This window comes from Stegostoma tigrinum, chromosome 26, assembly GCF_030684315.1.
Source record: "Stegostoma tigrinum isolate sSteTig4 chromosome 26, sSteTig4.hap1, whole genome shotgun sequence".
Classification (NCBI taxonomy): domain Eukaryota; kingdom Metazoa; phylum Chordata; class Chondrichthyes; order Orectolobiformes; family Stegostomatidae; genus Stegostoma; species Stegostoma tigrinum.
The window spans coordinates 37437557-37656390 of record NC_081379.1 but is presented as its reverse complement, the minus strand read 5'-3'; the positions used below and the strand labels follow the sequence as shown (position 1 = coordinate 37656390).

The 218834-nt window shown below is 42.4% G+C and overlaps 1 protein-coding gene and 1 non-coding gene across 2 annotated transcripts; one reads left to right on the top strand and one right to left on the bottom strand.

Moving 5' to 3' along the window:
• The first annotated feature begins 43315 nt into the window (after positions 1 to 43315).
• kremen1 (kringle containing transmembrane protein 1) lies at positions 43316 to 218220 on the top strand. The gene is made up of 9 exons (XM_048556251.2): positions 43316 to 43580; positions 87106 to 87268; positions 133029 to 133120; positions 150654 to 150778; positions 157014 to 157167; positions 163879 to 164211; positions 170043 to 170207; positions 170289 to 170373; positions 207387 to 218220. Exons 1-9 carry the CDS (start codon positions 43499 to 43501, stop codon positions 207541 to 207543), a joined length of 1356 nt encoding a protein of 451 aa, XP_048412208.1. The 5' UTR covers positions 43316 to 43498; the 3' UTR covers positions 207544 to 218220.
• LOC125464378 (U6 spliceosomal RNA) lies at positions 203734 to 203840 on the bottom strand. The gene has a single exon (XR_007250011.1). It is a non-coding gene; the product is annotated as a U6 spliceosomal RNA (small nuclear RNA).
• Positions 218221 to 218834: the final 614 nt, after the last annotated feature.

Here is a 218834-nt window from a genome sequence, read left to right as displayed (position 1 = left end):
GAATGAAGTTTTTAAATGGAGAAATGAAACAATAATTATTCATTTTAACATTATATTTATTTATTAAACTATTGCTGTAAATGCCTTAATTGTATTGACTCAAAAGTGAGTGCACTTGGGATCTGTACATTACTAAATCTAACAGATGAAAAATCCAAACGAATGCGCACACAACCAATTGGAGTTAGTGGCTAAATTGAAGCAGCTTTGGGTTACGTTAGCTCCTTCATCCAATCATTTTCTGAACCCATTCCCAGCTCACTTTGCTCCATCAGCTAATTGATTCAAAATCTGGAGAGGTTGTGGAGACATCACATAATGATTGTTATGAGGTCAGCCAGGTGGACCTCATTGAATATGAGTTCCCAGATTGGGGCTGTTAAACTGGTCCAGTCAGGGGGCCCTGGCTGAAAATTATAAACTGAAGTGCCAGAGCTTCAACTCACTTTGAGAGCTGGCTCTGATGGAGCTGGACCTGTGTCAAATACTACGCGTGTGTAAATAAAGGGCGAGTTGGTGATGGGATGCTGGCCTTTGTGGAGTAATTTTCATAGAGTCATACAGCACAGAAACAACCCCTTTAGCCCAACTTGTCTATGCTGACCAGGTTTCTTAAACTGAACTAGTCCCACTTGCCTGTGTTTGACCCAAATCCCTCTAAACCTTTGCTGCTGATGAGTTATGACTTGTTTTGTACCAGTGCCTCAGATCAAATTCACCCCAGAAACACTCCCACATCATCCCCATCATGTACCTTCAATACAAACTAAACATGCCAACACTTGGGGGTCTTTTGGAAAGAGAGGTGGGCAGAAAAATGTCTCTGTTTGCAATGTATAACCCTCATATTTAATGAAAATTAATCATATCTGCTTTTGTTGTGCTTGGTAAACAGATAGTATTCCACCCCACAAAGGTTTTTGGTGTTTCTGGGTGAGAGTGTCAAACTGATTGGCACATTGCATTGTGGGCCATGTCCACTCAAACCCAGGTGGAGATTGTCGATGCTAATACAAACCCTTAACTACTACTGAAGAGAAGAAAGTTTCAGCCCATTAACCTGGGCTACATTTTCAGCTAGAGGAAAAAGCGTGTTGCATTCTTCCCTTTGTCCAAAGTGAACCATTTTTATGTAACTGTTTTTTGAAAGGGATCATGAAAATTAAACATCTGTGGTCGAATCTCTCAAGAATGATCAGATGTGCCGATGGTCTGAGAAGTGGCAGATGGGGTTTAATTTAGATAAATGTGAGATGTTGCATTTTGGCAAGGCAAATTAGGGCAGGATTTGTACAGTTAATGGTAGCGTCTTTGGAAGTGTTGCCAAACAAAGGGAGCTTGGGGTGCAGGTTTATAGTTCCTTGAAGAGCAGGGATGTCTTGGCCAATGCGTATCCCTCAACAAACTTGACGAAAACCTGATGGTCCACTGAACTCACTGCTGGCCATGATGGAAGCCTAGTGGCCTCCCTGGTGACACCTTCACCTTTGTCAGTGTACGGTGGTATCCCAGCATTCTTTATATGGGATTGTCAGATTGGGAGCACCAGTAATGGTGTCCAAGCAGTAAGTTACATTTAAGCTTTTTTGTGGACATCTCCTCCAAAAACACTGAAATGAAGTCACTTTTAAAAATATCTTCACCCACCAAATGAAAAATGGGGGCATGTATGTGGTCTTTGCTTTGGTTGCTGGTGGCTGGCACCTCAGGGGGTTTCTGCCACCTTGGCCCTGTATTTGGACAGGGTGAGGGTTGTTTAAGGTCATTCCCGAGGTAGGCTAATGATTTCGGCGTTCCCTTGCTAAACTCTGCATTCTGTACGCTCGGAGGTTATGAAGTTGTCAACGGTGTGCCACCAAGCTGCCTGTCCTTCACGCCACACACAGACCCCTCTATGCCCACGGAATCTGGCCCATTAACTGGCCTTCAGCTCATTCCGTTTTGCAGGAGATTGCTGTGTGTAAGTTGACTTTTGTTTTTCCACATTGCAACACTGACCGCGCTTAATTATCAGCTTTAAGTGCTGTGGTATGTCCGAAGGTGATGGAAGCCTCCAACAGGAATGTCAGCATTTCTTTCTTTGCCGTGGCTAGTGACCAGCAACAGGCAATGCACTTATGAAAGCATTACAGTGGGGGAATTGATCTAGTTGTTAAACAGCATGTATCCATACTCTGTTTACAACATTGAGAAACGCCAATGATACTGGCGTGCCTCAGTCTATCTATCCCAGACACGCTACTAGCAATTGTAGTGCCTTCCACAGATAGCCCAGGTAAGATCAGCTAATTTGGCATAGACCCACAGTTTCACATATGCCGATGATTTATTTAGCGGTGGAACCTTTTTCTCATTAAGATTTGGCACAAAGGTCCAAAGTTTGATTGCATCCTTGCCATAGAATCTCTGATTCACAAGCAGAACCCAACTGGAAGGATACAAAGAAGAGCCTGCTGTTGTTGGTATTTGCATGCACAATACAACATTTAAAGAAACATTACTGCCTCATTAGGAACTCCTGGAAAGACCCAAGAATGTCTGATTCCGGCAACCCTGCGGGCCTGCTGCGAAATGAGATATTATCATTGTCCTGGGAAATTTTCCAATGTGTTGTTTGTGTTTTTATTAAGGCCGACTGAAATGTTCTCCTCATGACACAGAGATAAAGACTTCACTGTCACTAAGCCAGCTGCATAATAGGAAAAGTCCGGGTCTGATTCTGACTCTGTGTTGATTTAGTTGAATGTAGCAATAAAATTGACAAAACAATTCTGTGTTGAACTGCCTGGAAGGGACAGATCCTCTTGTTGGATTTTCGGGGTGAAATGATGGCCTGCACTCAGTAAAGTGGGGAGTGGCTGGTTTGTTAGTGGCTACATAGGCATCACTTTACAAAGATTCACATGATCCGCATGTCACTGTTACCCATTACCTGGATTGAAGGGAGTCTGCTATGGCCATCAAACAATCTCTGAGCAGTCTGAGAACAGGTGCAGGAAAGAAGCAAAAACACATCATGAAATCTTCCACTGTTTCCCTACGTTAGAGCTAACATATTAGAGTGAATGGGCGACAGTAAAAGTGAGTGAGTGTAGGAGTGAGTGCATTGAATGTGTGTGTGTGTGTGTGTGTCTGTGAGTGTAGGAGTGAGTGTGCGTGTGTGTGTGCAAGTGAGCGTGTGAGTGTGTGTTACTGAATGTGTAAAAGTGGATGTGTGAGAGTGTGAAAGAGTGAATGAGAGTGAAAGTACGAGTGAGTGTGAGTGTGAGGTTTTGAGTGTTTGTAAGTGAATGTGTAAAAGTAGGTGAGTATATGAATGTGTGTGAGAGTGAGTGTGACAGAGGTTGTGTGTGAGCAGTGAGAGTGTGAGGGAGAGTGAGTGTGATTGAGTATAACAGTGTGACAGAGGTTGTGTGGAGGCAGTGTGAGTGTGAGGAAGAGTGAGTGTGATAGAGTGAGTGTAAGAGTGTGACAGAGGTTGTGAGTGAGTGTGAGGGAGAGTGAGTGTGATAGAGTAAATGTCAGAGTGAGCGAGAGTTAGTGTCACCTGCTACCCTTGCTGTTGCTCCACAAATTAGTCATATCATTTAGATCTTGTTCATAAAAATACTTATTTGTAGTTTTTGATTGTTGCAAAATAATTTTCTAATGCCCCATTTCCCCAGCATTAGCCTTACTTGCCCCAGGAAATGTGAAGGTTAGACTTCTTGAGTTAGACTTTAAGGAAAGAAGTTTGGTCTGCAGGTACAACAAATAATTAGGAAGGCAAATGGAATGTAGTCCTTCATTGCAAAAGGGTTTAAGTTTAAAAGCAGAGAGGTTATGTTGCAGCTGTACAAGGTGCTGGTGAGGCCACACCTGGAGTGCTGTGTGCCGTTTTGGTCTCCTTACTTGAGGAAGGATGTACTGGCACTAGAGGGGTACAGAGGAGGTTCACGAGGTTGATTCCGGAGTTGAGGGGGTTGTCTTATGAGGAGAGACTGAGTAGATTGGGATTATATTCATTGGAATTCAGAAAGATGAGGGGGGATCTTATAGAAACATATAAAATTATGAAGGGAGCAGATAAGATAGAAGTAGAGAGGATGTTCCCACTGGCAGGTGAAGCTAGGACAAGAGGGCATAGCCTCAAAATTAGAGGAAGCAGGTTTAGGACTGAACTGAGAAGGAACTTCTTCACTCAGAGGGTTGTTAATCTATGGAATTCCTTGCCCAGTGAAGTAGTTGATGCTACTTCAGTAAATGTTTTTGAAGCTAAGGTCGATTTTTTTTAACAATAAAGGAATTAAGGAATATGGTGAGAACGTGAGTCCATGAATAGATCAGCCATGATCTTATTGAATGGTGGAGCAGGCTTGAAGGGCCAAATGGCCTACTCCTGTTCCTAGTTCTTATGTTCTTAAATGCTCACCAGAGGTCAGGAATTTAAAGGGTCTTGTGGACTCACAAAAATACTTCAATGAAGGCAAAGAACTGAAAATATTGACAACTTATAGCGTTGAAGGAGGTCATTTGGCCCATTATATCTGTGTTGGCTATAAAAACTCTTGATCAAGGACTGCTCAGGCTAAAGTATTTCCACAATGTTGTGTTTTAATACAGTAAAGGTGTCTGTCTCTCTCACCCTTTTAGACAGTGAGTTCCAGATCCCAGCTACCTACTGAGTGAACAAAATTCTTCCCAATTCCTTTCATATCTTCCTGTTGATTGCTTTAGACTCATACCTCTTGGCTTTTTGACTTCTGCTGAACCATAAAGGTCTTTCCCATTCACTTGATCTAGGCCCTTCATAATTTTAGATGGAATCATCCAGTCAAACCTCTGCTGTTTTTTTTTCCTAAAGAAGAAGCTTTATCTTATGGTATGACATTTGTACAGATGACCATTCTGGTTCTTTGTGGTTTTCTCACTCTGTCAGAATGTGGCACTAGGTAAATTCACTGCTACCAATCCTCCTTTGTCTGTGCTTTGTCCTGGGTCCATCTAGTAATTAGCAATGGAAGATGTGCTACTAAAGAATATGTAGAGAAGAGGCACGGTACTTAGATAAGAAGGTTTATTACGTAGTAGCAATAAGTACAACTACATTTAGTCAGACATGATTACTAGCACTTTAAGGAGTTGGTATAGTTTCTTATTCATTGGCCATCACTGGCTAACTCTTAATTAATCCTTAAGGTATCATCTTGAACTGCTGCACCCCACAATGTTGTTAAGGAGGAAGTTGTTTTGATTTTGATCCAGCAATACTGAAGGAACAATGAGATAATTGTAACTTGAAGGGAGCAGATACACCTGGTCAGACAGTGCGTGGCATCATTAGAATGTCTGGGACAACGTATCATGAACATTAGCACCTCTGAGCCATTAGCCTGCGCATCTTCCCCAAGCTTTATTTCCTCATTATTAACCAATCATATGGTCATGTATATTACTATAGCACATTTACATCTACCCCATCTCCATCAAGTCTCTGACACACAAATGCAGGAGGTTCAGACATAGAATTCTGAGAGAAGTATACAATCTCTTCATAGGTGGAAGAATGGTAGGTCTCTTGCCTGAGGAATGTTTACTATTATGATCTCTTCTGCAATGGAGATTCCTTTATCTCTTGGATATCCACCACAAAGGATACATACTTTCTAGATGTTGTTATTGATCCATTATCTTAGGTGGAGGACCCTTAATTTCACAAATTTTCTTTTGGAGGACAACGACGCTGTTGAAATAAGTACTTTCTCATAGTAACCTTGAATTATGGATCAGCAATCACTTATTGGAAGAGGTAGTGTCACTTTTGCAGTATCCTGGACACTTAGGGTAGGCAGTGTCGTCTTCTTGACAATGTCCTGGTGCTGTGGATATTGGTCTGGCCCTCATGGAATCAATGGTCAGGTTGTGCATCTTCAGACAGCAATCATGTAGCTTATCTGGTGGAGTAGACTTTTTTAGATGGTTTGTCACATTGCTGAGAGGTTGCTGCTCACTCAGGACCACCCCGATCATTGCCATTGACAGTTCTAATTTAGAACACAGAGGATTGAACATTTCCATCAGTAATGTAGTGTATGTGGCTCTCCTCAAGGAGGACAATATTATTTGGACAGCTCTTTCGTGCCAATATAAGTGATCTCATTGGATGGTTCATCCATTTGGATTCTGTCATTGGTCTCTGAAGTCCAATGAAGTCTTCTACGAATTGTCTCTTAATTGATTGGTTATTAGGGATTTGTTTCTGGATCAATGTTTAGGAAACTGTTTGCTTCCAGACCAGCTGTTAACTTGTAGATTGTCCATTTCCTCTACTTCTTCTGGTAAAGTTGAAGTTGAGACATACACGTATTCTCAAAAGTGAAGTTGGTTGATCGTGAACAATATATACTTTTTTTTAACTCTCTTACTTCTGTTGTGCTGCATTGCATACTTGTTTTTCTGATATTTGCTCCATCGGTGCTGATGTAGTCTTATCTCTGTCTCCTACAATGTCTGCTCCTTCAGCCATGGTAACTGGTCTGATAGAACAGTAAGCTTGCTCCTGTAGCAAACACTAAACAAACAAGGTGTCCATTGAAATAGACAAATTCTCTCTCTACTGGGTTAGATAGACCACCCACCACCACCCCTTACCCCCAGCCACACCCCCCCCGAGGACTGCTTCAGAAATCTTCCTTAGAAGTATCTCAGCGCATGTTTTCCAAAGGCAGTGTGTAGATTTCTTATCATGTGTGACCAGTATTTCTACTGTTCCGAAACTGTGTCTTACTTCTGTGCATCTCCTGGAGGTAACATAGCTTTGAAAATGCAACTCCATTCGTTACTGATGACTGGAAAATATCTATGCTTGTGAGCCCTTGTTGTTCTGCAGTGCTGACACTGGGCTTTAGCATCAAGTGTTTGGCTTGTTCTCTGCATAAGAGCGTCATATTGCCTCTGGTGATTCTCCATTTCTAACAAAATAACACGCTCTGTTGTCTTCTTGCAGTGGTGTTGGTCATCTTCTCTCAGGAACTGTCTAACAGTCTTTCTGGTTTCTGCTTCCTGGTCGGCGCAACATCGAGGGCCGAAGGGCCTGTTCTGCGCTGAATTGTTCTATGTTCTATGATTTGAACCCCTTCCTTCAAAATGAAGTCTTCAAAGTTTCAACAAGAATTTCAACAGCAATTCTGTCTACTTTGAATTCTAATATCAAAGCTCCACGTAGTTTCAATGACGCCCTGAAGACAGTCAATGGATTCTCCTATAAAAGAAACTCTTCTGTAAAATGTTAACCGTTCAAGATTATTATTTTTTAGAACACAGAATAAAGAACAAAGAAAATTACAGCACAGGAACGGGCCCTTTGGCCCTCCAAGCCTTCGCTGATCAAGATCCTCTGTCTAAATCTGTCTCTATTTTTGGGGTCTGTGTCCATTTGCTCCCTGCCCATCCATGTACCTGTCCAAATATATCTTAAAAGACACTAATGTGTCTGCGTCTACCATCTCCGCTGGCAACACGTTCCAGGCACCCACCACCCTCTGTGTAAAGAACTTTCCATGCATATCTCCCTTAAACTTTCCTCCTTTCACTTTGAACTCATGACCCCTAGTAATTGAGTGCCCCACTCTGGGGAAAAAGCTTCTTGCTACCCAGCTTAACTATACCCCTCATTGTCACTATAGGAAGATGTTGTTGGAAAGGTTTTTGGACAACTTCAAAATGGTCAGTAGACTTTTAATGTTACACAATCAATCTCACTGAACTTAATAGTGTCTTAAGTTGCTCAGCCCCAATCTTCGCATTTAATTTTTGGAAAATGTATCTTTACAGCCTTTTGCCTGCAGGATGTCCAACTATGGATCTGTATGGTCCATCTTGACCTTAAATCTACCAGGAAGCACTATACCTTTTTTGACTCTTCTCAATCTTCTTACTATAAAGCTATTTTAAATCTGTATCATTGCAATATTGCCTCTAAACTGCTGTACTTTAAGCTTGTATTCCTGTATTCATGAATACAGGAATACAAGTTAATTACTGTAGAACATGCTGGACATGCTCGAGCATTCCCTATACTTAACTTTTTTAAAACTCTGTATTGTACTAAAGACCTCTACAAAGCTTTAAATGGTATTTTGGCCTGTTATCTAGTAACTTATTGTTTTCAAGCTTTTTAAAGTTTATTTCTTTGTAACACTGCATCTATGATCAATTTTCCTGTCTTTTCAGGGTTTCCTGGAATTTTATCAACCAAGTGGTAGCTATCCGTTCCTTCTAGGGTTTTTCCTGTTTCTTGTTGGAAAAATGGATACTTTCGTGCCTTCCATGATCTTAAACATCAAGCACCTCTCCACTAATTTTTAAATAGCATTCTCTGACTGTGGCTTTTATAAGTCTTCCTGCTCAAATTGTGGCTTAAGTAACACATCCTGGTTCTTTTAAATCTTGAACTTTTCCTAACTTCTCTTCTTTTGCAGCACCCTCTCAAAATTTCTTTGAAAGTGCTCATTTTCAGCTTAAATAAAATTTTGATTAGCAACTTCCCAATTCTGTAGCCTGAATCTGAATTTATTTTCTGGTTCTTTCACTATACATTCTAACAATGTCTCATGGAGCCTAATGTCAATGGTAAGAACCATTGTTGTGAGAGATGAGAACTTCCTTTTACACTACCTTGCCTTCCCTTTCCAATGTTTTCAGTATTTTTAGTAAAGATGTTCCCTTTTCCCCTAGGGAGCTCTAATGTTATCGCCATAAGCCTTCTGTTTCTCATTATACAGCCTTCCTTGCTAAGGCATTTTCTAAGTGGGGCTGGCTTGCTCTCTTTTAAGAAGCACTTTTGTCCCAACACTTCTTACCAGTTTCTGAATAACATTTTGCTAGTTGAGGGCTAAGCTTGCTTCTTTGCTAATTCCACAGCTGCCATTTTCCATCTCTTTTAATAACCATATTTTAAGCTCTTGATTGATATTTGTGTCTTTTTAAACTGATAATGCTGCTAACATGGTATTAAAAAAAAATCACTTGCTTAATAGTTTTTTTTCCATTCTGGGTTTTATGGAATTCTTCTCCTTGTGATGGGGGGGGGGGGGTCAGATGTGAAACACAGAACCATGTTTGCTTTTCCTGCAATGACAGCTCCAATTACCTTGTGTTATTTTGTCTCTATCAGTGTGTGTGGTACTGGCTAAAAGTTGTTTTCGGTCATCCTCTATCAGCAGTGACTCTTTGCTTTCTCTTGGGCCCATCTAATTATTAGCAGTTTGGCATACACCACTGTACAATATCCACAGAAGAGGCACTGTTCTGCATTAAGAATAATGTGTATTGCAAGACAGCGCAACCATATTTGGTCTGGAATAATTACTAGGACTAAGCAGCAGAGACAGAATCATAGAATCCCTACAGTGTGGATACAGGGCCGTTGACCCAACAAGTCCACACTGACCCTTGGAGCATCCCACCCAGACCCATTCCCCTATAACCCACTTCAACTACATATCCTTGAACACTATAGGCAGTTTAGCATGGGCAATCCACCTAACTGGCACATCTTTGTACCGTGGAAGGAAACCAGAGCACCTGGAGGAAACCCACACAGACACAGGGAGAATGTGCAAACTCCACACAGTCACCCAATGTGGAATTAAACCCAGGTTCCTAGTGGTGAGGCAACAGTGCTAACCACTGAGCCACTGTGCCACACAAAACAGAGATTCCAACTTCTCCAAAAGCTGGTGCAAAATTCCTTACATCCACCCGTAGACTGTATTAATAGAATTGGTGGAACCCCTTCTGAACTATTACCTTAGTACAACATATTCAATCTTCCCTCATGACAAAAATTCTCCATTCCTGGCAACATCCTTGTACATCTCCATTGTAACCTTTCCAATTTGGTCACATCCTTCCTAGAAAGTAATGATGCAGTACTCAAGCTGTAGTCCAAACAGGTTTTTATACAGTTATAATATAGCCCCCCCTTCTCAAATACTCCACGGGCTGCATTTTACACCCAATCACCAGGTATGCCTCTGTGGGGAGGGGCCTCTGTATAACGATGGTTGGCCAGCCTTCCAGCCCATTATCAAAAGTGTCCCTATTAGACAGTAGGTGAGCGATTGCTAAAATTGGCCATTCTAAAATAATTAACTGAGCTTGTTGATAAACCAATTGACCCTGAATAATTAAATGCACACACCATTAACCAGCTGGTTTAAGTTGACTGGTGAGATTTAGAAGGTAGTTTGTTAAATAACTTGGTGTGAAAAGTGGGTGAATTTTCATGACTTATTCAGGGGATCTGGATGGCACTGTCGGAGCCAGCATAACTTTTTACCAATCCCTAGCTGACCTTGAGAAAGTGGCAATGAGCTGCCTTCTTGAATTATTGCAATAATTTGGTGTAAGTACACCTGATTGTCCAAGTCATCTCCATCTGAAAATAGCTGGGTTTAACTGTGTCCATAGCCCTTTCCTCACCAAAAGATTCAGGTGCACATTCTTGATATAAATTTATTTGTACAAGCCATGTTCTTTGTAGTCGAAAGAAATGTGTCCAAATATAGAGATAATAAGGTGTAGAGCTGGATGAACACAGCAGGCCAAGCAGCATCAGAGGAGCAGGAAAGCTGATGTTTCGGGCCCAGACCCTTCTTCAGAAATGGGGGAGGGGGATTCTGAAATAAATAGGGAGGGGGGGAGGTGGATGGAAGATGGATAAAGGAGTAGAGAGGTGGAGAGGAGACAGACAGGTCAAAGAGGCGGGGATGGAGCCAGAAAAGGTGAGTGTAGGTGGGGAATTAGGGAGGAGATAGGTCAGTCCAGGGAGGGCGGAAAGGTCAAGGGGGTGGAATGAGGTTAGTAAGGTAGGAAGTGGGGGTGCAGCTTGAGATGGGAGCAGGGGATAGATGGGAGGAAGGACGGACAGGTTAGGGAGGTGGGGACAAGCTGGGCTGGTTTTGGGATGCAGTGGGGGAAGGGGAGATTTTGAAGCTTGTGAAGTCCACATTGATACCTTTGGGCTGCAGTGTTGTCCAGGTATTGCATTTTTTTTCACTGACATTGACCAATCTCAGTTCATGGAAACTCCTAATTGATGATTAATTTGTTCCAGAGAGTGTTGCTGGGCATGCCTGTAGCACAATGTTTTATTGAGTTGCACTGAACAAAATTTTTATCTAAAAGTTTCGCAGTGATTTTGTTGATTTCAGCTCAATTTCGTCCGATAAGATCAGCATAACCACGTTGTACCTTCAAGCCAACGTGCATCAATGTGAGTACTTTAACCCTGTTGTTATGACTGAAAGAGAAACCCACATTCAGTCTGCATCTCTGTTGCCTCAGGTGCTGGTGAGTGTTAAGCAGTCATGGATAGCTCATCCTCAGTTTTTTAGGTAACCAGTTCAGGGTAAGTACCAGCCCACTTATAAAGCTATCACCAATATGTATGCACAGGGCAGACTGAAAAAAAAACAATGGTATAATTTAAACATGTTGAATTTTGCGCAAGTGACAACACAACCAATCTAGTTACCACCAGCAATTGGAGTAACATACCACAAGTTATGATGTTAGAAGCAGGTTCCGATCATTCTCATGAACAGCAGACATTTGTGCAACAGTATTATTCTTTCTCTGTTCATCTTTGCTTCAGACACTGGACAGAAAGTTCTGTTGGAACTGTGACATGGTTGAGAACGCAATCAGATTTGCTTGTAATGTGCTCCCTAGTCAGACAGCCTTCCATGACCGAATGAGTCTCCGACAGTAATTCCTCTTTCTTTCACGTTTTGTTTTCGAGTGATTCCCACTGACTGTGGTCTCAGTGATTGCTTCCTGCCTTTACTGTGCTTTAGAATACATTTCTCCTGCCTTTTCCGTGTTTCTAATAATGTTTCCTAGCTTTCCTCATCTGTTGTGCATTGTCAGGGCTTTGAGTATGGGTGGGATGCTTTAAGGGGTGGTGTGCGCTTGTTGGGCTGAAGGGCCTGTTTCCACACTGTAGGAGATCTAATCTAATTTAATACCCCCTTATCATTTTAATTCTAGTTTGTGACATCTCTGAATTTCAGTACTTCATAACTTTTCAAGACAAGTGGGGCCTCAATTAATTATTCCCATTTCCTAATGGCTTTATCAAAGGGATCCCTGTAATAAGACCTGCTGTAATCTAATGTTAGTTTTTATGGCTGATTTCCACCGTCTGCGACTCTAATAATAGTCTGTTTGGTTTCTGCCATGGTTTTCCTGAAGGATTCCTGCTCCCTGTAGTTTCCATAAACTTTCCTTCTCCTTACTGGGCTTCAATAGTGCACCTCCCACTTTTCTACAGTTTTAATAAACTTTCCTGGGCTTTTTCTTGTTTGTTCACAAGAAGGCTGTGAATATTCTCCTTTATCACTTTAATTCTGGCTTAGTGATCGTCTAAGACTTATGACCTTGGATTTACTTGCTCGGTGAGCTGTACTTCAAGATCCTGCCTGTGATGGTGGAGACTCTCAATTTGAACTTCTTTACATCTGGCTTCCGCAGCCTGTATCCTGCACCCTTTATTAAAACACTATCCCTTGCCCTCTGGAGTTTTCGATTTTACTCACAGAGCCTCCACTGATCATTCACTGTCCATCTGAATCCTGATTGTATGTTCCATTCCTTATTCTGTTGATTGTCTGCAAGAAGAGGACTTTTAAAGATCTGTGTGAAGATGTCTGAAGAAGCCAGCATATTGCACACCATCGCGTTTTCTGAGGTTGCCTGCTCAATTGTTCGTCTGATGATAGCTCTTTTAGTATAGGTGTCTATCAGCGCATTTGCTCAATCTAGTGTGGTCGAGGGAAATCACTCCCTGGTTTAATGAGAAGAAGATCTTGTCTTAAACAGGACCTAGTTTACAACGTGTTAACAATCATGTACAAGTTACATTTATATGATAGACATTGTTACACCGACTTATGAGGTAGGTCTGTCTGGTCAGTCTTACTCCCTATAGATCCTAATTTGTTCTCCCATCATGTCTGTTTGACATTATTATAGTGCATGGGGCTTAAGTGACATCCTAATCCCCCCCTTAACCGTTCTCAGTATTTATATCCTGATATAACCATTTACAGTTGTTGTGAATTCCAAAGAGATCTTATAAAATAAAATTGGGCCGGCACGGTGGCTCAGTGGTTAGCACTGCTGCCTCACAGCGCCAGGGACCCAGGTTCGATTCCACCCTCAGGCCACTGTGTGTGTGGAGTTTGCACATTCTCCCCGTGTCTGCGTGGGTTTGCTCTGGGTGCTTCCACAGTCCAAAGATGTGCAGGCTAAGTGGATTGGCCATGCTAAATTGCCCATAGCGTCCAGGGATGCGTAGGTTAGGTGAGTTATGAGGGATGGGCTTGGATGGGATGCTCTGAGGAGTGGTATGGGCTTGTTGGGCTGAAGGGCCAGTTTCCACACTGTAGGGATTCTATGATCCAGAAGTGCAGCCATGTGGAACTGAAACAAAAAATATGCAATACCAGTACCATTGATGACATGGTGTTGCTATATACACCATCTCATGAAGCTCTGTTGGTCAATATATTCTTTGCACCTGTTCGTATGGTGCTTCATCTTCCTTAAGTTGAGGGTATCCAACAAAAACAAATTGCTTGCCAGTATCTCCACTTCTGTCAAAAGGTCTGGTGTGAGCCTCGTTAGTGATTGGGTTCAATGGCTTGATACATTGATCAGCAGTGACTGCCCTGTGTTCTTATTGCAGAGGTTTCTGAATTGTCAGACATTTGTTAATAATCCTTTCCTAGCCCAATGAACCCTAAAGTCAGTTGTAGTTCCTACTGGTTTTCTTTTAGCTATTGGATAGGTTGAGAAATCTCCGGCTTCTTGGGGTCATAGATTTTACACAGTGGTGAAATTACACTTTTATTAAAAGCTCTTCTTGAGATTTTCTTCTTGAGTTTGAGGGGCTATCTTTTGGTTTTCAAGGGGCCCTTTTGCATTCTCTGTAAGAGGAGGGTGCAGTAAAATAGTAACAATATCTTCTTTATTTGTGTTGAGAAATGGGCTATTTGGGTCTGTGTTGGAGCAGAATAAGAGAAGTTCATCAATATCCTCAACAATGATCAAATCTCTATTAAACCCCAAGCCACAATACACGAACAAATCATTCATTCCTAAGAAACCACACATCTAAATTTCCTGAAGGTAACAGATCTAAGTGAGCAATGAATTTTCTTTTCAAATTAATTTGAAAGGGCTCTTACAAATAAAAACTGCATCACCCTAAACACACCTTCCGTAGATTAGTCAGGTCAAAACCCAGTAGGATCCATATATACACATTTCACATACCAGACTGTTCTGGAGGAGGGTTATCAACCCTCTGGGTTGGCCTGGAGTGCCCGGCACTGAGGGTAAATCTGCTGGACCCTGTTCTTGAGGAAACTCTGGAGAAAATTACAGGGTCATTTAAAAAGAAAAGTGCAATTTCTTACCACTACATCTGCTTATTAGTTGTAACATCTTGGAAATTGGGAAAAAGCAATATCAACGTGGGGAAACACCATTGAAATATCTTAATGGGGCAATACCATTCAAATGTCAACATGGGGGAAACAACATTGCAGTATCACTATGGGAGACCACCATTGCAATATCACTATGGGGAAAATGCAATAGAAATACCAGTATGAGGAACACCATCATTACAATATCACCCTGGGGGAAATGTCACTGAAATATCAACATGGGACGGTCGATCGAAACAGGTAATGAAAAATGTTATTGCTGTTTGTTGATTGCCTAAGAATATGGGCCATCATGACTGTTGGCCAATTGATGTTAAGAAACTGGGGGCAGGAATTTGGATGCTGACGTTCACGTGAAAAAACCTTGGACAGTTCGGGAGGGGGAGAAGTACTCAATGGGTTGGTTCGAACTTACAGGAACTCCTATAAGACAACAATGTTTGGATGGCAAATCAGTAGGACATGGAAATTGAAGATTTTACAGCCTGTGAAACGTGACGGATTCATTAAAGACACGTGTTCCCCGTCTCATTTCTTTCTCTTCTCTTTAGGTACACCCCCCCAGCACACACTACGACTCATGCTACGCTGGAGACAGAGGGAGGGAGGGCTGCATTGCCAGTCTGAATCTATCAAATGCGGGGTCTGCTTTGATCTCTTGACCTATTTCCCTTGCAGTTGCCTAGGAGAGGTGCTTAATCCTGGTTCAGCGCATCCAAGGAGCAGTTCAGCAGCAGTTTGCACCTTAGTAACAGCTTGATAGCTAGCCCAGTGGCTGAGCCTCCCCAATGACTTGCTGGGTGATACTCAAAGCAAGCAGAGGTGTCATTGAATGCTTCACTTGTGCTGAACCAGAAGATCTCAGTTGGTTGAGGGGGGAATTGGTCAAAAGAGCCAGTGCTCCAACTGCTCTTGTCACTGCCTGGTGACTTGGGCTGGTAGTCAGTTGCTTACATTGGCAGCAATAATACCACTTTGAGTGGAGTATCTTGCAGTTACTCAAACAGGATCACTTGCTGAGCCTCACATTCGTTAAGTTGGAGGGACTTCTACTTGGCACCGGTTAGGAGACATCAGCTGCAACTGAGGAACAGGTTCAAACAACCAAGCAGGAGAAAAATATTTACATACGGTCACCATCAAAACATTTTATGCAATGTATCATATTGATTCTTTCCCAGTGTTTTCAAATATTCAATGATATCATTAAAAAAAAGCTGAAGTTAAAAAATTTTGTGATTTGTGAAAGTTTCCTATTTCTACTTTGGAGATGCTCAGGTCAAGGTGAGAACATATTACAGCCTCAGCATAACAAACTGTATAACCATGAGGTTACCACAAAGGACTCTCATTCTCAACCTTTCTGCTTGCCTGATGCATGGTGACCCTCAGGTTAAACCACCAGTCATCTCTCTCTAATGAGCGAGCAGTTCTATGGTCTGGTAGGACTGTGGTGGGTTTATCATTTTTATATACCAGAAGCACCATGGGGAAACATCATTGCAATATGACTGTGGAGGAAATGCCATTGAAATACTAACATGGGGAAAACGCCATTGCAGTATCACCATGGAGAATTCATTGCAATATCAACATGGGGGAAACACCATTGAAATATATCCACGGGGCAATACCATTGAAATGTCAACATGGGGGAAATAACATTGAAATATCTTAATGGGGCAACACCATTGAAATATTAACATGGGGAAAACACCATTGCAGTATCACCATGGAGAATCCATTGCAATATCAACATAGGGGAACACCATTGAAATATCTTAATGGGGCAATACCATTGAAATGTCAACATGGGGGAAACAACATTGCAGTATCACTATGGGAGACCACCATTGCAATATCACTATGGGGAAAATAGAAATACCAGTATGAGGAACACCATCATTACAATATCACCCTGGGGGAAATGTCACTGAAATATCAACATGGGGGGAACACCATTGCAATATCACCATAGTGACACACCATTGAAATATCAACATGTGGAAACACTATGAAAATATCAACATGGGGAAACAAATGCAATGTCATCATGGGGGGAAAGCCATTGAAATATTAAGATGGGGAAAGACCATTGCAATACCAGCATGGGGGAACACCATTGAAATACTAGCATGGGGGAACACCATTGAAATATTAGCGTGGGGAACCACCATTGAAATATCACCATGGGGGAACCACATTGAAATATTAGCATGGGGGAGGGCCATTGAAATATTAACATGGGGGAACACCATTGAAATGTCACCATGGGGGTACAGCATTGAAATGTCAACATGGGGAAATGAATGCAATATCATCATGGGGGAAAGTCATTGAAATATCAACACGGGGGAACACCATTGAAATGTCACCATGGGGGAAACCCTATTCCCCGTCATGGTTGATAACACAAATGGATAATACTTTGACACTTACGGCTTCTCACAGCTGCTGAGAAAGGAATCATAAAAAAAGGCAATATAAGGGGGTGAGAATTGTTCAATTAAGTTGGTTCGCTGCTAGCCGCAGTCCGTGTATTTGTGCAGTTTTCTACATTGAGTATTCCACCATGAAGTCTGATCTACTGTGTGCAGACACAAAGAATGGGGAGTTATCTTGAACCTCAGCCAAACCCTGCGATACATGAATAATCTAGAGATTATTTTTAAGTGTGAGAGTCTAGATATTGCCATTGTCGGTACATAGTAAGTACTGGGCCCTCTCCCTTTACAAATATTCAAATGAACTTTACTTGTGTTTTGTTTTCTATTTATAATTGTAGCATTTTCATCAGCTGTGTCTGCCTAATTCTCCTCACTGCTCTGTTTACTGGATGGGTTCTGGCGGTTTGTGTTTTCAGTATTACTGTTGAATCATGTTTTCCATGTGTTCAATCCACTCTTAACCTGCAGGCGGTGTGACATCCCCAATATTGTTTACTTGTTTGCTATCAAACAATGGGCTTGAAGTCTTGAGTCAGCTGCTTTCTGTTGTTTCACCAATCCCTGGGCACAGCATAGAAGGTGGTGGCTGGGGGTGGGGCCATAAATGGAGAGGGAAGATCGAGTGGACTTCCTGATGCCATAGAATTTTATTGGTTGCAGAGAAGGTGAGGATGTCCTTCAAATAAGAACCTAGCCATTCCCTGGGGCTGAGGCCAGGGGCCCTCTGTGGCCTATGGAGGACCCCCACACCCCTGCATCCCATCTCGAAGCTTGGGTTGCCTCAATGCCTCCAGCAATTCCTCATCAAACTTGCCCTGTGTGGAGTCTGGCATTCATTTCTGACAGGTGCAGTTCCTGTAGTGGCCACCACCTTTGGTGGTGCTGCTGAGTCTGAAGAGGGAGACAGCCATCCCAGGATGAGCTCACCTCCTTTGAATGGGCTAGGAGGCAACGAGTTTTTACTGCACTTTTTGCCTTATTCTATTTAGTTGATCACTTTGGGATGTGGACGGTATGAGTTTGAACTCTAAATGTCCTCTGGAAGATGAGTCTCATGGCATCAGGTTCCCAGTCAGACTTCATTATGACCTATTATACACAGGAAGGACAGATACCCATTGTAAAATTTAGCTTGATGTTAAATGAGAAGAAATTCTGTCTGCATGAGCCAGAGGTTGAAATAGCAGGACTGCCTAGATTGTCAGTCCTAGAGTTCAGACCCGTCGGGAGTTAGTCAACTTCAATCATACACCATGAGCTCTGGCTAATCTCCTCCACACTTATATTATAGAGATTAGAGATGGAGTTTTGCTGTCAGGAGCCTCTGCTAAAGAGATGGCTCATAACCCCTAAAAGAAATCCACAACCAGAGACTGAACTTTGTTATGAGATAATGGGAACTGCAGATGCTGGAGATTCCAAGATAATAAAATGTGAGGCTGGACGAACACAGCAGGCCAAGTAGCATCTCAGGAGCACAAAAGCTGACGTTTCGGGCCTAGACCCTTCATCAGAGAGGGGGATGGGGGGAGGGAACTGGAATAAATAGGGAGAGAGGGGGAGGCGGACCGAAGATGGAGAGTAAAGAAGATAGGTGGAGAGAGTGTAGGTGGGGAGGTAGGGAGGGGATAGGTCAGTCCAGGGAAGACGGACAGGTCAAGGAGGTGGGATGAGGTTAGTAGGTAGCGGGGGGTGCGGCTTGGGGTGGGAGGAAGGGATGGGTGAGAGGAAGAACCGGTTAGGGAGGCAGAGACAGGTTGGACTGGTTTTGGGATGCAGTGGGTGGGGGGGAAGAGCTGGGCTGGTTGTGTAGTGCAGTGGGGGGAGGGGACGAACTGGGCTGGTTGAGGGATGCAGTAGGGGAAGGGGAGATTTTGAAACTGGTGAAGTCCACATTGATACCATATGGCTGCAGGGTTCCCAGGCGGAATATGAGTTGCTGTTCCTGCAACCTTCGGGTGGCATCATTGTGGCAGTGCAGGAGTTTGTTATAACTTTGTTATAATCAGAGCTGTGCACTCAGAAGGCCACTACTGAACAGACAACTCAAAATGAGATTTTAAGGCCTGTACAAAGCTGGTGACTCTCTGTGATATGTACCAGCTCAGGTGTCTGGTTTTTGTGGTTCACTGCACTCTCTATAACCAAATCAATCAGAGGTTGGAGGATCTGGCAGACAGAAGTCCATGTCGTCAGGTAATAATTGCGAAGAAAATCTTTCAGATTATGAAGGAGATTCAGACCAACCTGTTTCTGTACTTTATGTCAACACAATCAAGGCCAGGCTCACTTATCTGATCACTGACTAACCCGGTGCAAAAGATAGCTGATTCAAACATCATGAGAAAGCTATGGGCTAGATATTATGACCTAACCGTGAGATCCCTCATAACAATGACATATGAACACAAGAATTATGAGCAGATATAGGCCATTCAGATCATCAACCTCCTTCATTCAATGTGATTATGTTTGGTCTGTTTGTGTTCTGAATTCCACATTCTCTTCAAGCTCCTTGTTTCTGGAGTTGCCTCCATCCAAGCAAGAGGGCAGTATTCCGTCACACTCCTGATTTGTGCCTTGTAGGTGGTGGACAGACTTTGGGGAGTCAGGAGGTGAGCTACTCACTGTAGTATTTGTTGTGTCTAACCTGCTCTTGTAGTCATTGTGTTAATGTGGTGAGTCCAGTTGAGTTTCTGGTCAATGTAAACCCCAGGATGTCGATAGTGGGCGATTCATTGATGGTGACACCATTGAATGTCAAAGGGCAGTGGTTAGATTGGCTCTTATTTGATGATGGTCATAGCCTGGCATATTACTTGCCACTTGTCAGCCCAAGCTGAGATATTGTCCAGATGTTGTTGCATTTTAACATGGACTGCTTCATAATCTGAGGAGTCACAAGTCCGTGCATATTGAGTTAAACATGGGAATCTAGAAATGGCTGTCAGTGATTCCCTGCTCATCTACAGGTTACGCTTTTGAAATCTTGCAGATGAAATTCAATTGGAAAACACTAAGCTGACATGAGTTTCACTTTCTACACTAACATTCTGACATTGTATCATGTAAATTGGGTTACTACTGCTTTCTAAGTCATAGTTACTTCTAAACAACCTCTCTGGCCCTGAAATGTCTAATGTTACACTTGTGGAATGCAAACTTTCTCAATTCCATACCAGAAATTCCAAAGGTTTTTAAAATGATAAATTGTTGTAAAGTTTGTGTATTATATTTCAACTTCTACCTTAATCTTTTTCACGTTTCCTAATCGTTATTTTGCCTTCTTTGTATATTCCTGAAAAGGCACTAATTTTTCTTGGTCGCCTTCCATGAGCTATATCAGCCAAGTTACAATGCTTCTGGGATTAGAAGAGAAGCCAATGGAGGGTTTTCACTATTGCTTAAGACTGGTGAAAATGCATGTACATGAATGTCAGGTGAATGTCTACACTGAAATGGCACATGCTTCCCTGTAGCTTACTCATATAATGGGCTTTGGATAATGTGCTGCTGAGAATCGACCATTGAGTCTGGAATCTTACCTCAACTATAGTCGTACACTTCAAGAGATAAAAGGCGAGGAAGGAAGAAAGCAGAGAAAATAAGCCAAGAATTAGGCCACCTTAAGAGTGGAAAGGCAGAAGAGTAGATAAGGAAGATGTATAAGGAAGTTTGATTGTACATCATGTATCACTGGATGTCTCATTAACGACATGCATATTAAAACCAATCTGCACAGTGTAAATGCATTGCAATGTATTTATTTTTGTGTGAAGCAGCGGTCTGTTATTGCTTCATGACTGTCATATAATTAAACATTAATAACTTTATGATTATTTTCTTATTTGCAAAATATAAAGCAAAGCATTTACATATTACTATAATGGGTTAGTCCTCTATTATTTATAATGATTCCATTGCCCTGAAAGGTTTTAGATTAAATGCCTGCTCTAAATAAAGTAAGACATCAGCAGTAACAAACACTTGAATGTTCCTGCTCCTTCTGATTGATGATTCATGATAACCCTGATGCTGTTGACAACACAGCATTGTACACAGGCTTTTAAAAGATGAGCAGGCCATCACATTTCTCTTCTTGTCCTTACTACTGTCTCGCAAGATATGCCTTGGTGGTTTAACGTAGATTTCTCATTGTCTGGAAATAAAAAGCTGCCTCAAATATGTTTATAACAATATTTAGGATAGGACAGAAATTTATTGACACGTGCTTTTACATGAAAAATTTTATAAGTCATCCCACCACGGTGCCTACATCAACGTCAGAAATCATACATAATTTTTTTAATAGTCATAGGGGTTTTATAGTAGAACAGGAGCTATTGTAATTGTAATTTCTTCACTGTGTTAGCAGTGTTGTGGTTCAAATATCTCTGCATGTAGCCTCATCTCGAGAGGAATATTTCCTTCTTTATGTCATGTATAATGTCAAGAACTTCCTCAAAAAATTCCGATATGGAACTCAGGGAAGATCTTCACTCGAGGAGAGAATGCAAGAATTATAAATAACGAACAAGTTTTGTATAGAGAAGAGTAAACAAGGAAATTGCGATGGTTCAGACATGTTTCAAGTATGTGTAAAAACAGTGCTATTTTATTTCTCTTTATTTTTAATTGTGGCCTGAATGGACTGGTTCAAAAGCCAAGGATTTAGACCATAGACCATAAGAAATAGGAACAGGGGTAGGCCAATCAGCCTATCAAGCCTGCTTTGCCATTCCATCACTGCACTTTCTCAAAACAAGTTACCTGACATTTACTGTTAGTGTTATTTTGATGGCTGTTGGTTTAAGTAATGAGGAAAGCTTAGTTATAGAAGAGCTGGCATCAGGGGTTGTGTATGAATGGAGATTGGGCCAGCAACAGGTAGCTGACTGGTCTTTGAAATGGTGACCAATTACCAATGACAAAGACCTTCTGCCTGCCATCACCAATGTGACTGGCTCTGAGGTAGCTGAGTAGCTTGGAAGTACCAACATTTTGGTTAGATGCCACTGGACCTCTGGGAAGAGAAGGAGCTGCTTTTGCTCTGAAATAAAAAAAAACACAAGCTTGAAGATAGCCAGCTAAGTGTCCCTCATCAGTTGCTATAAGCTATGACTCTTAACTGAAAAGTCCGAGACTTTTCTAAGTGTGAACCAGCCAACATGTGACTCCAGAAAACAAGTAAAAATACTTGAAGAAGAAAGATTGAGAAGCAGTGTTCTGATCAGCAACAGGATTATCTTAGCAAACACTGTGAATGGATACCATTGAATTTTCTTCCCAATCTTTACCTCCACCCAAAATACCCAGTTTTTTTATGTTTGTCAGTGTGTGTGTAGAGGGGAGTTTATAAGTGGGTTAGAATTTTAACTATTGGGGAGATATGTCGATGGTTCATAATTGTTTATCTGTGGTTTAATCTATTCATTTGTCATGAATAGCAACTGTTGTTAAATAGAAAGACCTGCTGCGTTTTTTTTGTCAAACTGTGTCTAAAAGACAGATGAGTTGGGGAATTTCTGTGTTCTTTTAATAATTTTTAACTTCTGTGATGACTGTGTGAATAGTAGGGCTTGATTTTCTGTGTACTATCACAGTGCGGTGTAACAATATGAACCAAATGGAATAATTTTCATGACCTTGTTTTGAACTAGCTGCCAAAGGAAATTGAGAAAAGACTGGAGGGACACTGTCAAGAGCGATCTGTCACAGAAAGGGATTCAGATGACTGAGGAGTCCAGGATACTTCACCAATAACAATGAGTTGAATTTATTCAGATCCATCATTGCTCCAGAACTGATGACCCAGAATTTAGGATTTCTTGTAGTTAAAGTAGAATTCATAGTAACTGGGGTAGAACAGGAGTGGTGGGGAGTCAAGAAATGTGTTTATATATCACCTTTCACAACCGTGGGATGCTTCAAAGTGTTTTATAGAAAAATAAGTAGTCTTGAAATGTAGTATTGTATTGTAGCAGACATCAGGGTGATTATGACCAGTTTCATAAGGTTGATTGAGGCATTAAACATCAACCAGGGTAGTCAGAAGAAATCCCTAGCTTTTCTTTTAGCAGTAGAAATGAGAGTTTTTACATTCTGTTGAGAGGCTGGACAGCATTTCAGTTTAGTATCTCATCCAAGTATAGAACAGCTGACTTTCTTGGCACTGCAGTGGAGTCCGACTCAATTTTATATTCAAACCTCTGCAACGGGGCTTGAACTCACAACCTTATAAGCCACAGGTAGGAGAACTGTCTCCAAAGCAAGAGGAAGAGAGGGGAACAAGCAAAAGAGGAAGGAGAAGGTGGTATAGACAAAGAAGGGGAGGGTTAATTATTCTGGAAAAAAACACTGGAAAGGAGATCAGAATGAGATTGGGAATGGTCACTGTGGGATGAAAAGTTGACTCCACCGGGGGCGGTATTGGAATTTTAAGGGAGTCAAACTTTGGTTGCAGCAAATTTTTTATTGGAAGTTAGAAGAGATCAAGATATCACAACGTCCAGGCATTAACTTACATTAACAAAATATGCCCCGTGGATCATATTCATAAATGTTACTTGGTAGGTAACTGGACTGAGTAGTCTGCCTTGTCTTGTTCTTTAGTTAATTAGGTCTTGGGCTTCAACCAGCACTAATCCCCACACAGACAAACTAAGACGTTTCCTCTTTGCCTTCTACTCTGTGCTTAGCTGTTAAAATCCCTTTTCTTTAATATCCCAATATACAGATGATCTGACTCAATGAAACTAACCATCAATGCTCACTCCAGCTCAGGCTCTGAGTTTCCAGGACACCAAACAAGTTTAAACATCTTGAGCTCAGATTTATTGTGTATTTGCCAATTCTTCTTGAACATTTGTAGAGACATCAGCTCAGCAAAACAATTATTTATGAATTAATCTACGAAACTTCCAATGAACTTTGAAAGGAAAACACAGCCCATACTACGCCAAGTGGCATCCATCATTACATTTGACATGTCGTCTCAGAGCCAGCGTGACAATTCACAAACCACAATTCATTCCCAAACATACAAGAACTCATTATGATGAAATAGAGAAGAGAGAAAGTTAATTCACTTCCTTGGAAGTGGGTTTGCGGATTCTGTGCTGGTGGCCATGGTATCAGTATGTCTTGATTTAGGGGCAGATTATTGTGTTAATCAATACTTGCATTTACACTGTTCTTAGTGGGCAAAGGATTTCAGAGTTAGGAAGCCTAACAATAGGCTGGCTTTAATAATACATTCTCAGAATTTTTTTTGTGGGACAAGGCGCTCAAGCCTCTTGAATGATGACCATTAGAACTCTTTGACTTCACTGATGTTATATCACTGAAGTGTAGGAGGTTGTGAGGGTGACCTTATAGAGGTTTATAAAATAATGGGGGGTACAGATAGGGTTAATGGTCAGTGTGTTTCTCCTAGGTTTGGGGATTTCAAGGCTAGATGGCATATTTTTAATGTGAGAGGAGAGAGATTTAAAAATTCTTTACATAGAGACTAGATGGCATGTGGAACAAGCTTTCTGAGGAAGTAGTGATGTGGACACAGTTACAATGTTGAAAAGACACTTAGATATGCACATGAATAGGAAAGGTTTGGAAGGATATGGGCCAGGAGCAGGCAGGTGGGTCTAGTTTAATTTGGGATTATGTTCGGCATGGACTGGTTGGACTGTATGACTCAATGATTCTATGACTTTATGACAATGATTAACTATTGTTTATAATACACGATTTGTCAAAATTATTGTTATTCATTATAACTTGTTGAATGTACGTCCCTTACATTTCACAGGATTTTGGAAGACTACCCAGTGGAATTTGGTTTGAAACATATCATGCTACATAACAGGGTTGCATATTGAATTCTCTAGCTTTTGAGCCGAATGCTATGTAACCAAGTCTGGAAGAGTGTGCCATCACTCTAGTCCAACTGTGCCATGGATCACATCATAAAATAAAACTACTATTTCTAATTATTAAGTTGACCCATAAAAATCCTTATAAGTATCAGTTTTTTAATAAAATGATCTCCTAACCAGGTTTCATAATAAACACACTTACTGGTTTATGATCAAAACAAAATGTATTCAATGAGGATTCAATAATTTTGTTAGCATACACAATCAGCGGTGTAGAAGTATATTTGCTTGTCTGCAAAAACACATACACACACACTCTTCAGAAAAAAAAACAAACAGACTTTCTCAATAGAGTTTGGTTATTCTTGAAGGCAAAAAGATAGAGTGCAGAATTTTCCAGAATTAGTTGCTCTGATGTTCTGGCAGGTTTATCACTAACCTACAGTCATCCCTGAAGTCTTCCAAACATAACTTGTTCAGCAGATACAGCCTAGTGCTATTTCTTCAATCATTCCTCAATAGAATAAACAGGTTTCATCCTGAATTTAATAAAAGGGTTTTCTTTGCAGAAATGAAAGTGCTCAGCTGGGCTGCTTGTTCTCTGTTTTAATCTTGCACAGGATGTGGGCGTGGCTGTCAAAGGCAGGCATTTGTTAGACATCCCTAATTGTCCTTGAACTAGGTGGCTTTCTTGCTTTTTTCAGAGGGCAATTAAGGGTCGAACACATGAGGTCACGTGTGGCCTAAAATCAGGCAAGGAGGCAGATTTCCTCCCCAAAAGGGGTTGACTGAACCAGATGGGTTTTTATGACAAGGTCACTATTGGCTAGCTTCTAAATCCAGATTTTATTGAACTTAAACTTCATCATCTGGCCTGGTATGATTCAAATCCACTCCTCCACAAAATAAAGTCGCTATCAGCATTACACAGTCAAGTAACATTGCCACTGCACCACCGGCTCCCAAAACGAAGTAAGGTTTACTCCAACCCAGCTTGCCCTTCAGAGACTTGCTTCGAATTAACCTCTAAGGTGGGGAAAAGAGCATGCAAGCTCAAAGAGACACTCTCCAGTGACAGAGAGCAGTAGCAAGTTCCAGAGAAGACACTGCAGTATGTTGGCCGTCATTCCATGTGAGTGACAGCGGTTAGGGTTAGGCCTTAGAAGGGCAGCTATGACAAGGGAGCAGCCACACAGTTCCAGTGAGGGGTGCCTACCCATGCAGTGTGGCAGAGGGAAAAGGCTGACTGATGACGGGGTGAGTGCAGTGAAGGAGCAGACGCCGAGGTGATCGATGCAGTCGACAGCATGAGAGAGGATCGGCTGTGCTCCATCAGCAGCACAAACTCAGCCTACTTCCTGACACAGTTAGCTAATGTCACAGCGTAATTTGCCATTAATAATAATCTGTGTAGCATCTTCATAACACTACCATAAAGGCCTAGTACAGCACCAACTACACATTTAACAGATACAACACTTTCATGTGAATTTTTTCTCAATGGAGTTTTGGGATCTGGGGTCAGATGAATTTTGAATGCATTTTGGAATAGTGACATTGAGTGATTTTAAAATATAACTCATCAATCTGGAATGGTTGAGGTTTCCAAATACATGACAAAATAATAATTGGACATTTTTGAGAAGGCTCTTCCAGATCTGTTCCACTCTCTGGGCTGAAAACTGATTCCTCTCTCAGTTCTGCTCCTTTGCTGATTTAACAACAATGCTAATTATTTCTCTGGACTACCCATTCATCTGCAGTTGAAGATCCAAATCTTCCTCCCTGTCTCATCCTCACTGCTTCAAAACTGAGATTCCTAGTGCCATGTCTTATTTTAACTCACATTATTCCAGGATCTCCAAATAGTTGTCCTCTGGCATACCACAGGCTCTTAAAAAGCTCCCCTAGCACATTAGATTAGATCAGATTCCTTACAGTGTGGAAGCAGGCCCTTCCGCCCAACATGTCCACACCGCCCCTTGAAGCATCCCAACCAGACCCACCCCATATAACCCACACATCCCTGAACACGACAGGCAATTTAGTATGTCTGATCCACCTAACCTGCACATCTTTGGACTGTGGGAGGAAACCGGAGCACACAAAGGAAACCCACGCAGACATGGGGAGAATGTACAAACTCCACACAGACAGTCACCTGAGGCTAGAATCGAACCCGGGTCCCTGGCGCTGTGAGGCTGCAATGCTAACCACTGAGCCACCGTGCCGCCCTATCATGGCTTCTTTTCTTAGCCTTTTCAGCCTGAGTGCTGGCCACAGGTCATCCCTGCCCCGTGAAATCTGGTGTCTCAATGAAGAAGTAGCCTGGCGTAGTAGCTCTGTCAGCAATTAAAGGTGCAGTGATCCTCACCGGAATGTACAGACCAGTGTACATGAACTGATCGAAATCATTGAGTCAGTTCACCTCAGCTGAGACAATGTACGGTCTACCACCACTAAGTCCCCTTAAAGTCTTTGGATCCAGGAATGAAAGTCAACCTTGTTAACAAGTTACCCATCTTCTCTTTCCCTTTGGAAATCTGTTTTGGGTAATAACCAAGCTGCTTATCCACTCACACAAACAAATATTGTCCATACGCACGGCATCACTGAGTCTGTATTTGCACATAATCAGAAAGTGTGGGTATGGTGCCAGCAAGGTTTCAGCTGTCAATTGTGATGGAACGAATGTGACAGGCGTTGGGCAATCGATTTTGTGATTGTGGTTGGAGGGTGATGTTTTCTGCTGTCAGTAAGTACTGGCCACATAAACCTTCCAGCTGCTCAGACTCATGAATGAGGATTAAAAAAAAAAATTCACAGGATGAGTGCAGTGATGGCTAGGTCAGCATTTATTACCCATCCCTAATTGCCCAGAGGGCAGTTAAGCGTCAACCACATTGCTGTGGGTCTGGAGCCACATGTGGGCCAGACCAGGTAAGGATGGTGGTTTCCTTCCCTAAAGGGCATCAGTGAACCAGATGTGTTTTTCCCAATGATTGGGGATGGATTTGCGGTCATCATTGGGCTCCTAATTCCAGATATTTTTTTCCCTCTTGAATTCAAATTCTACTATCTGCTGTGGCGAGATTTGAACCCAGGTCCTCAGAACATTAGCTGGGTCACTGGATTAGCCCAGTGATAATACCACTAGGTCATCACCTTCCTTTACTGGGAGCAGGACGGTGAAGATGACTAGAGTCTCCAGAACTGAACTTTACCATAACAAAGGAACTAGTCTCAGCTCCAAAAAACACTCAACAAGCTCGACAACATTCCCCGACAAAGCAAGCCACCTCATTAGCACCGCATCCAGCACCTTTGACGTTGACTCCCTTCACGACCACTGCACAATAGCAGCAGTGCACACCAGCATAAGATACACAAGACCAAGCGTCTTTCAATACCACTTTCCAAACCTGAAACCTATAAGATCTCCACCAAAGGCAGCAGATATTGGAAACAGCAAGTTTCTTTCTAAGCCACACACCAATTAAAAACAAAATGCTGGAAATCTGTAATCAAAACAGAAAGTGCTGTAGAAGCTCCTCAGGTCTGGTAGAATCAGTGGATAGAGAAACAGAGTTGAAATTTCTGTTATGTGTCAATGGGTTCGATACGACAGTCATTCAGAACCTCCACAGATGCTATCAAACCTGCTGAGTCTGTCTAACACTTTGTGTTTAGGTCACATACAATCCTGAGTTGGAACTGTACTGTTGTTCCTTCAAATTTCTGGACAGCCCTTCGTGATAGCACTGTGGATGTACACACACCTCATGACTGTAGCAATTCAAGAAGATAGCTACCAACATCCTGTCAAGACCAATAAGGACTGATCTTGCCAGTGATGTTCTAATCATACATGTGAACAAAAATAATATTCTGGACAGAGCAGGGAAAGAAACGAAAAATAACTTTCTGTTTCCTCAGATTAGTACACACAGTCACAATTGTAGAGATGTACAGCACGGAAACAGACCTTTCGGTCCAAAATGTCCATGCCGACCTAAATAAATCTAGTCCTATTTGCCAGCATTTGGCTCACATCCCTCTTAAACTCTTTCTGTTCATATATCCATCAAGATGTCTTTTAAATGTTGCAATTGTACCAGCCTCCAACTCTTCCTCTGACAGCTCATTCCATACAGGCACCATCCTCTGCATGAAAAAGTTGTCCATTAGGTTCCTTTTAAATCTTTCCCCTCTCACCTTAAAGCTATGCCCTCTAGTTTTGTACATCCCAATCCTGGGGAAAATCCCTTGACTAATCACCCTATCCATGCTCCTCATGATTTTATAAACCTCTACAAGGTCGCCCCCTCAGCCTCCAACACGCTAGAGAACATAGCCCCAGCCGATTTAACCTCTCCCTATAGCTCAAACTCTCCACCCTGGTATTTTCCTTGTAAATCTTTTCTGAACCCTTTCAAATTTAACAATATCTGTCCAATAGCAAGGAGACCAGAATTGCCTGCAGTATTCCAAACGTGACTTAACCAATGTCCTGTACGACCACACATGACCTCCCAGCTCCTAAACTCAATGCACTGACGAATGAAGGAAAGTGTACCAAATGCCTTCTTCACTATCCTGTTTACCTGGGACTCTGCTTTCAAGGAACTAAGAACCTGCAACCCAAGATCTCTTTGTTCAGCAACACTCCCCACTCCCCATGCAGAAGGAACACTAAGAAAGTAGCACCCATCTGGAGGAATGTTCCTTTGTAATAGTCTTTGGAAACAGGCTTTGCTACTGATTCAGAGTAACTGTCTATAGTACACCTGTATAAAATGTATAGACATTTGTCATGGTTACGTTCCATAGTAACAATCACAATAGCCATTTTTAGTATGACAGTTTAGTATTGTCAGTTTGGAGTAATATATCTCCCTATATAGCTCTGTACAGAATTATTATTTTTAGGTGCATTGCATCGGCCTATTGTGTATTCAGCATTGTACTAGATCATAGCATCCAGTGGATTGGTCTATTCTATAGTTTGAGTCCATATGGTACAGTATTTAATGCTGTTCTATAACACCAGCACATAATATACAAAGCGTTTCAGTAGTCCATTGCATGAATCATTCAGAGCCTTAACATGCTCTTGCTCCATAGTTTGGTTTACGCTACTCAAGACAAGCAAATGGAGAAAATATTTGCACTGATTGCTTGAAGTTTTAGTTTACAGGTATATAACTTGACCATTGATGTCTGTTCATGTTCTTATTCTTACCTAAGTTACAAATGGAATAACTTACAGAGCTTCTAAAACTTAAATATTTTTCATTCATCTCAGGTTGATGAAAACTGTTTTGGAAGTCTCCATGGAAAAACTGCCAACAAGTTATTAACTTCCACTCTTAAATTATTAATTTAATAAATTTAATAAATAAGACCAAATATATAAAGCTTTTAAAGTATGTTACGTTGAAGAGTAGTGCATTCGATGTTATTCATATATTCAATGATGTGCATTGGATATTGTGCGAATAGGAAGATGCACTGTGAGCTTGAAAAATATAATTTTGATCAGCAGGTCGTTGAATCATTGCACTGATGAACAGAGAATGATAACTTGTCTCTAAGGAAACAAAATATAAAATAAATCATGTAAAATATTGAAAATAAAAATTGGCTCTGAAATTGTGCAACAATGTTGTATCCATCTCAAAATAGAGAGAGTCTGTATTGAAATAGCAGGAAGCGGAACTTCGATAAAGGTTCTCCTGTTTGCCAAAGAAATCCCAGGAAAATCTCTGCAAATATTGCTTCTAACAATTTCCAAAGTTTTAACAGTTCTTCTGCCAAAGCTGTTGGAGAATAAATAGGAACGCCTCGATGGAAATTGAGGTCTGTTAAGCTTTTGTACCAAGATATTTCTGTACTGGAATTTCAAGACTCATCAAAGAAAAATCCAAGAGTCAGATGAGGAGATGCTACGCTGTGAGTTCACACTGCTGTGAAGGAGAAGTCTGCTCTATTCAATATTAATGATGCAAATGCATGAATGAATTTTAAGAACATAAACATGGTATTACAGGCTGCGCCTGAACTGGAGTCTGGCAGACATAGATAGTCAAGACTATACAGAATGACACATTCAAAGTCTAAATCGGGGATGACATATGCGGTTCTCACTTGCTGATGCTGTTTATTTTCCTCACATACAACCCTGATGGTGCTAATGTGACTGTAAAAGATTGTGGAGACACATTCTCTGGTCCTGAATTTTCTCCCTGTTTATTGTGCCATTCCCTGTCTTAGAGAATTCCGTGCAGTATACTGGGTGAATGAATTTGCACACAGAATAGCTTCGGTGCTGAGCAAAATGAGTTCTCAGATAACAGCTTAGGTCCCAAGACATTTCAATGCAGAAGCAGCACAGCCCCTGAAGCTTCCAATCTTTATGAGGGCTGCAGGTTCCATCCTTGACTCCTTTCTCCGTTATCCACTCAGGGTATCTCTCATCCTCAACTGCAGTAACTCTTCCCAGAACCAGCAGGGTCTGCGACACACAATGCCAGTGCAGCATTTTGCCAACAGACAGTGAATGTCTCACTGGAAGACCTCCTAACAGAAAGGGCTAGAGTGACAAACATCTGGACAACACCATGCCAGAGGGGAGATGGTCCTCCCACTCAGCGCTGATCTCTCAGAGTGTGGTGGAGGCAAGCCTAATCAAAACATTTACAAGTGAATTAGACTGCGATTTGTAAAAGCGGAATGTGCGGGATTATGGGGAGAGGGTGAGAGAATGGGACAAAGTGAAATTTTCATTCAGAGAGAGCTGGCGCAGAGACTAGGGGCCAACTGGCCTTCTCTGGGCTTAACAATTCTATCTTTGGCCAAAATATCCTTTCTGTCAAGTCAACATTCTTCTCTCTATCCATAAAGATCAGTTAGGTATGTCATGTACTCTTCCAAATCATTTGAGGCTGTACAAGGAGTATGGGGCAAGTGCTGAGGTGGGGTTTTCAAAATACGTAATGATGGAGTAAGGCTCTAGCATTGGGAATGAACAGAACTGAAAGAAAAACAGGGTGAAAAATCAAATGTATGTGAAGCTAGAATAGTTCTCTTAAGTTTGGAAACTCTCAAAAATGTCGACGTCTGCATGTCTACTTGACTCAGGAGATTAAATGAGCAACGGCATTCAGTTTATGCCAGTGTAAAATGGGTTCGAAAATAACAGCTTAGGTCCCAAGTTGAGGATGAGAGATACCCTGAGTGGATAACAGAGAAAGGGATCAAGGCTGGACCCGGCAGCCCTCATGCCAGCTTTGAAAGTGTAGTTTGAAAGCAGGAAATTCCAAGGCAAGGTGCTATGTGTTCAGTTTAGGACACAAGAATGTAAGAACTATCAGCATGAGTAGGCAATCCAGCCCCTCAAGCCTGCTACACCATTTAATACAATCATGGCTTATCTCATCTTGCCCTCACCTTCACTTTCCTGCCCAGTCTCCATAACCCTTCAACCACATTACTAATTTACAAATCTGTCTATCTCCTCCTTAAATTTACCCAATGTCCTAGCACTCTGGAGTACGGAATTCCACAGATTCACAATCCTTTGAAAGAAGTAATTTCTCCTCATCTCTGCTTTAAATCGGCCCTCTCTTATCCTAATACTATGATCTCTTGTTCTAGATTGCCCCACAAGAGGCAACACCCTCTCTACTTCTACCCTGTCAATCCCCGTGAGCATCTTATATGCCTCAACAGGTCTCCTCTTATTCTTCTAAACTCCAGACAGCATGGGCCTAAACTGCTCAGTCTGTCTTCATAGAACAAACTGTTCACTTCTGGAATCAATCTAGGGAGCCTCCTTTGAACTGCTTACAATATAACTACATCCCTCCTCAAATAAGGAGGCTAACATTGTACGCAATACTCTAGGCGTGGTCTCACTGATGACTTGGATAGTTGCAGCAACACTTCTCTATTTTTATATACCATTCTTTTTGCCATAAATTTCAAAATTCTATTTGTCTTCCTTATTACCTGCTATATCTGCAATTCTTGCACAAGGACACCCAGATATCTCTGCACCAAAGCAATCTGAAGTTTATCTCCATTTAGATAGTTACCCACCCTTAGCCATGTTAAATTTCATCTGCCAAACTTTGGGCCATTCAAATATCTTATCTATATGTAAATTTCTTAACTTTCCATTGCAGTTTACTTCACCGCCTATTTTAATGGCGCCTGCAAATTTGGACATTGTACTTTCTATCCCTGCATCCAAGTCATGAATACAGATTGCATAAAGTTGGGGCGCAAAGACAGAACACTGTGTCACCCCACTAGTTGTGTCTTGCCAATCAGAGAAAGACCCATTTATCCCTGACTCTCTGCTTTATGTTGGTTAGCCAATCAAATGATTAGCCAAGCTAACAAATTAGCCCTAACCCTATGTGATCTTACCTTTTGCTCTTACTGGATTCCGTTGGATTTGAGCAGATGGATTGTCAAAGCTGCCCGTTCATGTTTAGCCCACTACTAAAAGAATTAACCCTATCTATTTTTCAACTATTGTTAAGCCCAATGATACCATACACAGTGAAAGGATTGAGTAAATTCTGGGCTCTGTTGTCTTTGTAAAACATATGTATGCTTGGTTTAAAGCTTTGGTACATTCCTCCACACCATAAATACCAGCTCGGACTTGGGACTTAGGGTAACTTGCTCCAAGACTCCTCCAGTTTACTGTGGTTAAACCATTAGGAGGTGTTCAAGTTACATACCTGGTTCTGAGTTGCTATCTTCACCCAACAGCAGTGAGAGGGAGATCAGGAACCTGTGGTGAGTAAATCCAGCCTGTTTGACAACATGAGATTTACTTTGATGCTGAACTTACCAATGGCACTAATGCTCAGAAATTGTCACTTTATTAGCTGTAGAAAAGGCTAGGTATTATAGATCAGTGCTCCTGCTGCAGGTGCACACATATTGGGAGTGCATACTGAGGATTCACATGCAAACGTCAGTGCACAGCATGGAATATTTCTTTCATTGAAACTAAACTAGACCTTGTTTGTGGAGCATTAGAATGGCCCAAGTGCCATTGTAAACCTGTTACTTGCAAAATTATAACTAAAAGGGCATTAAGGCCCAGTCGTTTTAGTAAAACCACCCCGATCAGTGATCAGGACAGAGTTCAGGCCCATGGAGAGGTAATATCAAACTAAGTTGTGGCGAGCTTTCATCACTTTGAAACATATAAAAAACATATTGAGGGAAGGACCCTTGTGATTTTTTACGCTAAAACTCAGCAGCTGTGGTCTGTCCAGTTCAATGACATGTATTCCATTGCTTACAGATATCCCATTACTCTGTCCACCTTGATTTGGATCATCTAAAAGGACTGTACATTATGCCTGTATTTGTCTTGGGAGTGAGAATCCTGTGCATCTTGGAAATATAGGGAAGAGGGTTGGGTCAACGAACCCCTCAGGCCGGTTCTGCTGAAAGTGAAGCAATAAGATGTGTGCTGAGCAGATGTGAAACTTACTAGTTAGTGAGCTGGAAATCCACTCTCTTCATGATGCGATCTACTCTTATTTTGACCCTTTTATCAACAAACTGAATCCTGCTGCAACCCTGGCTGCACATGTCCTTCTTGAAGCCATGCTCAGAGAGCCAGTTTGAGAAGCTTGCTACAACACAAACTGAACCAAGCTCCTCCTACACATTGGACGTTGCCTTAAAACTACCAGAAAATCTGTAAATCTGTTCCGCATCTTATCTCCGCTCATTATCTAAACTGACTATGTGCATGCCCTCAATCTGATCTGAAAGCTTTCTGTCCTTACTTGCATTCCAATGCTGCATGACTATGATTCTTACCCAACTAGTACCCCATGCCTCTGTCAAAGCAAAACAGCCTAAAGTCATATCTGCTCTCTTCCTGACCCAATTATAGTTGAAACTTTGCATTGGAACTGACCCTTGGCTGCTCTCTTTCAGGGCATGTCCTCCTCAACTGTTTCAGAGAAAGGCAGCACACGAAATAGACAGGAAAAAATGGCAAATATGGACAGGGAGAGAAGTGTACAGGAGCAAAGGAAAGAGGAAATAACCAGTTATACAAACATAGAGGCAGAAACAGAAATTCAAAGAGATCAGAACCCACATAAAATTACTTGCTCTGACTCACTGCCAGTAATGCCCCCACATTAATGAATGGAAGGGAGGGCAAAGCCAACCGTTCATATAGTCTCAAAGTACAATAACATATTCATTCCCCTGGTTTGGAAAGTTTAAATAAACAAATTGAGCAATAGCAGTTCGCAAACCTCTAGATTTGAATTTGCAGAAACTAAGCTAAGAGATTGGAAGCATAACAGTCCATGAATACTTGTGATGCGTAGCATTGTAAAACAAAGCTTAGTCAATGTCAAAATAATAAAATGTGAGGCTGGATGAACACAGCAGGCCCAGCAGCATCTCAGGAGCACAAAAGCTGACGTTTCGGGCCTAGACCCTTCATCAGAGAGGGGGATGGGGAGAGGGAACTGGAATAAATAGGGAGAGAGGGGGAGGCAGACCGAAGATGGAGAGTAAAGAAGATAGGTGGAGAGGGTGTAGGTGGGGAGGTAGGGAGGGGATAGGTCAGTCCAGGGAAGACGGACAGGTCAAGGAGGTGGGATGAGGTTAGTAGGTAGCTGGGGGTGCGGCTTGGGGTGGGAGGAAGGGATGGGTGAGAGGAAGAACCGGTTAGGGAGGCAGAGACAGGTTGGACTGGTTTTGGGATGCAGTGGGTGGGGGGTAAGAGCTGGGCTGGTTGTGTGGTGCAGTGGGGGGAGGGGACGAACTGGGCTGGTTTAGGGATGCAGTAGGGGAAGGGGAGATTTTGAAACTGGTGAAGTCCACATTGATACCATATGGCTGCAGGGTTCCCAGGCGGAATATGAGTTGCTGTTCCTGCAACCTTCGGGTGGCATCATTGTGGCAGTGCAGGAGGCCCATGATGGACATGTCATCTAGAGAATGGGAGGGGGAGTGGAAATGGTTTGCGACTGGGAGGTGCAGTTGTTTGTTGCGAACTGAGCGGAGGTGTTCTGCAAAGCGGTCCCCAAGCCTCCGCTTGGTTTCCCCAATGTAGAGGAAGCCGCACCGGGTACAGTGGATGCAGTATACCACATTGGCAGAGGTGCAGGTGAACCTCTGCTTAATGTGGAATGTCATCTTGGGGCCTGGGATAGGGGTGAGGGAGGAGGTGTGGGGACAAGTGTAGCATTTCCTGCGGTTGCAGGGGAAGGTGCCGGGTGTGGTGGGGTTGGAGGGCAGTGTGGAGCGAACAAGGGAGTCACGGAGAGAGTGGTCTCTCCGGAAAGGAGACAGGGGAGGGGATGGAAAAATGTCTTGGGTGGTGCGGTCGGATTGTAAATGGCGGAAGTGTCGGAGGATGATGCGTTGTATCCGGAGGTTGGTAGGGTGGTGTGTGAGAACGAGGGGGATCCTCTTAGGGCGGTTGTGGCGGGGGCGGGGTGTGAGGGATGTGTTGCGGGAAGTACGGGAGACGCGGTCAAGGGCATTCTCGATCACTGTGGGGGGAAAGTTGCGGTCCTTAAAGAACTTGGACATCTGGGATGTGCGGGAGTGGAATGTCTTATCGTGGGAGCAGATGCGGCGGAGGCGGAGGAATTGGGAATAGGGGATGAAATTTTTGCAGGAGGGTGGGTGGGAGGAGGTGTATTCTAGGTAGCTGTGGGAGTCGGTGGCTCACTTCCCACTTCCTACAGACTAAGGGGGTGGCCATGGGCACCCGCATGGGCCCCAGCTATGCCTGCCTCTTTGTAGGTTACGTGGAACAGTCCCTCTTCCGCACCTACACAGGCCCCAAACCCCACCTCTTCCTCCGGTACATTGATGACTGTATCGGCGCCGCCTCTTGCTCCCCAGAGGAGCTTGAACAGTTCATCCACTTCACCAACACCTTCCACCCCAACCTTCAGTTCACCTGGGCCATCTCCAGCACATTCCTCACCTTCCTGGACCTCTCAGTCTCCATCTCAGGCAACCAGCTTGTAACTGATGTCCATTTCAAGCCCACCGACTCCCACAGCTACCTAGAATACACCTCCTCCCACCCACCCTCCTGCAAAAATTCCATCCCCTATTCCCAATTCCTCCGCCTCCGCCGCATCTGCTCCCACGATAAGACATTCCACTCCCGCACATCCCAGATGTCCAAGTTCTTTAAGGACCGCAACTTTCCCCCCACAGTGATCGAGAACGCCCTTGACCGCGTCTCCCGTATTTCCCGCAACACATCCCTCACACTCCGCCCCCACCACAGCCGCCCTAAGAGGATCCCCCTCGTTCTCACACATCACCCTACCAACCTCCGGATACAACGCATCATCCTCCGACACTTCCGCCATTTACAATCCGACCCCACCACCCAAGACATTTTTCCATCCCCTCCCCTGTCTGCTTTCCGGAGAGACCACTCTCTCCGTGACTCCCTTGTTCGCTCCACACTGCCCTCTAACCCCACCACACCCGGCACTTTCCCCTGCAACCGCAGGAAATGCTACACTTGTCCCCACACCTCCTCCCTCACCCCTATCCCAGGCCCCAAGATGACATTCCACATTAAGCAGAGGTTCACCTGCACCTCTGCCAATGTGGTATACTGCATCCACTGTACCCGGTGCGGCTTCCTCTACATTGGGGAAACCAAGCGGAGGCTTGGGGACCGCTTTGCAGAACACCTCCGCTCAGTTCGCAACAAACAACTGCACCTCCCAGTCGCAAACCATTTCCACTCCCCCTCCCATTCTCTAGATGACATGTCCATCATGGGCCTCCTGCACTGCCACAATGATGCCACCCGAAGGTTGCAGGAACAGCAACTCATATTCCGCCTGGGAACCCTGCAGCCATATGGTATCAATGTGGACTTCACCAGTTTCAAAATCTCCCCTTCCCCTACTGCATCCCTAAACCAGCCCAGTTCGTCCCCTCCCCCCACTGCACCACACAACCAGCCCAGCTCTTACCCCCCACCCACTGCATCCCAAAACCAGTCCAACCTGTCTCTGCCTCCCTAACCGGTTCTTCCTCTCACCCATCCCTTCCTCCCACCCCAAGCCGCACCCCCAGCTACCTACTAACCTCATCCCACCTCCTTGACCTGTCCGTCTTCCCTGGACTGACCTATCCCCTCCCTACCTCCCCACCTACACCCTCTCCACCTATCTTCTTTACTCTCCATCTTCGGTCCGCCTCCCCCTCTCTCCCTATTTATTCCAGTTCGCTCTCCCCATCCCCCTCTCTGATGAAGGGTCTAGGCCCGAAACATCAGCTTTTGTGCTCCTGAGATGCTGCTGGGCCTGCTGTGTTCATCCAGCCTCACATTTTATTATCTTGGAATTCTCCAGCATCTGCAGTTCCCATTATCTCTTAGTCAATGTCACATTTGTGTGAATAGAAGGGAGGTGGTGTTGGATTTGCTGAAAGGTAAAGTATTCATTGTTGAGAAATGACAAGACTCCTGTTAATGTGAATGCAACTGAACTTGTTGTAAGTGGATGAGAGACATAACATGATGCTGATGCAAAGGCTCGTGAATTAAATTTGTGGTTCTAAACATGTGCCTGAAGAATGAGGAAAGATAATGATAATTTAAGTAGGAATAATGGCGAAGTAATCAGCAGCGTTGATTTATCCTGCTCCTCCACCAGCTTTCCTATGCTGCTAGGCATATGTTAGTTAGGATCAGGAGTAGGTCATTTGGCCCTTTGAACTTGGACTACGATTCAGCACTATCATGGCTAATCAGACTACTCCACTTTTCCATCTACCCCTGAGAGCACTTCACTCCCTTCCCGAGTAACAATCTATCTAAATCTGCCTTAAAAATATTCAAAAACTTTATTTCAACTTCGTTTTGAGCAAGTGGGTTCCAAAGGCTTATGACCCTCTGTCAGCAAAATCTCCTTATCTCTGGCTGTAAATGGATAATCCATTACTTATAAACATAGATCCTGCCTCCACGATTCTGCAACAAGTGCAAACAAATATCCACCTGTCAAACCTCCTCAAGATCTAATACATTTCAATTGCGTCACCTCTTACTGTTTTAAATCCCAGCAGATAGAAGCCCAGCCTGTGTAACCGTTCCTTCTGAAATATTTTCACCATTAATATTGATATATAAAGCTGTGGTACTAAACATACCTTGAAAATTTAGGGCTTGTTCAGTCATATGCATTTATTGTGTATATATAATCATATAAATATATTCTTCATACCATGTTAAGGGTTAATTTCTGTTGTCAACCTCTCTGGCCCTGAAATATTTCTTCCAGAAAGTGTGGATCTCATTGATTTTAAATGAGATTTCTTGTTTGACATTTCAACTAAATTAGAATTCAAACTTCTACAATTTTTCTATCTCTTTTAGCAACATCACTCTCAATTTCATCTTTATGTTGTTTTGTACATAATTTATGATTGAATTAACTTTTCTAACATGTACAGCTTATATATAAAATAGATTTAGATTCTGTTCTAAAAGTTCGATTCCCTCAGTTTTTGGGTGCTAGGGCCAGAACTCCTGATTGGTTGTGCCTGTTTAGATTAAATTGAGCAGCACACTAGATTTGGTCTACCTGTCTTAAATGGCTGTATTATCTGACTGAGCAGGTCCCATACTGCTCACTTTTTCTCAATATTGCCAATTGCCTCTGTACTTACAAGAGCGTCAAGTACCATTGTTCACTATGATGTGGTATAGCTGGGCCCTGCCTTTCTTAAAGGTACACCGCACTGCAGAATATTGCTACAATTTAAGTAATGGAAATGTGAACACAGTGGTAAAGGGAAGGACTGAGGGAGATTAATGTACCACAAGAGGCATCGGAGATGGAGGTGAGCAGGAGAAGAGATGCCATGAGTCCAAATGGGACTTTCCTCGAAAGGGCATGGGAAAAGGTAGCCGTGGATGTCAATTCCTGGAGCCGAGACCTAAGGATCCAGGGCCACACCAAGTTTGATGATTTTGGGTGTGTGGCCAAAGTCAGTCAAATTCTTGCCAAATGATACCTGTGCTCCACCATACCACCAACCTCTCACACAGTGCAGTGCACACAATTCCCATCATTCAACCTTTACCAATTCTTGGCAATCAGGATCCACACCTCACTTTCAGATATCCCCTTAACTCGCCAGTTGGTTTCAAACGCACCTCCTAGTGCCTCGACATGTGTAGCTAGTCAGCTATAGGAGAAAAATCATCCAAACAAAGTGTGACACAATTGCTGATGTTCTGCCTTTCCCTCTGCAGACAGTTATAGAATCATGGAATCCTCTACAGTATGGAAACAGGCTATTCAACCTGTGAAGTCCACACAGGCCACCCGAACAGTATCCCACCTGGACCCACCCTCTTATCCTATCCCTGTAACCCTGCATTTTCCCATGGCTAAGCCACCTAGCCTGAATATCCCTGGACACTATGAGAAATTTAGCATGGCCAATCCACTTAACCTGCACATCTTTGGACAGTGGGAAGAAACTAGAGCACCCAGAGGGAACCCACACAAACATGGGGAGAATGCGCAACGCCACTCAGTTGCCCGAGGGTGGAGTTGAACCTGGGTACCTGGCACTTTGAGGCAGCAGTGCTAACCACTGAGCCACCATACTGCCCCAATAATTGGACCTATTATTGAGAGGAGCAGAGCAAAACTGGTTGGGATCATGGGTTACCTGCAACTCCTGACACTTGCAGAGAAGATGGTTTCCTGTATCAGTGGGGCTGGCTGAAATGGAGAGAGGGTATAGACTGATGCCATATTCCTGTATAATGCTACTTCTCAGCTCAGAGCTCACCCTTATCCTGACATCTGGCATGATGAGAAGCTGCAGGTGGAATCAGCATGGATTGTTTTCTTCCTGCTCCCCTTCCCTCACATCGATCTGCTTGGTGCTCATAAAATCTGGGCTTCAGTTAATCCTTGAGAAAGGGAGACAAAAGGAAATGGAACCATTAGAGGGGAATTATCTGGCTGAGTAAACATGGAACAATCACAATCAGACACCACTGAGGAGAATGGTGCAGAACTGACACTGAAGGAAGAAAAAGCTGGTTTTAGGCAGAAGGACATAAATTACAGCAACTGTGGCAGATTTTGGAGAGAGGTACAGGGTACAACATCTATTGTTACACCAATCTCTTATATTTTAAATCAGCATTCAATAGCATACAGCGAGAAGGGATATGTCATGTCTTCAGGATGCGAGGTGTTCCTGAGAAAGTGTCAGACTGATAGCAAACCAGTGTGACACTGCCTCATTAGAATGCACAGGAAGCCACCAGAATGGTTTAGATCAGCAGTTGTTGGGGTGAGACAAGGATACACACCACTGCCTAATTTATTTAACCTTGCACCGGGAAAACTTATGAATCTTACCCGAAATAGTGATGTTCGAGGAATCTCCCTAACTGGCAAGATTTTAAACAATCTCAGATTTGCTAATGGGATTATGCCTAGAATAACATTGTCAACAGATTCACACTGAAAAAGAAATAGAGGGGCTGAATGTGTATAGTAAATAGATTTCAGATTAAGGGGGCAAAAGACATAACTTTTGGAAGGCATTAGGTAAATGAACAGATGGAAAGGCTTGTGTTTCTGGGTGGGTTAGTGCCAGAGAACGGGAGTTGCAAAGAAGTTAGAAGGATTTGACTTGCTTCTGCTGTTTTTGGAAGATTAAGGAGGACATGGAAACCTACATATATATGGGGTAAACATAGGTAAGAGAAAGTGATAGTTATCTCCATATTATCATCTGGGCCTGGTGGCTGAAACTTGTGAAAAGTTGACAAGATTAAGGTATTAGAAGTAGGTGATACATTTGCTGAGCTAAATGCTGGGAAGTTCAGGATTCCAAGTTGAGAATTTTATAACAATAACATAGCTCATACAGAAGGTCCAAGAAAGATGAATGATTGTTTTGGCAGGTTTCCAAGAACAGAACGAGTTGAATCATCTTTCTAGAGTTACACGGAACAAAAAATGAGGGAGGCCACGGACATACAATGCCAACACTGGCTTGTCACACCATGGGGTATGGTTGGCCAGGAGAGTTCATCATGGAGTGAATTCATTCAGCTCATTGCGATTACTAAACTGATAGACTGGAATTTGGATCTAAGAGGCTGGCAACTGTGAAGGAAACTAAGCAACTTTTGACTGAAAGAATAGCAGATTTCCCCATGCGTTAGAATACCAAACCATCTGAACATTGTGAATCGTAGGATCCTCCTGACTTCTTTATGTGGACTTGTGCTGGATCAAGGGGAGGGGGAGTTAGAGGCGCTTGACTTCACAGTTTCAGATACAAGTCCTGACAAGCCTTGCCCCAGAGAGCTCAGGGATAATGGACAGTATGAACACCCTCCCCTGAGGTGAATTTGGATGTAGGGGGCATTGAATAGGGAATGAGGGTGAGGGTGGGGTTCCCTTTCTTGCCACTGCCCCAGTTAAGTCTGAGTAGGGATGTTTTGTGGACTGCTTGCCTACTCCAACGTTAATGGAGCATTTTAAATGGGTAATTAATGGCCATCAGTGGCATTGAGCCAGCTGTAGGTGGTGCATTTGCCACACCATATTCCTGACACAGCCACGGCCTGTTGTGTTAGCTTATGAGTGCCAGGGAGGTGGGGGGGGGGGGGGGGGGGGGCGAGGGGTCACTGGCTGTTAGGAACTTGGTGCTTGTCCAAGGGACCCCACCTCAGACAGGGGGAGGGGGCCAGTGGCAATTAAATCCCCTGCCTTTTCCCCTGACTGACACCCATCAGCGACCCTCACACAGCTGAGCCCTCACTCCTTGGCTAATCCTGGGCCTTAGGGGATGCATGCCTGGCGCTGATGTCAATGAGAGCCTCTGACTGCCCATTGGAGTGCTGCATTGCTGCGGGTACAAACCTTCAGAGAGGTCAAACCCGGGTTCTGTCTCTCCCTCTCAGGTGAAGACATTTTCTCCAGTACCTTGGGCAAAAAAAATCTTCCACGCAACGCTTGCCAGTGACAGGCGATTTACAATTTATTTATTACATTGTCTGTTCGGAGAGCCTTGCTGAGTGCAAGTTAGTGACTACAGTCCCTAACATGACACTTCAAAAATGTATTTCACACACACTGAGACATCCCAATGTGAAGCTACGTGCTCACAGTAACTTTTTCATCGGGGAAGGCTGGCTGTGACAGCAGTTGTTTGGAAGTTCGGTTACTTTCCTTGTTAATTGCTCTGCACGGGAGAAAATCCGATGAGAACGGGGAATAATCGTTCGGGAGAGCTCCTTGCGAGGGCAGCCTGCTGGCAGGTGCAGACAGCTTGTGGCTAAACAGTCCTTTTGGAGCAGGTTTAAAGCCAAGCTTCCTGTCACATGCTCGGAGTAATTTGATCTCTCTGTGTGTGTGTTTCTCCCTCCCACTCCTCAGGCTCTTTTTTAGGTGTTGCTGTAGTTAGAGATCAGAGACGCGGCACTAACCAAGCAAACTGACTTACCCACTTTGGAGTTGCCGATTTGCCGACTCCCTTCCTCCTCTCTGCCACCGGCTTCTTCCTCATCGTTCCCCCAGCCCCGGATAGCCTGTCCTTACGGCACTGCCTCTCTGTGTCCCCTCTCTCTGTCTCTGCAGCCGGCTCCGTGATGGGTTCTGGGCTGGAAGCGCTAGCCCTGTGCATGGCATTCGGCTTCTTGTTCACTCTCGGATGGGCAGAGTTGAACACCGGTGAGTCACTTTACTTCACTTTCCCGATGGGTACAGCATGTAAGCGGAGCAGGCTGGGGCCAGGGTTAACAGGTAACTGTGTGTGTGTGTGTGTGTGTGTGTGTGGTGGCGGTCAGTTGCTCATCTCTGACTCTCCCTCTGACAGCCCAGTTTCTTCTAGCACAGCTCCCATTCCCACCTCCTCCGTCTGGGAGAAACAGTGAGTAGGACAGACTGCATTGTTCATAGCGAGAGAGAGAGAGATCGTGGGTTGGAGAAAGAGGGAGATAGGTAGGTGGAGGAGACCGAGAGAAAGGCAAGGCTCCGGATCGATCACTGTCAACTTGGCTTCCAACTTTGTAAAGGTAGTGGGTGTCCTGCGATCTTTTGGTTTGTACTTACCCAGACGGCGTTAGGCTGGGAGTCACATTCAGGGGTAGATGGGGAGCGAGATGAATGGCTGCCTTTGTCCTTGAATATGTCAAAAAAAACATTATATCGATAGAAGCTCTTCAGCTGAATGTGAAGATGGATAAGTATCGATACGGATCAAAAAATACATGGACAAATATTTAGATAAATGGCTCAGTATATAGTAATGACTGATAAATCTATGAAGTAGACAGTTAAGTGTGTGGCCGACTTGAGAAGTCATCTTTAATGGGTCTCTGTATATTAATATATACAACAAACGGAGAGACTGTTGCAGAGGCACGTAGCCGGGCACACAGTAATGGGCAGTGCTGGGTTACTGGGTACATTGCTGTGTATTGTGAAGAGGGGGCTATCCAGACTGACAAACCTATCAGTGTCCAGCGTTAAGTTTCACAGCCATCCCTTTCGGACGCTGCAGCGATGTGTCCGATTTAAAGCTGGTCAGATACAGGATCCGAGGCACTTGACAGAGATTCCCCTGAACTCCATATCCCAGCCAGTCCCGGGTCAGCTGGGCCGGGGCGGGTGGGAGGAGGAACACTGTGGAGTCTAAATCTCATGCCGGTTTTCAAAGGGGGATCAGAGCTTCTGCACATGCGACTGAAGCTCAGCGAAGCCCTGGGTTTTATTGTGACCCCTCATTAACGGCGCAGTCTGCAGCCCCAGGCTTCCGACTCGTTCGTGGTAAGTTGCTTTCTGTCTGTCTCGGCTTATTGCGAGCCGGCGGTGAACGAACCGCTCTCAGTATGTCACACACCATCTGGGGTGGTGAGCTGAGCCGGGCTAAATTTGCAGCTCCCCGACGCGCTGCTTTCTGAGCACAGTCTGTTTGCATTGTTTGGAAAGATTTGCAGGACTCTGTAAATCTACACTCCATTCTGTATCACAACATTTACACTAATCCCCCCACCCCACTCCCAACAAATACCACCACTTCTTACAACAGAGTTCCATCTGTCCATCATCTATTTTCATGTACAGAGCAGATCTATTTGAAAAGAAATAGTCACTGGAGGACAGTGAGTAGAAGGAAGGGCGATAGACCGATTGGTCTCCCGTGTTGTACAGTTCATCGATGCGGAATCGTTTCGTAAATATAAACGGAAAGGTCCCTTCCTTTCTCCTTGTGTTCCACTGCCTGGATGAGGTTGCATAGGACTGGTCCGTGCTTAAACCTCCAAGTATCCAACCCCCCGGACTGCGTTACTCTGGCTTTTCCGCCAGATGTGAGCACCCGCACGGAGTGGGGACTTTTGGGAAAGCAGGCTGTAGTTCTCCAGCAGGGGTCTGGTGATCCCGGCCGGGGATGCGCGTGCGAGTTGCAAAGGATCCAGCGCAGCGGCGATGCCTCGTGCAGTCAAATAGCCGAGTGGCAGGCCATTCTCCCGACGCTCACAGGAACCACTCAGCTTTAGGATCCGGCCGCCGTTGACATCAGTGAGACGTCCCCGCAAGAACTCAGGCCTTGGGAATAGGAAGGGAAGGTTACTGCATCATTAGAGAGAAAACAGAATAACTGCTTCGAGACGGTGTTGTAATTCAGACTTGTTTCTCAAATGTAAGGAAGGATCAAAAACTCTACAGAATCACTGAGGACGCTTCAAGACCAGTCAAAACTGAAGGGTCACTGGACTCAATGTTAACTCTTGTTTTCTTTGCACAGATATTGTCAGAACTGCTGAGTTTCTCCAGCAATTTCAGTTTTTGATGAAAGTAACATTAGGGGCTATTAGTAATCCTGGAGGTGGCTTACTTCAAAATGACAGCTTCGAACTAACACCAGCAAAAAGCAAAATCGAGATTCTCAAATTACCACGGTGAATTTTAAATTGAAGTTTCTTGAATTACTAGTGTGGCTCTTGGATTACTGGCCAAGTTACTTAATCACTACATTACTATCACCAGATTAATTATCATGACACTGTCACTTCAAGAAATGATTAGCACTTAATTGAGGACAGGCCAGTGTGGCTATGGAAGTCATGCCATCTCCCCACTCAGCAAACAAGGCACATCTTTCCAGCTCCAGGCCTGGAATCAGGTAAGTTTATTACCTTCAAATGTCCATCCGATTTATTTCCAAAATTATTGACTGCCTTCATTTCCACCAGCCTCTGGGCAGTGGGAGCAAAGTCACACATCACCTCGTACTTCCCCCTGCATCTCTCCCTGGAAATGCATGCCTCTTACTCCTTGTTGTTACAGCTAATAGCTAAGTTTGTCTTTACTATGGCGTCCAAATCTGTCTACCTCAATCAAATCTCTGTCTCCTTTTGCTCCAAGGCTTTTCCGATCTCACCTTGTGACACACAAACCCCCAATCCTGAAACCATTCTGATAAACCTCCTCTGCGCACTCTTCAGGACCCACACATCTTTTAACGAGAACAATTAGTTTAAAGTATTATACATAAAGAACATAAATACCAATTCTACTTTGGAACCTTCTATTAGTAATACTTTAAATAATTATATTTTACTCCAAACCACACTGTGGCTTTATACTTAGGTGCTAATCATTTCTTGAAGTGACAGTGTCATGATAATTAATCTGGTGATAGTAATGTAGTGATTAAGTAACTTGGCCAGTAATCCAAGAGCCACACTAGTAATTCAAGAAACTTCAATTTAAAATTCACCGTGGTTATTTGAGAATCTCAATTTTGCTTTTTGCTGGTGTTAGTTAGAAGCTGTCATTTTGAAGTAAGCCACCACCCAGGATCACTAATAGCTCCTAATGTTACTTTCATCAAAAACTGAAATTGCTGGAGAAACTCAGCAGCTCTGACAATATCTGTGCAGAGAAAATGAGTTAACATTTCAAGTCCAGTGACCCTTCAGTTTTGACTGGCCTTGAAATTTTAACTCTGCTTCCTTGCCACAGACCCTGCTGAGTTTGTCCAGCAGTTTCTGGTTGTGTTTGAAATCTTCAGCATCTGTAGTTCCCTGCTTAATTTTAGGGACACTATCTAGTCTGATTTATCTGTGACTGTATTCCCATACGCATGACTGGCGCTAACTTACCATTAGTGAGCCACTCTTACATTAAATTAATACTGGTGAATTACAGAGATCCAGCAATTCATTCTCAAACAAACGAGTTGGACAGTAAAGCAGACTTTCTAGCAATGCCCCCTCCCTGAAATGCTCTTTGATATGAACACCAATTTTGCTTCTGTGCAGCTGCAGTTGGCTTCTGTTCTGACAAGCACTGCTGGCATCGCAATCAGAATCAATGTTGAGTAAAAGCACCTCATCAAACACTGAGAGGGAATGAAACAAACAGACACCTGGAGAGATTTCAAGGCAGTAATCTAATCTCACAACTTCAGATCATGATTATAAACTGCTCAAGCTTTGCTCGTGAAATCTGTCATGTCAGTATACCCTTCAATTAGACTAGTGCCGTGTAATCCTTTCCAGATAGCCATTATTTCTACAAACTGAATGCTTAAATAAAAAGGGATGAGTTATTGTTCATTCAACTCTCATTCCGTACCATTGATCCTATAGAAATAATGGTTCAGTGCCAGAATAATCTTGTCAAATGTCTTCAGTTCCCACCATGCAAGATTTGCTCTCTGTCAGGAGACTGGTAAGAATTGTGAACCATATGAAATATGAGGCCCAATTATGAAAAGAGTGATCTCTCTCTCCAGTAATATTTGAGTTTAGATGATGAGTGTCTTGCCATTACCAATGTCCAAATATAGCTGCTGTTACACAGGCAGATAGACCAACTATTCTTTGGATGTGTATTCCCCAAGAAATGGAGGCGTTTAATCCACGATATTGTTAAGGGAAAGATTTTTAGCCAGGGCAACAGGGGGAGCCTCTTGGGATCTTTAATGTTTATTTGATTAAGCAAACTGTGCACAGTCCAACATCTCATTTAAAGAATGTTACGAGGCAAAAACTCCAGTAGTTTTGCATTAAATATCACCCTTGCTTATGTCTTCAGTTTCCTATGAACTGAAACCGTGGATTTCAACCTCAAACCTTCAGCCATCTGAATGAAAACTGAGAGGTGGTCATAAAAATAAGTCCATCATTGTAAGGTTTAGAAGCATTTTTAAGCTTGTACTGTACCCTTCCCATTCAAATACCATTTCGAAAGCCTTATAAAACACTTGCAGCCATCTCTTATTCCCTATGTAATGCATATTTACTTACTGTGTAACATACTGACTTAAGGCATGATGTTTACCTATATCACCTTGTGTAACATTGTTTTGCCTATGAATCTGCAGCTCAGTAAAATTTGCTTTTTCCTGGCTGGTTCCTGGGTTTGAATCCACATCAGGCAAGGAGAATAAAAGTTTTCTTTACAGCAGTATGTGAAATTAGTGGGTTTATTGGTGAAGTGGGCATAGGCCCACTGAAAAATAGCTCCCCTCTGTTTGCCTCAATGATCATCCCTGTAACCTGATTTGTGATGGGGTTTTGAGATCATTTACTGAAAGCTTGAGATGACCTGAAAGAAAATCCTTATTAGTCTATCGCAAAATCCACCGGCCAAGGATTAGAGGAGACCCAATTTAATTTGAAAGATAGAATTAGCGATCTGATTCATGAAATGGATGCATAAAATGCTGTGATGCTTCTTGCTTAATGCAGAGGCAGGTTTGTGAAGTGAGTTACACTAAATTATTTCCAAGCACTTTGCAGTTTCGTTTTAAGTCAACTTCTAAACAACCATACTGAATGATGACAGTCAATTTTTGCACTGCAAGGACATGGGTGTGTGGACTCTGTTTGAAAAGCCCCCATATCCTCTACCTCCTGTTAATATACCCCATGTGGAAAAAGTTCTTGCCCCTTCTCCACCCATTATAAACCCCACATGGAACTGGTGCTCAGTCCTCAGTCAGCCATTATACTTTCCTTGTGAAACCTGCACTTGCTCCTCTAACCTGTTTTTGAGCAGTGATTTGGAGTATAATCCAGGTGACCAAAACAATGTAGAGAAGACTCTATTTCTAAATCTTTGTTTACAATGATTTAAAAGATCTCAGAGCTTAAAGAATTTCAAAACACTTTTTTTGTGCTGGATCCCAGATCCTTTCTGAAACCTTTCCCCTGTGGTGTTGATACTTGTCTCAATAGTTCCAGACAAGTTTAAGCAATCAAGCAAGTATACAAGGATCAATTGTCTCATCAACACAGATGAAACAAACTATTAAACACTTTGCATTATTTCAGTTCACCTAAGCTGCAGCTCAGACTTCAGCTTAACATTGTACTGTTAAGATAGCATCTAGAACAATTATCTTGGTCTAGTTTGAAATGTCAAAATGTGCACTCTAAATTTGACTTGAATGTATGATCTTTTGAAGTTTAAACTGCTGGTTGAACAAATCTGCAACTTGTGCATCACAATTGACTACAACTTCTCATTACTACAACCAAAAACAGAATCATAGAATGATTATAGCACATGAGAGGTTTATTTGGCCTAGTGTGTACATGTTGACTTTCTGCAAGAACAACTCAGCCAACCCTGTCTCTCAGCGTTTTCCCCACAGGCCTGCATTTATCTCCCATTAGAATTTTCCTCCACCATTCAGCATATGCATTTTAGATCCTGACCACAGATATGTCATAGAATCCCTACAGTGCAAATAGAAGCTATTCAGCCTATAGTGTCTATACCGACTCTCCAAACAGCATCTCACCCACGTCAACTCCACACTATGTCCCCATAATCACACATTTACTGTGGCTAATCCATTTAGCCTGCACATCTTTGCATTGTGAGAGGAAACCAGGGCACCCGGAGGAAACTCATGCAGACACAGGGAGAACGTGCAAACTCCACACAGACAGTGAGGCAGCAATACTAACTACTGTGCCACCTGCTACTGTAAAGAGGTTTTTGTTGTTATGCTGTTGATTCTTTTGCCAATCACCTTAAATCAGTTTTTCCTCTGATTCTGATCCTCAATCTTCTACCAACAAAACAGCTGATGTGTCTCTGTTTAGTCAGTCCATACACTTCATAAACAATCCTCTTAAACTTGTTGTTTTCCAAGGAGATCAACCCAACTTCTCTGTTCCAGCCACAAAGCTGAAGTTCCTCACTCAGAAACCTGTCTCATGATTTTCTTTCTCATTGTTTCTAATGACTTCATATCCTTTCTCAACTATGGTACTGGAAACTGGACACTATTTCCAGTTGAAGACAAACCAATACAGGTTAATTGTGACCACTTTTCTATTTTATTCTGTGGCCTTGTTTATAAAACCCAGGAATGTCCATGTATTATTAATCCCTTTCAATGCACCCCTGACATTACTAAGTTTTTATGTATTTATACCTCCAGGTCACTCTGCTCCTGTATCCTGTTTAGAGTTGTAACCTTTCAGACACATAGCTTCTCCCTACCTTGCTCTTGCTACCAAAATGATAGTTTGCACAACTCTGCATGAAGTGCCATCAGCCACATGTCTGCAGATTGCACTAACCTGTCTGTGTACTTTTGAAATTGAACACTATTGACTTCGCCATTTACAATGAGCACCTGTGTTCATAATGCTTCCAGTTTTTGTGACATCCACAAATTTTGAAATTTGCCCTATGCATGCTAGACTGGTCATTAATATACATCAAAAAAGTAGCGGTTGCTAACACTGAACTTTGCAGAGTTCTCAACATAAACCTTCGGTCAGTTGAAAAATCCACACCCTGTGTCCTTCCCTCGACCAATTTCATATACCCCCTCTCTTTAATTCCATAAGTTCTAACCTTCGTTTGCAAGCCAGGCCTATGGAACTTTAACAAATACCTTTTTGAAAGTTCATTAACCATGTTACCAACATAATTCACCCTGTTACCTTCACAAAAAGCTCAAACCAGTTTGTTAAACATGATTTGCCTGAAACAAATCCATTCCAGTTTTTCCTAACTAACCATATTTGACCAAGTAACTATTTGTTTTGCCCTGAATGATCATTTCTGAAAGCTTCCCCCACCTCTGAAGTTAGACCAAGTGGCCTGTCGTTGCTGCGTCTATTCTCATTGCCCTTGTTTAAAAATAAGATTGTAACCTTTGCCATTCTGAAGCCTTTTGGCACCACCATGCTATCTGATTAGGATTGGAAAATTTTAGCCAGTCCTTCCATAATTTCCACCCATATTTCCTTCTGTATCCTCAGATACATACCATTAATCCTGATGCCTAATCAACTTTAAGTACAGCCAGCCCTGCTTCCCTGTTCTCAATTTTAAGCCCATCAAATGTCTTAGCTACCTCCTCTTTCACTATGCCTTGAACATCAGCTTCCTCCTTGATAAAGACAAATACAAAGTACTTAATTATTAGCCTGGATCATCCTTTATCTGTAAACCACCTTCTTAGGTTCCTAATAATCTCCTATCATCCTTTAAGTCTTTTGGATTCTCTTTCATGTTACCTCCTAGTCTTTTCTTTTTTATATTCTCCCTTTGCTTCACCTATTTACCTCTATTATAACTTATAATACAGCAGTGATAGTAAGAACTGCCGATGCTGGAGTCAGAGATAACCGTGTGGAGCTGGAGGAACACAGCAGGCCAGGCAGCATCAGAGGAGCAGGAAAGTTGACGTTTAGGGTTGGGACCCTTCTTCAGAAAAATGTGAAATTTCTGAAGAAGGGTCCTGACCTGAAACGTCAACTTTCCTGCTCCTCTGTTGCTGCCTGGCCTGCTGTGTTCCTCCAGCTCCACACTTCATAATATTGCATTTCCCCACAGTTTTATTGCCTGTTCGACAGTAATGAAAAACAAATGAGAACAAATTTGGCTCATTGCTACAAAATTATTTTTATGGTCCTATTGATTTGGGCAAGGTATTTTAAGAAAATTTATCCCACAGGATTTGTGTGAATGTCGTGATGTGTTTTAGTCAAGGCAAGATCATCAGCTCACTTCCTGCAAATTAATTTATTTTTTGCCACCCCATGAATATCTTGGCATTACAAAAATTTAAAACCACAAATCCTGCCAGATATCAGAGACTTTTTTGAAATCTTTAATGTTTCCTTTTTGGTTACCAATTCTGGAAATTTGTTCCATATGTTAATTGTTCTTCTGCTAATTGTTTGTTTACTTTAGGTTTCTTTATCATGAATCTGTCACTAATTTTGGAAATCTAAGAAGCATTATACTTCCTTCCAGCATATTGAACTCCTTTTATAATTCTAAAATAACCAGTTGTGCCTTCTCTTTGACTCCTCAAATTACCTGAGTTTCAGCCTACAGACTGTGGAATTAACAATGGACAATTAAACTTAATCTCAATGTCTGGCACACTTTTATGCATCCAGTTGTTAATTGCGCAAAAGTAGACCACTGTAGTAAAGAAGATAGGGAATGACAAAGAAGAATTCTGCAGGTACTGGAACAGGGCATGCAGTCAGGATAGTATGTGCCAGGACAACTCAATATCAGACTAGTGCCATAACTGACTTTGGACGGTTTCTTGCTATCACTGAGTGAAATGCATTAGTTTCCCAGACTGTTATCTCCCAAGTGATGGTCACTGAAATTCGCTGATTTCAAAAAAATAGACGCCGTTATTCCAAGTGGCCCACCAAAGTTCAGTGTTTGGATGAAATTATATACTGAACAATCTTTGATCTTGTTAATGATGGCATTTAATAGATTACGGCCTTGGAATTGTTCCCAACTATCCATTGCATTCCATGAACTGAAATATTTTGTAAGTGTAAGCAAATATCGCATTAGAGAGGGTGCACTGAGCCAAATAGTTTAAAGGGGGAACCAAAAAGCATGTTGATTACAATTGACCATCATACTAATGACTGATATGTACTTTCCACAACTACAATAGATTTTTACGTTAACTCCAAGCAGTTGATGCTATAGATTGTTTTAATGGATAATCTGCCTTATTTTCCACAACTTTACTTGAGTTGCTCTTGGCCTAGCTATCAGCCGTGCTCAACCTGATAATATTTTTCCAATATTTGCCCATTTCACAATAAGGGATTTTGCAAATTATTGCTTCCATCCTTGTTCTGAATGAGCAGTGCAATATACAGACATTTCTTTTGCTAATCAGAGCTAATCCTAACTAGCTAATTCCTAATTGTCAGTATAGAATACTGGCTTGATAAGACAATTGTAAAAGTATGTCAAATATATCTACTCTTGCTTCCTGATTTTTCTTTGCATCAGTCTCTGTGGTGCAATCTGTCAGTGTGTTTAGCTGAAAGGCTTGTGGTTTGAGATTATGCAGGGTTGAAACCTTCAGTGCTTGAGGGCTTTTGTCGCTCAATGGTAATGCTCTTGCCTCTGAGCTCGGACGTCTAGGTACAACTCCCAGCTGTATCCTCAGCTGTGCTATAACATATCAGAGCAGGTTGACTACAGATATTTACATCCTGAAATTTTTTTTCCTCCAGTAGTGCATGAACAAGCTTAAGAGCGCTTTGTTCATTCGATACATGTTGAAGTTGGTTGGATTAAAGATGAATGTAATTGAGTGCATATGGGTTTCATTGAATAACTTCAGGAATGGAATTCATCTCCTGGGGTGGACATTGAGGAGCAATGCGTTGCAGAATTTGGAATCTAAATAGCTGTGAACATTGAGATAATTTGAGCATTTCAGACCAGATTCAGGACTTTTGTTTTCTAAGCATACAAAGAGATATGGATCAAAGATGGGAAATGCAGCAGAATGCAGATCAGTCATGATGCTTTTGAATGGGGGAGCAGGTTTCAGGAACTGAGCGGCCTGTTTCTGTTCTTTTTGAAGCAGTGCCTAGAACAGGAATATTTCTTGGCTATGACTTAGATTCCAGTCTAGAACAATTTGACGCGGTGATGTAATTATAAAGACTTGCTGCATTTAAAAAAATTAAGTAATGTTGTCACAGTTCAACACAGAAGGTGCTAAGGTAGCAGTCTCATTCATAAAAATAGCAGTTTGGAAAGGTTCACATTGTTGCAGTGAGATAGAGACAGGACACACCAATGTTGAGAATGTGTACAAAGTCCTTTTTTAAAAATATCAATAAAAATGTGAAATCAAGCATATCATGTTTGACCTAAGATATTAACCCAAAAGTTCATTCTTAGGGGATTAACATGATCACTCTGCAGGAAGCTAATGACATATCAATGCAGATTGAGTAGCTCACAGTTCTGAACTGGTGAAGCCTCTGAAAGGAGCTTTGTAGTTCATATGCCTTATATTGTGTTTCTGTATTGTATTTCCATATGGATGCTTGTCAACATTTTAAAGGAAAAATAATTATGTTGTTGACCTTTTTAAGAGCTACAAGGGTGAATCAAAGTGAATGTGACTTCATGTACAAATTTAGAAGGGTGAGGTAAATAAGCAAATAATAGTTTTAATGGCGCAGGTCTTAGATTTTTACAGTTCTAGTGTATCAGGGATTTTTAAACTTGTTGATATTTATTAGATTAGGTTCCCTACAGTGTGGGAACAGGCCCTTTAGCCCAAAAAGTCCACATCGCCCCTTGAAGCATCCCACCCAGACCCATTCCCCTATAACCCACACACCCCTGAACATTACGGGCAACTTAGCATGGCTGATCCACCTAACCTGCACATCTTCTGATTGTGGGAGAAAATCAAACCCCCTCGATGAAACCCACGCAGATGCGGGGAGAACGTGCAAACTCCACATAGACAGTTGCCCGAGGCTGGAATCGAACCTGGGTCCCTGGCGCTGTGAGGCTGCAGTGCCAACCACCGTGCCACCTTAAACTTTTGAGGACACTTTTCCATCCCTAAAATTTCAACGTCCCCTCATTTATTTTCTATATGAAAAATAATTATAATTAAACCTACATACTTATTTTCCTTCACTGATTGTGAAGTTTTTACTTGTGGCTGGTGGTGAGTAATAATTCTCTTTTATTTTAAAGAAAGGCAAATTTTACATATTTTTGGCTAAGACTGAGTGGCGTTGAGTTTCTTGGAGATTTGAGTGAGTTCTCTCGCTTTATCCTAACAAACTCACCACCTTGCTTGTCTACCACATCCCAGTTGTGCTTCCAATGTCTGATTTCCATCCCATCTCACCACAAGCTGGCCTGAGAACCTCTCCCTGCTCAGGAGATATCATGGAATTGACCAGCATCCTTTGCACCCGCAAAATCTTTAAAAGGCAGTTGTACACCAGGACATGCGCTGGCAGTCTGGAGCTGTCCTGCGCGCTTCTTGACATGACAGACTGGTGGAAAACCAGAATTGGGCAAACTCCTGGAGGTCCTGCTGGATGGAGTGGTGCTGACGCAAAAAACTACTTTCCCCAATTCTGGCAGTGGAGTCCACAATGCCAGAGCCTGGTCTGAGGTTACCTCTCGTGTTACTGCTGTCTCAGCTGCCTGGAAGATTGGCCAGCACTGTAGGAGGAAGGCCAATGACTTTCTCCGTGCTGCCTGCTAAGTGCCACAATCTGCTCTCAGATACCTTTTCTCACTCAGTGAGTGGTGGGAATCTGGAATGCACTGCCTGAGAAGATAGTGAAGGCTACAAACATTATTCCTTTAATGAATGGATGAGCACTTGAAATATCACAACATTCAACGACATGGGAACCAGTGCAGGGAATTAGCACTAGTGTGCTTTTATTGGGAGTTATTTTTGCAGACCTGATGGGCAGAAGGGCCTTTTCTGTACTATATGACTCTATGACCTCACACTCACTCTATCTCTGCTACTGTACTCACCTCACAGTAAGTCCAAAACTCTACACTGTTGCCTGCACCATCTTCCCCCACCTACTGTCATCCACTTCATTCCCTGACACCACTCACCCTGCCTGCCCTCTGTGCTGCTTACTCACTCACTTGGGAGATGGACACCATCCCTCCTGCGCCAACAGCAATAGCTGTGCCACCCATTCTCTCATCACCAATAATACTTGCTTCTTTCTCACTCTGAGGAAAGCGCACTCCCCCACCCTCAATAGGGCACTCAGAAAGACAGTCACTGGATGGTTGGCTACCCAATACTCAGCTGCACAGCCCTATTGAACAAAATACTCTTACTTTGACTGCCGTGATCAGGGTCTGGGCTGATATCGGAGGCTGCACTTGACTTAATGAGCCCAGAACCCCAGAGTGAAAATTATCTTGTGGACTTCCCTGCTGACCACTATGACAAGTCTCCCTGCTTTGTGCCTGTGCTAAACGGCATGGAAATACAGCAGTAATCTGAGCTGGTATTGCTGGCTAATGTGGCGTGCCCAATGAGGTGTCGGGGATGCTGTGAGCATTTGGGCAAGCTCAGAGCGGATAAGTGTCATGAGAGCAAGCAAGGAGCCTGGTCCAGCCCATGAGCTGAGTGTGTGCCCCTGAGCACGCAGCGATCTTGTGGCAATATTACAGTGACAGTTGGTGCAACATTGAAGTACAGGCATGTGCGATAAGTGGATTGGAGTTGCACCATGAGGGATTTTAGAGGCTGGAGCGCGTTGGATGCCAGTGTCCATGAACATGGGGTGCATGTGGTCAGTACCCACGGACCATGCCCTGCGATGTTGGTACCTGGTTTCCAGCATGGAGGTCATTTGAATGAGTGCAGAGCGGAATCTGTTGTGGCTTCCTGCTCGCAATTTCTCAAGGTCAAGCTTGTTTTGTGAGATTGTCAATGTTTGGACTCCCATTTTACCAATGTGAGTTGGTCTGTTAACAAGGTGTTTGACTTGCATTCATTCCTGTCGATTGGCAACACGCCTCTGCTTTCTGAGAATCCCAGCAGACGGTTTGTGAAAAGCATAAAAGATGGTTTGAAATGCTCTTGACTTTGAGGTGGGCCTCACTGCAATTGTGCCCCCCAATTCTGCCACACACTTCGTCCTCGCCAGTCACACCCCTATAAGATTCCACTCAAAGGTGTTCATTGACGAGAGTGCACACACATTATAGTCAATAGTCACGGCGACTTGGTTTTAGTTTTTGCTGATCCCATTGTTGAAAATCCAGTTTCTTCTTAACAATTAGCCATAATTGGTACCAACACTTGCAACACTGCTTGTGTTTGTGGGCACATTCACACCAAACTGTCTCCAGCAGCTTTTCCTTGTACTTGCTTCTTTTGGGACTCTCAGATTGACATTTAATCAGCTCTCTTCTATAATAGTTTGAAGGAGTGCTGCAGGCTATTCCAAAATGCCCAACCAACAAAGCCAGCCTTGCTCACACCTCAAGAATCAAAGGATAGACTTAAAATTATCCCAGCCCTTATTCGAGTAGTGAGTCAGGTGTGACCACAACATGAAACTGATAAATAAATGATCAGATACCCCAAATGAGTGGAGGAGGGACCCCTGCAGATGAAATATTGCTTGCTTGATCAGTGGATGTTAACAGGTTTGCTGTTTACCAGGGTGTGCATTGTTGTAGTAATACCTCTCTATAAAGGGAAAATTTGTTCAGTCTTGTGGTAAATATGACCATATTAACTGTCTTTTTGAGGGAGGTGACCAATCTCTTGTCTTATGGGTTACTGGTTACAGCTGCCTGATTGTAGCAGACCCAGCACATACCCACGTCTGCTCAGGGACTGGTGGCAGAAGTTGTGGCAAGCATGTGGTCTATGGTTTCGAAAGGGGCCAGGAAGTAGAACAGACCTGGTGGCACCTCATCTGGTTAACTGCTAACATCTCCCTGTCCTCAGAGGAGAACTGCAGTTTGTCTAGAAATCACAGCTTGGCTGTCCCAAGTTGAGTTTCTCAGACTAAACCTTTTCTGCTTCTGTTAACTCTGTTTTACCAAAACTTCCTTTCTGAATATAATTGACAGCTTCCAGTCAGTATCAGCTTTCCACTAAGCGGAATATATACTATTACTCATATGCTTGGTGAAGCTCTTCAAATTTGAGAATAAGCAGCAGTGTATTTTATTAAAGTGAACGAAAATACTTTGTTTACATGTTGATGGACTTTGGGGTTGAGAATCCCTGCTATAAGTTGTAGAAAGGAAGGAAAATTGCAGGAACTCCTGACAGTAGTTAAGCCACCTGTAAATCTTACCTGCAGGCAGAGTCTCAAACCTGGTATCCAATTACTAACATGTAAAATATATATTTTGCTGAAGTGCCTTTTGTTTTACAATGCACCTCAGGCTTGTGCTTTGGAAAACTGATGCCTCACCCTTTCTCTTTCTTGCTCCATCTGCAGAAAATCTATCTTTGCAGCCAGACCTTGAGTTGCCTCTGTCGTGGGCCCTCTCTTTTATTCTCTTTTCTCTCTTCTAAAGCATCCTCATTAAAAGTTGCAAACTTTTGAATTAATCAGTGTCTTGCAAGATACTGCAGGCCCAAAGGGTCATACAACGAAAGTGTGTGTTCTTAATGTTTCCCATTCAGCATTATGTTTCAAAGTCAGCAAGAATTAATAAGGCAAAATATTTACTTATCTACCTCAAATTTCACTATCTGCTCGTTCAAAGTCATGACATCTGACAAAAATAACCTGCATTTATCTAGCACATGTATTCTAATTTAAAAGGAGAGAACTGGGCACAATTTGAAACTGAAACACAAAAAGTGAATGGCTGGTGACCAAAAGCTTAAAAAGGTTTTAAGGGTTTACGTAAAAGAAGTGAATACAATGGAGAGGTTTACTGGGGGATTTCCAAAGGTTAGGGCCATGGTAGCTGACGACAGTGATTCAGTGTCAAAGTGATTAAAAATCCAAGAGAGCCACAAAATCCAAATTAGAGGAGAGCAGAGATCTCAGAACGCTGTACAGCTAGTAGTGGTTCCATTCATAGTGAGTGGTGATGTGTCAAACTGGTTTGTCAACAAGGAAGAGAATCTTAAAATACAGACGTTGCTAAATGACGGGGTCAGTGTGGGCTTGTGATCACAAGGGTGACTGGGAAAAGGGAACTGGCATAAGATAAGAATATTTTCAAAGTTACAGAGTCTGCAAGGTTGAATGCGAGCAGTCACGCCTCAAGGCAGAAGACAGAACAGTTGAGACCCTCAGAAGCAAGTGAACTGCGGGACAGATTTGACTGGGTCACTGTTCCACAGAGTGGGACTTACCCTTTTCCCCTTATTCCCAGTGAGTTCTTGTCACAAGCAGATGGGTCAGTGAGTGCCAGGAGATGGTGGACAATGGTGAGCATCGTCATTGAACCCATTCATCTCCTTTCCTATTGACCATTCGTGTATTTTGTCAGTAGGCATTGCTAGATTGCTGGAATCTTGGCTTATAGCCTCTCTCTTTGATCATCTCTTGCTGTGATTATAGCATCTGAACTGCTCCCTCAGCAAAGATTGGGCTTAGAATTTGGATCTTACGGAGTACTTAGACTTATAAACATGATAAAGTCAAACAGTGAGCCAAGTTCTTGGGCTGATTGAGTCCAGCATTAACATTAATCCAATTATGGCTATGATATTTGGATGGCACATATCTCAAGTAAATTGCTCCAAGAGAACAATTGATTTGTCCAGCACTTTGCATCCTAATTAATGTGGCAGCATGCAAAAGAAATACAAGTACTATCAGTTCCCTGACATTTTTAAAAATATTGAAGGTGATACTGCATTTGTCGGTAATAATCTGGGCCGTGGAAGAAGAATTGTAGCTAGCTGTTTTTCTTATTTACTCATTTGTAATGATCCTGATTTGATTCCATAATCATGGGACTTTAGGAGGCCAATCAGCCTGGTTCGCTGAAAATGTCATCTAGTTAAACATCACTCTCTATGATTAGATTATTTTTGCAAATATCATTCAACATTTCTTTTAAAATGGGAGTTTACAGGTGAAATTTTTAGCAGTTATGAACAAAGTTGACCAACTCCTAATGACATGGGGTTTGTAAAGGCAAAGGAACAGTCTTGCCTGAAAATGCTGCATCCAGCTTTTGGAAATAGGAAATTACATCTCCATGTCAATCATAGCCAAGACCTGCCTGCTACAATTTTCAGATTTTAGTTTCCTTGCTGGTTCAACAATCTCTTTTCTGTAATGTGGACTCTACAGCTACTTGTCCAAAAGGCAACGAGTTTCTGGGGGGAAACAAAAGCAAGTTTTCTCATGTTGGTGAATATGGGACACAATAGTTAGATCTGCTCATTGCCATGTTATATTTCCATTGGTTTGCTGTATATCTGATTTGTCCGATTTTATCTAGAACCAGTACAGAGCTGACCTGTTCTTGATCCAGTTTATTTACAGAACTTTAAACATCTTAGAATTTAACAGAAGAATCACAAATATCTGTCTTTGCTAGCTCTCAGCATTTCCAGAACACTGTGTCCAAGGGGTTGTTCGCTTGACTCTCTGGCTCCACTGGCAGGCTGATGCAATTGAGCACTGCGCAAGGATCTGTGATCAGACAATCAGAACTAAACATCAATGAAAACAAACCATTAAACACTACGAAAATACAACAAAACATCTGGTCACTATCTAAATAGTGTCTGTAAGTGCACAAAATTACATTGCAAAGTGTCTCTTATACCTTGATATTGAGATTTTGTTTGCTCCTAATGAGAAATAGCCATCTTTAAAGTGATTCAAACTGCTCTTATCCGTTACCCCTTGTGTAACCGTTCAGAGTTGTAAAATGGTTGAATCTTTGCTTAGGAGAATGTATAAAACAACTTACAATTTAATGACATCTTACACATTTTGTCCAAGCAACACTGAAGGAACAATTACATAGCTCCAAGTCAGGATGGTGGGTGGTTTGGAGGGAATCTTGCTAGTGATGGTCTTCCAATGTATCGACTGACCTTGTCCTTCTCGATAGCAGTGGTCATGTGTTTGGATAATGCTGTCCAAGGCATCTTGGTGAATTTCTGCAGTACATCTTGTAAATGGTGTACACTGCTGCTACTGAGTGTCCATAATGGGTGTTTATGGATGAAATGCCAACCAAGAGGCTGCTTGGTCCTGGATGGTATTAAGTTTCTGTGGGGAAGTGATGGTCTCGTGATATTATTGGTGAACTGTTTAATCTAGAAACCCAGATAACAACATTCTGGGGACCTGGGTTCGAATCCCTTCAAGGCAGATATTGAATTCAAATTCCGACAAGTATCTGGAATTAAGGGTCTAATGATGCCCTGAATCCATTGCCAAATGTCAGAAAAACCCAGCTGATTCACTAATGTCCTGTTAGGGAAGGAATGTGCCATCCTTACCTGGTCTGGCCTACATGTGACTCCAGACTCCCAGCAATGTGGTTGACCTCTAACTGCCCCCTGAGCAACTGGGGATGGGCAATAAATGCTGCCTGGCCAGTGATGCCCTCAGCCCATGAATTAATTAAAACAAAAAAATCCTTGTAGTGTAGGAGCCCATCCAGGCAAATTGGGAGTATTCCATCATAGTCCTGACTTGTGCCTTGAAGATGGTGGACAGGCTTTTGGGGGTCAGAAGGTGAGTTAGACAGTGTGATCCCTAGCCTCTGACCTGCTTTTGAAGTCATTGCACTTGAGTGGTTTATCCAGTTCAGTTTCTAATCAATGGTAACTCCCAGAATGTGGATTGTGGGGGATTCAGTGATGGTAATGCTAAAGGGATGGTGGTTAGGTGTTTATTATTGCTGGACATTTGTTACTTGCCACTTGTTGGCCTAAATCTGGATATTGTCCAGATCTTGGTACATTTGGACGTGGACTGCTTCAGCATGAATGGATTTCCTTTTCATCACTCCTGATCAGGGTGCGATTTCCTGCTCTGATGTATTAATATTATTACACTGAGTTCATTGACTTCTATCAAAGAAACTGCTGGGAAGGAGCTATCAAGGGGAATGGATCAAATCTGAGGCTGCAATTTCAGAATGTGTGAACAATACTGGGGTGGTATTTGTTTGTCCGGTACAATGTTTGTGATACAGTCACCTGCCAATGTAAATCAGAACCTCTAATGTTTTATGGGCACCAGAAGAGACTTTTATTTGCAGTGTGAGGAAAAGCCTAAGTTATGAATTATCTGAATGTGCAGCCCTCTGCTCCCTCCGCTCCAATCCCAACCTCATCATTAAACCCGCAGACGAGGGCGGTGCAGTTGTAGTATGGTGCACTGACCTCTACATCGCTGAGGCCAGGTGCCAACTCTCCGACACCACCTCCTACCGGTCCCCTGGATCATGACCCCACCCCTGAGCAACAAACCATTATCTCCCAAACCATCCACAACCTCATCACCTCAGGTGACATCCCACCCACAGTCTCCAACCTCATCGTTCCCCAACCCCGTGCTGCCCGCTTCTATCTCCTTCCCAAAATCCACAAACCCGCCTGCCCTGGTCGATCCATTGTCTCTGCCTGCTCCTGCCCCACCGACCTCATCTCCACCTATCTGGACTCTTCTCCCGCTTTGTCCAGGAACTACCTACGTCCGTGACTCCTCCCATACTGTCCACCTCCTCCAGAACTTCCAATTTCTCAGTCCCCAGCACCTCATTTTCACTCTGGACATCCAGTCCCTATACACCTGCATTCCCCATGCCAATGGCCTACAAGCTCTCTGCTTCTTCCTGTCCCACAGACCCGACCAGTCCCACTCCACTGACACCCTCATCTGCTTATCCGAACTCGTCCTCACCCTCAACAACCTCTCCTTTAATTCCTCCCACTTCCTACAGACAAAGCGGGTGGCCATGGGTACCCCGCATGGGCCCAAGCTATGCCTGCTTCTTTGTAGGGTATGTAGAACAATCCCTCTTCCAAAGCTACGCTGGCCCTATCCCCCATCTCTTCCTCCGTTACATTGATTACTGTTTCAGCATTGCCTCATGTTCCCACAAGGAGCTCGAACAGTTCATCCATTTCACTAACACCTTCCACCCCAACCTTAAGTTTATCTGGACCATCTCTGACACCTCTCTCCCCTTCCTGGACCTCTCTGTCTCCATCTCTGGCATCCACCTGGAAACTGATATCCATTTTAAACCTACCAACTCTCTCAACTACCTGGAATGTTCCTCCTCTCACCCACCTTCCTGTAAAAATGCCATTCCCAATTCCTTCACCTCCACTGCATCTGCTCCCGAGATGAGGCATTTCACTCCCGAACATCCCAGATGTCCTTTTTTTTTTTTCAAAACCCGCAACTTGCCCTCCACGGTGATCAAAAATGCCCTCGACCTTGTCTCCCGCATTTCCTGCAACTCACCCCTCACACCCCCTATTCGCAATAACAACCAAAACAGAATCCCCCTCGTCCTCATGTATCACCCGACCAACCTCCAAATCCAACGTGTCATCCTCCGACATTTCCGCCATCTGCAATCCGACCCCACCACCAAAGGCATTTTCACCCCCACCGACCCTTATCTGCTTTCCGTGACCACTCTCTCCGTGACTCCCTTGTCCGCTCCACATGCCCCTCCAGCCCCACCACCCCGGCACTTTTCCCTGCAACCGAAGCAAGTGCTACACCTGCCCCATACCTCCCCCCTCACCCTGATCCCAGGCCCTAGGAACACTTTCACATCAAACCGATGTTCATCTGCACATCTGTCAATGTTATATACTGTATCTGCTGTTCCCGTTGTGGCCTCCTCTACATCGGGGAAGCCAAACGGAGGCTTGGGGACTGCTTTGCGGAACACCTATGCTCTGTTCGCAACAAACAATTACACCTCCCAGTCACGAACCATTTCAATTATCCCCCCACCCCGCTCCTCAGACGACATGTCCATCCTGGGCCTCCTGCGTTGCCACAACGATGCCACCCGAAAGATGCAGGAACAGCATCTCATATTTCGCTTGGGAACTCTGCAGCCCAAGAGTATCAATATGGATTTCACAAGCTTCAAAATCTCCCCTCCCTTGACCACATGCCAAAACAAGCTAGTCCCTGCCTCCCTAACCATTCCTCCCACCTCAAGCCCCACCCCCATTCCCTACCCACTAACTCATCCCGCTCCACCCTCCCTGGACTGACCTATCGCCCCCTAACTCCCCAACTACATTCACCTTCACTCCAGCATTGTCTCTAACCCCACCTCTTTGACCTGTTTGGCTCCTCTCAGCCTATCTGCTCCTTTATCCATCTTCTATCCGCCTCCCCCTGTCTCCCTCTTTATTTCAGAATCCCCTTCCCCTCCCCCATTTCTGAAGAAGGGTCCTGACCCGAAACATCAAGCTTTCCTGCTCCTCTGATGCTCCTTGGCCTGCTGTGTTCATCCAGCTTCACAGTGTTATCTTATGAATTTTCAGCATTGGTCGACCTAATGCAACCAATTCTGGATTTAACAGTGAACCTATGACTTGACCTATTAGTTATCCAAATTATGAATCATAATTGGGTATATGCTTATGCCCCAAATCTCCAGGACTTTAAACTGAGGTCCATTACCCCTGGCCCCCAGCTATTGTTTATCAATTTGTGACATCTGCAGAGCTCATTGTCGTTGCAGCTTTGAAAAACCCTGCCATCTATCGGTTATTCCACATGTTGTAACCCAATAGTGATAAACTTGTAAAAAATAAAAATCAGAGTTAGCATTAATCAAGATTGTGATGGTTATGAGACAGTTCAAGGTTGTCATTGCATCACAGGCTTCCAGTGTCATTTATGAACTACTAAAGTGGCAGAAAGCCTTGATCAAAACCCAGTCAGTCACATCAACCATCCATTACCTTGGGTACCATTGACAAAATAAACCACAAGTGAGGGACTTAAATGCTGTAATTCAATCAAAGGCTCAGGATGATGACTATAAGCCCCTCTGGCTGTGACCTTAGAGTGACCTCTTTTAGACCCTTGACTGTGTTACATCCTTAGATTTCCCTTGAAGCTACAGCTATATCTGATATCTCGTATATTATAAATAAGACAGAGGGAGTATTTTAGGTTTGTCTTGACCTTTTGATGTGACTCTTTGATCCAATGAACTGGGTATTTTGCAGTGTCTTTGCCCAAATATTTCTTGCTGCAAAAGTGATGCTTTGATCTATAAAGAGGAAAATAGGTGAAGGCACTCAAAGCAGTATTTTGATACCAGGGATTTAAAACACCTACCATTTAAGGGAGCAAATTGTGCTTTCGTGGTTTTCGGCTTTGCTCAGTTGGTACAGACTCTTACCACCGAGTTTGAGGTTGTGGTTTTGAAACTCTCTCAGGATTCAAGCATAAGTTCCAGGTGGGCACTGCAGTATAGAACTGAATGAACACAACATTCCCAGAGAGGAAGCCCTTCAGTTGAGACATTAAACCAAACACCTTGTCTATCTTCCCAGCATTTGGAAGGTGTCTCCTCAGTGTCCTCATCAAAAATATTCCCCAAACAACACCACAAATGATAGATTAACCAATTATTCCTTTTATTGTTTGTGAGAAGTGGACAGATAGTTTATTTAAATGGCAAAGGAGTGTTTCAGTCCGGTTTTAGTATTGTGGCATCTTTCGATAGAATGATGCCATCATTCTATTTTCTCTTCCCTTGAGTAGCTCTAAGGGCCTTGGTGGTGAAGATTGTTAGAGGAACATCCACTGATTCTTAACAAGAATAAGCTCTTGTATTACAGATAAAGGGAACTGCAGATGCTGGAGAATCCAGGATAATGAAGTGTTGGGCTGGATGAACACAGCAGGCCAAGCAGCATCCTAGGAGCGCAAAAGCTGACGTTTCGGGCCTAGACCCTTCATCCGGATAGGGTCTAGGATAGGATCTGAAGGGTCTAGGCCCAAAACATCAGCTTTTGCGCTCCTAGGGTGCTCCTTGGCCTGCTGTGTTCATCCAGCCCCACATTTTTGTTATCTAAGCTCTTGTGTTAGCAAGATGTAGTTTGCTATCATTCAATAATCAGGTACAATTTGAGTTAGATAAATGTTGTTACTCAGTCTATCAGGAGATCTAAGCCTGCACTCATGAGATCCTGAGCTGTTCTACCTTGTCCCAATTTGTATGACATTGCCAAATAGGTGGAACTTAAAGTTGCTTCCAAACATTAAGCCTTTCAGAACCATTGCCTCATACATAATCTGTGAGAGGTTTTTTGGAATGCTTCAGAGAGGTGGAGCAAGTTGTTAAGTAGTTGTTGTAAAATCAATATAAACCTATGGTACTGTAGGGATTATTGACTACCTCAAATACATTATTTCAGTTTTATCAAATATTGACAGCACATGCTTCAAGATAGTTGATTGTTTTCCCATCAGTTTTTCTTCTTGAATCTTGTCGATCCTGAATGGTACTTAGCCAACATGGATAAGGGGTGAACACTTGACACCTTGAACAGCTGGGAAATCCTTTAGTGTAAAGCATTTAGAAGTGGATGTTATATTTGTGATGCCAGTGCATGCCATCAAAGGTTGCGGGTCGCTGTCGAACATTATCATCCTCATTGCTTATGGAAAAAGGGAGAAGATGCATTAAACTGAGAGTTCTATTCGTGCACAACATTTTGACGGCTTCTGATGAAAAGAAAATGAAGAAACATTTGCTCTTATCACATTTCTCAAATGTGCCAAAACACTTCATTCAAAATTAATTACTTTGAAGTGTTGTCACGTAGGCAAATGTTCTGTCGGAACGTGCCAATTGCAGATTTAAGGTGTCTCTGCAAAAAGCAAGTGGAAAAGAAATCGGATGGGTCATCAGTGGTTTAGGAGCAAACCCCTCCCAGCTGGGAAACATGTGGATTTGAACTGTGTCTGAAGGCTTTTTTTTAGAAAGATAAAACGTAGGTTCAATTTCTACTGGAGTGTGGCGTCCAATTGTGGCTCCTATATTTTGTGCCCGAGAGACATGCAGTGATGATCCTCACCAAGGTCCAAATGTAAGCAGGAGCTTTCTTACACTAATTTCAAAATGCCCCAGTCTGACACTTATTGCTTGCTTCCTCTACCTATACACTCAGACGTGACTCATAGCATAGTAATCATTCAACAGATGCTGTACAATCAAAAGCCAAACAATTTGAACACAACATTGGGTACCACATTTTGAAGGAGTTGTGTATTTTAGAGAGGGCGCAGAAAAAGATTTATGGGAACCCTTCACAGGATGAGTGGCTTCAATTATGTGATTTTAGATTTGAGGAAAGAAAGATATGCATTTAAATGGTGTGTTTTTCTTATCCATTTTGCTTCTGCCTCCACTTTCGATTAGATGGACATTGTAAATAACGACCAAAAGGACTGCAGATGCTATAAATCAGAAACAAAAACAGAAGTTGCTGGAAAAGCTCAGCAGATCTGGCAGCATCAATGGAGAGAAATCAGAGTGAACGTTTTGGTTCGAGTAACCCTTCCTCAGAACTGGAATCCATTCTAATGTAAAGTGGTTTTGCTCATGTCACCTTTTTTTTGTGAATCATGTAAATTCTGCATCCTCTGGTTCTTGAGTCCGACTTTCAAGTGCTTTATAATCAATGTAATTTTTTTTTGTACTGCAGCCATTGTTGTGGTGATAACTGACGCAGTCTGTGCATATTGCAAACTCTTGCAAACAGCAACATGACAAAGCCCAGATGATATGATTTTCCAATATTGATTGACGGGGAAATATTGGCCTGGGCGCCAGGGAACCAGCCCTGCAATATTTTTCTAATCAGTCCCATGGGATCCTTTGTATTCCTCTGAGGCAGAAGGTGCCTCAGTGTATGCATTAATCCATTACCATCTCTGACAGCACAGTGCTTCCTCTGTAATGTTGTGGAATGTCAGCCCTGCCTTTTGCACTGAAGCCCTAGATTGGGACTAATACCTTTAGCTGAGCGGTGAGTGTTGTCCACTGAGCCAATGCTGACACATGCTGAAGTTCTCCTGAGAGGAGATTTGCTGGAGGTATTCAAAATCCTGAGGGTTCTGGACAGAGAAGAACAGCTCCCCTTCTTGGAAGGGCTGAGAATCAGAGATTTTCAACATTTGGCAAAATAAAACAAAGGCAACACATGGAAAAGCAATTTCATAAGAGTTCGTTACCAGCTGGATTGGCCAATATGAAAGTGTGGTGAAGAAGATCCATCTAATCATAGCTTTCAAAAGGGAATTGGATAAGGGACTAAAGGGGGCTGGGGGATGGTGCCAGCAGGAAAGAATTGCAGGGTTGAGGGGAAAGACTGAAGTTGCTCTTGCAAACAACCCCAGAATTGTGTGCCAGTTTTGACATAACTTTTCTGAAGAAAACTCTTCCTACTGAATAGATGGACAAAACTCAAACACTCTCTCACTGGCACGCCAAGCAGGCAGAATGCAATAAAAGGAAGCCAACTCTAAAACAAGATGGTGGTGGTGTAGAAGTGCGATATGCAAGCTCCTCGGGCTTGTCTACTCCATTCCCTACACTTTAGTTTATTTCCATATGCTCTTTTTTTCTTTTTAATATTTTTGTTTTGTTGTGGTACCTCACCGTCCATTAATGACTTCGGCGGAAGGCATCTTCGCCCAGGCCCAGCGACGAGGTGACTTCCAACAGCCCGGAATAGGCCTGGTGCCTGGCAGGGCAGTCTCCCTGAGTGGCGGTCTTATCCAGAAGGGGCGTTCTTATCTCAGCATGGAGGTCTTCCTTGGCAGCTTCCGGGTATCCTAGCAGCCTGGCATGAATATCTAGTCCTGGCGCAGAGGTGTTGTCTTGGCATGGATGTCTCATCCTTGCTTTGGAGGAAGCTTACGGGTCTTCCAACAGCCAGTGTGGCGGTTTTGTCTGTGTGGTAGGGCGGTCACGGCCCAGCGCTGCACGGCAGTTTTTTGGCCTAGTTTCCCAAAGTACTCCGAATCCAAGAGCAGCCAACTGAACTGTGACGAACTTTAGCTATCTTTTCTTCTTTTAATTTGTGATTTCTATCATTAAGTGCTGTGGCAAGGTGACTTCTAAAACATTTCTTTTTTTTTGTAAAAATGCGTATTACAATAGAATAGCAATTTATTGTATACACGTGTGCACACAGATCATGTGCGCTCTCTCTCTCTCTCTCTCTCTCTTTCCCCCCCCCCCCCCCACCCCTGCACGCGTGTGGGTGCACGCACCTTTATATTAAGCCTCTACCAGAGAGCTCTAAAGCTGACAGCGGAGACATGGAGAGGTATTTAATAGCAGCTGCTCTGAGATAAATGGATGAGCCTTTGCTTTAATGTTCTGTGAGGTCTGGTGGTGCTTTGGAACACTGGAGGTGTTTTCAGGTTTTCAAAGAGGAGCCTAGGCCTGTTGAATCCCCGATGCTGGTGTCCTGATCACTATCTCTGTGATTACCTATTGGTAGACATAACAAGGGATGGCAGAAGAAGCTGGCTGAGTACCACAGGAGCACTATTCATGCTGAGAGTAAAACTTTGCAGAAAGTTGACCCTATCTCGCGTTTTGTTGTTTCAGGGCTATCACCCTTTTCAAAGTGAATGTTCCATCCAATCTAAATAGATTTTTATCCAGTGGATTAGTGATATTTGCTTGTTACGTGTCGATTCTAGTGGAGATCAAACATTACGCTATTCACCACACGTTACCAAAACAAAATCCAAACCCTGGGATCTGCGGGTGAAACTGTGTGAAAGGCTTATCAATCTATATCAGAAGCAAATCTACTGGCCTTGGTTTTATACCAGAGGGATCATATTTTCACTTTCAGAACAGGAATAATTTTATTTTCTCGCAATACTTTTGTATGTTGAGGATATTACAGGACATTCAGCATTGGCGAGAGGTCAGAGTGGATCTCTCTCTCTCTCCCTGTGTGTGTGTGTGTGTGTGTGTGTCTCTTTTTTGTATTATATGTGTGAGTTACTCTGTTTTAAAGTTGAGAAATAAGTTTGCCAACCCCGCTGGGCTGTCCTATACTCATCTGAAATTAAGCCTTAATCTACTGCCATGAGCAGCCAGGATGCTGCATCCGCTGTACCTGTCATGGCCCCCTCTACATTGGGGAAACCATGCAGAAGCTTGGGGACCGCTTTGCAGAACACCTATGCTCAGTTTGCAATAAACAACTGCACCTCCCAGTTGCGAACCATTTCAACTCCCCCTCCCATTCCTTAGATGACATGTCCATCATGGACCTCCTGCAGTGCCCCAACGATGCCACCCGAAGGTTGCAGGAACAGCAACTCATATTCCGCTTGGGAACCCTGCAGCCCAATGGTATCAATGTGGACTTCACAAGCTTCAAAATCTCTCCCCCCCCCCCCCCCCCCACTGCATCCCAAAACCAGTTCGTCCCCGCCTCCCTAACCTGCTCTTCCTCTCTCCTATCCCCTCCTCCCACCTCAAGCCGCACCTCCATTTCCTACCTACTAACCTCATCCCACCCCCTTGACCTGCCCGTCCTCCCTGGACTGACCTATCCCCTCCCTACCTCTCCACCTGTACTCTCCTCTCCACCTATCTTCTCCTCTAACCATCTTTGGTCTGCCTCTCCTTCTCTTCCTATTTATTTCCGAGCCCTCTCCCCATCGCCCTTTTCTGATGAAGGGTCTAGGCCCGAAACGTCAGCTTTTGTGCTCCTAACATGCTGCTTGGCCTGCTGTGTTCATCCAGCTCCACACTTTACTATCTCAGATTCTCCAGCATCTGCAGTTCCTATTATCTCAAAGCAACTGGGTTGTTTTCATTTTCTTTTAAAATGCTTATTAGTTGGCGAAAAATATTGGAGATGAGGAGGGAAGAAAGCTATTTGACAGATCAGCATGATTGGAGGCAAGAAATTGGATGGTGAAGCCTCCAGAAATATATCCCAACATAAATGGCAAGTCTATTGAGAAGCCTTTTGAGGTTTAAAAATATTAAGGAGAGAAAGAGGTAAATCATTAAGTTACAACAGATGATACAAATTCAAATTTCAAAAGCTTAGATTGTACAATGTAGGAAATGGCAGGGGTGTGATAACATTCCAGGGAGTTTGAAATCCTACGAAAAGTCAGACAGAGAAGGAGAATATAAGATTTAGCATAATTTTTTGCTAAGAAGGAGCAAGTGAGGGAAACTTGGAGGAGGATTTTTTTTCTGAAGAAATGGAGCAATGAATTCTACACACTGTATGCCTAATTCTAAGGATGGGTGATGTGGGAAGTGAACCTAGGTACCTTCCTTTTTGAGCATATTCCAGTGATTCCTGAATGTAGGGATACTGGGTGAGATTAGAATCAAGTTAAGTAGATCATTTAAGTCTCATTGTTGCGGTGACATTGTATGGAGAGGAAAGCTTTTGGGGGAAAGGTACGAGTACCTATGAGAGCCATAGTCATACATGTACCTTTGAGAACCATACATCAGAGTCTTCATGAGAAATGAGATGAGAATCAAGATGGAGGGAGGGAGGTAAAATCTCCCACTGTACCCCACAAATGGAGGAGGAAATATTTCACACTCTCTTTTGACTATCTGGTGACTTAATGTCTGAGGGGTCCCAGTTCCCATAGGGAAGCCTTGCAGGTAGCACATGGGTCAAGATATTAATGACGGTGTAGCATTGCAAACTCCTATCTTTGCAGTGTTTTACTATCTGAACCAGTGTTTTGATGGCAAAACAAAACATGCAATACTAAAGCAAAGTATCTTCTTTTAAACAAAAACAAATCGCGGGCTTCCTTTCAAACAGCCAAATTGTCAAATTACCAAATCTCAACTGAGCAGGACACCTAGTTGTTGAATTGACAGCCGGAGAGGGTGGGACTGTTCCTGTCAGAAAGAGGAAGGTTAATACATTTTTTACGCCTTGCTAAACTGAAGGAAAGTCAATTTATACTCATGGGGCACTATAGGGAAGGACTCTGAATTTAGATTGGACAGAAAAGAGCAAATTTAGAGAAATTTGGGAAAACATTCCAGCCGAAGAAGTAAAGTCAAGTGAAACTTTAGATTAAACAAACTGGGTAAATCTGTAATTATATTAGGATTCATAAAGAGCATAGCCTGTGAATTGTATTTTTGAAAAATGTAGAAAGTGCTTTTTATTTCATTACAAAAAGCTGAAAAATGCTCGCTATTTTTCCCAGGAAGAAGTAGGGGAAATTCTACTTTGGCTACTGAATATCAGAAAACTCTGACAAGGGTCCACCTTGGTTGCTTAAAAAAAAAAGTGAGAACCCCAGTAAATCAGCATAGAGATGCAGCTTTGCAAAGAAATGGGACTGAAACACTTGAAAGCAGTGAATTAATTCAGGGAATTCAGATCTACTATGACGAATTTAATGCAGCATTACTGCAATGTGGAGTATAAAAAGACTGTCAAGCAAATTAAGCACCGCAACATTGTTGTAGTACAGCATCAAGCAACATTTCAATAACTGAGTTTAAAACAGCGCTTACTAATGCAAGAATACAAGTTCAAAGAAAAGCAGACTGCAAGCAGCATCGAAAAGCCACTCATTTAAATTAGTTTTTGACTTCTAGGAATTAATCAGCATCATTGTGAAGAAATGGAAGGAGAAATAATGCTTCAACAAAGATTCAAAGGTAGAGATGGACTACCCAGAGCACGAGATTGGATATATTGAATGCAACAGTTCTTAACACAGTTATCTCAAAATTAAATACTAAATCTGAAGCTGAACAAGTGAACACGCTGTATTTACTCATTCCAAACATATATGATTAATTGCCAGATTATTAAACAGCTCATAGATTAATTTGACATCCTGTAAGATTTTGGTAATTATTGCAATTTTAGGAGAAACATAATTCTTTAAATAAGGAAGAGAACAGAATAATTCAGCTTCAAGGATAATCCATACATAATTTCATCAATGTCCTCTGCATGTTGGTGGAAAAATGTGATATGGAGCTTTAGAACCAGAATTTGTAAGAGACGGAATTAGTGTTGGAATTTTGGATGAAACTTTGTCAGATTTCTTACCGTTTAGGGAATATTTAACTTTGGGGGAAACTATTCCTGTTGCGCTGAAAGCAGAAATCCAAAAGGCTGATTTGATGCCTCTTCATCTCTTAGTTTGTAAATTTAATACCTTGATGATGTTTAGTCTGTCCGTAAGCATCTTGCTGTTGTGAGCAAAACAAAATGCGGCAACACCTCACGTGGTTTGTTTCGTTTAGGATTTAATTTTAATTCTGGGGGCAGAATGTAGTCAAGTGATATGATATATTTGATACATTATAATGAAGATCATTTGTTTTAATTGATCAGCATTGGCTGCTGTGCTGCTTACAGTGAGTTTTACCTGGTGAGAATGCTACTAGTTTTTCCTATGCCTAAGGTTAAGATGGCAGTTGGAGCCCTGAAAACTGCAAGCTGTATAAAAAAAAACAGCCACTAAACCTCCGATTTCTGATAGAAATATGCCGTGACTCCCATACGTTATCTCAGACCTTAACATTGAGACTCCGTTGTCTGCACAACACAAGATAGTCAATTGTATCAGCACATTCTCGAAAGGAGCTCATTCATCACCGACCAAGAGGTGAAGTCTGGAATTTCCTGGTCTGCAGATGATGTCATTATAGCATAGTCTGGAAATTCTTGTTCCAACTGAATGACTAGCCTTCCGTTTAGTATTTCGGAGACTAGGGGGTTCTTGAGGCTTGGTGATAGACATGTTTTTGTAAGCCAGAAGATCGGTGTTTAGAGGTATATCGTGACATGTGTGAACAAGTTGATGAAAAATGCTTTTTTTTTTCAGAGGTTGAGACAGATTTATTCATCATTAATCTGGTATGTGATGGGGATGGTTTCAACAACAGTGAACTACATCAGAATCTGATTGGGAGTTCAGCTACGTCAAATTTAATGAGAGTGCCTCACGTTGTTTTTGCCCCAGTGTGTTGCAACACACGTCTGTCCATATTAGTGTTGAACACATATGAAATGACATGAAGGATGTTTCGACTGTTGAAGTGGGAGTTTAATAAAATGTATGGAAATTCATCTGATTTAAGTGCCTGCAGTACCTGAGTGCGAGTACTGATTGGGGTTAACAGAATCATTCAATATTAGGACCTCTTAGTATCCGTGACTCTCTCAGTTCTGCATCAAATAATGTAGCTTCTGCCACAGCTTTTACGTTTAAAAATACCGCAGGCCAAGAATTCTGACTGTAACCTCCTGGATGGAACCTTGCCCAGTGGGAGTCTCCTAGGAAATCTTGAGTGGAGCCAATTGTTTTCCAAGAAACGTTAGAGTTGGAAGATCAAGAGCTTTGGGTGTGGTGGCTGAGGTTCTACAGCAGGAGTTAACACCTGAGGGAGTGTTGCACTGTTACAGAAGCTGTCTCTCGGCTAAAACATTAAACTTCTAAGGTGGATGCAAAATATCCGAGGACACTAATCGAACAATACTTATTGGCCAACACCTCTGAAAGAGAAGATTATCAGTCATTTATCTCGTTAGACTTTGTTTTTGTGACCTTGCTTTTTGCAAATTAGTTGATGTGTCTTCCAGTATTATGCTTGGGGTTATCCTGAGGACATGAAAGGCACTATGCACTTTTTAGTCTTGTCTTAGAAGAGAAATCAAATCTTGAGTTTGACAAAATACAAGAGAAAGAAGGTTATGTGTACATACCTGTGCACCAGAAAGGCAGAGGAAATGGGTGGATTATAGGAGATGTTTGATACTTATTTCAGGTTCAGGTATCATTTCCTGATGGAAGTGGGGGTGGGGGGGGGGGAGAACCTATTGGATGTAGCTAAGTAATTGGAACATGAAATTGATGGTTCTCAAGAATGGAGAAAGGAAGGCATGAGCATTTTACACAGGTCATCAATTCGGTAGACTGTGCTACATGTTGTTGGCCACTTGATCAAAGACAGATGATAGTGTTTGTGTACAAAGAACAAAGGAAATTACAGCACAGGAACAGGCTCTTTGGCCCTCCAAGCCTGTGATGATCGAGATCCTCTACCTAAACCTGTCGCCTATTTTCCAAGGATCTGTATCCCTCTGCTCCCTGCCCATCCATGTATCTATCTAGATACACCTTAAATGACACTATCGTGCCCACCTCTACCACCTCCGCTGGCAACGTGTTCCAGGCACCCACCACCTTCTGTGTAAAGAACTTTCCACGCATATCTCCCTTAAATTTTTCCCCCCTCACCTTGAAATCATGACCCCTAGTAATTGAGTCCCTCACTCTGGGGGGGGAAAAGCTTTTTGCTATCCACCCTGTCTGTACCCCTCATGATTTTGTAGACCTCAATCAGGTCCCCCCTCAACCTCTGTCTTTCTAATGTAAATAATCCTAATCTACTCAATTTCATAGCTAGCGTCCTCCTTACCAGGCAACATCCTGGTAAACCTCTGCTGCACCCTCTCCAAAGCATCTGCATCCTTTTGGTAATGTGGCAACCAGAACTGTACGCAGTATTCCAAATGTGATCGAACCAAAGTGCTGTACAACTGTAACATGACCTGCCAACTCTTGTACTCAATACCCTGTCCGATGAATGAAAGTATGCCGTATAACTTCTTGACCACTCTATCGACCTACATTGCTACCTTCAGGGCACGATGGACCTGAACATCCAGATCTCTCTGTGCATCAGTTTTCCCCAGGGCTTTTCCATTTACCGTATAGTTCGCTCTGAATTGGATCTTCCAAAATGCATCATCTCTCGTTTGCCTGGATTGAACTCCATCTGCTGTTTCTCCACCCAACTCTCCAATCTATCTATATTCTGCTGCATTCCTCAACAGCCCCCTTCACTATCTGCTACTCCATCAATCTTAGTGTCACCTGCAAACTTAACCATCTCCAGAAAATTCCATCTGCTTTGGGCAGATGATGCCCCTTGAGAGTGACAAATCCTTGATAGAGAATCTTTTGTCAAAGGGCAGTTGAAATAGTCTGATTTTATTGATGGCATCCTAGCTACAAAAGTGTTGTAAAGCATGGGTTAAATACAGAGGGATGGGGTCTATTCCCAAATACAACACCAGAGTTCAAATCCTTGACTTAATGTAGATCTGAAGGACAGTCCCACAACATCCAATGACAGATGATAAATGATAAAGTCACAAACTGAATAATCTACTGAATGATTGCATGCTACAATGTTGCCTAGGTCAGATGACAAATGCTTACATCTGCTTTTTAAATTCTCTCAAGACAGTACATTGAGAAAATCCTGTAGCCTTCAGTAGGACAGTTTTTATGAAGTTTCTGTGGTACAATCGCACTGTGGGAAGAACTGGCAAAATGTGTAGTTTGTATCCTGTGAGAACCAGCCCATTCAAATCAAACAGAGTGACCATCGCATTCCTCTTGGTGAAAGCGGAAGGATTTGCTGTAAGTGATCACCACGAGAAGCATTACAGCAATAGGAGCAGTCACTGGTGGTGGTTACACTGTAGTTCGTGGGCTTTCAAGTGTGACCAGGGGCAAAGTGAAATTCAATCAATGATTACATTTCGGGAAGCTTTGTGTATTTGTCAATTGCTATTTTGCTGCCAATGTCCCATGGAAACAATACCCATTTTCGTCTGACCGTGGTGAGTTTTGCCCTGCTTCTGCCAAATGAACTTTCAGTTCCCCATTCTGTCATCTTCCTTCTCTAATTGAGAGCGTCCGCACATGAGGTCCTGAGCCTCTCTGTTGCCTTTGCCACAAGATTGACTCAGTGCTGCTGACTGGCAAGGAGTGATGTGCACCCAAGCAGCAAGCTGGGCAGGATGCCACCTTTTCAAATCAACATTAAAGACTTGGAGCTCGTTACGCAGCTTAGAAAGCAGGCCAGAGCACTGGCCTCTCCTCAAACGTGGGCAATGAAGCTTTTATTGCTCCACCATTCAGCTGCTTTTGGCACCCATTGTCTTAAAGAGACAGCAAACAATATCAGAGACCTGGCTAAGAGATGTGGAAAGACCCAGTTCTTAAAGACCCCCCCCCCCCCCCCCCCCCAGCTGGTTTTCATTACTGAGCATATGAATAGGTTTGCTGTATGATACCCCCAAGCACGAAATTTTCAAGTAACTTTCATCTCATTCATCAATGAGGAAAAAAAACACTAACAAATGTCTTTGAAGTCAGAATACTGTCAGGTTTGTGGGGGGGTGGGGGGAGGGAATATGGTGAAGCTGGCCCTTTAAATTCATCATGCTTATTTTCACCATGAATCTCCTCAGGAATACTGTGCACTTGAGGGATGTGGGAACGAGATTTCCAACTTCAACAATCATTCACAGATTACTTCTGCTCTTATTCGACAGAGAGCTCTTATTGCCAATGTGACATCTCTGGCAGCAGGCGGCCCTAGAATCTCAGTGAAACTGCCATTCTGATCTACAACAATTAGCATTATATTATGAGTAAGTTTGAAGTTCCGACTTAGAGTGGAAACTGGGTGGAGATTACTTGGACTCATTTCAAGTGTTTTAACAGCCAGGCAAAAAAGTAGAGACTTAATTCTAACTAAGACAGGTGAGATTTATATCAATCCCATCAATACTGTTTTGAAAAGTAATGTATTGTATAGGGCTACAGTAACTTGAAAAATGTAATTTTTAATAAATTTTAAATAATAAATTTTAATATTTGTTTCTATTGACGGATTTATCTTTTCCTTCTGCAGTAGAACAGTTGGCATTTTCTTTGTGATAGCTGCAGCGGATGCTGGGAAAGAGGCAGATTTTTAATTAGTAATGAGCTCAAGGGTAATGGAGAGCGGGCAGCCAAGTGGCGTTGAGGCTGAGATGAGATCAGCCATGATTGTATAAAATGGCAGAGAGGCCCGAGGAGGTAAATTGCTGTCTCAGGCTCCTAGTTCATAGTTTGTCTGTTCAGAATAGCATGCTAACCATAATCCTCACCAATGGGTGCACCACAGACCCAATGCAAGTGCAAACTGGGGTCAGGCAGGATTGTGTCATCGCCCCCACTCTCTCTCCTCCACCTTCCTTGCCACAATGCTCCATCTTGTCTCTGTGAAGCTCCCTGCCAGAGTGGAGCTAACCTACAGGACCAGAGGGAAACTGTTTAGCCTTCACATCTAGGCCAGAGCCAAGACCACCCTAACTTCTGTCATTAAGTACGAGGAGGAGGCTTTGCATGTGCACACACTAAGAGGCTGAGCTACAAACCATTGTCAACAGATGCATTGAATCCCTACAGTGGGAAAGTAGGCCATTTGGCCCACTGAGCCTGCACTGATGCTCCAAAGAGCATCCCACCCAGACCCACGACTGCTGCCCTATCTTTGTGACCCTGCATTTTGCGTTGCTAATCCACCTCGCCTGCCCATCCCTGACTCCTATGGGGCAACTTAACATGGCCAATCCACCTAACCTACCCATCTTTGGACTGTGTGTGGGTTTCCTCTGGATCCCTCCCAGATACAGGGAGAATGTGCAAACTCCACACAGACAGTCACCCGAGGCTGCTATTGAACCCGGCTTCCTGGTGCTGTGAAGCAGCAGACCTAACCATGGTGCCACCTGGATTTGTGGAGATGCCGGAGAGAAAGGGCCTCAGACTGAACATCCACAAACCGAATGTTCTCTACCAGCCTGCTGCTGCCAACTACCTGACCATCACAATCCACAGCCAGCCCCATTACAGTGGGTATCTTTTCCCATATCTTGAACTCGCATTTAGTGAAAGCAGGCATTGGCGATGAAAACCAACTTTGGCTCCAACATGCCAACGCAGTCTTTGGATGTCTGAGGAACAAGATGTTCAAAGACCGAGACCTCACCACAGTATCAAGTTCATGGTCTACAAAGCAGTCATGTATGCATTAGAAATGCATAGCAGACAGTTCGAAGACCTGGAGAGCTATTACCCATGCAGCTTTCACAAAATCCTCCACATCCACTGGTATGCATATCCTGCCAATGTGAGTGGCCTCTTCCAGGCCAATATCCAGGCACTGGTCATGTATGGCCAGCTGCACTGGTCACATTGCCCGGATGCCTGGCACTGAACCCGCTAAACAAGCTCCTACTCTGACCTCCGCAATGGTAAGTGATCACCTAGGAGAGCAGAGTAAATTCCTCAAGGTCACACTGAAAACCTCTTCCAACAAATGCAACATCCCCACTGACACTTGGGAATCGCTTTTGCCCTGGAACACTCAAACTGGAGAAGAAGCATCCATGAAGGTGCCAACCTATTTGAGCATCACTGAATGGAGTACTTGGAGGTCAGAAAGAGTGTGCAGAATCTGGAGTGTCCCACCCTCCCACCTCGCATGCCACCAACCTCTCCATCTGGCAGAGTCTGCAGCTCCAGGATTGGACTCTTCGGCACCACATGTAAGTAAGTTACCTTCGAACCTGAGGGACTCTCAAAGAGAAAGAAGAGTTTGGCTACCATAAACCATCACTATGACCAGCAAGGTTTCAAAACTAAGATGAGAAGATTTTTATTAGTCTTGGGTTAAAGAGGATGTGGAACTAGAGTAGAAATTGGACAGCCATCACCTAATTGAACGGCAGAGCTAGTTTGAGGAGCTGAATGGTTTACTGCTCCTGTATTTCAGTAACCTTTTGTGATTTTGTTTAAACAACTGATTTAGAAGCTTGCTGAATGGTGCAGCTTGGTGCAGTCACTGAATATAACAGACTGAAGGGTGATATAACTGAGGCATTTAGAGTGATTAAAAATAATTGTACAATAGATTTAGAAACTAGTTGCTCTGCTGGGGGAACACAATAGAATCAGACTATTCAGCAGTGACATTAGACAGGACATTTTCACACAAGGGCTGACATGGTCTTCTCTTCCCCCTGGGTCTGCAGTGTCAACTGAAATGTTCAAGACTCAGATTGACTTATAAGTAGTTGAGGGAAATAGAATGAGAAGGGCCTTAGTTTACTTTAAGCATTAGAATATTTTTATGGGAGCTCTGCACCTAATCAGGTCCACGTTGGCTTTGCACAATGGATGCTAGTTCAGACCACTTTTTTTATTTCCATCATCTATCAGGAGAAGTGAAAGTAGGGAGAGATGTGAAATGGGCTGCAGAAAGGTAAAATTACTCACGATTGGCACCTTAGTGGGGAATGATGTTGGTAGATGCATCTCTGGAAAAATGTGCAGCCTTGATATTCCAGTGCTGTCTCCCCGAACACTGCTCATTGCTGTAAACACTGGACAGTGCAATTAACAGTAAGTCCATCAATAAACCACAACATATTGATGAACCCTTCAGCATCATTGGCTCCTGTATGTTTTCTTTATCCAAAACAGAAGAGCCGTAGACTTCTGAATGGACATCTCAAACTTTAAATCTAAAGTTGATCTTTCTTTTTGTGCACTTTCTTTGTAGCCGTAACCTTACATTCCTCGCTCAGTTCTGTCCCCCTATGATCTTTGTATTTTATGATCTGCCTGTGGAGCATGCAAAACAAAACTTTTCACTGTACCTAAGTACATGTAGCAATAATAAATCAAATCAAATAAAATTTATAGAGTCATACAGCATGGAAACAGTCCACGCCAGCCATAATACCAGACTAAACTGCCACCTGCCTGTGCTTGGCCCACATCCTTCCGATCATTTCTTATTCATGTACTTATCCAAATGTCTTTTAAATATTGTAGCTGTACCCACATCCACCACTTCCTCTGTAAGTTCGTTTCACACACAAACCACGCTCTGTGTAAAATAATAAACAAAAATGCCCCTCATGTCTTTTTTAAATCTTGCTCCTGTCACCTTAAAAATATGTCCTCTTGTCTTGAAATCCCCCACCCTAGGGAAAAGACACCCGCCATTTGCCTTTTCCATACCCCTTAGTGATATTATAAACCTCTGTAAGGTCATCCCTCAACCTCACATGCTCCAGTGAAAAAGTTCCAGCCTCTCCTCAAGCCATCCATTCCCGCAAAGTCCTGGTAAAACTTTTCTGAACTTTCTCCAGTTTAATAATATCCTTCCTATATCACAGTGACCAGAACTGGACACTGTACTCCAGAAGAGGCCTCAACAATATCCTGTATAACATCGACATGATGAGAGATTCTTGTGTGGAATTACACTCTGATTTAATTTCCACTGCATACTATCGTTAGTTCACTGGTTAACCTGTTTGCGTCAAAATGCTGTCTTTTTATTGAATGCACATGATCTCCAAACTGCTTAATTTTTATGTTTTTTTTAAGAAAAAAGCAAGTCAGAATCAACACACTGTTTTAATCACAGGTTAACAATAATGTTTAACTGTTTTAGAAAGTGCAGTTGTGAATGTAACAGAAAAGCTGATATGTAACTGATGTGATAAAAATAGCACATGGAGCAAATTGAGTCCCCATGCACCATTATTAATAGATGGAGAAGCAATAGTTCCTAGAATTTTGTTTAATTTGACTGACTTAGTTGCTTATGAAAGCTTACAGGTATAAAGATAACATTTCCATCAGAGCTGTCATTATTTCTTGCACACCTTTTTGTAAAGGTCCTATCTTTCCCCACTTGATGGTGATAATTTCCTGCTGGAATATTAATTCAGGGGTGAAGGGTGTCCTCCAGAAGTTTGTCAAAGTGACCATTATTACATAGAACATAGAACATAGAACAGTACAGCACAGAACAGGCCCTTCAGCCCACAATGTTGTGCCGACCATTGATCCTCATGGATGCACCCTCAAATTTCTGTGACCATATGCATGTCCAGCAGTCTCTTAAATGACCCCAATGACCTTGCTTCCACAACTGCTGCTGGCAACGCATTCCATGCTCTCTCAACTCTCTGCGTAAAGAACCTGCCTCTGAGATCCCCTCTATACTTTCCACCAACCAGCTTAAAACTATGACCCCTCGTGCTAGCCATTTCTGCCCTGGGAAATAGTCTCTGGCTATCGACTCTATCTATGCCTCTCATTATCTTGTATACCTCAATTAGGTCCCCTCTCCTCCTCCTTTTCTCCAATGAAAAGAGACCGAGCTCAGTCAACCTCTCTTCATAAGATAAGCCCTCCAGTCCAGGCAGCATCCTGGTAAACCTCCTCTGAACCCTCTCCAAAGCATCCACATCTTTCCTATAATAGGGCGCCCAGAACTGGACGCAGTATTCCAAGTGCGGTCTAACCAAAGTTTTATAGAGCTGCAACAAGATCTCACGACTCTTAAACTCAATCCCCCTGTTAATGAAAGCCAAAACACCATATGCTTTCTTAACAACCCTGTCCACTTGGGTGGCCATTTTAAGGGATCTATGTATCTGCACACCAAGATCCCTCTGTTCCTCCACGCTGCCAAGAATCCTATCCTTAATCCTGTACTCAGCTTTCAAATTCGACCTTCCAAAATGCATCACCTCGCATTTATCCAGGTTGAACTCCATCTGCCACCTCTCAGCCCATCTCTGCATCCTGTCAATGTCCCGCTGCAGCCTACAACAGCCCTCTACACTGTCAACGACACCTCCGACCTTTGTGTCGTCTGCAAACTTGCTGACCCATCCTTCAATTCCCTCGTCCAAGTCATTAATAAAAATTACAAACAGTAGAGGCCCAAGGACAGAGCCCTGTGGAACCCCACTCACCACTGACTTCCAGGCAGAATATTTTCCTTCTACTACCACTCGCTGTCTTCTGTTGGCCAGCCAATTCTGTATCCAAGCAGCTAAGTTCCCCTGTATCCCATTCCTCCTGACCTTCTGAATGAGCCTTCCATGGGGAACCTTATCAAATGCCTTACTGAAGTCCATATACACCACATCCACAGCTTGACCCTCATCAACCTTACTAGTCACATCCTCAAAAAACTCTAAGGTTTGTAAGGCATGACCTACCCCTCACAAAGCCGTGTTGACTGTATTTGATCAAGCCATGCTCTTCCAGATGGTCATAAATCTTATCCCTCAGAATCCTTTCTAACACCTTGCAGACGACAGACGTGAGACTTACCGGTCTATAATTGCCGGGGATTTCCCTATTTCCTTTCTTGAAGAGAGGAATTACATTTGCCTCTCTCCAGTCCTCAGGTACGACTCCAGTGGAGAGCGAGGATGCAAAGATCTTCGCAAGTGGCGAAGCAATTGCATTTCTCGCTTCCCAAAGCAGCCGAGGACAAATCTGATCCGGGCCTGGCGACTTGTAAATCTTAATGTTTGACAAAATTTTCAGTACATCAGCTTCCTCTATCTCTATCCATTCCAGCATGCACACCTGCTCTTCAAAGGTTTCATTCACTACACAGGTCGTTTCTTTCGTAAAGACAGAAGCAAAAAACTCATTTAGGGCTTCCCCTACCTCTTCAGGCTCCACACACAAGTTCCCTATGCTATCCCTGATCGGCCCTACTCTTTCTTTGACCATTCTCTTATTCCTCACGTAAGTGTAAAATGCCTTTGTGTTTTCCCGGATTCCTTCTGCCAAGCCTTCCTCGTGCCCCCTCCTGGCTCTCCTCAGACCATTTTTGAGCTCCTTCCTTGCCTGCATGTAATCCTCTCTAGCTGAACTTGACCCTAGCTTCCTCCACCTTATGTAAGCTACCTTCTTCCTTTTCACTAGAAGCTCCACCGCTCTCGTCATCCAAGGTTCCTTTATCTTACCCCGTCTTGCCTGTCTCAGAGGGACATATTTACTCATCACTCCCAACAACTGTTCCTTAAACCATCTCCACATGTCTATAGTTCCCTTACCATGGAACAACTGCTCCCAGTCCATGCTTCCTAACTCGTGTCTAATCGCATCATAGTTTCCTCTTCCCCAATTAAATATCCTCCCATTCTGCCTAATCCTCTCCTTCTCCATAGCTATGTAGAATGAGACAGTGTTATGGTCACTATCACCAAAATGCTCTCCCACCACAAGATCTGATACCTGCCCCGGCTCGTTTCCGAGCACCAAGTCTAGAATGGCCTCTCCCCTCGTCGGCCTGTCAACGTACTGCGTTAGGAAACCCTCCTGAACACACCTTACAAAAACAGCTCCATTCAAATCTTCTGCTCGAAGGAGGTTCCAATCAATATTAGGAAAGTTAAAGTCACCCATTACAACAACCCTACTGCGTCCACACTTTTCCAAAATCTGTCGACCTATGCTTTCTACAATCTCCCTGCTGCTATTGGGGGGCCTGTAGTAAACCCCTTTCTTCATGTGGATGTCTTGCTCGTGGGTATAAGAAGCTTAGGGCATCTCAGCCACGTCCAGTCTTATCCTCGGCCAGTGCCAGATATCATTATCCAGCAGTTCCTGCTGGAATTCTATAAAGTGGCAAAATTATGTCCATTCCCTTCCCCTGGGATCCTGAAAGCTGGCAACGCCAGACTGCCAGCCACTGCAGTCCCAAGTTACATCACTTGCTGCTACTGGTCATGGAGAGCTCATGCTCAAATCCAGTGTGCTGCCAGTGAGATATTGGAGCCAGGCAGCATCTTCACTCCTGCTAGAAAATGTGCTGGTTCAGGTTCCACACTTGAGAGAAAGTACACGTAGTGAAGCCCAACAGTCTGCCAACCTATGGCGTCTGCATTGGCACACAAATAAGGAAAGAAGCCAGTGCTCTTGAACTAACACTGCACATTGCAGCAACTGGAGGCAGGGTTACAGTACAGCCTCAACACCCAAATGGGTTTCCCAGAATAACTGAGAGCTGTTGTTTTCATTGTACTCAAAGAGGCTTTGGTATTCACTTGAACTATGTACTGAGAATTTATTTGTCATTAGTTATGATACAGCTCAGCACTAGTTGTGGTATTTGAAGAAATGACAGGTGATTTGTCTACAATTACTGGCAGAGATGTGGTCTGCCCCTTTTAAGAAATGGGGTAACTGTGGCATTCATTGGAAAGCATTATGGATTTTAAAGAATTCCAGCTGATCTTGCTAATTCCACATGGGTATATTCACCCCATTGGTCCTTGTTGACTTTGTTTTCCAGCTTGAAAAAAGGGTGTTGAATAAATACTTGAGCAGGAAATATCCACAAGTCAATTGGGAAAGACTGGAGAGATGGACTAATTGGTTAGCACAGACTGATGAACTGAATTGCCATTTTCTGTGATTTATAATTCTTAAAAAGGTGAATACCCAAGCCTGTTTGAGTACAATGAAAACAGCTGCTCTGTTGTTCTGGGAAGCCCATTTGGGTGTTGAGGCTGTACTGTAACCCCACCTCCAGTTGTTGCAATGTGCAAAGTGTTATTTCAAGATATGAGGGTTCCATTGGACACAACTTCTAGTTGTTGTGTGAGAATCTTTACCTGCATTTTGTTTTGTCATTGTGTTGTGGGCTGTCGTCATACAATCATACTGTTGTATTGTGTAATATTGGTCTTCAAATTTTCCTTTCACGCTTCATTCGCATTCCATTGCAGGTAGCACACTGAATAGCCAATAAGCTGAAGGCCGTGTGAATGCTCCTGGGGAGACTGGGATTGAGCTGCGTGAACCTGTATGAATGCATATATTGCTGGCAACCATATTCCATGCACACACTAAGATCACAAAACAGTTCTTGTGGGACAACACAGACTACTGAACTGAGCTTCAGTAACCAAATGCGGTGTGAATTCTGTGTATAATCAGCAGTTCTGAGGTGCATGTTGGTCAGTGGTTAACAATATGAAGACACTATTGCCACTGAATAGTGTGGTGTTTTTGCTACAGATTTGGTTGAATGAGTATCTCGTACCAGCATTTGCAGTATAAGTGGAATTTAACACACAATGCTAAGAGCCTTGTAGTTTGTGATGGCCATTTGACAACCGCCCTGTCTTAACTGCAATGCTTGTGGAGCTGTACATGAATGTGAGAACCCAGACATTGGGAACAAAATATATGGAAGTTCACTTTTAAAATGAAGGCTCCAGCTATTTTCATTTCGGTGTTTTCAGTGATGTGTACGTGAGCGTTGTGAAGCAATGCATGGGCACAGAAACAGGCTCATGTGATACATAAGCAACAGCAAAGACCAGCTGGGCTGAATAGCCTGTTCCTATGGTCTAAATTCTACATTAATATGCAGACATCACTTGTTACATATAAAAATGCCAGTCTGCTTAACTAATTGGCACATTTCACCAATCGAATTAATTAACGTTCCGAGTAAAACAATCCTTCATTCACCCATCAGGTTTGGTTTGGGAAATAGACAGTAAACTAATGGCGTCATAGATTCCAAGCATTGTTGGCTAGTTATCTTTCCCAACCCCCTGCCAGGATTTCCAGAATAATTATCTGCTGATGCTCCACTCTGCCTAACTGGCTCTTTGGAAGAGACATCCAATTAGTCCCACTCCTCTACTCTTCCCACAATCTTTCAAACCTCCCTTTATTTTGGATTCACGTGCATTCAGTTCCCACTTGACAATCCGAATAGCAAAGCCCGAGTGGAATAAGAGAGTGAAAGTACCCAATGAGAGACTAGCAGCCTTCTGAGCAAAGCAGACTAATTTTGAGATGCCTATTAAGAAGGCCATAGCTAACTCACCTTGTAAAAAGACAAAACTCATCTGGGAAAGTAATTTGCGAAAAGCAGTAATTAGGTTGTCGCCACATGTGTGTGGCATGTGCATTCTGGCTCTCCATGTCTATCAATGTGTCTGTGGGTGAGATAATGAACAAAGTGGAAGGAAATCTTTCGGAACAGTTATCTTTCAAAAGAAAGGACTTGAATGTGAATCAGAAATTCCATCATGGTAGCCAAAGGATTGTTGGGCATTCTTCATGCTCTACCCCAAATAGAATGGACTTCCGAATTAAAAAATGATACCTCTCCGTTACGATGTTGCCATGTTGGGGAAGCGATAGCCTAGCTGTATTATGGCAAGAGTATTATTCTAGAAATTCAACTTAATGTCTTGGGACCCGGGTTCAAATCCTACCACAGCAGATGTGGGAGGTGAACTCAATACAAAAAGCCCGGAATTGAGAATCTGCTGATGACCATGAAACTATTATTGATTGCCAGAAAATTTCCATTTGGCTCACTCCTGTCCTTCAGGGAAGGAAACCTGCCATCCTCATCTGGTCTGGCCTACTTGTGACTCCAGACCCACAGCAACGTGGGTGACTCACAGCGGCCCTCTGAAATACCGACTCAGTTGTATCAATTGCTACAAAGTCTCAACAAAGCGACCCGCAGCACGTGGACTGCCACGGCTCAAAAAGGCAGCTCGTCGCCTTCTCAAGAGGCGACTAGGGACAGGCAATAAATGCTGGCCCAGACAGTGACTGTCACGCCCCATGAATGAATTACAAAAAAGGCCTAAAACTTGGACTTCTTCAAGATTTGAATTGGCATAATCTCACACATCGGAACTGATGAGGTTGCTTTCAAAAGTTTACCAAACTTCTTTCTGTGTCACTTGCAGAGTGCTACACTGCTAATGGTGCTGACTACAGAGGCTGCCAGAATCGAACCTCGCACCACGGAGGAAAGCCCTGCTTGTATTGGAATGAAACCTTCCAGCACCCTTACAACACCCTCAAGTACCCCAACGGAGAAGGAGGCCTTGGGAATCACAACTATTGCAGGTAACAAATGCACGATGTTAACCCATTTGAGCCCCTTTTTCCCCTTTCATATGTGGGGTTTCTGAATCAGACTGGTTTCCTACAGCAGTGGGAGCTTAGGCTCAGGAAGGGCTCACTTTGCTTCTCACACCCATACTAATTAGTTTGCAGCTAATATGTACCTTAATCCCTATTTATTCACCTTTAGTTCCTACCCTTTAGTAGTGACTGTGACTGTTGTAGTGGGTAAATCATTCCCTGTCTCCTTTTAAAGCCTGTGGCTGATCAGCCCAGCATCCATCACTGAACACATTCATTTCCTCCAGTACTGACATACAATGGCAGCAGCTTAAACCACACATTGCAAGAGACACTGCTGCACTTTGCCAAGGCTTTCTATCCAGCACCTTTCAAATCTGTGACCTCTACCACCCAGAAAGAGGAGGATAGCAGAGTAACTCACCTCTAGACTGCCCAAGGCCTGTGCACTATCCACAAGGCACAAGTCAGGAAAGTGGTGGAATACTCCCTGGATGAGTGCAACTCCTAGATGTTTGATATCATGGAGGTCAAAACAGCTCACATCCACGAGCATTCACTCCCTCCACAATCAACACTCAGTAACAGCAGTTTGTACCATTTATAAGATGCACCACAGGAATTCACCAAAAACCCTTAGCATCTTCTAAAGCAATGACCACTAACTTCTAGAAGGACAAGGGCTATGGCTACATAGGAAAAGCACCACCTTTTTAAGTTCCCGTCCAAGCCATTCACTATTCTGATTTGGGAATATATCACCGTTCCTTTCACTCTCAGGGTCAAAATCCCACCTTAACAACACTCTGGGGGTCTGTTTACAGCACATGGACAGCAACACTCCGAGAATACAGCTCATCACAGCCTTCTCCAGGACAACTGGGACCAGGAAGTAAATGCTGGTCCATCCCACGATCCCTACATCTTGAGTGAATAAAACAATACATGGGAGCAGCATCACCTACAAATTTCCTTTCAGGCCAAAATTATCCTGATTTGGAACTATATTGCTGTCCCCTCTGTCACTGGGTCAAAATACTTCCTAGCAGCACTGAGTGTCCCTACACTGCCTGGATTACAGTAATTCAAAAGGTCAGCTCACCAACACCATCTCAAGGGCAATTAGGGATGTCCTAGCCAACGCCACCAATGTTCTGTGAAAGAATAAAGATTAACATCCTCAGCAAAACTCTGTCAATCTCAGTTTTATAATGTTCATTTGATCCAGGTTTCAACAGCTTTTGAACAGAATAAGGTTCCAGATTCCCACTCCCTGTGTGTGTATGTGTGTGATGAAATACTTCCTGACGTTGCTGGTAAAAATGATGTTTTGTTAGTTCCAGATGAGTAAGTGGGTTTTTCTAAAAAAAAAAGCACCAAGTACTGACAGATGCCTGAAATTTAAAGTAAGGAAGGAAAATGCTGGAACAAACAAACATATGAATTAGAAGCATGAATAGGGTAGGCCATTTGGCCCCTTGAGCCTGCTCTGCATTCAATAAAATCATGACTGACTTGACTGTGGCTTCAACTTTCAACTCTAATTTCTGGCCTACCCCCTGTAGCCTTTGAATCTCTTGTCTCTCAGGAATGTATGTGTCTCCGGTTTAAACATATTCAATGACTCTGACCCCTCCACTCCCCCCCCCCCCCGCCAAGTTTTCTGTAGAACAGAATTCCAGACTAATGCCTGGTACAACTGCAGCAAAAAGGTTTAATTGCCTTTGCAATAACATGCTATTTGCCTTGCAAATTACTTGCTGTACTTGCATTCTAACTTCTTGTGATTGCTGTACAACTACCCAATCCATCTGCAATCTCCGAGCTCTGCCGTCTGTCTCCATTGAAACAGTATACTGCATTACTTCTCTTTTTCTACCAAAGTGAACAAATTCACATTTTGCCACGTGCACTACATTTGCCACTTTCTTTTCCCTAATCCCTCAACATATCTGCATTCCTTCGTAATCTTCCTATATTGTCATCAAAACTTACAGTTGTATCTATCTTTGCATCACCAGAAGATATGGCAACTATATACTCAGCTGCTTCACCCAAGTCATTGATATAAATTATAAATAGTTATGGCCTCAACACTGATCCCTGTCACACTCTACTAATTCAGCCTGCCAGTAGATAGTTACCCATTTTCCCTGCTTCCTGTCAGCTAACTAATCTATCCATGCTAACATGCTAACCCCTATATTAGGAGCTTCTTTTGTAGTGAACAGTTGATGCGGAAGCTTACAAAATCTCTCTTGGATTTCCACGTACACCACATCTACAAACTCTTCTTTATCAATATTACTCGTTGCTTGCTCAAAGAAAGTCTAATAAGCTAGTTAAACCTGGTTTCCCCTTCACATATCCAGGTCGACATTGCCAGATTGTAGTGACATTTTTCACAGATGATAAATGTTTGGCTCATTGGCTTACACTGTGCTGCTTTCTGTCTCCGAACTTGCTTGAATAGACGGGTGTTATTCACTATTTTCCAAACCTTCCCAGAATCGAATGAATTATAGCCGATATATCTACTGTCTCAGCAACATTTTTTGAAGACCCCACCATAAAGTCGGTTATAACTTGGGGGCTTGACCACCTTTTGATTTTAAGTAGTTTTCAAAGCACTCATTCTGTGGTGATTGCATTTGTATTAAGTTCCTCTCTCATTTTCACCACTTGATTCTCAAGTATTTCTGGGAGGCAAACAAATGTGCCATTTCTTCCATCTATATATTTCCCATTGTTAATTTCTCAGATTTCTCTCTTCAGAGAACCCTCACTCACTGTAGTTACTCTTTCCCCTTTTAAATACATTCAGAAATTCCTACTGTTTTTATATTTGCAGTTGGTTTTCACTAATAGTCTTAATTTCTCCCTCTGTATTTGATTTTCAGTAATTCTTTGACTTTAGAATTTCTGTCCAAATGTCAGGACATCACTTATTTTTACAGAGTTACATACTTTTTCAGTCAATTTGATAATATCTTTAATTTCCTTGGAAAGCCATGGACTGCGTATCATTCTCTGAAAATCATTCTTTCTCATTAGAATGTACTCTTGTGGAGTGTTAGGAAATATCTTCCTTAAATGGATGCCACTCCTGTCTGCTACATACCCTTTAGCCTAATTTCCCAATTCTGCTTTCATATCCTTTTAATTGCCTCTAAGTGAAAAGCTCTAGTCTTAGACCCACAATTCACATCCTCAAATGTAACATTCTATCAAGTTATGGTTGCTATTATCTGAAGGATCCTTTACTATGAATTGATTAATTAATTGTCTCATTACACATGATCAGGCCTAAAACAGCCTGCTCTTAGATTTAGTATATAATGTTTTAAGAAATTGTCCCAAAAACACTCCATAGATCTATCTTCCAGACTAGTTTTGCCGAGCTGATACATCCAATTTATATGTAGGTTAAAATCACACATGATTATTGTCAAATTTAAGATCCTGATTAACTACAAGATAGAGTAATGATGTAGGTGTAGCTTATGGGACCCCTAAATAACCTTTTTACTTTTGCTACTCTTACCTGTACTCATTCCGCATTTTAATCTTTATAAGATAAAGTCATCTCTTAAACATCATGAAATTGATATGGCGCAGAAAGAAGCTATTTGAACATAATGTCTACAAATACTCTTTCTTTTAAAATGAGCATTACACAATTATAAGAATAAGGAGCAGTGGTAGACCAGTCAGCCTCTTGAACCTGCCCTGCCATTCAATAAGGTCCTGGCTAATCTGATTGTCACCCCAACCTAACTCTGATAACCTTTCACTCCCTTGCTTATCAAAAATCCAGTTACCTTTGTCTAAAAACATCAAAGGACTCTGTTTCCATCACCTTTTCCACAAAGAGAGTTTGAAAGAATTACAAGGCTCTAAGAGAGGGAATTTCACCTCATCTCTGACCTAAATGGACAACTCCTGGTCTTTAACACCTGGTTCTAGGTACTCCCATGACAGGAAACATTCTGTCCACATCTATCTTGTAAAAATCCCTCAGGATCTTCAATATTTCTAAGATGTCACCACTTCATTCTTCTAAAACTCCATTGGGTTCAAGCCTCATCTATTGAACTGTTCCTCATAAGACATTCTGCCTATTCCACATAAATCTAGTAAACCTTCTCTGAACTGTTTCCAAAGCATTTATGCCTTTCCCTCAGTAAAGTGATCAATAAGGTTTTGGAGTAGATTTGTAGCTTGGATTGTGGGTGTTGAGGTTGGTTGGCTCGTCGAGCTGGTTTGTCGTTCCACAACAACATGTAGAACAACAAGCCAGCTCGGCGAGCCAACCAACCTCAACAAGGTGATCAATACTCTGCAACGTACTCCAGATGTGGATCTGCCAAAGTCCTGTACAACTCCAGCATAACCTTTCTACTTTGGAATTCAATCTCCCTAACGATAAATGGTGGCGTTCTATTAGCTTTGCTAATTACCTGAGTACTCACCTTCTGTGAGTAATGTAGAAGATCTGAATATCCAAGGGTTCTTGACGTGATTCCTCTGCATGTCAGAGTTCTGCAATCTCTCACCATTTCGCTGATATCATTCCTCTTCATTCTGTCTGCCAAAATGGAGAATTTCACACTTGGCCACATTATGCTTCATTTGCCTGATTTTTGCCCTCCTATTTGTATTACTCTACAGTATTCTGATGTCTTTTCACAACTTACTCTTCCTGTCTTTGTCATCAGCAAGTTTGGCAACCATACGTCTGTCCCTTCATCCAAGTAATTTATATAAATCGTTAACATTGAGGTCCAAGCACTGATCTCTGTTGCACACTCATTGTTAGGCTTGCCAACTTGAAAATGACCCAGTAATGCCCACTCTACTTTCTACTAGCTAGGCAATTTTCTAACCATGCCAAAACGCTACCCCAGCCCAGCATGAGCCTTTGCTTCCTCCAATAACATTTGATGTGGCACATATCACTTCTGGAAATCCAAACACAATACATACAATAGAGATAACAAAGTATTGAGCTGGATGAACACAGCAGACCAGGCAGCAGCAGAGGAGTGGAAAGCTGACGCTTTGGGTCTGGACCCTTCTGATTCCCTTTTATCTACAGCACGTGTTATCTTTTCAAGTAACTCCATAAATTTATTAAATGTGATTTCCCTTTTACAAACTCATGTTGACTCTGCCTTATGACCTTGAAGTTATCAAAGTGCCCTGCTGTAAGTTCTTTGATAACAACTTCTTCTAACCTTATCAGTTTTAGACGAATGCTAGCTTTCATTAACTAGGCAAACTCTATCACCTTCGCTGAGCTTCTCATTCTTTTCAAATGTCAAGAACCTTTGGATATTCAGGTCTTGGTAACCTTGCATCTATGATTCTGTAATGATTATCAGACCCATTTATTGCTGTTTCAGCTGACAATCACCTATTTTGCCAAGAATACTGCGTAAGAACCTTTAGTTCTGTCTTTTTACTACTTTTGCAAACTCTGGCCATATCTGCCAGGCATGCAGAATCTACTCCTGCAGCAGACGATGGGGGTTGATTTCACAGCGGATCCCCAGGAGGTGAAGAGCCAGTCAGCCTTGCTCTTTGCCTTGGAGGCCTCCAGGATAATCTTCCAGTCCCAGGGTTTACACGGTGGAGCAGGGTGAGACGCGCTCGTGTTTCTACTTCCAGAAGGCACACAAGGAGAGCGCTGCGCTCAGAAACCTGAAGGAAGTGAAGGGCTTGGTAATGTCATCTCAGCCTGACATCCTGAGGATCAGCCAGTCCTTTTTATGCCAGTCAGTATAACCCGAAGCCCACAGACAGACAAGGCAGTCTCCCAGTTGTTCCTGTCCCCTCTCACTGAGGTCTTAGACAACAGCACAAAGGAGAAGCTGGACCACCTGTTATCTCTGGATGCACTGACCAAGGCCCTTGTGTCCTTAGAAAAGAATAATACCACCAGAAGCAACAGCTTACTGACCAAGTTGCATTCAGCTGTGTGGGACTTGATTGGTCAGGCCTGCTGGAGTTGTGTGACAGCATTGCTTCCGACAGGTCGCGTGTGAATCCATGAGGGAAGGTATTATCACACTCATCTACAGGCGGGAGGGGGAGAGGGAGGCAATTAGAAACTGGTGACCAATTTCGCTGCTGAATGCAGATTATAAAATCCTGTCTAAGGTCATTGCTAACTGGATCAGATCTGTTCCGGGATCTGTGATTGTTCCCAACCAAACCTGTGCTGTAGTGGGGCAAGCTGATCGTTGAGACCCCTTGTGCTCCTCAGGGATATGATTGGCTCTGTGCGGGACAAGGGGGTGGATGCCTGCCTCACTGGCCTGGACCAAGAGAAAGTCTTAGACAGGATTTCACACCATACATGTGGGACATGCTCTCCAAAATGGGCCTTGGGGAGCGAATCTGCAATTGAATCCGTCTGCTCTATGCTAGCATCATTAGTGCAGTCTCAGTCAAAGGCTGAGAATCAGAAAGCTTCAGGCTGGGCTATCCATTGTCTTCTTCCTTGCTTTATGTTGCGTCGAGCCCTTTGCTGAGCCCATTAGGAAGGGTGCGAGCATGAGAGGGGTGACTATTCCAAGCAGTGCGGGCTGGCATGTCAAAGCCTCACCACACATGGGTGACGTTGCTGTTTTCCGCTCAGATCCACTGTCCGTGTGTAGGCTCATGAGCAACCAGCTTGAACTGGCCTTGGGAGCCAAGGTAAATAGAGGCAAGAGTGAGACCATGTCATTTAGGAACTGGGCCAACTGGTTCTTTACCCCCTTCACCATTAGGACAGACTACCTGATGGTGCTGGCAATATGGTTCCAAGGGACTGGGGCAGGCGCAAAAACATGGGAGGAGCATATCGCCAAAATGAAGCAAAAACTGGTATTTTGAGAGCACTGCTTCCTCAACCAGGTTTTTACACACCAAGTAATCAGGTATGAGGTACTCCCTGTCGTTGTCCATGGCACAGGTCTGGTGCATTCCTAGAACCTGTGTTACTACAGTCACCCAAGCCAACTTCCACTTCATCATTTGGAGGTCTGCGATGGACCATGTCTGCAAGGAAACCATGTAAAAACTCTAGATAACTGGGGGGGGGGGAAGAACATACCCAACCCTGACCTCACCCTGGTGGCCACCTTTTGTTTGAGGATGCGTCCGGGTGTGTGTAGACCCTCAGTACACACACACCAAGTGACACCACACACTGAGGTACTACCTATTCCCGGTGTTGTGAATGATGGAACGGACCTCATCGCTGGGGAGTGCTCCAAGTAGTTGGAACCATGCTACAACACCTGTCCTTCATAAAGAAATTTGCAAAGACAAATGCCTTTGAGGACAAGACCATCAGGAAGTGGTCAGCGTGTAGGATCCTTGAGATCCTGCAGGAAAAGGAGAGGTTGGATCCTATTGCGTGGTTCCCTGAGCAGGCTGTCAAGGTCATTTGGCAGAATGCCTCATCACCAAAACTTTATAACAAGCACCAAGACATCGCTTGGCTGGTGGTGAGAGGGGCACTACTTGTGAGATCCTTCATGTATGCCAGGACACTCTGCTCCACCACACGCTGGCCTCATAGAGGCTGCGCTAAGGGGATGGGGATGGCAAGGGACTGTTGCCCATCTCCTTCTGGAAAATGCCTTTGCAAATGAATTCTAGGGAAAGATGCAGTTGATTTTGTCAAGCTTCGTCCCAAGCAGATCTGTGATGTGAGACTCTGTGCCCTACAGTCTGTTCCCCGGGATGCACATCGAGACAAACATCGACTGCACCCGGAGGACCATCAACTTGATGAAAGATGCTCTTTGTCTGCCCGAAACTTGTTGGCCTTTCTAAGAAAGGACTTAGTCCTGGGCCATTTGGTCCAGGTCATGTCCTGAGTGGTGCACTAAAGCTTGGTCTAGCTGCCCGCGAAGGTGCAGTGAGGAAAGTCCACCGTCTGAGGTCTTTTCTGCCAGTTAAATGGGGGTCCATTCAGTTATTGGACCCTCCCAGAACTTTAAACAGAATGTTCTTTGTTAGCATCGAATGCTCCCAGGTTAGACAATCAGTTTTTGAACAGTGAGAGAGACTCCTCCATGTCACAGCAACATACCCCTGCAATTAGATCAACATAAAATGTGTTTTAAAAATTGGACTTTAAAAATGCCTAAATTCTACCTTCAGTCTCAGTGACTAATGCCAATAGATTGCCTTTCTTTTTTCCCCTGTGATTGTAATAGCTGGTGAATATTGATGAGACAATAAATTATGCGGAAAGACTGGTGCTGTTGAAATCAATGCAGCATTGGACTTGCTCGAAGGAGGTACCTCGATTTTGATGTAACAGTAAGCATTCCTAATGCAATAATCTTTTGGGGAACTGCTCATTAAATGGAGATCAATTAACCAATAATGCTGACTATCAGAGAGTGCATTCAATAAAGATCATTAAGCAAGAAACTTGTTCCACACTGTTCTCTGGACTAAACTGTATATGTAGTGTTTAACTTTGCTGTAGAAATTGAACTGAGTTCTCAAATCTTTGCTTGTGGCAATTAATAACAATAATAAAATGAGACTGAGCAAAAAAAAAAACTCCATATCTTTCACCCCTTCAAAATGACATGAAGATCTTCCTGACTAAATGAATTACATTTAAAGTTGTGTTGGCAGTAAAAACAGTGTGTATAATCATGGCCTCACAAGTGGAAAATTGAATAAGTGGGAACTGACCTTGTTTTTAATGGTTTTGCTTGACGGATGATCACGGATGGACCTCTCTTGTTCTTTGATAAAGGGATGAGGGACATATTTTACCCACTTGTCCAGGCAGAGCGAGTCTCTACTTAAGGCTTAATTGAAATGATGGCAGCTGCAGTAACACATTTTATAATGCTGTGAAAGCAGAAACTGCTGGGAATACTCAGTGGCCTGGCAACATTTGCGGAGAGAGAATAGAAATCATAGTCATGTTTTCTGGATGCCACGATTGAAAAGTTTAGTTGCTGACCAATGACCTGTGGCCAGTTAATGGTCTGTGGAGTGTTAACTGGCCAGAGGTGAGCCTTCTGACCTCCTGTCTTGGAGAGATATGTCAGTCAGTCTGATTGATTGACTACTATGGAATCTCTGGGTCTGGTCACCCTTACCTGGGACAACACCAAGTCCCACTGGACAATGCCGTCACAGTCCAAGATACAGATAAGCCCAAGGGACTTTTGGAGGGGCCTGGGGATGAGGCAGTGACAGGGCTGAGGTGGGATTGTGGTTGTGCAGAACTGGGTGATGGCTGGGGACATACTGTGTGGCACAGGCCTTGGTTGAGAATGTAATTGGCCCCCCTGTACAGCCTCGGTCAGGCCAGGTGCACACTAGGTCTCACCTTTCTTCTCCTCCTCCCGTAACATCAGAGCCAGGTTGGGGCGGAGGTGAAGAACATCTGTAGAATCCACCACCGCCCCCCCATCCCCCACCCCCGATCCCCATCCACTGCCTGCAAACATTGGAGAGAGGCACCGCAAAATACTGGGTAACATTTCAGATCTGTGACATTCCAGCAAAACTGAGTAAATACCAGAAACCTAATCACTTTTCGTAAGTGAAAGAGCATTGGATAAAGGAAAATCCGTAATACGGTGAATGGGAGGAGAAATTAAGTGATGAAGGGATTCGCGGTGCAAGGCCAAAGGGAGTGGGGATGTGAACATGAGAACATGTGAAATAGCAGCAGGAGCAGGCCATTCAGCCCTTCAAGCCTACCTTACCTGTTCTATAAGATCAGGGCTGATCTTCCCCAGGCCTCAATTTACAGATTTAGATAAATTAGTAGAGAGAAGCTGTTCCTGTTAGCCAATAATACAAGGATAAGGGGATGCAGGATTAAAGTTTAGGGTCATTGTTAGAGAATATGAGGGCGATCTTTCAGTGATTGGCCATCGCCTGGAATTCACTGCTCATGAGGATGGTAGAGGTAGAGACAATAAATAATTTCAAAAGGAAATGTGACAAGAATTTGAGTGAAATAAACTTCCATGCTACAGGGAGACCATGAGGGAATGGGACTAAAAAGTAAAATGCTGTGGATGTTGGAAATCTGAAATAAAAACCAACTGCTAGAGAACTCAGCAGGTCTGGCAGCATGAGTGAAGAGAGAAATGGAGTTGAGATTTGGAGTCCAGTATGACTAATTGGATAAGCATATGGATAATGATGGGATAGTGTAGGGGGAGGGGCTTAGATTAGTTCACAGGTCGGTGCAACATCGAGGGTCGAAGGGCTGTTCTGCGCTGTATTGTTCTATGTTCTATGTTCTCTTTTTTGTGAGCTCCTCTGCTCCAAATTCTCTGGTATTTAAAGAATCTATCTACCTCCTCTTTAAATACTTTCAGTGATGTAGCCCACACCATTCCCTAGGATAAAGAATTCCAAACATTCATTATCTTCTGTGTAAAGAAATACCTTCACATCTCCGTTTTAAATGAATGTCTTCTTATTCTTGAGCTAGGTCCCCGAATTTGAGACACTCCACTTGTGGAAACATCTGTGCAACATGTCCCTTGACAAGTCCCACCAGAACCTTGTATGTTCTAATAAGAGCACCGTTCATTCTTCTCAACTTGAATGAACAAAGGCCTAACCTGTTTTGGCATTCTTGATAAGTCAAAAAATTTCGTCCCAAGAATCAGCTCAGTAAATCTCTTTTGGATGACCTCCAATACCAGTATTTCTTTTTTGAACTAAGGTGATGTTGAGAAGATGCTTTCGCTAGCAGGAGTCCCAAACTAGTTACACAATCAGGGGACACCTATTTGAAATTGAGGATTGGAGGAATTTCTCCGTTCAAAGGGTAGTAAATATCTGGAATCCTGGCCCCCAGAGAGTTGTAGAGGCCAGATCACAGAATACATTATTGAGGAGGTAGAGGGATTTCTGAAATATCAGGGAGTTGAGGTGTATGATGAGCTGGAACAAAAGAGGAGTTGAGCTTTAGGGCAGATCAGCCTGATCTTTTTGAATGAAGGGGCAGGCTTGAGGGGCAGAATGACCAACTCCCACTATGAATCCTTATGTTATGTTCTATCATCAGTCGATTTTAAGCAAGCAACAACCTAAAGCTTGCAACACTCAAAATTGTAAGGACGGTTGCAAAAGCCATTTCTATGAGGAGTGGCTGAGCTGAAGGTGGATGCTTAATGTGGACATTACATTACGTTACATCCTCCGCAGGATTTGCCGGGGGAAGACGGTGGTAAATTAATTCAGTGTGTTGAACAGTACAGGACGACAGAGTTGGCTAGGCTCAGCAGTATAATTAGAGAATGAAGACACCTATAATTTGTGCCATGCACCATTACATTGGTATTAGTATCAATAGAGCATACACACCACCTGGATGGTCTCATTAGGCATGAATACACAACACTTAAGTGCTTGTTGTTGGCAAATAATTGTCAGTCTTTCATCTGCCAATTGACAGACAGTCTGGCTATTGTTACATTGCTGTTTGTGAGAACTTGATGTGAACAATTTGGTTGTCACATTTCTTATATTCGACAGTGACTACACTTCAACAGCATTTCATCGGCTTTGAAATGCCCAATTGTCATGATAAATGCTGCAGAAATGAAAGTTTGTCTTTATCTTTCTCAGAACCAAAAGGATAGTTGATGCGAAAAATATACTTTATAACGCAAGACTGGTATTTTTAACTGGCTTCACGGGTCAGTGAGATGTTGAAGATGCGTGTTAGTTCTACATAGTACTCCCCCCTCTCTCTTCTTTTCTCTGTTCTTCCTTCCCCGACCACCAACACTACTGTCTACCTAGATATTGCAGTGGTACAGGCTGAAGGAATCATCATGTAAAAAGAGGACTGCTTGCACAATGCTGTGATTCTCTATGCATTGTTGTTCGTGGATGTAAGTGATGTTCAGATATTCAACTTTCCAGCATAATATTCCATTGTTCAATCAAAATGCACTTTCCAGCAGCACCCAATACGACCAGTCTGTTACACAAGCCACCCTTCTATCCATTGACCATCTATACTTCTCAATGCCTCGGGAAGGCAGCCAACATAACCAGGGTAGGAGTCATCCTTGATTATAATCGCTTTCAACCTCTTCCATTGAACAGAAGCTTAAATACATATACCAACAGATTCAAAAACACCTGCACTTATTAGACTTTCGAATGGACCTCTCAAATTTTAAATTTGATGGTGATCTCACTCTGTGTGCACCTTCTCTGCAGCCATAACATTGTATTCCTTGCTCTGTTCTATTGCCTTAATGAACTTTGGTGTGATCTGCCTATACTGCATGCAAAACAAAACTTTTCACTGTACTCTAATTTAAAAGCAAGGCTATTGGCAAAGTTTGACGTGCTTGGTGTAAAACAAATGACTGCATGGGTGCCAAGAAACAACAGTGTTCCTCGTAATACTCATACATTTTTGCGTTTATTAATGCCCTTAGTTTATAAGAGGCAGTGTTGCTTCACCATCTAAATAACAATAACAACCTGACCAATGTTAGCATATCAGAACACGAAGGCAACACAGTACTAGTCATGCATTGAAGCATCGTTGAAATTGTTTTTAAAGTCATTGTATTTGATTCACTTCAATTGTTTTCCAGTTTAGATGCTTGACATTTTTCTGATATTTTTGAAGCAGTGAGTTTGTCCTGGGGTACTTCGGTTTGCTATGGCATCACTGCTCCCTACATGATGAATCACCTGGGTATAAACTTAACGTAATTAACAAAAGAACCAGAGATGAGATGCGGGAAGATAAATTTATGGATAACTTCTTATGCCATGGATTGCAATGTCTAAAAGCCTAATGGAAGGAAATTGAATCATAATTTTTTGAATTAGATAAATACTTTTTGGGCAAATTTTTTGGCATATAGTAATAAGCAGGAAAAGAAAGGATTCATCAATTGATAACGTGGCTAAAGAATGTGTGCAGGACGGGGGGGGCAATCGCTCTTTGGGGAATTGGGGGTGCGTGGGAGCAGGCTGGTTCTTTACAAACTGTGTGGGTTACATCTTGTTAGGACTGGACTGGTGTACTCACAAGGAGACGTGCTCGTGCTGGTGAAGTGAGTTTAAACTAACCTATCAATGAGAATCTGAGGAGTAGCCCAAATTAGAAGGAAATAATGTCGGTGACATGAAGTTGAAAAGATGTTCTGGAGATTGGAATTGGAAGAAATGAAGTTGAGCATCAAGTATTCAAAAGTGGAATGACATCCAGAAGTTAAAAGCACTCTAGCTGAATGCATACAACATCCGCAACAAAGTGGATGATCTAAAGGCACAAAGAGAGAAATGGTTATGATCTAATTGCTGTTCCAGAAATATGATTGTGTGGTGACCAGGTCTGGAAATGAATATTCAAGGATATGATATTTAGGAAGGACAGACAAGAGGAAAATTGGATAGGATTGCATGGGATAGTGTAGGGGGAGGGGCTTAGATTAGTTCACAGGTCGGTGCAACATCGAGGGCCGAAGGGCCTGTTCTGCGCTGTATTGTTCTTTGTTCTATGTTCTATGTTCTAAAATGAAGTGAAGTTGCACTGATAACAAGAGTTGATCAGTACATCGGTAAAGGAGGATCTCAGATTGAAGGAACAATGTGTGGAATCTGTTGGTTGAAGATAAAAAACAGCAAGAGACAGCTGGCTTTAGTTGGAGTGATGTGTAACTACCAAATAGTAGTGATAGTGTGAGGCATGATGATGATCAGGAGATGAGAGATGCATGGAATGTGGGGAAATACAGTTATCATGGGTGACTTCACTCTCAATATAAACTAAGTAAGCCAATTGGGCACTACAGCTGTGGTGAATAAGTTTCAAGAGAATGTTAGGGATTGTTTTCTAGAGTAATAATATGTTGAGGAGCGAACTGCAGGACATGCTATTTTTAGATCTATTGTTATGTAATAAAAAAGGGCTTATTACCACTTGTGTTGCAAAAGAAGCTTTAGGGATGAATGACTACAATATATGACACAATTTTATGTTATATTTATAAGTGAGGTAGTTCATTCTGAAACAAGGTGGTTAAATTTGTATAAGGGAAATTATGAAAACACAAATTTGCTGAGATAGACGAGGAAATTGTATTAAAAGGCATGACTGTACATAGACAATGAACTATTGCATAATTTACAGAAACTGTATACTTCTTAAAGTTGCAAGAAATACTTCAAGACTGAATAAAGATTAGTGAAGTAAGGTCAGCGAATGAGTTCAGGGTGCATAAGATTAAAAGGAAAGGCCGGTAAAATTATTCACTTGTGGGAAGTGAGCAGAAGTAGCAATAATTCTGAGGATTGGGAGGGTTATAGAATACACCTCATATTTATCTAATTAAACTCTGTCTGCCAATCCTCGGCTCATTGGCCCACCTTGTCAAAGTCCCATTGTACTCTGAGATAAACTTCTTCACTGTCCATAACACCACCAATTTTGGTTTCATCTGCACACGTATTAAGCATGCCTCCTATATTCACAGTCAAATCATTTATATAAATGACAAAAACCCATGGGCCAAACACCCATTCCTGTGGCACACCGCTGATCCTCAAATACATCTTCCATCGTTACCCTCTGTCTCCCGCCTTTAAGTAAATTTTGTATTCAGTTGGCTAGCTCCTGCTGGATCCCATGTGATCTAACCATATTACCAGCATATATTTTGGTAAGGCAAACTAGGGCAGGATTTGTACAGTTAATGTTAGGGCCTTGGGGAATGTCGCTGAACGAAGAGATCTAGGGCTGCAGGTGCATAGTTCCTTGACAGTGGAGTCACAGGTAGACAGGGTGTTGAAGAAGGCATTTGGGAAGCTTTCCTTCATTGGTCAGAGCAGTCGGGATGTCATGTTGCAGCTGGTTAGAAACATTAAGAATCATGGGATAGGAAGTAACGTACTGACACAGATTAATGATGGGCCAACAGATGGAAAATAGAGAATAGGAAAACATTGGCAGAATGTATTGCAAAGATCAGTACTTGGGTCCTAGCTATTCACAATATATATGAAGGATTTGGAGAGAGGCATCATGCAGCATTTTTGAATTTATTTATGGTACAAAACTAAGTGGAAATGTGCATTGTGAGGAAGATGTAAAGTGGCTACGGAAGGATTTGCGTGAGGTTTAGTGAATGGGCAAGAATGTAGCAGATGGCTTATAATGTGTAATTATCTCCTTTGGTAGGAGAAACAGATGTGCAGATTGTTTCTTAAGTGGCAAGTAGTTGGAAAGTATAGACTTACCAAGGATTTTGGGTGTCCTTGCAGTGAAGGTTGACCAAACTTGTTCTTGGGATGTTGGGATCGTTCTTTGATAAAAGTTGTACAAATTGAGTCAAAATCTCTAGAGTTTCAAAGAATGAGAGTCGACACTGACAAAATACTTGAAGGGACAGATTGGGTAGTTGCAGATAAATCATTTATCTACTCTGAGAATTTAGAACCAGGGACTTAATGTAAAAACAAGGGAGAAACGATTTAAGGACAATGATGAAGATAAATTTTACACTCGGAGAGCTGTGAACATGTGAAATTCTCTACCACAGAGGGCTGTAGAAGCTCAGTTTATGAGGGTAGAGGTTGATAGCTTTCTCATTCCCAGTGGTGAATGGAGTTATGAGGATGCAATGGGAAAATGACATTGAATATTTCAATCAGCCATGATTATAATGAATGCGGGGCATGCTTGATGGGACGAATGTTGCTATGTGCCTAATCCTCATTCTCAGGTGGGTCACTAAAGTTCAGCCAAGGTGTATGCCTGAAGCTTACAGAGCAGGAGCTTCAGTGAACCAAAATGGTCCAGGGAAGTATATCCCAGTGACTGTGACAACTGGCAGTAAAGAGGCAGCCGGAGAGTGGAGATGAACAATCTTGGGAGGGAGAAGCTGACACCCCTTGATTAAATCACCGAAACAAAGTACAAGGCATTATTTCCATTTCAGTGTTAGCAAGCATGATGGACGTTTGAGAAGTTTCAATCTCTGTAGCTAAGAGAGAGAACAGATAAGTGGGAGACTGATTAGATCATAAAAATGGAAACACATTGAGCCTGCACAGCCAATCAATAAGATCATGACTGATCTGATTGTGGTTTATCTTCTCAATCTTGTCTGTTCCCTACAAACTTTAACTCCCTTGTTGATCATAATTCTGTCTATTAGAAAGATTTTTTTAAAAAAAATGCTGAGTTTTAAAACAGATTATGTTTTAACCTGTCTGTTTAATTCAAGCCACAACTTATTGATCATAATTCTGTCTGTTGGAATGATGTTTAGAAATAATTGCCTGGTTTTATAAGCAGGTTATGTTTTAACCTGTCTGGTTAATTCAAGCCACAGATGGATAATGGAGAGGGGCATGTGATACCCCACTAGTTCTATCCAATAATAAGATGTATGACACTGTTGCCATAGGCTGTTGGGAACTAGGCCAAGACCCTATTGAAAAGCAAGTGCGAGTTTTCACACCTTGATCTGTCGTGACTCAGAGACTCTGGACAGACAGAGGATGAATGTCCTGGGGATAGAGAGAGAGATTGGGAAGCAGGAGCTGTTGTGAATTGTAGGGGAGAAGGCTGTTCTTTCCTAGCCTCCTCAGGCAATGTGCTGGTTGGAGCTTATTCCCTGTGATGAGACAGAGCCAGTACAAATTTAAGGACACTGGAAGATCTGTCTAACTGTGGCTGGGACATCAAGTCACCAGAGTTGACATGATGTTCGAAATCATTCCAGGGTTCTCAGATGTTTGAGAGAAATAACTCCTGAAACGTATTTGATGTTGCAACTCAGCAGCCCCTATGGAGGTTAGGAGTACTTTAGCCTTGTTTCCTACGAAGTCCACAATCAGTGGAGACTGGTGAAGCATATAAACATGGTACGGGCTTTCAGTCAGGAAGTAGAGGGGGTGATTTCTTTGTTGCACAGTGTAGCAGTTGTCAACGAGGTAACATTTTACTCAAGATAATAAAATGTGAGGCTGGATGAACACAGCAGGCCAAGCAGCATCTCAGGAGCACAAAAGCTGACGTTTCGGGCCTAGACCCTCCAGCATCTGCAGTTCCCATTATCTCTGATAACATTTTACTCAAGTTGACTTTAATTTGTTGAAGTAAAAGACATACAACATGAAATTTTGTCCTTTGATCCTTTGAATCGATTGCTGGAAATTCAAATATCTTTGCAAAAATCAAGGCTACAGCTTGAATATTGGTTGGAGAAGCGTTTGTACCTGTAAGTTCAGGCACAAGTAATTTTAGATCAGTTATCAGATTGTGTTATGCCAAAAGCCGCTTATATACACAATAATCTCCCAGCTTTGGAATAGAAAAAACTAAATTTCAGATGTTCACTCACAATTGGAAGGCAGATTTGGGGAGTTAAAACACTGCGTACAATGAATTTGTTGAGCCGACTGGCCTGTTGTTTTCTCAAACTTCAGTAAGCATTGTAGGGAAGGTAGCGATGCTTTAAAGCAGCTTTGAAAATGTTCTTCACTTAATCGATTCAGCACCAAAGAAGCAGAAGGGAGGAGTTTTGTATGTTACCTTGTTCAAATTATTGTTCAAAATAATTGCATGAAAAGTTGGACTACATTCTCTTATCACTGTGACACTGTGGGCTGAACTCAGTATGCAAGATGGCAGCAGGATTTTTGAACTGTATCAATGATACCAATATGTGTGAATAATTTTTGAGGTGCCATCTTTAAAATGCACCTTCCGCTCTAACTTCCAGCTGCAGAATGGTGAGCAGTACACATGTTGTATTGCTCATGATGCTTACAAAGCAATGCAACTGCCAACTCTCAGCAGACCAACAAATTTATTGTAACTTCAGCTGCATTAGTGGCTGAGCTGAATAATACTCACCTCAAGGAGTGCCTTCGTGAGACAGTTCCGCTGCGTGGTGTTTGCAATTATCATAGTTTCTTTCCACCATCACCCCTGACAAAGGTGTAGTGCAAATTGTTGACGCTCGAATTGTCAAAGGTTCTGAATTTCAGAGGGCTCTGTTTCCCTGACAAGTGGACCTTAGAGATTCCATGGCATTATTTCAAAGAAGAGGATGAGAATTAGAGCCATTGAGATGTACAGCATGGAAACAGACCCTCCAGTCTGATTCATCCTTGCTGATGAACTCATCTAGTCCCATGTGCTGGCATTTGGCCCATATCCCTCTAAACCCTTCCTATTCATGGACTTATCCAGGTGCCTTTTAAACATTGTATTTGTACCCACCTCCTGACTCATCAGATGAAGGGTGCAAACCCAAAATGTTGACTCTCCTGCTTCTCTGATGCTGCCTGACTTGCTGTGTTCCTCCGGCTCCACGCTGCATTGAGCTGCAACATGACATCCCAACTCCCATACTCAATGCATTGACGAATGAAGGAAAGAGTGTCAAGTGCTTTCTTCACTACCCTGTCCACGCTGCTGACTTTATCTTACTGTACCTGTATCTGGATGTAGAATTAAAGCAGAAAAAGCTCCCAGGCCAATGTTTGATAACTTTTCAACACCTTCATCAGGCCGGCCCCTCAGCCTACTTTCTCCAAAAGAGGAGAACCAGCCTTTTCTTAGCCCATGTACACAGGTTTTGCTAACATCATCCTTGCACATCTCTGTAACCTCTCTAGTGCCCCAATTTTCTGATTACAACTTTCAGGTCTCCCTGTAGTAAGTATGGTTTAACCAAGAATATGGTTCTTATGGTCAGTATTTATCAGTGTACCAACATGGCAAAAACAGATTATTTTATTACCTCCTCTACTTGTGGAAGCTTGCTTTACAGAGCTTGGCTTTTGCATTTCCTATTAACACATTGGCTGCGTATCAGAAATATTTCACTGCCTATAAGTACATTGAGATGACCTGAGATTTTGAAAGGTGTAACATAAATGCAAGTCTTTTTCACATTTTGGTCATTTTATCTTTTTATTGCACTCACCATCTCTTTGCTCAGACAACTGAATTCTTTCCATTTAAGCAATGATGTCCAAAAAGAAATTTCTAAATTAACTTTTTTTTAAACGGGAGTGATCCAATGAAACTGTAGCCATTGGTCAATAGGTCACTATAGTGCAAACATTTGGAGAACATTAGCAGAGAACAATGGGACGAACTGAGACTAGAAGAAACAGAGATGTGTGTTTACAGCAATTGGCAGAGACATCAAGTACCAGGTGCTACTTTCTATATATTCGTGGAATGTGGGTGTCACTGGCGAGGCCAGATTTATTGTCCAACCCTAGTTGCCCTTGAGAAAGTGATGGTGAGCTGCCATCTTGAACTGCTGCAGTCCATGTGCTTTAGGTAGACATGGGGGCGGGGGGTGGGTGGTGAGGAGTTCCAAGATTTTGACCCAACAGCAATGAAGGAATGGCAATATATTTCCTAGTCAACAAAGTATGGAGCTGGATGAACACAGCAGTCCAAGCAGCATCTTAGGAGCACAAAAGCTGATGTTTTGGGCCTAGACCCTTCATCAGCTTTTGTGCTCCTCTGATGCTGCTTGGCCTGCTGTGTTCATCCAGCTCCACACTTTGTTATCTCGGATTCTCCAGCATCTGCAGTTCCCATTATCACTGATACAATATTTCCTAGTCAGATTGGTGAGAGGCTTGGAGAGAAGCTTGCAGGTGGTGGTGTTCAAATGTATATGCCTCTTGTCCTTTTTGATACAAGCAGTCGTAAGTTATAGAAGTGAATGTCAGACATCTTGGTGATGAAGTGGTTATGGGCTTTGAAGTTCAACTCAGTGTTCAATAGGAAGCCGAGGCAATAAATGATTTTGTTCAGCCAGAGACAAAGATCAGGACAGGGAATGGCTAGAGAACAAAGTTTATGGCAGGGCTCAAAGTTAACAAGTTATTTCCCATTGTCAAAGCCATTCAGAATATCATTTGAGATTTTGGTTGCGGGTGTTCACTGATGTGACAGTGCCAGAAACTGGGATACAGAGGTTCAAACATAGAGTTCTGGTCAAAATAGATGACAGATTACAATGACATGTTCCTGATCAGTTTCCATTCACTGGATTAGCAGCCTCAGTTGATTAGGTGAAGATTATTACACTTCTGTTTGCATTGATGTACATAAACTCATCTTTAAACCAATATGATCATCTAGCCAGACACAAGACACAAAGACTGGGCATGTCCTAATCAGCTGTAAGACAGTGAATCATCCTGGGTCATCTTTGTATGCCTTGGAGCACTTGGAGAACTGAGAATTAGTTAGGGCAGGTAAAGATCTAGGCATCTAGCTTTACACCATGTAGAAAGTACCCTGTTCAATCCTTTTATGTCCAAAATAAATGACATCACATTTGCCTGTGCTGAAATTCATTTACCGCAGTTTTGTCTATTTTCTTAGTCTATCAATACCTCTTTATCGTTTTATTTTTCCATCTTCAATGCTTATAATGCTGTCTGTCTCGCTGTGACTGGTACATCAGGACATAAGGCATTTTCTCCCATCATCAAATTCATGAATAAATGCAATAGGTAGTTGAATCCCCAACACAGAGCTTTACAGGATACCTATGGTTTTACCCAACCTTTTAACATTCCTCTCTATTATCCCTGTTCCCTATCTGCCTCTGTTCAGCCAATTTCCTAACCAAGTTATTAGTTTGTCTTCAATTTCATGTGTGCCAACTTTAGAAAACAATCTCTCATGAGGGACCTTTTCATAAATCTTCTGTAAATCCTTATGAATAGCACTCATAGATAATCCTGTATGCACTATTTTGTCACCTCAAAAAATATCTGACACATCAACAGGATGTGCCATTTACAAATCCGTGCTAGCTTTCTCTGATCAGCTGGAAGTTACTAATGCATTGAGACACCCGGAGTGAAATTGAATGTTGGCATTGGGGTCTTGCCCATCCACTGGAGCAAGTTAAACTTAGCCCGATTGTGTAAGATTGACAACTCTAGTCAGTTCTGAAAAGTACACTAAGTGCTTACATTCTTCTGAGTGCAGCTAACATCAGTTTGGCTTAATTGGTAGCAGTCACAAGTCCGAGATCAGTGGTGGTGTGTTGAAGCTTACTTGAGCTGACAATTAAATTTAACGCACATGTTGGTGGAACTGCTGCATTTGCAATGTGATGTTAAGCTATTTTCCCGTCTAGCTGGTGTTGGTCTAATGAATGGAAAAGTTCCCATGTAATTTTTTGATAGGAAAGTAGGAAATGGTCTGATCCTTTTGATCTACATCCTTCATCCAGTTGCCACACAGCTCATTGCAAGTGAACTTTGAGTAGATCTGATAAGCGTCCATACACATGTGAGCTCGCTCTTACTTTGACATGTTTAGTCTCTCACTATCGTAAGGACTCAATGGAGTTAATTGACACAGCCTGGATTTGATATGGCATCAAAATGGAGGTAGTAGCTTCCATTTCCTGTTCCTCCCCAACTCTTTTTCTAATAGGATCTTAGATCTTAGAGTGGAGTTCTGTTGGTGCTCTGAAAAGTCCTCGTCGTTTGTATCACAAAATATTCAAGGCAGAAGGCTGTTAAGGTGCCTTTTGTGAGACAGAACTATCATGCACACAGGAAATGTATCATTTTATTGTGGAGATGAGACATTGCAAACCAGCCAGCTGGAACAGAAAGAGTTTGAAACTTTGCTGCAGTTTTTTCACTTAGGTTTTTTACTGAACATAGTTAACACGGTGTGGAGCTGGAGGAACACAGCAGGCCAGGCAGCTTCACAGGAGCAGGAAAGCTGACATTTTGGGTTAGGACCCTTCTTCAGAAAAATCTGATGCTACCTGGCCTGCTGTGTTCCTCCAGCTCCACACTGTGTTATCTCAGACTCCAGCATCGGCAGTTCTTACGACATCTGGAACATAGTATTCAGTTCCAGCTTCTGAGCCTCTGGAAGGACACATGGACAGAAAGAAGCACAAATCCACAAGAATACTATGAAGTCTGAAAGGATTAAATGATCACTATCTTAGTTCTGAAGTTGCATAAACTAGGCTTGTATTCTTTTGAGTATAGTTGACTTGGGGTTATCTCAATCAACTGTATCAATCAAGTTCATACAAAGATTAAAGAAATTGCAAGGGTAAATGGAGAGAAATGATTTCCTTTGGTGTGGCAGTTCAGAAGAAAGGTGGGCAAGGATGATGTAACCTTAAAATTCAAGCTTTGTCATTCATGATTGAGGTCAGGAAGCACTCCTGCACAGAGATTGTAGTGGAATTCTGGACAGTCTCCAGCAAAAAGCTGTTGAAGCTTGGCCAATCAAAAATTTCAATCTAAGACTGATAGGCTTTGGTAGGAAAGCATTTTAAGCTAAGTGGAACCTAGATGGATAAAAGGAGTTGTGAGGTGGATTTTAGTAGAATGGGTTTATGGTGCTGAAAGATCTACATCTGTTTCCATTTTCCAACCATTCCAACTGGAGGAACAACAGTTTTTTTTAAGTGTTGTTTTGCTTCCTTCATAGTCTAATCCATTTCAACCTTCTAAAGAAAATTGTAGTGCCAGTGGCATTGGTTCAGAGCACTTAACCATCTCCTGATAGCTGCTCGAGAGGAGTGAATCTCTCTGCTCCTCCACCGCTGACTCCATTGCAATGTGTGAGAACATTTGGGCTTTCTCTTGCTGAGCCACCTCCATCTCTTCCTCCAGGTCTTGCCCAAATCAGAAGCTGCTGCAGCCAGAGTACACTTTGCCCTCTAAGAGATGTAGTCTGGTTTCAAATTGTGCAAGCTTTAAATGCTGCTAGCTTCACGTAAACCCAAGCCCAAGGCAGAGGTGTGCAGTCTTAGTGCAGAGTGTTTAGCATATGGCTGCATGCTCCTGTCATTACAATAAGTTGACAGCACAACAGCTGTGAGATGCGATGCCTGTGCCACTTTGAACAGGTATATGATAATCCCACATCTCCATCCCACTGGACCTGAATTTTGGGATTTTCCAAGTTTGTCCCATGTAGCATAACCATAAATAATGCCTGTCCATAGTGCCTGGAATGGGGCGACCACTCATTTTCTTCAGGCTGAAATATTTGAGCTCGGTTTCTTTCCACACACAAACGTTTAAGTGTCTTCGACTGCTTGGAAACAAAGTTCAAAGGATGGACAAAAAAGACATTAGTCTTTAAATTCCATGTCAGATTATGTAGGTGGAATCAAAGCTGAACTTGCAATATTAATTCCAGCTAATTAACCTGTCACTGTCACAAGTCCACAGAGTGGCCATATCTGTGCCAAAGTCCCAATATGTTTTGGTTTTTGTATTCAACATGTGCGTTCATGTTGATCACACTGGTTACTAAAAATTGAAAGCGTGTTCCAATTAGTGTTGCCAATTTAAGCCACAAGTGTTCCTCTGGTTTATGACCTTGCACCTTCAATCACTTACTTTCTTACAATTACTAACAGTAATAAATAAAAGTGGTCAAATAAAGTTCTCATATTCTTCCAAACTACGGAGTTTGGATAGACTTTAGTCTATTGAGCTTTTAAACATAGGACATCCTACCATCCAAGGAATTAGTTTGTTTGACCTTCATTGCACTGTATGGCCTTGGAAAAGGAATCAAAACTCTACACACATGGTCTCACTGAGGCTCTATATAACTGTAGTAAGAGATATTTACTCCTATATTCAAATCCTCTTGAAATAAAGACTAACATGCTATTTGTCTTTTTAATTGTTTGCTGTACCTGCATTTTCACTTCTGGTGACTCAAATTCATTTGAAGTTTAGCACCTTCCATTGAAGAGATATTCTGTATTTCTGCTTTTCTTACCAAAGTGGATAACCTCACATTTCTCCACATCGTAATCATCTGCCAAAATTTTGCCCACTCACTTAGTCTCTGCAGACCCTTGAAGAGTCTTTGCACTCTCCTCACTACTCACTCCCACCTAGTTTTATGTCATCTCCAATCTTACATTTAATCCCCACATCTAAATCATTGATTATAGACTGTGAACAACTGACGCCCAAGCAGTGGTCCAAGCCTGCCCTAGTAATCTGTGTGCCAACCTAAAAATGATAATTCGCACCTGCATTCTGTTTTCTATCTGTTAATAAGTTCTCAATTCATGCCAGTATACTTTTCCGAATTTTATTTGCTTTACTTTTGTTGCCACCTCTTGTATGTAAGTCTTCACAGAGGAAAATACTAAAAGAAACACCCAGAAATACTGGAGAATTGATGGACTAGTTTAAACTAAGAACTGCAAGATTGTTTTTCTCTACTAATACAATACTAGAGAAATTAATGGGATTTAAAGTGAAAACATCACATGGACCTGATGAGCTACATCTAAATTGTTGGAAGAGATAACTGTTGAGATAGTACATACATTAGTTGTTATCTTTCAAAATTATTTAACTCTGGAAAGATTTTAGCAGATTGGAGGTGGAAAATGTAATCCAACTATTAAAGAAAGGGAAGTGAGTGAGAGAGAGAGAGAATAGACAACTTTTGGTAATAACATCTATTCTCTCTCTCTCTCTCTCTCTCTCTCTCTCTCTCTCTCTCTCTCTCTCTCTCTCTCTCTCTCTCTCACTTCCCTTTCTTTGGAGGTGGAAAATGTAATCCAACTATTAAAGAAAAGGAAGTGAGTGAGAGAGAGAGAGAGAATAGATAACTTTTGGTAATAACATCTATTCTCTCTCTCTCTCACTCACTTCCCTTTCTTTGGAGGTGGAAAATGTAATCCAACTATTAAAGAAAGGGAAGTGAGTGAGAGAGAGAGAGAGAATAGATGTTATTACCAAAAGTTATCTAATCTCTCTCTCTCTCACTCACTTCCCTTTCTTTAATAGTTGGATTACATTTTCCACCTCCAATCTGCTAAAATCTTTCCAGAGTTAAATAATTTTGAAAGATAACAACTAATGTATGTACTATCTCAACAGTTATCTCTTCCAACAATTTAGATGTAGCTCATCAGGTCCATGTGATGTTTTCACTTTAAATCCCATTAATTTCTCTAGTATTGTATTAGTAGAGAAAAACAATCTTGCAGTTCTTAGTTTAAACTAGTCCATCAATTCTCCAGTATTTCTGGGTGTTTCTTTTAGTATTTTCCTCTGTGAAGACTTACATAAGGTTCTTTTTAAATTTCCCTGCCATTTCCTTATTCCTCGTTATAGTTTTTACCAATTCTGCTGATAATGGATCCATAATTTTCTTGCTTTTTTTATACGGACCTTCAGAAACTTTGAGATAGTAGGAACTGCTGATGCTAGAGAATCTGAGATAACAAGGTGTGGATCTGGATGAACACAGGAAGCCAAGCAGCATCAGAGGAGCAGGAAAGCTGACGTTTTGGGTCTGGACTCTTGTTCAGAAACTTTTATGTTTATTGCTAAATTTACTCTTGTATTCTAGACTCGCTTTTAAAAATCTTCCTCTTAGCCCTTCTTTGCAGAATTCTAAAATACTCCCAAACCCCCGGCTTATTATTTGTTTGGCAACGTTTTAGGCCTTTTCCTTTGACCTAATACAATCCTTGACTGATTTTTATTTATCACAGTTGAACACTTTCTTTGTTAGACATTTTCTATTCATTCACAAGATCAGGGTATTGCTACCAAGGCCCCAGAATTTATTGCTCATCCCTAAATGCCCAAAAGAGTCAACTACATTGCTGTGGGTCTGGAGTCACATGTAGGCCAGAACAGGTAAGGATGACAGTTTCCTTCCCGAATGAACATTAGTGAACTAGATAGGTTTCTCCCCCCAACAAATGGATTCATGGTCATGCTTGGGCCCTTACTTTCAGATTTTTACTGGTTCAAATTCTACCATCTGCCAGGATTCATACCCAGGTTCCCAGAACATTACTTAGATTTTCTCTGGATTAACAGTCCAGTGATAATACTACTAGCCTATCGCCTCCCCATTTTGTGTATTACCTATATTTGTGTTAAAGAAATAATAAATTAAAGTGTTAGCCATTGCCTGGCTACTATCATGTAGTTTCATGTAGTTTTGCAACGCAGCAGAGCTAAATTTACCCTTATACTTCCCATATTTTCTACTGTTCAGATTTAAAAGCTTAGCTTTTGATTGAAGTACTTTACTTTCAAGCTTAATAAAAAAAAATGCCATGATATTGTGGTCTCTTTCTAAAGGACTTCTTTACAGCAAGATTATTAATTAACCCTTTTTCACTGCACAATACTCAATCAAAAACAGCCCTTCCGTCAGTTACTTCCTCCATGTACTTCTCTAGAAATCCATCTTGCACACATTTGAAGAATTTATTCTGAATGGTATTCGTATTAATTAGGGTTACCCAGTCTACATTTGTAGACTGAAATCCCTTATGATTACTGTATACTCTTATTACTCTCAATTCTAAGTTCCTGATTTATAGTGCAATTTGCATTATCCCCCTGTGTGGTGGCCTCGTCATAACTTCCCACTTTAGACAGGCTCATGAACAGACAGGAATACAGACTGGGTACAGGCAGATTGTCTCTGCTCACCCTAGTAGGGGATGGACTGGAAAAGGTGCCCAAAAAATTGGCAGTATATGGTCCAAGCTATCGCGATCTAAACCCCCTGCGCTCTAAAACCAGACAAAAACTGCTCAAGGACACCTGCTGGAGAGAGCATTCCCAAGAATTCCTCGACGACAATACCAGTGTTAACTTGGAAATCATCAACCAGATTGCCCAGACATCCATGCAAGGTGCCATGGGAGATATTCCCATTGTGACAGAAGTACAAGAAGCCTAAGAAACAATGAGGCTGCTGATCCTGACGGGCCTTACCTTTAACATAAAAAAGCCTTGAGCACTCCATCAACTATCACTTATCTGTCCCTCCACCCCTCCTGCAATAAAGGTCAATATGGATCACTTGGCAGCCTTCTCTCCTCCACAGCGATGCAGAAATACAACGCCGCCTAAGCTGTGCTAGCGGACCCTATATCATTCTCAACCCGACTGATTGCTGTAAATAAAACAGGGAGATAGGATTAGTTTAGAATGACATGATGATTTCACACTCAAAGCAGGCCACATCTTGTATGTTGCAAGGAGATCATTCTCTGATTGTTCTAAACTTCAGAGAATAGAGGCCCAGTTTACCTAACCTCTCGTCCCAGGGACCAGACTTTTGAGTCCTTGCTGCCTATAAGTGGGCTGTCACATTGTCAATGAGGAACAGTGACTATAATTTAAGTGTTTAAGAGCACTTCATTGCTTCACGATATCTTGTCATGAAAGACACTATGTAAATGTTAAGTGTTTTATCCACAATATTTGATATCTGTACCTGGATCCAAAGCGCTTACTAATCTCAATGTATAAATCCTGCCAGCGACTTTTTTCATATACCGACCCACTGTCTTGACAGATGCTACCAGCGAAGAGGTGAACCAGGCTGTAAATAACTCCCGGGCTAATAAGAAATACCTGTTTGAAAGGGTGGATTAATGGTGCTTCTTTCGGGCTCGTTGATGGTTGCTGTGATTTTCAGGCACAAAACCATTACCTGCATCTTTAGCATTCCTGTGCTGATTAGCTGTGGTTTGCCTGGGGTTGCATATGGCGCCGGCATGGAACCATTGCCACTCACTTTGTGGACTAAGCCAGCTGTCAATACATTCTCAAGGAACGAGGAAGAGGTTGGCGGATACAATGCTGAAGGCCCTGGTGGACATGTCCAGAGAACAAGGGATATCTCCTGCCTGTAGTGAGGAGGGATTCTATCTTATCCACCTAACGCCACTGTCACAACTCCCACCTACCCTCTCCTGCGGTAACTGGTTCCACTTTGCTAGGCCTCTAATTCCTCCTCCAGTCAAGAGTGACCCCTAGCAAGATGCTAATGACCCTTTATGCCAGAGAATTCTGTAAGACATCCAATTAGTTTGAGTAGCACATCATTAACTCCTTTGTGGTAAAGTCCTTAGTGAATTTGAAGAATAAATGTTGTTTAAGTGTTGGTGAGCTCTTCATAAGAAAGGCCCAGAAAGCTTCCTGTTGCCTTTCAAAACTTCTCCAGCAGCAAGTGATCAGTAAAAGGAAGTTGCTGGAGAAGCTCAGCAAGTCTGGCAGCATCTGTGAAGGGGAAAACAGAGCGATCCTTCCTCAGAACATTTGGCCAGTAAAAGGTGGTGTTTTATGCTCCTCTACTGTGATGGATTTACTCCCATTGGCTGTTCGGGGAGGTAATTATTTCAAGGGCTAACCATCGAAATGCAGTGCAGCCTCCTTATGGAGCATGAGCAGACATTTAGAATAGAAATCAGCTGCTTACTGATATTCTGGAGGTTGTTCCTAGTGCAGGCTTCAGTTCCAGCATTTTGGCTGAAGACCCCATCTTGGCCGCATAAACTCTGAGGCACCTCAGTACTTAATATATCCAAGAAAAGTTGCCTTTTTTGTTTCTCAATGCATAATATTGTCTCTCCTGGTGGTGTGAGATTTGAATTTGTCAAAAGTTTTGTCAGGTAAAGAATTTTTGCAATTCAGCAGAAAGAATTGAGAACAATCTATCAGTAAGAGATAAGAGTTAACATCAACGTATAGCAGTCATTTGACATGGCCAGATAGTTCAGGGGATTATCAATGTGGACTTCACCAGTTTCAAAATCTCCCCTTCCCCTACTGCATCCCTAAACCAGCCCAGTTCGTCCCCTCCCCCCACTGCACCACACAACCAGCCCAGCTCTTCCCCCCCACCCACTGCATCCCAAAACCAGTCCAACCTGTCTCTGCCTCCCTAACCGGTTCTTCCTCTCACCCATCCCTTCCTCCCACCCCAAGCCGCACCCCCAGCTACCTACTAACCTCATCCCACCTCCTTGACCTGTCCGTCTTCCCTGGACTGACCTATCCCCTCCCTACCTCCCCACCTATACTCTCTCCACCTATCTTCTTTACTCTCCATCTTCGGTCCGCCTCCCCCTCTCTCCCTATTTATTCCAGTTCCCTCTCCCCATCCCCCTCTCTGATGAAGGGTCTAGGCCCGAAACGTCAGCTTTTGTGCTCCTGAGATGCTGCTGGGCCTGCTGTGTTCATCCAGCCTCACATTTTATTACTTTAGTTCAGGGGATTCCTGTTTAAACCTTCAGTTTTGTGTTTCGGCACAGATGCTTATTCCTGCTGCCCACATGAAAGGTTAATTTACTGGAAGAATGTAAACAATATCAGTCACCTTGTAGTCTTCCAAATGCCTTTCTAGGGAGTTCTGTACTCACCTTCATCTAAAATGATTTCAGCATAGGCCTGGTGTTGTGGGAAGGATTAGTTGCACGGCAGTGCAGGCTATCAACTTTCACCACACTGCAGGAGTTTCTACTGTGCACTGGGCCGTAGCCAATTCGACAACAGTCCGGATCCACTCTGATCCATATTATAACTATATCAATGCTGTTTCAAGTGGATTGCTGCTTTATTATAGTCCAAAGCAGATCGCAGAGGTGCCCATCCGTTCAGCGACGTTTCACAACAAATGTAAGGAGCATTTAACTAAGATAGCAATCTCCACACAGTGTTTGAGGTATAATGTGGGTCAGCCTATCTTACAAAACAAAACAGCACAGTAGCCCTTTTGTTCGATATGCACAAAGCCAACAGAACCCTTAGGGGACAGCAGTGGTATCTATGTACCATGTCAAAAAATAGTACGAGATTAAACCGAACTTACTTAAAGAAGAAATGAGCAGGGGAAAGTGCAGCAAGTAGCTAAAGGTATTTGGAGCAGACATCGGCAATTATGTGGATGGCCAAAGGGGTTGTACATTCCTGCTGCCTGTTGATCCTGCACCTGTAGCTTTAAGTAAAGTGGAGAAATTGACATTTTGTTTCCTGAGGTGGGTGAATGAAATTAGCAGGAGAATGACAGCAGTCTTGTTGTGCTGCTGTCTGCATCTACAGATGGTGTATCGCCAACCTCATATTTTTTAGAATTTATTCTTTCATGGGATTTGGGCATTGCCCATTTCCATTTACCCCTGAGAAAGTAACGTTGAGTTATCTTTTTGAAGCATGGTAGATAATAATGTGTAATTATACCCACAGTGCCGTTAGGACAAGAGTTATAGGATTTTGACCCTGTAATGGTGAATGAAAGGAATATAGTCCCAAATCAAGACAGTATGTGGCTTAGACAGGAACTTGCCATTTCCCATTCACCTTCTAGGTGCTAGAAGCTACAGGTTTGGAAGGCGCTGTCACATTGTCATATATCAGAGTCACATTGTCTGCCTGGGAGCAGGATTGAGGTCCAACAGGTTTATTTGAAATCATGAGCTTTCAAAGTACAGCGTCTTCATCAGGCTGCACTCCCACAGTTTGTGATTTTTGACTTTGTCCACCCCAGTTCAATACCAGCACCTCCACATCATTCAATCTTGATGCGAGGAACGTTATTCCCTGAAACTGGACAACTGTAAAGAGGCTATTTCTATAAAGCAATCACGCAGGCAGAGTAGAAGAATTAATTTGCTGTGTGATTGAGATTCATTACAGCCATTCAAAATGATATTTGGTAGCACTGTAAGAAGAAGAATGAAGAAGTACAATACTTTTACACCCAAAGACAATTCTACAGGGTACTAAAATGATGGAAACTCATTGAAGCCCAATTGTACCCAATATAATTGCTAGCCAGTGCCGGTGTTTAAATTTGTGGTCTAGATTTTGGTGTGTTAAGACATGAGGGATAAGTGAACTGGTTGAATTTTACTGTCTTCCTCTCCTGTTCGTAACAAACGTTTAAAAAAGATGTGGTTTTTATTTTCCTTACAAAAACTAGAAGGCGATGCGTTTCCCCAAACTCTGTTAATGGAGTCTGATTTAAAAATTACCCTTGACACATTCTTTATAGTGCTAAAACAAAGTAGGGTACTTATTATCTAAAAATTGGGTGGAATTGCAATGCACATTCAAACCCTCACTCGTCTAAGAAGGAAACAAGTTACAGATTATAAATGACTTAACATCAGAGACATCAGAGTTAACTCATATGAATTAGAGAGTTCGGGAAGTCAATGTCTATGGGAGTGTGTTCAGAAGCTCGGGCGCAACTGAATTGCTGGTGAACAGGTGATAATTGTAAACTGGGAATTGGTTGACTTCACAGGTGATGTGAAGCACAGATTTCTTTCTGAGGCTCAGACTTTTGAGAGATGTTGGGGTCAGAGGCCAGCTTTTAGATAATCGCAGGCCAGTTCGGCCCTCTTAAGACTGATGAGCAAAGGTCAAAACTGTGTAGTTAAAAGTGTATCAAACAAATCATCAGTTTCAAGAAATGAGGTGGTTTGATGTTCCCTTGTAAGAAGCCTAACTGTGGAGATGCCTGCATCAAGCCAAAAACTGATGGATTTTGATGGTCTCCTTTGTTTGGAGCTGGCTGAGGTAGATATCTTGTCTTCTAGTCCTTTGCATTGATTTGGTTGGACCGTTCATATAATTTAAGAAGTGTCACATTTCCGGAGGTGATTGAGTAACTTTTGTTCTGGCATCCTCTGGAAATATCTGGAAGCAGTTAATTTGTTTATTCTGCCTTTGATACAAGCCATCTTAAAATCTGGCAAGAGTCTATTCAAAAAAAAAAATCTTTTCCTGCTCTCTGGACATGGCAGACATGTACTAAATATTTTACATTTTTAAGCAGACATTGATTAATGTTTAAAATGATCTTATTCTGCCATTTCTGTGTTCTGTTACTTTGACAGAGATGGAAAGTGCAGACTGCAAATTGCAGTAAATTTCAGGTATACGCGCATTCAAAAGCCATAATGCATCTGTTTTCTTTCTTTCTCACCTGAAGGTAGTGAGCCTTGCTGAATGCTGGTTACTCCATGTGCTGGCGCAGGAAGGGATGAATAGAGGCAGGTGGGAGAATGTTTCTCCCATTCTCAACTCTGTGTGCTCCAAGGGTAACCAGGGTGAGAACACTGAGTGTACAGTGACTAGCCTGGTCACCACACTGGCTATTCAACTTGGGTCTCTTGCGGCCAGTAGCTGACTCATCTTTCAGACTTTCAAGTTATGATCTCTGAAGTCATTCAATAGGGAGTTTACTTCTTTTGATTTATTGTCACACTAAAGGTGAAAGACAGTATTCCTGTATTGGTGAATTGAACCCAAATTACACTCAACATCGGTACAGACATACATTTGTACCTACTTTCTCCATCCTTATGGTATCTCTGAATGAGATTACCCGTGTCGTATCAATTTACTCGGTCAGTTTGACACTCACAAAGTTAAAATATTCAAAACATATTAAGGTAGAAATAGAATCAGAGATAATGGGAACTGCAGATGCTGGAGATTCCAAGATAATAAAATGTGAGGCTGGATGAACACAGCAGGCCAAGCAGCATCTCAGGAGCACAAAAGCTGACGTTTCGGGCCTAGACCCTTCATCAGAGGTAGGTCTAGGCCCGAAACGTCAGCTTTTGTGCTCCTGAGATGCTGCTTGGCCTGCTGTGTTCATCCAGCCTCACATTTTATTATCAAGGTAGAAATAGATATGTTTTGTGTCTTTTTTACAATGTAAGCTGGGCATAGAGCGCACAAATGGAGCAATGAAAAGGCCTAAAGCTAATTCATGATGGTGTTGGTTTCACTGCAACAGCTGTAATTTCTGAAGTGAACTGAGGTATAGAACAAACAATTTAATGAGGAGTCTAATACTTGCATAAATTTATGTAAATTTAGTTACCCCCCTCAGGACTTTTCCCCTTCTCCCACAGTGGATTCTTTATGCTTAAAATGCTCGTTTTATTATGCAGTCAGCAAGAATAGGTGCGGTTCATATGAGCACCACCTTTTGGTCAGTGTCTTTGCTCTTCCATAGTCTGATCCAACCTGTCAGCAATCTCCATGTCATCTCAGCTTAGTTGAGTGCTCTGACCAGTAACTCCTCATGGGTTATGGAGGTGTGCCAAGTGCTCACCACTTTCCCAGAATAAATCGAAAAGATCCATGGCCAAATGATTTCTTTTATCTGATTCCATGATTTCAACATAGTTTCACGACCCCTTGTTTTCAATCAATTATGCTGTTGTTACTAATTTGAGGAGACTTTTATACTTTTGAACAAACACCTCATCCTCAGTGATGGGAGAGTTCAATCCACTAGAGCATGAGACAAGGCTAAAGCACATGTGGTCATTTTCAACCAAATATACCAAGTGGATCATCCATCTTAGCTCCTCCGTAGCTCCTCACCAGTTTGAATCATTCCATGTGATTTGAGGAAATGGTTCAAAGTACGAGATACAATTCACTATGTTACTGAAGACTTTTTGTTCTTTGGAGCTGCCCCACCCCTAACCATGGCTGTACCAGTATAGCTAGAACATTGGCAGCAATGCAACAACATGGAAAATTGCCCATGTATATTCTACTAAAAAAAACGGGCTATTTAATCTGCCCAGTTATTGTTTCATCTGCCTACTATTGATCATCAGAAAAGTGGTGGAAGGGGGTCGTCAACAGTGGCAGAAAGCTGCAATTACACAGCAACAGCCTGCTCACCAGGGCTAAGTTTACTCAGTGCCACTCAGCTCCTAGCCTCTGGACATACTTGGTCGAAACATGTTCAAAAGAGGTGAAGGGTTGAGTGATAGTCTTTGACATCAATATAACATTTGACCAAGTGTGCCCCAGTGGAAATCAGGAGGATAAGTCAGTACTGATTGAAATCATACCAAATGCAAAGAAGAGTGATTGTGTTTTGAGGCCCATTCCCAGGATATAATTGCAGGAGGACCTCCGGTCAGTGTAGTCAATAACCTTCAGTTGCTTCATAATTGACCTTGCCAACACCATTAGGTCAGAGGTGATAACAAGGTGTGGAGCTGGATGAACACAGCAGCCCAGGCAGCATCAGAGGAGCAGGAAAGCTGACATTTCGGGTCAATTTCAAACCGAATTCAGAAAATTCTCCTCTGATACTGCCTGGCCTGCTGTGTTTATCCGGCTCCACATCTTGTTATCTCATAGTCCAGCATCAGCAGTTTCTACTATCTCCAAGTCAGAGGTGATGATGCTTAGTGCAGAATGCTTAGTAATATTCACAACTCCTCAGGCACTGAAACAGTCCATCTTCATGTGCAGCAAAACTGTGACAGTATTCAGGCTTGAGCTGAGAAGTAGCAAGTAACATTCATTGCGCACAAGTGTCAGACAGTTATCCTTCAACAAGAGAGAATCTAACGATGGCTGCTTGACACTCAATGGCATTACCACCGCTGAATCCACAACCATCAACATTCTGAGATTACCATTGATAAAAAAGTGAATGGACCAACTATGTAAAATATTGATATAACAGTAGGTTAGAGGCTAGGAATCATCTGACTCCCGATCCATCATCTACAAGGCACGAGTGAGGAGTGTAATGGAATACTCATCACTTGCCTTAGTAAGTCCAGCTCCAACAAAGCTCAAGAAGCTTGACACCACCCAGGACAAAGCAGCCCACTTGATTGGCACCGCATCCTCGAACCTAAGCAACAAATATTAGCCATGCTAGTGACACACATCCATGAAAGAAATAGAAGCATTCCCTCTGCTGTCATTTTAACAGTAATGTGTACTGCTTATTATGACTGAATCATTATAGAGGAGATGCTGAACAGCAGTACCAAGTCATGAAATAGTTGATAGTTTCTGTTATGAAGTTGGTTTGAAATTGAACCCTGCACAAAGTATCTTCCAGGAACTAGACTGTGACATGTCATCATTTTTACTAAACAGAAAACACATTGCAAATTTTAATTGAAGGACCTTTACTTGATCATCTGAATGGCAGTTAAGGAAACCATTAACTTAGTAACCAAGCTGTAATGAACTTTGCAATGACTTGACATTACAATAACGTTACAAGAGGTGACTAAAAATGAGTCTAAGGTGTAACCAGGTTGCATATATCTTTAGTCGAGACAAAGCGGACAGAACGGACTGGGTGATTGTAAAGTGTTGAACGAGGTCATAGCCATTCTACAGATTAATACAGACACCATCAAACTGACCCACACATTCTTCTGTTCCACCTACTCAGCTCATAATAAATATCCCTGTGTGGTTTATGTTAAAGTAAGGATCACAAGCTGATTAAAGCACTCGTCTGATCTTTTGTTTAGCTAACCTATGATTAGATCCTTTAAATTTAAATGCATACTTTGCAGCTGCCTAATTTTAGTTTTACAGCAGATATTTCCCCTAATATGAAACCGTCCTATTGAGAGTCACTTAATTCAACAAAGTAACTTATTTTGATTTTCACCAGGCAGCTTGTATCTTCAGTTCAACTGAGTTCAGTTGTGTTTTGCAGTCATTTCACAACTCAGGAAAGTTGACTGAGTTTTGCTGTTTTGATTTGATTTAATAGACCTTAGCAATGTTTCGTCCTTAATAGAAACTCCTATCAATCATAATGGTGTTATCAGGAATTCTGAAAGCACTGGGTAAATCTCAGCTAAGTTGTTGCTAAGTTGTTGATAAGTTGTGGGGCACTCGAGATACTTCACAGTGGAAAAGGAAAAGAAAAAGTATATACTCAGAATTATTTCTTCTTCAAGCAAAACTAGCACTTTAGTAAAAATGAGATAATAAGGTGTAGAGCTGGATGAACACAGCAGGCCAAGCAGCATTAGAGGAGCAGGAAGGCTGACTGGCCTGCTGTGTTCATCCAGCTCTACACTTTGTTATCTCAGATTCTTCAGCATCTGCAGTTCTTGCTATCTCTGAAACAACATCATTAAAAATGTCAATTTGTCTCTGTGACCTGTTTAGCCAGGCAATGGAAAGTAAAAGGAAGGTGTAATAATGTCAAGTAAATATATTTCAGCTGTTACTTCACCTTTTTCTTGCTTTGCCATGCTGCTAGCTGTTCTAACTCTGTGATCCTTCCCTGTGCCTCACAGAAGGCCAGTCCCAATTTGTCACATGTTACAAGGGAGGACCAATGGAGAGTTGCCAGGCAGGCAAGACTTTGCTACAGTTACAGCACTGCACTCCCTGACCACTACTAACAGCCCCATCCTCTTGTCTCCAAGTTGACTCTAGGAGGTAAACATTTGGCAGACAGTTAGTGCAAGCAGGGATTCTTATTTCCAAAGAAAACTAGAGCAGTGCAGAAACATTGAAATATGTTACTGTTTAGCTAATGGCAATGTTCCTTGTGGACAGCCAGGTGGCACCAGTGCCACCAGGTGGAAGATTGACAGCATCTAATTGCTCTGTGTAGGAAGGTTCATCACAACAATTTGAGATGGCCTGGTGGCTCATTGGTTAGAACTGCTACCTCATGACGTCAGTGACTCAGGTTCAGTTCCACCCTCAGGTGGCTGTCTGTGTGGAACAAAAACAGAAGTGGCTGAGAAAGCTCAGCAGGCCTGGCACCATCTGTTAATGTTTTGGGTCCGGTGACCCTTCCTCAGGACTGTCCATGTGGAGTTTGCATGTTCTCCCTGTATTTGCTTGGGTTTCCTTCAGGTGCTCTGGTTTCCCCCCTCAGTCCAAAGGTGGCCAGGTTAGTTGGATTAGTCATGGGAAATGCGTGATGATGCAGTGTGGGATAGGTTTGGAAGTTTGGTGTGGACTCAATTGGCTGAATGACATGCTTCAGTACTGTAGGGATTCTATGATTGTTTAAGGGTATCAAGGCACTGCCAAAGAGTAGCACAAGCAAACTTTGACACGAAGTAACAGCTAAGGACAGATGGCCCAAAGGACATTAAGTTTTTGGGAACATCTCGCAGAAGGGTTGAGAAGTAGAGAGAGAGAAGCTTAAGAAAGAAAATTCCAGAGATTAAGGACAGAGCTAAAAACATGGCATCCACGGATGGAGCAATTAAAACACTGAATGCTCATGCGGCCCACAATTTGATGAATGTGGTTATCTGGGAGGATTGCAAGGCTGGAGGAACTTATAGAGTTTTGCCAAGCCCTCAGAAGCCAATTTGTCAGGCACCAGAAATGGAAAAATGGTGGTGAAAGACATCAAAGAGGGTATCCTGACCACTTCCCATCACAATGACATATTCCCTGAAGTGAGGATAACAATGATGTGAGTGTCTGCAATTGAGTGGTTACCAAATTCAACAGACTGTTAACTGGCCACCCTCAGGAAAAGCTGAGCCTTCCCTCCCCTTGACAACATGCTGTTCACTGTGCATGCTCCACTTCAAGCAGTAGACCTACCTAACTCTGTTGAAATCCAGTTCGGTGAATGGGGAGGCCATGGGTGGACGAGAATTTTTAACTCAAAGTATTGCTCCCTCGGATGCCAGTGTAGGTCAGTGAGCACAGCGCTTATGGGTGAACAGGACTTAGTGCAAGTCAGACTGTGGACAATTTCATTTTGAATGAGCTTACAGTGATGAGTTTGAATGTTGGATAAGAGTGAGTTGCAAAGGGCAAGTCTAGAAGTAACAAAAGCATAAATGAGAATTCCAGCTGCTGAGATGGAGTGGAGTCAGACAATATAATGGAGCTGGAAGTTGGTCAGTCTTATTTGTGGCACAGACATGCGATCCCAAGCTCTGCTTCGGGCCAGGTATTAACTGCAGGCTGCAAACATCCTGGTTTGGTACCAGATAGTTGCCAACGGGAGAGGGATGTAGTTAGTGATGGTGGTTGGGGCAGAAGTTTTGGCAGCAACTAAAACCGATGGCTTCGGTCTTCACAGTTGGAGGAAGATCCTGTCTAACAACATAGGGAATGGGTAGAGGTCAGGAGAAGTGGTGGTGAGGGTGAACTTGATATTGTCTACATACACATGGAAATTGAGCCTCTTTTCTCAGGTGATGTTTTTGAAGGGCAGGGTGTAGGTGAGAAACAGGATGAAGCTAAGGACATATCCTCAAGACACCAGATACAACAGGATGGAATAGGAAATGCAAACGTTGCAACAGTATCTCTACCTATGATTAGGGATCTAAGAATGGAACTAGGGAAGAGCAATCACACCAGATGGAGTATTGGAGTAAAATGGTGTAGACAACTGTAACAAAGACCAGATGAGAAGAGGAAGGATAGTTTATCTTTGATGCACAGAGAATGTCATTTGTAACTTTGAAAAGAGCTGTTTCTGTAAAATAATTATTGCGTTCTATTATGAATGGCATACAAAAGTGATGTCTGCTGATGTTGAGACACATTTGGAATGAGGAACAATTTAGTATGGTTCCAGGAATGCTTCCTCTTACCTACTTATGTATTCAGTGTCAACATTGGATGAAGATAGACATGCCCTCTTTTGATGACCCCAGAATGACCTCAAACTGTTTCATTACAGTGACTGGTAGAAGCATAGTTGAAGGAATCCAAACATGGAGTGCTGGGAGAGGTTGGCATTTGCAAGTGATAAAGCAAGGACAGAGGAGAGGAAAGGAAGGTTGGAACTGCGGCAGTGCAGGGTATTTTGCTGGGGAGATGGGTGATAGTGGCAGGTTTGTTAAGGACAGGTATAGTACCCAATGAGAGAGAACTGTCAACATTATTGCCTAACACAGCAGCCAGGAGTCGAGATTGGATGTTGAGCAACAGGTGTGTCTCATGGACAAGATGAGCTTGGGATGGACATGACTGGAGACAAGAGTGAGACCGAGGTGACAGCAGCTCACAAACTTTGAGAATGTTTGGTCCAGTGAACCTGGAGAGGGAGGGAAGTGACAAAGTTAGCTGATAGGATGGCTTGGATTTTGGTGACAAAGAGGCTAATGAGCTTCTTGCACTTTGTTGGTAGAGACGAGGGTGGAGGAGACAGTGAAATGGATTTAAGAAATCAGCTTGTAGTAGAACAAAGAAACAAAGTGCTGTCTTTGCATTTCAGGATTATCCTAGAATAATGAACCTTGATACCAGACAAGAATAGGACTTGATAGTGCTTTATGCAGTCCTAGACAGATCTGACAATGAATGGCTAAACCGGTTGGGTGTCAAATCCATCCATGTCTACGTGCTCTGAAATTAACGCTGCGGAGATGAGGCTGTCCTGGGAGCAATGGACCACGTGAGAGACAGTAATAGTCTTAAAGAGCACTAGGGAATCAAAGGCAGAAGTGACAGTGGGGGTGGAGCTGGGTGTGGGCTAGGGGTGTAATTGTCCTGTTGAATGCGGTCATGGGCCAAAGGCTAAACGTCAGGATTTTGGAACTGCTAAATTTTAAACATTGAAAACCACATCAAAGCCAACATTGTCTTCATGGGCCAAGGTCTGTAAGAGAACTGGGCTCAAAGCTCTTGTACTGAGACACCTGCAGCTGCGAAATAGCATGAAACAGGTTTAGCTAATGACAGCAACGGCTAGTTCACAGCTTCTGTTTCCATAGCAGTTTGGTGTAGCACTGACTACTATGCATGGAGCCCTGGAGTAGCAAAGAGAACAAACCCTCTCATCATCATTCCCTATAGCACCATGTACACATAAGCAGCCATCAGCCAGGCCTGGCTCCTGGGCTGCTGTCTCACTTGTCTGCTTTTCAGTTTGGGCAACAGTGCCAATGGGTTGTGATCTTCTTGGTGCAACATGCAAGTCTTTCAGAATTACTGCCATCCCATCGTTTTGCCCACCTTTACTTCGCTTAAGAATCATAGAGATCTACAACACAGAGAAAGGTGCTTCGGTCCATCATGCCCACGCCAGTCGAAAGTAACTTTTCTGATCTGAGATTCTAGCATTTGGCCCATAGCCTTGTGTGCCTTGTGCACACTTAATTGTTTCTTGAATATTATGAGGATTTCTGTGTCTACCACCCTTACATAAAGTGAATTCCTGATTTCCCCCCACTCTCTGGGTGAAACAGCTTTTCCTCATGTCCTCTGAATCTTCTGCCCCTTGCCTTAACTCTGTGTCCTCTGGTCATTGATCCCTCCATCAAAGGGTAAAGTTTCTTTGTGCCTAACCTGTCTACGGCCCTCATAAATTTTATGTATCTCAATCATGATTAAAAAGTGATCAGCTCAATCCATTTAAATTATATATGCAGTAAATCCCCACTCATCTCATAATCTGCATGCAGTGACTTCAGAAAATTGGTTGCTAACAGTCCGTTCCCCTTGAGACTTTCCAAACTTTTTGTTTAATCAGGAAGCTTCTCAACTTGGTGCTTCCCAACCAGCACTGGCCACGCCTAACCCCGCCACTGACCTGATGTCAGGAAGTTCCATATTCAACTCACCAGCACCGGCTGTAAGCTACCCACTTAGTGAGAGCAGTCACTCTAAATGAAGAATACCAACAAGAGCAGGAAGTTATCAAAAGAAAGTTGAAATTTTCAGAAAAGACATTTCCAATCTGTCAATAAGTGTGAGTTTTTGGGAAATGGGAAGGCTTTTGAACGGCTCCTCTGATCTACAGTTATCTCGTCTCAGGCAGTGAGGGGGAAATTTTGTGTGCCTCTGATTACGGTGTCTGTTTCTTTCATGTACGCCTGTGCTCATTCACGCGATTCCTTGAGTGCATGGGTGGGTGTCTGACAGTTCTTGGTACACAGCACCAGATTCGCTCCAGTTCAGAATTTTGTCATTTTGCTATGTTGAAGACAACTATCCAGTTGTTGAAGATGGAAGATGGTCAATCTTTAGGTGGCCGATCTGTCTTCCATTCATTGTGGCCTCTTGAGTCAATTCCTGATTACCTTTTCAAGTCATAAAATAGCTTCTTGAAACTCTTTCCTCTCCCGGTAAACTATTTCTCTTCTTCTACCAAAATATTTTTATCATTCTTTGCAATGCAATTAGATCTTCTCTCAATTTTCTATACTCAAGGGAATACACACCAAGTTTATACAATGTGTCCCTATATATGGTCCTCTGTGTCACACTGCTGAATCTGTACTGTGTGCCTCCTCGAATACCAGAACTGCAGGTGGAATCTGATCAAGTCCCTCTATAGTTGAAGCATAACTTTCCCCTTTTTTATTCTAATTCAGTTGATGAAAAGGCTAATCTTCTATTCGCCTTTTCAATTGTTTTCTGCACCTGTCTATTAGTTTTCAGTGAGTTCTGTAAATGCACACCCAATCCTCTTTAATCTTCTGATGTTTCTAGCTTCTTATTGGATTTAGAACGTACTCTGATTTGATTTCCTTGAATCCTAAGAGGATGACCTCATTGTTCTCCAAACTGAACTTTTGTCCCTTTTGAGCTTCTCTGGTCCCAGCTACACTACTCTACCTCCCAAATGAGTGTCATCCTCAGGCTCAAAGATGCAACTCACTTTTCTTCCATCTACATATTTGATAAATATGCTGAAGAGCTGGGGCCACAGTACAAATCCTTCGAATACTACTTCTCTAATTTGCCAATCTTGAATTTTCTTCAATTGTTTCATGAAATGGGCAAGTTGCTGATATGGCCAGCATTTGTTGCCCATCTCTCATTGCCCTTGAACTTGCTGGACCATTACTGAGGGCATTTAAGAGTCAAACACATTGCTGTGCATCTTGAATCTAATGTAGGCCAAATTGGGTAAGGGTGACAGATTTCCTTCTCTAGAAGCCATTAGGAAACAGATGGGGTTTTAGAACAATAATTATATGATTACCAAATAGTTTTTATTTAAAGCTTCACACTTTATTGATTTCAAATTTCACCATGTGCTTTGGTGGGATCTGGATTCATGTCTTCAGAGCATTAGCATGGAGTGCTAGATTACCAGGTTGGTAGCAGAGGTCAGGAGCATGAGGGAATACTTCCCACTTGACTGGATGAGTGCAGTTCCAATAACACTCTAATTTGACGGCACCCCAGAAAACAGAAGCCTGCTTGGTTGGCACCTCATCCACAAACAATCACACCTAACGCCACCCAGTGGCAGCAGTGTGTACCATCTACATGATGCGCTGCAGAAATTCACCAAAACACACTGGGCATCATCTTCCAAACCCACTACCACTTCCATCTAAACGGGCAAGTGCAGCAGATACAAGGGAACACCACCGCCTGCAAGTTCCCCTCCAAGCCTCTCACCATTTTGATTTGGAAATATACCACAGTTCCTTCGCTGTTGCTGTGTCAAAATTCCAGGATTTTGGAACCCACATTCGCAAACAGCACACGTCAAATTAACTGCAAATTAACTAACATAAATACAGCTCACCTGTGCCTTCTCAAGGGTTATTAGAGATATGCAGTATATACACAATGAAATGGTGCAGCCAGCAAAGACCACATCCTTTGAATGAATATATAACAAGAAAAAGACAGGTATTAACTGTTCGTTGATGTGAGACTAAGCCTTACTAAAGGTCATCATGGTGTAGGATCCACTTTGTTGATTTTCTGCCTTTCTCCTGGTTCTTAATTTAAACTACAGAGCAGATAGGAAGAATTTATTATGGCCAAAGGTAGCAGTTATTAATTGAAAATATTAGGCAAAAGGACAGTATTGCTAATTAGGCCACAAAAAGGTGGGAAATCATCCAGTTCCCTTCAGAAAGGGCGGTAACCGTTCTTTTGGCTGCAGCAATGTAGGGAAACACAAGTAAGCAGTACAGAAATGCAGGTCAATAGAATGTGTTTGATCTGGTGTGACAGAAGTAAACTTCTTGCTAGTCTATTGAGAAGAGGACCTTGTTTAAAACAAAATATAGTTATCGCATCATAGCAACTAGGCACAAATTACCCTGGTATGGTAGACACTATCGATGAGTTTGTGTGGGAGACTGTTATATTAGGCCTTACTCTTTCAATTTCTAAAGCTGTTCTCCTGCCTGAGTCCATACAATATCGTCGTACAAGGTGGTGATTAATGCATTCCTTTTTATATTGTGAAACTTGGCCACATTCTATCTCAGTGCAATTTCGTCACATCGCTGCTGTCACGCTGTGACACTCAATGTTGCACCAAATTTAATGCAACCATTTACAAAGTGACGTGTTGCATTTAATTACACCCTTCAGCTGGAGTCATAGACTGTGATTGGGAAAGGATCCAACAACAAAAATATCCCTCTCTAAGACAAGTGGTGAGCATCATTGCTTAACACCACAAGGGTAACAATAGTGAGAATTCTTGTGGACCCAGGAACTGGGACTTGCAGTGAACCCAGAAGCAGCATTGGACATTTTGTGCTTTAATGATTTTACAACTTGAAGAGCTTCCCATATAGAGTCAGCAGCAACTGAACGCTCAAATAGCCTGCAGTGAACTTTTTGGAAAGACTAATAAGGCAGGCACAGCTCAAAACTATAAAACCTTTTTACTTCAGACTAAGTAGTCTCACCTGATGATTACAGATTCCATTGGGAAACAGGTCTGTGAAGGAGCCCAATGGTATCAATGTGGACTTCACCAGCTTCAAAATCTCCCCTTCCCCCACTGCATCCCAAAACCAGCCCAGTTCTTCCCCTCCCCCCACTGCACCACACAACCAGCCCAGCTCTTCCCCTCCACCCACTGCATCCCAAAACCAGTCCAACCTGTCTCTGCCTCCCTAACCTGTTCTTCCTCTCACCCATCCCTTCCTCCCACCCCAAGTCGCACCTCCATCTCCTACCTACTAACCTCATCCCACCTCCTTGACCTGTCTGTCTTCCCTGGACTGACCTATCCCCTCCCTACCTCCCCACCTATATTCTCCTCCCCACCTATCTTCTTTTCTCTCCATCTTCGGTCTGCCTCCCCCTCTCTCCCTATTTATTCCAGAACCCTCACCCCATCCCCCTCTCTGATGAAGGGTCTAGGCCCGAAACATCAGCTTTTGTGCTCCTGAGATGCTGCTTGGCCTGCTGTGTTCATCCAGCCTCACATTTCATTACCTTGGATTCTCCAGCATCTGCAGTTCCCATTATCACCAATTACAAGCTGGTATGGATTGGCATTGCAGCAAAATCAAACAGGATCAAGATAGAGCCCTCAGCTGAAGAGAGGATCTAGAGTCTGTCAGTGGCATCTAAAAGAGAATGATCATGCCAATCATTAAAAATAGTTAGTGCTTGGGTAGGTCATGCAAGTTGATCCCCCTTCAAATGTGTTACTTAGGTTCCCATTGACATGTATAACATCTGTGTGTCAAATGTGTAAATGTGGGAGCATATTGTGAGCTCTGTTTCTGTATGTGCCATTCAGCTCAAAGGATCACTAGGGGTTCATGTTGAAGAACAAACTTCCAGAGGAAATGTGTGGATAGTTACAACATTTGAAAGGCATTTGGATAAGTAGATGAATATGAAATGTTAGGAGGGATATGGGCCAAGGTGCAGGCAGGTGGGACTAGTTTAGTTTGGGATTATGGTTGGCATGAACTGGTTAGACCAAAGGGTCTGTTCCCATGCTGTATGACTCTATGACTCCAAGTTCTCCAATCATCAAGGAAACGTCTTCCTGCACCATCTGTATTGCTCCTGAAGATTTGGAGGCTAACTTGTACCAACATGCTCTGACTGAACCACTATTCCCCACATGAACAAGAAACTTGTTCCACCAAGTGGAACACTCCAGAAGTGTTTTATTTAAAATAAAGACATCATGTCTACTGCCAAAGAAAACATTATTCTAATTTTAAAAAAGGGTTTAAAATATGTTTTATTTCAGGGGCCATTAGACAGTCATTTAATCTAATTACTCCAAAAGATATTTTGGACCCAACTCACAGGAGCTGTCAGTAGGTGTGTTAATTAGTGCTTTATTCCTGGCACCATCATCTTTCTTGTTAACTCTGTTCACTCTCTCTCCCTGTGGTTCTTCTGCATTCACCAAGCAGAATTGTGATGGTTTTATGACAAATGCAGTTTTTCTGAGAACTTTCTTTACTGCAACATTTTTTTTCATCTTCTGACTCCTTTTGTCTCTGTGCCCTTTTCTGACACTCCCTTTTCTATTCGTTTAACGCAACAGTTTTGTTTTGCTTTATTGAGCTGGGAATATTGTGCACCTCCCATTCCCACATTGTTGTCTGTGAATATAATCAGCACAACACTACACTTGAGATTGCTTTGTAATGCACTCCCCACACTGACAGGCCCGTTCTCAACAGCAATATCTTATCATGGTAAGAAAAAGAATCTTGTTCAGGTGAGGGATGAAATAACTAAGCACCCACACCCTGGCACTGAATGCTGCCTCAGGAAAAGAGGTGAATAAAATGGGGCACACTGTTGGCATGCTATTTCAAAATCAACAATGGCCAAAGGTTTCAGTTTGGCACTAAGACAGAAATTGGTTAATGAAGCAGCAACTTCCAGGATTTGTCCCTGTTTAATTACAGAACATTTAGCATAAACGCAAACGAAACTGTTCATCAAAGGGATCCTCTGTAAATGTAACTTTCAAGAAGTAATCTCAAAGGGCTTTGCTGCACCAACTTATCTATGCTCTTTGAGAACAATTTGTGCTTATCTTTCCCTTGCACTGGCTTAACGTTGACAGGCAATATTTGCAGCCTGTGATGCAGAAGGCTTCATCAGCTGTACACTGTCAGTGACGTCTCCATGTTCATTGCTGGCTTTCCTCTGTTGCCGCAGCCTTTTAGCTGCAGGGTCATTCAGTAGGCTTTCCTCTGCCTCTTATTCCTCCAGAACACATGCTCGTGCCCCAATAAAGGGTTGGTATGGATTCGATCAGCTGAATGGCCAGCTCCCACGCTGTAGGGATTCTGTGATTCTAATGGCAGAATGACAACTTATTAAAACTGACAGGCGGTCCTCAAAACTGCTCTGCATAAGGAATCCACAATCTCGATAATGACAGTAAAATAAAAGTGATTGACCATGAAATACCCTAATGGATAGTCTCTTGCCTCTCCAGGAATCCAGACAATGATGTGAGACCATGGTGTTACGTTGCTGAGTATGAAGATGGAGTGTATTGGAAATACTGCGACATACCAACATGTCACAGTGAGTAGGAGACACATTTAATGGGCAATCATTGAGTCACCTCTCCACCCTTGATGTGTGTGAAATGTGTAGCTACCTCATGTGCAAGGTCACTTTAGGGGTAATTCTATGATTTTACTATTGAGCAGAGGGGCCAGCCTTACAGAGAACATGGGCGTAGAATTAAGGCTACAACGTTGTAGCCTTATCTCTCACCCTTGCGGCTATAAGCAAAACATCTTGTGTTGCATTAATGAGTGGATTTTGGCTGCATTTTGAAATGTTATTTTTTTTAGAGGAATTGGGTACCGCTGGCAAGGCCATTATTGTTAATTGCCCTTGAGAAGTTGATGGGAAGCTACCTCCTTGGACTGGAAAAGTCCATGTGTAGAAGGTGCTCCCACAAAGTTGACTAACAAGTCCCAGGGCTTGGACTCAGCAACAGTGAAGGAATAGCAACATATTTTCAAGTCAGGATCATGTGTGACTTGGAAGGGAACTTGGAGATGCTGATGTACCTCCAGCCCTTATTCTTTGAAATGGTAGTTTGGCATGTGCAGTTGAAGATGACTTGCCGCATAAGTGCAAAAATTTCACTTAGCAATTCCTCTGATGGCTCACATGGTCTGACAATTGGCCACAGTGGATATGATGATGGAAACCATCTCAGAATCAGGTTTAATTCCAGTTTATGTTGTGACTCCAATCCTCAGCTGAGGGAACAATTGGGAGAGTCAATACTGGCTGAGGTCCCAATGGTTCAGGTAGGAGATCTTTGCTGGTAAGCGAATGTGAAGAACCTGAGGAGAGGATAGACCAGGGCTTGGCTTTGATACCTCTCCAGCTAAGCCATCTACTGACACTTAATTATCAAAAGTGACCATCTGGATAAGGCACGTATACACTTCAAGATAAATTTCAAGATCCTATTTCCCCAGCCACATATTTCCTATGGCCACGACCGTACTGCATGATAGTCAGTGATTTAGGATGACAGAGATACAGCCTCACATCTGAATAGTCAAATACACCAGTTTGAATGAATGCTTTTTGTACAGAAGGGAGGAAAACAAGAGCTAACAGCTTATTCCATGCTATTGACTGCTAACTCCAAAATATAATCTTATTGTGTCAAGGTAGGATTATGACACATTTGCAGCCAAGCAGGTTTACCTAAACAAACCTAGACATTCCATCGCCAGTGATGAGCTGGAGTTCATTTTCGCTTCTCATTACAAATCTTTACATAAATTTAGAGTGCAGCATCTTCGATTTGGTTTTTTCCAACTTGGACATATTCCATCTTCTTCTAAGAATGTTTTCCTTGAGCCATGAAGCCATCCAATGTTCAGACTAACAGAACCATAAGAGGATCCAAGTCCCAGCTGACATGATTACAACTCCAAGATGAAGAAAGAAAAATTCAAGGGTAGTAGGTGAAGTTGCAATATGGTGGGCTGACCCCAAGTGAGTTTATACCCAGTTTCCCAAAGCGTGGGGTCTCACTGAGTATTATTCACAGTGATCAAAGGCAGAATCTTTCCCCGGAAGGCAGGGAGGAAAATTAAGAGTAAAACAACAAACTAAGGTTCACACACATACCTCCTAACAGCTGCATAATAAAACAAAACTAGCCTGTGAAGATCAAAAAAACTAATCAGTGGCATCATGAGCAAAGAGAAATGTTACCATAACATTGTAACACAGAATCAATAGAAAGGGTTTTGTTGACGTTTTTGCAGGTACTAGGACTTGAACTGTTCAGCAGCATTGTAAATTTGAAAATTGAAGATGCGAATATTGAAAATATTTATATTACTACTGACTAGTCCTTTTAAAAAATAGCAAAGCATTCAAGAGCCGCACCACACACTGGCCAGGGAGGCATCTACCATTGTGTTCAAGTGCTCTGTGCAGATAATATATGATGATATTTGGACTGACAGGTTCATACTCAGACACAATCACTATGACTGCATAACTGCTTAGGGTGATACAAGCTGGTGTGCTTGTGGAGTCTGATCATTTCAGCTTTTCGAGAAAGCAGATCTCATGGAGTCGCTAATGTGCAGTACCATAGCATCTAGCAGTAAAATCAATGGATGGAAACATAAATTATGGGCCATTATGAATGGCCCTTCCTGCTGGAGCTCAGCCAGGATCTCCTGAAATAGGTTAAGAATCAATTTGCCTTTGAAGGATAAGGTTGGATTATTCGGATAACATTATACAAGATAAAGTGACCTTTAATTCATGAATACAGCGTTGTTCCAGCTCAAATGTGTTGTTTTGTTATTCAACTGTGCACAGTGTCTCATTTACTTCACGGTGATTTCTTCTGGCATAGGTTCATGGGCAACTTACAATTGTGCAACCTTTTCAGATACCATTTTTAATATACTTATGTTCATATATATTTTTAATTCTATTCCTGAAATTCAATGATAAAGAAATGGTCATGAATGACTATCCTTTTCATTAACAGAAGATATTAAGTTGTATTGCTATAACTCTTGTCTAAATATTGAGCAGTTTTTCTGCCGCCGCCACCTCCGTGCTTATTTCTTTAATCATGAAACTAACCCTCCCTCTACTGACCCCTTTCTCCTGCCTCCAACGCACCCCTTCCTGCTGGACACCACCTGAAGGCCTCCTACCTTTCCTCAACCACTTCATCTTTAATTGTGGTCGAGACATCGATCGCCTCAACCTCTCCATCCCTCTCACCCACTCCATCCTCTCCCCTGCAGAATGTGCAGTCCTCCGCTCCACCCCAACCTCACCATAAAACCCGTGGAGAAGGGAGGCGCAGTTGTAGTATGGCGCACTGACCTCTATATCACTGAGGACGGGCGCCAACTCTCCAACACCTCCTCCCACTGTCCCCTGGATCGTGACCGCACCCCACTCCACGACCTCATCACCACAGGTGACCTCCCACCCACAGCCTCTAACCTCATCGTTCCCCAACCCCACCCCGCCCGCTTCTATCTTCTTCTCAAAATCCACAAACCCGACTGCCCCGGTCGACCCATTGTCTCCGCCTGCTCCTGCCCCACTGAACTTATGTCCACCTGTCTCAACTCCATTTTCTCCTGCTTGGTCCAGGAACTACCTACGTCCGTGACTCCACGCACGCTGTCCACCTCCTCCAGAACTTCCAATTCCTCGGTCCCCAACACCTCATTTTCACACTGGACATGCCGTCCCTGTGCACCTGCATTCCCCATGCCGATGGCCTAAAAGCTCTCTGCTTCTTCCTGTCCCGCAGACCCGACCAGTCCCAGACCACTCACGCCCTCATCCGCTTATCCGAACTCGTCCTTATCCTCAACAGCTTCTCCTTTAATTCCACCCACTTCCTACAGACAAAGAGGGTGGCCTTGGATATCCTGCCTGCCTCTTTGTAGGGTATGTGAAACAATCCCTCTTCCAAAGCTACACTGGCCCTATCGCCCATCTCTTCCTCCATTACATTGATGGCTGCTTCAGCACCGCCTCATGTTCCCACAAGGAGCTCGAACAGTTCATCCACTTCACCCACACCTTCCACCCCAACCTTAATTCTACCTGGACCATCTCTGACACCTCTGTCTCCATCCTGGACCTCTCTGTCTCCATCTCTGGCATCCACCTGGAAACTGATATCCATTTTAAACCTACCAACTCCCACAACTACCTGGAATGTTCCTCCTCTCACCCACCTTCCTGTAAAAATGCCATCCCCTATTCCCAATTCATTCACCTCCGCTGCATCTGCTCCTGAGATGAGGCATTCTGCTCCCGAACATCCAGATGTCCTTTTTTTTCAAAAACCGCAACTTGCCCTCCACAGTGATCAAAAATGCCCTCAACCTTGTCTCCCGCATTTCCCGCAACTCACCCCTCACACCCCCTATTCGCAATAATAACCAAAACAGAATCCCCCTCGTCCTTACGTACCACCCGACCAACCTCCAAATCCAACGCATCACCCTCCGACATTTCCGCCATCTGCAATCCGATCCCACCACCAAAGACATTTTTCCCTCCCCACCCTTGTCTACTTTCTGGAGGGACCACACTCTCCATGACTCCCTTGTCCGCTCCACACTCCCCTCCAGCCCCACCACACCCGGCACTTTTCCCTGCAGCCGAAGCAAGTGCTACACCTGCCCCATTCCTCCCCCCCTCACTCTGATCCCAGGCCCTAAGAAGACTTTTCACATCAAACAGATGTTCACCTGCACATCTGTCAATGTTATATACTGTATCCGCTGTTCCCGTTGTGGCCTCTTCTACATCGAGGAAGCCAAGCGGAGGCTTGGGGACCGCTTTGCGGAACACCTGCGCTCTGTTCGCAATGAACAACTGCACCTTCCAGTTGCGAACCATTTCAATTACACCCCCCCAACTCCTCAGACGACATGTCCATCCTGGGCCTCCTGCGTTGCCACAATGATGCCACCCGAAAGATGCAGGAACAGCATCTCATATTTCGCTTGGGAACTCTGCAGCCCAAGTGTATCAATATGGATTTCACAAGCTTCAAAATCTCCCCCTCCCCCGACCACATGCCAAAACCATCCCAACTAGTCCCCGCCTCCCTAACCATTCCTCCCACCTCAAGCCCCACCCCCATCCCCTACCCACTAACATTACCCCGTCCCTCTGACCTGTCCATCTTCCCTGGACTGACCTATCCCCCCCAACTCCCCACCTACATTCACCTTCACTGGCTCTAACCCCCCCTCTTTGACCTGTCTGTCTCCTCTCGCCTTATCTTCTCCTTTATCCATCTTCTATCCACCTCCCCCCGTCTCCCTATTTATTTCAGAACCCCCTTCCCCTCCCCCATTTCTGAAGAAGGGCCCCGACCTGAAACGTCAAGCTTTCCTGCTCCTCTGATGCTGCTTGGCCCGTTGTGTTCATCCAGCTTCACACCGTGTTATCTTGCTATTTTTCCACCTGGTTTCTTAGGATATAATTAATCTGCTAGGTGGTGGATTGGGGGGTTGGTGCATTGAACTGATAACAAACTGAATCACACTGATCTTATGCACGGGATTACAATGCCTCATAACCTCCTGATTGCAACTGGCACTCCCCGCAGCCCCCATTTGTATTGTGAGATAACAGAAGAAGGGTCCCGACCCGAAACATCAAGCTTTCCTGCACCTCTGATGCTGCTTGGCCCGCTGTGTTCATCCAGCTTCACACCGTGTTATCTCAGATTCTCCAGCATCGGCAGTTCCTACTATCCCCATTTATATTGTGAGTTTCTTTCCAGGTGTCAGTACTTCAAGTTTTTTTTTCTGCCCGTTTGCCCATGGGATGTGGGCTTCGCTGGCTAGGTCAGCATTCATTGTCCTTCCCTAATAGTCTTGAGAAAGAAATGTTGAACCGCCCTCTTGAACCACTGCTGTCCATGTGTTTTGCAATGTGTAAGACAGCAATTGAGAAACCTACTCCTGCCCTTTGCCACTTTGTAACTGTGTTAGAGGTAGTGTCCATACCTTTGAGTCAGAAGGTGTGAAGTTTGAACTCCACTTCTCACATTGGAGAATAGAATGCAGAATACTGCCTTGATATCTGGTGGGCACCTAGCATCCAGTGGGATAGAGTAATTGTATCATCACGCCACATCTCCCAGCTACCCCACCTCCCCCAAACTCCCATATAAGGTATGGAAGCCATAAAGCCTCCTGAACAGATTGGTTATAAAGATGATTACAGTTGGTTTGTTAAACAGTCTGCAAATCATTCCACTCCTTGATTCAGTGAACAATGTAGACACAAAATAACAGCTAAAGGAGGCTACATTGTTACTTGCTCTCCATTCTCAGTGGTCTGCTCCTCCCAACTGACGTGAAGTTGCTTCTCATTAATCCCTGGCAGTGACTGCTCAACGCTTTGCCTATTTCTTCTTTGGAAGAAAGATGTCCTGCATATGTGCGAATTGTGATTGCTATGCATTAGATTCCACTGGTTGTGGTTTAGTCTTTGATCATGCTTCTTAACGTCATAGCTCGAGGGGTTTGAGTTCAGAATACAGGCTCACACGCAACACCCCAAAAAAAAACAAGTTATTAACCCTGTTGCTTTTGAGGAGCTGTCGCATTCTACAGAGTTAGTCCCACATTTGACTTTGAAGCCACAGTCACTCAATCATGAAAGTAATTAATTGTATGTATAGCACCTTGAGGAGCGTTGGATGGAATGATGATGCTCACTCTAACTCTTTGTGTGTCTTCCTTGTAATTCCAGTTCATGTTTGCCAGTTTTGTTTCAGAGGTTGTGATGGCTTTAATTTGACTTAAAACAGTCATGAGCTGTAACTGACAATGCTACTATAGAGGCATCAGATTTTGTCCAATATTTTTGTCCAATAATTTGGTATGTTTTAGAATACCAATTAATGCAAACTCTGCACTGACTAACAGAGGAAACAGTGGGCATGAACAGATTCCTCCTGCAACAGGTTGACTGCTCTCTTTTACATTTGAATACATACCTTCTGAGAAATCCTTAACTATTTGCTCCCTTGAAGCCAATTCTGAGATGCAATCATTGATGTAATGTCATGTATTAAAGCCTGTAACCATATTGGTGGTAGATGGTGCTCAATGTTATTGGTCAACAGAGTAAGAACAAAAGGGTCATGTTCCGAGTGGCAGCCAGTGACTAATGGATTACTGAAAGGATCAGTGCTTGCACCCCAGCTATTCACAACATGTATTAATGATTTAGATGAAGAAACTGAACGTAATATCTTCAGGTATGTAGATGTCTTGAAGCTGAGTGGGAGGGTGAGCTGTGAAGAGGATGCAGAGATATTTTGGCGTAATTTGGACAAGTTGAGTGAGTAGGCAAATGCAGGGGAAATGAGGTAGAATATGGATAAATGAGCAGTAGCAAAAACAGGAAGGTAGATAATTATCTGAACAGCAATACTGATTCAGCAGGCGTCGAAGAAGGCAATGGTATTTTGGTCTTCATTTTTAGAGGATTTGAGTACAGGAGCAGGGATATCTGGCTGTAGCTGTGCAGGGCCTTGGTGAGGTTACGAGTGGAGTTTTGTGTGTAGTTTTGGCCTCCTTATTTTAGGATGGATATCCTGGTGACAGAGGGAGTGCGGTGACTGATTCCAGAGATGGCAGGACTCATATATGAACAGAGGCTGGATCAGCCAGGGTGATTTCAAGAATGGCTTAGATAGAGTTCTAGGGGCTAAAGGGGTCAAAGAGTATGGGAGAAAGTAGGAACAGGGCATTGAGTTGGTTGATCGTCCATGCCCATATTGAATGAGGGAGGAGGCTCAAAGGGCTGAATGGCCTATTCCTGCTCCTGTTTTCTATGTTCTATGCCAAATTCTGGCCCATAGCTAAGTGTCAATAGATCTTTTGCGCTTAATTTCTCCATTGCCTCTCCCTGTATTCTAATTTATGAGGAGCTCATGTTCCCATTGCACTTTTAGCAAATGACTTGATTTCAGTGACTAATGGCTCATTTTCAAAGCTGCTTCTCAGCAATTGAGCCATTGAATTTTTTTTTCATTAATCTCCAGGTTGACATGCATAGGAACAAGGGTACACCAGTTAGTTCCTCAAATCTGCTCTCCATTCAGTTAAATCATAGCTCAACTCTATATTTCTTGATACCATTGCTCAACAATTTAGAAAATCTGTGGCTGAATTTTTACAATTATGGAACCTTCATGGAGACTGCAAATGACGGATGGACTCTGGAGCTGGAAATACTGACCCCTATTTCTGAGATATCCCATTTTCATCAGAAGGGCAAAGATAGTACACCATAAAGGCACTCCGAGCTCGGCAGGGCCAATTGAATTTAGTGCTGCATTCAAACAGGCTCTATTTTTACTGGAGCAGTGAGAGAGCTGTGAGTTGTTAAAATAATTAAGAATGCTCTTGAGTGGTGTAGAATGTCCATAGAATTATAAAGCTGGGAAATTATTTTAATCTCCAACCATTTCAGAGTTTTTAAAAAAGCCTGTCTGTGTTGCTGAGAGGCAAGAAGGGGAACTCAATCTGTGAAGTTGTTTACATTTTCATCCCTTGCAACAAAAAATGAAATAGCCACACCGTGTCAGTGGTGGTTGAATAAAGCCTGTGACAACAGTCTCAGCAGCTATTGGTTGACAATAACCCAAGAATTATTATAATGTCATTGTTAATGCATAGCTGCTCTCCACAACCTTTCTATTTATCTCAGTGGAAGTTCGTTGTTAGATTGATAGCTGAAGTAAGTTTATTACATGATTATCTCTCTTTGATGTCGGATTATGAATACATATGGTAAGTTTCTATTCAGGTTGAAATACTTGATGGAATTTAAAAGCTGCAAATTACTTTTCTGAGTAATACCTTTATTTTATATAGCGAAGGATGTAATAGATATTTAGAATTTTGATCCATGTTGGTATGGTTCCTGAGGTTTGGCAATAGTGGATACTGGATAAGTTGAACAGACAGTGCAAGTGAAAAGAGTGATGTGGTATTAATTGACATTAAGGTGGCAAAAGGATTATCTGGTGCTTTGTGTCCCACACCCACTATGCCCCCACCCCCTGGTAAAGAAGATGTGCCATTCGGGTGTGATTCTCCTGAAGCAGGGGGCGGTAAGCTGCAAGATTTTCTGACTCACTGTGTCTGACTCGGGAGAGAGAATCCGGGCCTATCGCAATTTTAGTTTCCAGTCTTTCCCACCACTCCAGCCTTCTGGGAGGGAGAAAGTTCCAGATTTCCCTCCTGACTGGCCTAACTCTCAGATTATGCCCCCTTGTTTCTGATTTCTCAAGAGGTAAGAGTTTCTTAGTATCTACCCAGGTGAATCCTTTTCAAAATTTAGATGGACTAAACAGATCACACCTTAACCTTCTACAACTCAAGGGAATAAAATCTAGGCTTACACTCATGATCCTCATAAATTTCCCCCTTGAGCCCCAATATCATTCTGTTATATTTTCGATTGATTTTAACTACACTTTTCAGATCATGTATTATACAATGATACCACTCAGAAGGAGGTCTTAAAAGAAATAGTCCATTGCGTCTATCTCTCCCCTTTGGCAGAGATGACCTAGTAATCTCCTCCTATGCTTTCTGTATAACACTGTTAAAAAAATTCCTACGAGTTTTAATCATTCCTCTTTACAATTCAACTATTTTCTCAGGTGGTGCATTTCCAATTGCAACTTGCTGTGCATAAGCTTAAAACTTTTCTCATATCACTTTTGTTTTCTCATTGTGTCCTTGGGTTACAACCTCTGTGCCACGAAAGAAAAATCTCTCTTCTTTAAGTCTCAAAATACAAATGATTAGATGATGCCTAAGTCAAATCTCTTCTTGCCTTACTATGCCCTAAGGAAAACAACTCCAGCTTTTCCAGTCTGTCCAAAGAACTGATTCCCTTCCTAAACACCCTCCTCAAGGCCTTTAATGAAAAAAAAAGTCACTGGATAACAGAATTCATGTTTAAGGGAGTTGTTCCCATGATGCTTACTATTGTTGACATTAGGCGTTAATGACAAGGACATCAGTCAATATTGCAGTGTTAAATCCAACAGCTGCTTTGCTCACTGAATCTACTTGCTGTGTTAATCATTCTAGTCTCGATCTTGTCATGGAGCTGCCCGTTAAGTAATATATGTACTTATTGATTGCTGTGTAGTGTGGGTGTATTTAACAATATCTAATCAGTCAGTGTGAGGCAGAAAGCAATCCAGGGATATTAAGAATTTAATCAAAGTAAAATGTGTTAAGGTTCCAGTGTTGTGAGTTTTTTAATGCCTGCGACAAATTAGACCTACCAGTTTCCCACTCAGTGGTGAACGTGAACAATGTGAACAAATTTAAATACAAATAGATACTTCAAAATATTTGACATTTCTTGTGTGAATAGCAGGTACAGTGGGGTAGGCCATGACTCAATGTAACAGTGTAAGACAGCGATAGTGATGACTTCTATAATTAAGCTTGTATTCCTTTGAGTGTAGAAGATTTCAATGTGATCGAAAAAGGGCCCAGATTTTTGATTGGGACTCGGAAATGCAAAGCCAGGGAAAAGTTCTGGTCCCACATGCCTGACTCCTGAACAACTGCCTCGGATGGCCCCAGGATGGGGGAGGATGCCACCGGAAGTCAGACCACCTGCTCCTGATAGCAGTATGGAGGCTGACACAGGTGTGGCTGGGTGTGGAGGTGGGATATCTGAAAGTCTGATTTCTGTACGGGAGTCGTAGAGAAAAGAATAAAATGAGAGATAGCCTTCTGACCCTATCCTGCACACCCATCACACACCCTCATGCCCCATGATTCACCCATGCCAGCACATGCTCCCCCACCCTACCCCACAGCCTTTTAGATCCCCATCCTCCTGTACCCACTCCCAGTGGCTCTTGACAGCTCTTATGCCACAACACACTGCAACTATGAACTATGCCAAAATGAAGAAGAATACCTGCACCAAGTATTTAGAGATGACAGATACCCAAACAGCCCTGACAAACTTGATGCGTTATTGTGCATCAAGAACCTATCTGAACTGACCACAAGACACCTACGGCCACTGGGCATCAGAGTGGCACACAAACCTATATCAACCCTACGCCAACTGCTAGCTCGAACCAAAGACCCCTTACCCACCATGGACAGAACTGGCACATACAAAATACCATGCAAGGACTGTGACAAACATTACATTGGACAGACAGGAAGGAAACTACCTATGAGAATACATGAACACCAACTAGCAACAAAAAGACTCAACCAGTACTCACTTGTCTCCACACATACAGATTGTGGACTGTTTGACTGGGGCAACGTCAGGATCCTAGGCCAGGCCAAGCAGAGACAAGCACAGGAATTTCTGGAGGCCTGGTTCTCCACCAAGAAGGCCATCAATAAGCACTTAGAATTAGACCCTATGTACACACTATTGCAAAGAAAAGCCGGAAATGAGGTAATCAACTTCACAGACCCCAGAGTTTAAATACCAGGCAGGAAAACACAACAGCGCTTCATCGGAGGCTGCACTGATGATGCTACCCAGCAGGGTAATGAAACATCTGTGAACTAACGAACCAGCTCGGCGAGCGAACCAACCACAGCTCCTATGCCAACTAAGTAACATCATGCCAACCCATGCCCCCACAAACTACCCTTTATTCTATGTAAATCCATCCAACATCTACCATGCATTAGGAGCCATGCAGAGATGCAATAAAGTAAAATTCTAAGTCTTCTAAAAACAGCATTCATTCTTGAAAACTTATAATATGCATTTAAATTCATTCAGCTCAATAATCCATTACACAAATAAGAAGTTGTATTCATAACATCACATCAAAGATATTAAGACCATAAGACTACAAGACATAGGAGTGGAAGCAAGGCCATTCGGCCCATCAAGTCCACTCCGCCATTTAAATCATGGCTGATTGGCATTTCAACTCCACTTCCCTGCACTCTCCCCGTAGCCCTTGATACTTTCTGAGATCAGGAATTTATCGATCTCTGCCTTGAAGGCATCCAACCTCCCGGCCTCTACTGCATGGCAATGAATTCCATAAGCCCACCACTCTCTGGTTGAAGAAATGTCGTCTTGTTTTAGTTTTAAATTTACCACCTCTAATTTTAAGGCTGTGCCCACGGGTCCTAGTCTCCCCGCCTAACAGAAACAACTTCCTAATAAGATATTAGAACCACTTGGAGCTGCCAATCAAACAGTAAATTGGTAGGCACCCTACCGTGATAATGATAGGCTGTGGAATCAGCATTAGTAAAATATTCTTGGTGAATTCCTGCAATGCATACAGAAGTTTACACCACAGAAATAGGCTATCTGCTCCAACATGTCTATTGCTGCTGTAAATGCTCCACACAAAATACCACCAACCTTACTTTAGCGCAACTTATCATTCTACTCTTCTACCCTTTCTCCCTCAAGTAATTAACTCATTCCTCTTTGGTGCATTGATACTTAGTGCCTCAACCATTCTATGAGGTAGTGAGTTCCAGTTTCTCACTGCTCTGTGATACTGTATTCTATAATATATCAACCCTCCCTGTAGATGAGATAAATTGAACAAAGAGAGAAACAATCTGAAGCAAGGAAACCTGTCCAATTCCTTACAGAGCAAAAAAAAACTAAACAATAAAAGCATTTCACCGCAAATTTGCTCAAGAATTCCAAACATTGGCCACCAATAATGCAACAGCAAGAAAGGTCGATCTACAACCCTATCACATGTTAACTCAAGGTTTCCATTCACCTGAAACTGAGTTGGGCAAGTTCCAAATATATTCTTAGCATTTAATTTTGTTCACCCTAAAATCTTACTGTCCCTTTTTCTTTGTAATGTTGATGCTCAGTTTGAAGGTGGGACTAAGTTAGTCAAACTTTGATCTCAATGCTGAGAATTGCCCTGAAAATTGCATTAAGATGGTCAAAATGTTTGTCATGTTGCACCATTCATTCAACCAGCCAGACCATTGACACTATCGTGTAATACCACATAACAGGGATGCGTGAATGGCCATTACAGGCTGGCACAGTGGTTAGCACTGCTGCCTCAAAGTACTAGGGTCCCAGGTTTAATCTCCGCCTTGGATGACTGTCTGTGTGGAGTTTGCACACTCTCCCTGTGTCTGTTCGGTTTCCCCTAGGTGCTTCAGTTTCCTCCCACAGTTCAAAGATGTGCAGGCTAGCTGGATTCATATGGCCAATGTGGGGTTACGGGAATAGGTTGTGGTCTGGAGGAGGGTCAGGGCATATTCTGTGATCCAAAAGGCCTCTTTCCATAGTGTAGGGATTCTACAATCAAGTCAGAAAGTTGTACTTTAGCCAAAGAGGTCCTGAGATCCTGCAAATAGCCAGGTCAATAGACAAACCCATGGCTTTCAAAGGATTATAAAATGCAATCAGATTTTTGGAAAAGAAAGCTTTTGGAGCAAAAATTGAACTCATATCTCTGGATTAGAGCTAAGCATGTTAGCCACTGAGACACTCATCAGAAGCTCATGGCTTTCTCCAGTGTTAAAGTCAAGAGTGTATTATTAAGTCTCCCATGTCTATTTAATTGGATATTTATCAGTTCAAGGTACAATGATTTTGGGGTTTGTTTTTGGGGTAGGACTTAATTCAGACCAAAACAAAGAGAAACCATTGTTGTGTCCCTTGGGCAGTTAATTGTACCCATGAGATTGAATCATTCCCTCCTTTCAGATCTTTATCAAACAGCAATAAAATAATCAAAAAATTATTTGAAAAGATATTCAACTTTTGAACAGAAAAGAAACTCCAAAGAAGGGTCATTGTTTTGTTCTCCTAAGATGCTGCCAGATCTGCTGCATTTCTTCCACAATTTCTGTTTTCATTTCATACTTCCAGCATCTTGCAGTTCTTTTCTTTGTTTTTAGAACAGAAAGAGCCCAATACCAAAGGTTCAGGTACAAATGAAGCCTCAGATTAAAGGCTGACCCAATGATGCAGACCTTTACCTCACGGCCAACCCATACCAATCCAGACATTTTTCAATGGCAACCCATTGTAGCTACCTGTATTCATAAGAGCATAAGAATTTTTACGTAAAATCAAAAAGACTAATCAACTCAAAAATGCCGATTTGATTGATCAACCATAATCACACCGTTTCTCAAAACTTCCTGCAATTCCTTCTCCCACTCAGCATTATCTAATTGTGGTTTGTGGCCAATTTCACTATTTTTCTTTTAATAGGTAGCGTTCCTCATGAGAAAAGTGCCTTTTGAATGATTGACATGACTGAGCAACATTCTTCTGAGCTGTATTTTGATACAAGCCATTAACCCTTTGAATTTGCACATTGTCAATGAGGAGATATAATTCCTATTTGCAAATCTGCCAACCTTAGAGTGAAAATAATTTGATTTTCAACTTCTAAATTCTTAACATTTAATTTCTGTCTACCCTGACGTTTGGAGACAGTCTGATCCATGAGACGCACACTGGCTTTCTGAAGGGTATACTCGTTTGCATTGTTTCCTTGCTTCAGCTTACTTTTTTTTTCAAATCTCTGTGCGCTTTGTGAAAATATATGAAAAATTCTGCTTCTGCCATTGCTTCTGGTAGGATGACCTCAGGGAATACTAATTGCCTCCACACGATCCAGAGGGAATAGTGCAAGTTTAGAGGACAATTCTGAGGGCCAGATTTGTGCCATGTTCTAGCTCCTCACCGTGTCAACCAAATCGGTGTCAAGAATGATGCCCATCTCGGTGAACTGGGGATGTAATTTAATGCCAAATTCTGATTATATCACTGGATTCAATCTTCTGTTTTTCACTCTGGGACCAACCAAGGACCCCACATTATAAGCTTGGCAGTGAAACAATGTGAATAGCGACCAGGATGCCCAGGTAAATTTAATATTTTTAAAGGCTCCTTGAGGACGAGGGTGCCTTCGGTTGTGAACTTTTATGATCCTCCCCAATCCCTTACTTACTTTGGCGTAGCTCCTTGTCAGCAGTCTAACCCTGCAAAGATTTGCACTCTATTCTGTCAGCTGCAGTGATGATGCTGGGCAGAGGTCAGTGTGAGGGAATGTTTGAGTGATAGAATTTCATGGCCTCAGGCTTCAGGAGGCTGTTCAGTTTTTCCACTCAGTGAGCCTGAATTTCTAACCAAATTTTAAAATTAGGATCTTCAATGTCCCCATGTTGCAAACGACGAGAAGTTAAACTCAAACCTGTAAAAGAGTCCAATGTTGAATTCCAGTTAGGGTCTTACAATGTCCTGGTGAGCATCTATCCTGTAGCCAACATCACTGAATTAGTTTAATTAGTATGTTCTCTGGTTGCTCTTTGTGGGATCTTGCTGTGCTTAAATTAGCAACAGTATTTATCCAGAAATAAAATGCCAATGCAGCTCAAGAATTTAAAAGACAGGGTTGTACTTTAGGATTAGCGATAATGGGAACTGCAGATGCTGGAGAATTCCAAGATAATAAAATGTGAGGCTGGATGAACACAGCAGGCCAAGCAGCATCTCAGGAGCGATTACCTGAGGTTGTAAAAGTTGCTATATATATGAAAGCTTATCTTTCTAACAAGTATTCACATTTTAGAAATCTCCTAAAGTACGCTGTCATCTTTTGGTGATTATTTGACATTATCATTGTCCACTGGTTACGTTGACTAATAGAAATCCTGTTTAACATTTGCCTAATCTAAACAGCTAATAAACTTTGGATATCCGTATCAGACTTGTTTTGTGATAGGATGTCAAATTTTGAAGTAAAACTGTAAGAAGGACCAGTTATGATTATAGAAAATAAACAGAAATTGCCGGAATAGCTCAGCAGGCCTGGCAGCACCCGTGGAGAGAAATCAGGGTTCACGTTTTGGGTTGAGTGACTGTCCCTCACAACTGATGGTGGCTATCCTCTAGCAACCGTCAGTTCTAGAATGATAGAATCCCTATCATGGCCATTCAGCCCATCGAGATCACACTGACCCTCCAAAGAATATCCCATCGTCACCCACCCTCCTACCCGTTCCCTGTAACCCTGCATTTTCCACAGCCAATCCACCTAGACTCCACATCCTTGGACGCCATGAGCAATTAAGCATGGCCAATCTACCTATCCTGCACACCTTTGGACAGTGGGAGGAAACACACACACATTAACTTTGGCTTCTCTCCACGGATGTTGCCAGATCTGCTGAGCTTTCCAGCAATATCTATTTTGGTTTCTGATTTACAGCATCTGCAGTTCTTTCATCTTTTATGATTATAGAAGCCTCTGACAGTTAATGTATCCATGAGATTGAAGTAATTTGTTCTGATGAATGGAATTTCATGTTATGAACAATTATTCAAATTAGTGATGGATAGATTTTGGAGATTAAAGGAATTGAGGGGTAGCACTGAATCATTTAGATGAAGTAAAGATCAGTCATGATTTTATCAAATGGTGGAGGAGACTCGCAAGTTTAATCTTGTTCCTATTTCTTATGTTCATAGCACTAGCAACAGAGTGGCCATTTAGTCACTTCAATATTTATTTATATCATTGGGTTTCTCTGCACCTTAATTCGAGTGACTTGCTCCGACTCAATATCCTTTATTGTCATTTACTACTAAATTATCTACTTCAGCCTTGGAAGATGTAATTGTTCAGGTATCCGCAGCATTTTGGAGATGAGAGTTCCAAATTTCAATGATCATTATGTGAAAAATTGCTTCTTGATTTCACTCCTAAATAGCCTCATTCCAATTTCAAAATTGCATCTTCTTGTTCTTGCTTGATTACCCGAGGAAATGGATTCTGTGTATCCAGCCATTCAAAGCCATTAAACATCTTAAACACTTTGCTAATTCACACTGAACGGAATGCAAGCTCCGTTTCCTTAGTTAGTCTTTAGAATTAATATTTTTATCTCCAGTTTCACATTTGTGCATTTTTCCACATCCTCTCCATTCATTACGACACCTCCATTTAAACTCAAGGATCAGTGGAACTTAACCAGCCTCAGATGTGTATCTGGGACAACATTGTGACGCTGGTTAAGTGTTATTCACACAAATTTGCTGCAAAAATGTTGCGCTGTTGCTAATTGAGGATTAAAGTGACTGATTTTTTGGAATTTTAATTAAATTGTACCTGCTGTCTATCTTACTTAATATGGATCAGGCCAAACTGCCTGCCACCTATAGCTGAGCAGTTCAAGCAAAGGTCACCCTGGAGATCACTGTCCGTGGGAATAAGTGACCATAAAGAGCAGAGTATGCCACTGTTTTGATCTGTTTTGTTCACAATCAAAGCTTAATGGATCTGAGCTTCAGTAATGTCTCAATGAGTCAGCGTAGGCCTTGCCCACACAGAGCAGTAGGCCCAGCTCCACTGGGGAACCTTCTATTGTCTGGGACCCTGGCCTTAGTTCAGTTCTGGGTCCTGATCCCACACAGTATTGTTTCAGAGATACGCACCGGGACTCTTAAAGAGCCAGGCCAAGTGATGTCAGAAAGTTGGCTTGTTGACCAAATAAGGACAGTGGGTGAACCCCTGGAGATGGAGGACTAACGGACGGCTTTCCCACTCTGACACATTGGCAGCACTATCAGCCAACTTGGGAGCTGCAAATTCATGACTGAGAGTAAAAGGGTGCTTGAACGAGGAGGTGCCCTTTGAAGTAGTTTTTTTTATTTGTAAAGACCCCCAAAGCACTGGGACTTACTTAAAGTCAGACAGGAATAGACCGTTGATCCCCTTGTAACTTGGCAGCTCACCACCATGTTCTCAAGGGACAACTAGGAATTGGCAATAAATGTTGGTACAGTCTGTGATGACCACATCCCATGAATGAATTTTAAAAACCTGTTGTCATTCAGCTACCAAGATAGTAATTCAATCTTCTCCACCTTTTTTGATTAATCATCCCTGATTCTGTTATCTCTCATTTTCCAACCAAGGGAAACTAATTGTCAATGAATTTGAAAAGCCCACTCGTGTTGCTGTATCTCAAAGCTACTGTACATAGTTGCTAATTTACTGCTTTTTGATTTTCCTCAGTGCCGGGCTACCTGGGCTGTTTCAAAGACAATGGTGACCCACCGCCTTTATCAGGCAGCAGTGAAACCTCCAACAAGCTGACCATTCAGACCTGCATTAAGTTTTGCAGGAGCAAGCGATTCAAGGTACATGCCAGATTGCTGTTTTAAATTAATTGTAATGGATTATAGAGATGAAATTCTGAAAAGAAAAGGACTTTAGGCCGGAGTGAGAAGGATCTGCAAAATGTGTGACACTGCGGCAGAGTTATACTCAATTGTGAGATTCACAATAATTGTGCTGAAGTCGCTGGGAGTGATTCTGTTTTAATATAGTCACAAGGCCTGAGAACTGTGGGTTATGGGACATTGGGCAAGGGAGATGTGAGGACAAGGCGTCAAATTTCTTATCCCACCATGTATGTTTTTACAATAATATTAGCCTTGTCTAATAATGCAGTAGTATAGTGGTAATGTCATTTGGTTAATAGTCTAGAGGTACTCGATTAATTCTCTAGAGACATAGCTGGTGGTGTTTAGCTTTGTTCACTTCAGAATCTAATGTAAAAACACATCTGGTTCACTAATGTCTTTAGGGAAGGAAATCTGCCATCCTTACCTGATCTAGCTTCCGTGTGATTTCACATCCACATTGGTACGATTGACCCTTAAATGCCCTTTGAAATGAACTAGCATGCCACTTAGTTCAGGGGCAATTAGGGATGGGCGACAAATGCTGTACTTGTCAGTAACACCACATTTCATGAGACAATAAGGAGGAAAACAAAAATCTCATTAGATCTCTGAAAGTAAAAAGGTAGACAGATCCTGATCCAAAAAGACTTTCCTTTATCACATGATCCAAGAGTGGGCATAATATGCTCAAACAGTATAAAAAACTCATTAAACACAGCAAAAGTATTGCATACAATCTGGTCACATCTCAGGGACCACATTTCATATAAGAGAGTACAAAAATTAGCATGTATATTAACAGGGATAGAGAAGTTTTGCCCTGAAGAAAGATTGAATAGGCTGAAGGGGCTAAGGGGAGACTTAATTCAGGTGATAAAATGATGAGAAGTCTAGATAAAGTGTTTGGGAAGAATATATTTCCCTCCGTACATATAACAGTAACTGAGTCCGTAGATTTAAATTTAGTTGCATGAAAGGAATAATGGTTTTTTCTTCACCTGCTGGAACTGCCTTGAAAGATAGCAGAGAGATGAAACTCTCCACTGCACATAAAAACTACTTGAATGTGCATTCAAAATGTTTTACCCTAACCCTAACACTAACCTTAACTCTATTGCTGTGGGCCAAAAGCTGGACAGTGAGAAGGGACGACAAGGTTAATTTTTGGACACTGTGGCTCAAATAACCTCTTTCTATGCAGTCGGAACATTGGAGTAGGAGCAGGCCATTCGGCCTCTCAAGCTGATTCTACCCCTGTAGATCAGAGCTGATCGTCTATATCCCCCTCCACCCACATACCCATTAATATCTTTCATATCTAGAAATTTATAAATATCTCTCTTGAACTCACTCAATGACTAAGTTCCCATAGCTCTCTTGGCTAGAGACTTTCAAACTTCACCACCATCTGAGCCACATCCCACAACATTCGACCACATATTCATTTTCAGTTATAAATGGATTACCCCTCATTCTGAGACAATATCTGCTTGTTTTAGATCTTGCCCTTACACATGGAAAAGATCCTTTCTTCATCTACTCTCGCTTGTCCTATAAGAATTTTATAATTTAGGACTGAATGTGAGCAGCTGTTGGTCAAGAAAATCTGAGTTTTTATTTTGTACAAATCTAATTGAATTTATAACCGTCATTGGCACTAAATCTACAGTTTAAAGTGTGTAATTGTTAACCTTAAGCAGGGATTTTACAGGGAATCCAATGAAGGATCAGCATCATTTAGAACCAGAAAAGCTGTATCCTTATTAAATGAGCCAGAAGCATATAAAACTAGCCAACTTAGTGCGCTTTGGAATCTGAATGCAATGTACAATGGAGAGTTGGAGTTAAATGAATCGGGTACTCTGGGGGGGGGGGGGGGGGGGAGGGGAGGGGAGGCAGGAGGGAAAGAGGTGGCTCTGGCTTTTTGCGTAAACTTTTTCAGCCTTCAGAATTGATTCTTATTCTGCTACAGGAGAAGAAGCTTAAAATTGGTGAGTATCTGGTAAGCTTTTAAGATTTATTCTATTCAAGTGTGGTGGAAGTAGTTTCTGGGTTGTGGAGCACTGGTAAAATGGGGAAACTGGGGTACTGGGGAAAATGGGATAATCATCACCTGAACTGTGCTGGGTCTGGTATTCTTGCCAAAGTGCATAACTAGTGAAGTAAAGGGGATTTTAAACTGAATAGTGAGGCCAGGGATTAAATTTGGGAAAATGCGGTAAAGCGAAGAGCAAAGGCAAAGCTAAGGAGAAAGGTACTAATATTGGAAATGATAAACAAAGCATGACAAGAAGGGAGAAAGAGTATGAATCTAAGAGCCAACCAACAGTTAGGAGTAGAACTTACTGGGAAATAGCTGTAAAATGACACAGATTGGGACCTGAATCTGGACATTTGAGAAAGACAGGAAAGGAGGAAAAGGTGAAAGAATGGCTCTGTTTGTTAATGATGGAATCAGCACAATAGAGAGGGATGGCTTAAGTTCAGGAAACAAAGGTGTAGAAAATGTTTGTGTAAAAATGAGAAATGATAGAGGTAAGAAATGACTTGTGGGAGAGATGTACAGGTCCCATAACAGTAACCACACAGTAGGGTGGGAGCAAAAAACAATGAAAGTTTGTCAGAAAGGCTTGGTGATAGTGATAGGAGATTTTAATCTACATATTGACTCAAAATGTCAGATGGGGGAAAAATAGCTTAGAGGTGGAGTTCAAAGAATATGTTGAGGCTATGTTTTAGAGCCAACCCAAGCAGGCTGTACAAAATCTGGTATTGTTTGGTGAGATAAGGGTAATTAATAATTGCATAATGAAAGTGCCCCTAAGTAGCAGTGACTGTAATATGATTGAATTTTGCATTTGGTTTGAGGGTGAGATGAGCGAGTCTGCATCTATTATTAATATTTCACTTAGGATAAATATGGCAACAAAGCAGAGCTGGCTGAAGTGAATTAGCAAATTAGTTTAAAAGATAGGTTGTTGAAAATGTGGTGGCACATGGAAATTACAGAATTGATACATTCCAATGAGTAAGAAAATTTCCACGGTTTGGAGCCATCATTCATGATTGTCTAGAAATGTTTAGGGTATTGCCATACTTAAAGAAAAAAACACATAATTGTGCAAAGATGGGTAGCAGGTCAGAATATTCGACAGAATGAAAAAATGGCGAGCAATTACCAAAAAAAAAAGATTGAAGAGGAAAAACATACAGGCACAAAAGAAAGCTAGCCAGAAATATTAAAACACCTTATAAAAGCTTCCATAAATATTTAAAATGGAAAATACTTAAGAATGTGAGATTGGGTCCTATTAGAAAATCAGATTGGAGAATTACTAATGGAAGCTGAGGAGATGCAAATGAATTGAGCAGGTATTTTACATCAACCTTCATTATAAAGGGTACAAGCAACATCCCAGGAACAGTATTAAATCAGGAGATGGAAGGATCAGAGGAACTCAGGAAAATCATAATCATCAGAGAAGCGGTATTGAGTGAACTGCTGGAGCTGCGGCTAACAAGTGGTTTAGTCCTGATGGACTTCATGAGAGGACCTTAAAAGAAGTAGCCAGTGAGGTACTTGATGTGTTAGTTTTAATTTTCCTAAATGCTTTTTATAAAGATATTGTCCCGATAAAGGTAGGGACATAGAAAGAAGGAAATTACCAGCCAAATAACTTAAAATCTCTCATAAGGAAAATGTTAGAATCAATTATTAAGAAAGATATAGCATGGCTCCTGGATAGCTTCAAGATAATTCAGCAGAAACAGCATAGTTTTGTGAAAGAGAAATCATGTTTGACTAATCCATTGAAGTTATTTGAGGAGGTAACACATGCTATAGATAAAGAGGAACTGATGGATGTACTGTACATAGGTTGGCATTTGATAAGGTGCCACGTCAAAGGATATTATAGAACATAGAACATAGAACAGTACAGCACAGAACAGGCCCTTCAGCCCACGATGTTGTGCCGACCATTGATCCTCATGTATGCGCCCTCAAATTTCTGTGACCATATGCATGTCCAGCAGTCTCTTAAATGACCCCAATGACCTTGCTTCCACAACTGCTGCTGGCAACGCATTCCATGCTCTCACAACTCTACGTGTAAAGAACCCGCCTCTGACATCCCTTCTATACTTTCCACCAACCAGCTTAAAACTATGACCCCTCGTGCTAGCCATTTCTGCCCTGGGAAATAGTCTCTGGCTATCAACTCTATCTATGCCTCTCATTATCTTGTATACCTCAATTAGGTCCCCTCTCCTCCTCCTTTTCTCCAATGAAAAGAGACCAAGCTCAGTCAACCTCTCTTCATAAGATAAGCCCTCCAGTCCAGGCAGCATCCTGGTAAACCTCCTCTGAACCCTCTCCAAAGCATCCACATCTTTCCTATAATACGGCGACCAGAACTGGACGCAGTATTCCAAGTGCGGTCTAACCAAAGCTTTATAGAGCTGCAACAAGACCTCACGACTCTTAAACTCAATCCCCCTGTTAATGAAAGCCAAAACACCATATGCTTTCTTAACAACCCTGCCCACTTGGGTGGCCATTTTAAGGGATCTATGTATCTGCACACCAAGATCCCTCTGTTCCTCCACACTGCCAAGAATCCTATCCTTAATCCTGTACTCAGCTTTCAAATTCGACCTTCCAAAATGCATCACCTCGCATTTATCCAGGTTGAACTCCATCTGCCACCTCTCAGCCCATCTCTGGATCCTGTCAATGTCCCGCTGCAGCCTACAACAGCCCTCAATACTGTCAATGACACCTCCGACCTTTGTGTCATCTGCAAACTTGCTGACCCATCCTTCAATCCCCTCATCCAAGTCTATCATCTATGTTCTATGTTCTATGTTCTATGTTCTATGTCTAATAAGGAAAGGTTGTACAGACTAGGCTTGTATCTACTGGAGTTCAAAAGTAATAGGTGACTTGATTGAAACGTACATGATCCCAAGGCACCTTAGCAGGATAGATGTGGAGAAGGATGTTTCCTGTTATGGAAGAATCTAGAACTAGGTTGTCATTATTTAAAAATTAGGCTTTTCCATTTAGAACAGAGAAGAAGTGAAAGTCTTTTTGTCAGAGGAAGACTTCTAGAAAAGGTAGTGGAAGCAGGGTCATAGAGTCATACAAACATGGGAACAGACCCTTTGGTCCAACCAGCTTATGTTGACCATAATCCCAAACTAAACTAGTCGCGCCTGCCTGTACTTGGTCCATGTCCCTCCAAATATTTCTTATTCATTTACTTATCCAAATGTCTTTTTAATGTTGTAATGGTACCCACATCCATCACTTCCTCAGGAAGTTCATTCCACACATGAACCATCCCCTGTGTAAAAAAAAAATTGCCTCATGTCTTTTTAAAATCTCTCTCCTCTCCCATTCAAAATATGCCCAATGGCCTTGAAATTCCCCATTCTAGAGTAAAGACATTTACCATTAATCCTACCTGTACTCCTGGCAATTTTTTAAACCTGTTGAAGGTCACCTCTCAACCTCAGAGTCATTAAATATTTTTAAGGCAGGGCTGAATAGATTTCTGTTAAACAACAGGGGATTCGGTGGGAATGTGCTTTTGAACTTATAGACTGATCAGCCATGATTGTGTTGAACTGTGGAGATGCTTTAAGGAACTGGATGGCCTACTCCTGCTCCTGATTCATGCTCTTCCAAGCTCCACAGAACAGGCTCAGTCTTACCTAAATTTGCTGAGGGGGGAGTGTAATGCCCTCTGAGGAGCAGGTTCAGAGGCAGTGGGGCAGATTATTAGGGTATTGCCAATTGAAAACCCCAGTTTTGGAGCAACTTTCAACATCTGGATTAACATCAGCACTTTCAGAAACAAAATTCTCCTTAATTCTAGGAAGCATACTTTTACTAGTTTGTATCATGAGGCAATATAATACTCTTTGGTGGGCAGATTTCACTGTCACTGCCATTTTCTAGAGAATGGGGAAGAGGATGGAATTGGGAGAGATGATGAAAACGAGACAAAAAAAGAGTTGAACAGTAAGCAAATTTTAAATTAAAAAAAGGCCATGCAGTGAAAGATGAGTTACATAACATTTGGCTGTCTTCAATGCTTTGCATGAAACAACCTCACTTTTTTCTTTTATAAGATAACTCCAGCTGTTCTGTGTTGTTAACATTATTCATTTATTGTTGCAGCTTGCTGGCATGGAGTCTGGTTATGCATGCTTCTGTGGGAATGATGCTGATTATTGGAAACACGGAGAGGCCAACAGCACAGAATGTAACCACGTGTGCTTCGGAGATCACACCCAGCCCTGCGGAGGAGATGGCAGGATAAATATCTTTGATGGTGAGCTTTGTGAGAATAGGGCTTGTTCTTTGTCACAGAAAATGATTCTCATGTGAGCCTGGACCAGAGTATCAAAGCTGTGACAAATAAAGTTTAATGTTGGAAAATATGAACTTATCCTTTTTGATACAACGAGATTTTTTTTTAAGTGTATTATCTCAATGGTGAGAGACTGTGGAGTTCTGAGATCTGTGTCTCCATGTGCATTTATCACAAAAGTTTGGTATGTAGATACTGCAAGTATTTGGGAAAACTAATAGAATGTTATCCTTATCATCAGAGAAATTTAAACCAAAGTATAGAGGTTATACAGGGCATTGGAATATCTGGAGTACTGTGCACAGTATTGGTCACTTTATTTAAGAAAGAACATAAATGCCGTAGAAGCAAATTGGTCACTTGTACATCCAATATTTCCATGTCCCATACTGCTGGCTATGCCTTCATCTGCCTAGGTCCTACATTTTAGACGTTGCCCCGCCCATAGACCTCTCCATCCTACCATAATACTGTCTAATGTTAACACACTCCTTAGAACCTACCACATTAAGCAAGGTTTGGTCATCTGCCCTAATCACTGCTCATGTGGCTTGTTGTACTCTCATGCGAAGTGCTTTGGGAGGTTTGACTAGTTTATGAGTTTTATACCAATGTAGGTTGTTGTTGACATCATTGATTGTCATATTAACCTCCATTTCCGCTAGGAGAACGTGATCCTCACTGTAAGAACATTGTCCCTTTCAGAGAACATGGCTCCCATTGAGAGAACATCGCCCCCGCTGGGAGAATGTGATCCCTGCTGGGAGAACATGGGGTTCCCTGTCAGTATGACAGACAATACCAAAATCCACCATGATCCTGAAATTGAAAAGAAATCGAGCTATAATTTGGAATAAATATTTGAGTTTTGTTTAAAAGTAGGTCTCACTTTGCCTACTCAACTCGAATATTCATTTCCTCAAGAAAGGTACAAGGAAGCATTTCGTTTACTTTCCTGAAATAATATGAAATACAAAATTTCCTAAGAAATGTGAATGAACTGTTTGTAATAACACAGTGGATTTCTGAAACCGTCATGATTTCTTTTGATTGCTTTTCTATTTGAAGTGGAGCAACCTATAATTAAACAGCCATTTTTTTCTGCTTTGTGTCTGGGAGATTATTACACTTAGTCTTCATGCTACAAAGTTGCTGACTTGTCAGAGCAGCATCCCATGATCGCTAATCATCCTCTGGTATTTGTTTAAATTTAGGACTGTGATCTTCTGAAGCAATGAAGTGTTGCAAAACTTCTAGCTTTCAAGTATTTGCAGAAATAGACAAAGTTAAAAAGTGGTGATGGAAAGAGAACTATGTGTGGGCTGAACATGGGAATGGGTATCCCCTCCAGAGAGAGCACGATGAGCACTGGGCACTAAAATGCAACAGTGCAAAAAAGTGCCAGCATTGGAAATCTAAAAGAAAGGCATGGAGTTTTGTAACTGCACAATGGCTCAGCCTGAATCTGAAAAATCGATGAAGAAGCCCCATAGATAGGTTAAGCTATAACCACATTGCCTCCTGTGAATTTTGATACATTTCTGAGTTGCTTTTACAGACACTTGTTGACTTATTCTTGGCTTGCTGCTCCACACCAAACAATAAACAAGATGTTCCAGCCTTGGGCTGCTTTCAATTATCTCCAATTGCCACACCAAAGCAGAGAAGCTGAGTGCTCCGAGAATAAAGTCTCAGCATATGAAAGAGCTCCAACACCAAGTTAAATGCAAAAAGAATACCTGGGAGCAATTACCAACCAACAGACCAATAACTAGTTTCAGATGATGTCATATACCACACAAAAAAAAAAGATTGTTGCTTGCAAAGCCCTCTAGGGTATCTTTTTTTTAATAGCGTATCCTGGAAACTTTATGAAGTGGTTTTATTCAGTTTTGAGTCTGTTTTCTATTGCCAGTTTCATCAATTACTCATGCTAATACCAGCCATCAGCACACTTTGTACTCCTGATGCACACTAATAATGCCATAAGTGATGGCTTATAGGGTTAAGCCATTTAACTGCATGTTTATTGGAACATTGGAATACAGTTATCGAATCATAGAATCCATATCGTGTGGAAGCATGCCATTCAGCCCATCAAGTCCACAAGGATCCTTTGAGGAGCATCCTACCCAGACCCAACATCCTACACCCCCATGTAACTCTGCATTTCCCATGGCTAATTGATCCAGCCTACACACTGTGGACAACTTAGGGTGGCTAATCCACCTAACCTGCACACCTATGGGGTGTGGGAAGAAACCCACTCAGACACAGGGAGAATATGCAACTCTACACAGTCACCCGAAGGTAGAATTGAACCTGGGTCCCCGGCACTGTGAGGCGGCAATGCTAACCACTGAGCCATCGTGCTGCTGTTACAGGAGAAGGCCATTCAGCCTGTTGTGTTTTCTTTGTAATTCAATACAATCATGGATGATCATCCACCTTGATATGCTTTGTTCCTGCATTATCCCCATATCCCTTTATGTCATTGAGGTTCTGAAATCTTCAATCTCTACCTCCAATGTACTTAAACACTATCTTCCATAGTCCTCTGTGGTGTAGAATTGAAAAGCCTGACACTCTGAGTCAAACAAAATCTTCAGCTTAGTGCTCAGCAGCTTTGTCCTTACTTTGAAATGATTTCTCATTCCGGTTCTTGACTCCACACTCAACATTTTACCCTATATCCACTCTTTAAGTATCTTGTAGGTTTCACCTCTCATTCTTCAAAACTCCAGAGAATGCAGACCCAGTTTGCCCAAACACTGTTCACAGCACGTTCTGCTATCCCAGGAGCAAGCCAGGGGAAACCTTCATTGCACTCCCTCTGTGCCAATAGTATTCTTTCTGAAATAAGGAGACCAAAACTGCACAGAGTACTCCATGTGCTGTCTAATCAAACTCCTGTATAATGAAAGCGAGACATCACAATTCCTGGACTCAAATTCCCTTGCAATAAAGGCTAACATTCCATTAGGCTCCCTTGATTGCTTGCTGCACATGCATATGATCCTTCAGTGACTTATCAACAGAGCCATCCGCATCCCTCTGCATCTGTGCTTTGTACCTATTTAAGAAATACCCACACACCTCTTCTTCCAACCAAAGTAGATATCCTCACATTTTTCCACATTATATTGCATCTTTTGCGTTCTTGCCCCACTCGCTAAGTCTGGCCAAACCCTCTTGAAGCCACTTTGATTCTCCTTCATTGTACATATTCTCATCTATCTTTGTGTCTTCTGCAATCTTGGAAATATTCCATCTGGCCCCCACATCCCAATCTTTGGTATATATTGTGAATAGCAGGAGCCCAAGTACTGATCTTTGTGACACCTCTCTGGCCATAGCCTGCCAATGCAAGAACCACCTGCTTGTTCCTACTCTCCGTTTTCACAACTGATCCTTAATCCATGCCAGTATACTTGGCATGCAAATTAATTTTGCTAACCAAACTCTCGTAGGGTCCTTTATCAAAGTGAAGATCAAAGTATACAACATCCATTGACTCCAATTGATCAATTATGAACAAATGAACGAGGAACAAGAGTAGGCCACTCGGCCCATCAAGCTTGTAACACCATTTAATAAGATCCATGGCTGCTTAGAATTTAAGTCAACCTTACATTCCTGCATGCCCTCAACAATCATTCAACACCATGGTAATCAAGAACCTACCTACCTCTGTCTTAGATATATTTAAAGATTCTGCCTTTTGAGCAAATACTCACAAAGCTCTGAGAGAAAAAATAAATGTTTCCTTATCTCTGTCTTAAATGGGCGTCTTCTTTCTTTTTTTCAAATTATGACTTCCGGTTCTAGATTCAACCAAAAGAGAAAACAACCATTTGACATTCGCCCGGTTAATTCCCCTCAGAATCTCTTGTTTCATTTAAGTCACTTGTGCCTGTTTTGAACTCCAGAGGATACAGCCCTAACTTGCCCAGCATTTCCTAATAAGGCAATCCACACAATCCAATTTGGGCCGGCTCAGTGGTTAGCACTGCAGCCTCACAGCGCCAGGGACCCGGGTTCAATTCCAGCCTCGGGTAACTGGCTGTGTGGAGTTTGCACATTCTCTCCGTGTCTACATATGTTTCCTCCAGTTTCCTCCCACAGTCCAAAGATGTGCAGGCTAGGTGAATTGGCCATGCTAAATTGCCTATAGTGGTGTTTAGGGAGATGAGTCTGGGTGAGATCCTGCAAGGGGCAGTGTGGGCTTGTTGGGCCAAAGGGCCTGTTTCCACACTGTGGGGAATCTAATCTAATCTAATCACTCATTCCAGATATTATTCAAGTAAACCATCTCTGAATTGCTTCAAATGCATTTACATCCTTCTGTAAGTATGGTGACCAGTGCTGTACATAGTACTACAGAAGTCCTTGTGTAACTGAAACATAATCTCCCCACTCTTGCATTCAATTCGCCTCACAATAAAACATACCATTCTATTAGCCTTGCTGGACTTGCACACTATTATTCTGCCAGTTATGCATTTAGACACCCAGATCTCTCTGCATGTCAGAGCTGTGCAACTTCTCACCATTTAGATAATGTGCTTCTTTTTCATTCGTTCCACCAAAATGGACAATTTCACATTTTTCCACATTGTACTCCATTTGCCAGATCTTTGCCCTCTCACTTAACCTATCGATATCCTTTTGTAGACTCTATATGTCCTCTTCATTACTCACTTTCTCAGATACTTTAGTGTCTGTTTTAAATTCTGTGAGTGACATACTCAGAAAACTCCAACCATCTTGTCAAACATGCCTTCCCATTCACAATTACACGCTGAGTGTGTCCAATCAGATCACTATTATCCAGGTGTCCAATCATCCCATCCTTTATAATAGGTTCTAGCATTTTCACTTCTATTTAAGGTTAACGGGTATATGGTTCTCCATTTTTTTTCTTTATCCCTTCCTAAACAGAGACATTTGCTACCTTCTGGTCCGCAAAGACCATTCTAGGATCCATAACATTTTAGAAGGCGATCACCAATGCATCCACTGTTTCCAAAGCTACCTCTTTCAACACTCTGGGATGTGTTATCAGGTCCTACGGACTTAACAATTTTTGGTCTCATTAATTTCCACCATGAAACCTCCTTACTAACAATGGTTTCCTTCAATTCTTATAGTGCTGATGGTGTTTCTATGTGCCATACTGGGTTGTGCTTCCAGCTGGTGGACTGAGAACATTATGGTTTATAGACTATGTTTAGTTAGTTCTGGAACAGAAACAAAGTTGCTGGTAAAGCTCAGCAGATCTGGCAGCATCTGTGAAAGAAAAATACAGAGTTTGGACCTGAAACGTTAACTCTGATTTTTCCTTCACAGATGCTGCCAGACCTGCTGAGCTTTTCCAGCAATGTTGTTTTTGTTCCTGATTTACAGCATCCGCAGTTCTTTTGGTTTTTATTTAGTTCTGGATTGGCGTGTGTCAGCACTCTCACTGAATCGGAAGGTATTGAATCCAGGTCTCACTGCATGGACTTGAACACAGGATGTAGGCTGACCTCAGTACAGTACTGAGGGAATTCTACAGTGTCATAAGTGCAGTGTAGTCTTACAAATGAGATATTGAACTGAGACAGTCTACCCTCTCTGGGGCACTTAAAAGATCCCTTGGCATTTACTTTGAAAAAGAACAAAGGCGTTCCTTTCAGTACTGTGGCCAATATTTAACCCTCAGTCAGCACTTAAAGGTCGGATCATCTGTTTTTTTTATCACATTGTTGTTTGGGATAGCTTGTAGTGCATAAACTGGCTGATGCATCTCATCTATGACATTAATGACTACACTTCAAAAATATCACATTGGCTGGAAGATACTTTTGGATATCCTAAGATAGTTAAAAGCACCACATAAATGAACGTCCTGCTTTGTTTCACTCATTATACCACCAAGTAGGGGGAATGAGTATTTTTATTGCATTATCCTTTTCCTGAAGCTATTCTTTACAGGAAAATCACTCTTGCAAGCTGCGCAACGAATTGTTAAGTGCGTGTCCTCATTCAGATACTGGAGGACTCCAGGCCCTGATTTCTCCAAATTTCCTGTGAGTTACCCAGTTCCCCTCCCTGCCACCCTCGATATCATGCCAGGACTGGTGACATGCCAGCTGGGGAACAGCGCCAGTGATTAAACAGGGTCACATTTATTCTGAGGCACCATTGTGCCGCCTTACAATGCGATTTCTGTTCAATGGCCGCAGAAGTTGTACAGAAAATGTACCTAAACTAAACCTCACACCCAGTTTGGTCAGTTCCATTTCTTTCCGAAAGAAATGGCTCAATTCCAAGTGCAGATTCTTGCTGTAGCTTGAAAAGAAGATGCCATATATATATATATACGCTTCTCAATTCTTCCTTCCATTAGTGTTGTTTTTTCCTGATTTAACCTCTTTTCCTAATCAGATATGTTATTACATATCTCTGGAGCAGGTAGGCTTGAACCCAAGCCTCCCAGTCTAGGGGTAGGAGCACTACCACTGCACCAGAAGAGGGCTATACATTGCTTAGGCCTTTCACTTCAATTGCTCCCCAGTAGTTTAACCTTTACTTTGCCAATGAGGAGGCAGAAGCCAGTGAGTGATAAATGAATGAGCTGTTGGTTGAAGCCCTGAGTTGGCCTCATACTTGTTCCCCTCTCTCTTGCAGCAAAGATCGGGGCTTGTGGTGGGAATTACTCGATGGACGCTGGCATCATTTACTCTCCAGATTTCCCCGACAACTACGCCAGCAGCAGGGTGTGTTACTGGACCATTCAGGTGCCCGGGGCGTCCCTCATCCGGTTCGACTTCACCCTGTTTGACATCCGTGACTCAAGTGACATGGTGGAGTTTCTGGATGGCCGCAGCAATGACGTTCTCGCCCGGTTTGATGGCAGGAACCGGCCCTATGACACCCTGAACGTGTCGGCCAGCTTTGTCATCTTGTACTTTTACTCGGACCGGGTTAACCAAGCTGAGGGATTCGCCGTCTTGTACAGAGGCAAGTGGGACTCCTGAGGTGCCTTTAGAGTGAGGGGGGCATTGGGGGCGGGGAGTGGGGGTGCTGAGAGAAACCGGTTGGCTTGGTCCACGGAGGAATCGATGACGTAGTGAGTTTGTGAAGTTGGCGTCTGAATCAAAACATGGAAATGAAAAGGGAATAATCTCCGAGGGTCAAACCATAGAGTCATACAGCGCAGACAAGGCCCTTTGGCTCACCGGCTCTGCACTGACAATAACTACTGAAAAAGGTGCACTAACGCCAATTTCCTGCACTTCTCCCATATCCTTGGGTGTCATGGTGAATGTTACGAATATTGATTAGCTAATTTAATGCATGGCTCATAGAGTGGTATGGGAAGGAGAGGTTTTAATTTACTGAACCCTGGACTAATGCAAGGGACAAAGGGGGCTTTTTCATTGGGATGGGCCCCACTTTACTACCCTCCCTTTAGTGGTGACACAGTGGATAGCACTGCTGCCTTGCAGCGCCTGGGACCCGGGTTCGATTTCGCCCTTAGGAAACTGTCTGTGTGGAGCTTGCACATTCTCCCTGTGGGTTCCCACCAGGTGCTCTGATTTCCTCACACAATCCAAAGATGTGCAGGTTAGGTGGATCAGCCATGGGAAATGTAGGGTTACAGGGATAGGAAAGGGTAGGGAGGTGGATCTGGATGGGATGCTCTTTGGAGGGCCAATGTGGACTCAATGGGCCAAATGGTCTGCTTCCACACTATAGGGATTCTATGATTTAACCAGGCTGTGATCAGTGTTCTAGAGAATTATATAGTGAGCGCTGTGAATAGAGGATTAAACCGAGACAAGAATTAGGGGAGGAGTGAAGGGGTCAGGTGAAGGAAGATTTAGATACCAAATGAGAAAAGTTGATGCAATGTTGCAGTGCGGTTATTTGGGTAAAAACAAGCAAAGTTAACAGGAAGGGTCAGAGAGCTGAGCATTAATAGTGCATCAGCAAATCAGTTCGATGTTAAGAATAGTGCTTTAAAAAAATTAAAGGCACTTTATCTCAATGCATGTTCATAAGGAAGATCAATAGAGATAAGGGAAACATACACAGAAAATGCTGAAGAAACCCAGCAGGCCCGACAGGGTCTAAGGAGAGAGAAACTGAGTTAATGTTTCTCGTCCAGTATGGCACTTCTTCAGTGCAAGAGAAAAATGGTTGTCTTGCAACCATCATTGCAGAAACATGGAGCAGGCCTTTGGTGGGTTTCTACGTGGCTGTGCCTGTAAAATTACCCAGGTGGCCTCCCGCCACTACTGGCCTGCTTCCCCCCACCCCCTGCACCAAAACCTCTCCTAAGTGGTTGAGATCGATATTGCCCCAGTTGAGATTATTAAGTAAGCAATTATTGCCCAGTTAATAGCACGTATGGACCAATGTTTGTCTGGCAAGGGGGAGGAGGTTGCTATGTTGTGTGTGTTGCGGGGGACCTGGCATATTATTCTGTTCAGGCATTGGACGTGAAATAGGGAGGTGCTGAGAGTACCTCTCCTCATTGGCACAGCTTCACAATCCTCATGCCCCCTTTAAAGTCTGCCCCACCCCCACAGTGCAGGTCCCCCTGTCAAGGACCCCCTCCCCAGTGCTTCCTCACATTCCAGCTTCTTCACTCAGCTCACCCCCCGGCTAACATCCCCTTTGGATATTTCCCCCCTATCCCTGCTAAAAACCCCCAACCCCAGTATGTATCCTTGCACTGGAATGGATTTGCCAGCACCCCCTAACTGCAGTCAGCTGTCTGAGACAGATGTCTTCAGGGCTGGACACCTCGCTTTCAGCCTATTAACACTCCTCCAAATGTTAAGTAGCAGGACAGCAGTCAGCTTTGATAGAGAAGTGTCTTTGCTAGGGAGGGAAACACTGCCAACCATTAAATTGTGTCCGTAGTTACAAGGTGACCAATGTTAGGAAATAAATATTCCAACATTTCTAAAAGATGAATAAACTGGAGAAGGGAATAGAGTAGTCCTGATGATACTCAGGGCTTACCACTCTCTGGGGGAAGAAATTCCTCCTTGCTCTCAGTCCTAAATGACCTACCTCATATCCTTAAACTGTGAGCTCTGGTGTAGAGCTCCCTAAATTAGAACATCCTTCCCGTATTTACCTCGTCTAGTCCTGTTTGATTATATAGGTTTCTATGAAATCTCCCGTCGTTTTTCTAAACTTCTGCTAATTTAGTCCTAATTGATCCAGGTTCTCTTATTAGATCTATCCTGCCACCCTAGCACTCAGCCTGGTAAACCTTAAATGCAGCCCTTTCATAGCCAGAACATAATTTCTCAGATAAGGAGACCAGTGCTGTATATAATACTCAAGGTGTGACCCACAAAGACCCTTTACAATTCTGCAAAACATCCCTGCTGCTATACTCAAATTCTCTGACTATGAAGGTCATTATACCATTTGCCTTCTTGCCTGCTGCATCAGTAATGCTTACTTTTAAAAACTTGAGTACAAGGAACCCAGATCTCGTTGCACCTCTCCCTTTCCCAATCTCTTACCATTCAGATAATAGTTTATCTTCCTGCTTTTGCTACCAAAGTGGATAACCTCACATTTATCCACATTACGTTTAAAGAGCCATGCATTCGCCACTCCCTCAGTCTGTCCAAATCAGCATCTCTGAAGCATCTCTGCATCCTCCACACAGCTCACCGTCCCATCCACAGCAGAGACAAGAAGGATTTTTCCTCTAGGGATAGTGTGACTTTGGAATTCTCTGCCTCAGATGGCAATGGAGCCATTGACTACTTTTAAGGTAGAGGTGGATAGGTTCTTGTTAGGCAGAAAATAGAAGATTATTGGAGATTGATGGAAATGTGAAATGTGAAACACAAAGAACTCAGCCCCATTATTGTATTGAATGGCGCAGCAAGCTTCAGGGCCCACTTCATCTCCTGTTTTGTATTTTCAAATGAGAATACAGAAGCTAGAGGCACCATCTCAGGGATAGGAGGCAATTGTTTCAGACTAAATCGAGGAGAAATTTTTCCATTCAAAAGGTTGTGAACCTTGAAATTCTCTATTCTAGAGGTTCATGTATTTTCCATTATTGAATATATTTAGGTTTGGGGGTGGACCAAGTTTTGACCTATTAGGGAATGAAGGTACACAGGGAGTGGGTAAAGGTAGATTGCATTAGAATCCCTACAGTGTAAAATCAAGCCACGTGGCCCATTGAGTCCACACTGGTCCTCCAAAAATCATTCCAACTAGATCCATCCCCGCTACCCTACCCCTGTTACCCTGCATTTTGCATGGCTAATCCACCTAACCTGCACATCCCTGGACATTTTAGCATGGCCAATCCACCTAACATGCACGTCTTTTTACTATGGGAAGGAACCAGAGCATCTGGAGGAAACCCAGGGAGAATGAGCAAACTCCATACAGATAGCCAATCACCCAAGGGTGGAATCAAGCCCAGGTTCTTGGCGCTGTGAGACAGTAGTGCTAATCACTGTGCCACCGATGAATGGTAGAACAGGTTTGAAGAGTTTATTCCTGTTCGTATTTCTTACATTCTTATTTAATTTATTGCTTTGTGATAGTTTACTAATGTCCTGCCAAACAAGCACCAGGTCTGCCCTTCAGCAACTTACTGTGAACAGACAAGAAATTACTGATGTAAGCAAAAGAAATTGACAGCTTCAGGGTATTCATTCTGGCAGCTGTGAGTCTCCTGACCTCCTCCCCAATCTAATGATACTATCTCTATAAAGTACAAAGAGCAAAGAATATTCTCTTGATCTAGACGTTTACATGTGAGAGTAATTAATGTTTAAGGAGCCACATCTGAAATATTTGATAAACCTATTCTTGAAGTTTCCCTGCATTCACTCAATTAAAAAGACTGGTTTCTAATCCGTGCATCATACAATGTTGTAAATATCGCATTCTTGTATAATCTCACTTTGGTGAAAATGTGGGGCAGAATTGTAATGGATGAATAATGTAAGTACTTCAAGGGTAGTATCTGAAGTAGTGAAGTCTTGCCAGGCTAAATGCTGTTATTGGAATCGATATTAAATTAATTATTTTCAACTGCTGGATGTGAGTTTGCTCGCTGAGCTGGAAGGTTAGTTTTCAGACGTTTCGTCACCATTCTAGGTAACATCATCAGTGAGCCTCCGACGAAGAGGCTTCATCGGAAGCTCACTGATGATGTTACCTAGAATGGTGACGAAACATCTGAAAACTAACCTTCCAGCTCAGCGAGCAAACTCACATCCAGAACCTCAACCTGAGCTACAAATCTTCTCAAAACTCGCTATTTTCAACTGCTTCAAAGGCAGTTACTCCTGTTGCCAACAGCAAGAGAAAAACAAGATGCTGGAAGAACACAGCAGGACAGGCAGCATCTAGTGGAAAGCAACAGTCAATGTTTCAGGTATTACCCTTCTTCAAAACATTGACTGCTTCTTTCCTCCAGATGCTGCCTGGCTTGCTGTGTTCTTCCAGCCTCCTGTTTGTCCACCTTGGATTCCAACATCTGCAGTTTTTTTGTCTCTAAGCAAGATAAAAAAATACTTTCTGCCTTCTCTCCTTTTCAAGCCTTGCTTATCTTTATTGTTTTAAGGCAATGAAAAACTTTCAGTCTGATTCATGTGAGTTCCCTTGAATTATGCCTTTAAATTATTAAAGTGCCTGAATGGTCAATGTCTAGCTGAGTCTCTACAAGATGTACTGGAGAACTCACTCTCAGTGCCTTCATGAAAGGTCAGCCATCCATATCAATTGCCATTTCAAAAACTAAGCTTCATTCATGAAGTATGAATTAAAAATTTATTCACATAGTCATAGAGATGTACAGCATGGAAAGACACCCTTCAGTCTAACTCGTCCATCTCGACCAGATATCTGAAACTAATCTTGCCAGGATTTTGCCCTTATCCCTCGAAACCCTTCCTATTCATATGTTCATCCAGATGCCTTTTAAATGTAGTAATTGTGCCAGCCTCCCCCGTTTCCTCTGGCAGCACATTCCATACACATTCCACCTTCTGCATGAAAAAGTTACCGTTGGGCCCCTTTTAAATCTTTCCCCTCTCACCTTAAACCCACGACCTCTAGTTTTGTACTCCCCTACTCTGGGGAAAATACCTTGACTGTTCACCCTATCCATGCTTCTCATGGTTTCATAAACCATGTACAAGTTCACCCCTTAGCCTCTGACATGCTAGGGAAAATAGCCCCAGCTTGTTCAGCCTCTTCCTGTAGCACAAACCCTCCAATCCTAGTGATATCCCCGTAAATCATTTCTTTACCCTTTCAAATTTAACATTTAGAGAAGACAAAAAAACCTCTGCAAGATCAGGTCTCTATGTGATGATACCAAATATGAGTATTGCTGAAAAAGAGACAATCTGCTACCCACTTTGAAATTTGTCATTTTTGGTCTGTCCTGATCAGTGCAAAATGAAGAGCTTTGACAACAGGGCTAGAATTTACCTCTTAGAAGGACAGAAGGGGTCAAGTAAGTTACACTTCAGCAACCATTTGTGCCTTGGTATTTCATGTCCATGATGTAGACCTGATACCTTTATTTTAACTGATGCTTAAAATCATTGAGAAGTTACTAAAATTCAATGCATCTTGTATTAGAAGTGGTTGAAAGGATCATTCGTGAAGGAGTTCAGAATCTAAAGTGTTCTTGTGTGGGCGAGGAAGACCTCAAACAGAAGATAAGGCTTTCAAGTGGTTTATTGTAGTTAATCATTTGGAGTAGGAGATGTTTCAAGAATGTTTATTGTGGATTTAAATAGATTGCAATTCTCCTCTTTTGCTTGCTGTCACCTCCACAGCTATTAAAGAGAATCCTCACTCCCAGCCTCCAGTGAGCAGGAATGATATTAATACATCAGAAATGATAACCGAGAGAGTGGGTGCTGGTACTAATGCAGCCCGATCATCAAAGATCCTCTACTTCATTACAGCAAGTCCCAGCCAATCGAACCAGAACATGCCAGGTTGGTGCCAGTCTGCCACTGAATACTGCCCTCTGTTGTTCATTGCTGGTCTCTACTAACCATCCCTGTGCTTATTTACAGTGTGGACTATCTATGCCTTGGCAGCCTTGCTAACACTGACAGCGATAGCGATGGTTTCGAAGATTCTTCTTCACCTAACAGTAAAGTAAGTTTAGGAGGTTTTACCTCATCTTAAGCTTGACAGCTTTCATTTTAAAGCCAATGTAATTATGGCATTTCTGTCTGGTGACACAGTTAGTGAATGCAAGATGTGGTTTCTATCTCTGTAGGCCAGGAAAATGTCAACCTAGTACTCCCTATGCACTGTATCAGTCTCAAAGCCCTGCCACTGGGTTAACTGGTACAGAGTGTAAATCCAGCTTTTACTAAATTGACTCAAGTTTGAACATTGCCAATGACTATCCAATACTATACTTAGTTCAGAGTCTTCTGAGTGTCCTTCTGCTGTTTTTGTTCTATTTATTTAACTCATACATCATGCATTAAATTCCACCTGCTCACTGGTTTATAATTTCCATAAATGATTGAACGCCACCTATTGTTGTTAATAGGCTTCCTTTCTTAGTAACATCTGAAAATGTAACATTCTCCATAATCCGGGTAATCTAAGGAAATGGAGAAATGAACCAATGCATGTTTTGGAAGTGACACCATGAAGTTACTGTCTAAGCATGCTGTCACCAATAGTGGTAACATAATACTTAAACCATAATTACCGATGCTTTGATTTACCTTTGTTATTTTTGAATGAGTGCCATCAGATTGACCATAACACCCATGTTGGAGAATTTACAGAATGACAATAAGAAAAAGCTGACACAGTAAAAAGCCAACCATCTAACAGCTAACTCTTCTGATACAACATCCAGCTTGATTTAGTACATATTCAATATGACAGAATGTAGGCATGCTACAGGAAAATACTGAATATGAAGCACAAAATGCATTGGAATTATTGATAAAAGATTAGATAACAAATAAAAGTAGCAACCAGTGGTGGAAGCATAGATGTTAAGTGAAGGATATTATGTGTTAGAAATGTATGGATGATACTGATTTAATCCAGAATGTGTAAAGTATTGAATGGGTTCAATTTAAGATGTTAATCATTGGCAAGATGATCATATTATAGGTTGGTGTATCATTTAATTTGCAAAAATATGCTTTCAGTCAACCTGCTTAGTTGTGACACATGACATATCTATGGGACATCTGGGACTGGAACCTAGATCTTTTGCCCTAACATGACCATTGCACTGTAAAAGTCTTTATCAGTAATCTGTATAATGACAGTTGGTGCAGTTAACAAGCATAAGCTGTGATTGTTGTTTGATGAAGGTCAGTTGAGTGATCCGTTTTTGTGAGAGAACTGAATTATGAGGTAAAACTGGAAGAACTTGAATTTTCAGTGTTTAAGACAGACAGCTAGAGAGCCCCTGAAGCAAAATATAAGGCAGTAAGTAACAAAACAGCATGTTGTACCACTTCAAACAAAACTATGACCACAAGATAAAGGGGCTTGAGTTGACATTTATACTGGACAATTTAAGGGTCGATGTAAGGAAGCCCTTCACAAGAAATATGAGCCACATGTGGAATATGTTTGGGGTGCGTTGAGGGACAAACTCTGGAATCACTTTTGCGGGACTGTGAGGGTATTTCTAAGTAAGAAGTTTTGAAAAGGAGAGATGGTGGGAAAAACATTTGGTATCCACAGTTTAAAATCAATTTCTGAATTGTAGCAAGCTGCATGTTGGCCATCCCCTTGGATATTTTAGCAGCTTATAGAATGCCTACAGTGTGGAAGCAGGCCATTTGGCTCACGGAATCCACACCAGCCCTCCAAAGACCATCCCAGTCAGACACCCCCCACTGCCCTGTGGCCCTGCATCTCCCATGGCTAACCCACCTGGCTTGCACATCTTTGGACTGTGGGAGGAAACCCACACAGACACGAGGAGAACATGCAAACTCCACACAGTCACCCAAGGCTGGGATTAAACCCAGGTCCCTAGTGCTGTGAGGCAGTAATGCTAACCATTGAGCCACTGCGCTGCCCTATACTTGCAGTGTAGTGATTTGTTAGTCCTTTGGGTGAAGTCAAAACATGTGAGAGGTGTGTTGTTGCCCCAAAATGTAAACTAGTGATGCCATTAGTGTCTCCATTTCACTCTGAGTGTTTTCATTGAGCAGCTGTCAATGATACAGACATCTGGATGTGAGATTGCTCGCTGAGCTGGAAGGTTCGTTTTCAGACGTTTCATCACCATTCTAGGTAACATCATCAGTGAGCCTCCGACGAAGTGCTGGTGTTATGTCCCGCTTTCTATTTATCTGGTTAAATAAATAGAAAGCGGGACATAACACCAGTGCTTCGTCGGAGGCTCACTGATGATGTTACCTAGAATGGTGACGAAACGTCTGAAAACGAACCTTCCAGCTCAGCGAGCAATCTCACATCCAGAACCTCAACCTGAGCTACATATCTTCTCAAAACTCACTAGATACAGACATTGTGTCGTCAAAGACACATTAACAAGTGAACCAGAAGCAAAGTCAGTGCATCAGCTGGCAGCAAACCAACAGTCCCTCAAAATGTGGACACCAGAACATTGTATGCATGGTCAATTATTCTTCCTCCATGTTGCTGGCTTGCCTCTGGTACTGCCAAAGTGTGCGTCACAACACAGCAGCAAGACAAAGCCGTTCAGTACCTGGAGTTTGTTGTACCATTCTGTTAGATCATGGCTGAGGGATACCAAAACCTCTCCGCATCTCCTTCTATCCTTACCCAATAAAATTTATCAATCTCAGTCTTGAATGGTCCAATTGTTCAAGCAGTCACAAGTTTTTAGGAGAAAATTCCAGAATTTTATACTCCTTTATGGGGAGAAAAGTGCTGTCTAATTTTCTCTGCAATGTTTGTTTTAAGGTTCAGATCATCCTGTCCTCCTTGTATATTCAGGAGAATATACCTGGTTTATGGAACTGTTCCTTATAATTTAAGCCTTCAAAATGCATACCATTCTGGTTGACCAACACTGTAATCCTTCCCAAGGTTGGTACATCTTCCTGGAGATGTGGTGTCTCAAACTGAACATGGTATAGAATAGTTTTGGCCAAGGATCCATGCAACTAATGCATTACATTCTACTCTTTTGTAATGCAGTAATATCAGTTGTTTTTAATATGCGATCTTTGAGCCTTTTTAGCACCACTGAGGTCTCCTTAACTTTAAAAATAAACTCATGCTGTCTGTTCCTTCCTAATAAATGATCTGGTCATACTGGTAAAGCAACATTGTTTGTATAAAGGCTGCACTTCAAAAGTGCCGAAGAGAATACGAACCCAATCTGCATATCAGCATTAAAAGTGATCCAGCCATCAATAAACTTCAGTGCAGCTATATGTGAAAACAAAAGGTAGTTGGTGTTGTATAAAAGATTTTCAGGGAAACAAAAGTCTTTGAAGAGAGATCTGGTAAAATCATCAAGAAATTGGCTCAGAGCAGCAACTCATAATAACAGAAGTTCCGGATTGAAATATCGCAGTTTAAGATTAAAATAAGTGGAGTCATGCTTTCAAACGCTCATGAAAAATGAATGGTTGTATCACCATTTACATAAAATTGTCCTAGCTCAGTTTTCAGTAAGAAGTTGAAAAGAACAGTGGGAGGCAAGGATCTAATTATGTTATTGGTGGATTATTAATTCAGTGATCCAGATAATGTTCTGGGGACCCATGTTCAAGATAGTGGAATTTGAATTCAGTAGAAAAATATCTTAAATTAAGAATCAAATAATGACCAAGAATCCATTGTTGATTGTTGGAAAATCCCATCTAGTTCACTAATGCCCTTCAGGGAAGGAAATCTGCCATCCTTACCTGTCGTGGCCTACATGTGACTCCAGACCCACAGCAATGTGATTGACTCTTAACTGCCCTCTGGGCAATTAGGGATGGGCAATAAATGCTGCCTAGCCAGCAACACCCTCAGCTTGCAAATGAGTTTTTAAAAAGTGAGCCATTTCCAGTTTAGTTACAGGCTCATTGATCTCCATTCTGTCATTGCACAACTGTTGCTGCTGTGGACACGTTCTTGTTCTTATAAAAGGATCACAGCCAACAGCCTTCTTGCTATCAAACAGTTGAATTCCTCATTATCAGCGATCGAGCTGCCTGGTTAGTTGTGTTCCTCAGGAGTTGCTGGTGGTTGTGGAGAAGGGCTGGGGTGTGTAAGAATGGTAGCAGACTTGAAATGAAATTAAATGCGGAGCCCAAAAGTTGCTTATCCTGCCTCCACAACAGGGGAAGTCCAAAAACATCAAACTTACCTTTTGATTGGTCACCTCCAAGAGCAGCTTTAAGGTTTAATTTGCTAAGTGCCTGAAGACACTGACCTGCAGGCTGCACATTTTGACACTTCTATTTTCACAAGCAAAGGCATTCCTGCCAGTTTCAGACAAGCACAATGGAAGCTGAAGGTCTATGACTGTATGATACCCACCTGATAGGGTAAGTAATGCATCCCTGTCTCTGCCCATTGTACTGAAACTGTGCAATAGGAGCTGAATGATTGAATCTTTAAATCCTTGTCTGCTGTCTCAGGTGGATTTAAAAGACATTGACATTATTTGAAGAAGTTTCTCAGCCAACAATCTGACCTGAGCAACACTCTTAAAAAGTGGCCTTTCCTGCTAGTTGTTGGCTTTCAGTGTGATCTCACTGAACGCATACTGACTGTATGTTGCCTACATTAAAATGATGACTGCACTCCACAGCACATCCTTGGGTTGTACAATGCTTTTGAACATCCTGAATTCTTGACGAGATGCAGTTTAAATCAACAATCTTTCAATGGAGTTCATTTCTTTTTGAAGAGAAAGAGTTTAGGATCTGGAGTTTTTTCTTCTTTTTTAAACAAAAAATAATTTAATACTATTAAGTACTGGGGGTTGAAATATGAGCATTGAACATTTCTAAGCCACAAGTAGACCTTTGCTCTCTCAAACAACTCACCAATCACTGGCTCAACACCTTGACAATCCACCTTGACTCATATCTCCTTGCAGACAATTCAAGGCAAGACAGTGTTTTGGGACTAAATTGTGGCATGTCTGTGCTGTAACCTTGTACATGGAAAATAGTTTGAAGAAATTGTTTGAAATTTGCATCACAGGCATATAGGGTGATTAAAGAGGCTTTGGAGCACTTACCTTCATTGCTAAGACCTTTGTGTATATGAGTTGGGGCGTCATGTTGAGGTTGTACAGTGCGTTGGTGAGGCCTCTTCAGGAGTACTGAGTGCAGTTCTGGTCTCCCTGTTGTAGGAAAGATATTATTAAACTGGAGAGGGTTAAAAAAATTACTAGGATGTTGCAGAGAATGGAGGGTTTGAGTTATAAAGATAGGCTAGGATTTTTTTCACTGGAGCATAGGAGATTGAGGGGTGATTTTATGGAGGTTTATAAAATCAGGAAGGGCATCGAAAGGTGAATAGTAAGGGTCCTTTCCCTCGGGTGGAGGAGTGCAAAACTAGGGGCTATACTTTTAAGATGAGAGGAGAAAGTTTTAAAAAGTACATGAGGGACAATGTATTCACAGAGTGGAGTTCGTGTGTGCAATGAACAACCAGAGGAAGTGGTGGATGCAGGCATGGTGACAACATTTAAAATACATTTGGGTTAGTACATGAATAGGAAACGTTTGGACGGATATGGGCCGAGAGCAGGCAGGTGGGACTAGTTTCGTTTGTGAGCATAGCTGGTGTGGACTGGTTGGACTGAGGGCTCTGTTTCCGTGCTGTATGACTGTGACTCTTATAAAAGGGTCCTTTATCCCATTAGCGTGCAAACGCGGGTCCTAAAAGTCAAAATGATCCCTTGGACTGAGCTGATGAGCAGTTGATTTGTGGGCTGCACTCTTGAGGCTTAAGAAGTGAGCTCTGAATTCTGCTTCATACAGCACAGGAGGCCATTCGGCCCATGATGCCTTTGGCATCTCTTTGAAAGAGCCCATCAATCAGTGCTAGCCCTGTTCTTTCCATAAAGCCCTGCAAGACTTTTCTTTTCAAGTGCACAGCTATGCATGTGGCAGTGATCCAGCTGTAGTTGTTTAATGATAACAGCATACTGTGACAATAAGGATTGAATCTGACTCCCACTTTGAAATCCTTGCCTTAATTTGAGCGAGCCACGCCAAACAAAGTAAGGCATGTTATTTATCTGCGCTCAGCACGTTCACCTCCCAGCATCCATCACATGCAGATCAGGACATGATTGCTGATTTCCCTTTGAGGTTCAAGGTAGACAGTGCCGTCGGGTCTAATTAACTGTGAGAGCTGCTCTCTTATACTATTACAGAAAGAATTCAGAGCCTTGTCTGCCTGTTTATTATTTAACAGCATTGATTCCCTGAGCAGGGCAGCTGAGTTTAATTTTGTGGAGCCCATCTTGCTGAGGACAGGCACTGTTTTCACTGAGGGCTTCACAGTGATGCTTTTTCTGCTTGTATTGCTGATGTGGCCATTTCGTTCCTAAAGCTGAAAGAAGAACTTTTATCAGTTGGTTAAAACTCCCAACTGCGAGAGCTTTGAGAAGGCAAGTGAGTTTCACTTTCAAAGTGGACAGGGGAATGAGGGAGAGATAATGGGAACTGCAGATGCTGGAGATTCCAAGATAATAAAATGTGAGTCTGGATGAACACAGCAGGCCAAGCAGCATCTCAGGAGCACAAAAGCTGACGTTTCGGGCCTAGACCCTTCATCAGAGAGGGGGATGGGGGGAGGGAACTGGAATAAATAGGGAGAGAGGGGGAGGCGGACCGAAGATGGAGAGTAAAGAAGATAGGTGGAGAAGGTGTGGGTGGGGAGGTAGGGAGGGGATAGGTCAGTCCAGGGAAGACGGACAGGTCAAGGAGGTGGGATGAGGTTAGTAGGTAGCTGGGGGTGCGGCTTGGGGTGGGAGGAAGGGATGGGTGAGAGGAAGAACCGGTTAGGGAGGCAGAGACAGGTTGGACTGGTTTTGGGATGCAGTGGGTGGGGGGGAAGAGCTGGGCTGGTTGTGTAGTGCAGTGGGGGGAGGGGATGAACTGGGCTGGTTTAGGGATGCAGTGGGGGAAGGGGAGATTTTGAAACTGGTGAAGTCCACATTGATACCATATGGCTGCAGGGTTCCCAGGCGGAATATGAGTTGCTGTTCCTGCAACCTTCGGGTGGCATCATTGTGGCAGTGCAGGAGGCCCATGATGGACATGTCATCAAGAGAATGGGAGGGGGAGTGGAAATGGTTTGCGACTGGGAGGTGCAGTTGTTTGTTGCGAACTGAGCGGAGGTGTTCTGCAAAGCGGTCCTAACCGGTTCTTCCTCTCACCCATCCCTTCCTCCCACCCCAAGCCGCACCCCCAGCTACCTACTAACCTCATCCCACCTCCTTGACCTGTCCGTCTTCCCTGGACTGACCTATCCCCTCCCTACCTCCCCACCCACACCTTCTCCACCTATCTTCTTTACTCTCCATCTTCGGTCCGCCTCCCCCTCTTTCCCTATTTATTCCAGTCCCCTCCCCCCATCCCCCTCTCTGATGAAGGGTCTAGGCCCGAAACGTCAGCTTTTGTGCTCCTGAGATGCTGCTTGGCCTGCTGTGTTCATCCAGACTCACATTTTATTATAAGGGGAATGAGGGAGACAGGAGAGAAACGTGGATAAAAACATTGACGTGCTGGTAAAACAGCCAAGCAAAGTAAAGAGGGAGCAGGTTACCAGGTCGCTGTTGTTTGATGGTACAGTGGCTCAGCACTAGGGATCTGGGTTTGATTCAACCCTTGGGCAACTGTGTGGAGTTTGCACATTCACATCTTATCTGCCTGGGTTTCTTCCCATGGTCCAGGGATGTGCAGGTTAAGGGGATTAACCATGAGAAATGCAGGGTCACAGAGATGGAATAGGATGGTGGGTCTGGGTCAGATGCTGTTCAGAGGGTTGGTGTGGACTTGATGGACCAAAAGGCCTACTTCCATTCTGTAGGGATTCTACGACAGATTTTACTGTGCACAATATAGCTGCCATTTGCTATGCTGTATCAGTGTGCACCAAACTCATTCTTTGCAAACCTCAGGGTTTTTAAGGAGATATAAGAATAGGATTGCAGATAAATGAATAGTTCTCATATCTGTCTTTGTTTGTTGACATGAATGTAAGCATTTCGTTTAGTAAAACTAAAATATAGGTGCAAGAATGGAAGAAAATATCAGGACAAGAGGGTGAGCACAGTTGTGGGTCACAAATACTAATCGCCTCCAATAACTGCATAATTTTAACCTTTGTTGAGAAGACCACCTATGCAGAGGTGTTCCCTTTGAAGTTTTGCCACCGTGGAGTAATTAAAATGTATTTTATGTTTACACTTCAAGTTGATTGAAGAGAGGAGTAATCAAACTACAAAGGCAGGAAACTTAGCTAGCTACTAAAATCTCGTGGTGACTTTTAAAAACTGAAGTTCTTCAATCATTTCAAACAAGGTGGACCTCAGGCTGATCACAAGTTAAACCCCAAATTTAAGGTGATTATTGACTTGGACTTAAAAGGTGTGTGTATTCAGTAGATGTCATATCTCTTTCAATGGAGCTGGTAATTCCAGCAGGAGCATTTTGAGTGCACAGTGACATAGGGCAGATGAGGTTAAATGATATGCAAAGCTTTGTTTAAAATTCTAAAACCATATACAGAGGAAAAGGTGGAAGTAAATGAACATTCAAATGTTTTATTGTTGCTGTATTGCTGATTTAGAAGTGTTGTAGCCTCAGACTTATTAAAGAGGACATTAGGATTCTGGAAAATTTATATTGAAATGATATTGGTTATTTCTAAGGGTTCAAAGGGCAGGCGTGGCATTCCTGCTTGGTGATGATACAATCATGCACAATTGATTAGCCCTGGAAGCGAGGGAAATAAAATCAATTCCGTTCACTACAGGAGGGATACATTGGCCATGGAGAGATAGGGAGCAGATTAATCAGAATCAGAGAGTTAAATTACAAAGACAAGTTACATAAATTTTGTTTGACATCCTTTGAGTCTCAAAGGGATGAAGCGATTGAAGTGTTGGAAAGGATTTATTGCAATAAATTAAAACAGAGGAACTATTTCCTCTAGTAGGTGGAAGTGAATGAGAGAATGTAGTCTTAACATTTAGGAAGGAGACCAGGAAGCAATTTTTCAGATAATTCTCTCTACCAAAAAAAATCTGCGGGTCCTGACAGTTGCAATGCTCAAGATTGAGATTTTGTTTGGGATTAGGAAAATTGTGGAAATGTGGGAAAGAGAGAATGAAGACAGAGGACAGCCATGGTTTAATGGAATATACAGCTGGAAAGCCTACTCCTGAACTGATGGGTGGAATTTAATTTTCCTGTCTCAGGCCAGGCTTGGTGGAGAAATTTTATTTCAGTCAGAGCATGGCCAATGTAGAAACACTTACCTGCCCACCTCTGCTCTGCGGACTTCCATGGAGGAGATGTCTCTGGACGACTTTTCCACCCAGCAGTGGGTGAGAGACTTGTAAGATCTGAAAGCTGAAAACCAAACCCAGTCACGGTTACTTCTGGGCTTTGCAAGGGGTTCTTCATTCAAAGACACTTATTGCCTAAGTGAGGGGCAAGTCACCAGGAATCCCAATGAGAGCTAAACCCCTGTCCTTGTTGCCAGGTCTCCATCTTCATCCCCATCCCCTGCAATCCCCATCCTGTAATCCCGCCACCCCCACCACCATTCACCCCCTGCTTGGATCCCTTAACAATCCTGACCATCTATCTCTGATTGGCCACCAGCTCACAGGGTGAGGAATTTTGGACCTTGAGGTCTTTGATCCTGGGAAAGTTCCCCCACTACCCAGTTAATGTGCCTGACATAATCTGGTGGGCCCATACAGGGGTCTTGTCGGCTCTTCTTCTAGCAGACAAGATATTCCTTCCTTTAACTACTGCCCTAATCTCCTAAAAGCAGTAGGACCCTTTAATTACAGTTGGCACTTGAAACATTGAGAAATCTACAGATCTGTATAGTGAACATGCTCAACAATTGACATTCCACAGCCTTTTGGTGTAGAGAATTCCAAATAAATTCCTCCTCATCTCAGTCCTAAATGGCCTATCCCTTGTTGTGAGATTGTGTCCCCTTGTTCTGGATTCATCAGCCAGGAAAAAGTTCTATCCACATCCATCCTGCACTCTTTGTAAGAATTGTTTAGATTCAATTCAGATCACCTCTCATTTTTCAAAGCTCTAGACAGTGCAGGCCCAGTTGCTCCAATCTCTCCGAATGGGACAGTTGTTCCATCTCAAGGAGTCTCAATGGAAACCTCAAAGGAAATGAAATCTTTCCTTAGATAAACTCTACATTCCAGGTGCACTCTCACAGTACACAATTGCAACAATACAATTTTTTAAAAATCCTGTATTCAAATCCCCATGGAATGAATGCTAAAATCTCATTTGCCTTCCTAATCCTATGCTGCAGCTGCATGATAGCTTTTAGTGATGCAAGAACAAGGACACCCATGTCCCTTTAGACATCAATCCTTCCCAACCACACACCTTTGAAGAAATTTTCTGTCTTCATTACTTTTCTTTTCTACTACAGAGGATATTTTCACATTTTTCACATTGTGTTCCATCTGCCATTCACTGGACCTATCCAAGTTCCCCTGGAGCCACCTTACATCCTCCCCACAATTTACACAGCCATGTGTAATTGCCAAATTTGCAGATATTCCATTTTCTCTCCACATTTAAATAATTTCTATAGATTGCAAACAGCAATAGTACCTCACTAATAACAGGCTGCCATCTGGCAAATGACCTGTTTATTTCAACAGTCTGTTAATTAGTTCTCAATCTATGCCCGTACACCACACTCATTCCATGTGCTAAATTCATTTGCATAGAATCTTATCAAAAGCCTTGTTCTTGCTGATCTCCTAAACCCTCAAAATGGCAACCAGGAAGAACACACCATTACATATCTTTTTAGTGGATTTGTATCATCTAGCAGTAGCTTTGAAGATGAATTAGTCAAGGGCTCTTTAGCAGTTGGCATTTGGAATAAGGAACTTTCTTCATTTCAAGGGAGATTTGAAATGGGAAGAGTCAATACAATTCTCTGCACAGATGGGAGTCAGGTCCTGAAATCAGGCAGTACTGTGAGGAAACTTTGGGTACTCTGCTGACATAAGGTTTTAGAGTCTATGTGTAGCTCGGGATGTGGATGCTGTGATTGGTTGGCTCGCTGAGCTGGCTCATTGTTCTGTAGAAGTTTCATTACCCTGCTGGGTAACATCGTCAGTATAGCCTCCAATGAAGCGCTGTTGTGTTTTCCCGCCTGGTATTTAAACTCTGGGGTCTGTTGGGCTGGATTACCTCACTTCTGGTCTTCCTTTGCAATAGAGCATATATAGGGTCCAGTTCTATGTGTTTATTGATGGCCTTCTTAGTAGAGAACCAGGCTTCTAGAAATTCCTATGCTTATCTTTGCTTCGCCTGTCCCGGGATCATGATTTTATCCCAGTTGAATTGGTGGTTTTCCTTATCCATGTGGATGGAGATGAGAGAGTATTGGTCATGCCTTTTTGTTGCCAGTTGATGTTTGTGTACTCTTGTGGCTAACTTCCTTCCTGTTTGTCCAATGTAGTGTTTATCGCAGTCTTTGCAGAGAATCTTGATGTAAGGTAGCGTGATGAATGTGTTGGGGCGTGCAGTGTCTTCCTGGCATGGTTGCCTATTACACCAGGAAGATATTGCATGCTCTGACACACTCATCACACGACCTTACATCAAGAACACATCTGAACTAACCACAAGACTCCTACGACCCCTGGGCATCAGAGTGACGCACAAACACCCATCAAGCCTATTCCAACTGCCAACCCGAACCAAAAACCCACTACCCACAATGGACAGGACCAATGTCATATACAAGATTCCTTGCAAAGACGGCAACAAATAAATTTGTATAGAAACACCATGTTGGTTATCTAAATATTAGGAAGTGTGAGCGTACAACAATGGGTGTGATGCCAAACATTTAGAAAGACATAAAGGTTACATTTTTTCATGCCAGACATGTGCCATATACAGTCAAGAGTAAAATTATTTCATCAAGACTTCCAGAAAGGCTATGGGAAAGGTTAGCAAAAGGTTGGTTCAATTTTAGATGCAAGATGTATTTAGTCCTACAATTTTTAAGATGATTGAAGTGGCCAGACTTCACTCAACACAATGATTAGAGCACTGAAACTGGACACAAGTGAATTAGAAGGGCTTTTACAAGTGGATGCCATTAGTCTAGCTGTTCACCCATGGTTTCAAATTTCATCATCTGCTGCATGGGATTTGAAGCTATGTCACTAGAACGTTAACTTGGGATTCAGAGCTACTAGTCCAGTGAGATTACCACTAGACTACTGCCACCCTCTTTAACAACAAAATAAATGATTGCAAAGATTATATAACTAAGTAGAAGTAAATCATTGAAATAATGCAAACCAAATGAAGAGGAACTTAGATGGGCAGAGGGAGATGTGCTGTAATAACATTCATGTAAATCATGATGATATGACCGATCCCATCAGTGAGAGAAAAAAAAGTCATCCCTTTCAAAACTAATCAGCCTTTTCAACTCAAACATCTTTCCCAACTTGATCTCCCTCTCATTCCTTCTTTTCCTCCAACAACTCAGTGGTAACCTTGCAGCTACCCAGTGGTGACATGGCCTGGACACCTATTGATCACATTGCAAGCCCCTGCCAATGAAAGCCAAGTTTCATTGATGTCACTGTTCTGTTGAGAACCATTTCACGGTAATACCGAAACAAGAACAGAAATTGCAGGAAAAGCTCAGCAGGTTTGGCAGCTACTGTGGAGAGAAATTAGAATTAATGTTTCAGGTCGCGTGACCTTTGCTCAGAACTGATGGTAGCTAGTCAGTTTATCTGCAGAATATAAAGTGGATGGAGTGGGATAGGTGGGGATAAAGCCCAAAGAGGGAGAAAAACAGTTGGATATACAAAGGACTGGATAACAATCTGGCTAGGTGGGTAAATAGCTGTTAATGGGGACTATTAGTGACTAACAATGGGTTGTGTGTAATAGCAGGCTATGCGATAACAAGGCCTGGTGTATGGGGTTTAAGGTGACGACATTGGGAGAGCTCAAGCCCTAAAATTAGGGGTGGAATAATGGCTCAGTGATGAGCACTGCTACCTCACACCGCCAGGAGCATGGGTTCAACTCCACCTTCTTCACAAAGAGAGTGGTGGGCTTGTGGAATGCGCTGCCGGCACTGGTATTGGAGTCAGATACCTTAGAGACTTCTAAGCGACTCATGGATAAGCACATGGAGGATAGTAAAATGCAGGGTAGATTGATCTTTGCAGGATAATAGGTTGGCACAACATCATGGGCTGCAGGGCCTGTACTGTTCTATGTTCTAAAATTGTTGAACTCAATATTGAATCCAGAAGGCTGTTGAATTCACAAGCAACAATACAGATGGCCCATTGGTGCTATGGGAAAGTGGCTAAGGGGCAGTTCCTTAGTTCAATTGAAAGATGATACAAGAGGTTTAAAGCAAGATTTGTGACATCTTTTGTTAGTGACTCGCTATTCACTTGTCATGTGTTATTCACCAAAACCAAAACAAAGGAGCCACATCTTGAAGTGATGACTTTGTTTTTCCATTCTTGGAGTTTCACCATCACATTGATGAGCCCCAGTGGAAACTTCTTAAATCACTGATGAGAAGCAGGTCCCAGAATATTTGACAGTGTCAGCCTAACATCAAAGACTTGAGGCATTTTGTTGCTGTGTTAGTTTACAGTGGCATTTAATGGGGAGAATTTTATGATGTGATACCACATGGAGGGAAGGCCTTACAAGGAAAGGCTGAGGGACTTGAGGCTGTTTTCATGAGAGAGAAGAAGGTTGAGAGGTGACTTAATTGAAACATATAAAATAATCAGAGGGTTAGATAGGGTGGATAGGGAGAGCCTTTTTCCTCGGATGGTGATGGCGAGCACGAGGGGGCATAGCTTTAAATTGAGGGGTGAAAGATATAGGACAGATGTCAGAGGTAGTTTCTTTACTCGGAGAGTAATAAGGGAATGGAACGCTTTGCCTGTAACGGTAGTAGATTTGCCAACTTTAGGTACATTTAAGACGTCATTGGATAAGCATATGCACGTACATGGAATAGTGTAGGTTAGATGGGCTTGACATCGGTATTACAGGTCGGCACAACATCGAGGGCCGAAGGGCCTGTACTGTGCTGTAATGTTCTATGTTCTATGTTCTATCACTGTCAATGATTTTTACTGCTTTGGCACCTATCAGAATTATCATATATAAAAGACAGAGTTCCATTGTCTCCATTGAGTGACATATCTTTATTTTACGACTTTCTTATTTAATCTCTCCTTCTCATATTTATAAGCATTGTCCCTGAAGTCCTACAGGGACTGTATTCTAATGCTGCTGGAACACTGACTGGAATTCAGCGATCATTTCTCACTTTATGGTACCACCGCTCAGGCACCATTCCTCAGAAATTCCTTATGGAAGTGGTGTTATGGACCAGACCAAATCCCCTCAAAATATTCAGAAGGTAGTCTCCACTCTAACCTTTTCTTATTTTAAAGGTAAATGTAAGGCGTTGTGTCCCAGATACAATTCCATTGGCCCAGTTACTGGGTTTAAAGCAAAACGTACTTTATTTATTCACTATTGTTAAAATACAACAAAAGAAAGAATTGGAATAACTTAACACAATGTGTAAAATTAACAGACGAATAGATACAGCAAGTATTACTAATTAACTTGTCTAATATAGTAATATCAGTGTCCGATGAGGGGCCAAATAACGTCAACCGTCTTGACTCCTTCCGTCCTGCTGTGAGTTGTTTTCCTCATGGAATAGGACAAATATCACAGGGGAAGAAAATGGGTGGCACAGCCATTACTGTTGGTGCACAAGGGGAGGTGTCCTGAGTGACCGGGAGTACAACATTGAGGGCATGAGTTCTGTTGCTGTTCGTAGAGGGTGAGGGTGAGTGGGGAAGATGCTGAAAACAATAGAGAGATTGGTAGAACATAAGCCTTGGTTGGAGGTGGGCTAAACAGAGAAATAGAGTAAGTGTAAGACATCAGAGAGAAATATGGGCACTTACATGGTGTTTTCCTACAGAGCTGGGCATTCATCCAGACAGCTGGTATGGTCTGGTGTCGTGGCCTCCACTGCTGGTCTGGGTGGTGGAAGTAAAAGCCACACCACATCCAACAGGATCTCCAGGATCTCCAAGACCGTGCCTGTAAAGCAGATGAGGATTTCCCCTTGTCTGCTATGGCAGGGGCAGATGTCAGGGGCAGTGCAGAGCAGCTCCAGACTGACATAATTTGTCCTGGTGCACAATGAGCTTTTATGGCCTGGGAGCAAAGGATGCTGGTAAATTCCAGTGAGTGATGACTTGCTCTGGGTATGCCGTGTCATAAGATGGAGCAGAAGTAGGGCATGTTTGTTACCCTGAGGGCAGAAACAGTGATTAAAGCAGCAAATTTGGTAAGACGCAGTGAGGAAACTCACTGGGAATCATGGCAAGACTTGACACCAAACTCACATTTAGCCAAAAAATGGTAAGGTTCTGTCCTAAGTGTTGGGAACATATGTCCTTGAGTGCTAGATTCACTGCTGCGCCGCATTCAATATACAGTCTAGCAGCTACATGCATAAATACAAGAGTGTTATGATCCCTGCTGATGTTACTACTGATCAAGTCAGATCCCAGACTGAAATCGAGCCAGACAGATCAGATTTTTTTTTTGGTTTTAATGAGCAGACCTTTCTTTGAAATATACATATACAATTTTGCTGATTCATGTTTAATAATAAGACAAAAGTTTATTAAGCAAAAGAATTGAAGAGAAAATAATATACGCTAAACTATTACATATAATGCAAGTTTAATAGTATTGAAACACACAGTACAACTGTAATCCAAATAACCTCTAAGCATTTATTGACAAATCCCTAAAATGCTCCAAAAGCACCCCTTCTTAGTAGTCACACTAGAGAGAATCCCCTCTTCTATCGCTTTTACAGACTTAATTCAACCCTGTTTACAACTCCAGAATTTGCTTATTTCTTCCTGGAGTTATCATACACCTGAGTTTAAAATTCCTCAGCTTCAGATAACCCCCCTCAGGATTTTACACAAACATTTCCCATCTGGAACTATTACTAAACTCCATTATGTGAGGTAACATGTTAGTTTATGAATCTCAAACTGTCTTCTCCCTTTCTTAGGAACAGCTCCTTTGCACATCCATCTTCAGCCAAGATTCCTGCAGGATTGCCTCAAACTGAAACTAAAACTGAACTGTTTCTCTTCAAGCTATTGGTGTTTCTGTTTAAGCTAAAATAAAAGTCTTGAATTTTAAATTAAAAAGCTTAATGTGCTAAACTGTATACTTTGTTCACCGTAAATTCACCCAAGATTTTTGCCAAAACAAAAGCCGATTAATTCTTAGGTACAATCCCTCTTAAACAGCCTTACTGTGCTACAGAAATAATTACAAGTTAATCATGAATCACAGCCAGACACATAGAAAACCCATATGCCACTAGATCAAAATCAAAAAGCCAAATTCAGAAACAAACATCAAAATATATATAAATCACAAACATTTCATCACAGAACATCAGTGCTTTTAAGTCAAAAATGTATTTAATTGTAAGAATTAACAATAATGTCTGGCATCTTCTATTTGCCTTATTATTGAGGACAGATGCACTGGGGGCAAAATGCACCTGCAATTACCCAGATTGAAGTAACGTTAGCTGAGCAGACATTGAATTTTTTCCACTACTTCGTTTTGCTGGCTAAACAAGATGAATAATCAAAGTCAAGAAAATTCCAGTATCTCCACTTCTTTGGTCTCTCATGAGAGATTACTCATTGGTTTCATTAATGTTTTGAAAATTTTTATGATCAGCAAAGCAAGTCTCAGAACTTAACAACAGCCTGTTGTGTTCTGCCTTGCCTTTGTTCTGTCGTGCTCCTGTATTTGGATTTGTCAAAAGGTGGTACTTTGCCTAGGGCAAGAGCTGAGAGGCGGTTTGCTGACTTAATGTTCATATTGAAGTAGTCTCCGGGAAACATGCCAAGGCAGCTGGGATGTAAATCATGTGTGGTTCTTTTGTCACTTGCTGAGTTTTTTTTTAAGTTCCATTTTTGTTTTGTCTTGGCGTCTTCCTCCTTGTTATATGTATTTGCTCACAGAAAGTTTTCCACCTTTTCTCATTTTAAAGAGATGTCCCATGAGGTGGTCCTCCAAATATGGTCAACAGATACTTGGGACAATCCCCTGATAACTCTGCTCATCCCCTGTTGAAGTTATGATGGGGTAGTTGGGACCACCCTCAAAGTCTTAAAATTGCTTAGGATAATCTTGTTATTTGAGAAGTATCAACAAAGATTTTTTTTAAAAATTCATTTAAGGGATGAGGGTGTCACAGGTGAGGCCAACTTTTATTGTCCACCCCTAATTGCCTAGAGGGCAGTTATGAGTCAACCACATGTAGGCCAGACCAGGTAAGGGTGGCAGTTTCCTTCCCTATAGGGGATTAGTGAACCAGGTGGGTTTTTCCCCAACAATCAGCAATGGATTTATAGTCATCCATGGACTCTTAGTTCCAGACATTTATTGGATTCACATTCCATCATCTGCCACAATGGGATTTGAACCCAGATCCCCAGAACATTACATCGGTCTCTGGATTAATAGTCCAGCAATAATAACGCTAGTCCATGGCCTCCCCATCTGGGCCCGTAATGACTTTATGAAATTCTCCTTGTCCCTTCACAAAGTAAGTCTATGGGAAAACTTCATGAATAGCCCGTATCCACTCATTCAAATTGGACATCTGACCTAAATCTGTTCCATTTTTATATCCACATTTGGCTGCCCATCTATGGTCCTGTGAGGCCATTTTATATATGCTCAACTTGGCAATAGCAGCCTGAACATTAAGGCCAAGATTTCCAACTGGGTAGGGTGACCATACATCCCATTTTTAAGAGAGTTTCGTATTTAAACTCTACTGCAGGTACCCTGACCTTTTCTTAAAAGAAAAGATAGCAAACTTGGGGTGGCTCAATGGTTAGCACTGCTGCTTCAAAGCGCCAGGGACTTGGGCTTGACTTCAGCCTCGCGTGACTGTCCGTGTGGAGTTTACACGGTCTCCTTGTGTCTGTGTGGGTTTCCTCTGTTATCCACCCACAGTCCATAAATGTGCAGGCCAGGTGGACTGGCCATGCTAAATTGCCCGTAGTGTTCAGTGATGTGTAGACTAGGTGGGTTAGCCATGGGAAATGTGGGGAAAAGGTTAGGTGGCTGGGTCTGTGAGGGATGCTTTTTGGACAGTTAGTGCAGTTTTGATATATTAAATGGCCTCTTTCTGCGCTGTAGAGTTTTTAAATTGCCATTTATTTTCTACCTCCTTGTGTCCTTTGTATTTCATTACACTCTTTTCACCAAAGGCCATACGTCTGAAACAGTACAAAGCATACACCTGTCTAATGTTATGTTGCTGTATTCCTGTAAAATGAAGAAACACTGTTTGAGCAGAATGCACTCATTCATGGCTCAGATAGTTTGGATGATGTCAAATTCAAAGAAAATTTATTCAATGCTGAGCAGATTAGAGGGGTCCAGAAAATTGGGAAAACATTTGGAATGAAACATGTTAAAAAGATGAGGTTAAAGTTAGATTGCAAACGTTAACTAGCAAGAAACATAAAATTGACAGTAGGAGTAGCTAAATAAATTTTGGTTCCTTAGACAATGAGTCTGGGGAATCCATAATGTGAAACAAGTAAATGGAGAGATGTTGAAGAAATATTTTGTCCCTTTCTACATGCAGTTGATACAAAAAAGCTTCCCTAGAATGGCAGAAAACCAAGGGACAAAACAGAGATAGACGTTCTCAAATCAACTGCAGTCAATTGATCTTCCATAAAGTCATACCAACTAGGACCAGGAATAGGTAATTCAGTGCATTAAGCCCTCTCAACCATTTAAGGTGATCCTGGCTTATCTCATCTCAGCCTCAACTCCACTGACCTGCCCATTCTCCATAATCCTTGAACCCATTACTAATTTAAAAATCTGCCCCTGTCTTTCTTAAATTTGCTCAAAGTCTCGGCATCCACCAGAACCGGAGTTAGTGAATTCCAAAGATTCATGACCCTTTGAGAGAAGTGATTTCTCTTAATCTCTGTTTTAAATCTGCTACTCCTACTCCTAAAATTAATGACCTCTATTTCAAGATTGTCCTGCATGAGGAAACATCCTCTCTGTGTCTACCCTGTCAATCTCCTTTAGCATCTCGTATGCCTCAATCAGATCTCCTCTCGTGCTAAACTCCAGTGAGTATAGGCCTAAACAGCTCCATCTCTCCTCATGAGACAAACTCCTCATCTCTGGAATCAATCTAGTGAACCTCCTCTGAACTGCTTCCAATATAACTACATCCCTCCTCCAGAAAAGGACTCAAAATTGTATGCAGCACTCCTGATGCAGCCTTACTAATGCCTTATATAGTTGTAGCACCATTTCTCTATTTTTATACTGTATTCCTTTAACAATGAATGCCAAACTTGAATGTTTGTACTGTGTAGAGTCATTGCCATTGAACTTGCATGAATGCGAGTAATTTTATCAGGTGTTCAGCGTTCAACATAGGGAAATATAGTTACCCTACGATTGGATTTTTCTTTATTCATTCATGGGATGAGAGAGCCGGTGGCAAAACCAGCCGTTATTGCCCTGGGGAAGATTGTGGTGTAGCACTTTCTTAGATTCAACCTAACAGCTTGCAAGACTTTCAGAGGGCAGTTAAAAGTTAATCAAATTCCCGTGGATCTGGAGCTGCAAAGGTACCATACTGGGTAAAAATGGCAGTTTTCCTTTCCTGTGGGACATCAGGGTATTTGTTGGTTGCTTTCTTGACGTTAACAGGAATTACAACCAGGTTAGGCACAGGAACACTTTATTTTGGATGCTCACCCTTCCACAGTCGACTGCAGACTGAGTACCTGGATCCACCCTTGTGAGTTACCTGACCAGAGACAACACAATGTGAAGCTGGAGGAACACAGCAGGCCAGGCAGCATCACAGGAGCTGATGTTTCTGCTGGTCTTTCTGGAGGGAGGTGGATAACTTCTTCAAGGTGGGCATCCCTAGGAGATGCTTTGCAGTGGGGTTATAACTCACCCAGAGATAGTAAGAACTGCTGATGTGGAGTCAGAGAAGACCCATTTTCTGAAGAAGTGTCCCGACCCAAAATGTCAGCTTTCCTGCTCCTCTGACGCTGCCTGGCCTGCTGTGTTCATCCAGCTCCACACAGTGTTATCTCTGATTCCAGCACTGGCAGTTCTTACCATCTCTGAGTGAGTTACCTGATCAGCTCCCTTAAAAGTGCAGCACCCCAGCTACATACATAAGACAGGGGACCACATGGATTTTTATGACAGTCCAGTAGATTCATTGTCACTATTACTGATGTTTGATTTCTATTCTATCTTTTAGAATCTGTTGTCTAAAAGAAAGAATTCCATTTAATGTACTGTGAGCTAGATTTGACTCCAAGTAGAACCTGACAAATCGTAATATAACAAAGATTTTGTGACGATGGACCAACAGGCGACGTATAATGTGGTTTTAATCCCTCAATCTATTGTCTGAAGGAAAGAATGAGGAGGTGTATGGAGGAGTGACTGACAGTGTGAGTTTGATGTTGTCGGCGCTGCCTCAATGTGAAAGCTCAGATTGATTATCACATTTACTTATCTCAGTTGCACAGCACCAGCATTCTCATTTTGTTTCGCTGGAATAGTTAAAATTCCAGCCTGTCAAAAAAGAGCTCTACAAAGTAGCCGAGTGGTATTTTGCTAATAATTATAGACAGGCAATGCACACAATACAGCAGTTTTTACTTAAGTCAAATATGTATTTAATGATAGCACTCAAAGAGGAACTAGAGGGGTCTGGTTTTGTGTAGACTGTCTGCAGGTGCTGTCATTCGGAGAGACATATCTTCTGTCTTGACGTGAGGAAGAGTTGACATCCGCTGGGAATTTGCTTAGTAACGACAATGCTGGACTGTAAAGCTGGGGAGGTAAAGTGGATGAAGAACAATCACTCCCAAACATTGATAATGTCTCAACATGGAGACTGGATGGAGCAGTCCTTTCTCAATTTTAAACTGTTAAACTCACCACAGTAGTGGCTGTTCGAAATTAAAATGCTGGCCATGTTTGACAGTTATGGGAACATAGGGACAGTGTAGACCATTTGGCTCCTTAGATCTGTTCCATGCCTTAGTTAGGTCATGACTGATGTATATCTTTACTCCATCTAACCTCCTCAAAAAAAAATCTTAGTTTTAACATTCTCAGTTGGTCTAATGGCAACAGCTTTAGCAGCCAGAGCTAGCCTTTTGGTGAAGAATTGCTGCCTGATACTACCCTTGAATAATCTAGGTTTATTCTGAAGACTGTTACCTTCTTATTTTGAACCAACCCTATCAGAAGGATTTTCCTAGCCACCTGCTCCAATCCTGTAGGCTATTTGTGTGATGGTCTCAGAATTGAAAAGCCAGATTTGAAGAAGATCACCTCTCATTCTCTCCCAATGATGTACCTCAACGCCAGTAAATATGAATTTGGTTTTAACATTCCCTGAAGGAGATTGCTGATTAGTGACTATTTTAACCTCTTTTCAAATGATACATGAGGAACTGGTCCTCAATGATCCAACCAGAACTACACAGACCCTCTTTTCAACCAGAGACAGCCAAACCCTCTGTCTGAACTGATATCGAATGCAGGCTCCTTGAACTGAAAGACCAATCTCTGTCCTCTCCCACACACTCCATTCATCCTGTGCATCTTCTGAATGCATTGTCTGCTTTTGTGAATGTCTGGTATCCTCCTATCGCTCACCTAGTTTTCAATATAAAAGCCAGTACCATCCACAGAGAGCTGTTGGGAATGCATTTCCTGGTTCTTCGACCTAGGGTTTATATTTTTGTTACAGTTAGGACTGGCAGAAGGCAAACATGTTATTTTTCCAGAAGAGCCAAACTCAGGGAATTCTAGAAACTCAGCAGGTCTGGCATCTACCGAGAGAATTAGAGTTAATGTTTCAAGGCTGGTGTAACTCTTTTTTAGAACCTGCTGAATTTCTCCAGCATTTAATGCGTTTGTTTCAGATTTCTAGCATCTACAGTATTTTGCTTTAATACTTGAAAAAAGCCCACTTCAAGCCAATTGTAGTTTCAATTTACTCTCTAGAATTTCTCCACATTGCTGTTGACAGTCTGATTTGCCATTACACAAACCAATCCATTTTTAATTAAAGTGGAAGTTAAAACTGAACTTTTGCTTTTAAAACCATGTGATTAATTGATAAAGTGAATTAAGGCAGCACAGTGGCTCAGTGGTTAGCATTGCTGCCACACAGTGCCAGGGACCTGGATTAGATTCTACCCTCGGGCGACTGTCTGTGTGTAGTTTGCACATTCTCCCCATGTTTGTTTGGGTTTTTCTCTGGGTGCTTCGGTGTCCTCTATCAGTGCAAAGATGTGCAGGTTAGGTGGATTGGCTGTGCTAAATTGCCCGTCATGTCCAGGGATGCCTAGGTTTTGTGTATTAGCCATGGGAAATGAAGGATTGTTAGGGGGTAGTTAGGATGCTTTTTTGGAGGGTCAGTTTGCACTCGATAGACTGAATGGCCTGCTTCCATACTGCCGGGACTCTATGATTCTAGTTGTCTTTCAACAACAATTTCTGCAGGATTAGCTTTAGCAGGGAAGTACATCTCAACAATACTGTCACATCATGAAATAAGAAACCCAATGCATAATATGTACACATTGGGGCTTGATCGCACATGTTTCTTACTCTGGGGTAACTATGCCACCGATACCAAACAGTTGGAACTTCAAAGCTAATATTACACTATGGAATCTTAAGCATAGTAAGACAATGCACTTCACTGGCAGCCGGGTAATGGTCATGTCACTAGACTAAGAGCCCGAAGGCCCCGATTATTATTCTAAGGACATGAGCTCAACTAGGTGGTTACATTTAAACTCAATAAAATATTATCTGGAATTAAGTGCTAGCCTGATGGTGACCCTATAACCATTGTCTCTTGTCATATAAAACCTATCTGGTTCACAGACATCCTTTAGGAAGGAAAGCTGCTGTCCTTATCTGGCCTGGCCTACAAGGCACTTGTTCCCCCTAGAATGGAGTATTGTACATGCTTGTGGGCACCACTTCTACACACAGGGTGGCAGATATTTGGAACTCCCATCAGTAGTGAAAAGTTAGGCCACAGATCTGTCATGATCACATTGAATGGCAGAGTAGGCTCAAAAGGCAGAATGGCCTAATCCTGTTTCTATAATGTAGGGAAGATGTGAATGTATTGGATGGAATGCAAAAGTAATTTACAAGAATGGTTCCAGGAATGGAAAACTTCAGTTGTGAGGATAGATTGAAGAAATTGAGACTGTTTTCCTTGAAGAGAAGACCATGAGGAGATTTGGTAGAGGTTCTGAAAAACCATGAACGGGCTGGATAGAGTAGATGGGGGACACCATTCCCACTCATATAAAAGAAATGATGACTGGGAATAGATTAAAAGTGATGAGCAAATGAAACAAGCATAACAAAAGAAAAACCTAATTCACACAGCGAATATTTAGGGTGAGGAATGCACTGCCTGGAAATGTGGTAGAGGTATGTTCAATTGAGGCATTCAAAAGGGCATTGGATGATTATTTGTCTGGAAATGGTGTGCAGGGATATGGGGAAAAGGCAGGAGATTCACACAAGGTAATAGAGCTAGTTCAGTCATGATGGACCAAATGGCACCTCCTGCACCATGACAATTCTGTGACTCCAGATTCACAGCAACGTGGTTGACTCTTAACTGCCTTCGGACATATAAGAGTAGGTGAGCCAGCAACACTCATATCCCATGAAGTAGTACATTTAAAGAACTTTTGGTTTGGACTCTAACAGCAATGAAGCAGAAGATTAGGGTGAGTGGGCTAAGATGTGCTTAAGCAGGCAGACGCTTTATTGTCCTATTTGCACTAACCATTACGGCGTGCTGGTGGACTCAAAGCAGAATTGAATTGATCAAGTTTAATTGACATCGCTTTGACTCTCAGTGTCGGGCAGAAGTTGGCAGAATGTGCAAGTATGACCTGTCCTTTCCCTTTATTGGAGTACAAGGAGGGGAAAAGAAACAGGTGAAATCAGAGATACTGAGTTATGTAACTAATTTGACCTTGAATTTTTGTCAAAAACGGGTTGGTTCAGAGCTAGATTTTAGCATAAAAGTGTAACTCCCTCCAGAACACTCCACTCTCCAAGGTGAAAAGCCGACTAACCTATGCCAATATATGTATCACCTTGACCAGGAATAAACACTTGTCAATTGTTGAAGTAAACACATCCGCAGTTTGGCCATTTTTTCATTAACGTCAACTTACAAATCAATTATTTGCATAGAAATAGCATTCAATGATATTTTGCATCCAAAGTATTTCTCAGCAGAGCACATGACAACTACCATTCCTCTTGTTTTACTGACAGAAAGAAAACTTGCATTTATATGGTACTTTTCAGGACCATAACGTGTTCCAAGAGAATTTAGAGCCAATGAACAACTTTTGTGATGTAGTTCATGTTGTAAATGTAGGCAATGTGACAGACAGTTTGCACACTGTGAGGTCTCATTAACAGTGACTATGATGACAATTAGATCTTTATTTTTGTGACAAAAGCGGAAATTGTTGGAAAAACTCAGCAGGTCTTGCAGCGTCTGTGGAGAGAAATCAGAGCTAAACTTTCAGGTCCAATGACGCTTTGTTCTCGTTAGCTTCTGATTTCTCTCCACACATGCTGTGAGATTTGCTGAGCTTTTCCAGCAACTTCAGCTTTGTTTCTGATTTACAGCATCTACAGTTCTTTCAGTTTGTTTTATTTAAAATTGCGAATAAGGAAAGTAGACATTGGACTTCTAGAAAGTGAGTCTGGGAAATTAAAATGGAAAATAGGGAAATGACGGATGAACTGATATCTTGCATTTGTCTTCAGTGTAGAGGTTATAAGTAATATCCCAGAAATAATTACAAATCAGGATGTGAGAGGGATCAAGGAATTTAAGACAATTATAATCAGCAAGAAAAGGGGAGTAAGAAAATTGTCAGAACCATAACCTGACAGTCTCCTGACTATCCTAGAGCATCAAAGGACATGTTTTCTTTCATTCATTCATCAGATGTGGGCATTGCTGGTCAGGCCACCATTTATTGTCCATCTCTAATTGCCCAGAGGGCAGTTAAGAGTCAACCACATTGCTGTGGGGCAGGAGTCACATGCAGGCCAGAGCAAGTAAGGATGGCAGTACTTTTCCCAAATGGACATTAGTGAATTAACAATTGACAGCGATTTCATGGATCATTATTAGAAAGTTAACTCCCGATTTTTCTCTTAAATTCAAATCTGCCGTGGTGGGATTGGAACCCAGGTCAACGGATTACTTGGGTTTCTGGATTAACAATCCACCAATAATACCTCTAGGCCATCATAATGATTGATGAGATAGTGCTTGTTGAGATTGCAAACACATCAATTTAAATTTTCCAAAATTCCTTATCTTTTAGAAAGGTCCCATCAGTTTTGAAAATAGCTAATGTGATTCCTCTATTCGAGAAAACAGAGACAGAAACCAGGAAATGAAAAGCCATTGAGAAAGGGCTGAAGGGTCTTTTTCCAAGCTGCAGACCTCAATGACTTCATGGCTCACTTGCTGTACCTGCCGACTAACCTTTAGTGATTTATGTATCAGGATAACCAGATTCCCTTCACTCTTTGCTTTGAAGGCTCCCTGTGGGTTTTCACTGGGTGCGCTAGTTCCCTCCCTTTTATATGTGCAGGTTAGGTGGATTGGCCATGAGGAATGTGGGGTTATGGGGAGAGCATGGGTCTGGGTGGGACGCTCTTTGGAGGCTTGGTATAGACTTGTTGGCTAAGTGATCTCTTTCTACGTTGTAGGAATTCTATATTTCTAAGGTGGAACATGGCAGCTCCATGGTCAGCACTGCTGCCTCACTGGTGCGGTTCCGCTCTTGTGTGTGTGTGTGTGTGTGTGTGTGTGTGTGTGTGTGTGTGTGTGTGTGTGTGTGTGTGTGTGTGTGTGTGTCATTCGTTATTGCCAAGATGTGTACCCTCATCCTGACCATATAGTCTGACACTGCCACGACATTCCTACCACCTCTCTCTGTTTGAATGACTTCCTGTGCAACAGGGCTGCAGTGAGTTTGCTGATCCATCCTGTTGGCCTAAATTTCATCAATGCAGGTAGCAGGAGCCTGGCGCTTGATGGACAATTTGCACAGGTGGGGACTCCTCCGTTTCTACTTTCTGTGTCCGCTCACCGGCCGCGCTCACTGTTAAATCCTCCTGCATTGTATGCTATGGTGTTCCAAGCGTTCATGTAAATGTTTGATTCCTAAATGAAGCTGACAAACATCTTCAAAAAACTAATGACTGAAAAATAGCTCAAAGCATAACTCTGTGACGGGAACTCTTGTAATGGAGTTATGTGTTTACTGGAAATGTTCTTCATTTCTTTTGGAGAAAAAAAATAAGGCAATGTGGATTTATGTTGGTACTCTGTATTAATTCTTTTAACATTACACGTCAAGTTCTCACTGTCGCAAAAACGCCTACACTTTATCCCCATCTCCCACCCGATAATCAGCCTCCTCTAACCAACTCTTCCACCAGACAAAGCCTCCTCGCTTCCAACCACTTGCTGCTCCACAGGAGAATTGAACTTGGCACTGAATCCTCAGGCAGGAAGTCCAGACCTTCTGAGAATTATCCTTCAGAATATACATTGCTGTTAAAACTGCAATAGGGCCAGGAGCTCGGAATGCCATTGACGGGCGAATTGGGAGAGAAAGCATAAGGTGTCACTTGAGAAGAATAGCAGGGAAGTTTGGAGATAGGACTGACAGCTAGTAGCAGCAGTGAGGGGAGTAACAGGAAGGTGCTGAGGGGAGGGGAGTGAGTGACACTGAGTGGAAAAGGAAGCAGCAGTGTTGAGAGGAGTAACCAGGGCTGAGATAACCGTGTGGAGCTGGAGGAACACAGTAGACTAGGAAGCATCAGAGGAGTAAGAAAGTTGATGTTTCAGTTTGGGATCCTTCTTCAGAAATGGGGAAGAATTTCTGAAGAAGGGCCCTGACCCAAAAAGTCAACTTTCATGTTCATCTGACACTGCCTGGCCTGCTGTGTTCCTCCAGCTCCTCACTGTGTTACCTCTGGCTCCACCATCGGCAGTTCTTGCTGAGTACCAGGAATGATGCTGGGTTTCATCCATTAACATGGGTAACTGGACACTGCTATGAAGACACTGTCAACACAATTTATGGATTTTAGCTTTGGAATTTGGAGCAATGGCTGACTGTCTGCTGCCAAGCTCTTTGACTCAAAACTCCTCTATTTTTGATGGCTCTTCAATTGTCATGACAATCAGTAAATCACTAAATATCTCCCCAAACCATCTTTGTGTTCCAAATTCCAGTATTGCTAAGCAGGAGATGGGGAAGCAATTTCAAGGATCACTCTGGAAGAAATTGTACTGGTCAAAGCAGTGACTGGCATTAGAAATCAGGGGAAATACTCTCTGCCAGGTTGGAGTCGTACCTGGCACATAGGTTGTGGTTGTGGTTGTTGGAGGTTAGTCATCTCAGCTCCAGGACATGTCTCTTCAGGGTTGTATCCTAGGCCTAACTTCATATGGTCAGAAGTCAGGACATACTCGGATGCGGTACAAAGTTCAGCACCATTGGCAACTTCTCAGAGCAGTACATATCCAAATGCGGCAAAATCTGGATAATCTAACAATTGCTCTTGAATATTCAATAGTTTTGCCATCACTAAATCTTTCACTAACAAAATCCTAGGGTTTACCATTGACCAGAAACTGACGTGGACCACATATAAATATAGCGGCTACAAGAGCAGATCAGAAGTTAAGTATACTACAGCGACTAACTCATCTCCTGAGTCCACAAAGCCTGCCCACCATCTGCAAGGCACAAGTCAGGAATGTGATGGAATACTCCCCACTTGCCTGGATGGGTGCAGCTCCAACAACAGTAAAGAAACTTGACACCATCCAAGACAAAGCAGCCCACTTGATTGGCACCAGATCATTCAGTGGAGGTGGAAGCCAATATGAAGAAGGGTCCCGACCTGAGACGTCAAGCTTTCCTGATGCTCCTCTGATGCTACTTGGCCTGTCGTGTTCATCCAGCTTCACACCGTGTTATCCCTCCAAATATCCATTGCTTGAGACTGCATAAGGAAACATTTATCCCTCATTCTTCATTTTCACCGGGTCAGAAACCTGAAACTCAGCATAACCATCACACCTCCAACAATACGGTGATACGGTGCCTCACAGGAGGCTGCTGAGCAAGGTGAGGGCCCATGATGTTTGAGGTGAGCTACTGGCTTGGAATGAGGATTGGCTGTCTGACAGAAGGCAGAAAGTTGGGCTAAAAGGCTCTTTTTCGGAATGGCAACTGGTGACGAGTGGTGTCCCGCAGGGTTCAGTGTTGGGGCCGCAGCTGTTCACCTTGTATATTAATGACCTGGATGAAGGGGCCAGGGGCAATGTGGCAAAGTTTGCCGATGATACCAAGATGGGTGGACAGGCAGGTAGTACTGAAGAGGTGGGGAAGCTGCAGAAAGATTTAGACAGTTTAGGAGAGTGGTCCAGGAAATGGCCGATGAAATTCAATGTGAGGTTTTGCACTTTGGAAAAAAGAATACAGGCATGGACTATTTTCTAAATGGTGAGAAAATTCATAAAGCAGAAGTACAAAGGGATCTGGGAGTGTTGGTCCAGTATTCCCTAAAGGTTAACTTGCAGGTAGAGTCTGTAATTAAGAGAGCAAATGTAACGTTTATGTCAAGAGGGTTGGAATATAAAAGCAGCGATGTGCTTCTGAGGCTTTATAAAGCTCTAGTTAGGCCCCATTTAGAGTACTGTGTCCAATTTTGGGCCCCAGACCTCAGGACGGACATACTAGCCGCAGAGCGTGTCCAGCGGAGATTCACATGTATGATGAACGGCTAAGGATCCTGGGATTGTACTCATTAGAGTTTAGAAGGTTGAGGGGAGATCTAATAGAAACTTACAAGATAATGTATGGCTTAGAAGGGGTGGACGCTAGGAAGCCGTTTTTGTTAGGTCGGGAGACTAGGACCCGTGGGCACAGCCTTAAAATTAGAGGGGGTAAATTTAAAACTGAAACGAGACGACATTTCTTCAGCTAGAGAGTGGTGGGCTTGTGGAATTCATTGCCATGGAGTGCAGTGGAGGTCGGGACATTGGATGCCTTCAAGGCAGAGATCGACAAATTCTTGATCTCAGAAGGAATCAAGGGCTACGGGGAGAATGCAGGGAAGTGGAGTTGAAATGCCCATCAGCCATGATTTAAATGGTGGAGTGGACTTGATGGGCCAAATGGCCTCACTTCCACTCCTATGTCCTATGTCTTAAGGTCTTATGGTCTTAATACCTTCACCTCACAATGGCTCAATGCATGGGTCCATCACCTCCTCCTTAAGGATTATACGCAATAAACACCAGGTGTGCCAGCAATTCCCATCCCCCAAGAAACTGAAGAAATGTTAAGAAAAATAGTTACTGGTGCAAGTGGGACAAGGTTGCTGCCAGCAATAGAACTGACTCTGAACAAGAAGAGTACAGGTTGAGGAGGGGCGGGTGAGGATGAGGGTGGAATTTCAGGGAGCACTCTGACAGTGGGCAGTCGAACTCAGGCTGTAGGGTTTCTTCATGATTGCCAACTCTGGCGGTACACATCCATGAAGCTGTTTTTCACATGAACGTCCACCCACCACTTTTTATTCCCATTCCCATCCTTAATATGTGCATAAACAATAGACCAATGGGAGCACAGAAGGAGACCATTTGACCCACCATTTCTGTGCTGGCTCTTGGCATCAGCCAGTCCCACTCCACGGCCCTTTCTCCATTGCCTTGCATTTATTTCTTTTGTCTCTTCGGATTCTAATCCAATTCCCCTTAAATGAAAGGATTCAAAAGAAATGAAAAGAGCACTCTACATTTTGAATGATTTGCCCCTTTCAATTTTCTCCCTGGCTGCTTTCCTAAGTGGCCAGGATGTGGACCTTTGGTGTTGGCCACGCTGAATTTCATTTGCAAGTCTTTTTCTTTGACCAGGTTTGTAAACAAACAGTGCGCCTTTGAGGCATTTTTAGAGCATTAGGTTTTTTGGTTTGTGAAGCTGTCAGTGCTCAGATGGATTCCTACTGTTTTATAAGCACAACATATCATTAGCTGAGTTGATATTCTATGCCATGTTTAATATACTCTAGCACTACCAGAAAGCAAGCTGGAATAGAGAGTGTCATTCGAAATTTGATTTGATGCAAGTTAATCTTATGGAGAAAAATAATCAAAATCTCCACAGCTGTAAAGCAGTATTAGTCACAAGACTTAACTGCAGATTCTATTTGGAAATGAGATTAAAGAAAAAGCAAACTGTGGTAAATACTTGGAATGTAAATTAATTACCCTGAGATGCGTTCCATGTGTTCAGTCTTTATTTATTTCATCTACTTGTTTTGAAAATCAGTGGAGTCGAGAAGGCGCCTATTCCCTTCATCATGAGGTCAAGAGACTAGCACTTGGTAATGGCAGCCAATTGGCCATTGGCCGACCACATCCACACCCAATATCTTCATGGGGCTTGGCCTCATCCAAACCATCGGTGGCTACTTCTATTTATCTGTGTTTTATTGCCTCAATCCCAGCCATCCTGTGAAGCCAACAGAGGGAACAAAACAGGAGAATAAGAGCTGAATTTTCAGAGCTCGGGAAAGGACAGGGTGGGAAACTAGAGGGCAACAATCCCTAGAGAATACCAGAGCCTGACTGTGACCCTGATCCCAGCTCCAGGCGAGGCTTGTCAGTAGGAATAACATATTCCTCCCCCTCCCCCCATTAAGGCCAATTAACATTGTTTAAATCTCATTTCAAGTTGATGGGGATGTTAGGGTGAAGCAATTAAAGAGGCAGACATGTTGAAGAAACTGTCTGCTGTTCGGGCTCAATTGGTGAGGCAGTGACATCCCTATCACTGAGCCATGAGGTCCATTTTTAAGCCCCACCTGCTCCAGAGGTGTGTAATAAGAGGTCCAAACAGATTGATCAGAACATATCGAGAAGTCATCTGCTTCAGAATGGAAAAAAGTGCAGTGAGAATATAGCCAGCCATGATTGCCCCGCTGTATCATTCCAACCCTTTAAGAGGGTCACTGGGTTAAAGGAGGACTGGGCACATGACATTGGGGTGCCCTTGCTGCACAGGAAGCAGAGAGAGAGGACTCTCAACAGCTGGGCTTTGAATATGCAGGGCCAGAAGAGTAGGGGTACAGGCAACTGGATAGTCGCCCACCCAGAAAGAAGGCAATTACTGGCAACAAGGACATCACTGTCAGACTCCAGGGCACAGCAGCACAGGCCATACTCATTGCAGCAACTGTTAAAAGCAGGCACCAGGAGAACAGATTATTTTGTCCATTAATGGGATGTCAATAGGACATCATTCATTGCCCATCGCTAATTGCCCTGCAGAAGGTGGTGGTGGGGTATCTTCTTGAACTGCCATAGTTCTTAGAGGTAGCGATGCCCACAAGACAGTTAGGTTTTGTCTAGTCACAGCCCAGGAATGATTATATAGTTACGAGTCAGCATGGTGAGTGGTTTAGAGGGGAATTTACAAATGGTGATATTCCCATGCATCTGATGCTCTTACCCGTCCAGTTAGTAGATGCCATGGGTTTTGAAGAGTGCCTAGTGAAGCTTTGGTGAGATATTGCAGTGCATATTGCAGATGGTATCCACTGTTCCCACTGTATATTGTTGGTGAAAGGAAACAATGTTGAAGATGGGGCATGGGGCATTAATCAGTTTCTAGTCAGTTGAGTTTTTAGGGCAACACCCATCCAGGCAAATGGAGATTATTCTGTCACTCTCCTGTCTTACACGTTCAAGATGGTGGACAGGCTTTGAGGAGTCAGTAGGTGTCAATGTGATCTTGATAGCCAGTGACCTGCTCTTGTAGGCACAGTGTTTATATGGCTGATCCAGTTTAGTTTCTGATTGATTGTAACCCCTCAGTTGTTGATAGTGGGGAATGCAGTGATAGTAATGCCACTGAATGCCATTGATAGTTTAATTCTCTCCTACTGGAGTTGGTCATTGCCCAATTCTTGTGTGGTGTATGTGTTACCTGCTGCTTATGGACATGGACTGCTTCAGTATCCAAGTACATAAATGGTGCTGAACAATGTACAGTCATCACTTCTGATGGTAGACGGAAGGTCGTTGATAAAGCAGTTGAAGATGGTTGGGCCTAGGCCACTACCCTGAGGAACTGCTGCAGAGATAACATTGTTGACTTGCTCGCCGAACTGACTTGTTCTCGTTCAGACATTTCATCACCATGCTAGGTGACTTCATCAGTCAAGCATCTGATGAAGTGATGTTATTCTACTCTGCTTAGAATTTATACTGTTTGATCAGTGGTGAGTAGTGTCATTTTCGGTTATGATTTGCATGGGTTTGTATGTGGGAATGACACTGGTGGTCACACCTACTAATATTGTCATAGATGGATTCATAATTTCAAGAAGATTTTTTCTTCTTGTTGGTTCCTCTAGCATTTGCTGCGGACCCAGTTTAGAAGCTATGACCTTTAGAACTTGGCCAGCTCTGTCACTATTGCTATTGTGGAGTCATTCTTGTAGATGAACATTGAAGGCCCCCTTCCAAAATATAATTCTGTGCTGTTACCACTCTCTGTACTTCCTCCAAATGGTATTCAACATGGAGGAATATTGATTCATCAGCTGATGCTATGCAGTGGGTGGTAATCAGCAGTAGGCGATTTCCTTGTCCATATTTGATCTGGTGCCATAGAACATAGAACATAGAACATAGAACGTTACAGCACAGTACAGGCCCTTCGGCCCTCGATGTTGTGCCGTACTGTCATACCGATCTGAAGCCCATCTAACCTAAACTATTCCATGTACGTCCATATGCTTATCCCATGACGACTTAAATGTACCTAAAGTTGGCGAATCTACTACTGTTGCAGGCAAAGCGTTCCATTCCCTTACTACTCTCTGAGTAAAGAAACCACCTCTGACATCTGTCCTATATCTTTCACGCCTCAATTTAAAGCTATATATCTTTCACCCCTCAATTTAAAGCTATTATCTTTCACCCCTCAATTTAAAGCTATAAAATATGGAACGCTTCACGAATTTGCATGTCATCCTTGCGCAGGGGCCATGCTAATCTTCTCTGTATCATTCCAATTTCAGTATACGTGCTGCCGAAGCGAGCACATGAGACTTCACAGGGTTTGAGTCAATGTAGATGACTCCTGGGCAGCATTTCCTCTTATTTTTCCTCCACTGTGCCAACCTCCAGGGTCCATGCCTGGCACTGACTTCTGGAGCTGGAAGTCAATGCGGCCACATGCTGATTGGCGCAACAATTGCATGGTCACTTAGCCTTGTAGCTTGGAGTGCATACAGTTCCGAGATCAACTCCTTCCCCCCCTGTATGCCACTGTGCAGCCACCTCTACTGGGCGTGTCCTGCTTTGGATCAAAGACAGAATATTACAAGGATGGTGACACCTGGGACCAGGTCTGTAAGGTATGATTTTGTGGGTATGATTATATCAGCTGTTATTTGTCTGTTGGACAGCTATTGCAATTTTGGCTCAAGTCCTGCTCACCCATAGATGTTGATCAGGAAGATTTTGCAGTCTGCTAACGTTGCAATTGTTTCTGATGCCCAGGTCCATCTAGTTTCATTCCTTCTCTGAGGCTTTCTTTGGTTTGATGCAACTGAGTGGCTTAGTGGACTTTCCAAATGCCAATTAAGAATCAACCACATTGCTGTGGGTCTGGAGTCACATGTAGACCAGACCGAACAAGGATGACTGATTTGCTTCACTGAAGGCCATTTCCAGATTTTGTTGAAACCCAATTTCAGAATTTGCCATGGTGGGATTTGAATCCACGTCCCCCAGAGCGCCACCCTAAACTCCTGAATTGCTAGTCCCACAGCAATACCACTGCACCAGTGCCTCCTCAGGTGGTATAGGGCTGTGTTGTGCACGCATTAGTTGGTGTGATTCCTACATTCCAACAGTTCACGATACTCGATGGGCCAGGCCCTCCTAAGGTTTTCAATTAAATCAAATTATTGTGGAACAGAATGTTGAAATAAACACCATATCGTGTTCCCTCCCTCCTTGACTGATGTTGATGCTAGTGCAATATGTTCCAAGTGTGAGGCCAGAAGTAGCTGCAGGGCCATACTTGGACATGCGATTCAAATAAATACTGAAGGCAATTGAAGTATTAGTCTTCCTTTTACACAGTTGGCTGGCATGCATTTAAACCAGAACACAAGCTATTTTCAATGTGGGATAATGGCATTGGCGAGATAGAGAATACCCGCTAGTCCACGCAGAAATATGTGTTGGCGTAAGAGTGAGAATTTTACAGAAGAATTGTAGCTTGTTCATTTGTTTTCCCTTCCGGGCATTTTGTACTGCCACACATATATCATTCTCCAAGAGTTTTGTTTCTTAGAAAAGCCTACAAGCAGACAAGTAAAACTGGGCAATTTGCTTCAACAGCCACAGTGAAGGTGCTGCAGCACAGCAAAGGAAAAGAGAAGTTAGGAGCCCTGCATTTGCAACAGCAACGCCTTTAACTGTAGTCGGCAGCATTTCAGCCTCGTGGAAAATAAATGTAAAAGGTCACACATTCAAACTTCAGAGCAGTTCTGAGCTTAGCTTTTAGTGCTGCACTCGGGATTAGCATGACTGTCGTTTCCATGGCAGCACCTTTGTCTTCAGAAATTGGAAGACTAAAGGCCTTAAAGGGAGTGACCGTCAGCTTATAATTATACCTGAAAATGGAGCTAAAAGACTCAAGAGTTCTTTGAACTCCTCTCTGCTTGTAAATGCCCCCAAAGCCAACCTTCGAGCACAGCAACCATGCTGCCATTTGACAAGATGTTATTATCAATCAATGCAGTGGCTTAATCAAGTCACTGATCGTTTTCAACTCCAGAATCAGCACAGCTAACTTTCCCAATGTGTGTTTCAGAGACAGTTTCAGCATGAGATACCCTGCATGATGCCAGTGTTCCTGCTGGTTCAGTCCATTATGCTTGGAGTGAGGACACTACAGCCACAGTCAAGAAGTGTAACTTGTATTCACGAGTTCACAAGAGACAAATAATTGAACGGGTTGGGTCGGGCTGGGTTTCAGTGCAAAAAAACTCAAATTTACTGTAATGTTGTTCTGGCACCAGCATTGTCTCTAAGCTGCTCAGCTGTGATCGCACTCAGACCCTCCAAGGTTCTGTGCATGGCAATTAGCATCAGCATGCTGAGCACGGCCTTGACTTCCAATTCAAGACGTCACTGCCATGCACATACCTCACAGGTCAGTTTAACTGGAAAGAAAGTTCGAGGGAATCCTGCCTGGCACTGAGATGATTAACCATGAAAACCATCTTCCAACTATCCACTAGCTATGTCTCCAACCAGTAGAGAATTCTCCCCAGATTCCCATTGCCTGTAGTTTTTCTCAGGCTCCTTGATACCACACTTGGTGAAAAACTGCCTTGATGTCAAGGACAGCCATCCTCTTGAGTTTATCTTTCTTGTCCGTGTTTGAACCGAGGCCAGTCACTGAGGTCAGTCGCTGAGGGAACTTGGCAGAACTCAAACTGAGTGTCAGTGAGCAGGTATTTCTGAGTAGGTGTCTCTTTAAAGCACTTTGATGCCTACTTTTTATAACATTGCTGGTGATAGCTTGGTAGGGTTTCTTGATGAAAATCTTATATTGATGACCTCTAGACATAATTTTAAATACCTCTATTTGGTAAATCCTCATCTTTCTTTAAGAGAAAAGAGACCCCACCTGTCACTCCTTTTCCAATATTACGTCCAAGCAATTCTGGTCCTGGTAAATCTCCACTGCACCTGCTCCAGTGCTTCTAATAAAATCAGCCAGTATTGAATGCAATAATCTAGGTATGGTCTAACTAGTTTAGAGTAACTTCCATACATTTCAATTCTATATATCTATGTTCAAATCAAAATGGCCAACTTTCATTCTTCTAAAGTCCAGAAAATATGGATGCATTCTACTCAGTCTCTTGTGATGAGAAAGCCTCCTTATACCCAGAAACAATCCAGTGAACCTTTGATGCTCCCTCTTCAATACAGTTGCCAATACTGCTTTAGGTACTGAGGCCAAAACTGTTATGATAACAGTTTGAAAATCTAAGTATTATGCCCAAGCCTTTGCACTAAAGGTTAATACATTATTTGCCTTCATAATTGTTTAATGCCCCATTTCTGAAGAAGGGTCCCAACCTGAAATGTCTTGCTCCTCTGATGCTGCCTGGCCTGCTGTGTTCCTCCAGCACTGTGTTATCTCTGACTCCAGCATTGGTAGTTCTTACTATCTCTTAATGTACCTTCATCCTTACTTTTACCAAGGCCTTATCTTCCCTTTGGTCTATCTTTTCTAAAGGCTACATTCCCTGCAGTGTTGGACAGAGGCTTTAAATCAATCTTAAAAATAATCTTAAAGAAATCTTTAAAATCAATTACATAAGTAGGTGTGACATTTTATTGCTGCCACTGTCTGTATTTTTGAAAACAGTAAATGTGTCATGTTAGCACACCCGAAGTGGTGTGAATCCAGTTATAAAGATATAGATATAGTGCCATAAGTCTCACCTCCTGCTTCATGATGAAGGTTCAGTCCAAAGCATTGTTAAAAATGAACATGATGAAATTGTTTAAAGATCAATTAAACTTGGCATTCAAAAGGTTCATTTATTTTCCTCCAGGTCACGTCGAATTCCTGCACAAGACAACTCCGAAAACTGTAGCCAGCCATCCCCATCTGAACCTTGGGTCATCACCTATAAACCCGCGACTATTTTGTTCTTTAAGAAAAAACTGAAGAACCAGCATGGAGATCGAAGTCCACTTGTGGGTGACTAACCTACTGCAGCAACAGAGGACTTAACATCCCAGGAATCTCCACCTCTAGTCTTCAACATGGAAACTCCTTTAAATTATCTTTCAGTTGCAACATCCAGCACTTTGATACCTCAGAATTAAGCACTTCTCACCGGATACACGCAATCGCGCATGCTCATTCAGACCACCACAAGACCAGTTGGCTGACATCTCCAAAGGCAAGAGCTCACTTAAACCGAACGACCTCGACTTTTGCATACCATGTTCTTGCAGCTCAACAAGGGTGAGACTGTCACCAGAATGAGACTGTACATTGTATCGACTGGAATTCTCTTGGGGTCTAATAAGGGAAAGACACTTCACCTGACTATCAGAATCTTCTTGGAAATAGATGCAGTTTGAACAGTGAATTTGTTTTTCTGTGGGTGACACTTCTACTATGTTCATTCAGCCCTTCAAGCCATGCTTGTCTGCACGATCTAATTGAGCTCTACGGGTCATTTCCTAGCAGTTACGGAAGAGTGAAAACCTTAACATTTTAAATGATCAAATTTACTTTGCAACCACTGGTAAGGAATAGAAGGAAACATTTTCTGCTTGGCAGACATCCACAGTAAAATCCATAGTGAACGTCAAGTCCAATTCAACCCCCAAAGCCTTTCACTATTGTGTAGTATTACAGATCCATTACTGCAGAGGTGAATAATCATCCAAAGGAATCAGAAATACACTCACATTTATGACTATCCCAGCAATCTGTTGATAATATGCAATTCAAAGTGGGGTTTTGGAAATTCTAATATGGTAATGCCAAAGTGTGTTAAGATGATGCTATTCATTGAGTGAGCTAGAGATGGTTCTGTTTTGTTGGGGTTTCCTTCATTTAGTCAAAACTAAAGCCCTTATGCAAGCCTCTCCTACCTTTTCAGAAAAGGTTAAGTCCAAAATAAGTATCCTCATGCATGTGCAGGATTTTACTTGTACTTGTTTTTTCTTGTTTGCTTTTGTTTCTGTTGTTTATATCTCTGACAGGTACTCTTCAAGAATACTCGGTTACCTGGTGTGAAGTTGGGCTGTGACCTGATCTCAGTTTTCCACCAGCTCTGCTGTGTAACTAGTGCTAGAGACTGACTTTTTTTTTTGAAAAAAAATTGAAACCTCCAGCTAATAGGTGAAATAATGACAGCCATGATTAGTACATTTACTGTAACAAATGACTATAAACATTATTGATGAAACACTGTTTTCTTTTTGCCCCAAGTTTTACATTAAAATACGAATAGAAAGATTCTCTTTTATACTTATCACCCATTGCATTCTCCATGGAATTACAGTCCTTTTAACAGTGTATTGTTACCTCCACCCTTCAATGAGATCTGATATCGTTAATCCATTGAGGAGTAACTTTAAGTAAGTGTCTCCAAGTGTTTGCCTTAGTTTTTTTGATGACTTTCTTGAGCCCCTCCATCACCTGTAGAGCCTATTCTGATTATTCTTTGTCTCTTTGGCCATGCCAAAATAGATCTTGCGGAAACCATAGACCACAACAGGGTCCGTCTCTTCAACTGGAGACCATCTCCCTCTCCCATCTGGCATTAGTAAGATGCATAATCAGGTTGACCTTTCTGTCTGCGGGCCACACAGATTCTCTGCCTGTCTGAGATTGTACTGATTTGTAAAGAAGCCTGAAACCTGATCTGAAAAATAGATTTCTTAACCCTCTTCCCCATTCCAACATAAAACGCATAATCTTCTATCCAATTAGAAATGTCATTTAGCTATCTTTGATCCCAACTCCATTTCATCTTGAAAGTAAACACACAGTCTACAACACCTTTCACACTGAATCCCTACAATACCTTGCTGGGACTTTGGGAAGACCCAAGGTCAGTGCATTGGAAAGTACTAAATCTGGTGCCATTGTTTCCAAGTATGAATGCTTTGCACTATTTTTTATTATTACAATTATCAAAATTCTCCTTTTTGTCTTTAACAATCAAACAACTAAGGCTTGCTGTCAGTTGGACTGCAGAGATGTTTACAGAACGGGTCACATTGTTGTGCATTACTGGGGTAGTACACTGAAAATCCAGTCCCACTATTCCTGGGGTTATTATAAAAGACAAGATTTACAAAACTATGCAGAATTCCCCATTTCACCTGTCTTTTAGACAGAAAGCATACATCAGGTTTCCATACCCAATAAAAATGGCTATTTATTTCAAATAAATATACTCTAGTCAAATGTAATTCCACTAAATAAAGACACCAATTCTGTCATAAAATCCACCTTACACACATATACACAAATGCAGACAAAAGGAAAACATAGGTGTTGTGGGCAGAGAGAAAAACTGAGAAAGCAGTTCAGTGGTCCCTGTTCGCAGGATTTGCTGAAATATTTCTTGTGCTGATCAGAATGTTAATTCCTGATCTTCCTTCTCCAGATGCTTCCACTTGATTGCAGGAGGCACAGGGAATCTGAGTCACACTTATAAAGTGTTCACTTTGTTTTTTTTATCAATTAATAGCTATACCTTACAGCAACTGCTGAAGGAAAAATAAATTGGGTTTCTTCAGGCTTAGACTGGTTTTTCTGCAGAGAACAGGGACAGAACTTGAGGTAGAGGACATCTGATGGCTTCTCACTATTTCATTCATAGCCCATGACTATCTGATAATGAAACCTGTATCTGAGTTTACCATTCGTAGAACATGATTGATAGGTGGCCACAGACCAGCAGCTACTTATTGCTGACTGATACTCCATTTGTAGACAGATCCACTTTGTCTGCAAACTATAGTTCAGCTACTGCTTGAACAATCAGCACTTAAAATGAGTATCTAGTAACTTACTTTCACGAACTACAGCAACCCCTCAACAATCTTTGCTTTTTAAAACAGTTCTTTTCCCAAGTCAGCCCACAATCAAGAACACAAAATAATAAAAAGCAATGATTTCCTTCATTAGCTTTAAAGCTATAGTCCTAAAACATCATAATCTTATAAACCTTACAATTCTGATACCACCCCATTATAGAAATTTTAAAAAAACACAATTTTGATGAGTTTTCTTAAACATTATTAAAATATAACCACAAAACACATTTCAAATATTACCAGCTAAATTATATTTAACTTACCACATACAGTACAAGTAACATTCTCTCCATATGCTTTCACATTGTTTCCTAAACTGTCCAACATGATGGCTTCATAGTTTTTTAACCTGTATCAAATTAAATATATGTAACAGTAAAACTTTTGAACTGGTTTTCATTTCTAAACAAGGGTCCCAACCCGAAACATCACTTTTCCTGCTCCTCTGATGCTGCCTGGCTTGCTGTGTTCCTCCAGCTTCACACTGTATTATCTCTGACTCCTGCATTGGCAGTTCTTACTATCACACAGTAGAATTTAAAGCTCCATTCCCAAAGAATCTTGAAGTCCTTCCTCTTAAATAGCATAGAAGGGGCTATGATGCCAATAGTCCTATCCCATGATGATTAGAGTTCACATCGTTACCATGCGAAATCAGGCTCCCTAAATCATTCCTATTTTTTGTACTGTCTTTTTCTTTAAGAAGTATCTGTTTTTCAGTTCCCTTCATTGTCATTTGTGTTATCTTTGTTGTCACTTTGCTTCTTTCTCTGGCTCCTCTGTGGGTTCACAAAAACAAAAATTTGTGTCTGCAGGTTAATTTAAGTGCCTGCGACTCTCTGGGTTAGCTTAGAACTTCAGCATTCCTTATTTTAGGAGCATCATTGTCTTCCAAATAATGCATGATTCCTAAATAAATAGGTTTTAAGTTCTTCAAGTAGCAGCTCTCTAAAGGTTTTCCAAATCTTGTTCCAACTTCATCAACCTCCACTATCAAAGATTATTGCTATAGTAATTTCCCAAAGATCTGATTCTGTTTCTTGTTTGTTTTCGTCTGTAACATTCTTGAATGAGTTTATATGGATGCGTTTCAGTAGACCTACCTGTATCACATTCTGCATCGTGTTCATCAAAAAGCTTTGATCATAAAAAAATTGCTATTTCCACCAGAACGCGTCTTTTTAATAGTATTACCTTAATTTCTTGCAGACACTGAAGCTTGCAGCAAATTTTTCAAGTTATCAGATTTATCTGCTATTCCCTGTCCATGAACATGTTGAATGAAGGGGCAGGTTTGAGGGACAAATGGTTTACTCCTGCTCCTTATCCTCAAGGAAGTGAAGTCTTTTTCAGTGGAATTCAAATTCCCTGGCTTCAAAGAGCAGCCTGATGGCTCAGTGGTTAGCACTGCTGCCTCACAGTATCAGGGACCTGGGTTCAGTTCTACCCTTGGGTGACTATCTATGTGGAGTTTGCACGTTCTCCCAGTGTCTGCATGGGTTTGCTCTGGTCTCCTCCCACAGTCCAAAGATGTGTGGGTTAGGTGGATTGGCTGTGCTTATTTGCCCCATAGCATCCAGCGATATTCAGGTTATGTGAGTTAGCCATGGGAAATGCAGGGTTGGGTCTGAGTGGGATGCTCTTTGGAGACTTGGTGTGTACTCAGTGGGCTGTTTCCACAGTGTAGGATTCCATGAATTTCTCTTTGCTATTCAAGGCTTTCTGGTTTAGGTTTTGAAATTCTAATTCACATTTATTGACTCGTTTTTCTTTTTCAAGACTGTTTTTCTTTTCTCTAGCTGCTTCATTTGTGACTGCACACAAGCCAACCTGGTTTGTGGATTTTATGGACTATCTATTTTTTTCTTCAAGGTGCCAGTATTGAACGAGCACCTCCATGAATTCTGCTTTTCTTGTACCTGCTTTTAATTCTATTTCCAGCTTTTCTGCCACTACTTTTTGTGTTAACTTTTGTTAACTGTTGCAAGACATTCAAAACCAGGTTGACTTCACCCTGTTAATTCAAAATTCCCCAGAGGCTCCCCTATTTTGTTACGATCACCAAAGAGGCTGATAGCTTTTAAAAAGAAAAACCCAGCTAATATCTGAAAGAATAACGAGCCAGGATTTCATATTACAAACCTTTTGCTGTAACAAATATCTAAATCCACTGTTGACTAAACACAATTTTCTACAGGCGACTTTTACTTTAAACTAAAGAGAGAAACTTTTCTTTTATCAAACACTGCACTCTCCATGGAATTACAGTGCTTTTAACAAACAATCCATAGTTGCTACCTTCAACTAAAAGCAAATTACCGTGGATGCTGGAAATCTGGAATAAAATTGGCAAACGCTGGAGAAGCTCAGCGCGTGTCTGTGGAGAGAGAAGAATGGGTTTAACTTTTTGAAAGCGACATGACTCTTCTTCATTCAATGGACTATCAGACTTAAAATGTCAGCTTTGTTTCTTTCTCCCTCCATGCAGCCAGACCTGTTGAATTTCTCCAACATTTTCTATTTTTAGACTACAGCTTCCAATAAGTTAACAAATTCCAGCTTTGCTGAGTAATAACTTCAGATGAGTGTCTCCAGGCGTTTTCCTTAGTTTTTGGAGTTTCTTAATCCCATCATCAACTGTTCCAAAGTCTCTTTGACTGTGCCAGAACAAATGTCCCAGGTTCCACAGAAGGTTGTAGAATGCATTTCTCCAACCAGAGACCATCTCCCTCTCAAACCTGGCTCTAGTGACTTGTAAAATCATGGTGCCTTTTCTTTGCTGACTGCACCGAGTGTGGTCTCTAGGGAAACATGTAACCTTATTTCAAAAATGGCTTTCTCTGCCCTCTTGCTGTGCATCTGAGTAAAATGCTAATTAGCTCATTTTGATCAACATTCCTCTAAGAAGGAGTCGGCAGTCTACAACACAACGTTTTAGCCCCAAATCAATGACATTTTTCTGGGATTTTGGGCCTGACCATGATAAACTCAGAAACTGGTTTCATTGTCTTTGTCCCTTCCTCTCAGTAAAACTCTCCCGTGACCTCTACCTATCAAGTCACCAATTAGACTGCGGGGCAGGTAAGATGACCCCCTTAACTTACACTAAATTTAAAGCCACAATTGCAAAACATAATAATCGTGTAATCTTCATGATTGTAGCACTAGACTGTTGATTGAAATGTCTGTGGCTCATATTGATTACTCTTTGATCTTTGTAGGAAAGTATTTACTCATCATCATTCCTGTCTCTGTCCATTTCCCCATTACGTAAGTGATGTTAGAAACAATACATGTACCAACTAACGAAATAACAACAGACCTGCAACAATTAGTTCTCCGTGGTAAAGCAATAAAGAAACTGGAAAACTGGAAAAGAGATGGTAGGAGCTGCTGATGCTGGAGCATCTGAAATAACAAGAATCTGTGATATCCAGCTCTACATCTTGTTATCTAAGGCTAGAAAAGCGACTGGATTCAGTCAGCCTGATTTAAATTGCCAGGACACACCTATCTCCCTGATCTTGTAAGTTTATCTTGAAGATCTAATAGACTTATAGAGTGTCTTTGGGAATCATACCAAATATATGTTATAGACAAGGGGACAAAAAATCCTCCACAATTCAGACTGCCCTTCCCAAATTGTAATGGTCAGACGTTGGTCAGGAGTAAAGGCAAAAGTTGGCCAGGAGTAAAGGCAGTAATGTGGCATCAATGTGTGCCAAGGAGCGTTAGGTAAACACAAAACTGGGCTTGGCACTTCAATAATATTGATAGGTTGTGCTGCCTGTGTCTGTCACTCCTCCTTCAAGAGGACAACTTGGCCTGTTGAAACAATCCATTAGCAGAGACTCTAAGAAGACGACATAGTCGCAAAAAAGGAGAGGATTTTGACAACGGAGGGGGTGCTGAGGGGGGCTGTTGATGGTAGGAGTTTGCACTTGCAGAATTCTGGAGCAGGTGAGCCCTCCTGCTTGTCGTGGCTCCCCCACTGTGATTTTCCGGGAGACAGCTTCCCAATGCATCGTGCAGCGTGCGCGCACCCTGCTCTGTACTGGGTAGATTAGGTAAGTGATGTTAGTGTCCCCTCTCTCCTAAGATGAGTCTTTGTTGCTGTTTTTTGCATCTGCAAACTGGGCACACACACGACCCATGTTCTACCCCTGAGGGCCAAAACTGTTGGCATGCCCATGGTACATCTGGCTTGTGTAGAATGTTTGAAGAGCTGCAGCAACTAATTGAAAGACAACCCAGACTGAATCCTGGAGTGGAGTACTGGGAGGGATATTTTGATGAATTTCTCTTGTATCGAAGATTATTGCTTATTGTGCCGGCTTCAATGATAGTGTATCAGACAGGACCTGAAAGCAGAAAGCAATGGCAGCTCCTCAGAGCTGGGCTAAATGGGAGGACATGCAGCTTTGAACTGCTGAGGCATGAAATTATAGTCTGCCAGCCTTAAAGATCGAAAGATAAACTAGAGCTAATAAACCTCAGGCTAAATAACTCAGATATCTGACACAAGCAGCCATTCTACACAATACATCAAAGGCCAAAGCAAACGTTACTAATCACTAAAAATACTCACTTTTGTTGGTATATATAGTGACAGGATTAAGGAAAATATTATCTTCAGCCCAAAGTAATATTAGTTCTGAATAAACTGAAGTTGAACAAAAATTTTTTAAAAACATCTCTTTTCAAATAATAACTGGGATACTTTTGCAGCCTGTGGTTCTCTACGGAGCTTTCAGAGCCACCGTTTAATCAGATTTCCAAGCGTGATGCCTTTTTGGCACATCCCTAATCAGAATGGATCTTGCCAGACCCCACCTTTATCGACTTAAAGCCTTGCAGCATTTTATTTAGGAATGCTCATTCTCAGGACAGTTGAGCCGGAACAATGTCTGGCTTGGCTGTTGTGAAAAATGTGTGGCATAAGGTGTGAAAAAAATATGAATATTGAAATCAAAAACATTACTCCCTTTATCCATGTACTTGAACTCCTAAGTATGAATGAGGGTGTGTCAAACTGTGCAAGTCCCAGCAGATTGTTAGACCAAGCGTGGAAAGTACATTAAATACAAAGCTATAGTGTGATAAATTGGTTAGTTGAGGTAAGTAAAAACAGGACCAACACTTAGTTGAGCCAAGTTGAAGCCGGATGTGAATCCTTTAGAGTCCCATTACTATCTGCTTCCCAGAGTTGGTTTGACTTTTACAGACTGATGCTTAGGCCCATACTTAAAGAAGTCACCCACTTCACCTGGAGCCAAATGAGTTGTGCTCAGGCCTCGAAGCAATCCTTTTTACAGGTATGTCACAGCAGAAATGTTTAGGCCTCCGGATTGTTAAGGAACTTTCTGGATTCTTCTTCTGAGTCCTGCGTTCAATACAGGGGTTCTCATGTTTCAACACAGGGCTTCCAGCACTACTTATGGGTTCCAATTTTAAATTACACGTTAAAGATATGTTTCAAAGATTACATTTCTGGAAGGGTTTTTAATTACTTTTGGTAGCTAGGGGCCAGATAATTTTTCAAGCCTTCAGAGCATGAATGAGCCTGCATACTTGGTATGTCCTCACACGCACAGCTCGATCTTTCTCCTGTCAATGTAGCCTTTAATTATGGTAATTGCGTAAAGATAATTAAAGTGGAATCGGGTCTTATCTCCTCTGTTGGGGGCAGTCCTTTTTCTCTCTTTTAACATTTTGAGCAACCATCAGAATAAAATAATTCTCCTTGTAAGAAACAAGGTAGGAAGAGAATTGTTATTGATTAGATTATTATTTTACATGCTTTAGTTGACTTTTTTTTAACGCTGTCTGCCTCTGCCTTTTTCGCACTGCCCATGGCCTTTATGTTGTCTTCTTCCGTTGGGAGGATGGTGCTACCTGGTCTCCAGGCTTCTCTGTTTTGGCTGCCATTAAGTGATTACTATATACATCGATGTAAGCAACTAGATATGAATACCAATAAAATGAAATATTTAGTCTTGGGGAAGCATTCCAGGTGGGCTTGTAACTGACCAAGAATTTAGTACAGCAATTATTAATTGAAAAGGATTTAAGACTGTTAGTGTCCAATTACATGGCAAGTAATTAAACTGGACTGCTGCTAAATGCAGTCGTTTTATCTTTGCTTTGTTTTGTGACTCCTCTGGTTATGATTCCTTCAATACCCACCTAACCAGCTTTGTGACTGTTTCTGGTGGTGAAGGAGGTGCATTAGGGAATTCTATGTTGCTCATGCTCTGAGCTCCATAGTCATTCTTTCTGCTTTGCGGGATCTACACAAATCAGAACCTTCAGTCTGTATGGACAAGGCTGATTAACTGGTTCCATGAAGTCTAGTGTATAAGCCATACCTGTGTACAAGCCACACTCTATAATATACTTTGTATAAATCATAACATTATCTTGTATATGTTGGTATTCAACACACTGGTGTATATATAAGCCAATCCAGGTTTTAGCTCAAACATTGGTATCCAATAGTGATCCATATACTGGATTTTAGTTTGACTGTTTTGTACATGTATGGCAGAATCTGTGCTTCCTTTAATTAGTTATTTGCCCCAGTTTCTTGCTTCCAATCCTATTTTATATGTGGTGAGGCTTCTGTACCTTCAGGGTTAGTTTGAGGGTTTTTTTTGCTGTAAGCTTAAAGAGACTGTTGCCTGTTAATTTATGTATTGTGCTCATCACAAGCTGAATCTGTTCTCTATGTGCCCAGCAATCATTCCAGGTTACCTCTTACCATTTCTTTGGGCAAGGGTAATCTGTGAGAACACAATATACAAAACCTTTCTTCAACATAGGTCAGCATAGCTAGGCTTCCAGATAGTCAGAAGTTCCCGTGTCATTTGTACACTTTGTGGAGCTTTTAATCTAATTAATGCACTGTCAAAAAGTGCTCTTTGCAAGCTCGCACTTGTAATATTGTAACACAGTGAATACATAGAATGTTATCCATCGGTAGGTTATTGGGTAGTAAGGTAATGAAACGAGATGGGGATTGTGAAGGAGGGTGAATCTTATTGAAAGGTGGGTCAGACGTAAAGGGCCGAATGCCCCATCTGATATACTTACGCAGTCAAAGTTATTGGAGATTGAGAAGAAAATGCAGCAGAAAAATATACATGATACTTTTTCCACCATTGAAAAACTCTACAGCTTTAAGATGAGTCATGCTTGGGGGTATTTAGAGACAATTCAAGGAAGAATTGCAGTGTCTGGTGTGTTGGGAATTACTGCATACAAAACCATTCATCCTTGATAGGTATTATTGCCACAATGCTCATAGAGGCAGAAAAGGTGGAGGCCATTCTTGGGAAAAGAATTCCTCCATATAATTTTAAAATATAAACAAATTAAGCTAGTTCCTCAATATGAATTCCCAGACAGGTTAATATCTACCTGCCACAAAAATGCCAGGTACCAATTCTAAAAGAATATCTTCTATAAATATAATACACTTGCTATGAAATATTAAGGGATTATTGTGGGATTGTGAGAAAGATATCTCCTGGAAAGAGGTTACAAAATGTGGAATTTATTTTGTCGAGAAATGTGTTTTTGAATACTTTAATATTCCTGAAACATTTAGAAATTGAAATTGTCTTCATTTATACCTGGCCACACTTCAGAAAAATAGACAAGGACAACAAGATCTGTGCTGTAAAGACATATTCTGTTACAAAACAAATATCTTAAACCTATTTTCGTGTTTCCCATTCTCCATAAGAAAATGGAATTATATATGAAGATGGTATAAGCAATAATTTGTACAGTAAGTTATTCTGTTTTTTCTATATGTATGGGATGTCAATATTTACAGACTTAAATTATGAAGAGTACTGTAGTTTATTAAATCTGTGTTTTAATAAATTTGCATGTTGTAAAATATGACATTTTTCAGTTTCTGCTCAATTTTTGTTTTACCAGGTGTGGAAATGGAATTATCCATTGGCATCAGATCGATTGATTTAGTCACAGTTTCCCTTTTGTTTCTCCTCCCGTTTCTTATGTAGAAGCACTGACTTCCAGAACCCGAGCAACGGTTGGTAAAGCAATGCCCAGTGTAATGCAGACAGTTCTATGCCAAGTCAACTGTAGCTGTGGGTAGCACTTCCTGCTGCTCTCATGCATTTATGTTACTCTTTGCTTTCACAGTCACATGTTTATGTCACACACTTGCCATCACTCTCTACTACTCACAGTTTCCTGATTAGCCAGAAGTTACTGGTAACACAGTGGCTCTCAATGGTTAGCACTACTGCCTCACAGTGCCAGGGATTCAGGTTCGATTCCAGCTTCGGGCGACAGCCTGTGTTGAGTTTGCATGTTCTCCCCGTGTCTGTGCAGGTTTCTTCTGGGTGCTCTGGATTCCTCCCACAGTCCAAAGACGTGCAGGGTAGGTGGATTGGCCG

Coding starts and splice junctions, on each gene's coding strand:
- kremen1 (XM_048556251.2), top strand. CDS start 43,499: ATGGGTTCTGGGCTGGAAGCGCTAGCCCTGTGCATGGCATTCGGCTTC. Junction 157,168..163,878: donor CAGGATAAATATCTTTGATG/GTGAGCTTTGTG, acceptor TCTCTCTTGCAG/CAAAGATCGGGGCTTGTGGT. Junction 164,212..170,042: donor ATTCGCCGTCTTGTACAGAG/GCAAGTGGGACT, acceptor TCACCTCCACAG/CTATTAAAGAGAATCCTCAC.